The sequence below is a fragment of the Pongo pygmaeus genome, chromosome X (genome assembly GCF_028885625.2).
Source record: "Pongo pygmaeus isolate AG05252 chromosome X, NHGRI_mPonPyg2-v2.0_pri, whole genome shotgun sequence".
Taxonomy (NCBI): Eukaryota; Metazoa; Chordata; class Mammalia; order Primates; family Hominidae; genus Pongo; species Pongo pygmaeus.
Genome location: NC_072396.2, coordinates 77067631 through 77355988, shown reverse-complemented (window position 1 = coordinate 77355988; position 288358 = coordinate 77067631). Strand labels below are relative to the sequence as shown.

The 288358-nt window shown below is 40.5% G+C and overlaps 2 protein-coding genes and 3 pseudogenes across 2 annotated transcripts; all 5 read right to left on the bottom strand.

The window, feature by feature from the left end:
- Positions 1-397: 397 nt before the first annotated feature.
- On the bottom strand, positions 398-11299 carry LOC129024123 (ATP-dependent RNA helicase DDX3Y-like; annotated as a pseudogene).
- Positions 11300-24344: 13045 nt separating this feature from the next.
- On the bottom strand, positions 24345-26737 carry LOC129025273 (E3 ubiquitin-protein ligase UHRF2-like; annotated as a pseudogene).
- Positions 26738-69117: 42380 nt separating this feature from the next.
- LOC129024245 (alanyl-tRNA editing protein Aarsd1-like) lies at positions 69118-198568 on the bottom strand (annotated as a pseudogene).
- LOC129024244 (small ribosomal subunit protein uS2B-like) lies at positions 108167-110416 on the bottom strand. Its single transcript, XM_063659977.1, has 2 exons — positions 109892-110416; positions 108167-108190 (listed from the first exon to the last, which is right to left on the bottom strand). The coding sequence occupies exons 1-2, from the start codon at positions 110399-110401 to the stop codon at positions 108182-108184; spliced, it is 519 nt and encodes a 172-aa protein (XP_063516047.1). The 5' UTR covers positions 110402-110416; the 3' UTR covers positions 108167-108181.
- A 69820-nt stretch (positions 198569-268388) lies between the features above and the next one.
- Positions 268389-268960, bottom strand: LOC129025359 (putative FXYD domain-containing ion transport regulator 8). Its single transcript, XM_054473136.1, has 2 exons — positions 268808-268960; positions 268389-268523 (listed from the first exon to the last, which is right to left on the bottom strand). Exons 1-2 carry the CDS (start codon positions 268958-268960, stop codon positions 268389-268391), a joined length of 288 nt encoding a protein of 95 aa, XP_054329111.1.
- Positions 268961-288358: the final 19398 nt, after the last annotated feature.

Sequence of the window (288358 nt, the reverse complement as noted above, 5' to 3'; positions counted from 1 at the left end):
CTAGACAAGAAACGTTTCTGGAGTTGCTCTAGAAGAAAAAAAAACTTCTCAAGGACCCCTTTTCTTATCTGCCTAAAATAATTTATTAATAACTCTTTTTTTTTTTTTTTTGAGACAGAGTCTCATTCTGCCTCACCCAGGCTGGAGTGCAGTGGCACGATCTTGGCTCACTGCAACTTCCGCCACCTGGGTTCACGTGATTCTCCTGCCTCAGCCTCCCAAGTAGCTGGGATTACAGGTGCACACCACCACGCCTGGCTAATTTTTTGTGTATTTTTAGTAGAGACGGGGTTTCACTATGTTGGCCAGACTGGTCTCGAACTCCTGACCTCGTGATCCGCCTGCCTCAGCCTCCCAAAGTGCTGGGATTACAGGCGTGAGCCACCGCGTCCAGCTCTTAATAACTCTTATAACAAGAATTATAATTTCCTCCACATCCATCACTGTTGTAGAAGCCTCCATAGCTACCTCCACCACATCTGCTGCTGCTGCCATGACCACCTCCACCACTGCAGCTGCTGCTTGTATGACTACTACTGAAGCCAGAACTGCTGGAACCACTACTTTGTCAATAGTCTCTGGCACCAAATCCTCCGCTGAATCTTTTAGATCATGCACGAATAGCACCCTTGTAGTGGTGTTTATAAGCTTTATTTTCCAACTAAGCAGGCACTTCTTGTTTAGCTTCTGTAAGAATATCCAACAAATCCTTTGTAATATTCATATTTCTTTCATTAAAGAATGAGGTGGCAAGGCCCTGGATTCCCACACAGCCTGTACAGCCAATACAAGGCACATATTCTTCAATATCATTTGGCAAATCAAAATTGAAGCATGTTTCACATTTGAAATGTCTAGTCTTCATGCTGCCACAGCTGTAGCCACTAGAATTGGGATTTTTCCCCAAGCAAAACGGATGAAGGGCCTCCTTCTCGATCTCTTTGTGATTGGTCTCCATGAATACTAGTACAAGGATATACTTCATGATATAAGAAATTCTCCAGAGAATCTGCTCCCTTTTTGGTCTCCACAAACACTAAAGTCAGTGAATCCTTCCCTGGTGCATTTAAGAGATCAAGCAGAAATGACCGTTTATCTGGCTCTTCCACCCAAACTACTTCCTGTGTGATATTCTCAGAGGTAGAGCCTACTCTGCCTACAGCCAAAAAAGATATATTCATCCAAAAAGTCACGAGCAAGCATCTATATTTCGTTAGGAAAAGTAGCACTAAACATCATGATGTGATGAATGCCCTTCAGTGGCATAGTATCTTGTTCAAGTATAAGATGTATCTGAGGTCCAAATCCCATATCCAACATTCCATCAGCTTCATCCAACACTAAGTATTTGCAGAAGTCTAATCCAATCGTTCCTCTTTCCATCAAATCCACTAGGGGTCCTGGCGTGGCTACTAACAAGTGGCATCCATGTTCTAAGACCTGAATTTGCTGACCAATATCAGCATCACCATAAACTACACAAGGATGAACTCTAGACTGGTATGAAAATTTTCTGGCTTCCTCATATCTGTACAGCCAATTCTCTTGTTGAGGCTAAAACCCAGGAGATTGAGTATTGTTCATGGCATCCATATGTTCCATTTTCCTTCACAGCCTTCAAAGCTTTTCTTGGACCATCTATATATGTCTGACTCAGTACGAGTAAAAGAAATGCTGCAGTTTTCCCAGACCCTGCTTGGGCACAAGCCATTAAGTCTCTTTTTTTCCCCTAATAATAGGAATGGCATGTTTTGCAGTGGAGTAGGATGAGTATAGTAAGTAAGCTCTGTAAGGTCCTCTGAGCTGGCCGCACCATGGTCAAGCCATCGTGACATTCCCCCGCCCTTGTGATAATGTACTTTGTGATATTCCCCGTCCTTATGAAGGTAGTTTGTAACATTCCTCCCCACCCTTGTGACAATACACCCTCCCCGCCCTTGTTAATGTATTTGTAACATCCGTCCCCTGCCTGCAAAAAATTGCTTCTGACTCCACCGTCTATCCCAAACCTATAAGAATAAATGATAATCCCACCACCCTTTGCTGACTCCTTTCTTGGATTCAGCCCACGTGCTCCCAAGTGAATAAACAGCCTTGTTGCTCACACTAAGCCTGCTCAGGTGGTCTCTTATATGGAAACACATAGTATTTGGTGCTGAAGACCCAGGACAGGGGAACTCCTTCAGGAGACTGGTCCCCTGTCTTCACACTCCCTATGTGAGGAGATCCACCTATGACCTCAGGTCATCAGACCAGCCAGCCCAAGGACCATCTCACCAATTTCAAATTGGTAAGCAGTTATTCGCACTCAGGTAAGCGGTGTTTTCGCTCTCTACCTAACCTCTATCGCCTCCTTTCAATCTCTCTCCTTTCAATTTCAGTTTCTCTCCCTTCCTGGTGGAGACAAAAAGGAGACACACTTTATCTGTGCATTCAAAAACTCCGATGTTGATCACGGACTTGGGAAGACAGTCTTCCCTTGGTGTCTGATCACCGTGGGGACACCTGTCTTGATCATTCACCCACATGCCCTTGGTGGCAGGTCAATTGTGGGGATGCCTGCTTTGGCTGCTCACCCACATTACAGCCCAGGACTCAGTCAGGGACGCCTACTGGAAGGCTGTGGCTGCCACCTCCATTTCTCCATGTCTCTACCTTCCTCTTTAAACTTACCTTCTCCACTGTGGGCAACCTTCTGCCACTATGGGCAACCCCCTTAGACTGTGTTCTTAAAAACCTAAAACCCCTTTGACTAACACCTGACCTAAAACCTAAACATCTGATTTTCTTCTGTAATACTGCTTGGCCCCAGTACAAACTTGACAATAGTTCCAAGTGGCCAGAGAATGGCACTTTTGATTTGTCTATCCTACAAGACCTAGATAATTTTTGTCGAAAAATGGGCAAATGTTCCAGGGTGCCTTATGTCCAGGCATTTTTTTACAATTCATTCCCTCCCTAGTCTCTGCTCCCAATGCCACTTGTCCCAGATTTTCCTTCTTTCTCTCCCATCCACTCCTCTTGTCTCCACCCCAAACTCAGAGTCCTCTGAATCCTCCTTTTCCACTGACCCCTCTTACCTCTCTTCTCCCCCGGCTGCTCCTTGCCAGGCTGAATCAGGTCCTAATTCTTCCATAGCCTCCGCTCCCCCACCCTATAACCCTTCTATTACCTTCCCTCCTCACACCTGGTCTGGCTTACAGTTTCATTCCGTGACTAGCTCTCCCCCACCTGCCCAACAATTTCCTCTTAGAGAGGTGGCTGGAGCTGAAGGCATAGTCAGGGTACATGTGCCTTTTTCTCTATCAGACCTTTCCCAAATGAGCCAGCATTTAGGCTCTTTCTCATCAGACCCCAATAAATATATACAGGAATTCCAATATCTAATTGAGTCCTTCAATTTAACCTGGAGTGACTGAAATGTCATCCTGACCTCTACCCTCTCCCCAGATAAGTGAGAAACAGTTTATTCTCTAGCCCAGTCCTATGCAGACAACTGCTGGCTTCATAAGCCAGGCCTCCAAGAGGGCACCAGGGCAGTTCCTCGAGAGGATCCCCGTTGGCAATACCACACAGGCTCCCCAGGTATAGCTAAGTGAGATTACATGGTCTCCTGCCTAGTCTAGGGGCTCAAAAAGGCAGCATACAAAGCTGTTAATTATGATAAGCTAAAGGAAACTACCCAAGGTAAAGATGAAAACCCGGCCCAGTTCATGGCCCACTTAGCAGCTACCCTTAGATGCTTTACAGCCTTGGACCCAGAGGGGCCAGAAGGCCGCCTTATCCTTAACATGCATTTTATGACCCAATCCACTCCTGACATTAGAAAAAAACTCCAAAAGTTGGATTCTGGCCCTCAAACCCCTCAATAGGATTTAATCCACCTCACCTTCAAGGTGTTCAATAACAGAGAAGAAGCCGCCAAGCGGCAATGTATCTCTGAGTTATAGCTACTTGCCTCCACTGTAAGACAACCCACAACCACGTCTCCAGCATATAAAAGCTTCAGAACATCCAAGCCACAGCTCTCAGGGGCTCCTTCACAACCTCCCTGTGGACCTTGCTTCAAATGCAAAAAGCCTGGCCACTGGGCCTCGGAGTGCCAGCAGCCCAGGATTCCTCCTAAGCCAGGCCCTGTCTGTGTGGGCCCCCACTGGAAGTCAGACTGTCTGACTCACATCGCTGCCACTCCTAAAGCTCCTGGAGCTCAAACCCAACATTCCTTGGCTGACTCCTTCCCAGATCTCCTCGGCTTAGCGGCTGAAGGTTGACACTGCCTGATCGCCTCAGAAGCCCCCTGGACCATCACGGATGCCGAGCTTTGGGTAACTCTTACAGTGGATAGTAAGTCCATATCCTGTTTAATCGATACGGAGGCTACCCCCTCCACATTACCTTCTTTTCAAGGGCCTGTTTCCCTTGCCCCCGTAACTGTTGTGGGTATTGACAGCCAGGCTTCTAGACCCCTTAAAACTCCCCAACTCTGGTGCCAACTTGGATAACATTCTTTTATGCGCTCTTTTTTAGTTATCCACACCTGCCCAGTTCCCTTATTAGGCCGAGACATTTTAACTAAATTTTCTGCTTCCCTTGCTTCCCTGACTATCCCTGGACTACAGCCATACCTGATTACTGCCCTTTTACCTGATTCAAGGCCTCCTTTGACTCCTCCTCTCATGTCTCCCTACCCTAATCCACAAGTATGGGATACCTCTACTCCCTCCTTGGTGACTGATCAGGTACCCCTTACCATCCCATTAAAACCTAATCACTCATACCCTGCTCAGTGCCAGTACCCCATCCCACAACAGGCTTTAAGAGGACTAAAGCCTGTTATCACTCACCTGTTACGGCATGGCTTTTTAAAGCCTACAAATTCTCCTTACAACTCACTTATCCTACCAGTCCAGAAACTGGACAAATCTTACAGGTTGGTTCAGGATCTTCACCTTATTAACCAAATTGTCTTACCTGTCCATACTGTGGTGCCAAACCCATAAACTCTCCTATCCTCAATACTTCCCTCCACAACTCATTATCCTATCCTTGACCTCAAAGATGCTTTCTTCACTATTCCTTTGCACGCCTCATCCTAATCTCTTTTCGCTTTCACATGGACGGACTCTGACACCCACCAATCTCAGCAACTCACCTGGACTGTACTGCCACAAGGTTTCAGAGACAGCCCCCATTACTTTAGTCAAGTTGTTTCTCATGATCTACTTTCTTTCTGTCCATCTGTTTCTCACCTTATTCAATATATGGATGACCTTCTCCTCTGCAGCCCCTCTTATGTATTTATTTTTTTGAGACGGAGTCTTGCTCTGTTGCCCAGGCTGGAGTGCAGTGGCAAGATCTCGGCTCACTGCAAGCTCCGCCTCCCAGGTTCAGGCCATTCTCCTGCCTCAGCCTCCCGAGTAGCTGGGACTACAGGCGCCTGCCGCCACGCCCAGCTACTTTTTTTTTGTATTTTTAGTAGAGACAGGGTTTCACCATGTTAGCCAGGATGGTCTCGATCTCCTGACCTTGTGATCCGCCTGTCTCGGCCTCCCAAAGTGCTGGGATTACAGGCGTGAGCCACCACGCCTGGCCTGCAGCCCCTCTTGTGAATCTTCCCAAAAAGATACCCTCCTGCTTCTTCAACATATATTCTCAAAGGGGTGTCATATATCCCCCTCTAAAGCCCAAATTTCTTCCCCATCCATTACCTATCTTGGCAGAGTCCTTCATCAAAACACATGTGCTCTCGCTGCTAACTGTGTACAGCTAATCTCCAAAAACCCCAACCCCTTCTACAAAGCAACAACTCCTTTCCTTCCTAGGCATGGTTGCATACTTTCGCCTTTGGATACCAGGTTTTGCCATCCTAACTAAACCACTATATAAACTCACAAAGGGAAACCTGACTGACCCCATAGACCTAAGTCCTTTCCCCACTCTTCTTTTTGTTCCTTAAAGACAACCCTAGAAACAGTCCCCACATTAGCACTCCCTAACTCGTCCCAATCCTTCTTCTTACATATAGCTGAAATACAAGGCTGTACGGTCAGAGTTTTTACACAGGATCCAGGCCCATGACCTGTAGCCTTCCTATCCAAACAACTTAACCTCACGGTTCTAGGCTGGCCCTCATGTCTACGTGCAGCAGCAGCTGCCGCTTCAATACTTCTAGAGGACCTCAAGATCACAAACCATGCCCCAGTTACTCTCTACAGTGCTCATAACTTTCAACATCTATTTTCCTACTCATACTTGGTGTATATACTTTCCACCCCCTAACTCCTCCAACTCTACTCACTATTCATTGAAACTCCCACAGTTACCATTGTTCCTGGCACAGACTTCAACCCGTCCTCTCACCTTATACCTAGCAGCAAACCTGAACCTCATTATTGTATCTCTCTAATCCATGTGGCATCCTCCCCATTTCCCCATATTTCCCTCTTTCCTGTTCCTAATCCAGACCACACTTGTTTTATTGATGGTAGTTCTTCAAGGCCCAATCATCAGTCACCAGCAAGGGCAGGCTATGCTGTAGTGTCTTCCACATCTGTCATTGAAGCTGCTGCCTTGCCCCCTTCCACTACCTCTCAACAAGCCAAACTCATTGCTTTAAACTAGGCCCACACCCTTGCAAAAGGACTACGTGTCAATATCTACACTGATTCCAAGTATGCCTTCCACATCCTACATCACCATGCTGTTATATGGGCAGAAAGAGGTTTTCTCATGACACAAGAGTCCTCCATCATCAACTGCCTTAATAAAAATCCTCCTTAAGTCTGCTTTACTGCCCAAAGAAGCTGAAGTCTTTCACTGCAAGGGGCATCAGAGGTCACCAGATCTCATTGCTTGAGGCAATGCTTATGCTGATAATGCAGCAAAAGAAGCAGCTAGTATTCCCACATCTGTCCCTCATGGCCAGTTTTCTTCCTTCTCATCTATCACTCCCACCTATTCTCCCGCTGAAACTATTACCTATTAATCCCTTCCTACTCAAGGCAAATGGTTCTTGGATCAAGGAAAATTCCTCCTTCCTGCCTCACAGGCTCATTCTATCTTATCATCCTTTCAGAACCTCTTTCATGTGGGTTACAAGCCAATGGCACATCTCTTAGGACCTCTCATTTCATTTCCATCATGGAAATCCATCCTCAAGGAAATTACTTCTCAGTGTTCCATCTGCTACTCTACCACCCCTCAGGGATATCTCAGGCCCCCTCCCTTTCCTACACATCAAGCTAGAGGATTTGCCCCCTCCCGGGACTGGCAGACTGACTTTACCCATATGCCCCAAGTCAAAAATTAAGGTACCTTTTGGTTTGGGTAGATACATTCACTGGATGGGTAGAGGCCTTTTCCACAGGGTCTGAGAAGGCCACCACAGTCGTTTCTTCCCTTCTGTCAGACATAATTCCTCAGTTTGGCCTTCTGACCTCTATATAGTCTGATAATGGACCGGCCTTCATTAGTCAGGTCACTCAAGCAGTCTCCCAGGCTCTTGGCATCCAGTGGAACCTTCATACCTCCTACCATCCTTCATCTTTGGGAAAGGGAGAAAGAACTAATGGTCTTTTAAAAACACACCTCACCAAGCTCAGCCTCCAACTTTAAAAAGACTGGACAGCACTTTTACCATTTGCCTTCCTTAGAATTAGAGCCTATCCTCAAGAAGCTACAGGATATAGTCCATTTGAACTTTCATACGGATGTACCTTCTTGCTGGGCCCCAACCTCGTGCCAGACATCAGCCCTCTAGGCGACTATCTTCTGGTCCTCCAGCAGGCTAGACAGGAAATTCGCCAGGCTGCTAATCTTTTCTTGCCTACTCCAGATTCCCAGCAATATGAAGACACCCTAGTTGGACGATCAGTTCTTGTTAAGAATATGACCCCTCAAACCTTGATGGACTGGACCCTGCTTAGTCATCTATAGTACCCCTACTGCTGTCTGCCTGCAGGACCCTCCATATTGGGTTCACCATTCCAGAATAAAGCTGTGTCCGCCAGACAGCCAGCCTGATCTCTCCTCTTCCTCCTGGAAATCGCAAGTACTCTCCCCTGCTTCCCTTAAACTCACTTGCATTTCTGAAGAACAGTAATAACACTTATGAGCCTAATATATCCCTTCATTCTATTAGGTCTATTCATCCTTACCCTACTTTTTGCAACAGGGCTTTACACAGTCACCCCCACTACTTGGACTGTGCCCCAAAAACTTGTCATCCCTACTATCTTCTGTCTAGTCATACTCCTATTCACCGCACTCAACTACTCGTAAATGCCCTGCCCTTGTTAACACTGCCAGTTTACACTTTTCCTCCAAACCATCATAACTGATATATCCTGGTTTTACCTCAAACCGCCACCCTTAACTCTCTCTGGGAGTGGATAGAAGATCTTCAGTGGCAAGGTACACTCCAATTCCTCTATCCTGATGAAGTCTTTTTTTTTTTTTTTTTTTTTTTTTTACTTTTCTACTTTTATCCTTGCCCCCATTCTCCAGTCACTCTCTACCTCTCCCTAGTTACTTCCAGCATACTATCAATCTCACCCACTCTCTCCTCACTGCCTCCAATCCTTCTCTAGCAAAGAATTGTTGGCTGTTTCCCTTTCTTCCTGCTCTTACACAGCTGTCCCCGCTCTACAGGCTGATTGGGCTACCTCTCCTGTCTCTCTGCACCTCCGAACCTCCTTTACCTCATCTTTACTCTCCTGAGGAACTTCTTTACTTTCTAGACAGATTTGGTGAGAACTCCCCAGACATTTTGCACCAACAAGCTGCCACACTTCTCCGCATCTACTTATGGTACCTTTCTCCTTATGTCAATTCCACTCCTCCCCCCAAATTTGGACCCCTAACCACACAAACAACTATCCCTGTTGCCGCTCCTTTTTGCATTTCCTGACAGCCTGCTGGAATCCCTTTAGGCAACCTTCCACCGTCCAAATGTTCCTTTACTCTTTATCTCCACAACCCAGCCACACACATTACCAAACAGATGGGAGCATTCCAACTTCACATTACTGATAAGCCCTCTATCATTATTGACAAACTAAAAAACATTGGCAGTCACTATTGTTTAGGAAGACACCTACCCTGCATCTCACTCCATCCTTGGCTACCCTCCCCCTGCTCGCCTGACTCTCCTCCTGACCCCTCCTCTTGCCTGCTTATACCCAGCCCCATCAATAGCAGTGAAAGGTTACTCATAGACACTATGCTCTTTCTCATATACCATGAGAACCAAACCTCTCATCTACACATTTGCACCATCAATCCCCATTACAACCTGTAGCAGCTGCTGTCCTTGCTGGATCTCTAGGATATGGGGTGCAGGACTCCTCTTTCAGTACACCCTCTCACCTTTTCACTTTACATTTCTAGTTCTGCCTGACACAAGGTCTCTTCTTTTTATGTGGCTCTTCCACCTACGTGTGCCTACCTGCCAGCTAGATGGGCACATGTACTCTAGTCTTCCTTACTACCAAAATCCAGTTTGTAGATGGGAATGAACAACTGCCTGTCCCCCTCATGACACCAACATGACAAAAAAGAGTCATCTCACTAATCCCTTTGCTTGTGGGTCTAGGACTTTCTGCCTCCACTCTTGCACTTGGAACTGGAATAGCAGGCATCTCAACCTCTGTTACAACATTCTGCAGCCTCTCTAATGACTTCTCTGCTAGCATTACAGATATATCACAAGCTTTATCTGTCCTCCAAGCCCAGGTTGACTCTTTAGCTGCAGTTGTCCTGCAGAACCGCCAAGGCCTCAATTTACTCACTGCTGAAAAAGGAGGACTCTGTATATTTCTTAATGAAGAGTGTTGTTTTTACTTAAATCAATCTGTCCTGGCATATGGTAACATCAAAAAACTCAAAGACAGAGCTCAAAAACTCACTAGTCAGGCAACTAATTATGCTGGACCCACCTGGTCACTCTCTAACTGGGTATCCTAGCTTCTTCCAATCATTAGTCCTGTAATACCTATCTTCCTCCATCTCTTATTCGGGCCTTGTGTCTTCCAGTTAATCTCTCAATTCCTACAAAACTGCATCCAGGTTATCACTAATCACTCTATATGAAAAGTGCTGCTTTTAACAACCCCACAATATCACCCCTTACCCCAAAATCTTACTTCAGTCTAATCTCTCCCACTTTAGGTTCCCGCGCCACCCCTAATCCCACTTGAAGCAGCCCTGAGAAACATCGCCCATCACCCCTCCATACCACCCCCAAAATTTTCACCCCAAGTTTTCATTACTCTTTCTTGTTTTATTTCTTCATTATTAACATAAAAAGATGGGAATATAAGGTCCTCTGAGCTGGCTGCACCATGGTCAAGCCATCGTGACATTCCCCTGCCCTTGTGATAATGTACTTTGTGATATTCCCCATCCTTGTGAATGTACTTTGTAACATTCCTCCCCGCCCTTGTGACAATACACCCTCCCCACCCTTGCAAATGTACTTTGTAACATTCCCCCCTGCCCCTGTGACTGTACTTTGTAACATCCATCCCCTGCCCGCAAAAAATTGCTCCTGACTCCACTGCCTATCCCAAACCTATAAGAACCAATGATAATCCCACCACCCTCTGCTGACTCCTTTCTCAGATTCAGCCCTCTTGCACCCAAGTGAATAAACAGCCTTGTTGCTCACACTAAGCCTGCTCAAGTGGTCTCTTATACAGACACGCATAACAAGCTCAACGTTCCCCATGATAATTTCTCCCATGTCAACGTTGCTGAAATTTTCAATATGTGGAGGACAGTTACTGCTGGTTGCCTCTATTGGTATATCATCATATTTCTCAAAGTTAATCCCAGTGTTTCCTCCAGAAAAGAGTACCTGCTCCGAGCATTCACTTGGTGGAAGTGGTTTTGACCTATAATCTTTATCTGACTTGTCACACCAATGACTGTGTCCACTCCATTCAAATTTGCCAAAGCCAGTTCTGTCACCATGACTGCCAATACCATCATAGTCACTCCATCCAGGATCATCAAATCTTCCCCTTGATCCACTTCCACAATCACTGAAATAACCAGGCTTTCCTCTTGAATCTCGAGACCCAAAACTGCTATATGCATCCTTATTTTTGCTACAACTCCAACCTGAACTGTCTTTATCATGGAATCCTTTAGATCCTTCTCTGTTCCTTAAGTGAGGGGATATATAGCACTCTTGGCTTGCTGTACTTCCTCTTCCACTCTGTTTATCAGAGGAGTTCAGGTCCAGATGAGCAAACTGCTCCTCCAGGTCGAGGGCATTTTCTACCACCACATGACTCATCCCTGAAGAGAAGTGGAAAATCAAGGTCGTCCACCATAAGTATGAGACCAAATATCCTAGTTTGTTCATTTTTAAAAATTATTTCTTTATTTCCCCCCACCCCCACCCCACTGGGTTAGCTCAAATGGCCAGTCATAAAGCTCTGAAATTCTTTCTTCTGCTTGGTCTAGTCTAGTCTATTGATAAATCTTTCAATTGTATTTTGATATTCTTTAAGTAAGTTTTTCAGTTCCAGAAGCTCTGATTGATTTCTTTTTAAGGTGCTTATCTCTTCCTCATTTCCTGGATCATGTTAGTAGTTTCTTTTTGTTGATTTTCAATCTCGTCTTGCACATCTTTGAGTTTTCTTGCAATCCATGGTTTGAATTCTTTAGCTGACATTTCTGAGTTTCCATTTTAGTTGGGGGCCATTGTTGGAGAGCTAGTATGATCTTCTGGTGGTGACACAACATTCACATTTTTTATGGTGCCAGAATTCTTGTGTGGGTTCTTTCTCCTTTGGAGATAACTGGCATTTCTAATTTTTGTAATTATTTTCCTGTAGATACAATTCCCCCCCTTTCAATCTGTATATTATTGTTTTTTTTTTCTTTCCCTTTCTCCTCCTTGACAGAGGATGTGACTATAGAGTGTGCTGGAGAGGGTCTTTTGGCTTTACTTCCATATTGCTACATAATTCTGTCAGCAGGTTTCATATTGGGCTGTGTAGTTCAACCTACATGCTGGTATATGGTGTTAAAGCAAACTAAATATGGCCTGAGAAGGACTCTGTACTTCTATATTTGAGTCCTTGTGAATGAACTGTAACCTAGCTTAATAGGCAGATAAAATTGAAAACCTAACTTAGTAGTATGCACTTGTAACAATAGCTAAGTCTTAGCCAATCCCAGCGGCCATACTTTAACCATTCATATACTACTGAGTGTTCAAACTATGTTCAAAGAAGGCATACATCGAGCTGTAACCAATCCAGCTGTTCTGTACCTCACTTCCAATTTCTGTATGTCATGTCCCTTTTTTTGTCTATAAATCTTCCACTATGTGGCTGCACTGGAGTCTTTGTGAATCCGCTGTGATTCTAGGGGCTGCCCAATTCACAAATTGTTCATTGCTAAATTAAACTTTTAAAAATATAATTCAGCTGAAGTTTTTCTTTTTTCAGTGGTTTTATGGTTCAGAGCTAGTGGTTGTACAACTAGCTGGATGGATATGTACTAGATGGATATGTAACTGATCTTTGTTTACTGTGAGGTGCTCTGTGTTGTTTCAGCTAATGCGCTGAAGCATGAAGTTCTCTGTGACATGTGCTTCCCGTTCTGTGGGGGTAGGGGGACACAGCTAGGCAGAGCTGGAACTTCTGGCTTACCCTCAAATACTCCTATGTCACGTGCAGACACCAGCCCTAATGGAGGTGGCTAGGAGTAGGAGGAGCTCCTAATGAAATGTGCTGAAGTTTTTGTGTGGGACTGTGGGGTGCTGCACAAGCCCCTTGTCCTAGAGAGACAAGAATATGAACTGTTGCCTTATCACAACCCGGTTCCAGGGCTCATGACTCTTAGATGAGTCACACACTGTAGTCTATCTCTGGACCACAGTGTGGTTGAGAGCCTCGGGGACTACTTAATTCGTGACTCTCCATGGGAGTGGTTTTGGGGCAGAACTTCATCACTCAGCCTAATTAATACAAATAGCTTCACAGCTTCCCTGTTCTCCAATGTGATATCGTTACTTCTTTGTGTAAAAGGGGGGTGAGTCTGCCTTTGGGCCTGTGTGTTGGTTATGGCGATATCAGCTTGTTGTGTCAGTTGGACCTCAGGCTCTGAGGGAAGTGGTCAGATGTCAGCAGAATTTGAATGGGGTAGGTAGTTCTCTAACTCCCCAGCCCCTAGACTGCTGGCTGAACATCATGTATGAGTCCTGATGGAGCTAGGTTGGGATAGGGGGTGGGGTTCCTCAGGTGCTGGTCATGATGGTAAGGGGCAGGCTTGTCCCTGGGTCACTGGCTGAACTTAGGTAGGGTTAGGCAGAGCACTTAGGCAGTGAGAGCCTAAGGGAAGATCACAGGATTGTGGGGGTAAGGATTTTAGTAGGGCTCTGGGCCACAGATGAAATAGTCATGTAGGGATTGAGTAGGTACACTGGAAGCCAGAAGGCATCAAACCCCATTTGGGAGGGTGCCCTGGTGGTGGTGGGTCATGCAGGAAGCATTCTGGCTGCCTCTGCAGGGCAGCTGCTGGTATGCTGGAGGCTTGCATAAGGGCTCAGGCTTTTTGTTTCCTCCCCTGCCTGGGGGCAGTAAGGGTGGGGACTGTGGTGGCTGGCAACCACACCTGTCAGTTGCCTCAGGGAGCTCCACCCCAGAAAACTGCAGAGCCACAGCTGATCAGAGTGATCATGTCTGGGCTGGGCAGCTACCCTATGGGCCCCAGCAGTGTGGGGCCCAAGCAGTTAAGGGCAAGGGGAGCCTGCTTGCTGAAGAGCAGGGCGAGAGATGGTTCTTGTGTAAATAAGTCTGTCCTCTTTCTACATAGGGTAGATGCACAGGTGCTATGTGCTGGAGGTGTCAGTGAAAGCAATCAGGCTCTTTGTTCCCTCCCTAGCCTGTGGGCAGCAAGGGGGGTACCCTGGCCGCAGCAATGGAAGAAGGCCTGTGAGTTTCTTCTGGGAGCTCACCCCAGAGAAATGCTGAGCCAAGACTGGCCCGAGTGCTCAGGAGATGGTGGAATGGCTGTGTTGCAGGCCCCATTTGGGAGGCCCTGTCAGGTGAGGAGCTGCAGAGATGGGGCCTGCAGTCCATCTGCTCCTCATCATTGTGGATACAATCTCTATCCTAGTGGCATGTGAAAGAGCCCCTCCTTACTTGTTGGCAGGTCTATGCAAGCTGGTGCCTGGGTGCTCAGTGATCCAAGGTCCTTGGGGCTTCACATGACGAGTGATGGCTCTGCCCAGACTCCAGGTGTCTCTTTGTGTCAGTCTGGAGGCCTGGGGGTTTGGGAGGATCTCCCATTCCTAGGATTGCAAAGGTCAATGGAGGAATTGTGGGTCCCTGGGGCTCTTCCTCACTCACCCTTTCCCTGTGGTAGTGAGCTTCCACTGCCTCTGCGCCAGTTCCAGGTGGGTGGCTGCTCTGCTTCACTCCTGTCTGTTCTCCGTGGGTCCCGTTGCTTCTGTTACGAGTCCCAATATGTTCTCATGGATGATCCATTTGAAGAACTAGTGTTTACTAGCCATTCTGTTTCTTCTTCATGAGAGCAGAGCGCACTACCTGCTTCTAGTCAGCCATCTTTATTCTCTACTATTATATCCCACTTTTATTATTTTTGATATGAATACATAGATTTTTTTATTGTGGTAAAAAGCACATAACATAAAATTTATCATTTTATTCATTTTTAAGTGTAGAGTTCAGTACTGTTAAGTATATTCACTTTTTTTGTGAAATAAAGGCATAAATTTTAAATTTAATGTTTTGTTCTACTTATTCACTGCGTTGAATTATTATCTGAATTAGTTTTATCATTGAGTCTTTGAAATTTTCCAGATATACTATTATTATTAACCACATTTATATCTGTATTTCTTCTGTCTTCCCTGATTGCATTTGAATAATACCTCTAATATAATGTTAAATTAGAGCAGAAATAGTGGGCCTTTTTTTCTTGATCTTATTGGAAATGCTTTTAGTATTTCTCCATTCATTTAGACACTGGATTTAGGACTAAGGTATGAGTATTTTATTATGTTAAAAATATCGCTTATTTCTTATTATCTTGGATGTCTTTTTACTTTTAACATGGATGGGCGTTTTTTCCAATGGCTTTTGCCGTATCTGTGGAAATAGTAATGATTTTCCTCTTAGATCTATTAATATTGTTTATGATATCAATGAATTTCCTAATATTAAACCTACCTTGAAATTTTGCTATAAATCCAATTTGCTAATGATGTATTATTTTCTTCACATCTTGTTAGATTCTGTTTACAAGTATCTTATTTAGTTTTTTTGCATTGACTTTTCTGACTGACATTGGTCTACAATTGTTTTAATACTGTCCTTATCTAGCTTAAGTATGTGTTATACTTGGTACATGAAAGGAGTTACAATATTTTTCTGCTTTTTCAAGAAGAAGTTTGATGTTTTGGTAGAAGTCTCCTGTGAAACAACTGCACCTGTTGCTTTTTTTTATGAACTAGTTTCTTAATAACTTTATTTCTTCTATGAAATTGTTCTGTTTAAACATTTTAACTAATGGATTCAATTTCGGCAGTCTGTATTTTATTAAAAGATTATTTATTTTCTCCAGGCTTTCAAATTTATTTGCATAGAGGTCTAAAAAATATTGTAATTTTATTTTTTTTTGTTTCAATAGTTATTTCCTCCTGAATATTTCTTAGTTTGTTAGTGCATTCTCCTACTTCTCCTGAACAAATTATCTAGTGATTTGTCAGTTTTCTTAATCTTTTCAACAAACCAGGAATTTTGTTCATTAGTTTAATTAATTTATTTTAAAGGTCTCCTACCTTACTGATTTCTGCTTTTATTATTATTTCCCTTTGCTTATTTTGATTTACTTTATTGTCCTTTTATTCAGTTTTTGATGCTTGGAATTTAATTAATACATTTTTAATCTTTGCTTTTTTATTGATTAAAGTGTTTAGTTCAATGAATTTTCCTCTGAGTACTGCTTTACATACACCCCATAGATGCTGATATGTAGTGGGTTTTTTGTTATTATAATTTATTAACTTCTGTCATTGTAGTTTGCATTTCCCCTTGCACACACTAGACTTGTTTAATGGGATGTTTTAAATTTCCAGGTGGAAGAATCTTTCTGGGTGTTTTTGTTTTGTTTTTGTTAGTAATATCTTGTTTTATTGCATTATCACCTGTATTGTTTATAATATTTATATTTTATAAAATTGCAGATTATTTTGGTGATCAATTGATCAATATTTGTAAATGGATCATGAGCCCATATACTACTCTAATACTCATGCAAATATTCTCTATTAGGAGCATGTATAGTTTAATATATATCCCTAACATTTACCCTAAGGATTATGTTGTCTATCTCTTTTCTCTCCTTAGTCATTTTTTCCCCTAATTGATCTGTCATGAACTGAGAGTGATGTATTAAAGTCTCCAATTATTAACATATTCTATCTATATTATTGACTCATTAGGTTTTACTTTATCAAGGTGGTTGCTGTTTGTGATGCATAGACATTCATAAGTTATATACCTTGATTGTTAATTGTGGCTTATAGCATTTAAGATTGATATTTGTTATGATTAATGCCTTTGGGCTTGAATTCTACTTTGATATCGGGTAACTATTACTACTTTCATTTTGCTTCAATTTGTCTACTGTTTTCTTGTTCATTACTGTATTTTTAGCCTTCTAAAACACTTCTTTCACATATGTTTCTTGCATATAATATATGATTGGATCTTATTTTATAAGTCAAGTTGTAGAGTTTTGTATTTTAGAAAGTTAAGCCTATTTACATTTATTGATATGACTTGTAGATTTAGATACAAATCTGTTATTTTATACTATGACTAATTTGATGTATTTGCTATGTTTGCCTCTATGAAAGCTGTAGCCTGTGTTTTTTAAAAATATACATTTTCATATTTGGAAGGTTTTTCTTTTTGTCCTAATGATTAATTTTGTATTTATGCCTTTCTTAATGCCTTAGTACTCTGTTTTCTCATTTAAACTTTAGCAATTTTGTCTGTTTCTTTTTTTAAACTTTTAATGCCTATTTATTGCCTCTAACACAAAGAGCTTTTCCTACTTTCTTCTTTTTCCCATCTTAGTGCATTATTTCCACTTTGCCACAATATATAAGATCTGTATATTAGTTTTATCACTGTTCATGCCTGGTTTTATTCTTTTATATATATATATACACATGCACACATATTATATAAAATATATATATATACACACACACAATATTGAAATAGTCTCCATAGTATATGAAATATATTTTTTGAACTTTATTGAGATATAATTGACAAATGAAATTGTGTAAATTTAAGGTTTCAATTTGATGATTAGATATATGTATATGTTGTGAGATGATTTCTGCACCCAAGTTAGTTACCATTCTATCACCTCACTCAGTTAACATATTTTTGTGTGTGTGGTATGAACATTTAAGGACTACTTTCTTAGCACATTTCAAGGGTACAGTACAATATTGTTAAGTATAGTTACCATACTGTACATTTGATCTCCAGAATTTATTCATCTTATAACTAAAAGTATGTGCCCTTTGACCGACATCTCCCAATTTCCCCCACACCCAGCCCCTAGTAATCACCGTTCTACACTGTTTCTCTGAGTTCCATTATTTTAGATTACAAATATAAGTGAGATCATACCGTATTTGTCTTTCCCTGTCTGACATCTCTCACCTAGCATAATGCCCTCGAGACTCATCCATGTTGTCACAAATGGCAGGATTTCATTCTTGTTTATGGCTGATTAATATCCCATTTTGTATATATAGCCAAAACATGGAAACAATCTAAATGTCTGTTGACAGATGAATGGATAAGTAATTGTAACAATTACTGTCAACAGACACAGGTTGTTTCCTTGTCTTGGCTATTGTGAATAATGCTGCAATAAACATGGGAATGCAGATATCCCTTTGAGCTACTGATTTTGTCTAATAAATATATACCCAGAAGTGGGATTGCTGGTTAATATGGTAGTTCTATTTTCATTTTTTTTTAGAAAGCTCCATACTGTTTTCCTTAATGGTTGTGCCAGTTTATGTTCCAATCAACAATGCACAAGAATTCCATTTTATTCAGATTTTGCCAAAAATAGTTATATCTTGTCTTTTTAATAAAAACTATCCTGACAGGTGTGAGGCAATAGCTCATTATGGTTTTGATTTGCATTTTCCTGATGAATAGGGTTGTTGAGTACCTTTTCATATACCTGTTGGCCATTTGTATGTCTTCCTTAGAAAATGTCTATTGAGGTAATTTGACCATTTAAAAATCAGATTATTATTTTTTTTTTGCCATTGAGTTGTAGGAGTTACATATGTTATGAGCATATTAACCCCTTATTAGATATAAGGTTTGAAAATATCCTCTTCTATTCTGTCAGTAGTCTTTTCATTTTTTTGAATGTTTCCCTTGCTGTGCAGAATCTTTTAGAGTTTGATGTATTCTCATTTATTTGTGTTCTTGTTGCTTGTGCTTTTGGTGTCATATCCAAAGAATTATTGCCAAAATTAATGCCATGAAGGTTCCCCCCATGTTTGATTCCAGTAGTTTCATAGTTTTAAGTCTTATGTTTAAGCCTTTAATCCATTCCAAGTTAATTTTTGTGAGGAATGTAAAATAGGGATCCTGTTTTATTTTAGTTTTGCATGTGTATATCCAGCTGTCCTTAAACCATTTATTGAAGAGACTATCCTTTTCTTATTGTGTATTCCTAGAAACTTAAACTTAACTCAGATATTAGTTGATATGGTTAGTCTATTTCTGGGCTTTCAGTTCTGTTGCATTGGTGTAGGTATCTGTTTTTATGCCTGTGCTACATTGTTTGGATTTCTATAGCTTTGTAAAATAGTTTAAAATCAGTAAGTGCAATGCTTCCACCTTTGCTGTTCTTTCTCAATATGCATTAGCTATTTGGGATCTTTATAATTCCATATACATTTTAGGATTGTTTTTTCTATTTCTGTAAAAAATGTCACTCAGATTTTGATAGAGATTACATTTAATCTGCAGGTTGCTTTGGGTAGTATGGACATTTTAACAATATTAATTTTTCTGATCCATGATCATGGAATATGTTTCCATTTATTTGTGAGTTCTTCCATTTCTTTCATTAATGAATGTTTTATGCTTTTCATTATGCAAATTGTTTGCCCTCTTGATTAAATTTATTCCTAGCCTTTTAATATTGATTTTGATGCTATTTTAAGTGGGATGGTTTTATTTATTTTTCTGATAGTTTGTTGTTAGTGTATAGGCAATTCTAATTTTTGAATGTTGATTTTATATCCTGTATCTGTATTAAATTTGTTGTTAATTCTAAAAGTTTTTGGTGGAGTCTTTAGTGTTTTTATATATAAGACCTGACATCTTCAAACAGAGCAATTTTACTTTCCTTTCCTATTTGGCTATATTTTTTCTAATTGATACATAATAGTTGTAGTATTTGGGAGGTACATGTGATATTTTGATACATGCAAAAGTGTGTAATGATTAAATGAGGGTGATTGGTATATCCATGGCCTCAAATATTTATCTTTTTTTTACAGTTGAAAATATTCTAATTCTTCTTTTCTAGCTATTTTGAACTGTACAATAAATTATTGTTAACTAGAGTCACCCTACTGTACTATTGAATGCTATATCTTATTTCTTCTATTTAATTGTATTTTTGTACTTATTAACCAACCTTTCTTCACTGCTCCCTCCCCCTATGCTTGCCTGGCTCTGGAAGCCATTAGTCAACTCTCTACCTCCATGAGATCCTTTTTTTTTTTTTAGCTCCTACATATGAATGAGAACATATGCTATTTGTCTTTCTGTGCCTAACTTATTTCACTCAATATAGTGACCTCTTATTCCAAGTTGCTGAAAATAATAATTTTATTCTTTTAGAGAGATGAATAATATTTCACTGTGTATATGTACCACATTTTCTTTATCCATTCATCCATTGATGAATACATAAGTTGATTCCATACATTGGCTATTGTGAGTGGTGCCACAATAAACATGGAAGTACAAATAGGTATTTGATATACTGATTTCCTTTCCTTTGGATAAATACCCAGTACTTGAATTGCTGTATCATATGGTAGTTTTAGTTTTTTGAGAAATCTGCATATTGTTTTCCATAATGGCTGTACTACTTTACACTCCTACCAACAGTGTATAAGAGTTCCCTTTACTCATCATCCTTGCCAGCATTGCTAATTTTTGTCTTTCTGATAATAGCTATTTTTTTTTTTTTGAGACTGAGTTTCACTCTTGTTGCCCAGACTGGAGTGCAATGGTGCAATCTTGGCTTACCACAACCTCCACCTCCCAGGTTCAAGCAATTCTCCTGCCTCAGCCTTCCGAGTAGCTGGGATTACAGGCATACTTCACCACGCCCGGCTAATTTTTTGTAGTTTTAGTAGAGACGGGGTTTCTCCATGTTGGTCAGGCTGGTCTCGAAGTACCGACCTCAGGTGATCCGCCCACCTCGGCCTCCCAAAGTGCTGAGATTATAGACGTGAGCCACTGCTCCCAGCCTTGATAATAGCTATTCTAATTAAGGTGAGATGATGTCTTATTATGCTTTTAATTTGCATGTCCCTGATGATTATTGATGTTGAGCATTTTTCTCATATACCCGTTGGCCATTTGTATGTCTTCTTTCAAGAAATGTCAAAATCCTTTGCCCACTTCTTAATGGGATTATTTGTTTTTGTTTTGTTTTGTTTTGTTTTGTTTGCTGTTGAGTTATTTAGGTTCCTTGTATATTTTGAATGTTAGCCCCTTGTCAGATCAATAGTTTGCAAATATTTTCTCCCATTCAACAGGTTGTCTGTTCACTCTGTTGATTGTTTCCTTCGCTGTGCTGAAGCTTTTTAGTTTAATATAGTCCCATTTATCTATTTTTATTTTTGTTACCTGTGCTTTTGAGGTCTTAGTAATAAAATATTTGCCTAGACAAATATCTGAAGTGTTTCTTCTAGGTTTTCTTCTAGTATTTCTATAGTTTGGGGTCTTTCATTTAAGTCTTTAATTCATTTTGAGTTGATTTTTGTATATGATGAGAGAGAGTAGTTTAGTTTCATTCTTTTGCTGTGGACATTTAGTTTCTTCAGCATCACTTATTGAAGAGAGTGTTATTTACTCAATGTATGTTCTTGACACCTTTGACAAAAATCAGTTGGCTGTAAATATTTGAGTTTATTTCTGAGTTCTCTTTTTTGTTTCATTGGTAGATGTGTTTGTTTTTATACCAATACCATGCTGTTTTGGTTAATATATTGTAATATATTGTAAGCCTTGTAATATATTTTAAGTCCGGTAGCATGATGCCTCCAGCTTTGTTCTTTTAATTCAGGATCGCTTTGGCCATTTGAGATCTTTTTTGGTTTCATACAAATTTTAGAATTCCTTTTCTCTATTTCTGTGAAAAAATGTCACTCATATTTTGATAGGGATTGCATTGAATCTATAATTACTTTTTGATTCATGAGCATAGGATATCTTTCCATTTGTATCCTGTTTAATTTCTTTTACCAGTGTTTTTTAGTTTGTCTTGTAGAGGTCATTCATCTTCTTGGTTAAATTTATTCCTAGGTATTTTTTTTTCATCTATTGCAAGTCAAGTTGTTTTCTTGATTTTTTTTTCAACTAGATTGTTGTTGGTGTGTCAAAATGCTACTGACTTATGTAGGTTGATTTTGTATCTAGAAATGTTACTATACTTATTATCAGATCTAAGAGTTTTTGGTGGAGTCTTTAAATTTGTATAAATATAAGATCATGTAATCTGCAAAGATGGACAATTTGACTTCCTCTTTTCCAATTTGTATGACTTTTATTTCTTTCTCTTGCCTGATTACTTTGGCTAGGACTTCCAGCACTGTGTTGAATAGGAGTGCTGAAAGTGCGCATCCTTATCTAATTCCAATTTATAGAAAAAAGACTTTCAGCTTTTCCCCATTTGGTATAATGATAGCTGTGGACTTGTCATATATGCCTTTATTATGTTGAGGTATGTTTCTTCCATGCTTAGTTTGCTGCATGTTTTTATCATGAAGGGATGTAGAATATTATCAAATGCTTTTTTTGTTTCTATTTAGAAGATCATGTGCTTTTGTCTGTAATTCTATTGATGCAAATATCATGTTTATTGATTTGCATATCTCAAACCAATCTTTCATCCAATGAATGAATCCTATTTGATCATAATGAATTAGCTTTTTGCCATGCTGTTGGATTTGGTTTGCAAGCATTTTTCTAAGGATTTCTATGTTTATATTCATCCAGGGATATTGGCCTGTAGTTTTCTTTTTTTCATTGTGTCTTTGCCAGATTTTGGTTTCAGGGTAATGCTGCCTTCAGAGAATTAGTTAGGGAAGAGTCCTTCCTATTCTATATTTTGGAATAGTTTCAGTAGAATTGGTACCAGCTCTTCTCTGTATGTCTGGTGGAATTTGGCTGTGAGTCCATCTGGTTCAGGGCTTTTTTTGGTTAGTAGGTTTTTTTAATTACTGATTCAATTTGAGAACTTGATATTGGTCTGTTCAGGATTTCAATTTCTTCCTGATTCAGTCTTGGGAGATTTTGTGTCTTCAGGAATTTATCTATTTCCTCTAGGTTTTCTAGGTTGTGTGCATAGAGGTGTTCATAGTTTCTGAGTATCTTTTATATTTCTGTGGGGTAGGTTATAATGCCAGCCTTGTCATTTCTGATTGTGGTTATTTGAATCTTCTTTCTTTTTCCTTTGTTAGTCTAGCTAATGGTGTTTATCCTTTTAAAGAGGAAACTTTTGGTTTTGTTGATCTTTTGTATGAATTTTTGGATCTCAATTCCCTTCAATTCTGCTCTGATTTTAGTTATTTCTTTTCTTCTGCTAGCTTTGGAGATAGTTTGTTCTTGTTTTTTTAGTTCCTCTAGAAACTAGAGGTTAGTTTATCAAAACTAGAGTTTCAGTTTAGCTAAAGTTTTGATGTTAGATAATTGATTTGAGATTTTTTTTAGTCTCTCTATAGGTTACTGGAGTACAGGTGGTATTTGATTACATGTGTAAATTCTTTGGTGGTGCTTTGTGAGATTTTGGTGCACTCATCTCCCAAGCAGTATACAACACACTCTATTTGTAGTCTTTTATCCCTTGCCCCTCTCCCACCCTTCCCCCCAAGTCCCCAAAGTCCATTGTATCATTCTTATGCCTTTGCATCAGATTGCTTTTTTTATGAGATATTTATCTCTTCCTTCATTTTTCTGGACTGCTTTAGAAGTTTCTTTGTGTTGATTTTCAACTTTGTCTTAGATTTCATTGAGTTTCTTTGCAATCCATACTTTGAATTCTTTATCTGTCATTTCTGAGTGTCCGTTTTGGTAGGGACCATTGCTGAAGAGCTAGTGAAGTTCTTTGGTTTCATCACTGCATTCAGATTTTTCATGGTGCCAGCATTTTTTTTCTGATCATAAAATATTTACTAAGGTATATTTTAGGGAATATAGTAAATATAAAATTTAGGATCACAATATAAAGCAATTTCAAATCCTCTCAAAGGTCAAAACTCTGCAGATGTAAAACCACTGTGGAGACATTAAAAGCAGTTCGACGAGTGCAGAAGTGGATTTTCATGAACATTTACAACTAGAACATATGAATACCTTTCAAGTGCAAAAACATACCACAGTACACTAATGCAGCAACAATACATTCATTATTGTTCTCATTAGCCATTAGTAGTCAACTTGCATAAAACACCAGAAAAAAGCACAGTGGAGTTCACAAAGTGGTCAAAAAAATGAACCTGTCCTTGCAACACACACATTGTAATGGAAGAAGAGAAGTTAAAGTATATACACACTATAGAAGCTGTGTTCATTCCAAGGATCTCAAGTGTCATTTCCTTTTCTGTAAAATCAAATTACATGAACCAGGAACAATTAATATTTGGGAGGCAGTGTGTAGCTAAAATTTCATTTAACTGGTTATTCAATGATTTTTTAAATCTCCATGAATCTTTTCTGTCCTGAGGTAGTTGCAAAATAAATCATAACTTGGATATCATCTAGAGCTGGGGCTTTGACTTTTTACTCATTAAAACTAGTTGTTACAGGAACTACCTTTAGATATTTAAAAGACAGTTGAGAAATGGGCCTCTTACTACACACACAAGATGATGGCTATGTGGGAAAGAGAATTAGCTGCTTCAGAACATGAGAGATACTGTACACCATTCCACCCTCCCCACCCATTTTAGACTCTTTATTGTCCAAACACCCACCATGAACAACACAGTGAAAGCAGACAGATCATCATCCTTTGCTGTAGCCAGGGAAGAAATGTCTAGTAGAGTCTGCAGAATCTCATGGGGAATTATGATGTAATTCTGGCCAAGATCATGCCAGCAAGCAGGGCAGGAGAAAACCTGTGCCTTAAAGGAGCACTGTAGGCAATCTTTACAGACATTGTGGAAGCACTCAGTTGTCACAGGCTGGTAAACTAGCTTCTGGCAGCAAACACACATAAAAGATTGTTCCAATTTTTTCAGAAAATTTGGTCCTTCCACAAGATATGCAAGCACTTCATCCCACAGCTTCTGATTTTGACAGTCTTCTCTGATGAGATGTTGCTGTTGAGGAGTAAGTTGAAAAGCCTCAATTGCTCCTGCTGAATCTGATGCTTTGTATACTTTGGAGGCACTTAGACATCTGAAATCGGCCTTTTTGTGGTTCCACTGGCCTGCTTCTTTGACTGTCCTTTAGTCTTCTTCCTTTCTTTATCTGAAGGGTAACCTGCTGGATGCTGTAAATGTAGACATAATCTCCTTGACCATTCTATTCCTTCAGAGGTCCAAGGAGCAGGTTTAACATCATCTCTTCTTAAAAGATAGCGCCAAATCAAGAATCCATGGCTTGATGAAATCTCTGGCCAGTATTTCACTACCTTATAAATGCCATCATATCTGTAGCCTTCTTCAGGAGCATATTTGCTGATCTTCCTCCCTTTAAAACTGCATATCACTCTGACTGGCTTACCAGCTCTCCAATTCCGAGACTCTTCTCCAATTTTATCACCCAATGTAGCATCACAGTTTAGGGCCAATGCCCTGTTCGTGTTTGTTAATGTTTGATCAGCTGAAGGTGTGCCAATTCTTTTATTACCAGCAAGCTTTTTACTGCCACTTCCAGTGTACAAGAACTCATCACCTCGGTCAACTTTATCCACAAATCCACCAGCCAAGACAAGAGAATAAACTCCATCATTACTTCGACCATGAAGTCCACCAACATGAGGTCTGTGAACACATACTTCACTCACCTGAACTCTAAATCTCCAAGTTGATCCAACAGGAATAGGTCCATAATGATTAGAAGAGACAATAGTGCATTCTGTCATATGACCAACACAAGCCATTCTCCTGCACCAGTCTCTCTGGCTTTCAGTACTAGCGGATGGCATCTTTGCTTTCTTTTCGCTTATCTCGAGTCTTTCACCAGCCTTTACAACCTAACTGGAATCAGTTTTACAGGAAGAACAATACCAGTATTCCTCTTCTGGGACTTTATCCAAAGGTGTATTCAAGCAGTAAATATGATAAGCCACATTACATTCATCACATAGAAGCTGCATGTTGGGTTCATGTTTCCCACCATATACATGAAAGAAGCAAGAATGGCATTTCTTATCTGGGTCTCCACCACACAGGTCACATTCAGGGTTATTTCTCCTTAAAAACTTTACATCTGCAAACGGAAGAGGATAGGCTCCACGTTTCTCAGTCTTGAAGATTTCATCTACAGATATTATCTTGCACTCATTTAATGCCCCTTCAGAACCCCCGCACACCCAGGAAAATTTTCACACGAAGTTCGTTTTTGGTCCTGGAGATTGCCTTCAATGTGGTAATTTCTGCATCAAACAGAATCCTCTTTGTCTAGGACTTTCTACATTATAATTAACCATTACCACATCACCAACATTTAGTTCTTTTCATTTCAAAATGGTTCTAGCTTGTGGTCTGAGGTTCTTGACATTCATTTCTAGAGTACCACTTTCTGGGTATTCATCATACTGGATATGGTAAATAACGTCTTCATCAGCAGCGACAGAGTCTGATTAGATGTAGAGAGTACATTGTCCAATTTATTTATGTTCTCTTTGATTTATGATTTATATTTCCATTAGTCCTTTTACAAGAACTGCCATTCTTCAGTGGAGTTTTGCCACGTGACTGTCCATCAGAAGCTGTAGTAACACTATCTATGTGTGCTTGAAACCAAGCACCAAGGCCAACATCTGTGGCATCCACCAATTCATATACCTTATATAGTCCGAAGCTAGGATCAATAAGATGGGCACGAGCTGATGTAGGTTGCTGACTGGAAGGTCCCACCCTTGGAGCTTTCTTTGCTTTAGGTGGACTATCAGAACAGGGTTTAGCCTCAATCTGTGTAGATGTTCCAGGAAGATGATTAGGATCTGGGCAAACTGGCAGCTGAATTATATCATTCAGTCCAACATCCTAGTCAAATAAGGTATATCCATTTTCAAACTGCTTGCCCCGGTAGAAGAGGTGCTGGCACTCGGACCGCACGTCGAACAGCACCCACACCTGCTCGCGCAGCTCCTCAATCGTGGCTTTGTGAGACACGTCCTCAGTGGTGCACGTCTTGGAGCCGTCGATGATGGGAACCTGGATCCACATCTTGGCGTTGGGAGAGGAGCCGGTCCCATTTGTCTCCCGCTGAGCTCAAGGCGCCGCGCCCCGCCCGGTCTAGGACGCTTCCCCTGCGGCTACGGCCCTCCGCGGCAGGCGGGCGAGCCCACGCACTGTACCGACCCGGACTGACGCCGGGCCTGACAGACGGTGGCGACTCTCAGCCCGCTTGCCAGGCCGACGAGCTGAGAGATAACGGGAACCACTCCGAGTCGCTGCTGCAGCCACCGCCTCAAAAACAGGAAGAGGCCATGCTTCTGCCTTGCGGAGTGTTTACTTATAGAGCTGAATCTCTCTCATAGAGGTCAGGGTGCCAACCAGATCTCTGGTGCCAGCAATTTTACACTGGTTCTTTCTCACCCAGAGACGCTTGAACCTCTAATTTTTATAATTATTTTTTGTTCAGGTAGGATTTTTTTTTTCTTTTTTACCCACTGATATTTTTTATTCTTTTCCTTTCTCTTTTTCCGCCTCCCTAGGGGGTGTGACTGTAGAAAATGCTGGGTAAGGTCTTTTGGCTTTTCTTTTATAGCCTTATGCACTCTGCCATCAGGTTCTATATTGGGCTGTACAGTTCAACCTACAAGCCAGAACATGTTGCTTACGGCAAGAGCCAGCTGTGGTCAACATGGATGAGTATATACTTCATCCTTATTTACTGAAAGAAGTTCTCTGTTCCCTCAGGCAATGGGCTGATTCATGGAGTGCTCAGTGGTCTAAGTTCTCTGCTCAGCCCCAGGGGGATGGGGACCAATATAGGTGGGGCTTGACTGGGAAGGTCTGCCTAAAGGTCTCCTAACAGCAGGCAGAAGCACCAGTACTGAGGGAGAATCTAGTGAGTGGCCACCAAGCACTTAGAGCTGTGCCTGGGTGTGGAGCTGGGAAACCTCAGACCCAAGTTCTCTGGATGAGGATGGGTGCTGACCTAAATTCTTAATCCAGAAGTGTGGATACTTCAGATTCCTGGAGATCTGCCTCAGGGTGGAGCAGAGAGGCCTCTGCTCCACCAAGATCTCTGCACAGCAGGGGTGGAGTGACTCAGGCTGCTGAACCAGGCAAGCACATACTTTTGAATGCCTGGAGATGTGCCTGGGTGTGAGGCAAAGAGGGCCTCCCTGCACGTGGATCTCTGCACAGAAAGGATGGGGCAACTCAGGCTACCAATCTTGACAAGAAGATCCTTGAATGCCTGGAGATATACCTTGGCGTGGAGCAGAGGGGGGCGTCCCTGCACCAGGATCTCTGCACAGAAAGTGTGGGGTGGGTCAGGTTGCTGATCCAGGTGAGCAGGTGCTCTGAATGCCTAGAGATCTACTTATGTGTGGAATGGAGAGAGTCTTACTTCACCATGATTTATGCCCAGGAAGAATAGGGTGGCTCAGGCTGCTGAACCAGGTGAACATGTGTTCCAAATGCCTGGAGATCTGCCTGGGCGTGAATTGGAGAGAGCCCCCCATACTATGATCTCTGCACAGGAAGTGTGGAGCAACTCAGGCTGCTAGTCCAGGTGAGCAGGTACTCCAAATGCCTGGAGATCTGCCTATGTGTGGAGCTTAGAGGATTCCACTGTACCACAATCTATGCACAAGAAGAGTGTGGCAGCTGAAGCTACTGATCCAGACAAGGAGATTCTCCAAATACTTGGAGATCTGCCTGTGTATGGAGCTTAGAGGGCCCTACTGCACCATGATCTATGTCTATGTCCATGAAGGGTGGGAAAGCTCAGACTGCTGATCCAGGCAAGTCGGTGCTACAAATACCTGGATTTCTTCTTGAGGGTGGGGCAGAGAGAGTCCTGTTGTACCATAATCTCAGAGGAGTAGGCTGGGGCACCCAGCAGTAACACATGCAGACCAGTTCCAAGTTGCCAACCTGGGCCTAGCTGCAAGTCTTATTGCCCAGGAGAAACCACAGCTGTAGCAGCTCTCCTCCTCTCCTAAGGCTGCCACAGGGGAGAGCACCATTCCAGTGCCTACTGCTGAGGCACTTTCCTCAGTTCTGGCTTTGGAGGCCTGTACCCCACTCCAGAGCAGATGTTCCAATCTCTGGCCTGAGACTAAAAGGCCTGCATGACCATGCAGCTGCATCACCAAAGAATGGATGACTTTGTATGTACCCAGATTAAAAATGGCATCCTGTTCTTAGTACAGGGTCTAAGAAAATGTCGGCAGCTTTTCCTGGTGTCTTTCCCTCACAGCATCTCCAAACCTGTCTCCAAGTTAGCACCAGGGCTTGGGAGAAACAGTATGCTCAGTAGGCCTGGGTTGCTCAGGTCCCCATTGGAAAGGTGAGTCACGGAGGGCAGCTCTTTTCCTCTTTCACATACTCAGGCTTCACTCACTTTTATCAGCTGGACACCATCATGGAGGCTGTTTGCCCATGTTCTCCTCTGTTGGATCTTGTGTGTCCTTCACAATTCTAGTAGATTCCTATTTTCCTTCTTGAATTAAAGCTCACAGGGTTTATCTTTATGCACTATTTTGCTATTTCCAAGTGGCTAAAGCATGCTAAAAGCCTCTAATATGCCATCTTGGAAAAAAAAAATCTGTGATTTCTTTTAAAGGCCCCTTGATTCCTCTAAACCATGGTTTCCTTGTCAGCATGATGGAGTCAGTATCATTAGCTCTGCCTACCTCTTTTTGGTGACCAAATAATGTAAGGAACATACAAGTCCCAGTTTGAGGTATTCTTAGAACAGTAAAGTTCTGGTTAGCCCTTCTGAATGTTTGTCAATTGTGTTTATTTTTTCAAAAAGCCTACTTGTAGTTTCTTTAATTTTTTGTTTTAGTATCAATTGAATTTATTTCTGCTCTGATCTTTATCGTGTCTTCTACTAATTTTGAGTTTAGTTTATTCTCACTTTTCTAGTTCTTTAGGTGCATTGTTAGGTTTTTTATTTGAAATCTCTTCACTCTTTTGATGTAGGCATTTATTGCTCTAAACTTCCCTTTTAGTACTACTGCTTTTGCTGTATTCCATAGATTTTGCTATGTTGTGTTTCCATTTTCATTTGTTTCAAGAGAATGCTAACTTTGACGTTTGTTTATTTACCGACTGGATGAACTGTCCGTTACTGAGATTGGGCTGTTAATGTCTCCTATTATTATTTTGTTGTATTTCTCCCTTTAAATTTATTGTTTGTTTTATACAATTCGGTGCTCCAGTGTTAGCTGTATATATATTTACAATTGATATATCCTCTTGTGGAATTGATTTATTTATCATTTAACCTTCTTGGTTTCTATTTATAGTTTTTTACTTGAAGTCTCTTTTATCTAAGTACAGCTACTCATGTTCCTTTTTGGTTTCCATATGAATGGAATATCTGTTTCCATCACTTCATTTTCAGTCTTTATGTGTCTTTTTAGGTGAAGTGAGTTTCCTATAAGCAGCATATCATTGAGTTGTTTCTCTAGCTGTTAGGCCACTCTGTCTTTTATTGGAGAATTTAGTCCATTTACATTCAAAGTTATTTTTGATATGTAAAGTCCTACTAATACCAGCTTGTTCCTTGTTTTCTGGTTGTATTGTAACTCTCTCTTTCTTACTGTTTCCCATTCAGGAAAAGTTATTTTACCTGGTGGTATGTTTTAATTTTTTCCTTTTTATTTTTTAGTGTATCTATGGCAAGTTTCTGCTTTGTGGTTACCATAGTACTTAAAAAATGTCTTATGGATGTAGCAAGTTATTTTAAACAGATGAAAACTTAATTTTAATTACAGACAAAATAGAAAGAAGCAAACAAAGGAAAACTAAAATCAACTCTGTACTCTAACTTCATCCTTATCACATTTTGGCTTTTTATTGTCTCAGTCTACATCTAGTATTTACATTTTCCAGTGAATTTTTTATCTTTGAGTGTTTTGTTTTGCATGTTACTGTTCTTTTCTTTATTTTTAAAATTATAAGTTAAGTTCTGGGATACAAGTGCAGAACATGCAGATTTGTTACATAGGTATCATGGTGGTTTGCTGCACCCGTCAACCCATCATCTACATTAGGTATTTCTCTTAATGCTATCCCACTCCCTAACTCCACACCCCTGACAGGCTGCGGTCTGTGATGTTCCCCTCCCTGTGTTCATGTGTTCTCATTGTTCAAGTCCCATTTATGAGTGAGAATGTGCAGTGTTCGGTTTTCTGTTCCTGTGTTGCTTTGCCAAGAATGATGGTTTCCAGCTTCATCCATGTCCGTGCAAAGTACATGAACTCATCCTTTTTTATGGCTGCATAGTATTCCATGGTGTATATGTGCCACATTTTCTGTATCCAGTCTATCATTGATGGGCATTTGAATTACCTACTGTTTTATCTTTGAGTTTGTTTAGTTTCCTTAGATGTGCTGTTTTGAATTGTTCATCTAAAAGCTTACACAGGGGGGTGGAGCCAAGATGGCCAAATAGGAACAGCTCCAGTCTACAGCTCCCAGCGTGAGCGACGTAGAAGACGGGTGTTTTCTGCATTTACAACTGAGGTACCAGGTTCATCTCACTAGGGAGTGCCAGACGGTGGGTGCAGGACAGTGGGTGCAGCACACCATGCATAAGCCAAAGCAGGGCGAGGCATCGCCTCACCCAGAAAATGCAAGGGATCAGGGAATTCCCTTTCCTAGTCAAAGAAAGTGGTGACAGACGGCACCTGGAAAATCGGGTCACTCCCACCCTAATACTGCGCTTTTCCAACAGGCTTAACAAATGACACACCAGGAGATTATATCCCACACCTGGCTTGCAGGGTCCTACACCCATGGAGCCTCGCTCATTGCTAGCACAGCAGTCTGAGATCAAACTGCAAGGTGGCAGCGAGGCTGGGGGAGGGGCGCGCACCATTGCCGAAGCTTGAGTAGGTAAACAAAGTGGCCAGGAAGCTCGAACTGTGTGGAGCCCACCACAGATCAAGGAGGCCTGCCTGCCGCTGTAGGCTCCACCTCTAGGGGCAGGGCACAGACAAACAAAAGGCAGCAGTAACCTCTGCAGTCTTAAATGTCCCTGTCTGACAGCTTTGAAGAGAGTAGTGGTTCTCCCAGCACGCAGCTTGAGATCTGAGAATGGGCAGACTGCCTCCTCAAGTGGGTCTCTGACCCCCGAGTAGCCTATCTGGGAGGTAACCCCCAATAGGGGCAGACTGACACCTCACATGGCTGGATGCTCCTCTAAGACAAAACTTCGAGAGGAATGATCACGCAGCAGCATTTGCAGTTCACCAATATCTGCTGTTCTGCAGCCACCGCTGCTGATACCCAGGCAAACAGGGTCTGGAGTGGAAATCCAGCAAACTCCAACAGACCTGCAACTAAGGGTCCTGACTGTTAGAAGGAAAACTAACAAATAGAAAGGACATCCACACCAAAACCCCATCTGTACGTCACCATCATCAAAGACCAAAAGTAGATAAAACCACAAAGATGAGGAAAAAAACAGAGAAGAAAAACCAGAAACTCTAAAAATTAGAGGGCCCCTCCTCCTTCAAAGGAACGCAGCTCCTCACCAGCAATGGAACAAAGCTGGACGGAGAATGACTTTGACGAGTTGAGAGAAGAAGGCTTTAGAAGATCAAACTACTCTGAGCTAAAGGAGGAAGTTCGAACCAATGGCAAAGAAGTTAAAAACCTTGAAAAAAAATTACATGAATGGCCAACTAGAATAATGAATGCAGAGAAGTCCTTAAAGCACCTGATGGAGCTGAAAACCATGGCACGAGAACTACATGACGAATGCACAAGCCTCTATAGCCAATGCAATCAACTGGAAGAAAGGGTATCAGCAATGGAAGATGAAATGAATGAAATGAAGTGAGAAGTTTAGAGAAAAAAGAATAAAAAGAAAAGAACAAAGCCTCCAAGAAATATGGGACTAAGTGAAAAGACCAAATCTACGTCTGATTGGTGTACCTGAAAGTGATGGGGAGAATGGAACCAAGTTGGAAAACACTCCACGGGATATTATCCAGGAGAACTTCCCCAATCTAGCAAGGCAGACCAACATTCAAATTCAGGAAATACAGAGAGCACCACAAAGATACTCCTCAAGAAGAGCAACTCCAAGACACATAATTGTTAGATTCACCAAAGTTGAAATGAAGGAAAAAATGTTAAGGGCAGCCAGAGAGAAAGGTCGGGTTACCCACAAAGGAAAGCCCATCAGACTAACAGCGGATCTCTCGGCAGGAATTCTACAAGCCAGAAGAGAGTGGGGGCCAATATTCAATATTCTTAAAGAAAAGAATTTTCAACACAGAATTTCATATCCAGCCAAACTAAGCTTCATAAGTGAAGGAGAAATAAAATCCTTTACAGACAAGCAAATGCTGAGAGGTGTTGTCACCACCAGGCCTGCCCTAAAAGAGCTCCTGAAGGAGGCACTAAACACGGAAAAGAACAACCGGTACCAGCCACTGCAAAAACATGCCAATTGTAAAGACCATCGAGGCTAGGAAGAAACTGCATCAACTAACGAGCAAAATAACCAGCTAACATCATAATGACAGGATCAAATTTACACATAACGATATTAACCTTAAATGTAAATGGGCTAAATGCTCCCAATTAAAAGGCACAGACTGGCAAATTGGATAAAGAGTCAAGACCCATCAGTGTGCTGTATTCAGGAAACCCATCTCACATACAGAGACACACATAAACTCAAAATAAAGGGATGGAGGAAGATCTACCAAGCAAATAGAAAACAAAAAAAGGCAGGGGTTGCAATCCTAGTCTCTGATAAAACAGACTTTAAACCAACAAAGATCAAAAGAGATAAAGAAGGCCATTACATAATGGTAAAGGGATCAATTCAACAAGAAGAGCTAACTATCCAAAATATATATGCACCCAATACAGGAGCACCCAGGTTCATAAAGCAAGTCCTGAGTGACATAAAAAGAGACTTAGACTCCCACACAATAATGGGAGACTTTAACACCCCACTGTCAACATTAGACAGATCAATGAGACAGAAAGTTAACAAGGATATCCAGGAATTGAACTCAGCTCTGCACCAATCAGACCTAATAGACATCTACAGAACTCTCCACCCCAAATCAACAGAATATACATTCTTTTCAGCACCACACCACACCTATTCCAAAATTGACCACATACTTGGAAGTAAAGCTCTCCTCAGCAAATGTGAAAGAACAGAAATTATGACAAACTGTCTCTCAGACCACAGTGCAATCAAACTGGAACTCAGGATTAAGAAACACTCAAAACCACTCAACTACATGGAAACTGAACAACCTGCTCCTGAATGACTACTGGGTACATAACGAAATGAAGGCAGAAATAAAGATGTTCTTTGATACCAATGAGAACAAAGACACTACATACCAGAATCTCTAGGACATATTCAAAGCAGTGTGTAGAGGGAAATTTATAGCACTAAATGCCCACAAGAGAAAGGAGGAAAGATCTAAAATTGACACCCTAAAATTACAATTAAAAGAACTAGAGAAGCAAGAGCAAACACATTCAAAAGCTAGCAGAAGGCAAGAAATAACTAAAATCAGAGCAGAACTGAAGGAAATAGAGACAAAAAACCCTTCAAAAAAATCAATGAATCCAGGAGCCAGTTTTTTGAAAAGATCAACAAAATTGATAGACTTTTAGCAAGACTAATAAAGAAGAAAAGAGAGAAGAATCAAATAGATGCAATAAAAAATGATAAAGAGGATATCACCACTGATCCCACAGAAATACAAACTACCATCAGAGAATACTATAAACACCTCTACACAAATAAACTAGAAAATCTAGAAGAAATGGATAAATTCCTCGACACATACACCCTCCCAAGACTAAACCAGGAAGAGGTTGAATCTCTGAATAGACCAATAACAGGCTCTGAAATTGAGGCAATAACTAATAGCTTACCAACCAAAAAAAGTCCAGGACCAGATGGATTCACAGCAGAATTCTACCACAGGTACTAGGAGGAGCTGGTACCATTCCTTATGAAACTATTCCAATCAATAGAAAAAGAGGGAATCCTCCCTAAATCATTTTATGAGGCCAGCATCATCCTGATACCAAAGCCGGGCAGAGACACAACCAAAAAAGAGAATTTTAGACCAATATCCTTGATGAACATCGATGCAAAAATCCTCAATAAAATACTGGCAAACTGAATCCAGCAGCACATCAAAAAGCTTATCCACCATGATCAAGTGGGCTTCATCCCTGGGATGCAAGGCTGGTTCAACATACACAAATCAATAAATGTAATCCAGCATATAAACAGAACCAAAGACAAAAACCACATGATTATCTCAATAGATGCAGAAAAGGCCTTTGACAAAATTCAACGCTTCATGCCAAAAACTCAATAAATTAGGTATTGATGGGATGTATCTCAAAATAATAAGAGCTATCTATGACAAACCCACAGCCAGTATCATACTGAATGGGCAAAAACTGGAAGCAGTTTTTGGAAACTGGCAGAAGACAGGGATGCCCTCTCTCACCACTCCTATTCAACATAGTGTTGGAAGTTCTGGCCAGGGCAATTAGGCAGGAGAAGGAAATAAAGGGCATTCAATTAGGAAAAGAGGAAGTCAAATTGTCCCTGTTTGCAGATGACATTATTGTATATCTAGAAAACCCCATTGTGTCAGCCCAAAATCTCCTTAAGCTGATAAGCAACTTCAGCAAAGTCTCAGGATGCAAAATCAATGTGCAAAAATTACAAGCATTCTTATACACCAATAACAGACAAACAGAGAGCCAAATCATGAGTGAATTCCCATTCACAATTGCTTCAAAGAGAATAAAATACCTAGGAATCCAACTTACAAGGGATGTGAAGGACCTCTTCAAGGAGAACTACAAACCACTGCTCAATGAAATAGAAGAGGATACAAATGAATGGAAGAACATTCCATGCTCATGGGTAGGAAGAATCAATGTTGTGAAAATGGCCATACACCATGGAATACTATGCAGCTATAAAAAATGATGAGTTCATGTCCTTTGTAGGGACATGGATGAAGCTGGAAACCATCATTCTCAGCAAACTATCACAAGGACAAAAAAACCAAACACTGCATGTTCTCACTCATAGGTGGAAATTGAACAATGAGAACACATGGACACAGGAAGGGGAACATCACACACCAGGGACTGTTGTGGGGTGGGGGTAGGGGGTAGGGATAGCATTAGGCGATATACCTAATGCTAAATGAAAAGTTAATGGGTACAGCACACCAACATGGCACGTGTATACATATGTAACAAACCTGCACGTTGTGCACATGTACCCTAAAACTTAAAGTATAATAATAATAAAATTTTAAAAAATAAGTAAATAAATTAATAAAAGCTCACACATTGCCATCTCACTAGGGTCAATCAATGGTTCCTTGCTTTTTCCATTTGGGAAAGCTATGATTTTATGTTTGCTTTTAGTTTTTCTACACTTTTATCTATGAAAGATTAGTGATTTATTCCAGTCTGCTGGCTGGCTTGCTTTGGTATTTCTATGGTGTGTTTGTTCAGAAATTTTTTGAAGTTTGCCTGTTGAGCACCTTTAATCCTAGATAATTGCCTCCTTTTTGGCACTAGATAGAACCTTAATCCCGGAATTACCTCAATTCTTGGTTACGTTTGGAGCACTGCCCATCCAAGATAAAGGGGTTTCCAAAGGAAATACCCTGGTTGTGTGGGAAGGCTGGCTAGAAGTTCTTGCTCAAAGTACACATGATGCATGCCTCCTCCAGCACGGTGCTGTTGAAAGCCACTCTTATTTGGCATCCCTTTTGGTTCAGATAAAGAGCAAAATTTTCCGGGTTGGGGTTGCTAGTCACATCTCCCTTCTTTGTCTCCAGCTTCCCTCAAAATTTTTCATCCCTATAGGCCTTACAATATTTTTGTGGGTTGAGACAGAAACAGTTTTCTTGTGAGAGTAAAAGATGGTGTGGAAGCTGACTGTCTGCCTCAGTCTAACATTTTCTAGTGTAGAAACTGTGAGTCCAGGGGGAATTGTCTATGCACAGTACCCAGCAGATTTGGGGAGAGTCCATTCCTCTTAGTGTCCACTTGAAGTTCTTTTTACTTCTCTGTGTTCCTGGGGAAATCCCAGCATTAGATTTTAGTAATAGATATTTCTGGTTGAAATCTTGATGCTAGATATTGTTTGTTTGTTTTTGTTTGTTTATTTGTTTGTTTTGCTTTCTTTGGAGGTGAGTGAAGACAGATTGCTTCTATTCTATTCTGCCATCTTGGTAATATCACTCCCTTTTTGTCTTCTGTTTCTTTTATTTCTCTAATTGCTCTGGCTAGACTTTTCAGTACTATGATGAACAGAAATGGTGAGAGTGGGTATCTTTGTCTTTCTTCTGGTCTTAGAGAAAAAGCACTCAACTTTTCACCATTGAGTATAATGCTAGCTGTGGGCTTGTCACAGATGACCTTTATTATGTTGAGGTACAGTGCTTTTATACCAAATTTGTTGAATTTTAATCATGAAAGAAGTTGGATTTTGTCAAATGCTTTTTCTGCATCTATGGAGATGATATAATTGTATACTTTATTCTGTTAATTTGGTGTATTGCATTTATTGATTTGTCCATGTTAAACTTTCACTGCATCCCAACAATAAATCCCAGTTGATTGTGGTATATGATCTTTTAAATATGCAGTTGAATTTAGCTTGCTAGTATTAGGTTGAAGATTTTTGCATCTATGTTCATCAGAGATATACGCGTGTAACTTTCTATTTTTTTATTATTTATTTTTATTTTATTATTATTATACTTTAAGTTTTAGGGTACATGTGCACAATGTGCAGGTTAGTTACATATGTATACATGTGCCATGCTGGTGTGCTACACCAATTAACTCGTCATTTAGCATTAGGTATTTCTCCTAATGCTATCCCTCCCCCCTCCCCCACCCCACAACAGTCCCCAGTGTGTGATGTTCCCCTTCCTATGTCCATGTGTTCTCATTGTTCAATTCCCACCTATGAGTGAGAACATGCGGTGTTTGGTTTTTTGTCCTTGCAATAGTTTACTGAGAATGATGATTTCCAATTTCATCCATGTCCCTGCAAAGGACATGAACTCATCATTTTTTATAGCTGCATAGTATTCCATGGTGTATATGTGCCACATTTTCTTAATCCAGTCTATCATTTTTGGACATTTGGGTTGGTTCCAAGTCTTTGCTATTGTGAATAGTGCCGCAAGAAACATACATGTGCATGTGTCTTTATAGCAGCATGATTTATAATCCTTTGGGTGTATACCCAGTAATGGGATGGCTGGGTCCAATGGTATTTCTACTTCTAGATCCCTGAGGAATCGCCACACCAACTTCCACAATGGTTGAACTAGTTTACATTCCCACCAACAGTGTAAAAGTGTTCCTATTTCTCCACATCCTCTCCAGCACCTGTTGTTTCCAGACTTTTTAATGATTGCCATTCTAACTGGTGTGAGATGGTATCTCATTGTGGTTTTGATTTGCATGTATCTGATGGCCAGTGATGATGAGCATTTTTTCATGTGTCTTTTGGCTGCATAAATGTCTTCTTTTGAGAAGTGTCTGTTCATATCCTTCACCCACTTTTTGATGGGGTTGTTTGTTTTTTTCTTGTAAATTTCTCTGAGTTCATTGTAGATTCTGGATATTAGCCCTTTGTCAGATGAGTAGGTTGCAAAAATTTTCTCCTATTTTGTAGGTTGCCTGTTCAGTCTGATGGTAGTTTCTTTTGCTGTGCAGAAGCTCTTTAGTTTAATTAGATCCCATTTGTCAATTTTGGCTTTTGTTGCCATTGCTTTTGGTGTTTTAGACATGAAGTCCTTGCCCATGCCTATGTCCTGAATGGTAATGCCTAGGTTTTCTTCTAGGGTTTTTATGGTTTTAGGTCTAACATGTAAGTCTTTGATCCATCTTGAATTAATTTTTGTATAACATGTAAGGAAGGGATCCAGTTTCAGCTTTCTACATCTGGCTAGCCAGTTTTCCCAGCACCATTTATTAAATAGGGAATCCTTTCCCCATTTCTTGTTTTTGTCAGGTTTGTCAAAGATCAGATACTTGTAGATATGCAGCATTATTTCTGACGGCTCTGTTCTGTTCCATTGATCTATATCTCTGTTTTGGTACCAGTACCATGCTGTTTTGGTTACTGTAGCCTTGTAGTATAGTTTGAAGTCAGGTAACGTGATGCCTCCAACTTTGTTCTTTTGGCTTAGGATTGACTTGGCGATGCGGGCTCTTTTTTGGCTCCATATGAACTTTAAAGTAGTTTTTTCCAATTCTGTGAAGAAAGTCATTGGTAGCTTGATGGGGATGGCATTGAATCTATTAATTACGTTGGGCAGTATGGCCATTTTCATGATATTGATTTTTCCTACTCATGAGCATGGAATGTTCTTCCATTTGTTTGTATCCTCTCTCATTTCATTGAGCAGTGGTTTGTAGTTCTCCTTGAAGAGGTCCTTCACATCCCTTGTAAGTTGGATTCCTAGGTATTTTATTCTCTTTGAAGCAATTGTGAATGGGAGTTCACTCATGATTTGGCTCTCTGTTTGTCTGTTATTGGTGTATAAGAATGCTTGTGATTTTTGTACATTGACTTTGTATCCTGAGACTTTGCTGAAGTTGCTTATCAACTTAAGGAGATTTTGGGCTGACACAATGGGGTTTTCTAGATATACAATCATGTCATTTGCAAACAGGGACAATTTGACTTCCTCTTTTCCTAATTGAATACCCTTTATTTCCTTCTCCTGCCTAATTGCCCTGGCCAGAACTTCCAACACTATGTTGAATAGGAGTGGTGAGAGAGGGCATCCCTGTCTTGTGCCCGTTTTCAAAGGGAATGCTTCCAGTTTTTGCCCATTCAGTATGATATTGGCTGTGGGTTTGTCATAGATAGCTCTTATTATTTTGAGATACATCCCATCAATACATAATTTATTGAGAGTTTTTAGCATGAAGCGTTGTTGAATTTTGTCAAAGGCCTTTACTGCATCTATTGAGATAATCATGTGGTTTTTGTCTTTGGTTCTGTTTATATGCTGGATTACATTTATTGATTTGTGTATGTTGAACCAGCCTTGCATCCCAGGGATGAAGCCCACTTGATCATGGTGGATAAGCTTTTTGATGTGCTGCTGGATTCAGTTTGCCAGTATTTTATTGAGGATTTTTGCATCGATGTTCATCAAGGATATTGGTCTAAAATTCTCTTTTTTGGTTGTGTCTCTGCCCGGCTTTGGTATCAGGATGATGCTGGCCTCATATAATGAGTTAGGGAGGATTCCCTCTTTTTCTATTGATTGGAATAGTTTCATAAGGATTGGTACCAGTTCCTCCTTGTACCTCTGGTAGAATTCTGCTGTGAATCCATCTGGTCCTGGACTCTTTTTGATTGATAAGCTATTGATTATTGCCACAATTTCAGAGCCTGTTATTGGTCTATTCAGAGATTCAACTTCTTCCTGGTTTAGTCTTGGGAGGGTGTATGTGTCGAGGAATTTATCCATTTCTTCTAGATTTTCTAGTTTATTTGTGTAGAGGTGTTTGTAGTATTCTCTGATGGTAGTTTGTATTTCTGTGGGATCGGTGGTGATATCCCCTTTATCATTTTTTATTACATCTATTTGATTCTTCTCCCTTTTTTTCTTTATTGGTGTTGCTAGCGGTCTATCAGTTTTGTTGATCCTTTCAAAAAACCAGCTCCTGGATTCATTAATTTTTTGAACGTTTTTTATGTCTCTATTTCCTTCATTTCTGCTCTGATTTTAGTTATTTTTTGCCTTCTGCTAGCTTTTGAATGTGTTTGCTCTTGCTTGTGTAGTTCTTTTAATTGTGATGTTAGGGTGTCAATTTTGGAGCTTTCCTGCTTTCTCTTGTGGGCATTTAGTGCTATAAATTTCCCTCTACACACTGCTTTGAATGTGTCCCAGAGATTCTGTTATGTTGTGTCTTCTTGTTGGTTTCAAAGAACATCTTTAATTCTGCCTTCATTTCGTTATGTACCCAGTAGTCATTCAGGAGCAGATTGTTTAGTTTCCATGTAGTTGAGCGGTTTTGAGTGAGTTTCTTAATCCTGAGTTCTAGTTTGATTGCACTGTTGTCTGAGAGACAGTTTTTTTTTTTTTTATTAAGTATTTATTGATCATTCTTGGGTGTTTCTCAGAGAGGGGGTTATGGCAGGTTCATAGGATAATAGTGGAGAGAAGATCAGGAGATAAACACATGAACAAAGGTCTCTGGTTTTCCTAGGCAGAGGTCCCTGCGGCCTTCTGCAGTGTTTGTGTCCCTGGGTACTTTAGATTAGGGAGTGGTGATGCCTCTTAAAGAGCATGCTGCCTTCAAACATCTGTTTAACAAAGCACATCTTGCACCACCCTTAATCCATTTAACCCTGAGTTGACACAGCACATGTTTCAGAGAGCAGGGGGCTGGGGTAAAGGCCATAGATCAACAGCATCCCAAGGCAGAATTTCTCCTCCCAGACGGGGCGGCCGGGCAGAGGCGCGCCTCGCTTCCCAGACAGGGCGGTCGGGCAGAGGCGCTCCTCACATCCCAGATGATGGGCAGCTGGGTAGAGGCGCTCCTCACCTCCCAGACGGGGCGGCCGGGCAGAGGCGCTCCTCATCTCCCAGACGGGGCGGCTGGGCAGTGGTGCTCCTTACTTCCCAGACGGGGCGGCCGGGCAGAGGTCCTCCTCACTTCCCAGATGGGGCGGCCGGGCAGAGGCGCTCCTCACTTCCCAGACGGGGCGTCTGGGTAGAGGCGCTCCTCACTTCCCAGATGGGGCGACCGGGCAGAGGTGCTCCTCACTTCCCAGAGGGGGCGGCAGGGCAGAGACGCTCCTCACCTCTCAGACAGGGCGGCCAGGCAGAGGCGCTCCTCACTTCCTCCCAGATGGGGTGGCAGCCAGGCAGAGGCGCTCCTCACCTCCCAGACGGGGCGGCCGGTCAGAGGCGCTCCTCACTTCCCAGAGGGGGCCGCCGGGCCGAGGCGCTCCTCACTTCCCAGATGGGGCGGCCGGGTAGAAGCGCTCCTCACTTCCCAGAGGGGGCAGCTGGGCAGAGGCTCTCCTTACTTCCTCCCAGACGGGGTGGCAGCCGGGCAGAGGCTCTCCTCACCTCCCAGACGGGGCGGCCAGGCAAAGGTGCTCCTCACTTCCCAGACGGGGCAGCCGGGCAGAGGCACTCCTCACTTCCCAGAGGGGGCGGCCGGGCAGAGGCGCTCCTCACTTCCCAGATGATGGGTGGCCGGGCAGAGGCTCTCCTCACCTCCCAGATGGGGTGGCCAGGCAGACGTGCTCCTCACTTCCCAGAGGGGGCGGCCGGGCAGAGGCATTTCTCACCTCCCAGACGGGGCGGCCGGGCAGAGGAGCTCCTCACTTCCTAGATGGGGCAGCTGGGCAGAGGCGCTCCTCACTTCCTCCCAGATGGGGTGGCGGCCAGGCGGAGGCGCTCCTCACCTCTCAGACGGGGCAACCGGGCAGAGGTGCTCCTCATCTCCCAGATGGGGCAGCCGGGCAGAGGCGCTCCTCACTTCCCAGACGGGGCGGCCGGGCAGAGGCGCTCCTCACATCCCAGACGATGGCCGGCTGGGCAGAAATGCTCCTCACTTCCTTTACGGGATGGCGGCCGGGCAGAGGCGCTCCTCACTTCCCAGACGGGGTGGCCAGGCAGAGGGGCTCCTCATATCCCATACAATGGGCGGCCAGGCAGAGATGCTCCTCACTTCCTAGACGGGGTGGCGGTGGAGCAGAGGCTGTAATCTTAGCACTTTAGGGGCCAAGGCAGGCGGCTGGGAGGTGGAGGTTGTAGCGAGCCAAGATGACGCCACTGCACTCCAGCCTGAGCAACATTGAGTGAGCGAGACTCCTTCTGCAATCCCAGCTCCTCGGGAGGCCGAGGCGGGCAGATCACTCGAGGCCAGGAGCTGGAGACCAGCCTGGTTAACACGGTGAAACCCCGTCTCCACCAAAAATACAAAAACCAGTCAGGTGTGGCAGCGCGCGCCTGCAATCCCAGGCACTCGGCAGACCAAGGCAGGAGAATCACAGGAGCGCGAGGCAGGGAGGTTGCAGCGAGCCGAGATCACGGCAGTACAGTCCAGCTTCGGCAACAGAGGGAGACCGAGAAAAGAAGGAGAGGGAGACCGAAGAAAAGGGAGAGGGAAGGGGAGGGGGAGGGGGAGGGAGAGGGAGAAGGAGAGTTTGTTATAATTTCTGTTCTTTTACATTTGCTGAGAGGAGCTTTACTTCCAACTATGTGGTCAATTTTGGAATAGGTGTGGTGTGGTGCTGAAAACAACGTATATTCTGTTGATTTGGGGTGGAGAGTTGTGTAGATGTCTATTAGGTCTGCTTGGTGCAGAGCTGAGTTCAATTCCTGGGTATCCTTGTTAACTTTCTGTCTCGTTGATCTCTCTAATGTTGACAGTGGGGTGTTAAAGTCTCCCATTATTATTGTGTGGGAGTCTAAGTCTCTTTGTAGGTCACTCAGGACTTGCTTTATGAATCTGGGTGCTCCTGTATTGGGTGCATATTTATTTAGGATAGTTAGCTCTTCTTGTTGAATTGATCCCTTTACCATTATGTAATGGCCTTCTTTGTCTCTTTTGATCTTTGTTGGTTTAAAGTCTCTTTTATCCAAGACTAGGATTGCAACTCCTGCCTTTTTTTGTTTTCCATTTGCTTGGTAGATCTTCCTCCATCCTTTTATTTTGAGCCTATGTGTGTGTCTGCATGTGAGATGGGTTTCCTGAATACAGCACACTGATGGGTCTTGACTCTTTATCCAATTTGCCAGTCTGTCTTTTAATTGGTGCATTTAGTCCATTTACATTTAACGTTAATATTGTTATGTGTGAATTTGATCCTGTCATTATGATGTTAGCTGGTTATTTTGCTCTTTAGTTGATGCAGTTTCTTCCTAGCCTTGATGGTCTTTTCAATTGGCATGATTTTGCAGTGGCTGGTACCAGTTGTTCCTTTCCATGTTTAGTGCTTCCTTCAGGAGCTCTTTTAGGGCAGGCCTGGTGGTGAGAAAATCTCTCAGCATTTGCTTGTCTGTGAAGGATTTTATTTCTCCTTCACTTATGAAGCTTAGTTTGGCTGGATATGAAATTCTGTGTTGAAAATTCTTTTCTTTAAGATTGTTGAATATTGGCCCCCACTGTCTTCTGGCTTATAGAGTTTCTGCCAAGAGATCAGCTGTTAGTCTGATGGGCTTCCCTTTGTGAGTAACCCGACCTTTCTCTCTGGCTGCCCTTAACATTTTTTCCTTCATTTCAACTTTGGTGAATCTGACAATTATGTGTCTTGGAGTTGCTCTTCTTGAGGAGTATCTTTGTGGCATTCTCTGTATTTCCTGAATCTGAATGTTGGCCTTCCTTGCTAGATTGGGGAAGTTCTCCTGGATAATATCCTGCAGAGTGTTTTCCAACTTGGTTCCATTCTCCCCGTCCTTTCAGGTACACCAATCAGATGTAGATTTGGTCTTTTCACATAGTCCCATATTTCTTGGAGGCTTTGTTCTTTTCTTTTTATTCTTTTTTCTCTCAACTTCCCTTCTCTCTTCATTTCATTCATTTCATCTTCCATCACTGATACGCTTTCTTCCAGTTGATCACATCGGCTCCTGAGGCTTCTGCATTCTTCCCATAGTTCTCAAGCGTTGGCTTTCAGCTCCATCAGCTCCTTTAAGCACTTCTCTTTATTGGTTATTCTAGTTATACATTCGTCTAAATTTTTTTCAAAGTTTTTAACTTCTTTGCCTTTGGTTTGAATTTCCTCCTGTAGCTCGGAGTAGTTTGATCATCTGAAGCCTTCTTCTCTCAACTCGTCAAAGTCATTCTCCATCCAGCTTTGTTCTGTTGCTGGTGAGGAACTGCATTCCTTTGGAGGAGGAGAGGCGCTCTACTTTTTAGAGTTTCCAGTTTTTCTGCTCTGTTTTTTCTCCATCTTTGTGGTTTTATCTACTTTTGGTCTTTGATGATGTTGATGTACAGATGGGTTTTTGGTGTGGGTGTCCTTTCTGTTTGTTAGTTTTCCTTCTAACAGACAGGACCCTCAGCTGCAGGTCTGTTGGAGTTTTCTAGGGGTCCACTCCAGACCCTGCTTGCCTGGGTACCAGTAGCGGTGGCTGTAGAACGGCAGATTTTCGTGAACCACGAATGCTGCTTTCTGATCGTTCCTCTGGAAGTTTTGTCTCAGAGGAGTACCTGGCCATGTGAGTTGTCAGTCTGCCCCTACTGGGGGGTGCCTCCCAGTTAGGCTGCTCGAGGGTCAGGGGTCAGGGACCCACTTGAGGAGGCAGTCTGCCCGTTCTCAGATCTCTAGCTACGTGCTGGGAGAATCACTGCTCTCTTCAAAGCTGTCAGACAGGGACATTTAAGTCTGCAGAGGTTACTGCTGTCTTTTTGTTTGTCTGTGCTCTGCCCCCAGAGGTGGAGCTTACAGAGGCAGGCAGGCCTCCTTGATCTGTGGTGGGCTCCACCTAGTTTGAGCTTCCCGGCTGCTTTGTTTACCTAAGCAAGCCTGGGCAATGGTGGGCACCCCATCCCCAGCCTTGCTGCTGCCTTGCAGTTTGATCTCAGACTGCTGTGCTAGCAATCAGCGAGACTCCATGGGTGTAGCACCCTCTGAGCCACGTGTGGGATATAATCTCCTGGTGCACCGTTTTTTAAGCCCATCAGAAAAGCGCAGTATTAGTGTGGGAGTGACCCAATTTTCCAGGTGCCGTCTGTCACCCCTTTCTTTCACTAGGAAAGGGAACTCCCTGACCCCTTGCACTTCCCATGTGAGGCAATGCCTCGCCCTGCTTTGGCTCGTGCATGGTGCGCTGCACCCACTGTCCTGCACCCACTGTCTGGCACTCCCTAGTGAGATGAACCCTGTACCTCAGATGGAAATGCAGAAATCACCCGTCTTCTGCATCGCTCATGCTGGGAGTTGTAGACTGGAGCTGTTCCTATTCGGCCATCTTGGCTGCCCGACCAGCTTTCTATTCTTATGGTGTCCATATCTGCCTTTGGTATTAGGGTACTGCCGGCCTCATAAAATGAGTTTGGACCTGTTCTCTCTTCTTCAGTTTTTTTTTTTTTTTTGGAGAGTTTGAGAAGTGTTGGCATTAATTATTCTCCAAATATTTGATAGAGTTCACTATTGAAGCCATCTTATTCTGGTGTTTTCATTGTTGGGTTTTTATTACTGATTTAATTTCCTTGCTCATTATTGATTGGTCCATATTTGCTATATTTGCATGATTCTATCTTGGTAGGTTGTATGTTTCTAGGAATTTATTCATTTCTTCTAGGTTATCCAATTGTTGGAATATAATTTTTCACAGCATTGTCTTATGATCCTTTGTATTTCTGTGGCATTAGTTGTAATGCCTTCTTTTTAATTTGTAATTTTATTTTAGAGACAGTCTTGCTCCATCGCCCAGGCTGGAGTGCAGTGGTGTGATCTCAGCTCACTGCATCCTCTGCCTCCCAGGTTCAAGTGATTCTCCTCCCTCTGCCTCCCAAGCAGCTGGGATTACAGGTGCACACCATCACACCTGGCTGATTTTTTGTATTTTTAGTAGAGACATTGTTTCACCGTGTTGGCCAGGCTGGTCTTAAACACCTGACCTCATCATCTGCCCACCTCAGCTTCCCATAGTGCTGGGATTACAGGCATGAGCCACTGTGCCTGGCCTTCAATTTATAATTTTATTTATTTGTGTCCAGTTTCATTTTTTTCATGGCTAGTCTTGCTAAAGATTTGTGATTTTTTTAACAAAACAACTTTTATTTTGATTAATTGTTTCTATTTTATTCTACTGTTCCATTTATTTCTGCTCTGTTCTTTATTATTCCTTTACTTCTACTTACTTTGGACTTAGGTTGTTCTTTTCTAGTTCCTTGAGGTGTAACATTAGGTTGTTTATTTGTAATCTTTTTTCTTTTTTGATGTAGAAGTTACTGCTATAAACTTCTGTCTTAGAACTGCTTTTGCTGGTCACATAAGTTTTGTATTTTGTATTTCCGTTTTCCTTTGTCTCGAGATGTTTTAAATTTTTCTTAAAATTATCTCTTTGACCTATTGGTTGTTCAAAAGTATGTTGTTGAATTTTCATATGTAAGCATTTGACCATTTATGATGGGAGTATATTCTGAGAAATATGTTATTAGGTGATCTCATCATCGTGCAAACATCATAGAGTGTGTTATACAAACCTAGATGGTATAGCTTACTGTACTTTTAGGCTGTATTGTATAGCCTATTACTCCTAGGCTACAAACCTATACAGCATGTTACTGTATTGAATACTGTAGCTAACTGTAACAATGGTGTTGTGTTTCTAAACATAGAAAAGGTAATGTGTGGTAATGTGTTGATCTATGTCATTATAACAGCTACAACATCAAAAAGTGATAGGAATTTTATGGCTGCATTACAATCTTATGTGACTGCCATTGTATATGCAGCTCATTGTTGACCAAAACATCATTATGTGTTGTATGACTGTATTTGTGAATGATATAGTTTGGATATTTGTCCCCACCAAAGCATGTTGAAATGTAATCCCCAAGTCAATGGATCATGGGAATGGATTTCTCTTAAATGGTTTAGCACCATTGGCTTGGAGCTGTCCTCATGATAGTGAGTCACCCTTCATAAGATATAGTTGTTTAAAAGTATGTGGCACAGGACTCACACCTGTAATCTCAGCACTTTGGGAGGCCAAGGTGGGTGGATCACCTGAGGTTGGGAGTTTGAGACCAGCCTGACTAACATGGAGAAACCCTGTCTCTACTAAGAATCCAAAAGTAGCCAGGTGTGGTGGTGCATGCCTGTAATCCCAGCTACTTGGGAGGCTGAGGCAACAGAATCACTTGAAACCAGGAGGTGGAGGTTGCAGTGAGCCATGATTACACCACTGCACTCCAACCTCGGCAACAAGAGTGAAACTCCATCTCAAAAAAAAAAAAAAAAAAAAAAGGAAAAGTGTGTGGCACCTTCCCCACCCTTTGCTCCTGCTTTTACCATGTGACGTGCCTACCCCTGCTTTGCTTTTTGCCATGATTGTAAGAAGCCCAACTCCTCACAAGAAGCCAAGCAAATGCTGGCACCATGCTTCATGTACAGCCTGCAGAACTGTGAGTCAATTAAATCTCTTTTCTTTACACATTACCCAGTCTCAGATATTTCTTTATAGCAATTCAATAACGGCCTAACACAGAAAATTGGTTTTGAGGAATGGGACATTGCTATAAAAATATGGAATAGGCTTTGGAACTGGGTAACAGGCAGAGATTTGAAGAGTTTGGAGGCCTCAGAAGAAGACAGGAAGATGAGGGAAAGTTTGGAACTTGTTAGAGACTGGTTAAATGGTTGTGACCAAAATGCTTATAGTGATATAGACAGTGAAGTCCAGGCTGATGAGGCCTTATATTGAAATAAGGAATTTATTGGGAACTGGAGCAAAGGTCACCCTTGTTATACCTTAGCAAAGAACTTGGCTATATTGTGTCCATGCCCTGGAGATCTGTGGAAGCTTAAACTTAAGAGTGACAAACTAGGATATCTGATGGAGGAAATTTCTAAGCAGCAAAGTATTCAATAAGTGGCATGGCTACTCCTAACAGCGTATACCGAGATGCAAGAGCAAATAAATGACTTAAGTTGGGAATGTATATTTAAAGATAAAGCAGAGTGTTAAAGATTGGAAAATTTGCAGGGTAGCCATGTGGCAATTAAAGAAAATGATTTTGGGGGAGAGGAATCCAAGCAGGCTGCAGAGCAAGCACTTGCTAGAGAGATTTGCCTGACTAAAAGGAATCCAGGTGCTGATAGCCAAGACAATAGAAAAAAGGCCTCAATGGCATTTTGGAGATCTTTAATGCAGCCCTTCCCATCAAGGGCCCAGAGGCCTAGGAGGACTGAATGGTTTCATTGGCCAGGCCCAGGGCACCACTGCCCTGCACCACCCAGTGGTATGATTTTGTTTTTGTTTTTGTTTTTTGAATATGCTTTGCATTGTTTTATGTTTGATTGTCCTGTCAATTTTAGAGTATGTGCCCTGTGGCAATGAGAAGGATGTATATTCTTTTGTTTTGGGTGGAAACTTCCGTAGATGTCTATTAGGTCCATTTGGTCAAATATTGAGTTCAGGTCCTGAATATCTTTATTAATTTTCTGCTTTGATGATCTGTCTAATACTGTCAGTGGGGTGTTGAAGTCTTCTAGTATTATTGTGTGGTCATCTAAGTCTCTTTGTGGGTCTCTAAGAACTTGCCTTATGAATCTGGGTGCTCCTGTGTTGGGGGCATATATATTTAGGATAGTTAGATTTCTTGTTCAATTGAATCCTTTATCAGTATACAATGCTCTTCTTTTTCTTTTTTGATCTTTATTGGTGTAAAGTCTGTTTTGTCTGAAATTAGGATAGCAACTCCTACTTTTTTTCTATTTGCTGTTTGCTTGGTAGATTTTTCTCCATCCCTTTATTTTGTGCCTATTTGTGTCATTGCATGTGAGATGGGTCTCTTGGTCACAGCATGCCATTGGATTGTGCTTCTTTATTCTTTATTTATTCAGCTTGCCACTCTGTGCCTTTTAATTGGGGCATTTAGCCCATTTTCATTCAATGTTAGTATTAATGTGTGCAGATTTGTTCCTTTCACTATGTTGTTAGCTGGTTATTATGCAGACTTGTTTGTGCAGTGCTTTATAATGTCATTGGTCTCTGTACTTAAGTGTGTTTTTGTTGTGGCATGGCTTCTAATGGTTTTTCCTTTCCATATTTCACACTCCTTTTAGGACCTCTTGAAAGGCAGATCCATTGGTAACAAATTTCCTTAGCATTTACTTGTCTGATAAGCATCTTATTTTTCTTTCACTCGTGAAACTTAGTTTGGTTGCCTCTGGGACTCCTCTCCAGGGAAACTTAGAGCCACTACCAGTGGGTATGGTCAGCTGTGGGTGGGGTGGCTCATCTGTGGTCCTGATCCAGGGACCCTAAAGAGTAGGGGGTAGGGGCTCACAGGGAAGAGGTACTGGCTCCCTCTTTGTGTGGTGGCTGTGGTGTTCTGGAGGTTCCAACATAGTGACTAGGTCCTCTGTTCCTTCCCCACCCTAGGGCTGTTAGGGTGGTACCAGTGCAGCTGCAATGGTGGAGGAGTTGTGGGTTGTTTCTGGGATTTTCTCCTCAGAGAACTGAAGGACTGCCTTTAACCAAAGTATTCATGTGGGAGCAGGGTAGATGTTCTGCAGTCCCAGGTTGGAAGGCCCTGCCTAGTAAGGAGAAGCAGGATTGGGGACCCATGTAGAAAATAGCCTTGCCACTTTTTCTGTGGAGTGGCTGTATCAGCTGGTGATATGCATCAGTCTCTAGTCACTGCTCACTCCCTGGAGCCTGAAGGGAACAATGACGAGGACTGTGAGACAGCAAAAATGGTGGCCTGCTTCTCCCTGTGGGAGCTCTGTCCCAGGGAAGTGCAGAGTTGCTGCTAGCCTGAGAGCCCTGACGGGGTGGCTGGAGTCCCCAGTCAGAAGGTCCTGCCCAGTGAGGAGAAGCAGGATCAAGGATCTGTGCACTAATAGTCTGTCTGTTTTTCTGTGGGGTGGCTGCATTTTGCTCAGGATCTGTGACAGTCCCTAGCCACCACACGGTCTCCAGAGCCTGAAGGCAACAGCAGTGAGGGTTGCAAGACAGCAAAAATGATGGCTTGCCTCTCCCTGTGGGTGCTCCATCCCAGAGTTCAGAGCTGCTACTGGCCTGAGAGCTCTAGCAGTGGGTGGCTGGAGTCCCGGATCAGTGGGCCTTATCCTCTGAGGTGCAGCAGAGGCAAAGCCTGCAGGCTCTCGCTGTTCAGCTCCATGTATTTTGCGCATTTCCTAAGGGCACACGAGGGAGGCTGACTTACTCCATTGCTGGAAATGCAGCCACCAATACCAGGATGCCCGGGGATCCAAGGTGCCTGGGACTTCACGTGTACCTGAACAGTGGTGCTGCCCAGACTCCATGTAGCTCTGCATATCAGTGTAAAGGCCCCAGTGGGGTGGGCTCATGAGGGCTCATGAGGGCTCATGAAGGTTGCAAAGGTCTGTGGAAAAAGTATGGATCTCCAGGGACTTGCACTCACTCACCATTTCCCTGTGCTGAGAAAACCTCCCCTAGCTCGATGCTACTCCCAGGTGGGCAGTCATCTTGTCTCGCTCCTCTCCATTCTCTGTGGGTTGAGTTGTTTCTTTGTCTTCCTGGATGTTTCAGTTGAAGATCTAGTATTTACTCACCACTTTTTCTTCTCTCCATGAAAGTGGTGCACACTAGTTGCCTCTAGTTAGCCATCTTGGCCCTGCCCCCAATAATATTACTTTTACAAAAATATGTTTCAGAGCTGATCCTGCTAAGTTAATTATCCTGGTTATCTTGTAACTCATTTTGTATCAATTATCTGTTGCTGCATAACAAAGTACCACAAATTTAGCAGCTTAAAACAACATACATACATTCATTATCTCCCAGCTGTTGTGACTCAGCAGTGTGGGGCTGGCTTAGGTGGATCCTCTGACTAGTTCTCATAGGCTGCAATTAAGGTGTTGCCCAGGGCTGAGTACTCATCTGGAGACTTGATTAGGTCCCAAATATGTGAGAACATGTGATATTTGTCTTTTTGTGCCTGGCTTATTTACCTTAAGATAAAGTCCTTTAGTTCCATCCATGTTTCAGCAAATGACATGATTTTATTCTTTTTTATGGCCAATTAGTATTTCCTTGTGTGTATGTGTGTGTGTGTGTGTGTGTGTCTATTTTTTCTTTATCCATTCACAATTAATGGACACTGCAGTTGATTACATATCTTCACCATTGTGAATAGTGCTGCAGTAAAAATGTGAGAGCGGGTATCCATTTGATATATTGATTTTTTTTTTTCCTTTGGCTGGATGACCAGTAGTGAGATTGCTGAATTGAATGGTAATTCTATTTTTAGTTTTTAAAGAAATCTCCATATTGTTTTCCATAGTGGCTATAATAGTTTACATTCTCACCATCAGTGTATTCCCTTTTCTCCACGTCCCCACCAATATCTGTTATTTTTTGTCTTTTTAGTAATAGCCATTATTTTCAGCTATAAACAGTGTTAGTAGTATTTGTGATGACCTCAGTGGCTTAGGGTACAGTTATTAATGGAGGCTGTGGTGAAGTTCTAGTATGCCTGCTGGGCCAGTCTTCAGGTGCCAGTAGTGTCAGTGGTGGGTTGAACATGCCTGTATTTGGGCCTCAGGGTGGCATATGCTGGCGTCTATGTATGTAAGTTAAGGTGGGCTGATTCCTGGTCCTCTAAGTGGCTTGCTCATTTGCTGGTAGTAGCAATGATAATCTGGGCATGTTGGTGGCTTCTTGAGTCTCTGGAGGGTGGGTGTGATGTGCACAATGGCAGTAGTGATGGTGGAGCAACCTATTGGAACCCAAGTAGTTTATGATGATGTTGGCAGTGGCTGTGACAGGTTGGGTGGATTAGTCACCGGGCCCATTGGTGGTACATGTGGGTAGGTGTCAGCTGTGATGGTATCGGTAGGTTTTTTTGGCCCAACTTTATACACCAGGATGGGTGTTCAGGTACCAATGTTGGTGGACTTGGCTGGGTGGTTTCCATGTCCCTGATAGCATGCTTGAATACTGGTAAGTAAGGACTGGATGAGTGGACTTGTTCTCAGGCTCCCAAGTAGTCCATTCAAGTGCTGACTTTGACTGGTAGGAACAGGGTGGTCCCCCGGCTGCCAGAAGGATACTCAGGTGTAGGCAGCAGTGGTTGCATTGTGGGCCTTCCACTGGGGAGGGTGAGGCTATTCTTAGTGAGATCAATGTAGGGAGGTAGCTGTGGGATGCATGGTTTCCTTGCATTTTGATCCCACAGCATCCCACAGTAGCATTGGTGGAATTTATCCTCATAGCATGTGAAAGTGCCCAGTCTTCCCTCTCCCAATTTGGCCTGGTAGCTGCAGTGGCATTGTCAGCCCCAGCCCCAGAGCAGAACACAGCCTTTTGGAGTAGAGGCTCTCAGAATGGTGCTTGCTCTGGGCCTGCAATCAGGAAGGGCATAGTCCTTTCCAGCTGGAGCAGTGTAGGCAGGTAGCTGTGGGGAGTGTGGTTTGTTTGTGCTTTGGTCTCACAGCAGCCCACAGCAATGGTGGTGGAATTTGTCCTTGCATCATGTGAAAGTGGCTGGCCTCCCCGCTTTTCCTCCTTGGCCCAGCAGTGGAAGCAGCAGCAGCAGCAGCCCAGGACTCAGGGCAGGATGCAGCCCTTTTGAGTTTAGGCTCTCATAATGGTGCTAGCTGTGGGCCTGTGATCAGGGAGGGTGAGGCCCTTCTCAGCAGGAGCAGCATAGGTGGACAACAGTGGGGAGTGTGGTTTGCTTGTGCTTTGGTCCCATAGCAGCTTGCAGCAGCAGTGGTGGAATTTGTGTTTGCAATGAGTAAAAATGCTTGCCCTCTCCTTTCCCTCCTTGGCCTGGGGCAGCAGCAATGGCATCAACCCCAGGACAGCACACAGTCCCTTGGGGGCTTAACTCTCAGAATGGCACCAAGCTGCAGCTGCTTGGGGCTCAGAAGCCTTTGGGACTTAGTTATCTCTTTGGAGAAATGCCTTTGCACAATCTCTAGGAATCTCCTTATATTAGTCTCGAGGTCTGCATGGGTCAAGTAGTTCTCCTGTAACTAGGATTATGATTAGTCTGTATTGGGAATATGGAGCCCTGGGGGACTCCCACTTACCCCTTCCTCATGTTTGCGTGCCTCTTCCAGGTCCCAGCCCATTCTGGCTGAGCAGGCTGCCTAGATTCCCTCTCCTTTGCTTTCAGTGCTTCCTGTCATTTCTCCCTTGAATCCCAATGTTCTCTCTTAGATTATCTATTTGAAGTGTGAATACCTACTTGCTATTTTGGTTCTTCTCCAAGGAGGCATATTCTAGCTGCATCTATTGGCTGTCTTGAACCAAACTTCAGTGTTTTCATTTGTTATTTTTACTGCCATTACTCACTTGAGTTTATTACCTCTTGGGCATCTTTCAACATAGTCTTTGCTTATGAGATATGCTTTGTAAGTTCAGTAAACTCTTTTTCATGTTTATTTTGTTTATATCTGAGTTTAGTTTTCTAATTTCTGATGCAAGGTAGTGTTTTTTATACTCTCAAGTGCTTGTTTGAGTGTACTTATTTATGAACTGTTAACTTACCGTTTCTTTGTTCCATGTTTGTTTATTACGGAACATTTCATTTGATATGGGTAAAATTTTATTACCTGATATTTTGCAATATTTTTGTATGGACTTGCTGAGCTTCCTTTTGTTCATTTTTGTGGTATTGTCATGTTTGAGAGGATTTGGAGTTGAAGCGTGAAATTATCTGTCAATACAGCACAGTCCAGATACATGTTCAGGGTTTTGTTTCTTTGTTTGCTATAATAGTGTAAGGGGTTGTAAATTCTCCAGTTTTATAGCTCTGTTTTCTCTCACAGAATCCTAAATTTGGGGCAAGGCTGGGTGGGTGGGGGGGGCAATATGTAAATCCTCCAGTTTTATGGTTCTATTTTTTTTTTTCGCAGAAGCCTTATTTTCCCCCTTTTCCTTTTTCTACTTTTCACCACCCAGTTGCTGTAGGATTCTTCCCTTTTCCTTTGGCATCTTTTGTCATTATCCAGAACCTATACATTTTGAAGGGTGCTGGCTTATTGTGCCTTTTAATGTGCTTCTACTTCTTTAAATCATCTTTTAAAGGCACACATCCTTTAAAATATCACCCCTATAGTCAAAGTTCTGATCTTCCCAGATAGTCTTCCAGTATTTTCAGAATTGTGTTGGACAATCCTTTTGGCAGTTAATCCAGGTGACCTATAGCCCCCTTATTGGCCTCCCTCTTCTGTGTTCTCTACAGTTTTTCATGATTTTCCTTTGCTTGCCACAAATCCTTCATGAGGGCAGGAATGGGGTGAAGGTAAGCAAGATCATATACTTTGATTTGATAATTTACTTATCATTATTCACAATTATTTGCAGTTTTGGCATTTTTTGTCTTCAAGTTATGTTGGAGTATATTTTGGCTTAGGATTTAACTTTTCCCTGTGTTATTTCATATACCTTGGAGAAGAAATTTTGGGAGGTAGGTGACTATGCATTTACCCATGTCTTTGTAAACCCAGAAATATCTGCTGAGATTATTATATAGACTACATTAAATTTATACATCAATTTTAGAAAAAAGTTGTTTTCTTGATGTTGAATCTTCCAATCCATGTGCATTTTATATATATAATTTACTTTATTTCATCAATGTTTGTCAGTTTTAGTGTTCAGGTGTTGAACTTTTGCTTTAATTTATTTCTAAAAATTACATTATTCTGATGTTATTGTGAATGGAATTTTTTCTTAATATTTTTTGGCTTGTTCATTGCTATTATATAATGATACAATCTATTTTTGTGTGTTAATCATGGGTTTCTGTGACCTTGTTAAACTTGCTTATTAGTTTTGGTAGTTCTAGTAGTTTTTTGGTAAGTTCCTTGGGATACTTTTTTCAACAACCACTTGTCCAACAGAATCTTGGGATTTTTTTTGTTTTGTTTTAAAAAAACATATGATATTCTGTCACATGAGAATAAATACAATTTTACTTCTTTTTCCAGTCTGTATGCCTTTAGTTTCTCTTTTTTGGCATGACTGTCTTGGCTGAAACTTTCAGTTGACCATAAATGGCAAGAGTAAACATCTTTTCTTTTACTAATCTTATGGAGAAATTTCTTAGACTTTCACCATTAAGTGTGATTTTAATGGTGGTTGTTTAATAGATGATTTTACCAGTGTAAGAATGCTTTCTTCTATTCCTTGTTTTTGAGAATTTTCATCATGACTGAGAATTAGATTTTTGTCAAATGATTTTTCTTCATCTACAAAGAAGTTGATGTGGTTTTTGCATTGTATTCTATTGCAGTATATTACATCAATTTTTTTGTTTGTTAAGTCAACTTCGCATTCCTGCAAAAGACTCCTTTTTTACAATACAGAAATGTTTTATACACTTCTAAATTTTATTTGCTGATATTTTATTAAGATTTCTTAAAATGTATTACAAATATTGTTTTATAATTTTATCTTTTTGTTATGTCTTTGATAGTATTATCAGAGTAATATAGACCTTATAAAATGAGGTGACACAAATAACTTAAACTAGAACCACCATTCAACCCACCAATCCCATTACAGGGTACACACAGAAATAAAAAAAATTATTGTACCAGAAAGACACACGCACTTGTATGTTCATTGCAGCACTATTCACAATAGCAGACATGGAATCAATACAGGTGCCCATCAGTGGTGGATTGGATAAAGAAGATGTGGTACATATACACCATGGAATACTAGGCAGCCATAAAATGAATCAAATCATGTCCTTTGCAGCAACACGAATGCAGCTAGAGGCCATTATCCTAAGCCAATTAATGCAGGACCAGAAAACCAAATACCATGTGTTCTCACTTATAAGTGGAAGCTAAGCATTGGGTACGCATAGACATAAAGATGGAAACAATAGACACTGGGGACTACTTGGTGGAAGAAAATGAGGAGGGCAAGGGCTGAAAAACAACGTAGTGGATACTATGCTCACTACATGGGTGATGGGATCATTTACACCCCAAACCTCAGCATCACATAATATACCCATGTAACAAACCTGCACATGTACCCCTTGAATCTAAAATAAAAGTTGAAATTATAAAATAAAAAAATAAATAAATAAAATGAGGTGACAAATGTTTCTTCTAATTTTATTATTTCAATATGATTATATTTCTTTTTTTGAGTTTTTAAAAATGTTATTTATTAATTATATCAATACCTTTTGGGGTACAAGTGGTTTTTGTTACATGGATGAATTATATAGTGGTGAATCCTGAGATTTTAGCGCACTTGTGTGAGTAGTGTACATTGTAACTAATGTGTAGTTTTTTTTCTCTAGTCCCCCTCCCAACCTTCCCTTTCTGAATCTCTGAGGTCCGTTATATTACTCTGTATGCTTTGCATACTCATAGCTTAGCTCTCATTTATAAGTGAGAACATACACTTTTTGGTTTTCTACTCCTGTGTTACTTCACTTAGAATAATACCCTCCAGTTCCATCCAAGTTGCTGCAAAAGACATTATTTTATTCATTTTCATGGCTGGGTAGTATTTCATGGTGTATGCATACCTTATTTTCTCGATCCACTCATTAGTCATTGAGCACTTAGGTTGCTTCCACATCTTTGCAATTGTGAATGGTGCTGCTATAAACATACATGTGCAAGTGTCTTTTTCATATAAAGACTTCTTTTCATTTGGGTAGATACCGAGTAATGGGATGTCTGGATCAGATGGTAGATCTACTGTTAGCTCTTTAAAAAATCTCCATACTGTTTTCCATAGAGGTTGTACTAATTTACATTCCTACCAGCACTGTATAAGTGTTCTCTTTTCACCACATCCATGTCGACATCTAGTTTTTTTGACTTATTCATAATGGCCATTCTTGCAGGAGCAAGGTGGTATCTTATTGTGGTTTTAATTTTAATTTCTCCAATGATTAGTGATGTTAAGCATTTTTTTAATATGTTTGTTGGCCATCTGTATATCTTCTTTTGACAAATGTCTACTATGTCCTTTGCTCACTTTTAAATGGGATTATTTGTTTTTAAAATGTTATTATGAACTCATAGATTCAAACATAGTTACTATGTTTCCATCCATTGCCTTTATTATTATTTTATTTTTCTAGATTTAGGGGTACAAGTGCAGTTGTGTTACATGGATATATTATGTGGTGATAATGTCGGGGTTTCAAGGGAACTCAAGAGCCAACTTCAAGAGGCTTCCACCAGACAAATATAGTACAATTTGAGCATCAATAATATCTGTTGTTTTTTGACTTTTAAATAATAGCCACTCTAATTGGGATGATTGGATTTAAAATGCCATATATATATATACATATACACACACATACATACACACACTATGGAATACTACTCAACCATACAAAAAAGAATAAAATCATGTGTTTTACAGCAGTACAGCTAGAACTGGAGGCATTATCCTAAGTGAAATGACTCGGAAACAGAAAGTCAAAATCCACATGTTCTCACTTAAAACTGGGAGCTAAACAATGTGTACATGTGGACATACAGAGTGGAATAACAGACGTTGGAGACTACAGAAGGTGGGATGGTTGAGAGTGAGGTGAGGGATTAAATACTACCTAATGGGTACAATGTACACTATCTGGGTGATGAGTACACTGTATTTCTTTTATTTTTATTTTTTTTTCTTTATTATTATTATTATTATTATACTTTAGGTTTTATGGTACATGTGCGCAATGTGCAGGTAAGTTACATATGTATACATGTGCCATGCTGGTGCGCTGCACCCACCAACTCGTCATCTAGCATTAGGTATTTCTTTTAAATAATAGATTCCACCAGAGATGCCACGTAGGCCTGGGCTTTCATTGTGAGAAGCTTTTAAGTTTGAAGTTCAACTTTTTATTTGACCGAGGCCTATTCATATTGTCTATTTTTTAGAAACAATTGGTAATTTATGTCTTTGTCAGAATTTGTACATTTTATCTGAGTTTTATTATTTGTTGGTATAAAGATTTTCATAATATTCTTTTATAAATCTTCTAATATCTATGGGTTCTTTGATATTGTTCCCATTTTCATTCCTGATTTTGATAATTTGTGTCTTGTCTCTTTTTTCCTTATTCATCATGAACTTTTATCAATTTTGTTGATCTTCTCCAAGAATCAAGATTAGTTTTAAGTATTTTTTCTATATATTTGTGTTTTCAATTTTACTCATTTATTTTTTGTTCTTTTTCTTCCTCCTACTTATTTTGTGTTTGGTGTGATGCTATATTTTCTTTACTTTTTTTTTTTTTTTGAGATGAAGTCTCACTCTGTGACCCAGACTAGAGTACAGTGGCTTGATCTCGGCTCACTGAAGCCTCTGCCTCCCGGGTTCCAGCAATTCTCCTGCCTCAGCCTCCTGGGTAGCTGGGATTACAGGCATGCACCACCATGCCTGGCTAATTTTTGTATTTTTAGTAGAGATGGTGTTTCACCATGTTGGCCAGGCTGGTCTCAAACTCCTGACCTCAGGTGATCTACTCACCTCAACCTCCCAAAGTGCTAGGATTACAGGCATAAGCCACTGTGCCCAGCCTGTTTTCATATTCTTAACAGCTTAGAATATTGATTGTAGATTTTCCTTCTTTAAAAATTTTATTTTTGTTTTTTGTAAGGTGGAGCAAGATGGCAGAATAAAGGCTCCACTGATCATTTCACCTACAAGGACACCAATTTAACAACAATCTACACAGAAAAAAACACCTTCATAAGAACCAAAAATCGAGTGAGCACTCATAGTACCTGGTTTTAACTTCATATTGCTGAAAGAGGCACTGAAAAGATAGCAAAAAACAGACCTGACTGGAGTCACCGACTCCACTCCCTCCCCCACCCTGTGGCAGTGCAGCATGGTACAGAGAACATCTCTGGGCACTGGGGGAGGGAGAACACAGTTGTGAGGCATTGAACTCAGTACCAGAGTAGAATAGAAAGGAAATAAAACTGAAAATCAGTAACAAGAGAGATTTTGGAAACTACACAAATGCATGGAAATTAAATAATATGCTCCCAAATTACCAGCAGGTCAATGAAGAAATTAAGAAGGAAATTGAAAAATTTCTTGAAACAAATGATAATGAATACCCAATATACAAAAACCCATGGGATATAGCAAAAGCAGTACTAAGAAGGAGGTTTGTATTTATAAGTGCCTATATCAAAAAAGAGGAAAAACTTCAAACGTCTTATAAATCCTGTCAAAAATTAAAAGCGAAGTTATAAACCAAAATTACAATATTAATTATAAAATTACAAATTACAATATTACAATAATATTTGGTTATGTATCTATATGGACATCTTTACCTGAGACCTTTTACTGTCATATAGCTTTGTGTTACTGTCAAGTATCTTTTTATTTTAACTTGAAGGACTTTCTTTGCATTTCTCATAGAGCAGTTCTAATGATAATGAATTCCCTCAGCTTTTATTTATCTGGGAATGTCTTAGTTTCTACCTCATTTTCATTTTTAAAGTATAGTGTTGATGGTTGTAGAATTCTCATTAGACATATTTTTTCTTTTAATACTTTAAGAATGTCATCCCACTGTCTTCTGGACTGTAAGGTTTCTGCTGAGTAATCTGCTGATATTAGAGAATCCCTTGAATGTGATGAGTCACTTTTCTCTTGGTGCTTTCAGGATTTTCTCATTGTTTTTGCTTTTAACAGCTTGACTATAAAGTGTCTAGGTGTATTTCTGGTTTATCCTACTTGGAGTTCATTGAGCTTCTTGAATTTGTACATTCATATCTTTCCTCAGATTTGGTAAACTTTCAGCCATATTTCTTCAAATAATCTTTCCCTTTTCTGTCTTCTTCTTCTGGAACTCATACAATGTGTATATTAGTCCACTCAATTATGTCTTATAAATCCCTTTAGGCCCTCTTCACTTTCTTCCATTTCTTTTCTTTTTTATTCTGACTCAATGATTTCAAATGACCTATGCTGAAACTCACTAATTCTTTTTTCTCCCTGTTTGAGTCTGCTGATAAATATCTCTAGTGAATTTTTCAATTCTTTTATTGTATTTTTCAGCTCCAGAATTTTTTATATAGTTTGTATCTTTTTGTTTATATTCTCATTTTGTTCATAAAATGTTTTCCAGGCTTCCTTTAGTTGTTTCCATTTTCCTTTGGCTTTTTGAATATATGTAAGACAGTTGTTTTAAAGTTTCTGTCTAATAAGTCTGTTGAATGTCTTCCATCAGAGACTGTGTCTAGAAATTTAATTTATTCATTTGAATGGCCATCTTCCCCTATTTCTTTATATTCTTTGTCATCTTTTGTTGGAAATGGAACATTAAAAATAACATCCATCCCAGTCTTTGAAGACTGCTATGGAGGCCTTTACTAACTAGGGGGTTGTTGAGCTTTGAGATCAGTCAGGAGTCAACGCTTAAGGGCTTCCCTGGTCTTTTGTGGGTATGAGTTCTGTCTGGGCTTCTGTATGTGTGCTGTATTTCCCCCCAGTTTACCTGAGATTATTAATATTAAAAACAGTGTCACCCGAGGTTCTTCTCTGAGCCTTAGATATGCCCTTATATTCCTCTACCCACAATCTATTGCTACCAGTCATGTGTGACTCTGTAATACTTCTTCAGTATCGCATGCTGCTGCACCTGCCACTCCCTTCTTCATCTTTCAGCCTAATATTCAAACTATGCACTGCTATCTCTCTGAGCTCCAAGACAGGTAAGACACATACCAGTCCCTTGGACACAGGCAATAACTTTACAATTAGCACTCTGCTTTTTCCATTTTAATGGAGGGGACCAGGGATTGGGCCTCTTTCTTCTGACCATTTTGCTTTGTGCCAGTGAAGTGGTGGAGCAAGGGTGAGTAAAAACACCATGAAATTGCCTACGATTTTGAATATGGCTTTTTCTTGACTGGGCATTTGTTTGTTTGGTTGGTTGTTTCAGTAGTATCTTGTCATCTAAGAAAAGAGAACAAATGAGGGTGGATAGTTGATTAAATCTTGATTTTTCTGACCATGCCTGTTTTATGAATTTGATATGGTAACTATGAAATAGTGTATATAATTGTAAAACAAAACTATTTTTTTTTAAAAAAATCTCTAAAACTCAAAAGAAAGAAAAATGAAATAATTGAATTTAACCATGTGACAGGTTGATGGCTTAACCACTCAGAAAGCTCTTTGAATGACTTTAAAACATAGTAATTTGTCATTTGACTATACATTTTTAACAAGACATATCCTAAGTACAAAAAGAGCTACCAAAACAAAAATGAAACAAATGTAAAAACACTAAAGTGTTTAATTTTGTGGTGTGTGTATATGTGCATGTGTTTGGATAATGGAAATGTGCAACATTGTTAATATCAATAAAATTTGAATTTTCAATTTAAGAGAAAGGAGATACAAAAGTAACATCAATGAGGCTATGCAATCAGTATAATATCATGATGTATATTGTCATCACATATAAATGTATTCACGGGGGCTGCTGGCAATATGACTGAATAGTTACAGCTCCAGTCTTCAGCTCCCAGTGAGACCAATGCAGAAGGCAGATAATTTCTGCATTTTCAACTGAGGTACCCTGTTCATTTCATTGGGACAGGTTAGGCAGTGGGTGCAGCCCATGGAGGGTTAGCAGAAGCAGGATGGGGCGTCACCTCACCCAGGAAGTGCAAGGAACAGGGTAGCCTCCCTTTCCCAGCCAAGGGAAACCATGAGGGACTGTGCTATCCAGCCTAGATACTATGTTTTTCCCACAGTTTTTGCAATTCACAGACCAGGAGATTCCCTCATGTGCCTACACCACCAGGGCCCTGGGTTTCAAGCACAAAACTGGGTGGCTGTTTGGGCAGACACCAAGCTAGCTGTAGGAGTTTGTTTGTTTGTTTGTTTTTCATACCCTAGTGGTGCCTGGAACCCCAGCAAGACAGACCCATTAACTCCCCTGGAAAGGGGGCTGAAGCCAGGGAGACAAGTGGTCTCGCTCAGCAGGTCTCACTCCCACAGAGCCCAGCAAGCTAAGAACCACTGGCTTGAAATTCTTGCTGCCAGCACAGCAGTCTGAAGTCGACCTGAGATGATTGAGCTTGGTGGGGGAAGGGGCGTCCACCATTACTTAGGCTAGAGTAGGTGATTTACCCCTCACAGTGCTAAGGACTAGGTAGAACTCAACACAGCATGACAAAGTGGCTGTGGCCAGACTGCTCCTCTAGATTCCTCTTCACTGGGCAGGGCATCTCTGAAAGAAAGGCAGCAGCCCCAGTCAGGGCTATAAATAAAACTCCCATCTCCCTGAAACAGAGCACTTGGGAGAAGGGGTGGCTGTGGGCACAGCTTCAGTGAACTTAAATGTTTCTGCCTGCCAGCTCTGAAGACAGCAGCAAATCCTGACAAGGAGGGTTCTCCCAGCACAGCACTTGAGTTCTGCTAAGGGACAGACTGCCTCTTCAAGTGGGTCCCTGACCCCCATGCCTCCTGACTGGGAGACACGTCCCAACAGGGGTTGAGAAACACCTCATAAAAGAGAGCTCTGGCTGGCATCAGGCCAGTGCCGCACTGGGATGAAGCTTTCAGAGGAAGGACTAGGCAGCAATCTTTGCTGTTCTGCAGCCTCTGCTGGTGATACCCAGGCAAATTGAGTATAGAGTGGATCTCCAGCAAACTGTAGCAGACCTGAAGAAAGGGGCTTGACTGTTAGGAGGAAAACTAACAAACAGAAACCAATGACATCAACATCAACAAAAAGAACCCCCACACAGAAATCCCATCCAAAGGTCATCATCCTCAAAGATCAAAGGTAGATAAATCCCTGAAGATGAGGAAAAGCCAGCACAAAAATGCTGAAAATTCCAAAAAGCAGAATGCCCCTTCTCCTTCAAATGATCACAAATCCTCTCCAGCAAGGGCAAAAAACTGGACAGGGAATGAGCTTGACAAATTGACAGAAGTAGGCTACAGAAGGTGGATAATAACAAACTCCTCTGACCTAAAGGAATACGTTTTAACCCAATGCAAGGAAGCTAAGAACCTTGACAAAGGTTACAGGAAATGCTAACTAGAATAACCAGTTTAGAGAAAAACGTAAATGACCTGATGAAGCTGAAAACACAGCACGAGAACTTTGTGAAGCATATACAAGAATCAACAGCCAAATTGATAAGTGACAGAAAGGATATCAGAGATTGAACATCAACTTACTGAAATGAGGCATGAAGACAAGATTAGAGAAGAAAGATTGAAACAGAACAAACAAAGCCTCCAAGAAATATGGGACTATGTGAAAAGGCCAAATCTACGGTTGATTGGGGTCCCTGAAAGTGACAGGAAGAATGGAACCAAGTTGGAAAACAGACTTCAGGATATTATCCAGGAGAACTTCCCCAACCTAGCAAGACAGGCCAAGATTCAAATTCAGGAAATACAGAGAACATCACAAAGATACTCGCTGAGAAGAGCAACTCCAAGACACATAATCTTCAGATTCTCCAAGGTTGAAATGAAGAAAAAAATGTTAAGCACAGCCAGAGAGAAAGGTCAGGTTACCTACAAAGGGAAGCCCATCAGACTAATAGCAGATCTCGCTGCAGAAACCCTACAAGCCAGAAGAGAGTGAGGGCCAATATTCAACATTCTTAAAGAAAAGAATTTTCAATCCAGAATTTCATATCCAGCCAAACTAAGTTTCACGAGTGAAGGAGAAATAAAATCCTTTACAGACAAGCAAATGCTATGGGATTTTGTCAGCAGCAGGCCTGCCTTACAAGAGCTCCTGAAGGAAGCACTAAATATGGAAAGAAAAAACCAGTACCAGCCACTGCAAACACACCACATTATAAAGACCAACGACACTATGAAGAAACTGCATCAACTAATGTGCAAAATAACCAGCTAGCATCATAATGACAGGATCAAATTCACACATAACAATATTAACCTTAAATGTAAACAAACTAAATGCCCCAATTAAAAGACACAGACTGGCAAGGTAAATAAAGAGTCAAGACCCATCAGTGTATCCAGTATCCTGTATCCAGAAGACCCATCTCACATTCAAAGACACACATAGGCTCAAAATAAAGGGATGGAGGAATATTTACCAAGGAAATGGACAGCAAAGAAAAGCAGGTTTTGCAATCCTAGTCTCTGATAAAACAGGCTTTAAGCCAACAAAGATTTAAAAAAGACAAAGAAGAGCATTACATAATGGTAAAGGGATCAATGCAAAGAGAAGAGCTAACTATCCTAAATATATATGCACCCAAACAGGAGCACCCAGATTCATAAAAAAAAACTTCTTAGAGACCTACAAAGAGATGTAGACTCCCACACAATAATAGTGGGAGACTTTAACACCCCACTGTCAATAATAGAGAGATCAACAAGACAGAAAATTAACAAGGATATTCAGGATGTGAACTCAGCTCTGGACCAAGTGGATCTCATAGATATCCACAGAACTCTCCACCCCAAATCAACAATATATATTCTTCTCAACACCACATAGCACTTGTTCTAAAATTGACAACATAATTAGAAGTAAAACACTCCTCAGCAAATGCAAAGGAATGGAAATCATAACACGTACCCTCCCAGACCACAGTGCAATCAATTAGAACTCAGAATTAAGAAACTCACTCAAAACCACACAACTACATGGAAACTGAACAACCTTCTCCAGAATAACTACTGGGTGACTAACAAAATTAAGGCAGAAATAACAAAGCTCTTTGAAACCAATGACAACAAAGGACAATGTACTAGAATCTCTGAAACACAGCTAAAGCAGTATTTAGAAGGAAATTTATAGCACTAAATGCCCACATCAGAAATTGGGAAAGTGGGAAAGATCTAAAAGTGGGAAAGAGGGAAAAATCTAAAATCGACAGCATAACATCACAATTAAAAGAACTAGAGAAGCAAGAGCAAACAAATTCAAAAGCTATCAGAAGACAAGAAATAACTAAGATCAGAGCAGAAATGAAAGACATAGAGATATGAAAAGCCCTTCAAAAAATCAATGAATCCAGGAGCTGGTTTTATGAAAAGATTAACAAAATAGATAGACTGCTTGCCAGAACAATAAAGAAGAAAAGAGAGAATAATCAAAGAGATACAATAAAAAATGATAAAAGGGATATCACCACTGATCATACAGATATATAAACTACCATCAGGGGATACTATAAACACCTCTATGCAAGTAAACTAGAAAATCTAGAAGAAATGGATAAATTTCTGGACACGTAACCCCTTCCAAGACCAAACCAGGAAGATGTCAAATCTCTGAATAGACCATTAACAAGTTCTGAAATTTAGGCAGTAATTATTAGCCTACCAACAAAAAAGAGCCCATGACCAGACTGATTCACAGCCAAATTCTACAAGAAGTACAAACAGGAGATGGTACCATTCCCTCTGAAACTATTCCAAACAATAGAAAAGAAGGACTCCTCCTTAACTCATTTTATGAGGCCAGCATCATCCTGATACCAAAACCTGACAGAGACACAACAAAAAAAGAAAATTTCAGGCCAATATCCCTGAAGAACAGCAATGCAAAAATCCTCAAAATACTGGCAAACCTAATCCAGCAGCACATCAAAAAGCTTATCCACCATGATCAAGTCAGCTTCATCCCTGGGATGCAAGGATGGTTCAACATATGCAAATCAATAAATGTAATCCATCACATAAAAAGAACCAATGACAAAAACCACATGATTATCTCAGTAGATGCAGAAAAGGCCTTCAATAAATTCAACACTCTTTTATGCTAAAAACTCTCAATAAACTAGGTATTCATGGAATGTATCTCAAAATAATAAGAGCTATTTATGACAAACCCATAGCCAATATCATACTAAATGGGCAAAAGCTGGAAGCATTCTCTTTGAAAACCGGCACAAGACAAGGATGCTCTCTCTCACCACTCCTATTCAACATAGTGTTGGAAGTTCTGGCCAGAGCAATCAGGCAACAGAAAGAAATAAAGGGTATTCAAATAGGAAGTGAGGAAGTCACATTGTCTCTGCTTGAAGACAACATGATTGTATATTTAGAAAACCCCATCGTCTCAGCCCAAAAACTCCTTAAGCTGATAAACAATTTCAGCGAAGTCTCAGGATACAAAATCAATGTGCAGAAATCACAAGCATTCCTATACAAAAATAATAGTCAAGCAGAGAGCCAAATCATGAGTGAACTCCCATTCACAATTGCTACAAAGAAAATAAAATACCTAGGAATACAATTTGCAAGGGACATGAAGGACCTCTTAAGGAGGACTACAAACCACTGCTCAGGAAATAAGAGAGGACAGAAAAAAATGGAAAAACTTTCCATGGTCATGGATAGGCATAATCAATATCGTGAAAATGGCCATACTGCCCAAAGTAATTTATTGATTCAATGCTATTCCCATCAAGCTACCATTGACTTTCTTCACATAATTAGAAAAAGCTACTTTAAATTTCATTTGGAACCAAAAGAGATCCCATATAGCCAAGACAATCCTAAGAAAAAAGAACAAAGCTGGAGGCCTCATGCTACCTGACTTCAAACTATACTACAAGGCTACAGTAACCAAAACAGCATGGTACTGGTACCAAAACAGATATATAGACCAATGGAACAGAACAGTGGCCTCAGAAATAACACCACACATCTACAATGATCTGACCTTTGACAAACCTGACAAAAACAAGCAATGGGGAAAAGATTCCCTATTTAATAAGTGGTGCTGGGAAAACTGGCTACCCATATGCAGAAAACTGAAACTGGACCCCTTCCTTACACCTTATACAAAAATTAACTCAAGATAAAGACTTAAATATAAAACCTAAAACTATAAAAACCCTAGAAGAAAACCTAGGCAATACCATTCAGGACATAGGCATGGGCAAAGACTTCATGACTAAAACACCAAAAGCAATGGCAACAAAAGCCAAAATTGACAAATGCAATCTAATTAAACTAAAGAGCTTCTGCACAGCAAAAGAAAATATCATCAGAGTGAACAGGCAACCTACAGAATGGGAGAAACTTTTTGCAATCTATCCAGCTGACAAAGGTCTAATATCTAGAATCTACAAGGAACTTAAACAAATTTACAAGAAAAAAACAACCCCATGAAAAAGTGGGTGAAGGATATGAACAGACACTTCTCAAAAGAAGGCATTTATGTAGCAAACAAACATATGAAAAAAAGCTCATCATCACTGTTCATTAGAGAAATGCAATCAAAATTAGAAAATGAGATACCATTTCATGCCAGCTAGAGTGGTGATCATTAAAAAGTCTGGAAGCAACAGATGCTGGCAAGGATGCGGAGAAAGAGGAACAATTTTACAATCCTGGTGGGAGTGTAAATTAGTTCAAACATTATGGAAGACTGCGTGGCGATTCCTCAAGGATCTAGTACCAGAAATACCATTGGATCCACCAATCCCATTACTGGGTATATACCCAAAGGATTATAAATCATTCTACTATAAAGACACATGCACACGTATGTTTATTGCAGCACTGTTCACAATAGCAAAGACTTGGAACCAACCCAAATGCCCATCAATGATAGACTGGGTAACAAAAATATGGTTCATATACAACACGGAATACTATGCAGCCATAAAAAAAGATGAGTTCATGTCCTTTACAGGAACATAAATAAAGCTAGAAACCACCATCCTCAGCAAAGTAACACAGGAACAGAAGACCAAACACCACATGTTCTCACTCATAAGTGGGAGTTGAACAATGAGAACGCATGGACACAGAGAGGGGAACATCACACACCAGGGTTTGTCAGTGGGTGGAGGGAAAGGGGAGGGACAGCATTAGGACAAATACCTAATGCAGGCAGGGCTTAAAACCTAGGTGATGGGTTGATAGGTGCAGCAAATCACCATGGCACATGTATACCTATGTAACAAACCTGCACATTCAGCACATGTATCCCAGAACTTAAAGTAAAATAAAAAAAGTATTCCCTAAAAAATTTCTTGAAATAATTACCAATCCAGTAGGAATGAGCACCCTTAGAGACCCAGATTGGGATCCCTAACTATCTCTTCTCCCCAAAGGAATGAGGGCCTGTTCATCAAATGGCTGATTTCACGGCTAGAATTTATTTTCATATTGAGTACAAGGAGAACAACTATATGCCAATAAGTTGGAAAATCTAGAAGAAACGGACAAATTCCTAGACACATACAACCTACCAAGATTGAACTGGTAGAAATCCAAAACCTCAGCAGACCAATAACAAATGATGAGATTGAAGTCATAATAAAAAGTCTCCCAGGTTAAAAAAAAAAAAAAAAGAAAGAAAAAAAAAAAAGCCTGGGACCCTATGGCTTAATTGCTGAATTCCACCAAACATTTAAAGAACTAATATCAATCCTACTCAACCTCTCTGGAAGGAAGGAAAATATAGTCCAATATCTCTGATGGATATTAATACAAAAATCCTCAACAAAATACTAGCAAACTGAATTCAACAATACATTAGAAAGGTTGTTCATCATGAACAAGTAAGATTTATTCCTGAGACACAAGGTGGTTCAACATACACAAATCAATGTGATACATCAATATCAACAGAATGAAGGATAAAAACCTTAGGATCATTTCAATGGATGCTGAAAAAGCATTTGATAAAATTCAACATCCCTTCATGATAAAAACTCTCAAAAAGCTGGGAATAGAAAGAACATACCTCAACATCATAAAAGCCATATGCAGCAGACCCACAGCTTGTATCATACTGAATGGTGAAAAACGAATGCCTTTCCTCTAAGATCTGGAACACAACCAGGATGCCCACTATCGCCACTGTTATTCACCATAGTACTGGAAGTCCTAGGAAGAGCAATGAGTCAAGACAAAGATGTAAAGGGCTTCCAAATTTGAAAGGAAGGAGTCAAATTATCCTTGTTTGCAGATGACATGATCTTATAGTTGGAAAAACCTAGACTTCACCAAAAACTATTAGAATTGATAAACAAATTCAGTAAAATTACAGGATAGAAAATTAACATACAAAAAACAGTAGCACTTCTTTTTTTCAAGTCAATCTATTTAATTATCCAAAAGACTCCTTCTGTGGTAAGAGGAGGTGAGCACCCTGAGCCCTCACTTCCTAGCACTCTGTGTGCTGATGTAGTTCTGGAGAAGTGATAGCACCTCTGCCTGCTGGCTCATGTTGGTGACTTTGCCCTGAAAGCAGCCTTTCTTCCCTGCTCCTTTGCCTTCTAGGACCTCATCCACCCTGGGCCCCAGGGTCTCCATGGTCTCAGGTGGCCCTGCCAGTAAAAAGAGCCCAGCACCTTTCTCATCACCCATGGTTAAGAACAGGAAGGAATCCTCTGACCCAATCTCATTGGCAACGATATTCATGAACTATGAATCACCCTCCTTCCTGTGTAATATGACCACATCCCCTGAGTCTGGGTTGGTCCTGAGGCTATGGGCAATGTGCACAGCTGAGTCTCTGAGCAGATTCAGGTTGTTCTTCTGCAGGAGCTTGGTAGAGTTCTGGAACTTTTTCTTTTTTATTTTATTTTATTTTATTTATTTATTTATTTTGAGACAGAGTCTTGCTCTGTCGCCCAGGCTGGAGTGCAGTGGCATGATCTCAGCTCACTGCAAATTCCACCTCCTGGGTTCACGCCATTCTCCTGCCTCAGCCTCCCAAGTAGCTAGGACTACAGGCGCCCGCCACACGCCCGGCTAATTTTTTATATTTTTAGTAGAGACAGGGTTTCACTGTGTTAGCCAGGATGGTCTCGATCTCCTGACCTCGTGGTCTGCCCGCCTTGGCTTCCCAAAGTGCTGGGATCACAGGCACAAGCCACTACGCCCGGCCACATTCTGGAGCTTTTTCACTGCTTCCATGTGATCCTCTGCTCCACACTTAAGCAGAGTGATTCAGTGCTTTTTCAGTTTCATGACTTCTCTTCATCCATTTCAGCATCTGGTTCCCAGACCGAAATATCAGTTTGATTTTATTCCTTTTCCTCTTCTCAGTGCCTAGAATCTTAATGACTGGAAAGTCACGGAGATTGCTCATGGGGATCCCACAGCACATGTTAGAATCAACACCCTTGATGGTAACAATTCCAATGGGCCCAGCATGATCATCTGGCAGGCCCCAGCCTCTCACCTGCTCCGCCTCAGAATCATTCAGGCTCAGTTCTCATACTTTGTTGAGCAGCTGATCTCTGATATTTTTATTGACACTCTTTTCAGTGGCATTTATTTTCTCTGCATTCACAGAGGGGCTTTCCAGCATCACACTCCGAAATCTCCCTAACTCCCATGATGTTGTCTTTAACTCAAATAGATAATCAGCAACTGCTGTGATGAGATGCTGCCCTTAATGCTGCTACATGTGGTCAAACCTCCACTCCCAGTCTACCCAGACCAGGACTTGGCTTCCAGGATCCAGGGGTGTCTGTGTGAAATGATCAGCCTGGGCCCCCGAGTGGGTCACTCCCAGCACAGAGATGTCATTGTACCACCGTCATCAGGCTGTCTTCTGTCCTCAGGGAAAAGCAGCCTGTCTTCCAGCACCATGTGAAAACTGCTCAGCACTTATTTCTTGTCATTGCTCCCTTCTGTCTGCAGCTCTGTGGGATCACAGGAGATTATGGTGGTGGTGGACTCCCAGGCATTGCTATTCTGCTGACACCAGAACACCATCATGGCCATCTCTGAGGCATCAGTAGTGTTTCTATATGCCAAAAGTGAACAATCTGAAAAAGATATTAAAAAGTAATCTCATTTACAATAGCCACACATAAAATTAAATACCTAGGAATTAACCAAAGAAGTTAAATATCTCTATAATGAAAACTATAAAACACTGATGAATGAAATTGATGAGATCACCAAAAATGAAAAAATATTCCATGTTCATGGATTGGAAGAATCAATATTGTTAAAATGTCCATACTACCCAAAGCAATCTACAGATTCAGTGCAATCCCTATAAAAATACCAATGACATTCTTCACAGAAATAGGATCCTAAAATTTATACAGAACCACAAAGACCCAGAATAGCCAAAGCTATCCTAAGCAAAAAGAACAAAACTGGAGGAATCACATTACCTGACTTTAAATAATACTACAGAGCTTTGTAACCAAAACAGCATGGTACTGGCGTAAAAGCAGACACACAGACCAATGGAACAGTATAGACAACACAGAAACAAATCCACACACAAACAGTGAACCCATTTGTGACAAAAGTGCCAAGAATATGCACTGGGGAAAACACAGTCTTTACTCCACAAGCACAAGCAACCAAAGCAAAAATGGACAAATGGGATTACGTCAAGTTTAAAAGCTTCTGCACAGCAAAAGATACTATCAACCAAGTGAATAGACACCCCAAAGAATGGGAGAAAATATTTGCAAACTACCCATCTGACAACGGATTCATAACCAGGATTTATGAGGAGCTCAAAGAACTCTACTGGAGAAAATCTAGTAATTCCAGTCAAAAATGGGCAAAATATTTGAATAGGCATTTCTCAAGAGAAGACATACATATTGCAAAGAGGCATATGAAAATGTGCTCAACATCATTGATCATTAGAGAAATGCAAATCAAAACTACAATGAGATCATCTCACCCAGTTAAAATGGCTTATATGCATAAGCCAGGTAATAACAAATGCTGGCTAGGATGTGTATATTGTGGCCATCTGCTGGCTATGTGCTGGCTAGGATGTGTACATTGTGTACATGTGCTGGCTAGGATGTGTACATTGGTGGGAATGTGAATTAGTACAACCTCTATGGAGAACAGTTTTCAGGTTCCTAAGAAGACAAAAAATATTGAACTACCATATGATCGAGAAATCCCTGTGCTTGGTATATACCCAAAAGAAAGAAAATCAGTATATCAAAGAGATATCTGCGTGCCTATGTTTGTTGCAGCAGTGTTTACAAGAGCTAAGATTTGGAAGCAACGTAAGTGTTCAACAGATGAATGGGTAAAGAACATGTGGTACATATACACAATGGAGTACTATTCATCCATAAAAAAGAATGAGATCCAGTCATTTGCAACAACATGGATGGAACTGTAGATCATTACATTAAGTGAAATAAGCCAGGCACAGAAAAACAAACATTTCATGTTCTCATTTACTTGTGGGATCTAAAAATCAAAACAATTGAACTCGTGGAGATAAAGAGTAGAAGAATGGTTACCAGAGGCTGGGAAGGGTATTGGGGGCATGTGGGGGAGGTGGGGATGTTTTAGGGGTACAAGTAATAATTAGAAAGAATGAATAAGAACTACTATTTGATAGCACAACAGGGTGACTATAGTCAATAATAACTTAATTGTACATTTTAAAACAACTTAAAGAGTGTGATTGGATTGTTTGTAACTCAAAGGATAAATGCTTGAGGGGATGGATATTTCATTCTCCATGATGTGCTTATTTCACATTGCATGCCTGTATCACATCTCATGTACCCAATAAATACATACCTCTACTATGTGCCCACAATTTTTTTCCAAACTATTGCATTTATTATAAACAAGGGTGCAGACCCTAGACTCTCAGAAACACAACAGATACGAAGCTGAGACAGCTCTGGTGAAACAATAACTGAGAGACAGGGAACACCGAGGTATTCATGTCTGCCATCCAGGACCCCACACCCCACCTTTGGTCCAGATGGCCCCTTGGCCCAGGTGTTCCTGCTGCCAGAACACACTGGACTGGGGTACAGGAGTTGCATATTCCATGAGGCTGGTGTCAGGGGAAGCAGGGACTCACAGTTGCCAGGTTTTCCCTCTTCTCCTGGCCAATTTCCCTCCACAACCCAGGGGTTTCAGTCTCACATCAACTATCACATTTTAAAACAGAAAACAGGCAAAATGTTTGGTTAAAATAAAATGAAAACACTGCAGGGAGGAGACCTGAGTGTGCTGGTGGACAGAGCACCCTGTTCACCTGTGGGAAGGGCAGGGCCAGCAAGGGCAGGAGAGCGCCCTGTGGGTAGCTAGGCTGTGTGTGTGGCCCTCCAGGTGGTCCTAGGGAGGATGCAGGGACAGGAACAGTCCAGGTAGACAGCTATCAGGTAAGCAGGGCTCTGCCTGAGGTGTTCTGGCATCAGGAGGCTGCCTGACCCCCAATGGGCATGACACAGGCTCCAGGGAGCAATGGGACATCTGCCCAAAGGATCAAAGCCCAACTTGGTCAGATCCCAAGCTTCACTTGCATCATGTCCCTGGCTCTGCAAAGGGTACCCCCAACTCTGGGGACAAACCATGCCCTTAAGCAGCAGCTGGCTACGTTGCCAAAACCAGGACACATCTGTATCATACTCACAGAAAGCTGCACCATCCTGGTGTGACAGGCCACACTTGGTCACCCTAGGGTAAGCTGGAAAAGAACTCCAGATGTGCCATGGAGACCCCCCACCTCTCAGGGGCTACCTCACAGGGTGCTCCGCACCCCTTTCTTTGAGTTTGGCTTGAGATTTTAGGAAGCATAATTTCAGGTGAGGAAGAGAAGAAAGTCTGGTCCCAGCCCACTCTGGCAAGGATCGTTCCCCACCTCATCAGCATCAAAGGAAGCCACATATACAGGCAGGACACACACAGCACGCACGGGGCGTAAGGAACCGTGCCTGCACACCACTCACACACACAACGTAACCTAGTGGCAGCCGGAGAGGCCGGGGCACGCTCCGCTCCGGGAGCCGCCTTCGGGGCACATATGTAGGCCAGGTTGTAAGGAGGCTGGCTCCTGGGGTATGGCGCGGTTGCTCCTCCAGCCAGGGTCTCGTGGTAGGCCGGTGGGCCCATGGGCTGGGCCGAGTAAGGTGGTGGGTACTGTGTTGGGTAGGGTGCTGCTGGCATCCCTGGCTGGGGGAGCATGGGGTAGTAGCCCTGGTAGCTCGATCCAGGGTAGCTGGGCGGCACACTTGGAGGCTGAGTGTAAGGGGCGTGCACCACAGTGGTGAACGTGATGCTGGTGACAACCGGACGTGGTTGGCGGCACATCTTGTACAGGCAGCAGCAGGAGCAGGTGAAGCAAATGATGATAGTGATGACAGACAGCACAAAGATGGTCAGGCTGATGGCCACCCATAGCTCCAAACCCCATGTTAGCCTCTGCCTTCACCCAGGGGCCTCCTGCACCCCTGGACTTCCCCTCTTTCCATCATGAGCCACTCAGTTTCGATTTCCTCCCCTTTCAGAGAAAAGGAAAGCAAATCTCCCCCCACAAAATTTTTTAAAAAATAATACAAGGAAAGTATCAGGCGGGGCGTGGTGGCTCATGCCTGTAATCCCAGCGCTTTGGGAGGCCAAGGCAGGCAGATCACTTGAGGTTAGGAGTTCGAGACCAGCCTGGCCAACATGGAGAAACCCCATCTCTACTAAAAGTACAAAAATTAGCCGGGCATGGTGGCAGGTACCTGTAATCCTAGCTACTTGGGAGGCTGGGGCAGGAGAATCGCTTGAACTCGGGAGGCGGAGGTTGTAGTGAGCCGAGATTGCACCACTGCACTCCAGCCTAGCAACAGAGTTAAGACTCCATCTCAAAAAAAAAAAAAAAAAAAAGGCATCAAAGACCACTGGGTCATGTCAAAGAGACTCAGAAGTCAATTTGATGAAAATCTCACAGGCCAAATGTGGGACAATCTGAGCATCAATAAAAATCATAACTGCAATGAACTGTAAACATAAAATATGTCTCACACAAAGATTTCATATTGATATTTGCAAAAAAAGTAATGTTCCTGTTGGTTGAATTGTGTCTCCCAAAAACATTCACATGTTGAAGTTTGGCTCAGTGGTACATGCCTATAGTCCCAGCTACTCAAAAGGCTGAAGCAGGAGGATAAAGTCCAGAGGTTCAAGGCTGTAGTGAGTTATAATCATGCCAGTGAATAGCCACTACACACTAGCCTGAGCAACATACTGAAACTCTGTCTCTAAAAAAGAGTCCAAATGTTGAAGTCCTAACCCTCAAAACCTGAATGTGACAATAATTAAAGTTAGGATTTTTGAAATGGTAATTAAAATAAAATGAGAAGCATGTTAGTAGAAGCCTTGATTCCTTTGAAGTGACTATTGGTAGAAATATGGACATTAAAATGATTTTGGTGAAGGCTCAGAAAGAAAAGAGAAGAGCTGTAAAGACAGAAAGCTTCTGTCGTCTTATGGAGTATATATATCATCATGAACGTCATATGGTAAAAATATGAATGTTTAAGGTTCTGGTGCGGTCCCAAACAGAAATGAGGAACATGTTATTGGAAACGGGAGGAAAGGTTATTCTTGTTATAAAGTAGCAAAGAACTTGGACAAATTGTGTTCTAGTGTTTGGTGGAAAGTAGAATTTGTAAGTAATGAAGGGATATTTAGCTGAGGAGATTTCTAAGCCAAGTGTCAAAGACCTGACCTGGCTTCTTTTTGCTGCTTTATAGTAAAATGTGAGAGAAGAGAATTAATTTGAGGAATGAATTGTTAAGTAAAAAGGAACCAGACTTGAAGATTTGGGAAATTCCCATCCTATTCATATTGCAAAACTTAGAAAGTGTGTTCTGGAGAGAACATCAAGGACATGGCTGGAAAACAATTTACTAAAGATATTACATGTGCAATTCATAGATCCAATGAACAGCTCGGCAGAATCCAGGAATAGACAGGCAGTTGTCTAGGAAATATATGTCGATGACTCTCATCTGATTTTGTACCCCCTTTGAATTGCACAGGAGGCCCAAAAGGGTTTTGAGAATTTTGTACCAGCAGAAATGCTGCTAGCTTGGACTGAAGGGGACAGAGATGGGATAAAATGAAGGAAGGCTGTTGGACTTCTGGAATTCTACAGAATGGGCCAATAGAGCTATCCAGCTGTAAACATGTCTTATCCTTCAAGAAAAGAGAAGAATAACCCAAAGGTAGATCAGAGGTCAGCAGGACTGTCACTTCTCCCTTGGGCCCAGAGGCACAGGCCTAGGGAATGTGGCTGTATCCTCCAGATTTCATCTAGCCAGGCATCTGCTTGTGAGTGCCAGAGGGTGTGGGTCTGTTTTCTAGGGCTGAGGTGAGTAGGGCTGCTTTCCAGAGCTGAGAAGGCTTGGCCACCACCTGGGTGGGCTCAGAGGACAGAACACTGAGCCAAAGAAATTTATTCTTGAGCCTTAAAATCTAATGGAATTTTCCCTGTTCGGGTTTGAATTTGCTTGCAATCCATGATCCTTTTTTTTCTCATTTTTTCTCCTTGAAATAGTAATTTCTATCCTATGTCTGTTCTACTATTGTATTTTTAAAGCAGATAACCTGTCTGGTTTTACTGGTGTTCAGATGGAGAGGAATTTTGCCTCAGGATGAATCATACCTCAAGTCACTCATATTTGATTTAGATGACATTTATATAAGATTTTGGTGCTGAAATGTGGGGTGCTGCTTTAAAAATATAGAAGTGCCTTTTGAATTGGGTAATATGTAGGTGCTGGTAGAGTTTTGAGGAACAGAGTGCAGACAGTGTGAAGGCACAGGGAGAAGATGGCCATTTCTAAACCTGAAAATTCTTCCCTGATGGCCCCTCAGGAGGAACTAACTCTGCTGACAACTTGATTTCAGGCTTCTAGCCTCCATAACTGTGAGAAAATAAATTTCTGTTGTTTAAAGCTACCCAGTCTGTGGTACTTTGTTATGACAGCCCTTGCAAATTAATAAATGTCCTTTGGAAGATGATAGAGATCAATACATTGTTTGGAAAGCTGATTTTCAAAAAGGTAAAGAGAGAAGCATTTATTTTGACTTCCTATACAAACTGTACCTCAAGTTAAACAAAGCATCTGTACTTTTAAATTTTTTTTATGGAGCACAGTGACTGTTCACAGGTGTGATCATAGCATACTGCAGCCTTGAACTCCTGGTCTAAAGAAATTTTTTTGCTTTTGCATCCTGAGTAGCTTGGACTACAGGTGTGTGTCACCATGCCTAGCTTATATTTTGTAAGAAACATAGAGCCAGGGGAACATGTTAAATGACATCATTGAAACTCAATCAGCAAAATCCAGACTCTGGAAAAGTCTAAACAATAATTGACTATATTTCTTCAACGAATAATTTGCAAAGAATAAGAAAAATAAGAGAACGAGGGGGAACTTAGAGAGTTAAAGAGGCTTAAGAGATATATTAACAAAATGCAAAACAAGTACACGTAAGGTGCTTTGGGTACAGCTTGTGTGCATGTCAAATCATGTCTTCTTTTAATCGAGTCACTGCTGTGGTGACCAGTTCTATGCAAGCGTAATCTGACAAGGCCTTGCATTGGCCCAATGCAGTGTATATCTTGCTTCTTGCACAGGAGCTTCTCTGATGCCAAATCACTGGGCAAATTACAGACCAGTGGGCAGTCAGACATGTGCAAATAGGATGTGTGGCAGAATTAAGTCACGTGGGATTATCTTGACTAATAAGGGAATGGGAGATGTTGGCTAAATCCTTCCCTCTTATTGTCCTTCAACTAGACAGTTCTGAGATATATTTCATAATGCAACTCAGAAGGTCCCCAAGATTATATACCTGTTATCAGTTGTATGGTAACTAAAATTTGGAATTATTCCTTGTACTGGCTTTCCTTCCTTTTTAAAATACTCCTATATACTTCATTTCTACTCTTGGGATCAGTTCCCAAATAAATTACCCCACAGAGCTTTTGTCTGTTTGGGGTGGTGTTTTAAAATATGGCTTTTATTATTATTTAAGTAGGTAAGACCAACAAATCAGGAAATCCCTGCCATTGAAAAGATTGTTATACTCACAGATCACAAGAAGAGGCATGCCACACCGTCGGGGGTCACCCAGGAAAGCACCAGTGTCAGTCAGGAGGCAGAGGGTGAGGCAAGAATGTGGGCAAGAGCCTTTATTGTGGTTTCTGAGGGAAGGAATAGGCAAATAAAGTAAGCAGGTTTAGAATTAGCTAGTTTGAATAATTTTAGCAGGCTCTACAGCTTAAGGAGCTTTTCCTAGTTGTCTGATACCTGACCTGGGGGTGATTTGGGCAGGTAAATAGTGGCCCTGTGCCTGAGAAGCCAATAAAGGAGGTGATTGAGGATATGGACTCTGGAGTGGTTGGTTTGCATATGAAAGACACTTTCATAATCCAGTTGTTTACTGTCTCTAGAAATTGGCTAATCCTGGGAGGAGCAATCCCTCCAAGGTCAGCACTGCCTCAAGATGTCAAAGCATCAGAATATAGAAAATTAAAGACATGGTTAATACAATTGAATACAATTGGCCCTGTGATACTTTGATATCATATTAAAAACATATTGGGATGATGATAGAGACTATATGGTAGGACATATGTTATCCCAAACGGCATAGAAAACATTTTATAATGGGAATCAAAAGAAAGGAATGCAAGTAGAAGTATTAAATATAAGAGTCTTTATAGGCTGGACCATGATTAAGTTTCTCATTTATATGGCATTAACCAAAAAAAGTAGATCTGAAATTTCTGAGATCTCTAACAATATCTTGTTGGAGTTGTAAAGTGTATTAAAGTTTATATATATGTATGATTATATATTTATTTATATATACATATGTATGTGTATATATATCACATATACACATATAAATGTGTGTATGACAGATATAGATACACACATATATACATATATATAAACAGTAATATCTTGGTGTATTTCTTGGGTCAAAGTGAAGAGTCAAACAGTTATGTTGCTGCAGGCAGGTTATGAACTGATAAGTTAGTAAAGTATATGTAGATATTAGTAGTATTTTTGTGTGACCAAGGGGAAAGGGTGATTGCTATGGTAGTGATTGGAGAAGAAGGGCAGGATGTAAAGCTGGAGGTGGAGAAGGAGAGGGCACAGTAGAGTGAGTGGTCCCCTCTCTAGGGAGTCAAGGAGTTGACTGATACATGACAGGTCCTTCTGGGGAAAATAATGATCTCCATTAATTTTTAGAGAGGTACAGATAGTAGTAACCTCTCCTAGATTTCATATATATGTAACCTCCATGTACTTAAAAACACATTATATATGAGACTGCTATAGTTCGGATGTTTGTCCCATCCTAATCACATGGTGAAATTTGATCCTCAATGTTAGAGGTGAGGCTTAGTGGGTGGCGTGTGGATTACCTCCCTTGGGTGTGAGTAAATTCTTGTTCAATTATTTCCCACCACAGCTCGTTGTTAAAAAGAGTCTGGTACCTTCCTTCTTGAAACAGGCAGGCTGGTTGGTTTCCTGTTTTAATATGGTCTGGAGAAAAAGGATAAAAACCTCTCACTCAAGATCTAGCTTATGTGACCCTCAACCAGTCAGTAACAAAAAACCCAAGAAATAATTATCGCAAGTTTCTGTTTCAGGGGTCTAGAGACTTCCCTGGAGTACCTGCATGTGCAGATAGACTTAAACTCCAACCTATAGTTAACTCTTCCTCATTTTTAATGCTAAAAATCATGCCCAAGGGTGATTTAAAATGCTAATGCTATATACAATGTATGAAGAAGCATGTTGAGCCACTGCACAAACACTAGAAAAACCTCTCCTATATATGCCCTGATGTAACCCTTCCCTCTAGAAAGATCCGATAAAACTAACTCAGACACTTCCATTGTGGAGCAGCCTATTTCTATTTGTAAATGAGGAATGTGTTGCCATCAGAACACAAAAAGGACTAAAAGATGTTGGACTTGTAGATTCTAAATGAATATATCAAATGAATCTCCTTGGAGGATGATGTTATACCTGTGATCCTGGTAAAAGGTGAAAGTAGTTAGGCTCTCATCTGCAAAGATTGTGTGCAATGGCAAAGCTGTTTAGGTACCCCATGGGTAGCCTGAAGAAGAGTGTTGTGTTCCTTTGGAGATGAAGGCAAACTGTGGTGAGATGCTGTTGAAATAGGCACTGAACAGAACATATTAGCCAAATACGTAATAGCAAAATATTTATCAGTTGTTGATTGGATAGAATCAGTAATTTTTGTAATATTGGGTATTTGGGGGCCTTAATGGATGAGACCACAGATTGTAATAATCCATCCTGAGATGCCATCAGGTGTATTTGTGTATCTATGTATCTATGCCAAATAAATGTATTTTTAATTTTCTTGTTAAGAACAAGAAAATTCAGCTGTCAAATCAAGAAGCAGTGGAGATAATCACCTCTTTATTAATTAGGTTTTTTACATTGTGGTAAAATATACATAATATAAAACTTACTATCTTAAAACCATTTTTAAGTTTCCAGTTCAGTAGTTGTAAGTTCATTTCCATTGTGGTACAACCAATCTTTTGCAAAATTGAAACCCTATACCCAATAAACAAGACTCCCATTTCCCCCTCCTTTCAGCCTCTAGAAACCACCCCTCTACTTTTTGTTTGTATGAATTTACTCTAGGTACCTCATATAACTGTATACAGTATTTATCTTTTTATTATTGGTATATTTCACTTAGCCTAATGTCCTCAAGGTTCATCCATGTGTCAAAATTTTCTCCCTCTTTAAGGCTGAATAATATTCCATTGTATTTATATACAACATCTTGTTTATTTATTAATCAATTAATGTACACTGGGTTGCCACCATCTTTTGTGTATTGTGAATAATGTTGCTATGAACATGGGTGTGCAAATATCTGCTTGAGTCCCTGCCTTCACTTCCTTGGAATATACACTGAGAAGTGGAATTACTGGACCATATAGTAATTCTGTTTTTAATTTTTTTTTTTTTTTTTTTTTGAGACAGAGTCTCCAGCCCAGGCTGGAGTACAATGGCATGATCATAGCTCACTGTAACCTCGAACTCCTGGGCTCAAGTGATCTCTGCCTCAGCCTCCTGAGTAGCTAGGACTACCGGTATGCGGCACCATGACTGGCTAATTTTTTTTATTTTTATTATTTTTGTAGAGACAGGGTCTCACTATGTTGCCCAGACTTCTCTCGAATTCTTGGCCTCAAGTGATCCTTTCACCTCTGTCCCCTAAAGCACTTGGATTACAGGTGTGAGCTATTCCTGGCCAGGACCATTTGTTGATCAGGGCATCCAATGCTAAGATGACTGCCTGAGGTTTGGCTAAGTGTGTTGTTTCTTGGGCCCTATCCTAAGATGGGCTCCACCCAAGTTTGGCTCCACCCTGTTTTAACGAGGTCTTCCTTCATAGCCAGGCTGAGCTTGTGGGGTGCTGCTTCCATGACCCAAAGCATAATGAGCAGCTGGGTATGGAGGGTCACAGGCTCAAGGTCTATGAGATCTTCTATTTCCAAATGTGCCCAGTATGTAGGCAGGTATTTGTTGTTTTAATGGTGTATAGCACAAGGCCAAGAGGGGCCATATGTTGCATTAGAAGCCCTGGAGCAACTAATGGCCATCAGGAGTGGTCCACAGACTCCAGAAGGCGTGAAAAAGTTGCTGTGAATGAGGTTTTTTGAAAGCACTAATAGGAGTGATGTCAATTTTAATTTATGAGTCAAAAAGATACTGGACTTATATGTACTTAGTGAGTGTGTCAGATGAATCTCCTTGAAAGAGGATGTCATTCATGTAATATCAGACCTTTATTCCTGGAGAAAGATACATGCCATTAGGGTCTTATCTCCAAAGATTGCATGTGATAAAAAAGCTATCGTGGGCTGGGCACGGTGGCTCACACCTGTAATCCCAGCATTTTGGGAGGCCAAGGCGGGTGGATCATCTGAGGTCAGGGGTTCGAGACCAGCCTGGTCAACATGGTGAAACCCCATATCTACTAAAAATACAAAAATTAGCTGGGTGTGGTGGCACACACCTGTAATCCTGGCTACTCGGAGGCTGAGACATGAGAATCGCTTGAACCCAGGAAGCGGAGGTTGCAGTGAGCTGAAATCGCACCATCACACTCCAGCCTGGGCGACAGAGTGAGACCCTGTCTCAAAAAAAAAAAAAAAAAAAAAAAAAAGCTATTATGGTACCCCATCAGTAACCTAGAAAAAGTGTATTGTGTCCCTTTCGGAGGTGGAAGCAAACTGCAACTGAGAGACTGTTGAAACAGGCATTAAACAGAACATATTAGCCAATCTATAAGAACAAAATATTTACTGATTGTTGACAGAATAGAATCAATAATATTAATAATTTCACATATTGCATAGGGAGCCTTGATGGATGGGACCACATCATTAAGGTGGTAGTAAGCCATCTTGAGAACCCCTTTTTAAATTTATTTATTTCAGATATAAGAGCAATCAAATGTCAAAATGGTCTGCTAAATGGAGAAGCATTGAGAGTAATCACTTCTTTATTAATTGGGTTTCATGTAATAAGTTTTAAGCTTTGCAGCCCTCATTTTAGCTTACATTGGGCCATATGAAGTCTTTTAACTGGGTGTTCATGGAATCCCATTCCATCAAGCCAGTTTTTAACAGCCAAAGATTTGCTTTGACTTTAATTCATTATTTGTTGTGTCAGAGCATTTAATTCCAATATGGTATATGTTACAGCATTGGGTACTATGACTATGAGAAATTTAGGCAAGGCAACAAATTAAGGCATATCTATTTTTCTCTATTATATTTAGTTACCATTTTAAGAATATAGGGGGCACAATGTTTAAATTTATTGAGGTGCCCAGGTATAATTTGAGCCCCAGTATTGATTAAATCCATAGATTTTTTTCAATTTTGGTGCGTTCTATCAGTTGTTAAGTTATAATCTATGTTGTAGAGGCACAAAAACCAATCAGCACCCTTTTTAAACATTTTTTTTTTTAGACAGGGTCTCACTCTGTTGCCCAGGCTGGAGTGCAGTGGCATGATCCTAGCTCACTGCAGCCTCAGACTCCTGGACTCAAGCAATCCTCCCGTGTCAGCCTTCCAAATAGCTGGGACTACAGGCACGGGCCACCACACCCAGCTAATTTTTAAATTTTTTGTAGAGATGGGATCTTGCTTATGTTGCTCAGGCTGGCTTCAATCCTCCCACCTCGGCCTCCTAATGTGCTGGGATTATAGGTGTAAACCACCATGCCTTGTCTAAACCTTTTTGTTATATAAATTTTGAATTTCTAATTGAATCAAAGCGTGGAATTTTGCTTTTAGTTACATATCATATATACACATATACACAATTTATCATACATTGATATCAAAATATGTATATATAATTTATTATGTATCTTTTATTTTATCCCCTTTTATTAGGGGTTTATTTATACATCGATAAGTAATCTAGGGCTAGTATTTTGCTTGCTAGAGCTGATTTTCCTCAATTCTTAAAGTTGAAGTTCCTCTTTGTTTTTTTCCTTGAACTTGAAGCCACTGAAAGCAGCGGTATTTTTTCCTTATTGTGTTTTGTTTTGTTTTAGGTTTTTAGCCTCCTGACACTGTGGTTCATAGTTTCTGTATCTGGTTTATTAGAGGAATACAGGGAGGGGGAAGGGACCTGGTGTCTCCAGGCAGTAACCTTTCCCTGGGACAACCTCCAACAACAGGACAATGAGCCTCCACCATTCTTTTCTTTTAAGTAAAATCTTTAGAATGGCTTGTATTTCTAGGTGGCTAAAAACATTCTCTTTTCTCTCTCTTTTTGGATGTTTACCTAACAAGCTCCTGGTGGTTCCAAGTGGCTCCAGTTGTGACCAGTGGCCTCCATTTGTGGTTTTCATTGGTCCTGTTGTAGGTAGCTGCCTTGCTCTCCAAGGCATCCCAATCAACATCATCTGGATTTGGATCAGCCTCCACTAGTGCAACAGTGGCAGGATCACTTGGCAAGGCCCCAAGCCCTGTTTCTTTAATAGTTTGCTAACCTCGTCAGAGATCATGGGAGAGTTGGCAAAGAAATGTTCTGGCCTTTTAATTTGAATCATTAAGTTCTTTGTCATCACACACAATGGAGTTAAACCAAAACACAGAGGGTAAGGGGATCAAGAGTGACAGAAGGAAGAGAAGACAGAAACATATCGATTGTAGATCACAGTGCCACTGCTGCCGGTGAGATGCTGTCATCTCCCCAGTGAAGTAGGCACCCCTCTTGTCATAATGGGAAATCTAGCCCCAGATACTGCCTCACCAATTCAGTGGGTAGTCAGAGTACATCTTCCTCTTGCCATCTGCTAAGGCTTACACTGGCCCAGTATCTTCCTGACAGCCCCTTAGCACAGGTTACTCCCTTTAACCTCTCAGTAATAAGCCATTCGAATCTAGGCAAGGCCTTCAGAATACAGTCAACTTAACTGTGACTAGTAGTTCCCATTCAGGAGAGTGATAGCGATCATAGTTGCCTCTCTTGCTGTACTAAGGCAGGTGATTGTTGGTTCTTGGGGAGAACTCTGACTTTCTAGGATGCACTCAATTTAGGGAGGGGAGTTTCGGCGGTAGTTAATAAAGACAATAAGCAGTAGTATGCAGCAACACAGACACACATCAGCAAGCCATGGAGACTTCTCAAATGGTGTTAGCCAGGTGAAAGGGCCAGCTAACAAGCCAAAAGCAGTCTAAAGGCATTTTGTTGTGTCCCTCGTGGTCATGACCACTCTGCTTGATGCACCAATTGCTATATATATACAAGTATATATATATATATACATACACACACACATGCACACACACACACACACACATATATATATAAAATTTGATTTTGGGGTCTCTCTCTGGAGAGTGGCCACAAATCCTAGCCCTGCCCTGACAAGACTCCAGGGGAGGTTGTCCTGGATGTTTACAATGTACCTTTTATGGGATACCTCTTTATCCTGGAGGACAGCCTAATGCCTAAGTGTCCAACCCACTTGACCATGATCAGGTGTCCTTCTGATAAGAAACATGTTTATACTGGAAGATGCCCTAGTGGCTCTTCTCTGATCTGTGTCCAGTTTATTCCTACCAAGATAGCCACTCTCTAGGAAAGCTCTAACTAGGAGGAGAATTAGATTCAGGTGTGATGGTCAGGTGAGACACAGAAGAGGCAGCACAAAAAAAAGGATATATGAAATAACAAGCAGTTTTTATTACTTACAGATATTTGAGAGAAGAGGGCAGCATGCCTCAGAGGGCCATTGGGAAATGGGGAGTTCTTCAAGATATGTATGTTCCAACAGTGGGTGAGGAGCAAGAGCCACTCAAGAGTAGATTTGATTTGTCAGAAGAAAGAATCAGTGAACTTGGAAATAGATTAATAGAGATTATGCAATCTGCAGAGCAGAGTGAAAAACATAAACAAAAACGAAAAGAAACTCAAAGAAAGATGGGCCACCATTAAGTGCACTAACATACACATAATGGAACTACCAGAAAGAAGAAAATGAGCAGAAAAAGTATTTAATTTAAATAATGGCTGAAATCCTCCCAAATTTGATGAAAACATTCATCTACATACATCTAATAGGATCAATAAACTGCAAGGAAGATAAACACAGAGATCGACACCCATACAAATCAGAGTAGAATTGGTTTTGCTAGTTGAGCTCATTTTTAGTTCCAAATGAATTTTACAATGTATTTTTATAATTCTTTGATAAATATCATTGGTAGTTTGATATGAATAGTATTGAATCTGTAAATTGCTTTATGCAGTATGAACATTTTAACAACATTGATTTTTTCCTATCTGTGAGCATGGAATGTTTTTCCATGTTTTTGTTTCTTTGATTTCCTTCAGTACTGTTTGGTAATTCTTGTAGAGATTTTTTATCTCCCTTTTTAGCTGTCTTCTTAGGTATTTTATTTTTGTGGAGATTGTAAGCAGGATTGCATTCTAGATTTGGCTCTCAGCTTAGACATTACCGGTGTCTAAAGCACTACTGATTTTTGTACATTGATTTTGTATCCTGAAACTTTGCTGAAATTGCTTATCAGATCTGGGAGGCTTTGGGCAGAGACTATGGGGTTTTGCAGGTATGGTATCATATCATCTGTGAAGGGAGATAGTTTTACTTTCTCACTTCCCGTTTGGATGCCTTTTATTTCTTTCTTTTGCCTGATTGCTCTGGCTAGGACTTCCAGTACTATGTTAAATAGGAGTGGTGAGAGTGGGCATCCTTATCTTGTTCTGGTTCTCAATGGGAATGCTTCCAGCTTTTGCCCATTTAGTATGATGTTGGCTGTGGGTTTGTCATAGATGGCTCTTATTATTTTGAGGTATGTACTTTTGATGCATAGTTTGTTGAAGGTTTTTAACATGAAGGGATGTTGAATTTTATCAAAACACTTTTCTGCATCTTTTGAGATGATCATGTGGTTTTTGTTGTTAGTTGTTTATGTGACAAATCACAATTATTGACTTGCATATGTTGAACCAACCTTGCATTGCAGGAATAGATTTGACTTGAGCATAGTGGATTAGCTTTTTGATGTGCTGCTGGATTTGGTTTGTTTGCATTTTGTTAATAGATTTTATATCTGTGTTCATCAGGGGTATTGGTATGAATTTTTTTTTCACTGTGTCTCTGCCAACTTTTGGTATCAGAATGATACTAGTCTCGTGGAATATGTTAAGGAGGAGTCTGTTCTCCTCAATTTTTTGAAATAGTTTCAGGAAGATCAGTACCAGCTCTTATTTATACATCTGGAAGAATTCAGCTGTGAATCAGTCTGGTCCAGTGCATCTTCTGGTTGGTAGACTTTTTATTTCTGATTCAATTTCAGAACTCATTATTTGTCTGGTCATGATTTCAATTTCTTACTCGTTCAATGTTGGGATGTTGTATGTGTCTGAGAATTTATCCATTTCTTCTAGGTTTTCTAGTTCATATCTGGAGAGGTGTTGTAATAATCTCTGAGGGATTTTTGTATTTCTGTGGAGTCAGTGGTAATGTCCCGTTTTTCATTTATTTATCTTTATCATCTTTTTTTCTTTATTAGTTTAGCTAGTAGTCTACCAATCTTATTTAGTCTTTTAAAGAACCAAGGTTTAGTTCATTGATTTTTTTTTTTTTTTGTATGGTTTTTCTCATCTCTATTTCATTCAGCTCAGCTCTGATTTTGGTTATTCCATGTCTTCTTCTAGCTTTGGGATTGGTTTGTTTTTATTTTTCTAGTTCCTCTAGGTGTGATGTTAGGTTGTTAATTTGAGATCTTTCTAACCTTTTGATGTGGGTGTTTAGTACTATAAGCTTTCCTCTTAACACTGCTTTAGCTGGGTCCCAGAGATTATGGTATGTTGTATCTTTGTTGTCATTAGCTTCAAAAATGTCTTGATTCCTGCCTTAATTTCATTGTTTACCCAAAAGTCATTCACGAGCATACTGCTTAATTTCCATGTAATTGTATGATTTGAAAGAACTTCTTGGTTTTGATTTCTATTTTTATTGCACTGTGGTCTAACAGTATGGTTGCTATGATTTCGGCTTTTTAAAAAAATTTCTTAGCAATTGCCTTATGGCTGAGCAAGTGGTCAATTTTAGAATATGTGCCATGTACAGATGAAAAGAATGTATATCTAATTTTGTTGGGTGCAGTGTTCTGTAGATGTCTGTTAGGTCCATTTGATCAAGCATCAAATTTAGGTCTGGAATATCCTAGTTAGTATTGTCCCTTGATGATCTGTCCACTATTGTCAATGGGGTGTTGAAGTATCCCACTATTATTAAGTGGTTATCTAAGTCTCTTTGTAAGTCTCTAAGAACTTGTTTAATCAATCTAGATGCTGCAGTGTTGGGTGCATATATATTTAGTTACATCTTGTTGTTGAATTGAACTTTTTATCATTATGTAATGCCCTTCTTTGTCCTTTTTGATCATTGTTCATTTAATGTCACTTTTGCCTGATATAAGAACGGCAAGCTCTGCCCTTTTTTGTTTTCCATTTGCTTGATAGACCTTTCTCCATCCCCTTACTTTCAGCCTATAAATATCCTTTTGTGTAAGATGGGTATCTTGAAGACAGCATACAGTTGGGTCTTACTTCTTTATCTAACTTTCCACTCTGTGCCTTTTAAGTGCGGATGTTTAACCCATTTATGTTCAAGGTCGATATTGATATGTGTAGATTCGATCCTGTCATTATGTTGTTAGCTGGCTGTTAGGTAGACTTGATTGTGTACTTGGTTTATAGTGTTGACGGTCTATGCACTTGAGTGTGTTTTGGTGGTGGTTAGTAATGGTCTTTTCTTTCTATGTTTAGCACTACATTAAGGACCTTTTGTAAGGCAGGCCTGTTGATCACAAATTCCCTTAGCGTTTGCTTGGATGGAAAGGATTTTATTTCTCCTTTGCTTAAAAAGCTTAGTTTGGCTGGATATGAAATTCTTAGTTGGATTTCTTTTCTTTTTTTTTTTTTTTTTTTTGAGACAGAGTCTTGCTCTGTTGCCCTGACTGGAGTGCAGTGGCCCGATCTTGGCTCACTGCAACCTCCGCCTCCCAGGTTCACGCCATTCTCCTGCCTCAGCCTCCCGAGTAGCTGGGACTACAGGCAACTGCCACCACACCCAGCTAATTTTTTTGTATTTTTTTAGTACAGACAGGGTTTCACCATGTTAGCCAGGATGGTCTCGATCTCCTGACCTCGTGATCTGCCCACCTTGGCCTCCCAAAGTGCTGGGATTACAGGCTTGAGCTACCACGCCTGGCCCGGATTTCTTTTCTTGAAGGATGCTCAATATAGGTCCCCAATCTCTTCTGGAATGTAGGATTTCTGCTGAAATGTTCACTGTTAGCCTGATGAGGGTCCCTTTTTAGGTGACCCCCCTTCTCTCTAGTTGCCTTTAATATTTATTCTTTGGCATTGACCTTGGTGAGTTTGATCATTATGTGTCTTGGGGATGGTTGTCTTGTATAGTATATTGCAGAGGCCACCTGAATTTCTGGAATTTGAATGTTGACCTCTCTAGCAAGGTTGGGAAACTTTTCATGGATGATATCCTCAAATATGTTTTCCCATTTGCTTGCTCTCTCTCCCTTTCTTTTAGGGATGTCAAAGAGTCATAGGTTTGGTCTCTATACATAATTCCATATTTCTTGGAGGTTTTGTTCATTTTTTAAGTTATTGTTTTCTTATTTTTGCCTGACTCAGTTAATTTGAAGAACCAGTCTTTGAGCTCTGAGATTCCTCAGCTTGATCTATTCTGCAGTTAATTCTTCCCATTGTGTCATGAAATTTTTGTAGTAAGTTTTTCAGCTCTATCAGGTCAGTACGGCTCATTTCATAAAATGCCTATTTTGTCTTTCATGTATTGAATTATTTTACTGTATTCCTTAGATTCCTTAGAATGTGTTTCAACTTTCTCCAAATTTTGATGGTCTTTATTGCCATCCAGATTCTGAATTTTATGTCTGTCATTTCAGCCATTTAAGCCTAGTTATGTACTATTGCTGGGAAACTAGTGCAGTCATTTTGTGGTAAGGAGACACTCTGGCTTTTAGAGTTGCAAAGGTTCTTGGGCTGGTTCTTCCTCATCTGTGAGGGCTTACACTTCTATAAATATGGGATAACTTGGGTATAGTCAGTTGATGACATTTTTGTATGTTTTCAGAGAGTCAAGGCTTTGTTCAGGGTCTTTATTTGTGACTGAATTTTTCACCTTGATTTTGCAGGGCGGATATATTAGGAAAGAATTTTTGGTGTTGAAGTTTGGGCTGCGAACTTGTAGATGGTGCTTAAGTGTAATGGATAGTAGGTAGGCTCTTGCTCAGCCACACAGCTCCCCTGTATTCCCTCACAGTTGCAGCCATGCTTCTTCTAAGTGCTCTGAGAGTGTGGGCTCCTATCCCACTTCATTGCTGGCTTCAGATCTCACCTTGGCACCATCAGGCTGCACACCACAGCCATGGGGCATGCTCAGGCTTTCTGTTCCCTTTCCATTTGGGGGCAGCAGTGGTGGGGCCTTGACAATGACAATGGCAGAGAACCGTTCACTTGTTTCTTGAGGCTCCAACCCAGAGAAATGCAAAGTCACTGCTGACTGGATCAATCAGCCAGGTGTGGGGCAGCTGTGTTGCAGGTCCAAGCCAGGGGGCCATGCCTGGTGATGAACACAGTGGGTGTGTGGCTTGAGTGGAAGAGAGACTGGCTTCTTCTTCATAGGGCAGCTATACTGTGGTGTAGGTGTGAGTAGAACCCTCAGTCTTGACACCTTCCCCAATCCAAGGGCAGCAAAGGCAGTACCACTGCTGTGGCAGTAGCAGAGGGGCTTTCAGTTGCCTCTGGGAGCTGCACCCCAGAGAAATGCAGAGCCACTGCCAATGGAAATGTTCAGCCAGGGGTGGAGTGGTTGCACTGCAGTCCCTCGCTGGGGGGGCCTCCTGGTGAAAAGTAGGTGGTGGGGGCTCACAGGGAAGAGAAATTTGACCCCTCACCATATGGCAGCTGCAGCATACTGGAGGTGCCAGTGAAGTGAACAGGCCCTTTGTTTCTTTCCCAGCTTGAGGACAGGAAGGGCGGTACTGCTGTAGCTGCAATGGCAGAGGGGCTGTGGGTTGACTCTGGGATTTTCTCCTCAAAAAAACAGACAGCCACCACCAACAAGTGTTCAGGCAGGGGCAGGGCAGCTTTACTGGGGGCCCAGGTCAAGAGACCCTGACCAGTGAGGAATGGCAGGGGCAGGGACTCATATGGAAAGCAGCCTGGTTACCTTTCCATAAGGCAGTTGTGCTGTGCTGGAGGCCCATGATCATTCTTAAGCTCTTTACTTCCTACTGTGCCTGAGGGCAGTAGGGGTAAGAGCTGCAAAGCAGCAAAAATGGCAGGCCTGTCCTTTACCTCTAGGAGCTCAATCCCAGGGAAATGCTGGGATAGAGTTCAGGTGGGGCTAGGGTGGCTGTGCTGGGGTCCCAGATTGGGAGATCCTGACCAGTGACAAGTAGCAGAGGCAGGGGCCCATGTGGAAAACAATATGGCTTCTTTTCTGTAAGAAAGCTATGCTGTGCTGGAGGCCTGCAATAGTCTTTAAGCATTTCGCTCTCTGCCAAGCCTAAGGGCAGTAGGGGTGGGAGCTGCAATGTGGCAAAAATAGGGGCCTGTCTTTTACCTCTGGGAGCTCTGTCCCAGGGAAATGCAGAGCTGTTACTAGCCCAAAAGCTCAGGCAGGGGTGGGGTGGCTGGGCTGGCTTCCCATGCCAGCAAGCGTTGTTCTGATGAGATGTAGTGGAGGTAAACCTGTGGTCTGTTTGCTCTTCAGAACCTTGGATGTGGCACGTATCATTAGATTTTGTGAGAGAGCCTGGCCTCCTTTACAACTAATTTTTGTACATTGACCTTTAATCCTGCAATCTTGCTAAATTCATTAATTTTAATAGAAATTTTTGTATATTCTTTGGGAATATTTTACATAAATAGTCACATCATCTGTGAATAGAGACAGTATTTTTCCTTCCTTTCCAATCTGTATGGTTTTTTTCACTGTAAGTCTTGCTTGTTTTATTTATTTATTTATTTATTTTATTTATTTTTGAGACAGAGTCTTTTCTTTTTCTTTTTTTTTTTTTTTTTTTTTTTTTTTGAGACAGAGTCTTGCTCTTTCTCTGTCATCCAGGCTGGAGTGCAGTGGCACCATCTCGACTCACTGCAAGCTCCACCTCCCGGGTTCATGCCATTCTCCTGCCTCAGCCTCCCGAGTATGAAAGCTACAGCCACAGCTTTCTTTACTTGGTAGAGCCCTGGAGGCCATAATTACCCCACAGAGCTTCAGACTGCTGTTTTACTATAGACAGATTTTCTCCATTTATGAGGTTTTTAGGTGACTGAAATTTTCTCTGAATGGCACAAAAGTATACTTTTTTAGTCAGAAAGGGCTGTCTAGGAAAGACATAGGATATATATATATATATTTTTTTCCTCTGTATGTGTTTCTACCTACTGTGTGTGAATATGTATCTAATGTGCTTATGTGTGTGTATTTAGAATATAGTGTGTATGGCTATGACAGAAAAATTTTTAACTAAGTTGCATTTAGTGTTGCTCTCCTGGGACTCTAGGAGTGATGTCAACAATTTTTTCTAGGAAGTGATTAAATAGGCCCCAAGAATTATTTTTCTCAAATTTTCTTTTTATTTTTGGTTTGAGACAGAGTCTTACTCTGTCACCCAGGTTGGAGTGCAGTGGCGCAATCATGGCTCGCCGTTGCCTTGACATCTAGGCTCAGGTGATCCTCTCATCTCAGCCTCCCAAGTAGCTGGGACTACAGGTGTGTGCCAGCACACTTGGCTAATTTTTGTATTTTTTTTTTTGAGATGGGGTCTAGCTCTGTTGCCCAGGCTGGAGTGCAGTGGTGCAATCTCGGCTCACTGCAACCTCTGCCTCCCAGGTTCAAGTGATTCTCCTGCCTCAGCCTCCTGAGTAGCTAGGATTACAGGTGCCCACCACCATGCCTGGCTAAGTTTTGTATTTTTAGTAGAGACGGGGTTTCACCATGTTAGCCAGGATGGTCTTGATCTCCTGACCTCGTGATCCTCTCACCTTGGCCTCCCAAAGTGTTGGGATTACAGGTGTGAGCCACTGCGCCTGGCCCAAGACAGAGTCTTGCTCTGTGGCCAGGCTGTGGTGCAGTGGCGTGATCTCAGCTCACTGCAGCCCCCGGCTCCCTGGTTCAAGCAATTCTCCTGCCTCAGCCTCTCAAGTAGCTGGGATTACAGGCATGTGCCACCACGCCCAGCTAATGTTTGTATTTTTAGTAGAGATGGGGTTTCACTATGTTGGTGAGGGTGGTCTTGATCTCCTGACTTTGTGATCTGCCCACCTCAGCCTCCCAAAGTGCTGGGATTACAGGCATGAGCCACCACGCTTGGCCATTAATTTATCATTTTATGAAAGCATATTTTGTTTTCAATAATTTTTTTATTTTGAATTTAAATTACTTCTGCTATCATCTTTGTTATTTTCTTTCTTCTTTTTGCCTTGGATTTAATTTGCTTTTATTTCTGTAGTTCCATATGGTGGAGACATATCATTGATTTCAATTTTTTTCTTTTATAATATAAACATATAAAGCTATAAGTTTTATAAGCATCAGTTTAGTAAACATCTCATAAATGTTCACATATTGTGGATTCATTTTAATTCAGTTAAAATATCTATTTTTGAGGCAGTTCACACCAAATGGTAAAGAAATTAGCAAAAACTTTTTCCCAAACAGGTGACCAATATTGATGATATAAAACACGATTTCAGATGTGTTGAAACTAATCAAAAACATACAACAAATTAAAAAGCATTTATTCAACAAAAAACAAACCTTGGTGAAAATGGTGGGGCCCTTGGCTTTTTTTTTTTTTTTTTTTTTTGAGATTGAGTCTCGCTCTGTCGCCCAGGCTGGAGTGCAGTGGCTGGATCTCGGCTCGCTGCAAGCTCTGCCTCCCAGGTTTACTCCAGTCTCCTGCCTCAGCCTCCCGAGTAGCTGGGACTACAGGCACCCACCACCACGCCCGGCTAATTTTTTGTATTTTTAGTAGAGATGGGGTTTCACCATGTTAGCCAGGATGGTCTCAATCTCCTGACCTCATGATCCACCCACCTTGGCCTCCCAAAGTGCTGGGATTACAGGCATGAGCCACTGCGCCCAGCCTGGCCCTTGGCATTTTAACTTACAACTGTTCCCATTCACCACCCCATCCCCCAACACTCAGTATCACAGCATGGTAAACTGGCAGTTTTGCTGTCCTCAGAGTCACCTGACTTGATTTGGATCTCTACAAAAATGCTTCTCACCTAACTCACTGTCAAAAACAATTAGTTGGTGGCAAACAATTAGGTAAATTCAACATTGTGGCTCTTTATTGCTGCAAGAAACAAGATAAAAAATTCAGTGGACAACCTGAGAAATGGGAAAATAATAAAAAGCTTTAGGGGGTGGCAGGCAAGGTGGCTGAATAATAACAGCTGTGGTCTGAAGATCCCAGTGAGCTCATCACAGAAGGAGGATGATTTCTGCATTTCCAACTGAGGTACCCAGCTCATCTCATTGGGATTGGTTAGACAGTGGGTGCAGCCCACGAAGGGCCAGCTGAGCAGGGTGGGGTGTTGCCTCACCCAGGAAACACAAGGGGTCAAGGGACTCCCTTCCCTAGCCAAGGGAAGCTGTGAGGGACTGTGCCGTGAAAAATGGTGCAGTCCAGCCCAGATACTATGCTTTTCCCATGGTCTTTGCAACCCACAGATCAGGAGATTCCCTCAGGTGCCTATGCTACCAGGGCCCTGGGCTTCAAGCACAAAATTGGGTGGCTGTTTGGGCAGACACTGAGATAGCTGCAGTTTCTTTTCATACCCCAGTGGCACCTGGAACACCAGCAAGACAGAACTGTTGACTCCCCCTAGAAAGGGGGCTGAAGCCAGGGAGCCAAGTGGTCTAGCTCAGTGGATCCCACCCCAACAAGGCGCATCAAGCTAAGTTCCATGGGCTTGAAATTCTCGCTACCAGCACAGCAGTCTGAAGTTGACCTGGGACACACAAGCTTGGTGGGGGTAGAGGCATCTGCTGATACTGAGGCTTGGTTAGGCAGTTTTCTGCTGTCAGTGTAAACAAAGCTGCCAGGAAGTTCAAACTGGGCAGAGCCCACCACAGTTCAGCAAAAACTGTAGCCAGACTGCCTCTCTAGATTCCTCCTCTCTGGGCAGGGCATCTCTGAAAGAAAGGCAGCAGCCCCAGTCAGGTGTTTATAGAAAAAACTCCCAGCTCCCTGGGACAGAGCACCTGGGGAAAGGGGCAGCTGTGGGTGCAGCTTCAGCAGACTTAAACATTCCCACCTACCGGCTCTGAAAATAGCAGAAAATCTCCCAGCACAGTGCTCGAGCTCTGCTAAGGGAAAGATGGCCTCCTCAAGTGGGTCCCTGACCCCTGTGCCTCCTGACTAGGAGACACCTCCCAGAAGGGGTTAACAGACACCTCATACAAGAGGGCTCCAGCTGGCATCTGGCAGGTGCCCCTCTGGGATGAAGCTTCCAAAGGAAGAAACAGGCAGCAATCTTTGCAGTTCTGCAGCCTCCACTGGTGATACCCAGGCAAATAGGGTCTGGAGTGGCCCTCCAGCAAACTGCAGCAGACCTGCAGCTGAGTGGCATGACTGTTAGAAGGAAAACTAACAAACAGAAAGGAATAGCATCAACATCAACAAAAAGGACTTCCACACAAAAACCCCATCCAAAGGTCACCAACGTCAAAGACCAAAGGTAGATAAATCCATGATGATGAGGAAAAACCAGTGCAAAAGGCTGAAAATTCCAAAAACCAGAACACCTCTTCTCCTCCAAAGGATCACAACTCCTCGCCAGCAAGGGAACAAAACTGGACGGAGAATGAGTTTAACAAATTGACAGAAGTAGGCTTCAGAACGTGGGTAATAACAAACTCCTCTAAGCTAAAGGAGCATGTTCTAACACAATGCAGTGAAACTAAGAACCTTGAGAAAAGGTTAGAGGAATTGCTAACTAGAATAACGAGTTTAGAGAAGAACATAAATGACCTGATGGAGCCAAAAAACACAGCACGAAAACTTCATGAAGCATACACAAATGTCAATAGATGAATTGATTGTAGAGTTTCTGCAGAGAGATTCTCCTTCAAGCAGTAGAAGGGATACCAGAGATTGAAGGTCAACTTAATGAAATAAAGTGAGAAGACAAGATTAGAGAAAAAAAGAATGAAAAGGCATGAACAAAGCCTCCAAGAAATATGGGACTATGTGAAAAGCCCAAATCTATGATTGATTGGGGTCCCTAAAAGTGACGTGGAGAATGGAACCAATTTGGAAAACACTCTTCAGGATATTATCCAGGAGAATTCCCCCAACCTAGCAAGACAGACCAACATTCAAATTGGGGAAATATACAGGACACCACAAAGATACTCTTCAAGAAGGGCAACTCCAAGACACATAATTGTCAGATTCACCAAGGTTGAAATGAAGGAAAAAATGTTAAGGGCAACCAGAGAGAAAGTTCGACTTACCCACAAAGGGAAGCCCATCAGACTAACAGCAAATCTCTCTGCAGAAACCCTACAAGCTAGAAGAGAGTGGGGGGCCAATATTCAACATTCTGTAAAAAAAGAATTTTCAACTCAGAATTTCATATCCAGCCAAACTAAGCTTCATAAGTGAAGAAATAAAATCATTTACAGAAGCAAATTCTGACATTTTGTCTCCACCAGGCCTGCCTTACAAGAACTCCTGAAAAAAGCACTACACATAAAAAGGAACAACGGATACCAGCCACTGCAAAAACATACCAAATTGTAAAGGCCATCGATACTATGAAGAAACTGCATCAACTAATGTGGAAAATAACCAGCTAGCATCATAAAGAGAGGATCAAATTCACACACAATACTAACCTTAAATATAAACAGGCTAAATACCCCAATTAAAAGACACAGACTGGCAAATTGGATAAACAGTCAAGACCCGTCGGTGTGCTGTATTCAGGAGACCCATCTCATGTGCAAAGATGCACATAGGCTCAAAATAAAGGGATGGAGGAATATTTACCAAGCAAATGGAAAGCAAAAAAAAAAAAAAAGGCAGGGGTTGCAATCCCAGTCCCTGATAAAAAAGACTTTAAGCCAACAAAGATCAAAAGAGACAAAAAAGGGCATTACATAATGGTAAAGGGATCAATGCAGCAAGAAGAGGTAACTCCTAAATATATATGCATTCAATACAGGAGCACCCAGATTAATAAAGCAAATTCCTAGAGACCTACAAAGAGACTTAGATTCCCACACAATAGTGGGAGACTTTCACACCCCACTGTCAATATTAGACAGATCAATGAGAGAGAAAATTAACAAGAATATTCAGGACTTGAACTCAGCTCTGGACCAAGCAGAACTAATAGACATCTACAGAACCCTCAACCAAAAATCAACAGAATATACATTTTTCTCAGCATCACATGGCACTTATTCTAAAATTGACCACATAACTGGAAGTAAAACACTCCTCAGCAAATGCAAAAGAATGGAAATCATAACAGTCTCTCAGACCACAGTGCAATCAAATTAGAACTCAGGATTAAGAAATTCACTCAAAACCACAAAACTACATGGAAATTGAACAACCTGCTCCTGAATGACTACTGGGTGAGTAATGAAATTAAGGCAGAAAAATAAAGATATTCTTTGAAACCAATGAGAACAAAGACACAACGTACCAGAATCTCTGGGACACAGCTAAAGCAGTGTTAAGAGGGAAATTTATAGCACCAAATGCCAACAAGAGAAAGCAGGAAAGATCTAAAATTGACACCCTAAAATTACAATTTAAAAAACTAGAGAAGCAAGAGTGAACAAATTCAACAGCTAGCAGAAGACAAGAAATAACTAAGATCAGAGCAGAACTGAAGGAGATAGAGACAGTAAAAAACTTAAAAAAAAAAAAATCAGTGAATCCAGGAGCTGGTTTTTTGAAAAGATCAACAAAATAAATAGACTGCTAGCCAAACTAATAAACAAGAAGAGAGAGAAGAATCAAATAGATGCAATAAAAAATGATAAAATGATATCACCACTGATCCCACAAGAATACAAATTACAATCAGATAATACTATAAACACCTCTATACAAATAAACTAGAAAATCCAGTAGAAATGGATAAATTCCTGGACACATGCATTCCTTCTGAAACTATTCCAAACAACGGAAAAAGAGAGACTCCTCCCTAACTCATTTTATGAGGCCAGCATCATCCCGATACCAAAACCTGGCAGAGACACAACAAAAAAAGAAAATTTCAGGCCAATATCCCTGATGAACATTGATGCGAAAATCCTCGATAAAATAGTGGCCAACCAAATACAGCAGCACATCAAAAAGCTTATCTACCATGATCAAGTCGGCTTCATCCCTGGGATGCAAGTCTGGTTCAACATAGGCAAATCAATAAGCATAATGCATCACATAAAGAGAAGCAATGACAAAGACCACATGATTATCTCAATAGATGCAGAAAAGGCCTTCAACAAAATTCAACACCCCTTCATGCTAAAAACTCTCAATAAACTAGGTATTGGTGGACCCTATCTCAAAATAATAAGAGCTATTTATGAAAAACCCACAGCCAATATCATACTGAATGAGCAAAAACTGGAAGCATACCCTTTGAAAACCAGCACAAGAAAAGGATGCCCTCTCTCACCACTCCTATTCAACATAGTATTGGAAATTCTGGCCAGGGAAATAAGGCAAGAGAAAGAAATAAATGATATTCAAATAGGAAGAGAGGACATCACATTGTCTCTGTTTGCAGATGACATGACTGTATATTTAGAAAACCCCATTGTATCAGCGCGAAATCTCCTTAAGCTGATAAGCAACTTCAGCAAAGTCTCAGGATACAAAATCAATGTACAAAAATCACAATCATTCCTACAAACCAATAACAGGCAAGCAGAGAGCCAAATCGTGAGTGAACCCACATTCACAATTGCTACAAAAAGAATAACATACCTAGGAATACAACTTACCAGGGAGGTGAAGGACCTCTTCAAAGAGACTACAAACCACTGCTCAAGGAAATAAGAGAGGACACAAATAAACGGAAAAACATTCCATGCTCCTGGATAAGAAGAATCAATATTATGAAAATGGCCATACTGACCAAAGTAATTTATAGATTCAATGCTGTCCCCATCAAGCTACCATGTACTTTCTTAACAGAATTAGAAAAAATTACTTTAAATTTCATATGGAACCAGAAAAGAGCCCATATAGCCAAGACAATCCTAAAAAAAAAAAAGAATAAAGCTGGAGGCATCACACTTCCTGACTTTAAACTATACTACAAGTCTACAGTAACCAAAACAGCATGGTACTGGTACCAAAACAGAGATATAGACCAATGGAACATAACAGAGGCCTCAGAAATAACCACACATCTACAACCATCTGATCTTTGACAAACTTGACAAAAACAAGCAATGGGGAAAGGATTCCATATTTAATAAATGGTATTGGGAAAGCTGGCTAGCCATATGCAGAAAACTGAAACTGGACCCTTTCCTTACACCTTATACAAAAATTAATATGGATTAAAGACTGAAACAGAAGACCTAAAATGCTAAAATCCCTAGAAGAAAACCTAGGCAATACCATTCAGGACATAGGCATGGGCAAAGACTTCAGGACTAAAGCAACAAAAGCCAAAATTGACAAATAGGATCTAATTAAACTAAAGAGCTTCTGCACAGGAAAAGAAACTATCATCAGAGTGAACAGGCAACCCACAGAATGGGAGAAAATTTTTGCAATCTATCCATCTGACAAAGGGCTACTATCCAGAATCTACAAAGAACTGAAAGAAATTTACAAGAAAAAAAGGAACAACCCCATCAAAAAGTTGGCAAAGGATATGAACAGGCACTTCTCAAAAGAAGACATTTACACAGCCAACAAACATGAAAAAAAGCTCATCATCACTTGTCATTAGGGAAATGCAAATTGAAACCACAATGAGATACCATCTCACACCAGTTAGAATGGCAATCATTAAAAAGTCAGGAAACAACAGATGCTGGAGAGGCTGTGGAGAAATAGGAACACTTTTACACTGTTGGTGGGAGTGTAAATTAGTTCAACCATTATGGAAGATAGTGTGGTGATTCCTCAAGGATCTAGAATTAGAAATACCATTTGACCCAGCAATCCCATTACTGAGTATATACCCAAAGGATTATAAGTCATTCTACTATAAAGACACATGCACACGTATGTTCATTGTGGCTCTGTTCACAATAGCAAAGACTTGGAGCCAACCCAAATGCCCATCAATGATAGACTGGATAAAGAAATTGTTGCACATATCCACCATGGAATACTATGCAGCCATAAAAAAGGATGAATTCATGTCCTTTGCAGGGACATGGATGAAGCTAGAAACCATCATTCTTAGCAAACTAACAAGAACAGAAAACCAAACACTGCATGTTCTCACTCATAAATGGGAGTTGAACAATGAGAACACATGGACACAGGGAGTGGAACATCACACACCAGGGCCTGTTAGAGAGGTGGGGCACTAGAGGTGGGATAGCATTAAGAGAAATACCTAATGTAGATGACAGGTTGATAGGTGCAGCAAACCACCATGGCACATGTATACCTATGTAACAAACCTGCACATTCTGCACATGCACCCCAGAACTTAAAGTATTAAAAAAAAGAAGAACAGAAACCAAAACAGATCCATCCTTGTATGATTAATTAATGTACAGACAAAGGTGCCAAAGCAATCCAATGGGAAAAGAAAGTCTTTTTAACAAATGGTGCTGAACAACTAGACATCAGTATGGAAAATAACAATGTTGTCTCCTACCTTATACCATAGACAGAAGTTAATTTGAGATGGTGATGTGGTTTGGATTTGTGTCTCCACCCAAATATCATGTCAAATTGTAATCCCCAATGTTGCGGGAGGGGCCTGCTGGGAGGTAATTGGATCATGGAAGCACATTTCCCCCTAGCTGTTCTCATGATAGCAAGTTCTCACGAGATCTGATTGTTTAAAAGTGTGTAGCACCTCCCACTTCACTCTCTTCGTCCTGCTCCAGCCATGTAAGATGTGCTTGCTTCCCCTTCTACCATGATTGAAAGTTTCCTGAGGCATCCCCAGGGATGCTTCCTGTATAACCTGTGGAACCATGAACCAATTAAATCTCTTAAAAAAAAAAAAAAAAGAAGAAGAAGAAGATGGCCAAATAGGAACAGCTCCAGTCTACAGCTCCCAGCATGAGCGATGCAGAAGATGGTCGTGGTTTCTGCATTTACAACTGAGGTACCGGGTTCATCTCACTGTGGCTTGTTGGAGAGTGGGTGCAGGAAAGTGGGTGCAGTGCACTGAGCAAGAGCCAAAGCAGGGCAAGGCATTGCCTCACCCAGGAAGTGCAAGGGATCAGGGAATTCCCTTTCCTAGCCAAGCAAAGGTGTGACTGACAGCACCTGGAAAATCAGGTCACTCCCACCGTAATACTGCACTTTTCCAATGGTCTTAGGAAACAGCACACCAGGAGATTATATCCCACGCCTGGATCAGAGGGTCCCACGCCCACGGATCCTCACTCATTCCTAGCACAGCAGTCTGAGATCGAACTGCAAGGTGGCAGCGAGGCTGGGGGAGGGGCGCCCACCATTGCCAAGGCTTGAGTAGGTAAACAAAGTAGCTGGGAAGCTCGAACTGGATGGAGCCCACCGCAGCTCAAGGAGGCCTCCCTGCCTCTGTAGACTCCACCTCTGGGAGCAGGGCATAGCCGAACAAAAGGCAGCAGAAACCTCTGAAGACTTAAATGTCCCTGTCTGACAGCTTTGAAGAGAGTGGTCATTCTCCCAGCACAGAGTTTGAAATCTGAAAATGGACAGACTACCTCCTCAAGTGGGTCCCTGACCCCCGAATAGCCTAACTGGGAGGAACCCCCCCAGCAGGAGCAGACTGACACCTCACACAGCCAGGTACCCCTCTGAGATGAAACTTCCAGAGGAATGATCAGGCAGCAACATTTTCTGTTCAGCAATATTTGCTGTTCTGCAGCCACTGCTGCTGATACCCAGGCAAACAGGGTCTGGGGTGGACCTCCAGCAAACTCCAACAGACCTGCAGCTAAGTGTCCTGACTGTTAGAAGGAAAACTAACAAACAGAAAGGACATGCACACAAAAACCCCATCTGTACGTCACCATCATCAAAGACCAAAGGTAGATAAAACCACAAAGATGGGGAAAAAGCAGAGCAGAAAAACTGAAAATTCTAAAAATCAGAGCACCTCTCCCCCTCCAAAGGAATGCACCTCCTCTCCATCAATGGAACAAAGCTGGAGGGAGAATGACCTTGATGAATTGAGAGAAGAAGGCTTCAGACAATCAAACTTCTCTGAGCTAAAGGAGGAAGTTCGAACCCATTGCAAAGAAGTTAAAAACCTTGAAAAAAGATTAGATGAATGGCTAACTAGAATAACCAGTGGAGAGAAGTCCTTAAAGGACCTGATGGAGCTGAAAACCATGGCACGAGAACTACATGACAAATGCACAAGCTTCAGTAGCTGATTCGATCAACTGGAAGAAAGGGTATCAGGGATTGAAGATCACATGAATGAAATGAAATGAGAAATTTAGAGAAAAAAGAATAAAAAGAAATGAACAAAGCCTCCAAGAAATATGGGACTATGTGAAAAGACCAAATCTACGTCTGATTGGTGTACCTGAAAGTGATGGGGAGAATGGAACCAAGTTGGAAAACACTCTGCAGGGTATTATCCAGGAGAACTTCCCAAACCTAGGAAGGGAGGCCAACATTCAAATTCAGGAAATACAGAGAACTCCACAAAGATACTTCTCGAGAAGAGCAACTCCAAGACACATAATTGTCAGACTCACCAAAGTTGAAATGAAGGAAAAAGTCTTCAGGGCAGCCAGAGAGAAAGGTCGGGATACCCACAAAGGGAAGCCCATCAGACTAACAGTTGATCTCTCGGCAGAAACTCTACAAGCCAGAAGAGAGTGGAGGCCAATATTCAACATTCTTAAAGAAAAGAATTTTCAACCCAGAATTTCATATCCAGCCAAACTAAGCTTCATAAGTGAAGGAGAAATAAAATACTTTACAGACAAGGAAATGCTGAGAGATTTTGTCACCACCAGGTCTGCCCTAAAAGAGCTCCTGAAGGAAGCACTAAACATGGAAAGGAACAACCGGTACCAGCCACTGCAAAATCATGCCAATTGAAAAGACCATCGAGGCTAGGAAGAAACTGCATCAACTAACGAGCAAAATAACCAGCTAACATCATAATGACAGGATCAAATTCACACATAACAATATTAACCTTAAATGTAAATGGGCTAAATGCTCCCAATTAAAAGGCACAGACTGGCAAATTGGATAAAGAGTCAAGACCCATCAGTGTGCTGTATTCAGGAAACCCATCTCACATGCAGAGATACACATAGGCTCAAAATAAAAGGATGGAGGGAGATCTACCAAGCAAAAGGAAAACAAAAAAAGGCAGGGGTTGCAATCCTAGTCTCTGATAAAACAGACTTTAAACCAACAAAGATCAAAAGAGACAAAGAAGGCCATTACATAATGGTAAAGGGATCAATTCAACAAGAAGAGGTAACTATCCTAAATATATATGCACCCAATACAGGAGCACCCAGATTCATGAAGCAAGTCCTTAGATACCTACAAAGAGACTTAGACGCCCACACAATAATAATGGGAGACTTTAACACCCCACAGTCAACATTAGAAAGATCAATGAGACAGAAAGTTAACAAGGATATCCAGGAATTGAACTCAGCTCTGCACCAAGCAGACCTAATAGACATCTACAGAACTCTCCACCCCAAATCAACAGAATATACATTCTTCTCAGCACCACATCACACTTATTCCTAAATCGACCACATAGTTGGAAGTAAAGCACTCCTCAGCAAAGGTAAAAGAACAGAAATTATAACAAACTGTCTCTCAGACTACAGTGTAATCAAATTAGAACTCAGGATTAAGAAACTTACTCAAACCCATTCAACTACATGGAAACTGAAAAACCTGCTCCTGAAAGACTACTGGGTACATAACGAAATGAAGGCAGAAATAAAGATGTTCTTCGAAACCAATGAGAAGAAAGACACAACATACCAGAATATCTGGGACACATTCAAAGCAGTGTGTACAGGGAAATTTATAGCACTAAATGCCCACAAGAGAAAGCAGGAAAGATCTAAAATTGACACCCTAACATCACAATTAAAAGAACTAGAGAAGCAAGAGCAAACACATTCAAAAGCCAGTAGAAGGCAAGAAATAACTAAGATCAGAGCAGAACTGAAGGAGATAAAGACACAAAAAACCCTTCAAAGAAATCAATGAATCCAGGAGCTGGTTTTTTGAAAAAGATCAACAAAATGGATAGACTAGCAAGAGTAATAAAGAAGAAAAGAAAAGAGAGAAGAATCAAATAGATGCAATAAAAAATGATAAAGGGGATATCACCACCGATCCCACAGAAACACAAACTACCATCAGAGAATACTATAAACACCTCTACACAAATAAACTAGAAAATCTAGAAGAAATGGATAAATTACTCAACACATATACCCTCCCAAGACTAAACCAGGAAGAAGTTGAATCTCTGAATACACCAATAACAGGCTCTGAAATTGAGGCAATAATTAATAGCTTATCAACCAAAAAAAGTCCAGGACCAGACGGATTTACAGCCAAATTCTACCAGAGGTACAAGGCAGAGTTTGTACCATTCCCTCTGAAATTATTCCAATCAATAGAAAAAGAGGGAATCCTCCCTAACTCATTTTATGAGGACAGTATCACCCTGATACCAAAGCCTGGCAGAGACACAACAGAAAAAAGAGAATTTTAGACCAATGTCTCTGATGAACATCAATGCAAAAATCCCCAATAAAATACTGGCAAACTGAATCCAGCAGCATATAAGAAAGCTTATCCAACATAATCAAGTGGGCTTCATCCCTGGGATACAAGGCTGGTTCAACATACGCAAATCAGTAAACATAATCCAGCATATAAACAGAACCAAGAACAAAAACCACATGATTATCTCAATAGATGCAGAAAAGGCCTTTGAGAAAATTCAACAACTCTTCATGCTAAAAACTCTCAATAAATTAGGTATTGATGGGACATATCTCAAAATAATAAGAGCTATTTATGACAAACCCACAGTCAATATCATACTGAATGGGCAAAAGCTGGAAGCATTCCCTTTGAAAATGGGCACAAGACAGGGATGCCCTCTCTCACCACTCCTATTCAACATAGTGTTGGAAGTTCTGGCCAGGGCAATCAGCCAGGAGAAAGAAATGAAGGGTATTCAATTAGGAAAAGAGGAAGTCAAATTGTCCCTGTTTGCAGATGACATGATTGTATATCTAGAAAACCCCATTGTCTCAGCCCAAAATCTCCTAAAGCTGATAAGCAACTTCAGCAAAGTCTCAGGATACAAAATCAATGTGCAAAAATCACAAGCATTCTTACACACCAATAACAGACAAACAGCCAAATCATGAGTGAACTCCCATTCACAATTGCTTCAAAGAGAATAAAATACCTAGGAATCCAACTTACAAGGGATGTGAAGGACCTCTTCAACAAGAACTACAAACCACTGCTCAATGAAAGAAAAGAGGATACAAACAAATGGAAGAACATGCAAATTGATCCTATCTGTGCAAATGGATAGGAAGAATCAATATTGTGAAAATGGCCATACTGCCCAAGATAATTTATAGATTCAATGCCATCCCCATCAAGCTACCAATGACTTTCTTCACAGAATTGGAAAAAACTACTTTAACGTTCATATGGAACCAAAAAAGGACTCACATTGCCAAGTCAATCCTAAGCCAAAAGAACAAAGCTGGAGGCATCATGCTACTGGATTTCAAACTATACTACAAGGCTACAGTAACCAAAACAGCATGGTACTGGTACCAAAGCAGAGATCCAGACCAATGGAACAGAACGGAGCCCTCAGAAATAATACCACACATCTACAGCCATCTGATCTTTGACAAACCTGATAAAAAACAAGAAATGTGGAAAGGATTCCCTATTTAATAAATGGTGCTGGGAAAACTGGCTAGCCAGATGTAGAAAGCTGAAACTGGATCCCTTCCTTACACCTTCTACAAAAATTAATCCAAGATGGATTAAAGACTTAAATGTTAGACCTAAAACCATAAAAACCCTAGAAGAAATCCTATGCAATACCATTCAGGACATAGGCATGGGCAATGACTTCATGTCTAAAACACCAAAAGCAATGGCAACAAAAGCCAAAATTGACAAATGGGATCTAATTAAACTAAAGAGCTTCTGCACAGCAAAAGAAACTACCATCAGAGTGAACAGGCAACCTACAGAATGGGAGAAAATTTTTGCAATCTGCTCCTCTGACAAAGGGCTAATATCCAGAATCTACAAAGAACTCAAACCAATTTACAAGAAAAAAACAAACAACCCCATCAAAAAGTGGGCAAAAGATATGAACAGACACTTCTTAAAAGAAGACTTTTATGCAGCCAACAGACATATGAAAAAATGCTCATCATCACTGGCCATCAGAGAAATGCAAATCAAAACCACAATGAGATACCATCTCACACCAGTTAGAATGGCAATCATTAAAAAGTCAGGAAACAACAGGTGCTGGAGAGGATATGGAGAAATAGGAACACTTTTACACTGTTGGTGGGACTGTAAACTAGTTCAACCATTGTGGAAGTCAGTGTGGTGATTCCTCAGGGATCTAGAAGTAGAAATACCATTTAACCCAGCCATCCCCTTACTGGGTATGTACCCAAAGGATTATAAATCATGCTGCTATAAAGACACATGCACACGTATGTTTTTTTATGGCACTATTCACAATAGCAAAGACTTGGAACCAACCCAAATGTCCATCAGTGATGAACTAGATTAAGAAAATGTGGCACATATACACCATGGAATACTATGCAGCCATAAAAAATGATGAGTTCATGTCCTTTGTAGGGACATGGATGAAGCTGGAAACCATCATTCTCAGCAAACTATCACAAGGACAAAAAAACAAACACTGCATGTTCTCACTCATAGGTGGGAATTGAACAATGAGAACACTTGGACACAGGAAGGGGAACATCACACACTGGGGCCTGTTGTGGGGTGGGGGGAGGGGGAGGGTTGGCATTAGGAGATATACCTAATGTAAATGACGAGTTAATCGGTGCAGCACACCAACATGGCACATGTATACGTATGTAACAAACCTGCACGTTGTGTACATGTACCCTAGAACTTAAAGTATAACAATTAAAAAAAAAAACCCACTGGCACTCCATTTCCAGAGAATTGAAAAGACATAGGGCCTTGCTCTGGATTAGGCGTTGGCTTGATGGTATGTTATAACTTGTTTGATCTTCCATATGAATCACTAAAATATTCTCCATATCAGCAATAAGGCTGTTTGGCTTTCTCAATATTTATGTATTTAGTGAAGTAACACTTTTAATTTTTTTCAAGAACTTTTCCTTTGCTTTCACAACTTTGCTATTTGGTGCAAGAGGCCTAGACTTCAGCCGCTCAGCCTGCCACGTGCCTTCCTCACTAAGTTTAATCATTTTGAGATTTTGATATAAGGTGAAGAAAGTGCAAGTCTTCCTACCACTTAAACAATTAGAGGCCATTTCAGGATTACTGTGTCTCCTATATTCAATATGTTTCTGTCTCAGGCAATAGGGAGGCCCTAGGTGGAGAAACAAGATGAGGTAACAACTCATCAGAAAAGCAGTCAGAAGAAACACAACATTTGCTGATTAAGTTCATGATTTTACATAAGCGAGATTCATAGTTCAATATCACAATAAAAATGGTAATAAGAATTCTGAAGAAAGTTCACTTACTATACCTAACAATAATAAAGAAAAGTGGAAAATTAACAAAATGTGGTATAGAGACACAAAGTCAACACAGTGCTGCTGGAAAAAATGGCACCAACTGACTTGCTGGATGGAGGGTTGCCACATGGGTGGGTTTAAAAAAAAAACCCACCATGATATCTGAGAAACATAATAAAGCCACATGCAATAAAAGTAAAAATTTTTAATATGTAGTGTGTAGGCATTACAATTCCTTGGGTAATTTAATTCTAAATATTTTATTTTTTGTTAGATATTGTAAATGGGATTGTTTTCTTGATTTGTGTCAGATAGCTTGCTGTTTGATTATAGAAACATTACTAATTTGTTTTTGTTGCATTTGTCTCCTCCAGTGATATTTAATTCCTTTTGTAGACCTGTTTTTGGTGAAATTCTTAAGCGTTTTCTGTACATACCATCATGTCATCTGTAAAAAAATAAATAAATAAATAAAAAATAACTCATTCCAAGTTAAATGCTTTTTATTTTCTTGACTTGTTGCTGTGGTGAAAACTTCCAGTACTATGTTGAATGCAAGTGATGAGATTGGGCATTTGTGATGTGTTTTTTATTCGAGGAAAAGCTTTTTATGTTTTCCCCTCTGAATAACATGTTAGCTCTAGGTTTTAAAATCATGGGATTTATTGCACTAGTGGCCTAGATTTCAGCCACTCAGTCTTCAACATTCCTTCCTCACTAAGTTTAATCATTGTTAGAGGCCATTTCAGGGTTACTGTTTGTCCTATTTTCAATGTGGTTCTGTCTCAGGGAATAGGGAGACCCAATTCTGTGCCTAAATGTTTGAATTGTTACCATGAAAAAATTATAAATATTCTCAAATGCTTTTATGATATTGACTGAGATGATCATATAGTTTTAATCCTTTGTTCTGTTAGTGTAATGCATAACATTAATTTCCATATATACAATCATTTTTGCATCACTGGGATGAATACCACTTGATTATGAAAAATAAAATGTTTAAAATGCACTGTTGAATTCAGGTTGCTAGTTTGTTGTAGAGGATTTGCGTGTCTATGCTCATCATAGATATTGGCCTCTGCTTGTCATAATTTTTAAAATTTTCTTTTTCATTAATTATCTCAAAATTATAATTGCATGTATTTATTGAATTCAGTGTGATGTTTTCGTATATATTTAGGTTGCATATTAATCCAGTCACATGCAGTTATCATTTCTTTGTGGTGAAAACGTTGAAAAGTGTCTATTCTCTTTTGAAATATACAGTATTTTACATTTAACCATAGTCATGATAGTGTGTGAAAGAACAGAATAATTTACTCGTCTTCTCTAATTGTCACTTTGTACCTAATGGGCCAAATCAAAGGCCCCTCCCCTGTAGGGTAGAACCACAGTTCTACTCTCTGACTTTAGGATATCAAATTTTTATTTTCTTAGTATCCATATGAGTAAGATAATACAGCATTAGTCATTCAGTATCTAGCTTATTATGGTTAAAATGCTGCCTTCAAAATTTATTCATGTTATTGCAAATTACAGGATTTCATTATTTTTTATGGCTGGAAAGTATTGTACTTTGTATATAAATATATAACATTTTCTTTGACTGTTACCCACTGTGGGACACTTAGGTTAATCCCATATCCTAGCCACTGTAAATACTACTAAAATAAATATGGCAGTACAGATATCTTATTATCTTTGGGTGTATGCTTGATAGGAGGATTCTGGGATCATGCATTAGTTCTGTTTATAATTTTTAAGAAACCTCCCAACTATTTTCCACATTGGCTACACTAATTAACAATCACAGCAACAGTGTGTAAATATCCTGATTTGTCCACTCCCTCACCAATAGTGTAACTTTTGTCTTTTTGATTAGCAATTCTAACTGGAAGTGGTATTTTCTTGTGGATTTGGATTTGTGTTTTCCAGAATGTTAGTGATACTGGGCATTTTTTCATGTACATGTTGGTCATTTGTATTTATTCCCTTCAAAAATGTCTATTCAGGTCTTTTGCCAATTTTTTTGTTTTTTTTTTTCACAACTTTTAGAAACTGACGTTTATTTTCCATCAACCATTTTTCCATGTTGCTTAAGAGCCCATGCAAGAACAGCTTAAGACCATTCAGTGGTTGCTCCTACCCATTCAGTGGCCTGAGTAGTTGGAGCTGCAGACCAGGCTTCCGTGGCAGGCTCAGGCTGAGTAGCAGTGAACTCAGGAGCTGGAGCAGTCCATTCACCCTGAAATTCCTCCTTGGTCACTGCCTTTTCAGCAGCAGCCTGCTCTTCTTTTTCAATCTCTTCAGGATCTCTGTAGAAGTAGAGATCAGGCATGACCTCCCAAGGGTGTTCACGGGAAATGGCGCCACGCATGCACAGAACTTCCTGAGCCAGCATCCACCACATCAAACCCACTGAGTGAGCTCCCTTGTTGTTGCATGGGATGGCAATGTCCACATAGCGCAGAGGAGAATCTGTGTTACACAGAGCAATGGTAAGTAGGTTAACATAAGATGCCTCCGTGAGAGGCTGGTGGTCAGCCCTGGGGTCAGTAACCACAAGCCGTGGCTCCCAGAAGGCTGCCTGGATCTGGTTAGTGAAGGTTCCAGGAGTGAAGCAGTCAGCAATTTTTGCCAATTTTTTAAAATTCATATTACTTTTTTCTTGCTATTGAATTATGTTAGTTGTATCTTCTTAACTCTTTGTCACATGTACTGTTTGCAAATATTTTCTCCAATACTGTAAATTGATATTTTCTCCGATACTGTAAATTGACTCCTCACTCTTAATACTCTTTTGCTGTGCAAAAGCTTTAAACTTTGATGTACTCTCATTTGGTTATTTTTCCTTTTATTCCCTGAAAAGTTCAGGTCTCATTTCTAAATCCTTGCCCAGCAAAATATCATGAATCATTTCTCCCATTTTCTTCAAGAAGTTTCATAGTTTCCAATTTTACATTTAATTATTTATTTAATTTGGAGTTAATTTTTGTGTATTTTTAGATGTAGACTTCTAATTCTTTTGCATGTAATTATCAAATTGTCCCAGTACCATTTACACGGTAAATGTTTTATTTTCACTGAAGTGTGCTCCTGGCAAGTTTGTAAAAAATCAGTTATGTTTAAGAGCTTTAGTTTATTTCCTTTCTACTCTGCTCCAGTTGTGTCTGTGTCTGTCTTATGCCAGACAATGCTTTTCTGGTTACTATAATTTTGTAGTCTGTATTAAAGCCAGATACTTCAATTACCCTGGATCTCTTCATTTTCTTTAATATTTTTTCATTTAAGATTTTTGTTGCTCCATACAAATTTTAGAATTATTTTCTTCTGTTTATAGGCAAAACTAACATAATATCAGAAATTTAATAGGGATGCAGAGATCAATAAATTGCTTTGAGTAGTATATATATTTTAAGATATAAATTATTCTAACCCATAAATATAAAATATATTTCTACTCATTTGTGTCATCAATTTCTTCCTTCACTGCTTTTATTACAAAATGAATTATTTTTTAAAGAGTTTTCATTACAGAAATCTTTGGCTTGTTCAGATCTCTTCCTTGGTACTTTTGTAAGCTATTGTCAATGACACTCATTTCTTGTTTTCTTTTTGAAATTACCCACCGGTGGGATATAGAAATTCTATAGGTTTTTGTATGTCTGTTGTGTATTATGCAATTTTACTGAATTTCTTTATCACTTCCAAAAGGTTTTAAGGGAAGAGTGTATTTTCTTTCTTTCTTTCTTTTTTTTTTTTTTTTTTGAGACAGAGTCTTGCTCTGTCGCCCAGGCTGGAGTGCAGTGGCACGATCTCAGCTCACTGCAAGCTCTGCCTCCCAGGTTCACGCCATTCTTCTGCCTCAGCCTCCTGAGTAGCTGGGACTACAGGTGCCTGCAACCATGCCCGGCTAATTTATTTTTTTGTTTTTTTTTTTAGTAGAGACGGGGTTTCACCGTGTTAGCCAGGATGGTCTCGATCTCCTGACCTCATGATCCACCCGCCTTGACCTCCCAAAGTGCTGGGATTACAGGCATGAGCCACCGCGTCCGGCTGGGAGAGTGTATTTTCTACACATAAGTTCAGGTCATCTCCACACAAGCCCAATTTGCCTCCCTCTTTTCCAATCTGAATGCCTTTAATTTCCTTCTCTTGCCTAACTGTACTGGCTAGAACATCCTGAACTAGGTTGAATGAGGTGCTGAGAGTGGGCATAATTTTCTTCTTTACCTCCGAAGAAAATATTTCATGTTTCCTTCATTGATTATGATGTTAGTTGTGGGTATTTCATTTACTGCCTATATGGTATAAAGATACATTCCTTCTATGCCTAATTGGTTGACAGCTTTTATTATATCAAATTCTATAAAACTTTTATTTTTAAATCTGTTGAGATGATAGAATGGTGGTGTCCCTCCTCCTTTATAAGACTATTTAGAACATCCTTGCCTCAGAGGGACAAATCCCATTTGAACATGGCGAATAATCCTCTTAATATAAAGTGGAATTAGGTTTGACAGAAATTAGCAGTGAAGCACTATGGGCATATATTTGATAGGAGATTTTTATTATGGATACAATTTACTTGTTATTGGTCTCTTCAGATATTCTTTCTCATGACTGGATTTGCATACGTTGTATGAGTACAAGTTTTTTCATTTATTCTACGCTGCTCTTTATTACATGCTTCCTTCTGTAAAATTTGGACTGTTTGTTCTTCCCATTATATTAATAGTTGCTTCAGGTGTAACACAAGGTTATTTTTTAATTACTTTTCTGGTATCACAAATATTGGTGTCTTGTGTTTCATCTTTCATTTGTCAAAATATTTTTTAACTTCCATTTGGATTTAATGATTCACCCATTCATTATTCAAAAGCATATTGTTTAATTTCTATGTGTTCGTGAACATTCTAATGTTCATTCTACTAATAGTTCCTAGGTTCATGCAATGTGCTTAAAAATGTGGTATAATTTCTATATTATTAAAACTAGTCTTGATTCCTAACATAAGGCCTACACAAAGATCCATCTTCTGTAGAGAAGAATGTAGATTGTGCCGCTGTTAGACGAAGTATTCTGTATATGTCAGTTTGCTTTATTTGGCATGAAGTGTAGTGTAAGCCAGATGTAGTGTAAGTCAGATCCAGATGATCTGCCCATTGCTGAAACTTCAGTACTTAAGTCCCCTATTATTATTGTATGGCAATCTATCTGTCCACTCAGAACTTATTGCATTTGTTTTATGTGATTGGGCACTTCTGTTTTGGGTGTATATGTATTTACAATTACTATAACCTCTTGCTGAATTAACCCCTTTTACCATTATGTAATAAACTTATTTCCCAAATTTTATGGTTTCTGGCTTCATGTATAGTTTGATGGAATAAGTTTAGCTACTGATACTCGTTTGCTTTCAATTTCTATACAATAGTTTTTCATCCCATTACTTTCAGTCCATGTGTCCTTACAAGTGAAGTGAGTGTCTTATAGGCAGTATTTTATAATATCCATTCTGCTACTCTATTTTGAATGAAGAATTTATTCCATTTACATTCAAAATATTGTTAATATTTAAAGAAATAAGTTTGTAAATTTCTTTCTTGTTTATTACTAGATCCTTCCTTCATTTTTTTATTCTCCCACTATCTTGTAATTATTTTTATCTTGTGGTGTTTTAAAATGTCTTACTTTTTATTTTTTGTGTATCTACTATAGATATTTGGTGGTTCCAGGAGACAACAAAAACATCTGATAAGCCATTTTAATAACAATTTTGATGGAAAAATAAGCTGTAACATTTTTACACTAATCTCTGAATTTTGAATATTCACCTGGATACATAAAAGTTTTACATTTTAGAGGGTACATGTGGTATTTTGATACATGCATACAGTCAGTAGTAATTGAACTAGGGTAGTTGAAACATGCACCACCCCAAACATTAGTCTCTTTTTATGTTAGGAACATTATAATTCCTCTATTTCAGCAACCTTAAACAATAACATGAAATACTGTTTACTGTTGTCACCTTACTGTACTATCAAATATTAGGACTTATTTATTCTACTTGTTTTTGTACTCATTAGTCAAAATTGTCTTCCTCCCTTGAATAGAAGATCATTCAGTAACCAGCAATCAACTCTGCACACCAATCAGATCAACTGTTTTGTATTTTAACATATACGTGAGAACACGCGGTGTTTATTTTTTTGTGCTTGGCTTCTTTCACTTACCATAATGACCTCCAATTCCAGTCATGTTACTGAAAGTGATATGATTTTGTTCCTTTTAATGAACAATTTTCAATAGTGCATATATATAATATTGCCATTTTTCATGCACCCCTTGATGAACTTTCGGGTTAATTCAAAAGCTATTGTGAATAGAGCTGCAATAAGAAGATGGATGAAAATATCCCCCTAATATACTGATACCTTTCATTGTGATAAACACTGAACAGTGGAATTGACACAGTATAGTGGTTACATCATTTGTTTTATGAGACAACACAATACTGTTTTCAAGAATGGCTATACAAATTTACATTCTCAGAAACAGTAAATGAGCATAACCAATTGTATGCATGCTCACCACCATCTGTTATTTGTCTTTTATGTATTTGTTTTAATTGCACAACTTTCCATTGTGGCTTAAAATTGCACTTCTGTGATGATTAGTGACGATGAAAATTTTTACATATACCTCTTGGCAACTTATGCCTTCTTTTAATCTATCCTTTAAAATCAGATTATTTGCTTGCCTTCTGATGATGTGAATATATATTCTCATCCCTGTAAAAAACATAGTTATCAGTTTTTTTCCCATTATAATTTTGGTTTCACTATTTTGTTACCTCCATTGTGCAAAAGCATTTTAGCTAGATGTATGAACTTATGTCTATTTTTGCTTTCGTTGCCTCTGCTTTTCAGAGCTTACCAAAAAAATCTTTGCCTAGACAAATATCCAGAAGCATTTATACAAAGATTTTATCTACCATTTTTTATAGTTTCAGACATAAGCACTTAACCCATATTAATTTTTACATATGGTAAGATTCATTCTTCTGCATATGATTACCAAGTTTTCCCAGCAACTTTCATTGAAAGCACTGTCCTTTCCACAATGTATATTTATGGTGATTTTTAAACATGAATTTTTTGTAAATGTCTGGATTTATCACTGGGTTCTTGATTTCTTCCCACTGATCTACGTGTATATCATGCCAATATCATCACATTGTGTTACAATGACATTGTAGTATCTTTTGAAGTAGTATGAAGTCTTCATCTTTGCTTTTTCCTCAGGATTACTTTTGATACTCAGTATCTCCTGTGGTCTCATGAATTTTATGAATTCTTTTTCTATTTCTATGAGGAATATCGTTGATTTTTGATACAAAAAGAATGAATCTGCATACTGCTTTAGGGAGTAATGATATTTTAGTTATGAATAATTTCCCATTTCATTGTGTCCTATTCAGTTTCCATTATCAATGTTTTCCTTTTTGTTGCGGGAAGTCAGGGACCCCAAATGGAGGGACCTGCTGAAGCCATGGGAGAAGAACATAAATTGTAAAGATTTCATGGGCATTTGTTAGTTCCCCAAATTAATACTTTTATAATTTCTTACACCTGTCTTTACTGCAATCTCTAAATATAAATTGTGAAGATTTCATGGACATTTATCACTTCCCCAATCAATACTCTTATAATTTCCTATGCCTGTCTTTAATCTCTTAATCCCGTCGTCTTCATAAGCTGAGGATGTATGTCGCCTCAGGACCCTGTGATGATTGCGTTAACTGCACACGTTGTTTGTAAAGCATGTGTGTTTGAACAATATGAAATCTGGGCACCTTGAAAAAAAGAACAGGATAACAGCGATGTTCGGGGAACAAGGGAGATAACCATTAGGTTTGACTGCCTGGGAGCCGGGCGGGACAGAGTCATATTTCTCTCATTGCCGAAAATGGGTAAGAGAAATATCACTGAATTCTTTCCCCAGTAAGGAATATTAATTAACAGCCCTGGGAAAAGAATGCATTCCCAGGGGGAGGCCTCTAAAATGGCCGCTCTGGGAGTGTCTGCCTTATGCAGTTGTAGATGGGGATGAAACATGCCCTGGTCTCCTGCAGCACCCCCAGGCTTGCTAGGATTAGGAAATTCCAGCCTGGCGAATTCTAGTCAGATGGGTTCTCTGCTCTTGAACTCTGTTTCCTGTTAAGATGTTTATCAATGACAATGCATGCACAGTGGGACATGAAACTTCATCAGCAATTCTAGTTTCGCCCTGGCCTTGTGACCTTGCCCTGCCCATTTGCCTTGTGATATTTTATTGCCTTTGAAGCATGTGATCTCTGTGATCCACACCCTATTTGTACACTCTCTCCCCTTTGAAAATCGCTAATAAAAACTTGCTGGTTTTGTGGCTCAGGGGGCATCGCAGAACCTGCCGACATGTGATGTCTTCCCCGGACACCCAGCTTTAAAATTTCTCTCTTTTGTACTCTTTCCCTTTCTCAGACTGGCCGACACTTAGGAAAAATAGAAAAGAACCTACATTGAAATACTGGGGGCTGGTTCCTCCAATACCTTGTAGGGATGTTTCATGACTTGAAAAGTTTGACTGTTTGATTTTTTTGTAGAGATTCCAAATGAGATTGCTTTCTTGAGTTCTTTTTCAGATTTTTCACTGTTGGCAAATGTAAATGCTACAGATTTCTGTACTCCTCCTTAGAATCCTGCAGCAATATTATTTAACTTCTCTTCATTTGGATGCCCATTATTTCTTTCAGTTGCCTAATAGCTCTGGATAGAATGTTATATGGAATAAAAGTGGTGAAAGTGGGCATCCTATCCTGTTCCAGATATTAGAGGAAGGAATTTCAATTGTTCATTATATTAGCTGTAGACTTGTTATATATGGATTTATGCTTGTTTTTATTTTGGATTTATCTACCCTAACTAGTTCACTTGTTTATAAAAATCACATATGCTTAAATATTATTGGTACATGATAGTTGTATATATGTGTATATATATATATAGGACACATGATATTGCAATACAAGTGTGTCATGTGCAACAATCAAAACAAGGTAATGGAGATACACATTACCTCGAGCATTTATCATTTCTCTGTGTTAGGAACAATCAACTTCTACTCCTGTAATTATTTTCAAATATACAATAATTATTTACTATAGCTGTCCTATTGTTCTCCCACAAAACAGATCTTATTCCTACTTTCAAAAGGCATTTTGTACTCCTTAACCATACCCTCCTTATTTCCTTTTCCTAACACATCAACCCATTACTGATAACCATCATTCCACCCTCTAAATCCATAGGTTCTTTGTACCTACCACAAATGAGTGAGAATACACACTCTTTCCATGCCTGGCTTATTTTACTTATTATGTCCTACTGTTCCATACATGTAGTTGCAAGTGACAGGATGTCATTCTTAAGTATGACTAAATATTCATTCTATTGTGTATACATACCACACTTTCTTTATCCATTCATCAACTGATGGACACACAGGGTGATTCTATATACTAGTGATTGTAAATACTGCCATAAACATATCAGTGCAGCTATCTCTTCAATATATTTACATCCCTTCTTTTGGATGTAGCCCATGGAAGAAATGCTGAATAGTATGGTAGTTTTATCAACTAATTGTTTTAGAAAACCGTGAATACTGGCTGGGCATGGTGGCTCACACCTGTAATCCCGGCACTTTGGGAGGCTGAGGCGGGTGGATCACCTGAGGTCAGGAGTTGGAGACCAGCCTGGCCAACATGGTGAAACTCTGCCTCTACTAAAAATACAAAAATTAGCTAGGTGTGGTGGCATATGCCTGTAATCCCAGCTACTTGGGAGGCTGGGGCAGGAAAATTGCTTGGATCTGGAAGGCAAAAGCTGTAGTGAACCGAGATCATGCCACTGCACTCCAGCCTGGAATACAGAGCAAGACTCCCCCAACAGTGTTATCAGAGATCCCTTTTGCCTTCTTGCTTGACAGCATTATTTGTCCTTTTGATAATAGCTATTTTAACTGCAGTGAGAGAATCTCACATTGTGGTTTTGACTTGGGTTTTTTTTTTTTTTTCAGTTACTTCTTGGTCATGTTTGTATATTCTTTGGAGAAATGGCTACTCTATTTGCCCATTTACAAAATCATATCATTCCTTTCCTTCTGATGATTTGACATTGCTGCCACATATTTTCAAAATAGTTCAACAACCATGTTGGTGCAAAGGACATAATTTCATTCTTTTTTGTGACGTTGTAGTGTACCGTGGTGTATATGTATGTTTTCTTCATATGGTCAGCCATCAGTGGGTGTTAAGCTTCACTTCATATCTTCACTATTATGAAGAGTGCTCCAATTGACATGCACATTCATGTGTCTTTATGGTCCTAAAATCTATACTCCTTTTGGTATAAAACCAATAATGGGATTCCTGCATCAAATGGTATTTCTGTTTGATGTTCTTGTTCTTGTTATTGGCAAAATCACCAAGCTGCTATCCACAACGGATGAAATAATTTACAATTCAACGAGCAATCCATAAGCATTCCCTTTTATCTGTAGATTTGACAACATACTATTTTTGGCTTTTTAGTAATAGCCATTCTGGTTGGTGTAAGACAGAATTGCATTGTGGTTTTAATTAGCATTTCTCTATGGATTAGTGATGTTGAGCATTTTGTCATATGACTCCTAGCTGTATGCATGTCTTCCTTTGAAAAAATGTCTATGGACTTTTTAATATTTTCAATGTGGTTTTCTCCCCATGAATTTAAGTAGCTTATAAATTCTTGATATTAGAACTTTGTCAGATGCATAATTTGCAGATATTTCTCCCATTCTGTACATTGTGTTCACCATGAATAGATTCTCTTGCTGTGCAGAATTTCTATAGTTTAACTAGGTTCTATTTGTCAATTTTTGTTTTTGCTGTAATTGCATTTAGAGTCTTCATCATTCAGAACCTATGTTCAGCATGGTATTTCCTAAGTTATATTTTAGCATTTTTATGGCATTATATTTTACATTTAAGCCCTTAATCTATATTGAGTCATTATATGTAATGTAAGGAAGGGGTCCAGTGTCAACCTTGAATATATAACTAGTTATGCCAGCACCATTTATTGAACATGAAGTCCTGTCTTCACTGTTTGTTTTGTCAACTTTGTTGAGAAGCAGATGGCTGTTGGTGTACAGCTTTGTGTTCTATATTCTGCTCCATTGGCCTCAATGTCTATTTTTATACCAGTACCATGCTGTTATGGTTACTGTAATCTTGTAGAATACTTTCAAATTCAGGTAATGTTATGCTTCCAAGTTTGTTTTTTGTCTAGAATTGCCTTGGCTATTAGGACTTTTTCACTCCGTATGAATTTTTAAAGGTTTTATTAATTCTGAAAAGAATGTCATTGGTAGTTTGAATAGCAATTAATGTATAAATTGCTTTGGGGATTATGGCCATTTTAACAATGTCATTTCTTCCTATTTGTGTCATATGATGTCCTTCAGTAGTGTTTTGTAATTCTCCTTATAGTGATCTTTCACCTTCCTGGTTAAATGTATTCCTGGGTGGTTTATGCTTTTTGTGGCTATTGTGAATGGGTTTGCATTCCTGATTCAATTCTGAGCTTTGATGTTGGTGTTGTAGAGAAATGCTAAGTTACAGACTGACTTTTTATACTGAAACTTTGTTGAAGTTTTGTATCTAATCTAGGAGCTTTGGGGCTTTGAGGTTTTCTATGTATAAAATCATGTTGTCTGCAGAGATAGTTTTACTTCTTTTCCTATTTGGATGCCTTTTCTATTAACTGATTGCTCTAGGTAGAACTTCCACTAGTATGTTGAATAGGTGTGGTGACACTGAGCATCCTTGACTTGCTCTGGTCATAAAAGGAATGCTTCCAACTTTTGCCAATTGATTATGAAGTTGGCTGTGAGTTTGTAACAGATGGGTCATTATTTTGAGATATGTTTCTTCAATGCCTAATTTGATGAGGGTTCATAACATGAAGTAATGTTAAATAAATAGTTTCTGCATCTATAGAGATGATCATGGTTTTAGCTCTGCTTATGTGATAAATCACATTTTTTTCCTAAGTTCTGTATGTTGTACCAACCTTGCATCACACAAATATAGCCTCCTTAATCATGGGGAATTTGCTTTCTGATATGCAACTGGATTAGGTTTGCTGGTATTTTCTTGAGAATTTTTCCTTTTAAGTTCATCAAGGATATTCGTCTCAAGTTTGTGTTGTGTCTCTGCCAAGTTTTGGTATCAGGATCATGCTGGCTTCATAAAATGATTAAGGCAGGAGTCCTTCCTCCTTGATATTTTGGAATACCTTAAGTAGGAATTTCACCAGCTCTTTCTTACATATCTGGTTGTATTCAGCCATAAATCCATCAGGTCCAGGTACGGTTGGTAGGGTTTTTATTACTGATTCAATTTCAAAACTGGTTAGTTATTTCTTGTCTGCTGCTAGCTTTGGAATTAGTTTACTCGTTTTCTAATTCCTCTGTTTGTTATATTAGCTTGTTAAATTGAGATATTGAACTTGTCCATTTCTGCTTTAACTTCATTATTTATACCAACATAATTAAGGATCAAGTTGCTTAATTTCCATGTAATTGTATAGTGTTGAGTAATCTTCTTTGTGTTGATTTCTATTCTTATTGTGCTCTGGCCCAAAGATCTGCTTAGTATGATTTTGCTGTTATTTGAATTTGGTGAGGATTGCTTTATGACCCACTGTGTAGTCAACTACAGAGTATGTGCCGTGTGCAGATAAGAATGTGTACTTGGTGGTTTTGGGTGGACATTAATATGGATGTCTGATAGGTCCATTTGGTCAAGTGTCAAGTACAGGACTAAAATATCTGTTAGCGTTCAGCCTCAGTGATCTAATAGTGTCAATGGGGTGGTGAAGTTTCCCACTCTTATTGTCTGCTTATCTAAGTCTCTTCATAGGTCTGTAGGAACTTCTTTTATGAATGTGCATGATCCTGTGCTCAGTGCATATATAGTTAGCTCTTGTTGAGTTGAACCCTTTACGATATCTTTCTCTGTCCTTATTGATAATTGCTGTTTTAAAGTCTATTTTCTGTGAAGTTAGAATAGCAATCTGTCCCTCCTCCTTTTTTCTGTTTGCTTGGTAGAATTTTCTCCATCCCTTTACCTTGAGTCAATGGGTGCCATTACTTCTGAAATGGGTTTCAGGAAGACAGCATACAGTTTGGTCTTTTTTATCCAACTTGCCTCTTTTTATCATTTATTAGGACAGTAGTCTATTTAATTTCAAACTTAACACTGATATGTGTATATTTGATTCTGTATTACTATGAGCTGGTTGCTGGTTAATTGTGCATTTGGTTTATAGTGTCAGTGGTCTGTGTACTTAAATGTGTTTTTTTGGTGGCCAATAATGGTCATTCCTTTCCATATTGAGTACTCAGTTAAGGACCTCTGGTAAGGCAGGTCTGGTGGTAACGAAATGCCTTGGCACTCCTTTGCCTGTAAAGGATCTTATTTCTCCTTCACCTATAAAGCTTAATTTGGCTGAATATGAAATTACTGGCTGGAATCACTTCATATTAAAAACGCCGAATATAGGTATTCATATCTTCCAGCTTCTAGGGATTCTGCTGAAAGGTATGCTGTTAGCCTGATGGGCTTCCCTTTGTAATTTACCTGGCCCTTCTCTACAGTTGTTTTGGACATTTTCTTTCATTTCAATCTGATAACTGTCTGGGGGACAGTATTTTGCAGTATTCTCAGAATTTTCTGAATTTGAATTTTGGCCTCTCTAGCAAGGTTGCGGAAAAACTGATGGACAATAAACTAAAAAGTTGCTTGCTTTCTTTGCCTCTTTCAGGAATGTCAGTGACTCATAGGTTTGAATGCCATATTTCATAGAGATTTTGTTTAGTTTTTAAATTTTTTAAAATATTTGTCTGACAGCTAATTCAAGTAAATAGTCTTAGAGCTCTGAGATTCTCCTTAGCTTCATCTATTCTGTTACTACTCCCAATTACATTATATAATTATGTAGTGTGCTTTTCAGCTCTATCAGATTTTAAAATGGCCATTTCAGTTTTCAACATCTGTATTGTTTTATTGTGTTCCTTAAATTCCTTAGATTAGGTTTCAACTTTCTCCTGAATCTCAATGATCTTCACTCATACCCATATGCTTTACCCTATGTCATTTAACCCATCTCAGCCTGGTTAAGAACGTCTCCCAGAAAGCTAGCGTGGCCCTTTGGAAGTTAGAAGACACTATGGCTTTTCCAACTGCCAGAGTTCTTGCAGTACTTCTTTATCATGTATGTGGACTAATATTCTTTCAATCTTTGAAGATGCTGTGCTTTGTATGGCGTTTTTCTTTAATCTTCTTCAATGCCCTTGGGTTTTGATTGAGGTGTAAAGTGGGTTCAGTTGACTGGCTTTATTTCTGGAAGATTTTAGGGGGCCAAGGCTCACCTCAGGATTCCTGGGCTGCATGCTCTAACTCTGGGGAAGCAGGGTCAAGAAAGGAGGCTGTGTTCTCTGGTCCCTCAAGGTTAGAAACATGCCGAACTGGAGGGGCTGATGTTTTCCTGTTACACTGCCCACAGTATTCAAATAGGGGGTGGCAGCCATAGTATTTCATTGGGTTGGTGGCAGTGGGATCCAGGCTCACTTGCTCGTGCCAATGGCCTCAACAGCATGGAAGTGTGTACATGTGTCAGATGGGGAGGGACACTGGAAGAGGAGCGTTTAACATCGTCCATGCTAGAACTCATGCCACTGGCTGCAAATATGAGGCCCTGGAGGAGGCTAGTTGCTGCCACCCATGTGCACATTTGCACTTGGGGCAGAATGGTAGGTGTGGAGTTGCTGGTGCCCATTCGCACTAGTAACAACAAACAAGGGGCGAGGTTACCGTTGTTCATGCACACGATTGCACGAGTGATGGCCCAGCAGGAGCGGGATTACAAACACCTATAAATACATTTGTGCTGGCAGCACTCAACCTGTGGAGCCTGGTCTATTGGAGCTCTCTGATAGGCCAAGTTTAGTTTCAATACATGGATTTCTGGTTTGTAGATGTTACATTGGTTTATGTATATGTATGCAAGTCACATTCACTTTTGGTTAGTGTTACATTGTCATATAATTTTAAGTCAGGTAATGTGATGACTCCAGCTTTGTTCTTTTGGCTCAGGATTACTGTGTCTATTCTGTCTTTTCCTATTTCTGTGAAAAAATAACACTGGCATTTTGAAACTATAGATTGCTATATGTAGTATGGGTTTTTAACAATATAACTTCTCCGACTAAATGAACATGCAGTATCTTTTCATTTACTAGTGTCCTCTTCAATTTCTATCAATGACTCATAGTTTTCCTTGTAGATACATTTTACTTGATTGGTTAAGTTTCTTCCTATATATTTTATTTGTATCTATTGGGATATTTATAATTCTCTCTGTCTAATATGAATGCCCTTATTTGTTTCTCTTTTATACTTGCTCTAACTAGAACTCCCAGTAACATGGTGAACTAAAGTGCTGAACATGGGCATTTTTAACGTCTTCCAAATCTAGCAGTATGCTTGTCAGTTTTCCTTGCTCACAAGGACAGTGTAAGTTCAACTGCCAGTCTGTTGAGATATCTTAACTCTATACCCAATTTTGAGATAATTTTTAATAAAATATTAAATTTATAAAATACTTTTTGGACATCCATTACAACATTATGGTTGACTTTGTTATACGACATAAAACTAATTGATTTGCATAGCTTGAACAATCCATGCATTCCTAAGATTAATCCACCTTGATAAGTATGAATTATATTTTTAGTGTGTTCTTGAATACAGTTTACTAGCATTTTCTTCTGGATTGTTCCATCTCTGTGAATCAGACATATTTGCCTTCTGGGGTTTATTGTTGTTTGGGGGTTTTTAGACCTTTTCCTTTAGTTATCGGGGAAACACTGGCCTTGTAGAATGAAACTGAAAGTGTTTGCTCCTTCTCCATTCTTTCAAATTTTGCTTAGTTGGTCCTCTCTTCCATTCTTCTTTCCTCCCTGTATTCCATTAAGTAATTTTTTTCTGATAGTATATTTTAATTCCTTGCTTTTATTTTCTGAGGTTTTTGCATGGTTGTTGTCATGCGGGTTGCAAAAAACATCATACAACCAATAATTTTAAGTTAATGACAAGGTATCTGTAGTCACAAGAAATGACAAGCAAAGAGAAAACCAAAGAACTCCACACTTAATCTCCACCCTACATGCTATGATCTCATCTTTGTTATGTTTATCTATCTCTAATATTTTTGTAGTTAGAATTTTAATAGAATTACCTTTTGGTCTTCCTACTAAAAATATGTGTTTACACACCACAATCACAGTATTATTCTATATTCGTGTACCTCCTTTTTCTATGAGTTTTAAGCATTCAGATGTTTTCTTTTTGCTCATTAATGTCCTTTCAGACTGAATTACTCTTTCCAGCATTTCATGTAAGACAGGTCTGATGTTGACAAAAATTCCTCAGCTGTTGTGTGTCTGGTGAAGTATTTATTTTTCAGGTTTGAAGAATATTTTGCTGAATTTGATATTCTGATTTGGCAGGTTATTTCCTTCAGCACTAAATATGTCATCATACTCCCTCCTAGCCTGTAAACTCTTCACTACCGGATGTATCAGAGCTCATTTATACATTATTTGCTTCTGTTTTCTTGCAGCTTTTAGGACCATTTAAATTTTTCTCTACCTCTGAACATTTGATTGTTACATTCCTTGACAAAGCCTTATTTTGGTTGAATCTGCTTGTTTTTGTTTTTTACTGTCTTCTACCTGGGTAATCACATCTGGATATACACATACATAGCTCACTGCAACCTCTGCCTCCCTGGTTCAAGCAATTTTCGTGCCTCAGCCTCCCAAGTAGCTGGGACTACAGGCGTGAGCCACCACGCCCAGCTAACTTTTGTATTTTTAGTAGAGATGGGGTTTCACCATGTTGGGCAGGCTCGTCTGGAACTCCCAACCTCAGGTGATCCACCCACCTCGGCCACCCAAAGTGCTGGGATTACAGGCGTGAGCCACCATGCCTGGCCTACTTCTCTAAACTTTCAACTCCAAACTCTCCCTCTTTAAGAATGGTAACTGAGGTTTGTGCTTTCAAGATTATTTTCTTCACCTTGTAGGCATGCTTTATACTTTTTTGTTCTTTTTGCTTCTTTCTGCACTCACTGTGCATTTTCATATAGCCTGTCTTTAATAATACTGATTCTTGTTCTGCTGGATCAGTGCTGCTGTTGAGACCTTCTGGTGCATTTGTCCATTCAGTCATTATTTCTCAGTTCCAGTATTTCAGTTTGGTTATCTATTGTTTCAGTATTTGTTACATTTCTTTAATAAATTACTTAATTGCTTTCCTGCATTGTCATGGTGTTTGCTATTTTCCCAAAACGTTTCTCCTGAATTCTTACCCTGACATCACACACATCACCATCTCATTAGGGTCGGTCAGTGGCTATTTCCTTTGTATATTTGAGATCATAGTTGCAAGCTATTTTGAGTTTCCTGTATGAAAGGCAGCGTAACTACATCGCTCCAAAACTAGATCCCATAGTCCTTTTGGAGATGTCATGTCTCCTGGATGGTCTTATGCTTGTGGAAGTTCTCCAGTGTCCAGGCATTTAAGAGTTAGGTATTTATTCCAATCTTTGTAGTCTGCTACTTCGTAGCTGCCCTTCTTCACAGGGCGTCCCAAAAATTAAATTTGATTGTGTTGTTTTATCTAAGAATGTGGACACTGCAACCATTTCATCACTAGAGGGCGCCCTAGGACCAGGAACACAGTCAGGCTTAAAGCCTGCCACATACAGCACTGGTGGACTTGGGGAATACAAGGGTAGAACTGCCTGGGTTACTAGGCAAATTATCCCACTGTCTTCTATTTCTTTCCCCTTGGAATAAGCCTCTGTGTACTCAGTTGACAAGAGTTGAGGAAGGGTTACTAAAGTCCCCTACTATTACTGTATTGCAGTTTCTCTCGCTTTAGGTCGCTTACAGTTTGCTTTATATATTTTGGTGTTCTGCTGCAGCATGCATACATATTTATGATTTTTATACCCTCTTCCTGAATTGACCCTTCATAAGTATTTACTACATAATACTTTTTTGTCTCTATTCACACCTTTTCACTTAATAAATATTAGTGAAAATTTTCTGTTATCTGATACAAATACAGCTGCTATTTATTGGTTTCCATTTGAAACCTTTTTGCATCCCTTCACTTTTAGTCAATGTGTATATGTTATGTAAGTTAATTTTTTACATGCAGCATATAGTTGGGACTGATTATTATTATTTTGAGACAGAATTTCGCTCGTTGCCCAGGCTGAAGTGCAACGGCGTGATCTTGGCTCACTGCAACCTCTGCCTCCGGGGTTCAAGCGGTTCTCCTATCTCAGCCTCCCGAGTAGCTGAGATTACATGCACATGCCACCAAGCCCAGCTAATTTTTTTGTATTTTTAGTAGAGACGTGGTTTCATCATATTGGTCAGGCTAGTCTCCTGACCTCAGGTTATCCGCCTGCCTCGGCCTCCCAAAGTGCTGGGATTACAGGCGTAAGACACCGCGCCCAGCCGATTTTTTAAAATATCCATTGAGCCACTCTCTGTTCTTTTTAGGGGGATCCTAGATAATACCTATCAATATTATTATTGATAGGTAAGAAATCACTATTGACATTTTGATTGGTACTTTTTTGTCGTTTTCCAAATTCTTTCTTTCTTCCTTCTCCCATTGTGGTTAAGTGTCTTTGGTAGTATCTCATAGATAAAGGTATTTTTAAACCGATAATAATTTTCATCATAAGGAATATAAACAGCCAATCAATTTTATGCTTTAATTCAATTCCCCCACATTTTGACTTTCTCATGTCTATTTTTATATTGGCTATATTTTATGATGCTGCTATAGTTACTTTTCATAGACTTGCATCTTACTCCTCGTATTACGGATATAAGAGGCTTACACGAAACAAGCCTATTAATTTATTCTGAATTTGCCTATGTATTTGCATTGGCCACTGAGTTTTGTAACGTCAAACTTTTTCTCTTTGGACGTTAGCATAATTTTCTTCAGGATAAAGAACTTAGCATTTCTTGAATGACGAGTCTAGTGATGAATTCTCACCATGTTTTCTTTTCTTTCTGTAAACGATGTTATCTCTCAATCTTTCAAGGAAATCTTTTGTGGGTACAGTGTTGTTGGTTAACTTTTTTCCTTTAGCACTTTATGTCACTTGACTCCCTCCTGATATGTACAATTTCTGATCAGAAGTCTGTTAAGAAACAAATTGGAAGTATATGTTATTTGCTTTTCTCTTGCTGTTTTCAGTGTCCTTTCTCTTTGTAGTATGTTTTTGAGATTGTATACATATATACACTTTGGGGTATTCTTATTTAAACTGAATCTATTTGGTCTTTAACATTGTTGTACCTGAATAGTTGTACTTTCCTCTACATTTGGAATGTATTCTGTTATTTCATTGAATAAGCTTTACTGCCCTTGCTATTCCAAAACTACTATTTGTAATGATTATTTAATTTGCTGTTTGGATGTTATTCTCTATATCCTGTAGGTAGTCTCTAGGCCTTTTCTATTTCTCTAATCTCTACAGATTCTCCAATACCCTATCATCTTTAAGATCACTATTTTTCTTATGCTTGATCCATTCTGCTAATGACATCCTCTAATAATTATTTCAGTTGAAACAATTATTTCTCATTTGCAATATTTGTTTGGTGTATTATTTCAATCTCTTCAAGTTTCTAATACATTCTTGGATTTCTTTTCTGCATTATCTTGGGTTCTGCTACATTTCCTTAAAATTGCATTTATGAATTCTCGATTCTAGAGTTCAAACATTACCATCTCATTAGGGTTGGCAACTGGCTCCATGCTTTCTTTGTTCAGGGTAGTCATGGTTACTGGCTTGCTGCTGTTTCTTGTAGACGTATGCCTATAGCTTCACATTGAACAATTACATATTTATTCCAGTCTCAGCTGTCTAGCTTCTTTTAGTCTTCCTAGAGTATATTTTCTTAGATATTATTTGTAGTTACTTGTCAAGACTACTTAATCTGTGAGTGCTGCCTGTTTTAGATTTGACTCAGCTCTCACAAACATTTGGAGCATTGCCCATCCCATATAGGGGTCCCAAAGTCAACCCTCTGGTTCTGCAGGAAGGTGGGATAGGCATTTGTGCAAAGAACTATGAACCTGCCTACTATATTATAGTGCTGCTGAACAGCCACTCTGACTTGGCATCTATGTTGTCTGACGTAAAAAAAATTATTTTTCAGGCTGGAGTTGTGAATCTCAACTGGCCCAATTGTCTTTCACTGCCATCATGGGATTTTCTTTCTACAAGCACACACAATATTTCCCATGTGTTAAGCTATTAATAGCTTTTCAATAAGAGAAGCCAAGATGGTGAAGAAGCTGTCTGTGTGCCAAAATCTCACATTTATCCCATGTTGAACTGGTGAATGTCAATAAAATTTTCCACACATGATGGCAGGCACATAGGAGTCTCATAAATACAGAAGAAGCCTTTTATCATCTGCTCCAAGTTTTTCACTTCTCTGTAGTCTCAGGAAATGTCTCAGCCTCAGATTTCAGTTCTGGGATATAACTTGTGATAATATTGGTGCTGGATATATTACTGAGGTTCTATGGGGGTGAGTAAAACCAGAGTGTTTTTACTCTGAGATTTTGGTGACCCATTATGTTCTTGATGTCACACCTTACATACATTTATATCACATATGGCTAAACAAATTGTTGTAATTATTAATAGTTTTGTAGATGGACATCATGGCAGGTGCCCATAATACCATCTAATCAGAAGGCTGAGGAGGGAAAATTGCTTGAGCCCAGAAGTTTCAGACCAGCCTGAGCAACATAGCAACAGCCATCTCATTAAAAAAGTTTTGTGTATTAACCTTAACAATAAAGATATACATTATTTGTACACCACCATTACAGTATATCATTACTGTGAATTTGAGTTACTTACCTTTTACCAGTCAGTTTTATACATTCATGTTTTTGTTATGCATGAGCTGCTTCTATCAATTTGAAGAATTCCCTATAACATTTCACTCGTTTTAATGAATAATGAGAAAAAAGGTTAAGTCTTCAGTATCTGTGGATCCGTTAATATTTTCAGTTTATTTTCCAGATATATTAAAATTCTGTATAGTTCCATCCAAATATTGGAATTTAGGAATCATCCCAGATAATTTTCCCTGTCCTTTATTTCTCTGTTCCACCCTTCCTTTGGTAAGTGTTCACGTTATTTATCATTTTTCTTTCTCTTGCTTATAAGCTGTTACTCTCCTGTATTAAAACCATTCTTCTAGGTGCTTTACATATTTACATATTATGTTAACATAAAGACTCACGCTCTCCCTCTCCCTCTCCCCCCCTTCTTTCTTCGGTCTCCCTCTCCTTCTTTCTTCAGTCTCCCTCTATTTCTTTCTTCGGTCTCCCTCTGTGGCCGAGGCTGGAGTGTACTGCCGTGATCTCAGCTTGCTGCAACCTCCCTGCCTCAGGCTCCTGTGATTCTCCTGCCTCGGCCTGCCAAGTGCCTGGGATTGCAGGCGCGCACCGCCGCGCCAGACTGGTTTTTGTATTTTTGGTGGAAACGGGGTTTCGCCATGTTGACCGGGCTGGTCTCCAGCTCCTGGCCTCGAGTGATCTGCCCGCCTCGGCCTCCCGAGGTGCTGGGATTGCAGACGGAGGCTCGCTCACTCAATGCTCAATGCTGCCCAGGCTGGAGTGCAGTGGCGTGGTCTCGGCTCGTTACAACCTCCACCTCCCAGCCGCCTGCCTTGGCCTCCCAAAGTGCTAAGATTACAGCCTCTGCCCGGCCGCCACCCCGTCTAGGAAGTGAGGAGCGTCTCCGCCTGGCCGCCCATCGTCTGGGATGTGAGGAGCGCCTCTGCCCGGCCGCCCCGTCTGGGATGTGAGGAGCGCCTAGGCCCAGCCACCCCGTCTGGGAAGTGAGGAGCGCCTCTGCCTGGCCACCCCATCTGGGAGGTGAGGAGCGCCTCTGACCGGCCACCACCCCGTCTGGGAGGAAGTGAGGAGCGCCTCTGCCCGGCTGCCGCGTCTGGAAAGTGAGGAGTGCCTCTACCTGGCCGCCCCGTCTGGGAAGTGGGGAGCGCCTCTGCCCGGCCGCCCATCGTCTGGGATGTGAGGAAGCACCCATCGTCTGGGATGTGAGGAGCGCCTCTGCCCGGCCGCCCCATCTGGGAGGTGTACCCAACAGCTCCGAAGAGACAGCGACCATCGAGAACAGGCCACGATGACGATGGCTGTTTTGTTGAGAAGAAAAGGGGGAAATTTGGGGAAAAGAAAGAGAGATCAGATTGTTACTGTGTCTGTGTAGAAAGAAGAAGGCATAGGAGACTCCATTTTGTTCTGTACTAGAAGAAATTCTTCTGCCTTGGGATGCTGTTGATCTATGGCCTTGCCCCCAGTCCCGTGCTCTCTGAAACATGTGCTGTGTCAACTCAGGGTTAAATGGATTAAGGGCGGTGGAAGATGTGCTTTGTTAAACAGATGCTTGAAGGCAGCGTGCTCGTTAAGAGGCATCACCACTCCCTAATCTCAAGTACCCAGGGACACAAACACTGCAGAAGGCCGCAGGGACCTCTGCCTAGGAAAACCAGAGACCTTTGTTCATATGTGTTTATCTGCTGACCTTCTCGCCACTATTATCCTATGACCCTGCCACATCCCCCTCCCTCCAAGAAACACCCAAGAATGATCAATAAATACTTAAAAAAAAATAAAAAATAAATAAATAAAAATAAAAACACAAACATAAAAATTTTGAACTTCCTAAAAAAAATAAATAAAAAAAAATAAAGACTCACAAAATGCTGCAAATACAGTACCGTTTACACATACCACTCACTCAATTTTCCCCAGTGGTGATATTTTCCATTAACATTGTACAATATCACAACCAGCACATTGTCATTGGTGAAATGTGCACATTTACATGACATTTTATCACATGTATACATTTTTGTAACCACTGCATGAATCAGAATGCAGAACTCATCCATCATTAAAAACGTATCCCTTCCACTAGTCTTATAATCACATATGACCCTAACTTCTACCATCCCTAACAGATGAATACAAACAATGTTCTCCAAACTATTTAACTTCATCACATTAAGATACATAAAGATAAGCATTATGTTACAACTTGAAATGGGTTTTTCCTTCAGAATTGAGAATCATCAAAGGCTTATTTGTATAGCAGTAGTTTATTCCTTTTAATTTTTGAGTTGTATTACACAATACGGAAATAACAGACTTATTTAACTGTTTTTACCTGGTGAATAACATGTGAGTTGTTTCCATGTTCTGACTATTACAAATAAAATTTCTGTGAACAGTCAAGTGCAGGTTTGGTCTACACATAAATTTGCATTTCTATGAAATAGCCCATGACAGCAATTGCTAAGCCTAACTGTATGTGTGTGTTTAGCTTTAAAAGAAATCGCCAAATTATTTTCCAATGTGGTACAGTTTTATATTCCCATCAGCAATAAAGATTCAATTTTTTCTGCATGCTTCTCAGCCTTTGGAATAATTATGTTTTAACTATTTCAGCTACTGAAATAAATCTGCTGTAGGCCGGGTGTGGTGGCTCATACCTCTAATTCCAGCACTTTGGGAGGCTGAGGCAGGTAGATCACCTGCGGTCAGGAGTTCGAGACCAGCTTGGCCAACATGGAGAAACCCTGTCTCTACTAAAAATACAAAAAGAAAAAAAAAATTAGCCGGGCGTGGTTGCGGGCGCCTGTAATCCCAGCTACTTGGGAAGCTGAGGCAGGAGAATCGCTGAAACCCTGGAGGTGGAGGTTGCAGTGAGCTGAGATCGTGCCACTGCACTCCAGACTCGGCGACAGAGGCAGACTCCGCCTCAAAGAAAAACAAATCTTCTGTAATATCTCATCATAGTATTAATTTCCATCATGTCCTTATTGACATTTCCCTGTCTTCAGGAGAATGTTCTTTCATGACTTTTGCCCATTTTCTAATTTAAAGCTTTGGATTTTTAATACTATCTTTTGAGAATTATGTAAATATTCTAGCCATAAGTCCAATGTTGGATATGAGATTTGAAAACAAAGGGCCAGGCACGGTGGCTTACACCTATAATCCCAGTACTTTGGGAGGCCGAGGCGAGCAGATTACCTGAGGTCGGGAATTCGAGACCAGCCTGACCAACATGGAGAAACCTCATCTCTATTACAAATAACAAAAAACTTAGGCGGGTGTAGTGGCGCAAGCCTGTAATCCCATCTACTTGGGAGGTTGAGGCAGCAGAATCGCTTGAACCCGGGAGGCAGAGGTTGCGGTGAGCCAAGATCGTGCCATTGCACTCCAGCCTGGGAAACAAGAGCGAAACTCTGTCTCAAAAAAAATAAAAAGAAAACATTTTCCATGAATATAGTTTGTATTTTCATACTATTTATGGTTATTATGCAAAGTAGAAGCATTAAACTTTGATGTCCTTCCCTTTTTCAATTTATTTCCATTAATGAACTACCCTTTTGATGCTTTTTTTTTTTTTTTTTTTGAGAGGGAGCCTAGCTCTGTTGCCCAGGCTGGAGTGCAGTGGCCCGATCTTGGCTCACTGCACCCTCCGCCTCCTGGGATCAAGTGATTCTCCTGCCTCAGCCTACAGGGATCGGGATTACAGGCGTGCGCCACCACGCCCGCCTAATTTTTTTGTATTTTTAGTAGAGACGGGGTTTCACCATATTGGCCAGGCTGGTCTCGAACTCCCGACATTGTGATCCGCCCACCTCAGCCTCGCAAAGTGCTGGGATTACAGGTGTGAGCCGCCGCACCTGGCGATGCTTAAATCTTCTAATCCACAAATATGAGATGTCTTTCCACATATTTAGATATTACTCAACTCCTCTGACAACTTGTGTTATTCACAGTTCATGCTGAATTTCACTTTATCCCACAGTATTTTGCCTTAATATTGTAAATAAAAATGTTTCAATGATTTCACTTTTGACTTCTTTAATAATATATAGAAATACAACTGATTTTTGGATTGTAATCTTAAATCACAAAAACTTGCTGAGATGATCTTGTTATTGGAATCCAAATTTATTGGCTCCACTGGGGTTGTGTATGTACAAAACCATGTCATCTGCAAAAGGTTTTGCTGCTTCCTATTTAAAAATTTTTATTTCCTTCCATATGCAATGCAATTAATGTCACAGATACTTCCAGTACACTGTTGAACAGAACTGGCAAGAGTGTTTTATCCTGTCCTTGCTCCTCATCTTACAGAGAAAGCATTCTTTAAATAGTAAGTGTAACGTTAGTTTTGAGGGTTTTGGGGTTTTGTTTTGTTTTGCTTTGCTTTTTAGAGATAGGGTCTCACTCTGTTGTTCAGTCAGGAGTACAGTGGCATGATCATAGCTCATTGTAAACATGAACCTCAGCTTCCCAAGTAGCTAGGCCTACAGGCATGTGTCATCACATCTGGATTTTTTTTTTTTTTTTTTTTTTTTTTTTTTAAAGATACAGAGTATCCTTATATTGCCTAGGCTGATCTCAGACTTCTGGCCTCAAGTAATCCTGCTTTGGCTTCCCCAAGTGCTGGGATTACAGCCACGGTACCAGGTTCTAGTTGTGAATTCTTAAAATATGCCCTTTACTAGGTTGTGGTTTACTTCTTAGTTTACCAAATACTTTTTCCATCTTCTATTTTTTTTTCTCTCTTGTTTTTTTAAACATAGTCTTGCTGTGTCAGCCAGGCTAGAGTGCAGTGGCACAATCTCCGCTCACGGCAACCTCCACCTCCTGGGTTCAAGTGATTCTACTGCCTCAGCCTCCCGAGTAGCTGGGATTACAGGCAGCTGCCACCATGCACAGGTAATTTTTATATTTTTAGTAGAGATGGGGTTTCACCATGTTGGCCAGGCTGGGCTCAAACTCCTGACCTCAAGTGATCCGCCCACCTCAGCCTCCCAAAGTGCTAGGATTACAGGCATGAGTCACTGTGCCCAGCCCATGGCTATTACAAAGTCAAAAACAAACAAACAAAAAACAGATTCTGGTGAGGTTACAGAGAAAAAGGAATGCATATACACTGTTGGTAGAAGTATTAGGATTACAGGCATGAGCCTCCACTCCCAGCTGTCCACAATCTATTGAGATGACCATGTTGTTTTCTTCCTTCAGTCTGTTGCACTAATCATTTCCAGCTGATGAAATAACATTGCATTCCAGGGATAGACTGTACTGGGTACTGGTGTACATTCCTATTTATATGTTACTGTATTTGGTTTGCCAAAATTTACTAGGAAATTTCGCAGATGCACTCATAAGCGATATTATCACAGTTTTCCCTGTGTATGATGTTTCACTTTGGTATCTAGATAACAACAGCATCATAGAACCAGTAAAAAATATTACATGCTCTTCCAAGTTTTTAAAATATTTTCATCGAATTGGTAATTTTCATGTGTTTGGTATAATATACAAAAGAATCCATTTGAACTGGGGATTTACATGTGTGTCAGGGGCAGGGGTGAGAGTTTTTAAATTACCAATTTATTGTCTTCATTTGTTCTTGAATGAGTTGTGGTAGTCAGTGTCTTTCTAGGAATTTGCCTACTTCCACAAAGATATTGTTAAAATATTAATCCTTTGTATGGAATAAGGTCATTAGGAACATCACTTTTTACATTTCTCATTTTAGTAAAGCTGTATTTCATAAATAAGTCAACGAAGTGCTGTTTCTCAATTATTTTTAATTCTCTATTTCCACACTAAACTTTATGTCCTTTCTGCTTTGATTGTAATTTGTTCTTTTTTTACTGTATTTTCTAAAGTTGGAAAGTTAGGTTAGTAATTTGAAGTACTTCTCATTTCATTACAATGTTCATAGCTATTAATTTCACTGTTAAGCATTGCTTTCACACATCTCACAGAATTTGATATGTTGTTTCTGTATTTTCATTCACCTCAAAGTATTTTCTGATTTCCTTATAAATTCTCCTTTGACTTGTTGGTTATGTAACTTTTTTTTTTTTTTTTTTTTGACAGTCTTTGTCACCCAGGCTGCAGTGCAGTGGTGTGATTTTGGCTTACTGTCACCTCTGCCTCCTAGGCTCAAGTGATTCTAGTGCCTCAGCCACCCGAGTAGCTGGGACTACAGGTGCACACCAGCTCGCCTGGCTAATTTTCTGTATTTTTAGTAAAGACAGGGTTTCACCATGTTGGCCAGGCTGGTCTCAAACTCCTGACTTCAAGTGATCCACCCTCCTTGGCCTCCCAAAGTGCTGGGATTACAGGTGTGAGCCACCACACTCAGCATAACTTTTTAAATTTGCACAAATATGTATAGTTCCTATCTCTGTGTTATTTCTAATTTCATTAAACTTTAGTCATACAACATATTTTGTATAATTTCAATATTTTTAACCTTCATTTGGTTTGTTTTGTATGATGTTAGTGAAGACATTCCAGTTTTTTTGTGGTTGCTACCTGGATATTTCTATTTCCATCCTATTTCTTTCAACACTTTTGTATTTTATAAGCTGCGTACAACAGACACCTTATAGTTTGATTGTTTTTTAAATATCCACTTGGTCAATCAGACTGGTTTGGATAGCTTGATCCATCAGTATAGCTGGATTTAAATTTTCCATTATACATTTTAAAATTCTACGTCTATCTTCTTTTACAGAATTCCTCCTATACTACTTTTTATAAGTTAATATTTTCTTAAGTAATGTATTATCTTTAATGATTTTTCCCTCTATTATATGAAAATCCTTTTTAGTGGTTGCAGTAGGGCTTTTTTTTTTTTATAATTGACAAGTAATAATTGTATATAATTCTAGGGAACAATGTGATTTTTTGTATGTATACATAGTGTAATAACTAAATCAAGCACATTAACATATCCATAACTTCACCTACTTTTGTTGTGACTTTAATATCTACTTATAACAATTTTAAAATATACATTCAGTGACAATGGTCACCATGCTGTGAAATAGATGTCTAAAACTTACTTATTCCTCCTAACAGAAAATAGGTACTCTTTGACCAACATCTTGCCTTTGCCCATCTCTCCAACACCCACATCCTGGAAACCATAACATCCAACTTTCTACTTGTATGAGTTAGCCTTTCTTAGATTCCACATACAAATATAATGTAGTATTTGCCTCTCTGTGCCTGTCTTATAACACTTAGCATAGTATACTACAGATTCATCCGTGTTGTCACAAATGACAATTTTCCTTATTTTCCAAGGATAAAAAATATTCCAATATGTATATACAACACATCTTCTATGTCCATTCATCTGTTATGAAAACTTAAGTCCTTTCCATATATTAGCTTTGTAAATAATTTCAAAATAAGGGAGTGCAAGAGCTCTTCAACATACTGCTTCAATTCCTTTGGATATATACCTAAGTAGAGATTGCTAGATCATATAGTAACTGTACTTTTAGTTTCTTAAGGAACCACCATATAGTTTCCTAAAATGGTTATACTAATTTACATTCCCACTAACAGAATGTTGGGGCTTCCTTTTATCCACATCCTTGCCAGCACCTGTCTTTCATCCTTTTAATAATAGCCATTCTAAAAGGTGTAAGGTAATATCTTGCAGTTTTGATTTGCAACTCACTAATGATTAGAGATGTTGAGCATTTTTTTCATGTATCAATTGGCCACTCATGTCTTCCTCTGAAAAATGTAAGTTGAGGTCCTTTTCCCCCTTTTAAAGACAGTTGTTTTCTTGCTATTGAGCTTGGGTTTCTTAATACATTTTGGATATTAGCCCCTTATCAGATATATGATTTGAAAATGGTTTCTCAAAACCCGTGTCTTCACTCTGTTAACTGTACCCTTTGCAGTGCAGATGCTTTTTAGTTTGATGCAACTCAAGTTGTCTGTTGCGGGAAGTCAGGGACCCCAAACGGAGGGACTGGCTGAAGCCATGGTGGAAGAACGTGGATTGTGAAGATTTCATGGACATTTATTAGTTCCCCAAATTAATACTTTTATAATTTTTTATGCCTGTCTTTACTGCAATCTCTAAACATAAATTGTGAAGATTTCATGGACACTTATCACTTCCCCAATCAATACCCTCGTGATTTCCTATGTCTGTCTTTAATCTCTTAATCCTGTCATCTCGTAAACCGAGGAGGATGTATGTCGCCTCAGGACCCTGTGATAATTGTGTTAACTGCACAAATTGTAGAGCATGTGTGTTTAAACAATATGAAATATGAGTACCTTGAAAAAAGAACAGGATAACAGCAATGTTCAGGGAACAAGAGAGATAACCTTAAACTCTGACCGCCAGTGAGCTGGGCGGAACAGAGCCATATTTCTCTTCTTTCAAAAGCAAATGGGAGAAATATCGCTGAATTCTTTTTTCTCAGCAAGGAACATCCCTGAGAAAGAGACTGTGCCCCTGAGGGTGGGCCTCTAAAATGGCCCCCTTGGGTGTGGCCGTCTTCTACGGTCAAGACTGTAGGGATGAAATAAGCCCCAGTCTCCCATAGCGCTCCCAGGCTTATTAGGACGAGGAAATTCCCACCTAATAAATTTTGGTCAGACCGGTTGCTCTCAAACCCTGTCTCCTGATAAGATGTTATCAATGACAATGGTGCCCAAAACCTCATTAGCAATTTTAATTTCACCCCAGTCCTGTGATCTCACCCTGCCTCCATTTGCCTTGTGGTATTCTATTACCTTCTGAAGCACATGATCTCTGTGACCCACACCCTATTCGTATACTCCATCCCCTTTGAAAATCCCTAAGAAAAACTTACTGGTTTTACGGCTCAGGGGGCATCACGGAACCTACCGACATGTGATGTCTCCCCCGGATACCCAGCTTTAAAATTTCTCTCTTATGTACTCTGTCCCTTTATTTCTCAACCCGGCCGACACTTACGGAAAATAGAAAAGAACCTACGTGACTATCGGTGCAGGTTCCCTGATAGTTGTCTGGCTGCTTTTGCTGCCCATACTTTTAAGGATGTATCCAAGAAATCACTGCCCAGAACAACATCATAGAGCTTTTCCCCTATATTTTCTACTAGTAGTTTTACAGTTTCAAAGGCAACACTTCAGGCTTTAATCCATTTTGAGTTGATTTTTCTATATGCTATGAGAAAATGGTCCAATTTCACATATAGATATACAGATATCTCAAAACTATTTATTTATTTATCTATCCTCTCCCCATTCTGTGTGCCACTTTTGTCAAAAATCAATTGGATGAAAATGCATGAGTTATGTCTGGGCTATCCTGTTCCACTGGTCAGTGAATCTGTTTTTATGCTGGTACCACAGTTTTTTGATAATGGATTACAAAATCAGGTAGAGTGATGCCTCCAGCTGTGTCCTTGTTGCTCAAGATTACTTTAATTATTTAATGTCTTTTGTAGTTCCATACAAGTTTTAGAATTTTTTTGTATTTCTGTAAAAAAAATAAAAAATAAACATTGAAATATTGATTACACAGAATCTGTATGTTTCTTTTGGCAGTATGAAAATATAACAATATAAATTTCCCAATCCATGTACAAAGAAAAATTTCTATTTTTGTAATCTTCAATTCGTTTCATCAATGTTTTCACTACAGATCTTTAACCTACTTGGTTAAATTGATTCATAAGTTTGTTTACTTAGTAAATAGTGTAAATGTGATTAGTTTCTTGATTACTTTTTTGGATAGATTGTTGTTAGTGTATAGAAATGCTACAGACTTAATTGTCAATTTTGTACGTAGCACTTTATGGAATTCATTTTATTAGTTCTATAGTTTTTTGTTTTTTTTTTTTAACGGAGTCTTTAAGGTTTTCTAGCTATAAGATAATCAGGAGAGACAAGTTTTTTCTTCTTTTCCTACTTAGATGTCTTTTATTTCTCTTGCCTAAATGCTCTTGCTATGACTTCCAGTACAACACTGAATAGAAGGAAAAAAACTGGCATCCATATCTTGTTCCCGATCTTAGAGAAAAAGCCTTCAACTCTTCAGTGTTAAGATTTCAGCTCTGGGCCGGTCATATAAGGCTTTTAATGTGTTGAGACATCTTCCTTTTATACCTAACTTGTTCAGGTTTTTATCATGCAAAGATGTTAAGTATTGGGCCGGGCACTGTGGCTCACGCCTGTAATCCCAGCACTTTGGGAGGTCGAGGAGGGTGGATCACCTGAGGTTAGGGGTTCAAGACCAGCCTAGCCAACATGGTGAAACCCTGTCTCAACTAAAAATACAAGCTACCTAGGCATGGTGGCAGGTGCCTGTAATCCCAGCTGCTCGGGAGGCTGAGGCAGAAGAACCCGGGAGGCAGAGGTTGCAGTGAGCCAAGATAGTGCCACCGCACTCCAACCTGGGTGACAGAGCAAGACTCTGTCTCCAAAAAAAAAAGGTTAAATATTGTCAATTCTTTTTCTGGAAGTATTGAGACATGTAGTTTTTGATGTTCATTTTAATGTGATCTATCAAATTTATTGATTTATGTATGTTTAACCATCCTTAAATGCAAAAGATTATCTCCCCAAGTGAATATGGGAAAATGATCTTTAAAATTTGTTGTTGAATTCAGTTTGCTGGTATTTTGTTGGGGGTTTCTGCATCTATGTTCATCAAGGATATTGGCCTGTAATTTTGTATTCTTTTAGTACGTTCATCTGACTTTGGTATCAGGTCAACGTTGGCCTCATAAAGTGTGATTGGAACTTATTCCCTCCTCTTCAACTTTTTTTATAAAGAGTATGAAAAGGATTGATATTAAAAAAAAAAAAAGAAAAGGATTGATATTAACTTTTCTTTAACTCTTTTCCCATTTAGGAAAAAAAAAGGGCGGCTCACTGCCAGGACTTAAATATTTTACATAAACATGCGCTTTGAGGCTGACGCAAATCTGACTGATTTTCAATGTGAAAATAAAATGCAAAAACTGTTCTTGGAGTTATTTCTAAACAGAACATCACAGTCATCTGAATTGTCTATTTCTGAAGAAAATCAATGCATCTTTGGACAATAACTGTTCAAGAATATTAACATCATACACAGGAATACGTTTTCTAGAATTTGACATTTTCAGTGATTGAAAGTTACTATACTTTGTAAATGGAAATACCACTACTAAAGACAGAATGCTATAAATAGAAAGATGTGTTTTGCTTCCAAAGTCAATATACTAGAGCAATACGAAAATAATGAAAGCAAGATATTTCGTAGCAAAGTTATCTCAGGGAAATGCTGCAGCCACAAGGGCCACCAGCGAGTTTGGGGCAAACAGGAAAAGGGTTAAATGTCTGGTAGAATTCAGAAGGGAATCTATAAGTTCCTGGTTTTCTTTTATGAGAAACTTTTAATTATTGATTCAGCCTTCTTACTCACTATTGGACTGTCTTTTTATTTATTTTATTGTTCATTGCTTATTTTTTTTAGTTTATCAAAATATCCCCTCAGTTTTGTTGGTATTTTCTATTATTTTTCTAGTCTCACTTATTTATACTATAATCTTTGTTATGTTCTTTTAGTTCTCTTAGGTATACCATTAAATTGTTTGAGCTATTTCTTCTTTGTACTTCTAGACATTTATTGCTAAAACTTCCCTTTAGTAACTGCTTTTCTTGCATATTATAAGTTTTGGTATTTTGTGTTTCCATTTTTGTTTTTCTGAAAATAACTTAATTTCTTCCTTGAACCACTGATTGATAATATGTTATTTAATTTCCATGTGCTTGTGAATATTCTAAAATTCCTCCTATAACTGATTTCTAGTTTCATACCATTATGGTCAGAAAAGATATTCAATATTACTTCAATCTTTTAAAATTTCTTAAGACTTCTTTTGTGACCTAACATATGATTTACTCTGGAGAATATTCTGTGTGCACTTTTGAAAAATATGTATTCCACTGCTGTTGAACGGAAGACTGCATAAATGTCTTTTAGGTCCATATGGGCAACTTTGGTTTTCAATTGTGGTTTAAGTCTGATGTCTCCTTATTGATGTTCTGTCTGAATGATCTCACCATTGCTTAAAGAGGTGTGCTGAAGTCCCCTCAATTATTGTATTACATTTTATATTTTCCTTCAAAGCTTTTAATATTGGCTTTATATATTTAGGCGCTGTAATGTTGAGTGCATATATTTATGACTTTTAGACCCCATGGATGAACAGACCACTTTATCATTACATAATGACCCTGTCTCTGCTTAAAAATTTTTACTTTAATTCTATTTCATTTGATGTAAATATTAAGAGATCTGCCTCTGCTCTCTGTTAGTTTCCATTTACATGGCATATCTGTCCATCCTTTCACTTTCAATTTATATGTATCCTTAAAAATGAACTGTCTTGTAGGCAACATATAGATGGGACTTTTCAAAATCCATTCATCCACTTTATGTACTTTGATTAGAGAATTTAATCTATTTACATTCAAAGCACTTATTGACAGGTAAAGAATTTCTGCTGTCATTTTGCAATTTGTTTTCTGGTTCATTACAAATTCTTTGCTTTTCTCTCCCTCTCTTGCTGTTTTTTTATGTGATTCAATGTTTTCCTTTTTATATTTTGCATATCTACTAAGGGTTTTTTGCAAACGTTGTGGTTACCATGAACCTTACACAAAGTCTCTTACACTTATGAGACTATTTTAAATTAATACAACTAAAATTAGATCAGTTACTCAAATGCTATGCTTTTACTTTCAACCCCACATTGTGTTCCTGATGACACAATTTATATTTTATAATTTGTATAATTTATTGTTGCTACAAGTTAATTTTTTGTCTTAACTTTTATGATAAATACCTAATTTGTTTTCACACCACCATTATAGTATTAGCATATTCTCAGTTTGACTGTGTACTTTTTTTGTTTTGTTTTGAGATGGAGTCTCGCTCTGTCACCCAGGCTGGAGTGCAGTGGTGCCATCTTGGCTCACTGCAGCCTCCGCCTCCCAGGTTCAAGCGATTCTCCTGCCTCAGCCTCCAGAGTAGCTGGGATTACAGGCGCATACCACCACGCCCGGCTAATTTTTCTATTTTTAGTAAAGATGATGTTGTGCCATGTTGGCCAGGCTGGTCTCGAACTCCTGACCACAGGTGATGTGACTGCCTCGGCCTCCCAAACTGCTAGGATTATAGGCGTGAGCCACCGCACCCAGCCAACTATGTACTTACTTTTGTCAGTGAGTTTTATACTCACGTGTTTTCATGTTTCTAATTAGCACACTTTTACTACAGCTTGAAGGACTCCCTTTAGCAATTCTTCCTGTGCAGGTCTAGTGGTGGTAAACTCCCACATCTTTTGTTTGATAACTTTATATTTCTCCTTAATTTTTGAAACACAGGATAGCTGGAGATAGTATTCCTAGATGGCAGTGTTTTCCTTTCAGCTTTTTCTACATATCACGACTGCCTTCTGGCATGAAAGTTTTCTGGTGAAGTCTGCTGACAGTCTTCCATGGATCATTTTGTATGTAAGAAGAGACTATTCCCCTGCTGCTTTGAAGATTGTCTTTTACCTTTATTTAATTACAATATGTTTTGGTGTGAGTCTCCTTGGATTCATCATACCTGATGTTCGAGATTCTTAGATCTAAATTTCTATTTCCTTGCCAGAATTATGAGGTTTTCTGACATCATTTCTTCAAATATGTTTTCTGTCCTTTTCCCTCTATCTTCTCCATCTGGTAACGTATAAATTATTCCCCTTTGAGGATGTCCCAAAAGTCTCAAACTATCTTCAATCTTTTTTCTTTTTTCTCCTCACATTACATGATTTCCAATGGCCTATCTACAAGTTTGATAGTCCTTTCTTCTGCTTCATCAATTCTGCTGTTGGACACATTAAATTTTTGAGTCCAGTTATTGTGTTCTTCAACTTTATACTTTTTGTTATCTTTTATTTCTTTATGAAAATTCTCAGTTTGTTCATGCATTGCTCCCATGACCTCAGTGAGCCTCTTTATGGTTGCTGTTTTTAATTTCCTGTCAGGTTAATCACATATCTTCATTTCATTAGGATTGGTTTCTGAAGACTTATCTTCTTTTATTTAGAATCTGTTTCCGTGTTTCATTTTTCTTGACTCAATGTGTTGATTTCTGTGAATTAGATAAGATAATCTCCTCTACTAGTCTTGTTAAACTGGCCTTGGGTAAGAGAGATTTCTCTCCAAATAACCCAGTGAAAGATCTAGATGCCTCTTTGTTCTTCTATAACCCACTTTTACTGGCCTCCAGAGGTGAGGATGAACTAAGTCATAATTTTGCCTTGAGACAGGTACTGGTCCCTCATAATGCAGCTGGAAGGGTTAGTGTTATATGTGTGTTCCAGTTCCTTCTTTCCTTTGAAGAAACTGAGAGACAAAGTTTACATCATACTGATTTTGCACCACACCAAGTAGAGAATTTGTGGTAGATGCCTGTAATCTCTTTGAGACTACTCAATCTGAAACTGAGGAGATAACTTCTGAATGTTTCCAAGTTTGAAAATCACCTATTCTCGCTGGACGTGGTGGCTTATGCCTGTAATCCCAGCACTTTGGGAGGCTGAGGCGGGTGGATCACCTGAGGTCTGGAGTTCGAGACCAGCCTGACCAACATGGAGAAACTCCGTCTCTAGTGAAAATACAAAATTAGACGGGCGTGGTGGTGCATGCTTGTAATCTCAGCTATTCAGGAGGCTGAGGCAGGAGAATCGCTTGAACCCGGGAGGTGGAGGTTGCAGTGAGCCAAGATTGCGCCACTGCACTCCAGCCTGGGCAACAGGAGTGAAACTCCGTCAAAAAAAGAAAAGAAAAGAGAAAAGAAAAGAGGGGGAGGGGAGGGGAGAGGAGAAGAAAGAGGGGAGGGGAGGGGGGAGGGAAGGTGAGAGGAGAGGAGAGGAGAGGAAAGTAGAGGAGAGGAGAGTAGAGGAGAGGAGGAAAACTACCTATTCTCAGTGGTACAGGAGACTCAGGAATGAAGAGCTCTTTCAACTCCAGAGCTGGGTGATACAGGAGCCAGTACCTTGAATGAGGGATGTAAAATATGGGGCAGTCAGTATGTGTACTAATTACTCCCAGGGAAAGTCTGCAGAAACGAATTCATCACCAGAGCAAGCCAAGTAGGAAAACATGGGAAGTACCCAATCTCACAATAAGGCACAGTGAAGTCACACAACCTCCTGCCAGTAAGGATTTGGAAGCCTGGACTTATTGCTGGAGCAATCTGAAGAAGAAATTGCAAAGAACATTCATCTCCCTTTAAGGCTTCTTGAAGTCTCACAAACTCACTCCACACAGAATCTCCAGGCCAATATGTTGCTGGAACAAGACTGGTACATAAGAAGGCAGGTGAAGTACATACAGTCCTTCGCATATAGGATAAGAGAGGTCTGTCTCCCAGTCTCCTTCCAGGGAGAGATTACAAGGTTATACATATCTGGAGAAAGCTGGGAAGAAGGCATGGTGGGTTTTGACCCTTCCATTTTTGCTCACTGAGGCCTCAAATCTCTTTCAAGGGAAACTATAGACCTGGATTAATCACTAGAGCAATCTAGGGAAGACATAGGGAGTGCCATCCCTCCCATTAACGCTTGAGGAGGTTTATGCTTCATTTGCTACATGGGCTCCTAGGTGCAGGCATGATAGAAGACAAAAACACAAGAAGCTGCTAGAAATGTGCAGCCAAACTGTTTCCAGTGAGAAGCTAGAGGGTATACTGATCCCAGGAGATACAGCTGTTGGCAGTGCTCCTGCAGTTCAAGCCCCCACCCATTCTACTGTTCTTCAAGGAACTACTCTAGTGCCAAGTCCTTGTGCTCCTCATATAATGGGATTTAAGGGCCAAGCCTTCTGGTAGAGAATGTAAGAACTGGGACACTATATGTGTGCTATCAATCAACCCGTCACCCCTCAGGAAGAGGGTGGGAGTTAAGGATTCTTTCCAAATTGTACCAGCCTGTGCTCAAGGTGAGGTTTAACCATCAGTATACCTCAGTTTATCCTTCCCATTTTGTTGCAGATATTTTCTCAATCATCCAGTGTGTGAGCATCCTTCAACTACATTTTGGCTTTCTCTTGGATAGAATTGATCCACATGCATGTACTTACTTGGTGTATCCATGAAAGGAGGGACAAAACAGGCACCTCCAATTCTTTTTTTTTTTTTTTTTAATTATACTTTAAGTTCTAGGATACATGTGCACAACGTGCAGGTTTGTTACATATGTATACATGTGCCATGTTGGTGTGGTGCACCCATTAACTCATCATTTACATTAGGTATATCTCCTAATGCTATCCCTCACCTAGCCCCCCACCCCACGACAGGCCCTGGTGTGTGATGTTCTCCACCCTGTGTCCAAGTGTTCTCATTGTTCAATTCCCACCTATGAGTGAGAACATGCGGTGTTTGGTTTCTTGTCCTTGCGATAGTTTGCTGAGAATGATGGTTTCCAGCTTCATCCATGTCCCTACAAAGGACATGAACTCACCCTTTTTTATGGCTGCATAGTATTCCATGGTGTATATGAGGCACCTCCAATTCTATTATGTCACTGGCATCTCTCTAGGACTTTTCTTACACGTCCTAAAGGACTCTACTTCATATTTATACTAATATGAGTATAATATAGAAATATTACCTCTGTATGGGCTGGGCGCAGTGGCTCATGCCTGTAATCCCAGCACTTTGGGAGGCCAAGGCGGGTGGATCACTTGAGGTCAGGAGTTCAAGACCAGCCTGGCCAAAAGGTGAAACCCCATTTCTACTAAAAATACAAAAATTAGCTGGGCCTGGTGGTACGTGCCTGTAATTTCAGCTACTCAGGAGGCTGAGACAGGAGAATCGCTTGAACCCGGGAGGTGGAGATTGCAGTGAGCTGAGATCACACCACTGCACCCCAGCCTGGGCAACAGAGCAAGACTCCACCTCAAAAAAAAAAAAAAGGAAAAATCATTATACCTCTATATATCTCTGTAACTTCTCCTCCCTTTTGAGCCATTATTATAATACAATAAAATCCTCAAAATTATATACTTAGTTATATAATTTTATATAATCAGGTCAGAGAAGAATGGTAAGATAATTTTTTGTTAGCATTTTATTATCCTTATTATTTCTGGTTCTTTTATATTACCCCTGTGGATATGAGTTACCATCAAGAATTATTTCCTGGCCAGGTGTGGTGGCTCACGCCTGTAATCCCAACATTTTGGGAGGCCCAGGCGGGCAGATCACCTGAGGTCGGGAGTTTGAGACCAGCCTGACCAACATGGAGAAACCCTGTCTCTACTAAAAATACAAAAAATTAGCCAGGTGTGGTGGCTCATGCCTGTAATCCCAGCTACTTGGGAGGCTGAGGCAGGAGAATCACTTGAACCTGAGAGGCGGAAGTTGCGGTGAGCCCAGATCGTGCCATTGCACTCCAGCCCGGGCAATAAGAACGAAACTGTCTCAAAAAAAAAAAAAAAAGAATAATTTCCTTATTACAACAGTTTTGTTCTCAACCACATCCTTTGTGATATTAAATAGATCTCATTTCTATATGTTATAAGCTCACAAATACAAATATGGAAATGCTGCACACAATACACATATATGAATATTTATAAGTATACAGTGTATAGGCATATATGCCAGCTAATACATAAAAAATATGCATTTATACTAGCCTCTATAATTATTACATAATTATGACTGGTACTCTGATTTTTCATAGGAATTTCAATTACAGTTTGGGGTCAGTATTCTTCATTCTCAAAAATTAGCTTTTCTTACAAGATGGGTCCGCCAAGAACACATTCCCAGTTTTTGTTTATCTAGCAATGTCTTTACCTTGATTTAAGAATGTCAGTCGTACTTCAGGTAAAATTTTAAATTTACTTCTTCTACACTATTAATATGTCATACACCTCCACTGTGGCCTTAATTATTACTGTATTATTAGAGTTTCCTTGTACATCAGCCATTATTCTCTTCATGCTTCCAAGATTTTTTTTTTACTTTCACAATTTTACTTTGATGTGTCTAAGGGGGAATATATTTGCAATTATTATACTTCAAATTCTTTACACTTCTTGGATGTTTAATTTTTTTCATAATATAGAAAATTTTCAGGTATTATTTCTTTAAATATTTTTTCTCTCAGCTTGTTATCCTCATGCTCTGGCACTACTACTGCACATATGTTGGTATTCTCAATGGCTTCTGGCATTTCTCTGAAACTGCATTTTACTTACTTCTTTATTCCGTATTTTTTAAACTGGGTGATTTCTATCAATCTATCTTCAAATTCAATGATTGTTTATTCTACCAGTTAAAATCTAGTATTAAACCTCTCTAATGAATTGTAATTTTTGTTATTATACTTTACAACTCCAGATTTCCATATGGTTCTTTTCTATAATTCTTACCTATTTATTTATATTCTCTAGTTGCAAAATTATTGTAATTATATCATTGCCTCCTGAGGTATGGTGTCCTCTAGTTCTTTTAAGATATTTATAATGTCCAATTTGAAATATTTGTCTGCTTAGTAATACATCTTAGGCCTTCAAAGTTGAGATGTTTTGCTAGTCTTCTTCCCCATAAGGTCATGTTTTCTTACTTCTCTTTACCTCTCAATTATTTTTGTTGCTGAAAATTAAACATTGTCAGTAATATATGGTAGCAATACTGGCTACCATCACTCCAGGACAAGGTGTTACTATTTACTGTCTTATTTTTACTAATTGGCTGTAATATTTTAGTGAAGTCTATTTCTCCTACAAGACCAGCCTGACCAACATGGAGAAACCCCGTCTCTACTAAAAATAAAAATTAGCCGGGTGTGGTGGCGCATGCCTCTAATCCCAGCTACTCGGGAGGCTGAGGCAGGAGAACCACTTGAACTGGGGAGGCAGAGGTTGCAGTGAGCCAAGGTCATGCCATTGCATTCCAGCCTGGGCAACAAGAGTGAACTCCATCTCAAAAAAAAAAGGGTAGGAATATGAGTCCCTCATGGTACTAAACAAATAAGGGAGAAGGGAGGTCTTGTGCTTACAGTATTTTGCTAAGGCCTGACTAGTAAATCTAGCAGGGGTACTAGAGTTGCAAAGTAACCATGGTAAAGAATGAGCAAGGAAAGGGGTAATCAATGAATGCCAAATCCAGGGGGAATAGATCTTAAAATGTCTCACTACCTTATCATGAAAGCATTCTGTATCTAGACTGTAACAGTGTGAATAGTCTGGTTGGGAGAGTGTACTACAGTTTTACAAGGCTGTGGAAACACTATAGATGACAGAAAGCTAAAAACACATGACAACCAAATGTAATACCTGCTTCTAGACTGGATCCAGTATTAAAGAGGTTAAAAATGCTATTAAGAAAACATTTTTATAAAACATGGAAGGTAGTTTTTAGACAAAAGTATTATATCAGTGTAAATTTATGAGGTTGACAAATGTACTGTGGTTATAAGTAAGGGTGCTTAGGAAGCACCCACAGAAAGTATATTTCAAAATAGCTAAAAGATGTAGAATGTTACCAATACAAAGAAATGATAAATGTTTGAGGTGACAGATAAACCAATTACACATGGTATGTATGTATCAAAATATCACGTGTCCCATAAATATGGATAAATATTATGTATCAATTTAAAAAACTGTCTCTAAACATCTTGCCAAAAGCCCTCTAGGGGGCAAAAACCACCCCTGGTTGAGGACAACTGGACTAAATGCATCATACATTCGATCCTACCTGAGTTCTGTGAGGGTAAAGAAAAGGGATGACATGAAGAAAACCTTGAATTTTGCTGAATTTGCCAGAAAACAAATAAAAGCATCTGAATGAATGAAACAGGGAAAAAAAACACAAATCTCATAAAATCACTATACCTTTCTACCTATTCCCTAGAGATGAAAGGAAGAATACTGACAAGACTATCTGTTTCTTATAATATAAATAACTAGTATACAGATGCTAAGCAGAATATTCTCTACAATACAGGAATAAAAGTAATAGATCTGGAGTTAGGAGGCATGAGTTCTCACTAAACAGCTTCATTTCATTGGGCTTTAGCTTAATGATCTGTAAAATGGAGGTGTCGTGGGAAGGCAGTAGAGAGGGCTATAAATAGATTTCTGAATTTTTTTAATTCAACAAATGTCAATGACTTATATTCTAGGTACAATAGTCATTATTATATAAATGATGAAAAGACAGATCTCCTCCTGCAAGGAGATTACAGTCTATTAGAATGACAGACAAAATTAAAAAACAACTACAATAACTTATATAAGCATTATAATAGAAGCATGTACAAAGAGCAGCGGAACCCTAGAAACGTAACCCAAATCTGCTTAAGGAATCAGGAAAACCTTTACAAGGAAGTGGCATTTGAGCTAGAACTTGAAAGATGAATAAGAATTTTGTGAGAACACAAGAAGGGGGAAGATATTCCAGTTAGAAAGGCAACTGCACAGAGATTTGCTGCTTTTTCAAAAAGAATAGCATATTTAAGGAACTACAAGCACTGCAGTGGTGCTAGAAGATAAATGGAAAAGAGGTGAAAAGAGATCAAGCTGAATATCTAGACTAAATTATGAAGCTTGTATGCCATGAAAACTGTTTTACTACTGTAGATGATAATTCAAAATTTATGTGGTAAACAGATCACCCTTGTAGTAGTGTAGACAATAAGATTGGAGGGGAACAAGCCAAGAGACCAATCAAGTGACTATTGCAATAGTCCACATTAAGGTAGTGAAGGCCTACAAAAGGACAATGGTTGTATAGACAGGAATAAAGAATACTGAGGAAAGAGAATGGGCAGAACTTAAGTCTGAATGTTGGAGGGATTATAACCAATGTTTATTGAGAATTTTGCTAAGTACTTTTTTTTTGGTAATACTTCATTTAATCCTTATAATACTCCTAATAGGGATGGAAAGCAGTCCAACGTGCTAAAAGCTAATTTGCCAAAGAATAAGTTTGCCATATTTACCAAATATTTGTTTTAGGAAATATTTATCCTGGATATATTTAATAAAGGTATCCTGGTTAACTTTAAAAAGAAAGAAGAAAGGACACTGGCTGTAAATAACTACTGTGGTTACACCAGTCCAAACTTCTGGAATATCCCATAAGTCAAAAATAATAAGTGAGAAAAACAAGTTGCAGAATAAGTAAAATATAGATAGCATTTTTAAAAAACTTTAATAACATAGAGAATGCCACTTTTTATTAGTATATAGCTATACAGTAAAAGTATTTTTAAAATGCATGGTAAGGATATATGACTTCAGAATAGGACTTCATGGTGGTATGAGATGGAAAGGTACAAAACTTCAATTGTATCTATGATGTATTAATTTCTTAAAATCTGAAACAAATATAGTAAGGTATAAGATTTGTTAAAGCAGGGTAGTGGTAATAAGTGTTCAGTATGTCATTCTATGTATTTGCTGTTTGAAATATTTCATTTAAAAAACTCCTTTAAAAACTTTAGACGCTAAGCTTGCTATTTTACACAGAATAAAGTCCAAGTTATCAAGGAAGGTACTCTAGGTTCTGTACACTCTAGACTCAAACTGCTTTTCCTATTGCATCACGTACTGCTCTCCACCTAACATAACCCATATGTCACAGATAAAGTCAATATACCATTCTAGGCCGGGTGCTGTGGGTCGCGCCAGTAATCCTAGCACTTTGGGGGGCCAAGGCGTGTGGATCACTTGAGACTTGGAGTTCGAGACCAGCCTGGCCAACATGAAGATATCCATCTCTACTAAAAATTAAAAAATTAGCTGGGGCTGGTGGTGGCACATGCCTGTAATCTCAGCTACTTGGGAGGCTCAGGCACCAGAACTGCTTGAACCAGTAGGCAGAGGTTACAGTGAGCCGAGATTGCACCAATGGACTCCAGCAAGACTCTGTCTCAAAAAAATAAAACTACGGTTCTAAATATGCCATAAGCCTGAAAAATAAAATTATTTTGCTCTTATTTTCTCTCAAAATATTCTTTTTCCCAATCTGTATCAGGAAAAATTTACACTAATTCTTGAAAGCCAAACACAAATTTGACCACCTCTCTGAAATCACCTTTGAAAACCAAATTCAAAATGAGCCTTTCTCTCTGTTCCACACTATGTACTTTATTCCTTTACTATTGCAACATGTCGCATTGTCAATTCCTTGTTCACTGAAGATAAGGGTTTATTACTGTTGTTGATCTTACCAAAGAACCAGATTTTGGCTTTTTAAAGTTTCTCTATTATCTGTTTGTTTTCCACATCATTGATTCCTACTCTATTGTTTCCTTACTTGTACCTACTCTAGGTTTACTTTGCTGTTCTTTTTCTAGCTTGCTAAGGTAGAAACTTTGGTTACTGACATTTAGACTTTTCTTCCTTTATAATAAAAGCATTTAAACTATAATTTGCCCTCCAAGCACTGCTTTAGCTACATTCCATGAATTTTGACATGTTATATTATTATTACCATTCGGTTAAAAATGTCTTCTAATTGTGATTTCCCTTTGACTCATGATCATTTAAATTTGTGTTGTCTAATTTCCAAATATTTGGATCATTCCTAGATATTTTAATAATTTCTATTTTAATTTTACTTCCGTTGTGGTGACAGAACATATATAAATTTCAATCATTTTAAATTTATCAGCTGGGCATGGTGGCTCACATCTGTAATCCCAGCACTTTGGGAGGCTGAAGTGGGAGGATCACCTGAGGTCTGGAGTTTGAGACCAGCCTGGCCAACATGGTGAAACCCTGTCTCTACTAAAAATACAAAAATTAGCCAGGCATGGTAGCATGCACCTGTAATACCAGCTACTCGGGAGGCTGAGGCATGGAGAATAGCTTGAACCCAGGAGACGGAGGTTGCAGTAAGCCAAGATGGCGCCATTGCACTCCAGCCTGGGTGACAGAGCAAGAGAGACTGTCTGAAGAAATAAATAAATTTATCAAGACACACACAAAAAATTTATCAAGGCATATTTCATGGTCCACCATTTGGTCTATGTTGAATATATGATGTACAATTGATAAGAATATCTTCTTCACAATTTGGGGAAGTAGTGTTCAATACTTATCAATTATATTGAGGTGGTTTGTAGTATTCCTCAGATCATCTATGTCTTTACTAATTTTGTTTTTTTGCTAGAAATTCTATCAATTGGTCACAGTAGGGTGGTAAAAATCTTCAGCACTAATTGTAAAAGTATCTTTTACCTCTTAATTTTGTCAATTATTGCTATATATACATTTTTTTCTCTTTTTTTTTTTTTTTTTTTTTTTTTTTTGAGATAGAGTTTCACCATTTCGCCCAGGCTGAAGTGAAGTGGGGCAATCTCAGCTCACTGCAACCTCCGTCCCCCAGGTTCAGGCGATTCTCCTGCCTCGGCCTCCCAAGTAGCTAGGATTATAGGCGCCCACCACCACACTCTGCTAACTTTTGTATTTTTAGTAGAGACCGGGTTTCACCATGTTGGCCAGGCTGGTCTCGAACTCCTGACCTCAGGTGATCCACCCACCTCAGCCTCCCAAAGTGCTGGGATTTCAGGCGTGAGACACTGTGCCCAGCCGCTTTATATATTTTTAATAAAAATATAAATTTTTTATAACCATATATAAATTTATGATTGCTACCACTTTCTGATGAATTGATACTTTTAACATTATGAAAAATCCCTCTTTATTTCTGATAATACTCTGTCTTTATGGTCTATTTTGTATGTATTAATAGCACTACCTCACCCCCAGCTTATCTGTACCTTCAAGGGTTTCTTTTTTTTTTTTGAGATGGATTTTCACTCTTTCGCCAAGGCTGGAGTAAAGTGGCGTGATCTTGGCTCACTGCAGCCTCTGTCCCTCGGGTTCAAGCAATTCTCCTGCTTCAGCCTCCCAAGTAGCTAGGATTACAGGCACCCGCCACCATGCCCGGCGATTTTTTGTATTTTTAGTAGAGATGGGGTTTTGCCATGTTGGCCAGGCTGGTCTCCAACTCCTGACCTCAGGTGATCCACCCACCTCAGCCTCCCAAAGTGCTAGGATTACAGGCGTGAGCCACCGTGCCCAGCCTGTACCTTTACATTTTAAGTAAATTTCATGTTGATAGCATATAAACGGGTCTTGCTTTTTAATCCATTCTGATAATCTCTGACTTTTAATTGAAGTGTTTAGCCCATTAACAATATAGTTGCTTAAGATTCCCATTTACTTATTTTCTATTTGCTTTCTCTGTTTTTTTTGAACCTCTATTCCCCTTCTTCATATCGCACTGCAAACAGGGATGTGTTATTCAAATAACAATTTCAGTGCCTACCTTCATATCGCACTGCAAACAGGGATGTGTTATTCAAATAACAATTTCAGTGCCTACCCACATTAGGGTTTTTACTGAGGCTACACCCAGTAAAAATGTAGAATAAATTAATTAGTAAAACCAGATAAATATAAGATGTAAATGAAAACTTAAGGGGCAATTTCATTCAACATATACTGACAACACTATATATTAACTTGAAAAATAGAATAATTTATATTCAGCTCTGGAATACACTTAAATGTTATGATTGGTGGTGCCAGAAATTTACAATATTTCATATATAATAACAAACAGAAAGGTACCAACTCCATATAACTACAAAGCTCTTTTTTTATTTTTTTCAATTTTCCTTACTCTATTTCAGGGATTGGTATCATCAGCTCTCAAAAGTATGACAAGCACTAATCTAAGAAAAACTTCATACCCTTTTTCTCTTTGAAACTGCTCTTTTCTGGTTCATACCTATCCTAGGATGGAAGACAGTTTTGCTTTGAAGCATTTGCCTTTTTAAAAAATATTCTTTTCTTATTTAATTAATAATCAGGTTTTGATTTTTTTAACCTAAGACTTACTACCTAAAATAAAAAATCAAATAATACAGAAAAGGCCAGGCATGATGGCTCACACCTGTAATCCCAGCACTTTGGCAGGCTAAAGCTGGCAGATTGCTTGAGCCCAGGAGTCCCTGAGACAAGCCTGGGAAACATGGCAAAACCCTGTCTCTACAAAAAAACACAAAATCAGCCAGATGTGGTAGCAAGTGCCGGTAGTCTCAGCTACTTGGGGGGCTGAGGTGGTAAGATTTCTTGAGCCTGGGAGGTTGAGGCTGCAGTGGGCTATGATTATGCCACTGCACTCCAACCTGCGTGACAGAGCAAGACCTTGTCTCAAAAAAAAAAAAAAACAAAAAAAAACCACACAATATAGAAAAGTATAAATAAGAAAGCAATGAACTACCCAAACTGCCATCATCCTAAAAAGCTTAACATTTATTGGACATTTTTTGGCATATAATTTAGCAAGAAAAATGTGAATGTATTAAAAACATAGTTGGAAATAATTTCATTAACCTGGGAACCTGGGATTATACCACAAAGTGGCTACTGGGAAGAGGGGAACTGACTGGAAAAGAACACAAGGAAACTTTCAGGAGTAAAGAAAATGTGACCTATTTTGTCAAATGGAACACCTATGATGCATTTTAATGTATGTAAATTATACCTCAATATTTTAAAATGGGGTTATTTTAAGGCCATTTATTATATAATTTATTTCAAATTACTCCATTTAATTTTACTTGCTATAAAGACAGGAAAATGAGAGCAAAATCACAGTGAAGGAGTTACTAATGTTCAGATGAATGTTATTTCACAAGAAATATAACTACCTAAAAAAGGACCATTGAAAAAACTTTTTAATAAAAAATAGGGTAAAACATTTTGTATTTATGTATATAAATGAATATATATTTACATATAAAATAAAAATAATTGAATAAAATATAAATATATTTATATGCATAAATTATATATATTATACACATATAATATATATATAAAATGTTTTACCACATAGTAACTTTAGAGTAAGTATTGGCACCATACCATGAAGAATAAGATTAGCGCTCAATAATTATTCCTACACCTTTCAGAAAAACATTTTATTGTGCAATCTTAACTCCCTCAGTTGCTCTTCTAGTTCAATACTTACATGGATTCAATGAATAGCACCAGCCCACTGTCACATTTCTTCTATTTCAGTGTTATTTTCGTTTACTTCTTAGTTAACTATAATTGACTGTTAAATACCTTGATCAAGAAGGGCTTATAGATGTTAATTCCAATAGTTATTTTATATGTGATAACATCTGCCAGTCTCCTTAATATCTGCAGGACAATTTGTCTGGTTATAAAAAAAAATTGTGATGTGCTCCAGTCATTATGGTGAACTTAAGTGCTATAGAAAACCTCACCCAAAGCAACAGAAAGTAGAAATGCTGAATAAAACAAAACAAAACAATAAAAATACATAAGAAATACCAGAAGGATGAGAAGAAATTCCTCAGGTACCAGAAACAGGGCAGAACTCAAAGCCACTGTTGTAAAGTCAGAGTAACAAATGTGGCCTCAAAGCATGAAGAGGTGCTTAAAGCAGGAGCTCCCTGAATGAGGCGAAAGCACTACCTCTCCAAAAAAGAAAGTGAGAATTCACAGTTCCACAAGCAATATATAAAAGTAACCTTTCCCCATCACTGCCAACAGTAGTTGTATCCAGTTAATTTTATCCCAATAAAGTAGATGAGAAAGGATCTTGTACTAATACTACAAATTTGCCTTTACTTCAGTATCATTTTTATGTCTTTTATTGATTGGATAAGCACTGCCATTGAATTAACTATTCATTTATTTTACCCATTAATCTACGATTTTTCTTACTAATTCCTTGAAATGGCATAAATAGAAAGCCTTTACACCTTTTTTTGGAACAGGGTTTTACTCTGTCACCCAGGCTGGAAATGGTGCGATCTCAGCTCACAGCAACCTCCACCTCCTGGACTCAAGGGATCCTCCTGCCTCAGCCTCCTGAGGAGCTGGGCCTACAGACGCACACTACCATGCCCAGCTAATTTTTGTATTTTTGGTCGAGATTGGGTTTCTCCATGTTACCCAGGCTAGTCTCAAACTCCTGAGCTCAAGTGATTGTCTCAGCCTCCTGTGAGCCACCATGCCCAGCCAAGCCTTTATTTACCTTTTATACACAAAGCAAGTTAGGTATCTTTCGAATTCTGTTTGTGGCATATTTTATCATAAAACTTTTTATCTTTAAACTTTATATATTTAAGTCTAATTTTGTTTTTAAAAATTCAGCATTTTATTTGGAAGCTGTAATTTTCAAAACTGAAAAAAGTTAATTTTCAGAAATATTAAAATGTTCTAAGTCTTCACAGTTTTAGCACTCACCTACATCATCTATTACTAAAAAATTGATGCAATGGCCGGGCACGGTGGCTCCTACCTGTAATCCCGCACTTTGGGAGGCCGAGGTGGGTGGATCACCTGAGGTCGGAAGTTTGAGACCAGCCTGACCAACATGGAGAAACCCCATCTCTACTAAAAACACAAAATTAGCCAGGTGTGGTGGCACATGCCTGTAATCCCTGCTACTCAGGAGGCTGAGGCAGGAGAATCACTTGAGGCCAGGAGGCGGAGGCTGCAGTGAGCCGAGATGCGCCACTGCACTCCAGCCTGGGCAATAAGAGCGAAACTCTGTCTCAAAAAAAAAAAAAAAAAAAGATGCAAGTATTAACACAGCCTGAACAAATTTATTATCAACAATCACTTGGAATCAATAATTTAAAAATGATTTATGTTTAAAAAACAATCATTTTTAAATTATTTTTCCAAGTTTTCTTTCCTTCATGAGTTAATTTCCTGCAGACCAAAGACCCCTTGGGCAGACAAAGCAGATTTCTGACCAAAGAATACTACCACCGATGAAGACCATTTCATAATGACAAAGAAGTTAAGATAGACTTAACAGTGTTAAAAGTCTATGCAGAGCTTCAAAATAAATTAAGCAAGAATTAATAGAATTTCAAGGAAAAACAGACTAATTCACAATTAGAAAGACTTCAATATATCTTTCTCCATAAATGATAGAAGTGGATAGAAAAATCACTAAGGATATAAAAGACTTGAAAACTCAAATGACTTACTTGACCTAGCTGATATTTTATAACTCTTCAGTCAACAATGGCAGAACACACATTTTTTAAAGAACACACTGAACATTTACCAAGACATACCACATTCTGGGTCATAAAACAATCTTGAACCAATTTTTAAAAAATGCAATTCATACAAAGTATATTCTTTGACCATATGAGAATTAAAATAGGTAACAATCACAGAAATATCTCTGAAATATCCCTAAATATATGTAAACTAAATAGCACATTCCAGGACCAAAAAGAAATCAAGAGGAAAATCAGAAAGTATATTGAACAGAATCAAAATGAAAATGTCAGAATATGTAGGGTGACACCAAAAAATGTATGCAGAAAAAAATAGCACAAAATGCCAATTTGAAAAAGAAAAACCTCAATTCAGTGACTTGGAGTTAAGAAACTAGAAAAAGAACAAATTAAACAAAAAGCAAGCAGAAAATAAGAAAATAATAAACACCAAACCAAAAATCGATGAAATAACTTCCTTAGTATCTTTTCTTATCTTCCTTTTATCTTTTAATTCCTTAAAAGATACAAACTACCAAAGAATATAGAGGCTGGGTGTGGTGGCTCACACCTGTAATCCCGGCACTTTGGGAGGCCGAGGCGGGTGGATCACTTGAGGTCAGGAGTTCAAGACCAGCCTGGTCAACCTAGCAAAACTCTGTCTCTACTAAAAATACAAAAATTAGCTGGGTGGTAATGGCGTGCACCTGTAATCCCAGGTACTCCAGAGGCTGAGGTAGGAGAATCATTTGAGCCTGGGAAGTGGAGGGTGCCGGTAAGCCGAGATCGCTCCAGGTAGAGGGTGCGGGTGAGCTGAGATCATGCCACTGCACTCCAGTCTGAGCCAGAGAGTGAGACCCTGTCTCAAAAAAAAAAAAGATACAAACTACCAAAGCTCATTCAAAAAATATATAACCTGGCCGGGTGCAGTGGCTCAGGCGTATAATCCCAACACTTTGGAAAGCTGAGGTGGGCTGATCACCTGAAGTTAGGAGTTTGAGACCAGCCTGGCTAACATGGTGAAACACTGTGGCTACTAAAAATACAAAAATTAGCCGGGTGTGGTGGTGTGCACCTATAGTCCCAGGTACTTGGGAGGCTGAGACTCAAGAATCACTTGAACCCCGGAGGCGGAGGTTGCAGTGAGCCGCGATCACACCATTGCACAGCACACTCCAGTCTGGGCAACAGAGTGAGACTGTCTCAAAAAAAAAAAAAAAAAAAAGAAATCAGTCGGGCGTGGTGGCAGGCACCTGTAATCCCAGCTACTTGGGAGGCTGAGGCAGGAGAATCGCTTGAACCCAGGAGGCGGAGGTTGCAGTGAGCCGAGATGGCGCCACTGCACTCCAGCCTGGGGGACAAGAACGAGACTTCATCTCAAAAAACAAAACAAAACAACACAACACAACAACAAATATATATATAACCTGAATATTCATATATCCATTAATGACACAGAATTAGTAATTTAAAAACTTCCATAAGGGAAACAATAGGCCAAGTTGTTTCACTGATAAATTCACAAGTGAATTCTACCAAAACATTCAAGGATTAAAAAATATGGATTCCAGGCCGGATGCAGTGGCTCATGCCTGTAATCCCAGCACTTTGGGAGGTCGAGGCAGGCAGATGATCTGAGGTCAGGAGTTTGAGACCAGCCTGGCCAACATGGTGAAACCCCGTCTCTACTAAAAATACAAAAAAAATTAGCCGGATGTGGTGGCGTGCACCAGCAATCCCAGCTACTTGGGAGACTGAGGCAGGGAGAATCACTTGAAACGAGGAGGCAGAGGTTGCAGTGAGCCGAGATCACGCTACTGCACACCAGCTTGGGCAACAAAGCAAGACTCCGTCTCAAAAAAATAAAATAAAATAAAATATGGATTCTAAAAAAATCATTACAGAAAACTAAAGAGGTATTACTTACTGTCCTACTCATTTTAATGTGGCCACAAACACTCTGATACTAAAACCTCACAAAGACATTATAAGAAAAGGAAATCACATTCCAATCTTCCTCATGAAGATAAATGCAACAATCCATGGATGGTTTTTTTTTTTTTTAAACTTTTATTTTGGTTTCAAGGTATTCATGTGCAGTTTTGTTACATGGGTAAATTCTGTGTCACTGGGATTTGGTGTACAAATTATTTAATCACCCAGGTAGTGAGCATAGTACCCAATAGGTAGTTTTTTGATCCTCACCCTCCTTCCACCACCCCCTCTCTTGAGTAGGCCCTGGTGTCTATTGTTCACATTAGACATTTATGTGAACATGTGTACTCATGTTTAGTTCTCATGAATAAGGGATAACATGGGGTATTTGCTTTTCTGTTCCTGCATTAATATGCTTAGGATAAAGGTCTCCAGCTATATCCATGTTGCTGCAAAGGACATGGTTTCATTTTTTATGGCTGTATAGTATTCCATGATATAAATATACCACATTTTATCTAGCCAACCATTTGGGTACCTATCTAAGTTGACTCAAATGAAACAATTCTTAACAAAATATTAGGAAATCTAATCCAACAATATGCAAATTGGGTAAATCATATCATGAGAAAGTAGGGTTTATCATAAAACGTAGGCCTGTTTTATAACTCAAAATTCAATCAATGCAGTTCAATATATTACATTTAAAATATATATATTATCACCTCGATGGACATAAAAATAGCATTTGACTAAACTGAAAACCCATTCAAGGCTTTAAAACTCTCCTAAAAGTAAGAATGAAAAAGAACTTACTTAATCTAACAAAAGAAACCTATAAGACAACAATAACAAAAACCTATAACTAACGTCATACTTAATGGAGAAAGACTTAATGCTTTACTTTCTCCAGAAGATGGGAATAAGACAAAGATTCCCATTCTCACCACTCCTTTTGTGTGTGTGGGGGCGGGGGGAGTTGTTTGTTTTTCTTTGAGACGGGGTCTTTGTTGCCCAGGCTGGAGTGCAGTGGCACAATCATGGCTCACTGCAGCCTTGACTTCCCAGGCTCAAGTAATCCTCCCACCTCAGCCTCCCTGGCAGCTGGGACTACAGGCGCATGCCACCATGCCTGGCTACTATATAATTTTTTTTTTGTAGAGACAGGGTTTCACCATGTTGCCCAGGGTAGTCTTGAACTCCTGGACTCAAGCGATCCACCCGCTATGGCCTCCCAAAGCGCTGGGATTACTTGCATGAGCCACTGTGCCAGCTTTCTCACCACTTCTAGTCAACGCTGTACTAGGAGTTCTAGGCAGTAAATAAGGAAAAAAAATTAAAGACAATGAGACTGGAGAAGAAATAAAATTGTCCTTATTTGCATATGAAACGATCCTATTTGTAGTTCTATTATGGAATCCTTATTCTTAACCTAAGAATTCCACAGTAAAACTACTATAACAAAGTTTAAGGAAGTAATCGGATACAAGATTAAAATCAACTATATATCTATATACTAGCAATAAACTGAAATTAAGAGAACTCTATTCTGAATAGCATCAAAAAGAGTAAAATACTTAAGAATAAATTTAACAAAAGAAGAGAAAGATTTATACATTAAAAACTGCAAAATATTGCATGGAGAAATTGAAGTAGATATATAAATGGATGAAAACATATGAAAATCCTTGTTCATGGATTTGACAATGCAATATATAATTATGAAGGCACGACTCATCAGGTTGATCTATAAATTCAATGCAATCCCTATCAAAATCCCAGAAGGCTTTTTTTTGGTAGAAAATTGCAAGCTCATTTTAAATGCAAAGAATGTGGATCACCTGAAATAATTTTGAAAAACAACAAAGTAGGAGATCTTTCACACCTAAAAGAGTTGGGAAACTCTTTTAAAGTTTCCCAACTTTAAAACTTACTTTAAAACTAATAAACAGAGTATAAAACTTATGAAAGATGAGACACAGAAAATAACTGATGTAATGGACTTCACGAAAATTAAAAATTTTAGCACTTCAAATGACACCATTAAGAAAATAAAAAGACAAGCTACAGACTGAGAAAAAATATGTAAATCATATATCTGATAAAACACTTGAGTACAAAATATATATAAAGAACTCTTACAATGCAATAAGAAAATAACTTTAAATGGAGAAAAGATTTAAATAGATATTTCATCAAAGACATACAAATGACCAATAAGCAAATGAAAAGATGCTCAATCTCATTACAGTTTAAGAAAATGCAAAACAAAATCATAATGAGATACTACTTCACACCAGTTAGAATGGCTATAATCAGGTAATAACAAGTGATGATGTGGAGAAATGTTAACTCATACATTGCTGGTGAAAATGTAAAATAGTATATCCACATTGGAAATCAGTTTGGTAGTTTCTTTAAAAGCTGAATAAATACTTGCTGTACAACCCAGCTATTCTATTCCAAAGAATCTACAGAATAGAAATGAAAAATACTAGGACATTTACATTAATGTTCACAGCAATGTTTATTCATCATAATAGCCCCCCCCCCAAAAAAAAAAAAAAAAAAGGAAACAATCCAACTTTCAGTCAAGTGCTGCATGGAGAAACGAAATGTGACATTAATAAAACTGAACAACATTCAGCTCTAAAAACGAATGAAATACTTATTAATGCTACCACATGAATAAATCTCAGAAACATTTTAATAAATGGAGGTCAGACTCAACGGAATAAATATCGTACGATTTCATTTACATGAAATGTCTAGAAAGGGTAAACTTACAGACAGAGGATATCACGGTAGCCTGGGATGGGAGTAGAAGTGACTTGAGGAAACTTTTGGAAATAATGAAATGTTCTAAAACTGGATTATGATGACAACTTCAAGCTATAAGTTTACTAAAACTAGGTGAATTGTACACTTACAATAGATAATTTTATGGTATGATATTATACCTTAATAACACTTAAAGCAAGAACCAAATTGAGTTTTTTTAATGAAAACATACAACATTCACAATAAAAAATACCCACTGGAGATCTCAATAACAGAATGCAGGCAGGAACATGAAACAGAATTTGAAGACAGATCAACAGAAATTACCTAATCTGAAAAATAGAATTAAAAAATAGATTGTGCCGGGCACGGTGGCTCAAGCCTATAATCCCAGCACTTTGGGAGGCCGAGGAGGGCGGATCACGAGGTCAGGAGATTGAGACCATCCTGGCTAACATGGTGAAACCTCGTCTCTACTAAAAATACAAAAAAAAAAATAGCCGGGCGTGGTGGTGGGCGCCTGTAGTCCCAGCTACTTGGGAGGCTGAGGCAGGAGAATGGCGTGAACCCGAGAGGCAGAGCTTGCAGTAAGCCGAGATCACGCCACTGCACTCCAGCCTGGGTGACAGAGCAAGACTCCGTCTCAAAAAAAATAATAAAATAAGTAAAATAAAATAAATAAATAAAAAATAGATTGAAACAGAACAAACAGCACCTCAGGACCTTTGGAACAATATCACAATGTCTAATATACATGTAATCATAGTCTCAGAATGAGAAAAAAAAATCATGCAGAAAAGTTTGTAGAAATAACAGCCAAAAACTTCCCAATTTGATAAAAGATAAATCTACATATTTAACTTCAGCAAAACCAAACAATATAAACTGAAAAGACACACGCAGAAATACTGTAAACCGCTGAAAATCAAAGACAAAGGAAAAAATTTGAAAGCAGCTATTAAAAAAACAGCACATTACATATGAGGAAGCATGATTCAAACGACGGCAAATTTTTTATCAGAAACCATGAAGGACAGTAGTAGAAAAATAACTTTAAAGAGCAACAAGAAAAAAATCCCATCAATTAACAATTCTATATCCAGTGATTGAAAATGTCCTTCAGGAATGAAGGTGAGATGAACACATTCCTAGATGAAGGGAAATTAAGACAATTCACCTCAAGCAGAGTGCTGATTAAATGATAAACGGAGTTCTTTAGTCTGAAGGGAAATGATACCCAGGGAAAGCTTAGATCTTTAAAAATGAGAGAAGAACAAAGAACTGGTTTAAAAAAAAAAAAAAAAAAGAAGTGGTAAATTACTGAGTAAACATAAAAGACTATTTTTCTCCTCTTAAGTTCTTTAAAATATGTATGACTCCTGAAAGCAGAAACACAATGCAAATGTAAAACACATGGCAACTATTTAAAGAATCAGTGAGGGAGTATAAAGAGCTTTATATGGATGTAAGGCTTCTATGTTTTTTACCTGAAGTGGTAAAACTCTGAATCTACATAAACTGTTAGATGATTGTTAGATATGTATTTATGAGACAATTCGAATGTATAAAAGATAATTAAGGCCAGGCACGGTGGCTCATGCCTATAATCCCAGCACTTTGGGAGGCCGAGGCAGGCAGATTACCTGAGGTCAGGAGTTCAAGACTACCCTGGCCAACACAGCAAAACCCTGCCTCTACTGAACAAAAATTAGCTGGGCGTGGTGGCATGCACCTGTAGTCAGTCTCAGCTACTCATGAGCCTGAGGCAGAAGAACTGCTTGAACCCAGGAGGTGGGGGTTGCAGTGAGCTGAGATCGTGCCATTTGCACTCCAGCCTGAGCGACAGAGCGAGACTCTGTCTCAAAATAAATAAATAAATAAAGATAATTAAAATGGAATACTAAAGACTGGGCACAGTGGCTCACGCCTGTAATCCCAGCACTTTGGGAGGCCAAGGCAGGCGGATCATCTGAGGTCAGGAGTTCAAGACAAGCTGACCAACATGGTGAAACCCCGTCTCTACTGAAAATAAAAATAATGAGCCAGGCATAGTGACGGGCACCTGTAACCCCAGCTACTTGGGAGTCTGAGGCAGGAGAATCACTTGAACCCAGGAGGCGGAGGTTGCAGTGAGCTGGGATCACACCACTGCATTCCAGCCTGGGCGACAAGAGCGAAACTCCATCTCAAAAAAATAATAATAAATAAAATAAAATACTAAAAAACATTAAAATGATACAGAAGAAAAAATAAGAAACAGAAATAAACAAAAATAACAAAGACAACAAATCTCAAATATATAGGGCACTAGAAACAACATCACTACCTCACTTAGAAAAGGCTTGACAAAAGCAAAGTTATGATTTTCTTGACCTTATCAAAGAACTGAAGTTACAGGAAAAAAAAAATACAGAAATCTAAAAAAATGGTAGGTGCCTGCAGGGGAAAACAGAATCTGAGCATTCGATTACTGGGACAAATGCCATGAAAATCAATATAAAAGCAGGTAGAAAGATTTAACTAGAAATTACAATAAATTGCTAAAGGCCAAGTGTGGGCTAGCCTGAGAATAGGAATCCCCTCAGGTTTCAAATATGGGGGTGGGGTTGCAGCCACCTGCAGCTGTTATCAATAGGTAGCCACAGGAAAGATCAGAGATCACAGAGAAAGACCCCTTTGGTACTATCTGGGGGAAAGGAGTAGCAGCTATGGCTGAAAATCTGCCCCAATCTACCTTTCTTTAAAAAAAAAAAAAAAAAAAAAAGTTTCGCTCTTGTTGCCCAGGCTGGAGTGCAATGGCGCGATCTTGGCTCACCGCAACCTCCACCTCCCGGGTTCAAGTGATTCTCCTGCCTCAGCCTTCCGAGTAGCTGGGATTACAGGCATGCACCACCACACCCAGCTAATTTTGTATTTTAAGTAGAGACAGGGTTTCTCCATGTTGGTCAGGCTGGTCTCGAACTCCTGACCTCAGGTGATCCGCCCGCCTTGATGGGATTGCAGGTGTGAACCACCACGCCCCACCAAAAAAAGTTCTTCATTTACAGAAAAGATCATGAAGCATTGAGTAAGGGAATATAAAGCAGACCAAAATTTCCCAGAGGCCCGTCTCCTATCTCGCCTAAGAAGCAAAAACCTTAGAGCAATTTGCAGGGACACCCTGGAGTGGAAGCAACAGGGACTGGGTAAGGAAGTAAGGAACACATAAAGCTTTAGCCATAGGGGAGGAATGGGAATAAATACTAGGCATTGACTCTGGAAAAGAAAGACTTATGACAGCCACACCCACAAGACCCAGATTCACAGTGCCTACTTAAGACTGAGTTTAAATTAGAACATTAGAGAACATGCCTCTTTTTCGCCCCAACCACAGACTAAAACATCAAGTAAAATTAGGGTAATGCACAGGGGAAAGCTGAAAACCACAGGCCTTCTCCAGAGAAGAGTGAAAAGGTGAAAACCCAAGCCAAACAAGGACACAAAAACAAGGTATCATTATAGGGTTTGAAGTTTCTGATACACAGAGTAACCATGGTAACAACAAATTTCAATCCCAGACCAACTCCTGACTAATTTCACAAAAACCTCCACGCTAATAGCCTAGATGAAGGAAAGGCGTGCTTATCGCAAAGAAAATACATATATAGACCTCAGTATCTACTACTTTATATAATGTTTGACTCTCAACATTATTAATGTATACAAAAACAAAGAAAAAAATACCATCTGAAAAGAATGCAATCTTGAAAACCAGACTCAAATATGAGATGCCAAAACTAACAGAAAATGAAAAATAACTGTAATACCTTGTGTCCTTACTCCCATTTATTAGTTCTAGGTTTCTGGAGATGCTCTAAAAACGTCTACGTAGACAATCTTATAATCTACAAATAAAGATTTATTTTTTCCCTTCCAGTCTATATTTCCTTTTCTTGTATTAGGAGTGGTGAGAGAGGACATCTTTGCATTGTTCCTGATCTGAGCAGTATGTCCGGTCTCTCACCATTAACAAGTGGTGTCTGTAAGACTAAATGCAAAAGAAGCTATACATAAGCATTATATTTCAGTTGATAGAGTTGTTTTCAGTATGGGTAAAAATCAACAATTCTGAAACAGTTATACCTGTATAATAGGATAGTACAATTATGTAAATGAATGGTAAATGTTAGGAGCCAGGCTCTTTCCTATTGGGGTGAGAGAGTGAGGATAGACAAACAAGGAGATATGACTAGAATTAACCATGTGGTAATGGATTAGTTAGAAATACCAGTATGAACTCACATTTAACTTAAAAAAAATCGATAGTTACATATAAAAACGTGTATAAATATGTAGCTATACATGGGTTAGTATACATATCTATCTATACTTCCTCTGAGAAGAGTTGGCTGTAGAATACAAACCTATAGGCTGGGCGCGGTGGCTCACACCTGTAATCCCAGCACTTTGGAAGGCTGAGGCGGGTGGATCACCTGAGGTCAGCAGTTCAAGACCAGCCTGGCCAAAATGATGAAACCCCATCTCTACTAAAAATACAAAAAAATTAGCCAGGTGTGGTGGTGGGCGCCTGTAATACTAGCTACTCAGAAGGCAGGAGAATTGCTTGAACCCAGAAGACAGAGGTTGCAGTGAGCCGAGATCCACCACTGCACTCCAGCCTGGGCAACAAGAGCAAAAACTCCATCTAAAAATAAAAAAAAAAACCTATATAAAATAACAAATTGTTCTGTTTTCATACTAGCAATGAACGATCCAAAAATGAAATTAAGAAATCAATTCCATACAAAATAGCACCAAAAAGACTAAATCTTTAGGAATAACTCAACAAAACACCTGCAAGATCTGTATAAAGAAAGCTACACAATGTTGTTGAAGAAAATTTTAAAAGACCAAAATAAATGGAGAGATATTTCATGCTTAAGATGCGTTATTGGCTGGGCACAGTGGCTCACGCCTGTAATCCCAGCACTTTGGGAGGCCGAGGCGGGTGGATCATGAGGATAGGAGTTCAAGACCAGCCTGGCCAACATGGTAAAACTCTGTCTCCACTAAAAATACAAAAAAATGAGCTGGGCGCAGTGATGGGCACCTGTAATCCCAGCTACTCGGGAGGCTGAAGCAGGAGAAATTGCTTGAACCCGGGAGGTGGGATTTGCAGTGAGCCAAGATCGTGCCACTGTACTCCAGCCTGGGTAACAGAGCAAGAATCCATCTCAGAAGAAGAAAAAAAAAAAAAAAGATGCATTATTATAGCTAAGATGGTAATTCTCCCAAAACTAATCTATATAGATTCATTACATTCCCTATCAAAACAACAGCAGGCTTTTTTCAGAAATTAACAAGTTTATTCTAAAATTCACATAAAAATGCAAAAGACCCTGAACAGCCAAAAGTACAAATTTGGACAACTTCTATTGCCAGATTTAAAAATTATGCAAAAGATTTAAATACACATTTCACCAAAGAAGAATGGCTAATAAGAACATGAAATATTTCCTACTCCATTAGTCATTAAGGAAATGCAATAAAACCACAATGAGATCATTTTACTTTCACAAAAATGGTTTTAATAAAAGAAAGACAGTAATAAATGTAGACAAATATGTAGAAAATCACTAACCCTCATATATTGCTGATAGGAATGTAATGTAGTACATTCCAAACTCTTTGGAAAAGAGTTTGCCAGATTCTTAAAAAGTCAAATTACCATATTATCCAAAAAATTCTACATAAGAGAAATGAAAGCATGTCCGCTTAAATATTTCCACATGAATGTCAATAGAAGCATAATTGATAATTGCCAAAACACAGAAACTACTTAAATTCCCATCAAGTGTTTAATGGAGAAAGAAAATGAGACATATTGATACAATTGAATATTATTTACAAATAAACTAAATGAAAGGCTGATACATATAATAACATAGACAAACCTCAAAATAATTAACCCACGTAAAAGAACTGAGACATAAAATACTATATGTTATATGATTCTAATTGTATGGAAGGTCCAGAAAGGGCAAATCAACATAGATGAAAGTAGATTAGTGTTTGCCTGGGGGTGAGGATGTGAACAAAGATTAACTGTAAAGTGGTATGAAAAATGTTACTGGGGTGGTAAAAACATTACAAAACTGGAATAATGATGTTAGTTGCAGAACTCACTAAATTTACTAAAAATAATTTAATTGTACCCTGAAAATGAGTAAATTATATAAGTTTTGCCCAAATAAAGTTTTTTTTTTTCATTGTAATGGTCTAAACACCACCAGTAAAAGGATGAACACTGTCACATGGAATAAAACACAAGCCAACTCACCTATCTATTTAGCCTACTTACCTACCTAAAAACCCAACCACCCACCTACTTACTGTGAAATACATACATACACAAACTATAAAGGCATATAATGATTAAAAGTACAAGGGTGGAGAAAGATACAGCATAAAACACTAACCAAAGAAATAGGTTGAAAATATTTATTAATATGAAACAAAATAGACATCAGAACAGGAAAGATTATCAAAGGATAAAGAGAAACCTCATGAAAAGACAGTTATTTCCCCAAGAACACATAATAATCTTATAGGTATATGCACTTAATCAAAGGTTTTCAAAATGAATAAGACAATAAATGAGATATGAAAAAATAAGTAGGCATATCCAAAATTAGTTTGAGATTTGAACACTGCTCTCTAAGAAATTAATAAAACAAGTAAAAAATCAGAAATGATATGGAAGGCCTTAATATTACTATGAAACAACTTCATATAATGATAGAACACTTTAAGCAACAACAGAATACATATTCTTCTCAATTATACGTAGCATTCACAAAGACAGATCATGTTTTGGCCTATTAAACAAAACTCAATTAATTATTTAAACATAGAAAAAAATACAAGGTGTATCCTGAGACCAAACACATTAGAAATGAAAAACAAAACAAAAAAAAGCTCTGGAAAATTCCCTCAAACAATTGAATATGAGACAAGAAACTTTCAAATAACACATAGGTAACAAACAAAGTCTCATGAGAAATTAAAACATGGATTGAACTAAAGAATAATATAAATACAATATATCAAAACATATAGGATGCAGACAAAGCAGTGTTAACAAGGAAGTTTATAGCATTTAATATATACATTAAAAAATAATAAATATCTAAAGTCAGTAACCAAAGTTTGTGTCAAAGGAACCAGAGAAAGAAGAGCAAAGTAAATATAAAGCAAGATGAAGAAAGGGAATAATAAACATTGAGAGCAGGAATCCAAAACAAAAAACGAAAAAAACAGAAATGTACAAAAGAAAGAAATCAATAAAACCAAAAGCTGAGGCTGGGCACGGTGGCTCATGACTGTAATCCCAGCACTTTGGGAGGCCAAGGCAGGTGGATCACCTGAGGTCAGGAGTTCGAGACCAGCCTGGCCAACATGGCGAAAACCCATCTCTACTAAAAATACAAAAATTAGCCGGGCGTGGTGGCGGGTGCCTGTAATCCCAGCTACTCCGGAGGCTGAGGCAGAAGAATCGCTTGAACCCAGGAAGTGGAGGTTGCCGTGAGCCGAGATCGTGCCATTGCACTCCAGCCTGGGCGACAAGAGCAAGACTCTGTCTCAAAAAAAACAAAAAGCTGATTATTTGACAACACTGACAAAACTGAACAACCTCTAGCCAGGCTCACAGAAATAGAGAAGATAAAAATCATCAGTACCATAAAATGATGCCAAAGACATTAAGAGGATAATGAAGGAATACAATTCTATGCCTATGAATTTGCTAAGTTACATGAAATGGAATGATTATGTGAAAGACACAGACTACCAAAATTTGCCAAGAAAACCTGAATAGCTCTATTTCTAGTAAATAAGTTAAATTGAAAGTTACAAACCTCCTAAAGATGAAAACTGTAGGCCTACGTGGTTTCAATGGTGGATTCTACCAAACAATCAAGGAAGAAACAATATCAATTCTATACAATTAGTTCATTAAATAGAAGGGGAGAAAACATATTCCAATTACGAGGCTAGCATTACCCTGATCACAAAAGCAGAGAAAAACATTACAACAAATGAGAATTACAAATAAACCCAGACATTTACGTTAAAGTGGCTTTTGACAAAGGTACCAAGAACGTACAAAGGAGAAACGACAGCCTCTTCAGTAAATGGTGTTGGGAAAGTTGTATATCCATATATAGAAGAATCAAATCAGACCTTTGTCTCATACCATATACAGAAAAGAACTCAAAATGAATTAAAGACATTAGACCAGAAACTGTAAAACTACTAGAAAAAAACATAGGGAAAATGCTCCACAACATTGGTCTGTGCAAAGATTTCATAAATATGACCTCCAAAAGCACAGACAACTAAAGCAAAAATTTTAATTTAAAATGGGATTGCATCAAACTAAAAAGTTAACTACACAGTAAAGGAAACAATTAATTGAGTAAAGCAACAACCCACAAACTGGGATAAAATATTTGCAAATCACATATGAAATAATGAGCTAATATTCAAAATATATGGAACTCCAACAATTCAATAGCAAGAAAACCAAGAATCCAATTTAAAAATGGGCAAGGGACCTAAACAAACATTTCTCAAAAGAAAACATACAAATGGTCAATGGACATATGAAAAACTGTTCATTATCACTTGCAAATTAAAACCACAATGAAGTATCACCTCATACCTGCTAGCATGGCTATTACCAAAAACACAAAAGATGTTAAGTGTTGGTGAGGGTGCGTACACAAAAGGGAATCCTTGTGCAGTTGGTGAAGAATGTCAATTAATATAGCCATTATGGAAAACAGTACAGGTTCCTCAGAAAACTAAAAATAAATTTACATATAATTCAGCAATCTCCCTTTTGGGTACATATCCAAAGGAACTGAAATCAGTATGTCAAAGAGATATCTGCACTCTTGTGTTCATTACATCATTATTTACAATAGCTAAGATATAGAATCAACTTACGTGTCCATCATCAGATAAATGAATAAAGAAAATATGATATACGTATGTAACAGAATACTATTCAGCCTTAAAAAAGAAGGAAATCCTGTTATTTGTGACAACATGGATAAACCTGGAGGACATCATGTGAGTGAAAAAAGCCAGGCACCAAAAGACAAATACCACAAGATCTCACTCATATGTAGAATCTAAAAAAGTCAAACTCGTAGACATAGAGTAGAATAGTGGTTACCAGTGACCAGAAAAGTGAGGTGGACAGGGAAAGGGGAGATGTTGATCTATTGCACACAATGGTGAGTATAATAAATAATAATGTACTGCATTTTTCATAATTGCTAATAGATTAGATTTTAATTGTTTTCACCATTAAAAAACTGGTAAGTATGTGAGGTAATGGATTTAATTAGGCTGATTCAATCATTCCATAATATAAACATATATCAAAATATCACACTGTGCCCCAAATATATAATATACACAGTGTTTAAAAAAAATTTAAATAGGAAACTACAAGTCAATCTAATGGGCATAAATAAAAACTTGTCAACAAAATATTTACAAATCAAATCCAGCAATATACAAAAATGATAGGCCAGGCGCCGTGGCTCATGCCTGTAATCCCAGCACTTTGGGAGGCCAAGGCGGGCGGATCACGAGGTCAGGAGATCGAGACCATCCTGGCTAACATGGTGAAACCCCATCTCACTAAAAATACAAAAAATAATTAGCCGGGCATGGTGGCGGGCGCCTGTAGTCCCAGCTACTCGGGAGGCTGAGGCAGGAGAATGGCGTGAATCCAGGAGGCGGAGCTTGCAGTGAGCAAGATCGTGCCACTGCACTCCAGCCTGGGCGACAGAGCAAGACTCCGTCTCAAAAAAAAAAAAAAAAGATAATACATCACAATCAGCTGGGTTTCATACAAGGAGTGCAAAGTTGGTTCAACATTTAAAAAAAAAATCAATAAATAAATTTCAGTATCAATAATTTAATGAAGACCGCACAATCATGTCAATACAGGAAAATGCATTTGGCAAATTCAACATATTTTCACAATAAAAACTCTCAGAAAACTAAAAATAGAATAGAGGTGCTTAACCTAATAAAGGGCATCTATGAAAGACCTACAGGTAACATGCAGAGTGGAAAACTACTAGTAAAGTATGCCCTCCCACTCTGCCCTATTCAACATTGTATTAGAAGGCCTATAAAGCCAGAAAAACAATCATAGGGCACATATATTGCAAAGGAAGAAATAAAAAAAGACTCTTACTTGCAGAAAACAACAGTGTGTCTGGAAAATATCAAATAATCTATATTTAAAAAAACCTTTTAGGCTGGGCATGGTGGTTCACGCCTGTAATCCAGCACACTTTGGGAGACCGAGGGGGGCGGATCACAAGGTCAGGAGTTCAAGACCAGCCTGGCCAACATAGTGAGACCCTGTCTCTACTAAAAATACAAAAAAATAGCTGAGCGTGGTGGCGGGCGCCTGTACTCTCAGCTACCTGGGAGGCTGAGGCCAGAGAATCGCTTGAACTCGGGAGGCGGAGGATGCAGCGAGCAGAGATGGTGCCACTGCACTCCAGCCTGGGCGACAGCACGAGACTCCATCTCAAAAAACAAAAACAAAAAAACAAAAAACCTCTTAGAACAAAAAAGGTGAGTCGAACAAGACTGCAAAACACAAGGCCAATAAACAAAAATCAATCATGTTCACATACAGCAGCTATAAATAACTGGAATTTGAAATGAAAAAAATACAAACAATACAATTTTAATCACAGCACCCCCAAAATGAAGTTCTTACATCATTTGTTAAATCTAACAAAATATGTCAGGATTTATATGCTGAAAACTACAAAACATTGATGAAATAAATGAAAAAAGATCTGGATAAATAGGAAATACTAGGTTCATGAATCAGGAGACTCAGTGAGGTACAAATGCTCTCCAATTTCATCTAATAGATTCAATAACATACCAACCAAAATTTTAGCAACATCTTCTTGTAGCTATTGCCAAATTTATTCAAAAATTTAAATTAAAAGGCAAAGAAATTAGAATAGCGAAAACAATCATGAAAAATAAAAAAGGTTGAAAGCTCATACTACCTCATTTATAGACTTAAAATAAATACTTAGTAATACCATGTGGTATTGGAGAAACAATAAATACAAATATCAATGGAAAAGAATAAGCAGTCCAGAAAAATACCATGCAAATCTAGTTATTTTCAACACAAATGCAAAAACCATACAATATAGAAAAGATAATCTCTTTTTGAGACCAAGTCTCGCTCTGTCACCCAGGCTGGAGTGCAGTGGCACCATCTCGACTAACTTCAACCTCCGCCTCCTGAGTTCAAGTGATTCTCCTGCCTCAAACTCCCAAGTAACTGGGACTACAGGCGCCTGCCACCACACTCGGCTGATTTTTGTATTTCTAGTAGAGACGGGATTTCACCATATTGGCCAAGCTGGTCTCGAACTCCTGACCTTGTGATCCGCCCACCTCGGCCTCCCAAAGTGCTGGGACTGCAGGCGTGAGCTACCGTGCATGGCCTGCGATCTCTTTAACAAAAGGTGCTGAAACAACTAGAGGACCACATACCAAAAAAAGTGACAACATATTACCTCACTCATTCAAATATTAATTAAAATGGATCATGGACCTAAAGGTAAAAAGATAAACTATATGACACCCACAAGGAATTAGGTAAGAAAACACTTGAGCATTTTTAGAAACTGTAATAAAGGTACAATATTAATGCTAGTTGATAAATTTTTTACAGGAACTTAGGCAGTTATAAAACCACTTTAAATGTATAGTAAAGTAGAACAAACAAGTAAATATAGATAACAGGACTCAGTTTTCTTACTATTAGAGAAAGAAGTTTTTTTGTTTTTTTTTTTTTGAGACTAAGTCTTGTTCTGTCACCCAGGCTGGAGTGCAATGGTGCGATCTCTGCTCACTGCAACCTCCGCCTCCTGGATACCAAGCGATTCTCCTGCCTCAGCCTCTCAAGTAGCTGGGATTACAGGCGCGCACCACTATGCCTGGCTAATTTTTTGTATTTTTAGTAGAGACGAGGTTTCACCACGTTGGCCAGGCTGGTCTTGATCTCCTGACCTCATGATCTGCCCGCCTCGGCCTCCCAAAGTGCTGGGATTACAGGCGTGAGCCACAGCACCCAGACTGTTTTTTTTTTTTTTTTTTTTTTGGAGACAGAGTCTTGCTCAGTCACCCAGGCTGGAGTGCAGTGGTGCAATCTTGGCTCACTGCAACTTCCACCTCCTGTGTTCAAGTGATTTTCTTGCGTCGTGGCGCATGCCTGTAATCCCAGCTACTCGGGACACTGAAGCAGGAGAATCGCTTGAACCCAGGAGGCGGAGGTTGCAGTGAGCTGAGATTGCACCACTGCACTTCCCGCCTGGGCGACGGAGCAAGATTCTGTCTCAAAAAAAAAAAAAAAAAAAAAAAAAAAATTAGCTGGGTGTGGTGGTGGGCACCTGTAATCCCAGCTACTCGGGAGGCTGAAGCAGAAGAGTCACTTGAACCCGGGAGGCAGAGGTTGCAGTGAGCCGAGATCATGCCACTGCACTCCAGCCTGGGCAACAGAGCGAGACTCGGTCTCAAAAAATAAATATATAAATAAAATAAGCAAGTATGAGAGCTAATCTCAGATAAGGTCAGATATCACTGTACATTCATGTTTACTTTAATGGACACAGCTACATACATGTGTATGTAAAAATAATTAAATAGATACAAACATTACTATGTATACATACATTTTCTAGCTTTCTGTTTAGGAGGTACAGAATCAGTGCTACCTCAGTAACTAAAAGGGCACTCAGTGCTCAGACCATGGTTTCTAAATGTATTTTTCTATAAAAAGTACCCGGGCTCCTTATTAAAATGGCTAAAAGTAAGGCTGGTGCAGGGAGAATACAAGATAAGCCTATACTACCTTGTACCAGAAAGTAAGCAATAGCTCCAAAAAAAAGATATGGGATTATGTATAATTAACAAATTAGTAATTATTCACGAATCTAGAATGATAGAAACAGATGACCGAATAAATAAGGGAGAGAAAAAAAAATCTTCCTTAGAGAAAATTTCCCAAAAATAAATACATATATACAGGTAGATACCCCTCCAGATATGGAGGTTAATTCTGCTTCCCTTAAATGTGGACTAAATTTAGTAACTCACTTCCAAAGCATAGAGGATGGAAACAGAAGAACAGTAACTTTACGGTGGAGAAACCAGGCAACCTGAACTAAATGATTAAGAGTAACATCCTCAGTAATAAGTAATGCTAAAATCGTGTGTGTGTGTGTGTGTGTGTATATATATGTATGTATACATATGTGTGTATATATGTATATATGTATATATTATGTATACATATATGTATATGTATACACATATATGTATACATGTATGTGTATACATATATGTGTATGTGTATACATGTATGTGTATACATATATGTGTATATATGTATACGTATATGTATATATGTGTATATATGTATACATATATGTGTATACATATACGTATATGTATATATGTGTATATATGTATACATATATGTGTATACATATATACGTATATATCTATACATATATGTGTATACATATATACGTATATATCCTGATATGAAGCTATGAGAACGGTATATCTGTGTGGTATTCTTCCCCAAAATCCATAATATCATTTAATCATGAGACTATATCAGACAAATCCAAATTGAGAAATATTCTACCAAATATCTAACCAGTACACTTTTTAAATCTGTCAAGGTCATGAGAAACAGGGAAAGACTAAGAAACCATGGGGACTATGATACTTTGGATTGCATTATGAAAAAACCATTCCAAACCAAATCATTTTTTTAAATTAGAGATATAAATCCAACAATATGAAGAAAATCACAGTAAATATAATGGGGCTTCACAGTAAGTGAAAGACAGTGCCAGACTAGACTAGAAAACATCATCTGGTTCTGGTAGGTAGAGAGCTAGAGAGAGCATCACTTTCACCCTTACAAATAAAGAGGGTAGGAGAATAGGAAAGAAGTTCACAACTTTCCTTGAATGCCCCAGAGACAGGAGTCTTACCTGGGCCAACCAGCCAAAATCTAAGTTGAGGTGCCCCAAAGGAATGATGAGACACACCCCCTGGCTTACCTGTGAAAGTAGATGCAACCAGACATCAGTAAGAGATCAACTAAAATGGTTGGTCAATTGGCGAAGGGGAAGTGTTAACTGGCAAGTGAGTATGAAGCCCAGGGCAGGGCAGCACAGAATTGCGAGGTCTGCAGACTATTCAGATATTTTCTCCACGAACCCATTCAAGAGATCACACAAAAGATTGACGACAGTCTTGAGAAATTACCCTTAAGGTACACACCTGGGAGAGGGGAACAAAATCTGTTTTGGGAGGGTTAAAGAAATCTGTTCAGATCCTACTCCATCTACAAAACAAAGTCCTTACTCAGTAGGAGGAAGGGCAACACACACTGTGGCCATTAGGATAGTTGTAAAAACTCTGACCCTGGGAGAATGAAACAGAGAGAAAAAAAAAAATTTGCTATGAAGAAAGAGCAGAAATACACAATGGGTCCAAAATTACAGCAGGAGGAAGAGGCAGGAGTACTGAGTATAACACAACCACGAGACCCAAGGACACTGGTGCCTAAAACTAAGCCTTAATTAATAAAACAACAGATAGGGCACACTCCTGCCAACCAGTGACCAGGCTAAAAATGTCGTATAGCAACACCAAGACGACCACTAGTGAGAAAGAATAACGTGGAAACATTCTCTGAGACATAGCACAAAGGGAAGACTTAACCTTAGGGTGACATTTAGGAAAACCAGAGGCCATCTTCCCCTGCCAAACACCTTGCTTGCGTCACAGGGAAAACTGAGACAGTTTCCTTGCCCTCAGCTCCAGAGCAGCAATGCAGAGGTTTTGCCCGAGGGGAAAGGCAGGCTGTAATAACAGAGTTCTGAAGGTATCCCCAAAATAAATGACTTAATTTGGAACACAATGGGGAGAAAAAAAGCCTAAGGATGTTCCCAATAACAATAGAGATTTGGGTGGTAAGCTATTAAGAGAAGATTAGTAACTACTTGAGAGCAACAAGCTATAGAAACACCAGCTAGAAGGCAGCCAGAGAGAACCAGAGAAAAAGACAAATAGAGCCTACCTGGGCTCTGAGCCAACCTCAAAGGTTGGGCTCAAATACTATCTCTACAAAAGGGCCCAAATTTGGATCACATAGTTAGGCAATTTGTGCCCCTGGACATGGTCAAAACCAATAGAGTAATCAGTCTGAAATTAGTGCAAACTAATGATTAGGTGAGATAACAGAGGCTGACAGATTAACAGAGAAATTAGAAAAAGACACTGTGAAAGACAGCCCTGCTAAAACCAGTCATTCCACAGTGACTATGCTTATGCCCAAAGCTGTCCCACTAAAGAGGGACACCAAAGGATGTACACTGTAGGTTAAAAAACACAACACAGCCGGGCGCGGTGGCTCACACCTGTAATCCTAGCACTTTGGGAGACTGAGGCGGGTGGATCACCTGAGGTCAAGAGTTCGAATCCAACCTGGCCAACACGGTGAAACCTCCTCTCTACTAAAAATACAAAAATTAGCCAGGCATGGTGGCGGGCGCCTCTAATCCCAGCTGCTCGGGAGGCTGAGGCAGGAGAATCGCTTGAACCCAGGAGGCAGAGGTTGCAGTGAGCCGAGATCGTGCCATTGCACTCCAGCCTGGGCAACAAAGCAAAAATTCCATCTCAAAAAAAAAAACAACAACAACAACAAAAAAACACTATAAATTCTGGCAAATAACTAAACAAAGAAGTAAACAATACCAACGAGCCCCAGAGTAGAGGAGGGGGTGGCAGTATCCAGAAATCACTGCAATATATTATCTAAAATTTGTAGGTTTCAGCAAAAAGTATGAGATATTAAAAAACAAAGTGAGATTCATATAAGAAACCAAAAAGCAAGTAACAGAAAAATGCCTTGAGAAGGCGGTGTAGAGTTTACAGCTGAGGCCCAAGACTGGTATACTTAAAAAGGCCTGCCTTCAAGGATGGCCCTTGGCTGGCATCTGAGAACCTGGATTTCAAGAGAGTTGCCACTATTCCCTGATAAGAATGGCTCACTGTGGCTAAACTGTATAAACAATGGGGTTTGTGCTGAACACCTGCTTTCCTTCCGCAAGTCTGGAATTTTGCTATGTGCTAGGCAAAGGGTGCCTGCATGACCAGCCCCCAATAAAAGCTATGGTCACTGAGCCTCTAATGAGCTTCCCTAGTAGACAACACTTCATATGTGTTCTCAGAATGTATTCCTGGAGAAATGAGGTATGTCCTGTGTGACCACACTTGGAAGAGAACACTTGGAGGCTTGCACCTGGCTCTAACAAACTTTAGCCCCAGGCATCTTTTCCCGTCGCTGATTTTGCTTTGTATCCTTTCACAGGAATAACTCATAGCCATGAGTACAATTATACGCCAGTCCTGTGGGTCCTTGCAAATCACTGAAACTACCCTTGCGCTGGGGCTCGCCAACGCAAAAGCACAGATCTCAAACACAGCAGACACCGACATCAAAGAAGCTAATACAAACATGTTCAGAGAACTAAAGAAAACCACACTTAAAGAAGTAATGTGCCAGGCGCAATGGCTCACGCCTGTAATCCCAGTACTTTGGGAGGCCGAGGCGGGTGAACACCTGAGGTCAGGAGTTCAAGACCAGCCTGGCCAACATGGTGAAACCCTGACTCTACTAAAAATACAAAAAAAAAAAAAAATTAGCCAGGCCTAGTGGCAGGTGCCTGTAATTCCAGCTACTCAAGAGGCTGAGGCAGGAGAATCACTTGAACCCGGGAGGTGGAGGTTGTGGTAAGCCGAGATCGCACCACTGCACTCCAGCCTGGATGACAGAGCAAGGCTCCATCTCAAACAAACAAACAAACAAAAAAACCCCAAGACCCTAGCAGGCAGAGACACAAGCAGCTGGACGTTGAAAGGAACACAGCAGCAGAAGAAGACACAAGCGGCTGGACGTCAAGAGGACGTCGAGGGGAGGATGCCAGTGGAAGAACACACCAACAGACGCTGGCAGGCCATCAAATGACCGGCTGAATGACGTGGAGTTTGGCCTAGGCAGTCGGAGGAGAGCCTGGGCAACCAAGCAGCCTGACGCCAGGGGAAAACCATATCTCTTCTGGCAACCCCATCTGCTGGAGCTACTTCCACTCAATAAAACCTTGCACTCAAGCCCACGTGTAATCCGATTCTTCCGGTACAACAAGGCAAGAACCCCAGGATACAGAAAGTTCTCTGTCCTTGCCATAAGGCAGGGGGTTTAACTGAGCTGACTAACACAAGCCACCTATGGACGGCTAAACTAAAAGAGCACTCTGTAACAAATGCCCACTGGGGCTTCAGCTGTAAACATTCACTCCTAGAGGGCCGGGTGCAGTGGCTCATGCCTGTAATCCCAGCACTTTGGGAGGCTGGGGCAGGCGGATCACGAGGTCAGGAGTTCCAGGCCAGCCTGACCAACATGGTGATAGCCTGTCTCTACTAAAAATACAAAAATTAGCCAGACGTGGTGGCACACGCCTGTAATCCCAGCTACTTGGGAGGCTGAGCAGGAGAATTGCCTGAACCCGGGAGGCGGGGGTTGCAATGAGCCGAGATTGCACCACTACACTCCAGCCTGGGCAACAGAAGGAGTCTCCATCTCAAAAAACAAAAATAAAATTCAACCCTAGACACTGCCGTGGGGTCAGAGCCCCGCAGCCTGCCTGGCTGCATGCTCCACCTAGAGGTTTGAGCCAGCAGGCACTGAAGAAGCAATCCTCACCCTCATCGTGTGCCCTGCGAGGGGAACAAGGGAACTTTTCCTGTCTCACTTCCAGCAGGGGAAGAACATACAACCATTTTGAAATACATGACAGCATTCTGTTCATATCAAGGCCTCCACTCAAGATAAACTACTTAATTAGAGCCTAACTGACCTGGAGAAAGGGAAATACCCATTACCTGCCCCTCTAGCCTTTCTCTTGGGGTAAAGGAACTACCCAACTCAGCCCCCTCTAGCCATCATATCCCGTATAAGTGGGGGATAGAAAAGACTGAGAAGCAGTTGCAAAGTTCGCAGCCCAGGAGCACAGGCTCACTAAAAGACTAAGAATTAATCATAGGTATACAGAACATTTCCACTTACCATACATCTTACCACCACATCACTAAAGGCCTGTGTACCAGAGTTCCTTTCACTCAATACATCATGTCTGGCTTTCAAAAAAAAAAAAAAAATTACAAGGCATTTTAAAAAGTAAAAAACATTGCTTGAAGAGAAATAGCAAGCAACAGTACCAGACAGATATGTCATGGGTGTTGAAATTATCATACTGGAAATTTAAAATAACTCCGATTTGATAAACATACTAAGGGCTCTAAGGAAAAAAGTAGACAATATGCAAAAATACATGTGTAATATAAGCAGAGATGCAGAAAAAATAAAAAACAAATGCTAAAGATCTAAAACACTACAACAGCAATGAAGAATGACTTTGATAGACTCTGTACATTGGACACGGCTGAGGAAAAGAATCTCTGAACTTGAGGATATGTCAATAAAAACTCTCAAAACTAAAAATCAAAGAGAAATAAGACTAAAAAAAAAAAGAACAACAACAACAACAGGCCAGGCGCGGTGGCTCACGCCTGTAATCCCACCACTTTGGGAGGTCGTGGCAGGTAGATCACGAGGTCAGGAGTTCAAGACCAGCCTGGCCAAGATGGTAAAACCACGTCTCTACTAAAAATACACAAATTAGCTGGCAGTGGTGGCAGGCGCCTGTAATCCCAGCTACTCAGGAGGCTGAGGCAGAGAACTGCTTGAACCTGGTAGGCAGAGGTTGCAGTGAGCTGAGATCGTGCCACTGCACTCCAGCCTGGGCAACAGAGTGAGACCCCGTCCCAAAAAAAAAAAAAAAAAAAAAGAACAGAATATTGAAGAACTGTGCAACAACCATAAAAGTTGTAACATGCATGTAACTGGAATAACAGAAAAAGGAGAAAAAATGGAAAAGAAGTAGTATTTGAAGCAATAATGATGGAGAATTTTCCCCAAATTAATGTCAGACACCAAACTACAAATTCAGGAAGCTAAGAGAACACCAAACAATATAAATGCCAAAACAAACAAACAAAACTACACCTAGGCATATCCTACTCAGCCTGCAGAAAATCAAAGATATAGAAAAAAATCTTCAAAGAAACCACCTAGTGGAGAAAAAAACACCTTACCATAGAGGAGTAAAGATAATTATATCTGACTTCTCAGAAAACATGCAAGCAAGAAGACTGAACTACTTAAGAGTTTTTAGAGAGAGAGGAAGAAAAAAAACCCTAGAATTCTGTACCTGCAAAATCATCCTTCAAAACTAAAGGAGAAATACTCTTTCTCAGACAAAAAAAAATGAAGGACTTTGTTGTAAGTAGATCTAGCTTATCAGAAATGTTTTTCAAAAAAAGTTCTTCAAGGAAAAGGAAAACTATATAGCTCAGAAACTGGGATCTACATAAAGAAAGGAAGAAGAATTTCTTCTTGATCAGAAAAGGAATAAGTGAAGATATTATAAAAACTTTTATTATTTTATTCTTAATTAATCAGTTGTTTGTTCAAAATAAGAATACTAACAATATATTCAATGATTATAGTTTATGTATATATGAAATGAATGATAGCAAAGACATAAGGGAGAAAAAAGAGGAATTAGAACTATTTTGTTATTAAAAAGTACTTGCACTATCAATGAAGTAATGCAGTGTTACTTCAAAATGGACTTGTAAATACATATTTCAAGCTCTAGGGCAACCACTAAAAAAGGTAAAATAGACCAAATAGACCAATACCTTGAAAGAAACAAGGTGCCAAAACTCACAGAGAAGGAGAAAATAATATACACTATGAACGAGTGGGGTTTATATCAGGTATACAAGACTGGTTCAACATTTGAAAATCTACTAATGTAATCCATAATATCAGCAGGCTAAAGAAGAAAAATCACATGATCATTTAAATGGATGGAGAAAAAGCATTTCAAAAAACCCAACTCCCATTCATAGTAAAAACAACTCAGAAAACTTGGAATAGAGGGGAACTTCCTCAACTTTATAAAGAACTTAACAACTAACATCATACTTAAAGGTAAGAAACTGGCTGGGCGCGGTGGCTCACGCCTGTAATCCCAGCACTTTGAGAGGCAGAGGCGGGCAGATCACCTGAGGTCAGGAGTTCGAGACAAGTCTGGCCAACATAGTGAAACTCCGTCTCTATTAAAAATTTAAAAATGAGCTAGGTGTGGTGGCAGGCACCTGTAATCCCAGCTACTAGGGAGGCTAAGGCAAGAGAATCGCTTGAACCCGGGAGGCAGAGGTTGCAGTGAGCCAAGACCGTGCCATTGCACTCCAGCCTGGATAACAAGAGTGAGACTCCATCTCAAAAAAAAAAGTAAGAAACTGAACACCTTTCCATTAAGATCAAGAACAAGGCAAGCATGTCTCCTCTCACCACTCCTTTCCAATATTGTACTGGAAGTCCTACCTAATGAAATCGGACAAAAAAAAAGGAAATAAAAGGTACACACATTGGGAAGGAAGAACTCACACTGTCTTTATTCACAGATAACATGATCATCTATGTAGACATTCCAAAACAACCAAAAAAAACCAAGGTTCATATACTGTAGCAAGGCCAGGCAGGGTGGCTCATGCCTGTAATCCCAGCACTTTGGGAGGCCGAGGCGGGCGGATCACCTGAGGTCGGGAGATCGGGACCAGCCTGACCAACATGGAAAAACCCTGTCTCTACTAAAAATACAAAATTAGCCAGGCATGGTGGCACATGCCTGTAACCCCAGCTACTAGGGAGGCTGAGGCAGAAGAATCGCTTGACCTGGGAGGCGGAGGTTGTGGGGAGCCGAGATCGCGCCATTGCACTCCAGCCTGGGCAACAAGAGTGAAACTCCGTCTCAAAAAATATATATATAAAAATACACACACACACACACACACACACACACACACAGTAGCGAATTGCTTCCCAATATACCAGCGATGAACAGGTGGAATTTGGAATTACACACACACACACACACACACACACACACACACAGAGTAGCGAATTGCTTCCCAATATACAGGTGGAATTTGGAATTAAAAACAAAATAGCATATACACTAGCGGCCCCAAAAATGAAATATTTAGGTATAAATCTACCAAAATATATACAAGATCTATATGAAAAAAAAAACTACAAAAGTCTAATGAAAGAAAAAAAAATTACACAAATGGAGAGATATTCTATGTTTGTGGATACAAAGACAATACTGTCAAGATGTCACTTCTTCCCAACTTCATCTATAGATTTCATGCAATTCCAAACTCCCAGCATATTTGTGGATATCAGCAAACTGATTATGAATTTTATATAGAGAGCCAAAAGACTCAAATACCCATCACAATATTGAAGGGGAAATAATAAAGTCACTGCACCAGGCACAGTGGCTCACGCCTGTAATCCCAGCACTTTGGGAGGCCAAGACGGGCAGATCACTTGAGGTCAGGAGTTCGAGGCTAGCCTGGCCAACATGGTAAAAGCCCGTCTCTACTAAAAATACAAAAATTAGTTGGGCGTGGTGGTATGTGCCTGTAATCCCAGCTGCTTGGGAGGCTGAGGCAGGAGAATCGCCTGAACCAGGGAGGCGGAAGTTGCGGTGAGCCAGGATTGTGCCACTGCACTTCAGCCTGGGCAACAGAGCGAGACTCAGTCTCAAAAAAAAAAAAAAAAGAATAGTCACTGCTTGACTTCAAGACTTAATAAAAAGCTATGGTAATCCAGACAGTGTGAAATTGGTGAAGGAATGGATCAATGGATCAATGGAACAGAATAAAGAGCCCAGATAGGGACATAAATATACTCAACTAATCGTTAAGAAGTAAAGGCAATACAATGGAGCAACAAATAGTGTTGGAATAGCTGAATATCCAAATGCCAAAAAATGAATCTAATACAAACTTTACACCCTTCACAAATATTAATTCAAAATGGATGCCAGACCTAAATGTAAAACGCAAAACTGTAAATAGAACTCCAACATTTGAGAAAATCTAGACATCACTGGGTATGGCAATTACTTTCTAGATACAATACCAAAAGCATAATCCATAAAAGAAATCATTGACAAGCTAAATGTTATTAAAATTAAAAAAAAATTACTCCACAAAAGACACCGTTAAAATATGAAACGATAAGTCAAAAAAAAATCTGCAAAACACATAACTGATAAAGGACTGTTACCTAAAACATATGGACAGCACTTAAAACTCAATAAATAACCCAATTTTTAAAATGGACAAAAGATCTCAACAGAAATCTCGCCAGAGAACATATACAGATGGTAAATAAGAACATGAAAACATGCTCAACTTTGTATGTCATTAGGGAGTTGCAAATTAAACAGTGCCATTGCACACCTATTAGAATGGTGAAAATCCAAAACACTGGTAACACCAAACGCTGTTGAGAGTGTGGAGCAACAGGAACTCTCATTCATGGCTGGTGGGAATGCATCAACAGTACAGCAATTTTGGAAGACAGTTTTGTGGTTTCTCACAAAACTAAATATACTCTTACCATATGAACCAGCAGTCATACTCCTTGGTTTTTTGTTTTGTTTTGTTTTGTGTTTTTTTTTCTTTTTGAGATGGAGTCTCGCTCTGTCACCCAGGCTGGAGTGCAGTGGCGTGATCTCGGCTCACTGCAACCTCCACCTCCCGGGTTCAAGCAATTCTCCTGCCTCAGCCTCCCGAGTAGCTGGGATTATAGGTGCCTGCCACCATGCCTGGCTAATTGTTCGTATTTTTAGTAGAGCCAGGGTTTCACCATGTTGGCCAGGCTGGTCTCAAACTCCTGACCTCAGGTGATTCACCTGCCTCGGCCTCCCAAAGTGCTGGGATTACAGGCGTGAGCCACCACGCCCAGCCCTGCATGATTTTTAACATCCTACATGGATCATTTACAAAATATTGTTTCACTGAGCAATGCAGATGTTTCAAATGTTGACATATTTCATTAAGCAATATTTAAAAACCACTTTCTTTAAAATCTCATGTTAACAGAAAAGTCTTTAAGTACTGGGAAGCTATCGAGTTCACAGAGGTAGATACAAGTATACAAAAATTCTAAATTTTGTTTGAAAGCTAATTTAAAATAGGCAACAAGTACTATCAGTTGTTTTCCTTGAAAGGATAAGCCCATTTATTTAGAAAAACATATCTGGTCAATACCCAAGTGTAAAAAACTGTAGCTTGTCTATTAGTTATTCTTCTAAGTGTAATGTTGTAAATTTTAAAAAGTGAGCAGTACAGCTTGCTGACAAGGTTACAGGTGATTTTCCTCAAGATAATTTAAAATTCAGTTTGCAGAACTGCTTCACGCATACTTCCCTTTTCATCACACCACATTAAGAAGACACGTACTCAAGGGTCCATATTTAATAAAACTAGTAACTTTACTGCTCATCAAAGACATTTTTTGAGACAGTCTTACTCTGTCACCTAGGCTGGAGTGCAGTGGCACGACCACAGGTCACTCTTAGCCTCGAACTCCTGGACTCAAGGAATCCTCCCGCCTCAGACTCCCACCTCAGCCTACGAAGTAGGGAGGACTACAGGCATAAGCCACAGTGCCCCACCCTCATCAACGACATTCTTAAAAGAAACTGACTTTTTTTTTAGAAAAACTACAGGTGTGGGGTGAAGAATACAATGACTACTGATACAATTTGGTGCCACTACCTTCATTTGTATTCAGGTAAAATGTTTATTTTCCACTGCTTCAACACCATCAGTAAAGATGTCAATACAGTAAAAACAACTTAGTATTAAGAAGAACAGCTTTCACTTTGCAGATCCCTTGAAAGGTCCACATATTGAAAACTGTTGGCTGGGGGCGGTGGCTCACGCTTGTCCCAGCACTTTGGGAGGCCAAGGCGGGTGGATCACAAGGTCAGGAGTTCAAGACCAGCCTCGCCAACATAGTGAAACCTCATCTCTACTAACAATACACAAATTAGCCGGGCATGGTGGCGGGCACCTGTAATCCCAGCTACTCGGGAACCTCAGGCAGGAGAGTCGCTTGAACCCGGGAGGTGGAGGTTGCAGTGAGCCGAGATCATGCCACTGCACTCCAGCTTGGGCAACAGAGTGAGACTTCTTCTCAAAAAAAAAGAAAACTATTGGCCACCACCTCAGCTAGATGTTCCCCTAGATCTGCCCCCACCTTATGGCTTATTGCCCTATCCCAAAAACATTATCTGATGTCTACTCAATGACAACTTCCCTATCAGTTAACCTAACATTCTTGTAGAAAACAAGGTATCAGGCCGGGCACGGTGGCTCACGCCTGTAATCCCAGCACTTTGGGAGGCCAAGGTGGGCAGATCAGGAGGTCAGGAGTTCAAGACCAGCCTGGCCAACATAGTAAAACCCCGTCTCTACTAAAAATACAAAAATTAAACGGGCATGGTGGCGCACACCTGTAGTCCCAGCTACTCGGGAGGCTGAGGCAGGAGAATCGCTAAAACAAAAATTAGCCGGGCATGGTGGCTGGCGCCTGTAAACCCAGCTACTCGGGAGGCTGAGGCAGAGAATCGCTTGTACCCAGGAGGTGGAGGATGCAGTGAGCCGAGATCGTGCCACTGCACTCCAGCCTTGGCGACAGAGTGAGACTCCACCTCAAAAAAAAAAAGAAACAAAAAGAATATTATGTAAATAGTATAATACAGTATGTAACTATATGTCAGAGATTGGCTTTTTTCAATCAGCATAATTCTCTGGGAATTCATCCAGGTTGTTTTGTACATCAGCTTTTTCATTCCTATGTGGTATTATGTTATGAAAGCACCACCACTTGTTTAGCCATTCACCCATTAAAGGACATCTGGGCACTTCTGTGTTGTTACTATCATGAACAAAGATGCCATGAACATTCATATACAAATTTTTGCATAAACATAAGTTTTCACTTCTCTGGGATAAACACTCAAGAATGAAAATGCTGGGTCATATGGTAGTTGCAGGTTTGTGGTTGTTTTGGTTTTTGTTTTTTTGAGACAGAGTTTCGCTCGTTGCCCTGGCTGGAGTGCAATGGCACAATCTCGGCTCACCGCAACATCCGCTTCCCAGGTTCAAGCAATTCTCCTGCCTCAGCCTCCCGAGTAGCTGAGATTACAGGCATGCGCCACCACGCCCAGCTAATTTTTGTTTTGTTTTTTTTGAGACGGAGTCTTGCTCTGTCGCCCAGGCTGGAGTGCAGTGGCGCGATCTCTGCTCACCGCAAATTCCGCCTCCCGGGTTCACGCCATTCTCCTGCCTCAGCCTCCTGAGTAGCTGGGACTACAGGCACCCACCACCATGCCCGGCTTATTTTTTGTATTTTTAGTAGAGACGGGGTTTCATCATCCTAGCCAGGTTGGTCTTGATCTCCTGACCTCGTGATCCGCCCACCTCGGCCTCCCAAAGTGCTGGGATTACAGGCGTGAGCCACTGCGCCCGGCCAATTTTTGTATTCTCAGTAGAGATGGGGTTTCTTCATGTTGGTCAGGCTGGTCTCAAACTCCTGACCTCCAGGTGATCAGCCTGCCTCTGCCTCCCAAAGTGCTGGGATTACAGGAGTGAGCCACCTCACCTGGCCTGCAGGTTTATTTTAATAAGAAACTACCAAACAGTTTCCCAGAGTGGCTATGCCATTTTACATTCCAATCAGCAGTGGATAAGTAATCCAGATTCTCTTCATCCTAACCAATACTTGGTGTTATGACTATTTGATAAGTGTACAGTGATTTCTGTTGTGATTTTAATGTGCATTTCCAAAATGGCTAATAATGTTAAACATCCTTTTATTTGCCATCTGTGTAACTTCTTCCATGAAACAATCTCTTCTTTTGCTCATGTTCTAATTGGAATGGTTGCTTTTTTACTGAGTTTCCAGAGTTTATGTATTCTAAATACAATTAATTTGCAAGATATGTGGTTTACAAATAAATTATCCTACTCTGTAGCTTCTCTTCATTCTCTTAACAGAGTCTTTAGCAGAACAAGAGTTTCTAACTTCAATAAAATTTAATTCATCAATTTTTCCTTTTACAGATCATCCTTTTAAGCACATTAAGTGTAAGAACTCCTTGCCTAGCACAAACTGAAGATTTCCTATGTTTTCTTCTAAAAGTTTTATAGTTTTAAGTTTTACATTTAAGTCTCTAATTCATTTTGAGTACATTTTTGTATTAGATATGAGACTCAGGTTCATCTTTTTGCCTATAGATGGACAATTGGTCAAGAACCATTGTTAAAAAGGCTTTCTTTCACTACTGAACTGCTATTCCACGTTTGTCAAAATTCAGTTGGGCCTAATTGTATATGTCCATTTCTCAGTTCTCAATTATGTTACACTGATTTATGTGTCCATCCCTCCACCAATACAACACTGTCTTAATATAGGAATATACTAGGCATTAATGTCAAGTTAATGATTCTACCAATGTACTCTTTTTCAAGATGGTTTTAGTTATTTTAAGGCCTGTGCCTTTCCACATACATTTTAAAATAAGCTTTTCTATATCTACAAAAACATACTAGGATTTAAATAGAAATTCCATTAAACCTATCAATTTGTGGAGAACTGACATCATTACTATGTTGAGTTTCCCAAGTCATGAACATGATAAGTCTTTTCAATTATATAAGACTTCCTGAGTTTCTTTCACCAGCATTTTGTAATTTACAAAATACAAGTCCTGTACATGTTTACTTATGTCTAAATGTTGTGTTTCTTTGCAGTGCTTGTAAATGGTACTTTGTATATAATTTCCGTTTCCACATATTAAATTGCTAGTATATAGAAATGTGATTCATGCCGGGCACAGTGGCTCATACCTGTAATCCCAGCACTTTGGGAGGCCAAGGCAGGCAGATCATGAGGTCAGGAGATCAAGACCTGCCTGGCCAACATGGTGAAACCCCGTCTTTACTAAAACACAAAAAATTAGCCGGGCATGGTGGTGCATGCCTGTATTCCCAGCTACTCAGGAAGCTGAGGCAGGGGAATCACTTGAACCCAGGAGGCAGAGATTGCAGTGAGCCGAGATCATGCCACTGCACTCCAGCCTGGCCACAGAACGAGACTCCATCTCAAAAAAAAAAAAAGAAACATGATTCATTCATTTTTGTGTGTAGATCTTTTAGCCTGTGGTGTTACTAACTCGTTAGTTCTAGAAATTTGGGGGTTGTTTTTTAGATTCCTTGAGATTTTCTACATAGACAATCATGCCATCTGCATATACGGACAAATGTGTTTCTTTCCAATTGGGATGTCTTTTATTTCTTGTTCTTACCTCACTACAGTGGCTTTAATTTCTATTACTATGTTGAATAAGCAAGGTAAGAATGGACATCCTTTGCTTTTTCCTGATCTTAGGGGTAAGAGTCAGTTTTTCACCATTATGTATAATATCAGCTACAGGTTTTTTATAGATACCTATTCCTCATTTTCTGAAAATCATTATCAAGAATAGGTATTTGACTCTGTCATATGTTTTTTTCTGCATCAATATAATCAATTATGATTGTTTTTCAGACTGTTGATATAGTACATTATATTGACTGATTTTCAAATGCTGAACCCATCTTACATATCCGTAAGATTGATTTTCAATTGCTGAACCAATCTTATATAACTCTAAAAATTCCAACTTGGTCATGGTCTATCAATTTTTTTCATATATTGCTGGAATCAATGTGTTAATACTTTGTAAAAGTATTTGGGGTCAGCCAGGCACGGTGGCTCACATCTGTAATCCCAGCACTTTGGGAGGCTGAGGCGGGCGGATTCCCCAAGGTCAGGAGTTCGAGACCAGCCTGGCCAACATGGTGAAACCCCGTCTCTACTGAAAATACAAAAATTAGCCGGGCGTGGTAGCGGGCGCCTGTAATCCCAGTTCCTTGGGAGGCTGAGGCAGGAGAATCGCTTGAACCCAGGAGGCGGAGGTTGCAGTGAGCCGAGATCACGCCACTGCACTCTAGCCTGGGTGACAAGAGCAAGACTGTCTCAAAGTGTATATATATATATATATATACACACACACACACACACACAATATATATATTCAAAATGTAATAATTCTACAGTTGTTGAGCATTCTATAAATGGCAATTAGATCTTGTTGGTTTATTACATTGCTGAACTGTGTACTTGCTGATTTTCTAATTGTTCTGCCAGTTGTTGTGAGAAAGCTGCTGAACTCTCCAACTATAATTATGGACCTGTTTATTTCTACTTTCAGTTCTAGCAGTTTTTGCTTCACATATTTTGTAGCTCTATTGTTTGATACAGGTGCTTTAGAACTGCCATGTCTTCTTGGTGAATTTCATTATAAAACATCCCTCTTTCGTCTATAGTAATTTGTCTGAAGCCTACTTTATCTAACATAGCCAGTACTGCTTTCATTTGATTAAAGTTTGCATGGTATATCTTTGCCCATCCTTTTACTTTCAATCTGCCTATACAGTCATATTTGGGGGGTTTTTTTGTTTGCTTTTTGAGATGGAGTCTCACTCTCTCTCCCAGGCTGGAGTGCAGTGGCACGATCTCGGCTCACTGCAACCTCCGCCTCCCAGGTTCAAGTGATTCTCCTGCCTCAGCCTCTTGAGTAGCTGGGACTACAGGTGTGTGCCACCACGCCGCTAATTTTTTGTATTTTTAGTAGAAATGGGGTTTTGCCATGTTGGCCATGCTGGTCTTGAACTCCTGACCTCAGGTGATCCACCCACCTCGGCCTCCCAAAGTGCCAGGATTACAGGTGTGAGCCACCACACCCAGCCTATATAGTCATATTTGAAGTAAGTCTCATATTAACACAGTTACGTCATTGCCACTCTGACAATCTCTTATCTTTTAAATGGTACATTTAAATGATTTAAATCTAATGTAATTGTTCATATGTTAGGGTTTAAGTCTGCGTTTATTTTTCCTTTGTTCTTAGTTTTCCATTTGTCTGTTTTTATCTGCCTTTCTGTGAGTTAGCTGAACATTTTAGAAAATTGATTCCTCTCTAGAGTTTTTGCATATATGCATGGCATTTTTAGTGGTTGCTTCACATTATATATATACATTACTTATTACATTTTACGGCTGTCAACATTTTATTAATTCAAGTCCAGTGTAGAAACTAACTTTTCTTTATGTCCCTTCACCATCCCCAATTTATACCACATTGTCTTACTTTTTTCTTTTTTTGAGATAGACCCTCACCCGGTTGCCCAGGCTGGAGTGCAGTGGCATGATTTCAGTTCACTGCAACCTCTACCTCTCAGGCTCAAGCGATCCTCCCACTTCAGCCTCCCAAGTAGCTGGGACTACAGGTGCACGCCATTATACCCAGTTAATTTTTGTATTTTTTGGAGAGATGGGGTTTCATCATGCTGCCTAGGTTGGTCTCAAACTCCTGGGCTTAACCATTCTGCCGGCCTCGGCCTCCTACACTGCTGGAAGTATAGGTGTTAGCCACCATGCCCAGCCCCATATTTTCTTTAAATACATTTTCTTGGCTGGGTGCGGTGGCTAACAACTATAATCCCAGCACTTTGCGAGGCCGAGGAGGGCGGATCACGAGGTCAGGAGTTCCAGACCAGCCTGACCAACATGGTGAAACCCTGTCTCTACTAAAAATACAAAAAAAATTAGCCGGGCATGGTGGTGTGTGCCTGTAATCCCAGCTACTCGGGAGGCTGAGGCAGAAGAATCGCTTGAACTCAGGAGGCGGAGGTCGCAGTGAGCCGAGATCGCGCCACTGCACTCCAGCCTGGGCGAGAATCCGTCTCAAAAAAAAAAAAAAAAAACCAAAAAAAAAATGTTATTTAAATGCATGTAAATACATTCATCAACTGATGAACAAAAGGTGGTACATTCATATATAGATTATTCAATTATAAAAAGGAATTAAGTACAAATTATATGCTACAGTATGGATGAATGTTGAAGATGTTATGCTAAATGAAAGACGCCAGACACAAGAGATCACGTATTACAGCTGACCCCTGAACATGGGTTTGAACTGCGTGGGTCCACTTTTATGTATTTTTTTTCAGTAGAAGTTACACCAGGTGTGCCTGCCTCTCCTGCCTCCTCCATCTTTTCCACCTCTACCACTCCCTAGACAGCAAGACCAACCCCTCCTCTTCCTCAGCCTACTCAACATGAAGACAACAAGGATGAAGACCTTCATGATGATCCACTTCCACTTAATGAATCGTAAATATACTCTCCCTTCCTTCTGATTTTTAATAACATTTTCTTCTCTAACTAATTGCAAGAATATAGTAGATAATAAATTACCATAGAAAGTATGTGTTAATTGACTATGTTATTGGTAAGGCTTCCAGTCAACAGTAGGCTATTAGTTAAGTTTTGGTGGAATTAAAAATTTTATGCAGATTTGACTGTATAAGGGGTTGGTGCCCCTAACCGCCCCCCCCATTCCTCAAGGGTCTACTGTATATGATCCCACTTGTATACAATATTCAGAACAGGCAAATCCATAAACAGAAAGCAAATTAGTAGCCATGGGATAGCGGGCAAAGGGAATGAGTACAGGGTTTCTTTTAGAAGTGATTAAAATCTGTTGGAACTAGATAGCAGTGATGGATGCACAACACTGTGAATGTATGAAATGCCACTAAATTGTATACTTTAAAATGGCTAAAACACTAATGTGTATTGTGCCGCAATTAAGTAAAAAAATACTATTAAGTGAAAAGAAAAGTAGCTAACTGAAAAAAATATCTGCAGGCCGGGTGCAGTGGCTCACGCCTGTAATCTCACCACTTTCGGAGGCCAAGGCGGGCGGATCAAAAGGTCAAGAGATCGAGACCATCCTGGCCAACATGGTAAAACCCCGTCTCTACTAAAAATACAAAAATTAGCTGGGCATGGTACCACACGCCTGTAGTCCCAGCTACACGGGAGGCTGAGGCAGGAGAATCGCTTGAACCTGGGAGGCGGAGGTTTGCAGTGAGCCGAGATCGTGCCACTGCACTCCAGCCTGGTGACAGAGCAAGACTCCATCTCAAAAAAAAAAACTCTGCAACATTATAACAAAAAAAGGTGAATTTCCTTAATTTATAAAGAGTATCTACAATAAGAAAAAGTCCAAACACCATTTTTTTTTTTTTACAGGACCAAGAATATTAACAAATAGTTCACCCAAAAAAAAATACCTTTCAAATGGATAAAAAAAAAAAAGTTCAATACACTGACATTCTCCGTTTCCCCTTCAATTTTCTCACAACTGGCATTCTTATCTCTTTCACTGGATAGGGGAGAGTTCTTAATGCTCAGTTCTAGATCCCCTGGTTTGCTTTCCTGGTACTGGAAATGCTGCCATGGTAGAGCTGGCAGAGTGAATGGACCAACATTCACAAATTATTTTCCCTATATGTAAACTAATCACTAACAGTACAGTTGGCATGACCCCAACTCGTGTTTTGTGAAGTTCAACAAGCCAATTTCATAAAACAAACAAAAGAAGGGGTTATAGGGAACTGCTCTAAATTTTAAAAGGCTCAAAAGACATAAAAATCAAATGCAATGTGTGGTCTCTGAACAGATCCTGGTTTGAAGAAAGCAGCTATAAAAGACATCCTGCGGACAACTGGGAAAATCTGAATATGCACTGGGTGTTAAACATTAAGGAACGGCCGGGCGTGGTGGCTCACGCCTGTAATCCCAGCACTTTGGGAGGCCGAGGCAGATGGATCACCTGAGATTAGGAGTTCGAGACCAGCCTGGCTAACATGGTGAAACCCCGTCTCTACCAAAAACACAAAAATTAGCCAGGCATGGTGGCAGGCCCCTGTAATCCCAGCTACTCGGGAGGCTGAAGCAGGAGAATCACTTGAACCCGGGAGGTCAAGGTTGCAGTGAGCCGAGATCGCACCATTGCACTCCAGCCTGGGTGACAAGAGCAAGACTTCGTCTCAAAAAAAAAAAAATTATGGAATTACTGTTAATCCTACTATGTATAGTGATGGCATTGTGACTATATAGAAAAAGGTCCTTGTTTATTATATGTTTATACTGACTTATTTAGAAGAAAATGTCATGATGACTGTAATTTACTTTACAGTATTTTCGGGGAAAAGGCAAGTAAGGCAAAATCATAACGGTTGCTAAATCTAAGTGATCCATATACGGAAATTCATTTATGTTATTCTCTCTACTTTCATGTGAATGTCTAAAATTTTTCATAACAGATAATACAAATAAATCACTAACCTATTAATTCATTTCTCACCAACTAAACATCCACTCTATTAAGCAAATAATTATTCTAGAAAGAACACTTGTGAATATACAAAATAGAAATTAATATTATTCATTATTTTGAAACATCCTTTAAGGAGCTTTTATACTTTTTTTTTTTTGAGACGAAGTCTTGCTCTTGTCACCAGGATTATAGGCACAAGGCAGCATTTATACTTTCTTAGGTTATGTTTCAGAAAATACACTTCCCTGCCGGGCGCGGTGGCTCAAGCCTGTAATCCCAGCACTTTGGGAGACCGAGGCGGGCGGATCACGAGGTCAGGAGATTGAGACCATCCTGGCTAACACGCTGAAACCCCGTCTCTACTAAAAATACAAAAAAATTAGCTGGGCGTGGTGGCGGGCGCCTGTAGTCCCAGCTACTCGGGAGGCTGAGGCAGGAGAATGGCGTGAACCCGGGAGGCGGAGCTTGCAGTGAGCCAAGATCGCGCCACTGCACTCCAGCCTGGGCCACAGAGCGAGACTTCGTCTCAAAAAAAAAAAAAAGAAAAGATAATACGCTTCCCGATTATCTTTGAGTTATGCATTTCGGCTAGTATGCTACTTCACATAATTATTTACTTATTAGTACCCTTTAAATGTCCACTCTGTTCTGGTTCTGCTGCTTCACTTTCCCTAGCCCCCAATCAGCCCGTATCAATCTCTTCATTGCTAAAACAGTACAACATCAACAGCACTGGAAGACAGTATCTAGCTACATAAGAAAAGTTACATTTACCCTGCTGCAAAATAAGGAGAGGAATCCAGAAGAGCTAAGTTTCTTTTCTGTCCAGTGTGTATGGCATTAACTAATCACCATTTTCCTTTTTTCTTTTAAGTTAATGTGTCAAACATAGAAATAACCTGAGGTACTATGAATTATTTTTAAAAAGTTATGTTGATAATTATTTTACCTGGAAAGTATCAGTTTGCTTTTAAATGTTATTCAAAGATATACTCCACAAGTATAATTTTATCATACCTCAAGAATATTTTATAAGAACTCTTCCTCTTAATTTTATATTAACCTCTTAAATCTGTGTAAGACATTCTATTTAATGTAACTCCTTATAAAAATCACATCCCACAAATTATCTTTAATGACAAAAATCTAAGTCTAGCTTGTCAAGTTTTTCTCTGTAACATATTCTCTTAACAATTTGTATCCTTGAATACTAAGTCAGTTCCTGCAAATGAACCAATCACTAATCAATTTAAAAAAACCTAACAAAAATTAAATGATGTCCAACATTGTTCTCATAAAAATATATACAAAATTAACATACCAGTCGTCAATGCAATTTCAAACAAACAACGCAAAATTGGTAAAATGTTTTAGTCTTTATGTAGATTTCATCAAGTGTTTTGCCTTCTCCCAAGGGTTAGGAAGTTTAAAACTAATGTTCTGGCTGGGCGCGGTGGCTCATGCCTGCAATCCCAGCACTCTGGGAGGCCGAGGTGGGCGGATCACCTGAGGTCAGGAGTTCAAGACCAGCCTGACCAACATGGAGAAACCCCATCTCTACTAAAAAATACAAAATTAGCTGGGTGCGGTGGCACATGCCTGTAATCCCAGCTACTCAGCAGGCTGAGGCAGGGGAACAGCTTGAATCCAGGAGGCGGAGGTTGCAGTGAGCCAAGATCACACCATTGCACTCCAACCTGGGCAACAAGAGTGAAACTCCGTCTCAAAAAATAAATAAAACATAAATAAAATAAAATTATTAATGTTCTAACCGCTGTTTACAGGGTTGTTCCACTAATAAATTCCACGTCCTGGACCTAAATGATTGCTAAAATGTTTTGCACACAGCAGCTAAATGTATTCACACTAACATGATGTCAGAAACAACCGATTCATCTACATGCAACCTCATTTCCCTCAGATGCCTCCAAGGCAACTGAAGTTCATAGATTTTGTCTAATTACAAGTGCAGGTTCAAATCACCTTGGATTTGAGTTAGGATCCACGGATTGTTTTTTGTTTGGTTAGTTGGTTTTGTTCTGTTTTTCAATTCAGGCATCTTGTTCATGGAACATTCATTATTTGCTTGAGATTGCTTTCACTGCCAGCTGCTTACTTTCTTTACCACTACGGTATAATCTACACCCTTTGACTCAACTGCTTGCTAGATTCTCCCCTCAATTAAGAAATTTCTAGGCTCAAGGGAAAAAAAAAAAAAGAAAAGAAGGAATTTTTATTGGCCACTGTTACAGTAATAGTCAGATAAGGCCGGGCACAGTGGCTCATGCCTGTAATCCCAACACTTTGGAGGCCAAGGCAGGCAGATTACCTGAGGTCAGGGGTTTGAGACCAGCCTGGCCAATATAAATTTTTAGGCTCTACTAAAAATACAAAAATTAGCCGGGCGTGGCAAGGAGTGCCTGTAATCTCGGCTACTCTGGATGCTGAGGCATGAGAATCACTTGAACCCAGGAGGCGGAAGTTACAGTGAACCGAGATCGAGCCACTACACTCCTGCCTGGGTGACAGAGCGAGACTCCATGTCTGTCTGTCTCTCTCCCGCTCTCTCTCTCTATATATATAAAATAAATTAAAATTAAGTTAAAATTAGCCAGGCACAGTGGCAGGCGCCTGCAATCCCAGCTACTCCGGAGGCTGAGGCAGGAGAATCGCTTGAACTCGGGTGGTGGAGGTTGCAGTGAGCCAAGATTGCGCCACTACACTCTAGCCTGGGCAACAGAGCAAGACTTCATCTCAAAAAAAAAAAAAAAAAAAAAAAGTCAGACACTTGCTTTCTTTCACTGACTTTTTAAAAAAATTCATCTTCAATATTTACAAAAAATAATCCATGCTAGAAGTTGCTATGTCACAGAAGTTTAAGAAATGCATGGTAAAAATCACTAAGTTTAATAACGGTTACCTCTGGGGATGAGAGAAGAGAGAGATGCAATCAGGGATGGGTACACAGAGAACTTCAACTGTCACGTTAATGTTTGATTTTTTTTATGTTGGGTGGTGAGAAGAGAGGTTCACTGTATTATTCCTTATATATTCGTATATGTCTTAAGTATTTCATAATATATTTAAAGTCCCCTCCAAAAGATAAAGAAGTTAATCTTGCATTCCTTCATCACCCCCTCCATCAAAAAAAAAAAAAAATGGACTCATACTAGACTATTCCGCAACTTACTTTTCTCACATAACCATCCATCATAAGATCCTCTAGGTCAAAAGTCAAAATAGTCCATAATATTTATGTACCAAAATTTACTCATTCTCCTATTGATGGATACACAGCTTGTTTCCAGTTGTCACAAGAACAAAATAGTACAAAAGTATCCTTGTTCATGCGTCATTATATACTGGTACTTTTATTTCTGTAGGATAGATTCTTAAAAGACAGACTTTTGAATTCCAGTTTTTGTTCAAGTGATATCTGTATTTTTTATTTCCCTAAATATTGCCAGATTCTTTTCTAAAAGGTTGCAGCAATTCATACTCCGCGGTAATGCATGAAATTTACTTTAACCACATAAGCATTTAACAACATATTAGATGTCACTCTTAACTGTCTTCCCCATATATATAGTAAACATGCTATGCTTAACATAAATTTAATTTCGCCAACAGATTTGAAAACAGGAAATCTAGCTCTTTTCTTAGTGAGTAATCAACCTGGCAATGTAAGTCCCCCAAAGATTACCTGTACACACACACACACACACACCCACCTACCTCTGAGATGTAAGCCCCCCAAAGATTATCTGTATATATATACACACACACACACACACACACACACACACACACACACACACACACACACACACACACACACCCCTCTGAGATGCTTCAAGAACAAATGTTAAGTTTTTGCCCAAAACTCCACATTTGGGGTATAGTGGGCACAGAAAAAAATTGTTTAATCTAGTGCATAATGAATACGTTACAAACAAATTAATTAAAACTAAAAAGTTTGGACATGAAAGGCAGAACAAAAAAAAATAAAGTTAGGCCCAAGAGGTTAGGCTGTTCCTAGGAAAGCTCTGAGGAGATGGAATCCATTTTGGCGCGACATGGTGTCAATAAAAACCCATTTAAATAAGGAAAAAGGAAAGAACGACCCATATATCTCTCCTAGGAGCTAGCTTCTGCAACTTCCTAGCCTCGTCAGTAGAAGTTAGGCGATCAGCGAGAAAGAAATTATTTTCCGATATTTTGAAGAGACTGGAGAGAGAAAAATGGAATACAGGCCGGTTACTCCCCCGACTCAGGCCACGCGATCCCAAAGTGTGTAGCCTCGCTAACGGCCACTTCTCTAGCCAACGTGAGGCTCATCACTCACCACAATACTATTAACTGGCGAGTTTCTGGACTTTTGTTAGTGGACTCATACTTCGGACGCCTTGCAACCCCCGTAAGGACGCAGTGGTTACACCCCGCGCAAACGCCGCCATCTTAGGTCTTCCACTAGCTCTAGGGCATAGGCGGATAAAAGCCGGGGGTGGGCGTCACAGCCAAACAGGTCCGGCGCCCAGCCGCCGTGCACTACCTAAATGCCTCCGCCGGCAACGTGCCCCAGCCGTTGCCGTGGACCCTCCCCCAGTTTCCTGACCTGTTGCACTTCCTCTCACAGCCTTCATCTCTTTTGAAATTCCCTTTTCCTTTTTCTTTCTCTTCATTTCTTTTTTCCTTTCCCAACCCAAATTTCTTTCAGCTTTGCCTCGACTCCTTTCTTTCTTCCCTATTTCCAGATCTCTCACTCTCATTAACTTTACCTCACAAGTATGATAGACAAAGCTGTCATTCACTTCTGTTATCTCACTAAGTCATTGCAACATCAGGTAAGCCGAGGACTGATTTTTTCCAGTTTTATAGATGACGAAATTAAGGCCCAAAGAGGTGACCCAATTTTCCAAAAGTGCTAGAATGAGCTAGAACCTACTTCTTTTCACTTTACTAAGCCCCGTGTTCCGATAGATGAGGGTATATGTACTTCAACCAACTAATGGGAAAACTGAAGCCAGAGGGTTTTGGCCTAGTCATACAGTGAGTCCGTCAATGGCAAAACTGGATTCAGAACAAGGTGCTTCCTTTAATTCTGTAAACAAAAGAGTCTTCATAAAAGAGTTGGTAGCCAGGTGTGGTGGCGCTTGCCTGTAATCTCAGTGTAATCCCAGCTACTTGGGAGGCTGAGGTGGGAGAATCGCTTGAACCCAGGAGGCGGAGGTTGCAGTGAGCCGAGATCGTGCCACTGCATTCCAGCCTGGGCGACCGTGCCAGACTGTCTCAAAAAAAAAAGAATTGGGATGCTGCTCTTGAGCCTTAAAGTCCTTCCATCTTCCCTCTTGTTTTATTTATTTTTATTTTATTTTTTGAGACGGAGTCTTGCTCTGTCGCCCAGGCTGGAGTGCAGTGGCGTGATCTCGGCTCACTGCAACCTCTGCCTCCTGGATTCGAGCGATTCTCCAGCCTCAGCCTCCTAAGTAGCTGGGATTACAGGCATCTGCCACCATGTCCAGCTAATTTTTACTAGAGACGGGGGTCTCACCATCATGGCCAGGCTGGTCTTGCACTCCTGACCTCAAGTGATCCACCCGCCTCAGCCTCCCAAAGTGCTGGTATTACAGGCGTGAGCCACCGCACCCAGCCTCCCTCTTCTTTTAGATTCAGCTCTTTTAGATTCAGTCCTGACACTTCTAAGAGGCCTCTATATTTATCAAAACCTTTATCTCTGTTGTTCCCACTCCATGAGGGAAAATACACTAGCTGGATACCAGCCCCAAAAGTATGAAAAAACCAAGGCCAAAACTTGTTTGTGAAGCATTATGTGTGAGTGATGTAGGTTTCTGGGGGAAGGCTTGTGCTTCACCGGTAAGGAAAAGACACTTTAGAGGTCCTAATCCCTTTGCAAAGCTATAGTTTCTCTCTATGAACTAATGTTGTCTCTGGTTTTCTACGAGACCCCCACATAGAACACCTCTTATTCTATTCATTTGCATCATTACTTTTTCTGTCTTTATTTTGATATCGTCACCCTCAAAAGGAAGGTAATGATACACAGTTGTATAAAACATCTGGGCATTGACATATGGACATTTTGGAGTAAAACACCACATAAAACCAGTTACGTGTTCAATGGTCAGTAATAGACGTGGAGAGGTCTCTAAGCTTAAACTGTGTCATCCCCTAGGGTTTACGCATATTTGAGCACATCTTGGAAATTTGTAGGACAGGCACCAAAAACCAATTGCAAAAGGAACTGTTGAGCTCCTAAGAAAGAACTAGTAACCTGAAATTTTGAATCAAGGGCTTGATTAGACTCAAGTTGAACATTTTTGCAAGAATAAAGGTCATGTTGTATGTTGTAAAAAAAAAAAAAAAGAAAGAACTAGTACTAAAAGAGTAGGGAATCAGATAGACAATGTAGGGTAAAAGAAGGATCAAGTCTGAATGTTGCAGAGGAGGCAAATATGACTGTAAATTCTGTCATATTTTCTTTTGGCAGTAGCACACCATGCATTTATTTTGGGGCAGGTACAAAACATCCCTCTGCAGTAATTTAATGGTAAGTAGAAAGGGGGATAAAAATGAGTGAAACCTGCCGGGCGCGGTGGCTCATGCCTGTAATCCCAGCACTTTGGGAGGCCGAGGTGGGCAGATCACCTGAGATCAGGAGTTTGAGACCAGACTGGCCAACATGGTGAAACCCCGTCTCTACTGAAAATACAAAAATTAGCTGGATGTGGCGGTGGGCACCTGCAATCCCAGCTACTCGAGAGGCTGAGGCGAGATAATCGCTTGAATCCAGGAGGCGGAGGTTGCAGTGAGCCAAGATAGCGCCGCTGCACTCCGGCCTGGGCGACAGAGCAAGACTCTGTCTCAAAAAAAAAAAAAAAAAAGTGAAATCTATTGCAGTTTTGTTCTGATGACTCTTGGGACTTTGTCTGTTTGGGAGGAAAATGACTCTTTATTTATTTATTTATTTATTTATTTTGAGACGGAGTCTGACTCTGTCACCCAGCCTGGAGCGCAGTGGCGCAATCTCGGCTCACTGCAACCTCTGCCTCTCCTTTCTCGGGTTCAAGCGATTCTCCTGTCTCAGCCTCCCGTGTAGCTGGGACTACAGGCGCAGGCCCCCACACCCGGCTAATTTTTGTATTTTTAGTAGAGACGAGGTTTCACCGTATTGGTCAGGATGGTCTCGAACTCCTGACCTCAGGTGATCCACCCGACCCAGCCTCCCAAAGTGCTGGGATTACAGGCATGAGCCACCGTGCCTGGCTGAATTTTTTAAATACACATATAAAGAAATAATCAGCAGGAAGCATTATTAGAGAAATAGGCTTGTAAAGCTGCCAGTCAATTTTTTTTTTAACAAATTGATGCACTGGTTTTATTTGGTAAAGTTTCTAACTGAAAAGTGCTAGACCCAGAGACCCAGGGACAGAAAAGCTATATTAATTCATAGCCACGGTGCAAGCTTCATGCCCCTGCCTCCACTCACTCACATTTCCCCTAGTCTACCTGCCTCAATTCCAACTTAAGAAAAATGCCTCCAGAAAACACCAGAGACAGAGTTTGGTTGCCAGGTGACAATATTTCCTCTTGAAGACTGATCTTTGTAGCTTCCTGGACTACTGAACTAGCCAGTACCTATTTCATTCTCTGTGGAAACCCACTTTTCCTCTTACATAAGTAATTGTTCCAAAGGTAAGAAAGCTGTCTCCTGAAAGAATATAAAATCCAAATAGGTGAAAGAAGAGTTGGGATTTTACCATCATCCAGCCATATTTGGCAGGCACTTGCTTAGAAAGGGCTCTTATTTGGAAATTTTACAAAGAAATTTAAAAAGGCAATGACCCCTGGGACAATAGTTCATGTTATCTTTGCATTCACAATTTAAGACAAATAAATGAGTAACAGTCTTAACAGCTAAAATGATAGATGCTGAGTTACACTAGAACAAACTCATTTGAAACATGAGTTGGAACAAGAGCGAAACCGTCTCAAAAATAAAATAAAAGAAAATAAAAAAGTACAATTTGTGGTGGCATGTGGGAGAACAGATATAACAGAATTTATTCATTCATTAAGAACTTACATGTAAAGAATAAGACTACACAAGTGGGTGATGAATGCAATCCGGTGTTAATCTTCAAGATTACATTCAAATCGGAGAGGGAAAAAAGAAAAAGAATCGTAAGACGTGTCTTTATCCAAGGCACTGTGCTAGGTACAAGGTAGAAATAGAAGTGAGAGTTGGGGCCGGGCACGCTGGCTCGCGCCCATAATCCCAGCACTTTGGGAGGCTGAGGGGGGCAGATCACTTGAGGTTAAGAGTTCGAGACCAGCCTGGCCAACATGGTGAAAACCCGTCTCTACTAAAAATACAAAAATTAGCCGGGCGTGGTGGTGTGCGCCTGTAATTCCAGCTACTCGGAAGGCTGAGGCAAGAGAATTGCTTGAACCCAGGAGACAGAGGTTGCAGTGAGCCAAGATTGTGCCATTGCACTCCAGTCTGGGTGACAAAGCGAGACTCTGTGCCAAAATAAGTAAATAAATAATAAATAAATAAATAAATAAGGTAGAGTTGGGTGTGGAGATGAATCTACCATGAATCTTAGCATTAGGGAATTTATTTTCTAGTAGGGAGAAATAAAATGTGAAGGTTGGGTAATTTTTTTTTATTAGGGTCTCAAGGGGATGAAAAAGTATTTAATATATACATTTCAACACCCAAAATAATTTATAAAGTTATACATTTTGCAAAGCACTGTACCAAGTGATGTAGGGGATGGGAAAAACAACAAGAAGGGAATTTATAAATGTAATGTGAGCCAATGAAGGCAGTATATTAGAATGAAGGATGTATCATGAGATGTAAAATCACACCACTTAAACTATATATAAAGTTGACCAATCCTAAAGCTCCTTTTTAAGCTGAGCTATAATTCACATACCATAAAATTCATCCTTTCTAAGAGTACAAGTCAGTGGTTGTTGATATATTCACAGACTTGTGTAACTGTCACTACTATCTAATTTCAGAACATTTCCATTACAATAAGAAACCCCATACCCGGCCGAGTGTGTTGGTTCACGCCTGTAATCCCAGCACTTTGGGAGGCTGAGGCGGGTGGATCACCTGAGGTCAGGGGTTCGAGACCAGCCTGACCAATATGGTGAAATCCCGTCTCTAGTAAAAATACAAAAATTAGCTGGGCGTGGTGGTGGGTGCCTGTCCCAGCTACTTGGGAGGTTGAGGCAGGAGAATCGCTTGAACCCGGAAGGCAGAGGTTGTAGTGAGCCGAGATCTTGCCTCTGCACTCCAACCTGAGCAACAGAGCAAGACTCCATTTCAAAAAAAAAAAGAAAAAGAAACCCCATACCCATTAGCAGTCACTACTCATTACTTCTTCACCCAATCAGCCCATAGCAAACACCATTTTTTTTGTCTCTGTGGATTTGCTTCTTCTGAACATTTCATTTAAATGAAATCAACAGGTGACCTTTTGTGCCTGACTTCTTAGCACAATATTTTCAAGGTTCATGCATGTCGTAGCATATACCAGTGCTTCATTTCTTTTTATGACTAAATAATATTCCATTGTATAAATATACAACATATTGCTTATCCATTCATCAAATGATATATGTTTGGATTGTTTCCATCTTTTGGCTATAATGAACAATGCTACTATGAACATTTATGCACAAGTTTTTGTGTCAACCCACGTTTGCAGATATCTTGGGTATATACCTAGGCAGGCAACTGCTGGGCAACATGGTAACTCTATGATGAACTCCTTGAGGAATTGTCAAAGGGTCTTCCAAGGCACTGCATCATTTTACATTTCTACCAGCAATATATGAGTGTTACGATTTCTCCACATTGTTGCCATACTTGTCATTTTAACTATGGCCAGCCTAATGGGTGTGAAGTAGTATCTCAAATGCTTTTGATGAGCATTTTCCCAATAGCTAATGATGTAGAGCATCTTTTTATGTGCATATTGGCCTTTTACATATCCTCTTTGGATAAATGTCTATTCAAATACTTGGCCTATTTTTCAATCAGGTTATTGGTCATTTATTGAGTTGTAGGAGTTTTACATTATCAGATATATGATTTGCAAATATTTTCTCCTATTTTGTAAGTTTTTTTCAGTTTCTTGATGCGTTCTTAAAGCACAAAAGTTTTTTATTTTCACTAAGTACAACTTACTTTTTCTTTTGTACCTTGTGTTTTTAATGTCACAACTAAAAAAAAAAAAGCCACATTGTCTAACCTAAGGGCATGAAGATTTTCTTACATGAGATTTATAGTTTAAGCATTTACATTTAGGTCTTTGATACATTTTGAGGTTGTTTTTTTTTTTTGGTTGTTTTTGTTTGGTTTTTGTTATTTATTTATTTGTTTTATTTGTATTTTTATTTATTTATTTATTTTTAGACAGGGTCTCGCTGTGTCACCCAGGCTGAAGTGCAGTGGCAAGATCTTGGCTCACTGCAGCCCCCGCCTCCCGGGTTCAAGTGATTCTCCTGCCTCAGCCTCCCGAGTACCTGGGACTACAGGTGCGTGCCACCACGCCCTTCTAATTTTTGTATTTTTAGTAGAGGCGGGGTTTCACCACGTTGGCCAGGCTGATCTCAAACTCCTGACCTCAGGTGATCTGCCCGCCTCGGCCTCCCAAAATGCTGGGATTACAGGCATGAGCCACTGCGCCTGGCCTTTTTTCTTTCTTTCTTTCTTTTTTCTTTTTTTTTTAGAGACAGGGTTTCACCCTCATCACCTCTAGGGTGCAATGGCGCAATATTGACTCACTGCAATCTCTGCCTCCCAGAGTTACGCAATTCTCCGACCTTCGCCTCCCAAGTATCTGGAATTACAGGCGCAGCGCCACTACGTCTGGCTAATTTTTTTTTGTTTTTTTTTTGTATTTTTTTTGTAGAGATGGGGTTTCACCATGTTACCCAGGCTGGTCTCAACTCCTGGACTCAAGCGATCTGCCCACCTCAGCCTCCCAAAGTGCTGGGATTATAGGCATGGGCCACCGCACCTGGGAGTTAATTTTTGTTTCTGATGAGCAATAGTAATCTAACTTCTTTCTTTTGCATATAGATACCCAGTTTTCCCAGCACCATGTGTTTAAAAGACTGTTGCTTCTTTGTTTATAATTGACCATAAATGTAAGGGTTTATTTCTAAACTCTCAATTCTATTCCTTTGATTTATATATATTTATAAATGTAACTTTATACCAATCCCACAGTCTTGATTACTGTAGCTTTGAAGTAAATTTTAAGATAAAAAACCATGAGTATCTGACCCCACTGGAAACGAAAAAAAAAAAAGAAGAAGAAGAAACATGAATGCTTCAACCTCCAACTTTATTCTGGATGATTTTCACTACTCTGGACCCTTGCAGTCTCATATGAGTTTTAGCATCAGCTTCTCGATGTCTGTAGTAATCAAGTTGGGATTTTGGTAGGGATTGTGTTGAGTCTATAGATAAATTTGGAGACCTTTGACATTATAACAATATTAAGTCCTTAAATTCATGAACATGCGATGGAGGTCTTCCAATATACGTAGATATTCTTAAACTTTTTTCAATAACGTTTTGTGTACAAATTTCAATAATGTTCTGTGTACAAGTTTTGAACTTCTTTTGTTAATTTATTCCTAAGTACAAGTATTTTTTATGCTATTTTAAATGGAATTTTTTGCTTAATTTTATTCAGATTTGTTTATTGCAAGTCTATAAAATACAACCGCTTGTTGTATATTGGTTTTGTATTGTACAATGTTGGTTAAGTGTCTTGTTAGTTCTAGTTCTAGTTCTAGTATAGTTGTCCCTCAATATCCAAGGGGAATTGATTCCAGGACCCCACACAGATATCAAAATTCTCAGATGCTTAATTTTCTTACATAAAATGGGGTTATATAATCTACATACATCCTTCTGAATGCTTCAAACCATCTCTAAATTACTTACAATACTTGATACAATGTAAATGCTATGTAAATAGTTGTTATACGGTATTTGTTTTATTTATATTATTTTTATTGTTGGTTTTTTAAATATTGCTTTATTTTTGATCTGCAATTGGTTGAATTTGTGGATGTGAAACCCATAGATATGGGGGGGTCTACTGTAGTTTTTTGTGGATTCCTTAGGATTTTCTATATGCAAGGTTATATCTTGTAAAAGTAGATATAGTTTTACTTCTTCCTTAACAAAAGTAGATATAGTTTTACTTCTTCCCTAAAATTCTGAATGTCTTTTATTTCTTTTTCTTGCCTAATTGCCCTGGACAGAGCCCCTAGCACAAACGTGAATAGAAATGATCAGAGCAAAACATTCTTGCCTTTTTTTTTTTTTTTTTTTTGAGACGGAGTTTCACTCTTGTTGCCCAGGCTGGAGTGCAATGGCACGATCTTCACTCACTGCAACTTCTGCCTCCCAAGTTCAAGTGATTCTCCTTCTTCAGCCTCCCGCGTAGCTGGGGTTACAGGCACCCACCACCACGCCCGGCTGATTGTTTGTGTTTTTAGTAGAGACAGGGTTTCACCATGTTGGTCAGGCTGGTCTTGAACTCCTGACCTCAGGTGATCCGCCCACCTCGGCCTCCCAAAGTGCTGGTATTACAAGCGTGAGTCACTGCAGCTGGCCAGCTTTTTTTTTTTTTTTTTTTTGAGCACTATGAATGGTGTCATCCTCCACTTTTCTAGCCTCCATGACCTCCTTGTGACCTTCATGATGAGAAATCACTTTTGTCTTGCAGAAGATACCTTAGACATAAATAACCTCCCTCTTGCTGCTTTCCTGATTTTTAATGGAAGCAAATTCATCGATAATAATTTCAAAAGTTATGTCTTTCCTTATCTTGTTTTCAAGTAAGAGAAATCGATGTTTGGCAATTTCTCTTGACCAACTGAACAATCTTAAATTAATTTTTAATTACTTTTAGCATATGGAAACTGCTTTCACAGGATATTGTTTTAAAAATATATTAAGACTACTTCCAAATTTGAATAAGATTACACTAAAGCAACTTTATGCAACAGCTTTAGAATACTCAAACTCAATGCTGATTTTATATTACACATTACTGATTTTGCAGGATACTTAAAATTATTTTGGATGAAATTCTGGGGCCAGGTGCAGTGGCTCATGCCTGTAATCTCAACACTTTCAAAGGCTGAGGTGGGCGGATGACGAGCTCAGGAGTTTGAGACCAGCCTGGCCAACATGGTGAAAGCCCATCTCTACTATAAATACAAAAATTAGCCAGGCATGTTGGCAGGTGCCTATAATCCCAGCTGCTTGGGAGGCTGAGGCAGGAGAATCACTTGAACCTAGGAGGCGGAGGTTGCAGTGAGCTGAGATTATTGAGCCACTGCACTCCAGCCTGGGTGAGACAGAACAAGACTCCATCTCAAAAAAACCTATTTTGGGCCAGGTGCAGTGGCTCACACCTGTAATCCCAGCACTTTGGGAGGCCGAGGCAGGCAGATCACCTGAGGTCGGGAGGTCAAGACCAGCCTGACCAACATGGAGAAACCCCGTCTCTACTAAAAATACAAAATTAGCCCGGCGTGGTGGTGCATGCATGTAATCCCAGCTACTCGGGAGGCTGAGGCAGGAGAATTGCTTGAATTTGGGAGGTGGAGGTTGCGGTGAGCCGAGATCGCGCCATTGCACTCCAGCCTGGGCAACAAGAGCGAAACTCCATCTCAAAAAAAAAAAAAAAAAAAGAAAAAGAAAAAACTATTTTGGATGAAATTTTTACAGGATTTTAGTCATCAGAATCTTTTTGAGCCAAGTCGTTGACTGCTTTTTGTTATTTTGTTGTTGTTGTTGTTTGTTGCTGTTTTTAAGTATTAACAGATTTATCACAAGGAATTGGCTTACATGATTTATTGCAAGGAAATGGCTAGGCAAGTCCAAAATCCACAGGGCAGGCTGGAACTGTTGGGCATGAGCTAAAGTTCTATCCTCAGCGAAAATGTATTCTTCTTCAAGTAAGCCTCAGCTCTGCTCTTAAGGCCTCCAGTTTATTGAATCAGCCTACCTAGATTATCTAGAATAATCTACCTTAAAGTCAACTGATTGATTATAACCTTTAATCACATCAACAAACCACCTTCACAACCAGACCTAGATTAGAGTTTCATTGAATAACTGTAGAATGTAGCCTAGCCAAGTTGACATAAAACTGACCATGACACACGTGTTACATTCATCATGCTATGTCCTTAACACTCAAGACAGCCTCTACTGCATTTCTATATCTCCTTCCCAAGGTCCCAGGTACAGATAAACACACCTAAGTTAAATGAGCAAGTCTACAGGCAAATATGCTTATCCTTTCATCATTCTACTTTTCATCACTCTCTTCTGCTGTGCCATACAACCCCATTGGTTCCTTTTTTAATTTTAATTTTAGATTCAGAGGGTACATGTGTGAGTTTGTTACAAGTGTGTATATTGCATGATGCTGAGATGTGGGCTTCTATTGACCCCATCACCAGATAGTGAACATAGTACCTAATAGAAAGTTTTTCAGCTCTTGCCTCTTCTCTCTTCCCTACCGTTTGGAGTCCTCAGTGTATATTGTTCCCATCTTTATGTCTGTATGTATCTAGGGTTTAGCTCCCACCTATAAGTGAGAACATGCAGTATTTGATTTTCTCTTTCGGCATTAATTTGCTTAGGATAATGGCCTCCAGCTGCATCTATGTTGCTGCAAAGAACAGGATTTCATTCATTTTTATGGTTGCATAGTATTCCATGGTATATATTTACCACATTCCCTTTTTTTTTTTTTTTTCACCGAGACGGAGTCTTGCTCCATAGCCCAGGATGGAGTGCAGTGGCACAATCTTGGCTCACTGCAACCTCCACCTCCTGGGTTCAAACAATTCTTCTGCCTCAGCCTCCTGAGTAGCTGGGACTACAGGCGCACGCCACCATGCCTGGCTAATTTTTGTATTTTTAGTAGAGATGGGGTTTCACCATGTTGGCCAGGATGGTCTCCATCTCCTGACCTCGTGATCCACCTGCCTCAGCCTCCCAAAGTGCTGGGATTACAGGCGTGAGCCACCGAGCCCGGCCTATATGTACCACATTTTCTTTATTTAATCCACTATTGATGGGCACCTAGGTTGTTTCCATGTATTTGCTATTGATTGGCTACTCTTTGGAAATCAGAAGTATTTAGAGAAAATAACTTTTTACTGGCTAAAAATGAAATTTCTAATGGTATTTTATTTGTCATAGTTCCACTTCAAACATGAAATTGGGACTTGTATAATCTTCTAACTTTCTGTTGTTTTTATTTTTGCTTTTTTGAGACAGTGTCTCACTCTGTCTCCCAGGGTGAAGTACAATAGCATGATCTGGCTCACTGCAGCCTCGACCTTCCAGGCCCAGGTGATCCTCCCACCTCAACCTCCCGAGTAACTGGGACTACAGGTGCATGACACCATGCTCGGCTAATTTATTGTATTTTTTGTGGAGATAGTGTTTTGCCATGTTGTCCAGGCTGGTTTCGAATTCCTGGGCCCAAGTGACCCACCCACTTTGGCCTTCCAAAGTGCTGAGATTACAGGTGTAAGCCACCATGCCCGGCCTACTATTCTTACTTTCTATTTGATATCTGCTTTTTCCTTAATAATTAATGCTCTCATCTGGTGATTTGTACATTTCTAATTTTTAATTTCCTTTTTTATTTCTGTTCATATTCAGGAGGAATAGTAACATGTCTTGATCAAGTTTTATATTAAAAACATACTTTCAAAGTTAGTCTCCTTCATTACCATTCAGAATAAATAGAAATGTACATACGGACACACATTTTTCTTTTTGCTTCAGGCCCCAATGTGGCTAAGCACAGCACTGCTAGATCCTGTATTTATTTAAAATTTTGATATTTTGTTCATGGACTTTTTGAATTGATTTTAAATTTTTAAAAATATTGCATTTATCACTTCATGTCCATTAGAAGGTCTATAATAAAAAAGGCAGACAAATAAGTGTTGGCAAAATGTGGGGAATTTAAGACCCTCATACACTGCTGGTGGGAACATAAATAAGGAACAGTTTGGCAGTTTCTCGAAAAGTTAGACATAGAGTTATCATATGACTCAGCAGTTTTAGTTATAGGAATATGCCCAAGAGAAATTAAAACATAGGTCCACACAGAAACTTGTTCATAACAGCATTATTTATAATAGCCAAAAAGTAGAAACAACTCTAATGTCCATCAGCTGATGAATGGATAAACAAAATGTAGTATATCCACACAATGGAATATTATTTTATATTATTTATTTATTTAATTTTTTTGGAGACAGACTCTCACTCTATTGCCCAGGCTGGAGTGCAGTAGTGTGATCTCAGCTCACCGCAGCCTCTGTTTCCCAGGTTCAAGTGATTCTTGTGCCTAAGCCTCCCAATTAGCTGGAATTACAGGTGTGTGCCACCATACCCAGCTAATTTTTGTATTTTTAATAGAGACGGGGTTTCACCATATTGGCCAGGCTGGTCTCGAACTCCTGACCTCACGTGATCTGCTCACCTTGGCCTCCAAAGTGCTGGGATTACAGGCGTGAACCACTGCGCCCAGCCTCAATGCTGCCTTTTAAATATGATTTTACTTTTCTTTTTCTTTTTTTTTTTTTTTTTGTGACAAGGTCTGGCTATACTATTGCCCAGGCATGATCTTGGCTCACTGCAACCTCTACCTCCCACACTCAAACTATCCTCCCACCTCAGCCTCCTGAGTAGCTGGGACTACAGGTACACACCACCACACTCAGCTAATTTTTGTAATTTTTTGTAGAGATAGGGTTTTGCCATGTTGCCCAGGCTGGTCTCAAACTCGTGAGCTCAAGCGATCTGCCCGCCTCAGCCTCCCAAAGTGCTGGGATTATAGGCGTGTACCATCGTGCTCAGCCTAAATATGAATTTCTTATGATCGATATATCTAACATTTACTGAATGCTTACTCTGTGTCTGGCTCTAGGGTATATAGAGGGGTGTAGCAATAAAAAGAACAGGCCCCTGGTGCAGTGGCTCACACCTGTAATCCCAGCACTTTGGGAGGCCAAGGCGGGTGGATCACCTGAGGTCAGGAGTTCAAGACCAGCCTGGCCAACATGGCGAAACTCTATCTCTACTGAAAATACAAAAATTAGCCAGGTGTGGTGGTATGTGCCTGTCATCCCAGCTACTTGGGAGGCTGAGGCAGGAGAATCACTTGAACCTGGGAGGTGGAGGTTGCAGTGGGCCGAGATTACACCACTGCACTCCAGCCTGGGCAACAGAGTGAGACTCCATCTCAAAAACATAAAAATACAAATAAAAAGGACAGGCATATTTCCTGGTTCTAATGAATTCACAGTCTGTCAGGCGAGATAAACTAGTAACGACCTGATTTTGTATAGTGTAAGTATTGTGATAAAGGACATGAGATAAAGGCATTTTTTAAAAGTACAGTCACTTTTTTTTTTTTTTTTTTGAGGCAGAGTCTCACTCTGTCACCCAGGCTGGAGTGCAGTGGCATGATCTCGGCTCACTGCAACCTCCGCCTCCTGGGTTCAAGCAATTCTCCCTGCCTCAGCCTCCCGAGTAGCTGGGATTACGGGTGTCCACTACCATACCTGGCTAATTTTTCTATTTTTTAGTAGAGATGGGGTTTTGCCATGTTGGCCAGGCTGGTCTTGAACTCCTGACCTCAGGTGATCCGCCTGCCTTGGCCTCCCAAATTGCTGGGATTATAGGAGTGAGCCACTGCACCTGGCCCACAGTCACTATTTTGGGAAGGTATTTTACTGTTTAGAAATTTCCATCAAAACTATCATTAAGTATCTCTGTCAGAAGATGACTGTGACAATTTTTTTTCTTTTTTTGAGATGGAGTCTCTCTCTGTCTCCCAGGCTGGAGTGCAGTGGTGCAATCTCAGCTCACTGCAACCTCCGCCTCCTGGGTTCAAGCGGTTCTCCTGCCTCAGCCTCCCGAGTAGCTGGGATTACAGGCACACGCTACCACACCTGGCTAATTTTTGTATTTTTAGTAGAGAGAGGGTTTCACCATTTTGGCCAGGCTGGTCTCGAGCTCCTGACCTCAGGTGATCTGCCAGCCTCGGCCTCCCGAATTGCTGGGATTACAGGTGTGAGCGAGCTATGACAATGTAGATTGAAAAACAGCCCCAGGCAGGACTAAACCTGCTTTTCCCACAAACCCTACAAATAATAACAAAAAACAACCAACCCAGTCTTGAAGTGCAGGGTAATGGAATACCCAAGGTACCACCCAGCATGAGCTTTCCTGGGATTACTCACATTTTGATCCAGATGGATGACAGAAAACTTCACAAGTGTAAATGCAAAGTGCACAATGTGAGATGACATCACCACGATGACAGAGCAGGAGATAGTAGCTTTCATCCCCTTATACACACAAAGAAAACAAAGACAGCCAGCTATCCCCATGAAAAAGAATGAAAAAAAGCTTACAGGATTTATGAGACAATCAAAAGAGCAAATATTCAAATTATAGGAATTAAGAAGGAGAAGGAAAGACAAAGAGGCCAAAATATTATTTAAAGAAACAATAGCAGGCCAGTCTCGGTGGCTCACACCTGTAATCCCAGCACTTTGGGAGGCCAAGGCAGATGGATCACCTGAGGTCAGGAGATCCAGACCAGCCTGGCCAACATGGTGAAACCCCGTCTCTACTAAAAATACAAAAATTAACCAGGCGTGGTGGTGGGCACCTGTAATCCCAGCTACTCGGGAGGTTGAGGCAAGAGAATCGCTTGAACCCGGGAGGCAGAGGTTGCAGCGAGCCGAGATCATGCCACTGCACTCCAGCCTGGGCGACAGAGCGAGATTCCATCTAAAAAACAAAAAGAAACAATAACAGAAAACTTGGGAAAGATATAAATATCCAAGTACAAGCAGGTCAAAAGTCCCCAGTTAGATTCAATCCAAACAAGACTATACCAAGACACATTGTAATTAAATTGTCAAGAATGTAGGACAAAAGAGGATCCTGAAAGCAACAAGAGAAAAGAAGCATATAAAACATAAGGGATATGGCCTGGCCCGATGGCTCACGCCTATAATCCAAGCACTTTGGGAGGCTAAGGTGGGCGGATCACCTGAAGTCGGGAGTTTGAGACCAGCCTGATCACATGGAGAAACCCCGTCTCTACTAAAAATACAAAACTAGCCAGGAGTGGTGGCACATGCCTGTAATCCCAGCTACTTGGGAGGCTGAGGCAGGAGAATCACTTGAACCTGGGAGGCAGAGATTGCGGTGAGCTGAGATTGTGCCATTGAACTCCAGCCTGGGCAACAAGAGCAAAACTCCATCTCAAAACAAACCAACCAACAAAACAAAACATAAGCTAGCAACAGACTTTTCTTTTTTTTTTTTTTTGAGGAGTTTCGTTCTTGTTTCCCAGGATGAGTGTGATGGCACTATCTCGGCTCACTGCAACCTCGACCTCCCAGGTTCAAGCGATTCTCCTGCCTGAGCCTCCCAAGTAGCTGGGATTACAGGCATGCACCACCACACCGGACTAATTTTGTATTTTTAGTAGAGACAGGGTTTCTCCATGTTGGTCAGGCTGGTCTTGAACTCCCAACCTCAGGTGATCCGCCCGCCTTGGCCTCCCAAAGTGCCGTGATTACAGGCAGGAGCCACCGTGCCCAGTGCTGCAACAGACTTTTCAGCAGAAACCTTAGAGGCCAGGAGAGAGGAGGATGATATATTCAAAGTACTGAAAAAGAAATATTGCCAATCAAGAATACTTTACTCAGTAAAGCTGTCCTTTAAAAAAAACTAGGAGAGGTAAAGAGTTTACCATACAAAAGCTGAGGAAGTTCATCAGCACCAGACCTGTCTTAGAAGAAATGCTAAAAGAAGTTCTTTGGCTGGGCACGGTGGCTCACACCTGTAATCCCAGCACTTTGGGAGGCTGAGGCGGGTGGATCACTTGAGTTCATGAGTTTGAGACCAGCCTGGCCAGCATGGTGAAACCCCATCTGCACTAAAAATATAAAAATTAGCCAGGCATGGTGGTGTGTGCCTGTAATCCCAGCTACTCGAGAGGCTGTGGCAGGAGAATCACTTGAACCTGGGAGGCGGAGGTTTCAGTGAGCCTGGATCATGCCAGTGCACCCTAGCATGAATGACAGAGCTAGACTCTGTCTAAAAAAAAAAAACACCATTCTTGAAGCCGAAAGAAAAGGATGCTAATTAGTAACGTAAAAACACCTGGGCCAGGCAAGGTGGCTCACGCCTGTAATCCCAGCATTTTGGGAGGCCAAGGTGGACAGATCGCCTGAGGTCGGGAGTTCGAGACCAGCCTAGTCAACATGGTGAAACCCTGTCTTTACTAAAAGTACAAAAATTAGCCAGGCATGGTGGGGCGCACCTGTAATCAGAGGTATTCAGAAGGCTGAGACAGGAGAATCCCTGGAACCAGGGAGGCATATGTTGTAGTGAGCCAAGATCATGCCACTTCACTCCAGCTCTGGCAACAGAGCAAGACTCCATCTCAAAAAAACAAAAAACAAACCAAAAAAACCAAAAAAAAACCCATGAAGACATAAAACTAAATTTTGAAAGCAATTGCATAGTTAAATTCAGAATACTTCGATACTTTAATGTTGTGTTTAAATCACTTATATCTTTAGTATGAAGGTTATAAGACAAATCTATTAAAAACAATAATAGCTACAAAAATTTATTAATGTATACACAATAGAAAAATGTGTAAATGATAACATCAAAGCATAAAATGTTAGGAGAGCACTAGAAGTGTTGAGTTTTTTTAATGTAATCAAACTTAAGTTTTTATCAATTTTATTTATTTATTTATTTATTTTTGAGACGGAGTTTTGCTCTTGTCGCCCAGGCTGAAGTGCAATGGCGTGATCTTGGGTCACTGCAACCTCCGCCTCCCGGGTTCAAGCGATTCTCCCGCCTCAGCCTCCCGAGTAGCTGGGATTACAGTCACCTGCCACCACGCCTGGGTAATTTTTTGTATTTTTAGTAGAGACGGGGTTTCTCCATGTTTGTCAGGCTGGTCTTGAACTCCCAACCTCAGATGATCCACCCGCCTTGGCCTCCCAAAGTGATGAGATTACAGGCATGAGCCACTGCGCCCAGCCATTTTTACCAATTTTAAATAGCTTGTTGTAACTATAAGATGTGACACACTAAGCTACCAGAATAAAAGACAAAACCCAGGTAATCATCTCAACAGATATTAATATAGAAAAAGCATTTGCCAAAATTCAACTTCCTTTTATCAAAAAAACTCTCAAAAAATTAGGTATAGGAAAAATGCACCTCAACACAATAAAGGCCATATTCAGCAAGCCCACAGCTAACATAATAATCAATGGTGAAAAATCGAAAGCTTTTCCTCTAAGATCAGAAACAGGCAAGGATTACCACTCTTGTTGCTTATATTTAACATAGTAGTAAAACTCTGCTAGAGCAATTAGGCAAGAGAAAGCAATAAAAGGCATCCAAATTGGAAAGTTAATTTGTCTCTGTTAGCAGAGGACATGATCCTACATATGAAAAACCTTAAAGATCTACCAAAGACCTGTTAGAGCTAATAAACAAATTCAGTAAAGTTACAGGATACAAAATTAAAATAACAAACATTGGTAGCATTTCTGTACACTAACAATGAACTACCCATAAAAGAAATCAAGAAAACAATGCTATTTAAATAGTTACAAAAAATAAATAATAGTAAGTTTAACCAAGGAAGTAAAACTTTTTATACTAAAAAGTATAAAACATTGATGAGGCCAGGCGCGGTGGCTCACGCCTGTAATCCCAGCACTTTGGGAGGCTGAGGCGGGTGGATCACCTGAGGTCAGGAGTTCAAGACCAACCTGGCCAACATGGTGAAACCTTATCTTTACTAAAAATAGAAAATTTGCTGGGCGTGGTGGTGCACACTTGTAACCCTAGCTACTCGGGAGGCCAAGGCAAGAGAATCGCTTGAACCATAGAGGCGGAGGTTGCAGTGAGTCGAGATCGTGCCACTGCACTCCAGCCTGGGTGACAGAGCAAGACTGTCTCAAAAAAAAAAAAAAAAAAATTGATGAGATAAATTGAAGGCACAATTAAATGGAAATAAATCTTGTGTTTCTGAATTGGATGGGTTAATATTCTTAATGTGTCCATACTACCTAAAACAATCTCAAGATTCAATGCAACTGCTATCAAAATTCCAATGACATTTTTCACAAAAATAGAAAAAAAAATCCTCAAATGTGTATAGAACCATAAAAGATCATAGATAGACAAAGTAATCTTGAACTAAAAGAACAAAGCTGGGCCAGGCACAGTGGCTCACACCTGTAATCCCAACACTTTGGGAGGCCAAGGTGGACGGATCACCTGAGGTCGAGAGTTCAAGTCCAGCCTGACCAACATGGAGAAACGCCGTCTCTACTAAAAATACAAAATTAGCCAGTCGTGGTGGCACATGCCTTTAATCCCAGCTACTCGGGAGGCTGAGGCAGGGAGAATCGCTTGAACCCAGGAGGTGGAGGTTGCAGTGAGCCGAGATCACACCATTGTACTCCAGCCTGGGCAACAAGAGCAAAACTCCATCTTAAAAAAAAAAAAAAAAAAAAAAAAAAAGAGAACAAAGCTGAAGACATCACACTACCTTTCCTCAAAATTGACTGCAAAGCTATGGTAACCAAAAGAACATAGTACTGACATAAAAACAGACACATTAACCAATGGAATAGAAGAAAGAGTCCAGGAATAAATTCACGCATTTACAGTTTTTAATTTTTTTTTTTTTTTTTTTTTTTTTTTTCTGAGACAGAGTTTCGCTCTTGTTGCTCAGGCTGGAGTGCAATGGCGCAATCTTGGCTCACAGCAACCTCCGCCTCCGGGGTTCAAGCGATTCTCCTGCCTCAGCCTCCCGAGTAGCTGGGATTACAGGCATGCCCCACCACGCCCAGCTAATTTTGTATTTTTAGTAGAGACAAGGTTTCTCCATGTTGGTCAGGCTGGACTCTAACTCCCGACCTTAGGTGATCCGCCCACCTAGGCCTCCCAAAGTGCTGGGATTACAGGCATGAGCCACCATGCCTGGCCTACAGTTTTTAATTTTCAGCAAATATAACAAGAACACACAATGGGAAAGGACAGCGTCTTCAACAAATGATCCTTTGAAAACTGGTTATCCACATGCAGAAGAGTGCAATTAGACTTTCATCTCACATTATATACAGAAACAAACTCAAAATGGGATTGACTTAAACATAAGACTTGAAACTGTAAAACTACCAGAAGAAAAAATAGCAGAAAATTTCCATGAAATTGATCTGAGCAATTCTTTTTTGAGTATGAACCCAAAAGCACAGGCAACAAAAGCAAAACTACACAAGTGCTTTTGCACAGCAAAGGAACAAACCAACAGAATGAAGAGGCATCCTATGGAATGAGAGAAAATATTTGCTGACCATACATCTGATAAGGGATTTATTTTCAAAATATATAAGGAACTCAATTCAGTAATAAGAAAACAAATAACCTGATTAAAAAATTGGCAAGGGACATGAATAGGCCTTTCCCAAAAGAAGACATACAAATAGTCAGCAGATATATAAAAAAAAGCTCAAGGCCAGGTGCAATGGCTAATGCCTGTAATACTAGCACATTGGGAGGCTGAGGCAGGCAGATCACTTGAGGTCAGGAGTTCGAGACCAGCCTGGTCAATATGGTGAAATGCCATTTCTACTAAAAAAAAAAAAAAAAATTAGCCTGGCATGGTGGTGCATGCCTGTAATCTCAGCTACTCGGGAGGCAGGAGAATTGCTTGAACCTGGGAGGCAGAGGTTGCTGTAAGCCAAGATCACACCACTGCACTCCAGCCTAGGTGAAAGAGTGAGACTCCGTCTCAAAAAAAAAAGCTCAAAAACACTAATGATCATGGAACTGCAAATTAAAACCACAATGAGATATTACCTCATAGCTGTTAGAATGGCTATTATCAAACAGATGAAAGAGAACAAGTGTTGTCAAGGATGCAGAGAAAAGGGGACCCTTGTACACTATTGGCGGAAATGTAAACTGGTGCAGCCATTATGGAAAACAGTATGGAGGTTCCTCAAAAATTAAATTAACAGCCGGGCACGGTGGCTCATGCCTGTAATCCCAGCACTTCGGGAGGCCGAGGCGGGCGGATCACGAGGTCAGGAAATTGAGACCATCCTGGCTAACACGGTGAAACCCTATCTCTACTAAAAAAAATACAAAAAAATTAGCTGGGCATGGTGGCCGGCGCCTGTAGTCCCAGCTACTCGGGAGGCTGAGGCAGGAGAATGGCGTGAACCCAGGAGGTGGAGCTTGCAGTGAGCGGAGATCGAGCCACTGCACTCCAGCCTGGGCGACTGAGCAAGACTCTGTCTCCAAAAAAAAAAAAAAAAATTAAATTAACTACCATATGATCCAGCAATCCCACTACTGAGTATATATCCAAAGGATATAAAATCAGTATATTGAAGAGACATCTGCACTCCCATATTTATTGCAGCATTATTTACAATAGCCAAGATATGAAATCAACCTAAGTGTCCATCAGTGGATGAATGGATAAAGAAAATGTGGCATATATACACAATGGTATACTATTCAGCCTTAAAAAGAAGGAAATGCTGTCATTTGTCATAACATGGATGACCCTGGAAGACAAGTGAAATAAGCCAAGCACAGAAAGACAAATAGTGCATGATATTGTTTATGTGAAATCTAAAAAGTCAAACTCATAGAAACAGATATAGTATAGCAAGGTGGTGATAACTACCCAGAGGGTAGGTGGTGTGTATTAGGGAGATGTTAGTCATCTAACAGAAGGAATAAGTTTAAGAGATCTATTGTACATCATGGTAACTGTGGGTAATAACAATATATTGTTTACTTGAAAATTGCCAAGAAAGTCGATTTCAAGTGTTTGCATCTCAAATAATGATATATGTGAGGTAATGTGTATGTTAAATAGCTTGATTTAGTCATTCCATAATGTGTGTGTGTGTATGTACACACACACATACACACACACACACATCAAAACATCATGTTGTATACCATAAATTTATATAATTTTTACTTGTCAATTAAAAAATACATTAAAAATCAGAGTGCACAAAGAAGGGAGGGTATTGGGATTGGCACAGCACTATACAATTTACAAAGCATCTTTTCACCCATGATTTCATTGGATTGTCACAACTCTAAGTTTGGCAGCACAGAAATTGGTATTGTCATTTTACACATGAGAAAACTGAGGCTCAAATAAATGGTAGTTATGACTAGAATCTAGATTTTATGATCTTTTTACTACATCCGGCAGCTCCTCACACAGAGGAGCCAGTCAGTCTACGCTCATTTGGCTTGTAGTGCTTGAGCTATAAGAGATGTGACTGGATGAATTTCATTTTATATTCTCCCTCACACCCCTCAAAATCTGCTTTCCTAGATATTTCCAAAATGCAGCCAACATTGAAAAAGATGAAGGAGACATGAGTAAAGAGATCCTTTGCCAAATGATTCACACACATTATATTGGGATGTGCTAATGTTCTTCTTTACAAGTTATTTTCCTTTTTGCCAGCTTCTGGATTTTTGCCAGTAAAATAGAATAATAAATGGTATTGTTGTTCACTCCTAAACAAAAACCTCAGACTATTCAAATGTGAACTGAAGAGCTCTATGCCTTCAGGATCATTATACTACAATTATTCAATGATTTTATTTTACAGAATTTACCCCAACAAACTACCATACACACATACACACAGAAAGACATTCATACCCTACAAAACACATACACCAAGCATAAACATGTATGGGTTTGAAAAAAGGTTTGTCTCAAACTATTTCCCAAACATTTGGTGCTTGTTAAATTATTCTGCCTCAAGCAGTTTTGTGTAAATTTTTTCTTTTTTTGAGACGGACTCTCGCTGTGTCGCCCAGGCTGGAGTGCAGTGGCACGATCTCAGCTCACTGCAACCACTGCCTCCCAGGTTCAAGCAATTCTCCTGTCTCAGCCTCCAGAGTAGCTGGGATTACAGGCACCTGCCACCACGCCCGGCTAATTTTTGTATTTTTAGTAGAGATGGGGTTTCACCATGTTGGCCAGGCTGGTCTTGAACTCCTGACCTCAGATGATCCACCCGCCTCAGCCTCCCGAAGTGCTGGGATTACAGGCATGAGCCACTACGCCTGGCCTTTGTGTAAATTTTTATAACTCTGTGTCATTTCAGGAAAATCCCAGACATGTATTTCTGATTTTTTGCATTTAACTCATCAAAACATCTAGAAAGAGCTATGTGTTGCTCCAACATCTCTTGTGCCTTCTGATATAGTTTGGATGTTCAAATCTCATGTTGAAATGTGATCTCCAATGTTGGAGGCAGGCCTAGTGGGAAGTGGCTTGGTCATGGGGGTTGATCCCTTACAAATGGGTTGGTGCTCTCCCCATGTAATGAGTGATTTCTTCCTGTATGACTTCAGGTAAGATTTGGTTGTTTAAAAGAGTCTGGAACTTCCTCCCCTCTGTCTTGCTCCCTCTCACCATGTGATACACTGATTCCCCATTTGCCTTCTGCCATAATCATAAGCTTCCTGAGACCTCACCAGAAGCCAAGCAGATGCTGGCATGATTCTTATACATCCCCCAGAACCATGACCCAAATAAACCTCTTTTCTTTATAAATTACCCAGTCTCTGATACTCCTTTATAGCAATGCAAAACAAACTGACATATTTTCTTCAGTAGCCTTTTAAGTCATCATTTTCTGTTCTTTTTTTTTTCTTTTTGAGCCGGAGTCTCGCTCTTTTGCCTAAGCCAGAGTGCAGTGGCGCTATCTTGGCTCGCTGCAAGCTCCTCCTCCCAGGTTCACACCATTCTTCTGCCTCAGCCTCCCGAGTAGCTGGGTCTACAGGTGCCCACCACCATGCCCAGCTAATTTTTGTATTTTTAGTAGAGATGGGGTTTCACCATGTTGGCCAAGCTGGTCTCGAACTCCTGACCTCAAGTGATCCACCTGCCTTGGCCTCCCAAAGTGGTGGGATTACAGGCGTGAGCCACTGCACCCAGCCCATTTTCTATTCTTAAAACTAGGCCAATCTGTGTCAAGGATGTCCACTTTTTTTTTTCTCTTAAGAGATGGGGTCTTGATATGTTGCCCATGCTGGATTCAAACTCCTGGGCTCAAGTGATCCTCCAACCACAATCTCCTGAGTAGCTGGGACTACAGGCATGCACCACCATGCCTGACTTTCCATTCATTTTTGATATGCCAGAGTACTGCACAAACAGGCCATGCTATTTGGATTTGGTTTGGATTTAAATTTGACCAAAGAGTGAAAACCAAATTCTAAATTTAGTCACATAACTTCACTTGGGTATTTAGCTTCCCAATCAGATCATCTTCACGCTCTGAACTTAGGTTATAAGCATATCCCTGAGACTGAAATTTTAAAACTTATCTTCAGGTTCACTCTCCTAACATTTACACACTCTTCCACTTTAAAGAAACAAACAGAATTGCTCTTCTTTGGTGACCACAAATAAAGATATCAGGCTTCTATTGAATCAGATAGGATTTATATTAGATAAAAACATCCTAACTTGGCCTTAGATGAGAGAATCTTTGTGTACAGTAGGTTAAGGATGGCTCTAATATTCCAAGATTATAAATACCTGGATGCTAAAATAACTCAAGCTTTAGAGATGAACAGATTTAGATTTGCTAGTAGGGTTAAGGAAGCTGTGTATATAGTGTGCTAGGTATTATCTTAAGATACTTGTACTATTAATCCATTTTACAAATGGGAAAGCAGTAGGCACTGAGAGGTTAAGCAATTTACCCAAAATCACATAACTGGAAAGTAACAGAACTAGAATTTAAACACAGGCAACCAGGATCTAGATCCATGATATTAACTACTGTGCTATATGATCTTGCTAAAAGACTGGTTCCTTCTCTCCCCTTCATTCGCCCAAATATCAGCTCTCAGGTGACTGGAACTCTGCAATTATATATATTCACACACACTTTTTTTTTTCTTTTTTTTTTTTTTGAGATGGAGTTTCGCTCTTGTTGCCCAGGCCAGAGGGCAATGGCGTGATCTTGGCTCACCGCAACCTCCGCCTCCTGGGTTCAAGTGATTCTCCTGCCTCAGCCTCCCGAGTAGCTGGGATTACAGGTATGCACCACCATGCCCAGCTAATTTTGTATTTTTAGTAGAGACAGGATTTCTCCATGTTGGTCAGGCTGGTCTCAAACTCCCAACCTCAGGTGATCCTCCCACCTCGGCCTCCCAAAGTGCTGTGCTGGGATTACAGGTGTGAGTCACCATGCCCGGCCTTATATACACACATTTTAATAGAGTATAAAGCTTTAAAGGGTGTGTGTATATATCTACATATATCTCTCTCTATATATATACATATATCTACATATATACACATATATCTATATATACGTATATATATATACACATATATATACGTATATATATATACACACATATATACGTGTGTGTATATATATATATATACACACACATATATCTCCATTGGTTTAAAGCTTTATATTCTATTAAAAGGTATATAGTCTCTTCAGAACAAATAGGTTTTGTTCTCCAAACTTGCTTTTAAGTTTTTGGGAACTCAGAATGCATTTTCCCATGGAAGAAAATGATATACATGTTTAGTAGTCAGGGTTCTCCAGAGAAATGGAACCAAGACAACTGGTTTTCCTGGGTCTCCAGCTTGCACTTGGCTGACCATGGGACTTGGAGAGAGAGAAAGAGAGATTGACAGAGAGAAATTGGTTCATGTGATTATGGAGGCTGAGAAGTCCTATGATCTGCCATCTGCAAGCTGGAGACCCAGGAAAACCAGTGGTATAGTCAATCCTAGTCCAAAGGCCTGAGAAGGCAAGGGTGGTTGATGGTGTAATTCTGAGTGCAGAAGACTGATGTCCCTCCTCAAGCAGTCAGTCATAGATTGCAAATTCATCCTTATTCCACCTTCTTGTTCTGTTCATGTCCTCAACAATTGGATGATGCTTATTCACATGGGGAAGGGCAATCAGCTTCACTCTGTCTACTGATTGAAATGCTAATCTAATCTGGAAACACCCTCATGGACACTTCCAGTAATGTGTCTAACCAAATATCTGGAGACCTATTGATCCAGTTAAGCTGACACATGAAATTAATCATTACAACATGATAGTTAAATTCTCAAGCCAAATTGTGAAAATCTATTTAACTCATGTAAAACTGAGCCATAGAAACACAGTCCTGATTTAAGTGCTGGGTGCTAGAAGGTCCTGTTGTTTATGGGCTGAGACACAGGAAGAAAAAAGGAAGAGAGTTACCTTCCACCTTCTTGGGTAGAGCCAGTTCATCAGCAAAATATTCAAATAGGTAAGTTTGCTTTTTGTAGCCCATTGCTTTATAGAGCCCTTCTCCCCAGACCCTTGAATGCCAATACCCTCAGGCTCATCCCAGGAGATCACATTTGTATTAGTTCCTATTGTTGCATAAACAAAAGAATACAAACTGAATGGCTTAAAATAACAGCCATTTATTAGCTCACAGCTGCTATGGATCAGGAATCTGGCATAGCTTAGCTGGATCCTCTGTGGAGGTCTCACAAGGCTGAAATGAAGATGTCAGCCAGGGTTGCAGTTCTGATCTGGGTCTCAGGGTCTTCTTCCAAGCTCATTCGGGTTGTTGGCAGAATTCAATGCCTTTCATATGTAGGTCTGAGGTTTCCATTTTCTTGCAAGCTGTCAACTAGTGGCCATTTTCATCTCCAAGAGGCTACCCATATTCCTTTCCACCTATCCCTCTCCATTTTCAAACCAGCAATAGAGAATTTCTCAAGCATCAAATCCCACTAGTACTTCAAGTGTCTGACTTCTTCATCTGTGACTAGTTGGAGAAAACTTTCTACTTTTAAAGAGTTTGTGTGATTAGATCAGACCCCACCCCCCCCCCCAATGGATACTCTTCCAATTACACAGTCAAGTGATTTAGCATCTTAATTTCATCTGGAAAAATCCATTCACAGCAGTACGTATACTACCATTTGATTGAATAACTGGAACTAAGGGAGGAGACCACCCCTCATATTGTCTTATGCCCAATTTCTGCCTCCAAAAAAGAAAAAGTAAAAACTAAAAGGCAGAAATGAAATCCACAAGTAGACAGCCCGGTGCCACACCCTGGGCCTGGTAGTTAAAGATGGACCCCTGACCTAATCAGTTGTGTTATCTATAGATTACAGTCATTGTATAGAAAAGCACTGTGAAAATCCCTATCCTGTTTTGTTCCGATCTAATTACCAGTGCATGCAGCCCCCAGTCACGTACCCGCTGCTTGCTCAATCGATTACGACCCTCTCACGCGCACCCCCTTAGAGTTGTGAGCCCTTAAAAGGGACAGGAATTGCTCACTCAGGGAGCTCGGCTCTTGAGACAGGAGTCTTGCCGATGCCTCCGGCCGAATAAACCCCTTCCTTCTTTAACTCGGTGTCTGAGGAGTTTTGTCTGCGGCTCGTCCTGCTACAGAACAAGGTGTGTATGCGAAAGGGACTCAATAATCTTATGGGGCCATCTTAGAATTCTGTCTACTTACACCATTGAAGTCTGCTAAGCCCCCCAGAGTGGAGTACCCTTTCTATCACAACTGAAACTCTTAGTTTCTCAGATATCCTAATATTCACTGTGTCATCAGGAAAAGTAAGCTGATTAATTGCCTTTAAGCAATGAGCACTCATTTGGCAAAGCAACACCAATAAGCAAGGGTCTGGTAACTGCCCTAGTCCTCCTAGATGTTGTTTGTATACATCAAAATAAAGTGCTTATTTATCTCAATGTGTTTCCATATAGTATATCTTCAGGCAGAATTAAAAAGTTATGAAAATAATTCAAGCTATGTGAGAAAATATATTTTGGGGCAGAAAGCCATCATATAGTCAGGCAAGAACTATTTGGGAACATACACCTACCCTCTTCCTGTCTCCTAAACTGTTCTGGTCATCATAGCTTTGTCCCTTTCTCCCACAGATTTTCTACAAAATTGTTTTTTTGTTTTTTGGTTTTTTTTCCTGAATAGCTCAACTGCCAGTGTTACTGGGGGGCCTTTGAGAAGGGAGAGGAAAGTAAGAGAGAGGAAAGCAAGACATGGCAGTTAATTTTATGGAAGTATCATTTTTGAATCAAGCATTTGTAAGTTAGAGATTGTCCAAAATATTATTTCAGAGGCTGTAGGAAGTCTCCTTGCCCTATAAGTGACTTCACATAACAGTTCACAAATGTCTCAGGGAAACAAGACATAAAACCTCTCTTATCTTTTGTTAGGGCCTTGAAAGCAGAGCTTAAATTCCTCAAGGGCACTTGTCATTTCCTGGAGAGGCTTTCTTCATCTTATGTAAAGGAAAGGAATGTTCATCTGTCTCTGTTGGTCAAAGTTCAGCTCAAGCTTTCAGTTGTTTTTTTCTTCTCCTGGATTTTCAAGTAGATGTTGGGGCCTATTTTTGTTTCACTGAATTTTACATAAGACCACAAGCAAAATCAGGAATTTAATTCATAATCTAACTGCCAAACTCCTTCATATTTCTTGTACTTTCATTTACACTGCTAGATACTCTGGAGTTATAAAGATATAGTATACCATTTTTGCGCTCAAAAAGTTTATAACCCAGTAGACAGCTGGAACATATAGAAGTAAAAGTTCAGCTGAGGCTATAAATGCCAAATAGCAGCCTATTGCTTCTTGGATAAGGTCCAAGCTCTTTACCCTAGAAGTCAAGCCATTTCTGTGTGCCTGTAGCTGCTCCAGCTTCATTTCTCACTACTTTGTCTCTATTTCACCCAAAACCCCACAGTGTCCTACTAAACTCATTCTGTATATCTTTACCTTTGCCTAGGCTGCCTTTGTCTCTCTGCCCCACCACCACCCCATTCTTCTTCACCCCTTTAAATTTTACCCATCCTAGTCTTGAAACCTCTCTTGACCATACAAATCATCCCCTTCTCTGAACTGTAACATTTACTACAAGTACCATTCATTTTGCCCTTGGAATACAACTGATTTGTGTGGGAGCTGTTTTTATTCACTTTAGTCTTTTCTCTCCACTTACATCTGAAGAGGTTTAAGAGACTAAATTTTTCAATATCTGTATTTCCCATAACAAAGCCTTGTTCAGTGTTCAGTTAAGGCTTGGTTAATTACCCTGATCAGAGTAAGAAAGAGAGTGAAGACTGCTGAGAAATGGCTTTGTAAAGGACATTGAGGACCTCTTAGAGAAGAATGTATCCATTGCTCACAAAATATTCACTCTAGGTAGCTCTTTTGGATAGAAAAGCCACAACAGGGTTGAATTTTTCCCTCAGAAGAATAAACCTATTTCCATGGTAAATTTGACCAAGTTGTCCTAATAAAACTAGACTGCAGAGTTTGGACCACATCTTCTCTTGATCTTACCCTTACTCCATCCATTAGGAAGGACAAAGCCTAGCTTTAAAGCAGTTCATTCCTAAAAATAAAATGATTTTAACAGAAATTTAAAACTTGTCCTGTTATCATAGTAACTTGCAGAAATGAATCCAACCTGATGCTTGAAGTAAGAGAGAGAGGACAGGGTCCTAGGGCCTTCCCCTTAACCACTATTTCTCTTGCTTTTAGAAATCTCTAACAAAACCTTAAGCTCCGTGAGTACAGAGACCCTATCTTACTTATAACTTTAATTTACATATCAGGGCCTAGCACTGTGTGCTGAAAACATATCTTCATACTCAGCAAAGGCTTATTGAAATAAACACAGACACTTCAATGTTACAGATCAACGGTGTCCAGTATTAGGAGCAGAAAGAGAATATATGTTTTGGGAAATCAATTAACCACCCATAATTATTGCCTCATTCAAGACAATGTGGTTGCTGCTTTAGGGGATAGAGAGATCAGTAATACAAGATCCCTGCCCTGCATGAGTTCATAATCTCATTGGGAAGATAAGTCATACTCAATTCCAAAAAAAATCAGCTTAGCATAAAAAAAGAATTGGACTAGAAGTTAGGAGTAGTGCAGGGGTTCCATCGGCTATTGGTTTACTTGTGATCTTCGACAACCTCTCTGGACATGTTTTGTCCTCCCTGCTTCACCTGAATCATAGGGTTATTTAATAGTTCAGATAAATTAGACAATTTACTCATATGTAAAAGTGTAAAATACTTGGCCTGGCTCGGTGGCTCATGCCTGTAATCACAGCAATTTGGGAGGCCGAGGCAAGCGGATCACCCGAGGTCAGGTGTTCGACACCAGCCTGACCAACATGGAGAAAACCCGTCTCTACTAAAAATACAACATTAGCCAGGTGTAGTGGTGCATGCCTGTAATCTCAGCTACTCGGGAGGCTGAGACAGGAGAATTGCTTGAACCCGGGAGGTGGAGGTTGCAGTGAGCCAAGATCACGCCATTGCACTCCAGCCTGGGCAACAAGAGTGACACTCTGTCTCAAAAAAAAAAAAAAAAAAAAAAAGTGTAAAATACCAAATTAAAGTACCACATGGTTAGAATATCATATTGTTATTGTGCCAGACAGTGTGGTTCAGTTTGTAGGTGTGTCCTTTGGCTATCACCATCACTACAACAAGAAACCCAGGCAGGAATTCCTGGAGGAGAAAGGACAGATTTTTTTTTTTTTTTTTTTTGAGATGGAGTCTCACTCTGTCGCCCAGGCTGGAGTGCAGAGGCATGAACTTGGCTCACTGCAACCTCCGCCTCCCGGGTTCAAGCGATTCTCCTGCCTCAGCCTCCTGAGCAGCTGGGACAGGTGTGTGCCCCCACGCCTGGCTAATTTTTTATATTTTTAGTAGAGACCGGGTTTCACCATGTTAGCCAGGATGATCTCGATCTCATGACCTCGTGATCCGCCCACCTTGGCCTCCCAAAGTGCTGGGATTACAGGCGTGAGCCACCACGCCCGGCAGGACAGTTCTTAATAACCAAATCACTCTCTGTCTTTCCCATTCTCTTTCCTAGCAGCCTCTCTCCATACATATGCATTTAAATCCAGGTGAAATAAACTTTTACTGAAGGTCAAGGATAGTCTTCAAAAGTTGGGAAAGGCAATCACTAAAAGATAGCCTGAGGTGTGTGAATGGGAATTACCAACGTCTTCTCCCCACCCTTTCCCTTTTGGAAACAAAGAAGTATTGAATCTGGCCTAGTTCCTCCCCTCAAATAGCACTACTGGCAAATCAAATATCTTCCAGGGGCCAGGGAAATAATATAAATGAGTTGTCACCAGACAGAAGACAACAGGGAGTTGTAGAGACTATCTTATGGAGAATGCATGCTCCATAAGATGACATTTTTATTTAAAAAAAATAAAGCAACAGTGAGCCTGGACACTGAACTTCAAAAGACTTGTCCGCTTACCAAAAGGTCACCCTAAAAAGGGACTTGATTGCTCTTTTTTCTCTTTCTTGGCAATCTGGCCCCCTTCCAGCATAATCCTTCCCCAATTCTTTGCAAAGTTTCACTTACGGTGGAGCCTAGCAGGGAAACGAGGACCATACTGGATAAGAAAACAAGAAAACTGGATTTTACCACCTGATCTGTCCCTGATTTCCCACATGTCTAGTGCCCTATCCTGAATACCCTGCCCTGTAGGTGACAGCATGTCTTTGAGCCTCAATTTCCTTAAACTGTAAAAATAGAAGACTTGGATTCTGATCCCTAAATGCCTTCAACTGAATCATTCTCTATTTAAACTTTAGGTAGAAAGTTGGAGTATAAATAGTACATTTTTTTTTAATCCATGCCAGAACTCTCTCCTATTCCTGGGCCTGGGAACAACCTGACTTAACTTTGGATTGGTTCAAATTCAGAGTAGTCAGCTTTTACTGGATAAAATTTTTTTTTTCTCACAGGGCGCGGTGGCTCATGCCTGTAATCCTAGCACTTTAGGAGGCCAAGGCAGGCAGATCACTTGAGGCCAGCAGTTCAAGACCATCCTGGCCAACATGGTGAAACCCTGTCTCTACTAAAAATACAATAATGGTGGTGGTGCATGCCTGTAATCCCAGCTATTCAGGAGATTGAGGCAGGAGAATTGCTTGAACCTGGGAGGTGGAGGTTGCAGTGAGCCAAGATCGCGCCATTGCATTCCACCCTGGGGGACAAGAGTGAAATTCCATCTCAAACAAACAAACAAACAAACAAAAAACAAAAAACATTTCTCACAACTTAGTCATCAGTCAGAGAAGATGGCTGCCTTTGCAGGAGGAGATGATCAATACTGCATTGGATCCCTGATAGCTATAAGCAGGGGAGAGGGATTGTGATTTCACAGGAGGTGAAAGTGGAAAAATGACACTTGAACAAAGAAGCAGTGGTGGTAACAGCAACTTTGGGAGATCTTTGACCCTTATCCTTCTTTTTTTCTGCAGCCATATGGCCCATATCCACCTCAGACATGTCCTAGTTTTCCATCAGCTTTCTTCTGGTGCCTACTAGAGAGTATCCCTTCCTGGATAGCCCACTCAGTAGAAGCATCAAAGTTGTGGTGCTTGGGTGAAGCCATGTAGGAATGACAGGGAGGCATTGCCTTGGAGTATGTGTTTGGGGGAGATGGACAGAGGGCAGTGGACTCTTGGGCCACCTGCCACCACCACAAGGGCAAGTCTCTCAGTGGATGGGTACTAAATTAGCCATGGTGAATGACTGAAGGTCTGACTGGGCAGAGGCTGTGAGAGAGAAAGTGAAATAATTTCATTGAGAAGAATGCTGCCAGTTGGGTTGAAGGGGTTGGTGGGGTCCCAGAACCCATGAGTAGACTATTGGTGCAGGAAATACAGAGAGGTAGGGGCTTGTGGTTGAAAGGAGGACTTAGGTGGTTGAACCTCGTCCAAGGGGCAGTAGTTCTGGGAGATGGAATAACAGTTCTCTCCCCTGCCCCAAATTCATTGAACAGGTGGCTCAGGTGCCTGGGGAAAACAAAACTGCAACTCAGCATGCTCTCTACCCACCTGGAATCCCCTCCCCATGGAGGGGAGATGTGTGGCTTTCCCTACTGCTTCCATCACCTGCCTCCCTCTCCTTCTGCTTTCTCCTGGGCCTTAGCTAAGAAATTTTTATGAAAACCATCATTTTCCAAGACTTGCATGTCCTGCGAAGGAAAAAAAGTTAACCTAGGATCAAACAAGACAATCCTTCAACCCAAGAAACTGTCCTCTTTCCAAGAGGTCCACAGAAGGAAGTCAAAGAGAGGGAAGGATAGCATAAGTTGTTGTCTGTGCCTTGTTGTAGGAGTCTGGTGGTCAGACCCACCACTCCATTGGAGAATATGAGACCAATAATGCTGAGTGCAGCTGCTGAGTCTCTTCACACCATTACTCTCCTCGAAAAGCAGGAGACAGGTCCAGAAATGGTGGCTCATGCCTGTAATCCCAGCACTTTGGGAGGCCGAGGCAGGCGGATCATGAAGTCAAGAGATCGAGACCATCCTGGCCAACATGGTGAAACCCCGGCTCTACTAAAAAATACAACAATTAACTGGGCATGGTGGCATGCGCCTGTAATCCCAGCTACTCAGGAGGCTGAGGCAGGGGAATTGCTTGAACCTGGGAGGTGGAGGTTGCAGTGAGCTGAGATCGCACCACTGCACTCCAGCCCGGCGACAGAGCAAGACGTCGTCTAAAAAAAAAGGAGGAAACAGATCCCACATGGAGAAATAAAAACTCCTTTAAGCTTTTCCTCTACCCTTTCCCCACTTCCCATCCTGGAATACCTCCAATTTATTCCAGTTCTTTTCTTCCAGTCTTTGCATCTGTCCTTCCGATTGGGTCACAGCATTAAAAGAGGTGAGCCATCCAACCCTGAACCTTCTAAGGAAGGAGCGATGTCTCCAAATCTCCATGAGCCTCTCTCCACCAGCAAATCCACCCAATGATGTGAGGTTAGAGGAAAAAACCTTCTGATAGAGTGAGGATGGGGTTAGGCAAACCATCACACAGGCAACTGGTGCAACAGCAAGACTTCCTAACAACTAAGAGCTAGGCCTACATGGGAAATGACACAACTGGCAGTGACATATGTGATTCAGTGAATGTTGATCCCTGCTAGTATGAAAGCTACAGCCACAGCTTTCTTTACTTGGTAGAGCCCTGAAGGCCATAATTACCCCACAGAGCTTCAGACTGCTGTTTTACTATGGACAGATTTTCTCCATTTATGAGGTTTTTAGGTGACTGAAATTTTCTCTGAATGGAACAAAAGTATACTTTTTCGGTCAGAAAGGGCTGTTTAGGAAAGACATAGGAGATATATATATATATATATATTTTTTTTTTCCTCTGTATGTGTTTCTACCTACTGTGTGTGAATATGTATCTAATGTGCTTATGTATGTGTATTTAGAATATAGTGTGTATGGCTATGACAGAAAAACTTTTAACTAAGTTGCATTTAGTGTTGCTCTCCTGGGACTCTAGGAGTGATGTCAATAATTTTTTCTAGGAAGTGATTAAATAGGCCCCAAGAATTATTTTTCTTAAATTTTCTTTTTATTTTTGGTTTGAGACAGAGTCTTACTCTGTCACCCAGGTTGGAGTGCAGTGGCGCAATCATGGCTCGCCGTTGCCTTGACATCTAGGCTCAGGTGATCCTCTCATCTCAGCCTCCCAAGTAGCTGGGACTACAGGTGTGTGCCAGCACACTTGGCTAATTTTTGTATTTTTTTTTTTTTTTTGAGATGGGGTCTAGCTCTGTTGCCCAGGCTGGAGTGCAGTGGCGCAATCTCAGTTCACTGCAACCTCTGCCTCCCAGGTTCAAGCGATTCTCCTGCCTCAGCCTCCTGAGTAGCTAGGATTACAGGTGCCCGCCACCACGCCTGGCTAAGTTTTGTATTTTTAGTAGAGACAGGGTTTCACTGTCTTGGCCAGGCTGGTCTCGAACACCTGACCTCGTGATCCACCTGCCTTGGTCTCCCAAAGTGCTGGGGTTATAAGCCTGAGCTACCACGCCCGGCCTAATTTTTGTATATTTTGTAGAGATGGGGTTTTGCCATGTCGCCCAGGCTGGTCTCGAACTCCTGGGCTTAAGCAATCTGCCTTCCTCAGCCTCTCAAAGTGCTAGAATTATAGATGTGAGCCACCACACCTGGCCTTTCCTCAAATTTTCTAGTTTGGTACTTTAGCAAGCCGGCAGAAGATTTGTTAGCACTTCCAAAAGACAAGAGAGGTACTATGCTAGAAGCCTCAGGGGCAAAAGTCTATTGGTAGACTCCCAGCAACCAGGCTCAGCTAATCCTCTCCCTTATGAAGTTTTCCTTTCTTGGACCTTGGCAGTGGTCCAATCACAACACCAATAGCCACTGAATTTCCTATGACAGATACATGGGAAAGCTAACTATTTAAAGGCTATTTGGGCAAGTATCAAGCTAGCCCTTATATCCCAAAAGTATAGCCAGGTATCCAACCCTGTGACTAGACCAAAGGCACGGTATTGGTGGCACCAGTAGAAAGAGAGAAGTAAGCCTTCAAAAAAATCAGGTTAAGCTGAATTCTTGTATCCCTCCTTTCCTGAGAGATATATCTCTCTCAGGTGCCCTGTCTAACTCTACCCCCACAGCAATTTCTTCACTGGACATTAAAACCTTATCCATTTCCTGGCTGTTAATGGATTGTGGATCCTTTTCCCACTCAGACAGCTATTTCAGTTCTGAAGACTCTTAGAAATTGCGTGTCAAGCTCCCTCAACTTTCATCCAGAAAATGGAATTTCATAACATGGAAGGGGTTTGCTAAAGTTATGCAGCAAGTTGTAGAACTGGACGTGTCTCCTGATTCCTTGATGCATGGTTTCTACTACAAGGTGTCCAACTTGTGGCCTGCAGGCCACATGCAGCCCAGGACAGCTTTGAATGTAGCCCAACACAAACTTGTAAACTTTCTTACAACATCATGAGATTTTTTTCTGATTTTTTTTTTTTTTGGTACATCAGCTATCATTAGTAGTGTTACTGTATTTTATGTGTGGCCCGAGACAATTCTTCTTCCAATGTGGCCCAGGGAAGCCAAAAGATTGCACACCCCTATACCACAACATAGTGAGTCTTAAACTTTGTTCTCTCTATCATGTGTATTATATTCCCTCTGGTTTTCCATGGATGAGGAACAGATCTATCTCCAAGTTTAGGATACCTCCTCTGTGGCTTTATATGTAAGAGGTGTTTCTATCAGTCTCCTCTTTGGATTAGCTGTATATATGTCACACTGGCTTCAGCAAAAACTCGTTTTCTTGTCAAGGTCTCAAGTGCCTAATACAAGGAAAGAGAGGGCTTTCTCAGTCGCAACCTTGGAAGGGGGCCCTTCCCTATGTAACTCTTCTCACGGATTCCCTAGGAATTCAATAAACCAGCCCCTGGAAGAACAACTGGTTCTAAAACTACAAGAAGTGTGATGGTAGTTCAAAGCCACATATAGATGTCCAGATACCTCAATATTAAAACTAAGAACTGAGAATGAAAGCCAGAGGTTCTAAATGGGGAGCAAAAGATATTTATTTTTCTTTTTTCTTTTTCTTGAGACAGAGTCTCACTCTGTCGCCCAGACTGGAGTATAATGGCGTGATCTTGGCTCACTGTAACCTCCTCCTCCTGGGTTCAAGTGATCCTTCCTGCCTCAGCCTCCCGAGTAGCTGGGATTACAGGCATCTGTCACCACGCCTGGCTAATTTTTATATTTTCAGTAGAGATGGGGTTTCTCCATGTTGACCAGGCTGGTCTCAAACTCCTGACCTTAGGTTATCTGCCTACCTTGGCCTCCCAAAGTGTTGGGATTACAGGTGTGAGCCACCACACCTGGCCAAAGATGTTTCTTGCTTGAAACCTCCTCTTCCAGCCGGGTGTGGTGGCTCACACCTGTAATCCTAGCACTTTGGGAGGCTGAGGTGGGCGGATCACCTGAGGTCAGGAGTTCGAGATCAGCCTGGCCAACATGATGAAACCCCATCTCTACTAAAAAATACAAAAGAAAAAAATTAGCTGGGTGTGGTGGTGCGTGCCTGTAATCCCAGCTGCCTGGGAGGCTGAAGCAGAAGAATCGCTGGAACCTGGGATGTGGAGGCTGCAGTGAGCTGAGATTGTGCCACTGCACTCCAGCTTGGGCCACAAAGCAAGACTCCATCTCAAAAAAAAAAAAAAAAAAGAAACCTCCTCTTCCTGTGTCACTAAATTTCTTGATTATTTCTAAATTTGTAGTTTTGTGGTCTTTCTTGTTACTTCTTATGGAAGCAAAAACCCTCTGAAAGAATCCATCCCTTCATACCACCTGATGCCTCCCCATCTGACCACATTGGCCTTTAGCTTAGAGAAGGTGGGATTGGGTCCCCCTACTGCTCAGTATGTCAGGAAATACCCCACTTGTGGCTTAGTCTTTAGGTGTTTTCTTTCCTCCTCTCCATCTTATACATTTATTTGTGAAGATCAAGATATGACATTGCTTCTGAGATTTGGTTTGATTTTCCCTTTTTTTCCTCAAGATGTTCCCAGTGGCCTCCTCTCCAAAACTGGTACACAACTCGATGTCATGGTCTAATGGTTCAGAATTCACATTGTCTCTGTTTCCCCAACTCCTGTTATGTTTTCTTGCTTCTGTTTCTTAGCTATTTTTCTCTGCCTGACCTCTTTCCTCCATCACCCAGTTTGACTCTATGGGCTATTCATGATAAAATGAAGAAGAAAGCTAGGCGCAAGACAGCATGTTAAGGCCAAGCACGGTGGCTCACGCCTGTAATCCCAGCATTTTGGGAGGCTGAGGAGGGCGGATCACCTGAGGTCAGGAGTTCAAGAACAGCCTGACCAATGTGGAGAAACCCCGCCTCTACTAAAAATACAAAATTAGCTGGGCGTGGTGGCACATGCCTGTAATCCCAGCTACTCAGGAGGCTAAGGCAAGAGAATTGCTTGAACCTGGGAGGCAGAGGTTGCGGTGAGCCGAGATCACACCATTGCACTCCAGCACGGGCAACAACAGTGAAACTCTGTCTCAAAAAAGAAAAAGAGAGAGAGAAAAAAAGATACCATGTTAATATTTCTAGCCAGGCACAGTGGCTCATGCCTACAATCCCAGCACTTTGGGAAGCTAAGGTGGGTGGATTGCTTGAGCCCAGGAGTTTGAGACCAGCCTGAGCAACATGGTGAAGTCCCATCTCTACAAAAATTACAAAAATTAGCCAGGCAGGGTGGCGTGCACTTTTAGTCCCAGCTACTTGAGAGGCTGAGGTGGGAAGATGGCTTGAGCCCAGGAGGTTGAGGCTGCAGTGAGCCGTGATTGTGCCACTGCACTCCAGTCTGAGTGAAAGAGTAAGACCCTGTCTCAAAAACAAAGAAAAGTACCGAAAAAAAAAAACCCACCCAATATCATTCTCTAGCATGATAACAGCTAAATTCCCGTAAATGTGTGTATATGCATGCATCTGTGTAGGGTAGTGTTTGGGTACTAAATTTTAACATTTTCTGTCACAAGTAGATGTCAGAGGAAGAGTCATTAAATAAAAAAATATATCCTGCTTTTCAATGAAAGACATTATTGTCTTTTAGTGAGCCTGTCACTTTGACCGAAATGCCATTTTTCTGAAACTCATACAATTTGTATTTCTGGTAAGAAATAAGATGGGAAAAAAGCTGAATAAAATTCATTTCTTTATTAAAGAGTGTCTGCTCTGTGCCAAGCACTGGGACTGGAGCCAATGATATATTCATGTAAGAATAAGCTATAGCCTCTGCTCTCAAAGATACAGCACTGTAAGAATCCTAGTAGTCAAAATGCTAGAAGAGTTGAGAGAAAGGAACAATCACCTATGATGGGGTTATCAGAGACTGCTAAAAGGAGGAAGTAAGACTTGAATTGGTCTTTTGATTGAAATGGAAGGGAGCACACTGCATGTAAAAGCATAGACGTGAATCTGACAAAGACATAACAAAAGAAGAAAACTACAGGCCAATATCCCCAATAAACACAGATGCAAAAATCCTCAAAAAATACTACCAAACCAAATCAAAAAGTTAATTTACCATGATCAAGTGGGCTTTATTCCTTGGATGCAAGAATGGTTCAGCATATGCAAATTAATAAATGTGCTTCACCACATAAACAAAATTTAAAACGAAAACCATATGATCCTTTCAACAGACACAGAAAAAGCATTTGATAAAATCCAACATTCCTTAATAATAAAAACCCTCAACAAACCAGTCATTAAAAGACCATATCTCAAAATAATAGGAGCCATCTATGACAAACCCACAGCCAACATCATGCTGAATAGGCAAAAGTTGGAAGCATTACCTCTAAGAACTGGAACAAGACAAGGATGCACACTCTCACCACACCCATTCAACATAGTACTAGAAGTCCTAGCCAGAGGAATCAGGCAAGAGAAAGAAATAAAAGGTGTCAGCCGGGCGTGGTGGCTCACTCCTGTATTCCCAGCATTTTGGGAGGCCGAGGGGGGTGGATCACGAGGTCAGGAGATGGAGACCATCCTGGCTAACACAGTGAAACCCCGCCTCTACTAAAAATACAAAAAATTAGCTGGGCGTGGTGGCAGGCGCCTGTTGTCCCAGCTACTTGAGAGGCTGAGACAGGAGAATGGCATAAACCCAGGAGGTGGAGCTTGCAGTGAGCAGAGATCGTGCCACTGCACTCTAGCCTGGGAGACAGTGAGACTCCATCTCAAAAAAAAAAAAAAAGAAATATAAGTTGTCCAAATAAAAAAAAGAGGAAGTCAAATTCAAATTATCTCTTTGCTGATGATATAATTCTATACCTAGAAAACCGTAAAGATTCCCCCCAAAGACTCCTAGGCCTGATAAATGACTTCTGCAAAATCTCAGGATACAAAATCAATGTACAAAAATCTATAGCATTTCTATATACCAATAATGTTTAAGCTCAGAAACAAATCAAGAATGCAATCCCATTTACAATAGGCACACACACATATACAACAATACATAGGAATACACCTAACGAAGGCGGTGAAAGATCTCCATGAGAAGAACTACAAAACACTGCTGAAAATAATCACAGACAGCACAGACAATTGGAAAAGTATTCCATGCTCATGGGTTGGAGGAATCAGTATCATTGAAATGTCCATACTGCCCAAGGCAATATAGAGATTCAACACTATTCCTATCAAATAACCAATGTCGTTTTTACAGAATCAGGAAAAACCTATTCTAAAATTCATATGGAACCGAAAAAGAGCTGGAATAGCCAAGCCAATTCTATGTAAAAAGAATAAAGCCGGAGGGAGGCAGAGCTTGCAGTGAGCCGCGATCATGCCACTGCACTTCAGCCTGGGCGACAGAGCGAGGCTCCGTCTCACAAAAAAAAAAAAAAAAAAAAAAAAGAATAAAGCCGGAGGGATCACACTACCCAACTTCAAACAATACTACAAGTAACCAAAAACGAATGGTACTGGTACAAAAATAGACACATGGACCAATAGAACATAATAGAGAACCCAGAAATAAAGTCACATAGCTACAACCAACTGATCTTTGACAAACTCAACATGTATAAACAATGGGGAAAGGACACCCTATTCAATAAATGGTGTTGGAAAAACTGGCTAGCCATATGCAGAAGATTGAAACTGGACCCCTATCTATTAGCATATATGAAAATTAGCTCAAGATAGATTAAATACTTCAGTACAAGATCTAAAATTATAAAAATCCTGGAAGAAAACCTAGGAAATACTCTCTTTGATATTGGTCTAGGCAAAAAAAAAAAGAAAAAAAATTATCGCTAGGTTCTTAAAAACAAATGCAATAAAACCAAAAATTGACAAGTGGGATCTAATTAAACTAAAGAGCTTCTGCACAGCAAAATAAATTACCAACAGAGTAAACAGAAAAAATGGGATAAAATATTTACAAACTATGATTCTGGCAAAGGACTAATATCCAGGATCTATAAGAAACTTAAATCAACAAGTAAAAGACAACTCCATTAAAATGGGGGCAAAAAACATGAACAGACCTTTCTCAAAAGAATACATTCAAGTGGCCAGCAAACATACTAAAAAAAGTTCAGGCCAGGCGCGGTGGCTCATGCCTGTAATGCCAGAACTTTGAGAGGCCAAGGTGGGCGAATCACGAGGTCAAGAGATCCAGTCCATCCTGGCCAACATGGTGAAACCCCATCACTACTAAAAATATAAAAATTAACAGGGTGTAGTGGCTCACGCCTGTAGTCTCTGCTACTCGGGAGACTGAGGCAGGAGAATCACTTGAACCCAGGAGGCAAAGGTTGCAGTGAGCCAAGATCGCACCACTGCACTCCAGCCTGGTGACAGGGCAAGACTCCGTCTAAAAAAGAAAAAATAACAAAGTTCAACATCATTAATCATCAGAGAGATACAAATCAAAACCACAATGAAATACCAGCTCACACAAATCAGAATGGCTATTAATTATTAAAAAGTAAAAAGGGTGTATAGAAAGTGAGTGCTTATACAGTTGGTGGGGATGTAAATTAGTTTAGCCACTGTGGAAAGTATTTTGGAGATTTCTCCAAGTAGAAAAAAATAGGACTACCATTTGAGCCAGCAATCCATTAATGAGTATATACCCAAAGGAAATAAATCATCTACCTAAAAGACACCTGCACTCATATGTTTATCTCAGCACTATTCACAATAGTAAAGACATGGAATCAACCTAGGTGCCCATCAATGGTAGATTGGATAAAGAAAATGCACATATACAACATGGAATACTATGCAGCCATATAAAAGAATAAAACCATGTCATTTGCAGCAATATGGGTGAAGCTGGAAGTTAGGATTAGAGGGGTGAGTCACTGCTGCCAGCCAACATGCTTTTCTATGCAGAAAATTCCAAAGAATCTCCAAAAAATTTCATAGAATTAATGAGTTCAGCAATGTCACAGACTACAAAATCAACATACAAATATCAACTGAATTTCTACATATTGACAATGAATATGTAAATACCGAAATTAAAAACACAATATTTACAACCATTCCAAAGAAAATGAAATCACACTCACGTATAAACTTAACATGTACTGCACCTATATGCTGAAAATTAAACAATGCTGATGAAAGAAATTTTAAAAGATCTAAATAATTAGAAACATTTACAATATTCATGAATTAGAAAATTCAACATAGTAAAGATGTCAATTATCCCCAAATTGATTTATAGGTTTAGTGGAATTCCTATCTTAACTCATTTCAGCATTAACTCAAAAGTCCAAAGTCCAAAGTCTCATCTGAGACAAGGCAAGTCCCTTCCACCTGTGAGCCTGTAAAATCAAAAGCAAATTAGTTACTTCCTAGATACAATGGGGGGTACAGGCATTGGATAAATACACCCATTCCGAATGGGAGAAATTGGCCAGAATGAAGGCGCTGCAGGCCTCATGCAAGTCTGAAATCTAGTGGGGCAGTCAAATCTTAAAACTCCCAAATGATCTATTGTGACTCCATGTCTCATGTCTAGGTCATGCTGATGTAAGAGGTGGGTTACCATGGTCTTGGGCAGCTCAGTTTCTGTGGCTTTGCAGGGTACAACCCCACTCCTGACTGCTTTCACAGGTTGGTGTTGAGTGTCTGTGGCTTTTCTGGATGCATGGTGCAAGCTGTTGGTGGATCTACCATTTTGAGGTCTGGAGGACGATGGCCCTCTTCTCACAGCTCCACTAGGCAGTTCCCCAGTGGAGACTCTGTATAGGGGCTCCAACCACACATTTTCCTTCTGCTCTGCCCTAGCAGAGGTTCTCCATGAGGTCCCCACCCTTGCAGCAAACTTCTGCCTGGACATCCAGGCATTTCCACACATCCTCTGAAATCTAGGCAGAGGTTTCCAAACCTCAATTCTTGACTTCTGTGCACCCACAGGCTCAACACCACATGGAAGCTGCCAAGGCCTGGGGCTTGCAGCCTCCAAAGCCACAGCCCAAGCTGTACCTTGGCCCCCTTTAGCCATGGCTGGAGCAGCTGGGATGGGGCAACAAGTCTCTAGAATGCACACAGCAGGGGGCCCCTGAGTCCAGCCCATGAAACCATTTTTTTTCTCCTAGGCCTCTGAGCCTGTGATAGGAGGGGCTACTGCAAAGGTATCTGGCATACTCTGGAGACATTTTCCCCATTGTCTTCATAATTAGCATTCGGCTCCTTGTTATTTATGCAAATTTCTGCAGCAGGCTTGAATTTCTCCCCAGAAAATGGGTTTTTCTTTTCTATTGCATTGTCAGGTTGCAAGTTTTCCAAACTTTTATGTGCTGCTTCTTCTTGAATGCTTTGCTGCTTATACATTTCTCCTGCCAGATAATCTAAATCATCTCTCTCAAGTTAAAAGTTCCACAGATCTGTAGGGCGAGGGCAAAATACTGCCAGTCTCTTTGCACAGCAAGAGTGGCCTTTACTCCAGTTCCAAATGAATTCTTCATCTCCATCTGAGACCACCTCAGCCTGGACTTTATTGTCTATATCACTGTCCCTATTTTGGTTAAAGCCATCCAACAAGTCTCTAGGAAGTTCCAAACTTTCCCACTTCTTTCTGTTTATTGAGCCCTCCAAGTCTCTAGGAAGTTGCAAACTTTCCCGCATTTTCCTGTCTTCTTCTGAGCCCTCCAAACTGTTCCAACCTCTGCTTGTTTTCCAGTTCCAAAGTCTCTTCCACATTTTCAGGAATCTTTATAGCAGCACCCCACTCTACTGGTATCAATTTACTGTATTAGTCCATTTTCATGCTGCTAATAAAGACATACCTGAGATTGAGTAATTTATAAAGGAAAGAGGTATAATTGACTCATAGTTCCACATGGCTGGGGAGGCCTCACAATCATGGCAGAAGGCAAATGAGGAGCAAAGTCACATCTTACATGGTGGCAGACAAGAGAGCATGTGCAGGGGAACTCCCCTTTATAAAACCATCAGATCTTGTGAGACTTATTCACTATCATAAGAACAACATGGGAAAAACCTGCCCCCATGATTCAATTACCTCCCATTGTGTCTCTCCCAGGACACGTGGGGATTATTACAACTCAAGGTGAGATTTGCGTGGGGACACAGCCAAACCATATCACCTCCAATGTTGGAGGTGGGCCTAGTGGAAGATGTTTGGGGTCATGGGGGTGGAGTCCTCATTTATGGCTTGGTGTTTTCCTCATGGTAATGAATGAGTTCTCACTCTGAATTCATGTGAAAGCTGGTTGTTTAAAGGAGCCTGACACCATCCCCTCCCTCTCTCACCATGTGATACTGGCTCCCTTTCACTATTTGCTATGATTGTAAGCTTCTTGAGGCCCTCAGCAGGAGCAAATGATGACACTATGCTTTATGTACAGCCTGCAGAACTGACAGCTAAACAAACCTCTTTTCTTTATAAATTACCCAGCTTCAGGTATTTCTTTTTTTTTTTTTTTTGAGACGGAATCTCTCTCTGTCGCCCAGGCTGGAGTGCAGTGGCACCATCTCGGCTCACTGCAGGCTGCAGGCTCCGCCTCCCAGGTTCACACCATTCTCCGGCCTCAGCCTCCCGAGTAACTGGGACTACGGGCACCCGCCACCACACCCGGCTAATTTTTTGTATTTTTAGTAGAGACGGGGTTTCACCATGTTAGCCAGGATGGTCTCAACCTCCTGACCTCGTGATCCGCCTGCCTCTGTCTTCCAAAGTGCTGGGATTACAGGCGTGAGCCACCGCGTCCGGCCAGCTTCAGGTATTTCTTTATAGCAACACATAAATGAACTGATACGGTTTCCAAGACCAAAACCAGAAGTCTCTGTCAAATGCTTTTTTCAAATTACTGGTTGGGGGAGGAGCTTTGGCCACAGTTTATCTTGGCACCAAAAAAGGAACTGGATTGGCTTGATTATAGAAAGGGAGGTCCTGTGATACTTTTACATTTTTCGAGAACAGAGTGCATGACTGCTCCCACACAAAACCATAACTGCCTGGTTCTTTTTGAACTTTGAGCATCTCAATTAGCCATGGGAAATCATTTTGCCTATCAGCTGGAGGCATACTTTAACATCTATTAGGTCTAGACCTGACCTAGCTTTCAGGGTCCTGGAATATCCTATGATCAGGAGTCCAATCCTAGAGATGTGTATATTTAAATTCACTATATGTAACTGGAATGAAATATAAACTCTGGCTGGGCACGGTGGCTCACGCCTGTAATCCTAGCACTTTGAGAGGCTGAAGCAGGTGGATCACAAGGTCAGGAGTTCTAGACCAGCCTGGCCAACATACTGAAACCCTGTCTCTACTAAAAATACAAAAATTATTCAGGCATGGTGGCACACGCCTGTAGTTCCAGCTGCTTGGGAGGCTGAGGCAGGAGAATCGCTTGAACCCAGGAGGTGGATGTTGTGGTGAGCCAAGATTGCACCATTGCACTCCAGCCTGGGCAACAGAGCAAGACTCCATCTCAAAAAGAAAAAAATAAAGAAATACAAACTCTGGAGTTATAGGAGGTGGGAGACAGGAACACCAGTAATAAGGACAAAAACTTATAAAAAGGGTCAAATTCCATACTGACTACCTTTGTGATGTATGCTATTCTGATGCAGAATACATATTATATATGTTATATATATATTTATATATATATATAAATTTCTTTCAAACCCTGAGTGTGGATGTTTATTTATTTATTTATTGGTGTGTGTATGTGTGTGTGTCCTCTTCAATTTCTTTCATTCAAGCTTTTGTAGTTTTCACTGTAAAGTTCTTTCACCTATGTATAGTGGGGTTTAAAAATTGTCTTTAGGCTGGGTGTAGTGGCTCACACCTGTAATCTCAGCACTTTGGGAGGCTGAGGCAGGCAGATTACCTGAGGTCAGGAGCTCGATACCAGCCTGGCCAACATGGTGAAACCCTCTCTCTACTAAAAATACAAAAATTAGTCAGGTGTGGTAGAGCGTGCCTGTAATCCCAGGTACTTGGGAGGCTGAGGCAGGAGAACCACTTGAACTCAGGAGACGGAGGTTGCAGTGAGCTGAGATCCCACCACTGCACTCCAGCCTAGGAGACAGAGTAAGACTGTCTCAAAAAAAAAAAAGTTTTTATTATGATAAATACACATAACAAAATTTATAATCTTGTGTGGTACAACATAAGCAAATCAATAAATATGGTACATCACATCAACAGAATAAAGGACAGAAACTATATGATTTTCTCAATAGATGCAGAAAAAGCATTTAATAAAATTCAACATTCCTTCATGATAAGAACTCTTCATAAACTAGGTATACAAAGAACATTCCTCAGCTGGGCGAGGTGGCTCACGCCGGTAATCCCAGCACTTTGGGAGGCCGAGGCAGGCGGATCACCTGAGGTCGGGAGTTTGAGCCCAGCCTGATCAGCATGGAGAAAACTGTTTCTACTAAAAATACAAAATTAGCCGGGTGTGGTGGCACATGCCTGTAATCCCAGCTACTCGGGAGGCTGAGGCAGGACAATCGCTTGAACCCAGGAGGCAGAGTTTGCGGTGAGCCGAGATCACGCCATTGCACTCCAGCCTGGACAACAAGAGTGAAACTCCATCTCAAAAAAAAAAAAGAAAGAAAGAAAGAACATGCCTCAAAATAATGACTGTATATGACAAACCCACAGCTAACACCACACTGAAAGGGGAAAAGATGAAAGTCATTCCTCTGAGAACTGGAAGAAGAAAAGGTTGTCCACTTTCACCACTTTTATTCAATATACTGCTTGAAATCCTAGCCAGAGCCACTAGGTAAGAGAAAGAAATAAAGGGCATCCAAATTGGCAATGAGAATTGTTTCTCTTTGAAGATTACACGATCTTATATCTAGAATAACTGAAAGATTCCACCAAAAATGTCTTAGAAGTGATTTTAAAAATTTAGTAAAGGAACAGGATACAAAATTAACATACAAAAATCACTAGTGTTGGCAGGGTGCAGTGGCTCTCGCCTCTGATCCCAGCACTTTGGGAGGCCGAGACGGGTGGATCACCTGAGGTCAGGAGTTTGAGACCAGCCTGACAAACATGGTGAAACTCGTCTCTACTAAAAAATACAAAAAAATAGCTGGGTGTGGGGGTGGGCACCTGTAATCCCAGTTACTTGGAGGCTAAGGCAGGAGAATCGCTTGAACCCAGGAGGCGGAGGTTGCAGTGAGCCGAGATTGCACCATTGCACTCTAGCCTGGCCAATGAGAGTGAAACTCCGTCTCAAAAAAAAAAAAATCACTAGTGTTTCCATATATCAATAGCAAACTAGCTGAAAAGCAAATCAAGAAAGCAATACCATTACAGTAGCTCTAAAAAATTAAATAGCTAGGAATAAATTCAACCAAGGAGGTGAAAGAACTTTACAATGAAAACTACAAAACCCTGATGAAAGAAATTGAAGAGTACACACACACACACACACACACACACACACACACAAATAAAAAGACATTCCATGCTCCTGGTTTGAAAGAAATAATATTGTGATAATGTGCTGCAATAAACATGTGAGTGCAGGTATCTCTTTGATAAACTGATTTCTTTCCCTTTGGTTAAATACCCAGTAGTGGGATTGCTGAATCAAATGAAAATTTTATTTTTTGAGAAATCCCCATGCTGTTTTTCACAGTGGCTGTACTAGTTTACATTCCCAATAACACTGTATAAGTGTTTCTTTTCTCCGCATATTCATCAACATTTTTAAATTTTTTGTCCTTTTCATAATAGCCATTCTGAATAAGATAAGATAATATCACATTGTGGTTTTGATTTGTATTTCTCAGATAATTAGTGATGTTAAACTTTTTTTTCTTGAGATGGAGTCTCAGAGTCTCCCTCTGTAGCCCAGGCTGGAGTGCAGTGGCACAATCTAGGCTCACTGCAACCTCTGCTTCCCGGGTTCAAGCGATTCTCCTGCCTCAGCCTCCTGAGTAGCTGGGATTACAGGTGCACGCCACCATACCCAGTTAATTTTTGTATTTTTAGTAGAATTGGGGTTTCGCTATGTTGGTCAGGCTGGTCTCGAACTCCTGACCTGGTGATCCGCGCCCCCTTGGCCTCCCAAAGTGGTGGGATTACAGGCGTCAGCCACCACACCTGGCCAAACATTTTTTCATATACCCATTGATTGTGTGTCTTCTTTTGAGAAATATCTATTCATGTCTTTTTCTTTTTCTTTTCTTTTTTTTTTGGTTGAGACTGAGTCTCACTCTGTCACCCAGGCTGGAGTGCAGTGGCTCTATCTCGGCTCACTGTAACCTCCGCCTCTGGAGTTCAAGCAGTTCTTGTGCCTCAGCCTCCCGAGTAGCTGGGATTACAGGCGCCCGCCACCACACCCAGTTAATTTTTTTATTTTTAGTAGAGATGGGATTTCACCATCTTGGCCAGGCTGGTCTTGAACTCCTGACCTCGTGATCCACCCGCCTCGGCCTCCCAAAGTGCTGGGATTACAAGCGTGAGCCACCATGCCTGGCCTGTGTTTCCATTTTCATTCATTTGAATAAACTTTTTGATTTTCATCTTTTTAAAAATTTTAGATTCAGCAAGTACCTGTCAATATTTGTTACATGGGTATATTGCATAATTGTGGGGATTGGGCTTCTAGTGTACACATTACCCAAATATTGAACATTGTATCCAACAGGTAACCTTTCAATCTTTATCCCTCCCACTCTTCCCCTTTTTTTGAGCCCCCAGTGTCTATTATTTCCATCTTTATGTCCATGTGTATTCATCATTTAGTTCCTGCTTATAACTGAGTACATGTGATATTTGATTTTCTGCTTCAGAGTTAGTTCACTTAGGATAATGACCTCCAGGTATAACCAGGTTGCTGCAAAAGACATGAATTTATTGTTTTTATGGCTGCATAATATTCCATGGCATATATGTACCACATTTTGTTTATCTAGTCAACCATTGATGGACACTTAGGTTGCTTCTATGACTTTGCTATTGTGAATAGTTCTGTGATACACATGTGAGTGTAGGTGTTTTGGGTTTTTTAAATTAAAAAAATTTTTTTTGATGGAGTTTTCACTCTTGTTGCCTAGGCTGGAGTGCAATGTCGTGATCTCAACTTACTGCAACCTCCGCCTCCCAGGTTCAAGCGATTCTCTTGCCTCAGCCTCTCGAGTAGTTGGGATTACAATAATGTGCCACCACGCCTTGCTAATTTTTTTTTTTTTTTTTTTTTTTTTTTTTGTATTTTTAGTAGAGATGGGGTTTCTCCATGTTGGTCAGGCTGGTCGAACTCCTGATCTCAGGTGATTCGCCCACCTTGGGCTCCCAAAGTGCTGGGATTACAGGCGTGAGCCACCATGCCCAGCAGGGGTGTGTGTGTGTGTGTGTGTGTGTGTGTGTGTGTGTGTGTGTTTTCTATTTTCCTCCAACATTTATTATGAAAATGGTCAAACATATAGAAAAGTCAATAAAAACTCTATAGCGAATATCCATAAACTCAGCTCCTAGATTTTACACTAACATTTTGCTGTATTTGTGATAATATCTCTATCTGAGTCTCACTCTGTCACCCAGGTTGGAGTGCAATGGTGTGGTCTTGGCTCACTGCAACCTCTGCCTCCCAGGTTCAAGCAATCCTCCCTCCTCAGCCTCCTGAGTAGCTGGGACTGCAGGCACGTGCTACCACACCTGACTAATTTTTGTATTTTGTTAGCAGAGACCGGGTTTCACTATGTTGGCCAAGCTGGTCTCGAATTCCTGACCTCGTGCTCTGCCTGCCTCGGCATCCGAAAGTGCTGGAATTACAGGCATGAGCCACCATGCCCGGCATCATTCTATTTGCTTATTACTATGTTTTTTTTTACTTACAAAAGAATACTTTAATATAAGTGTATAATACAAGGAGTATGTTTTAATCAAGATGGAGTCTCACTCTCTTGCCCAGGCTGGAGTGCAATGTCAAGATCTCGGCTCAATGCAACCTCCGCCTCCAGGTTCAAGCAATCCTCTCACCTCAGCCTACAGAATAGCCAGGATTACAGGTGCGCCACCATGTCCAACTAATTTTAGTATTTTTAGTAGAGACAGGGTTTCACCATGTTGGCCAGGCTGGTCTCGAACTCCTTGCCTCAGGTGATCCGCCTGCTTCGGCCTCCCAAAGTGCTGGGATTACAGGTGTGAGCCACTGTGCCCAGTCTGATTCTGTTTTGTTTTATTATTACTGTAGTTTATTAAACTTTAAGTTCTGAGATACATGTGCAGAACATGCAGGTTTGTTACATAGGTATACACGTACCATGTTGGTTTGCTACACCCATCAACATGTCATCTATATTAGGTATTTTTCCTAATGCTATCTCTCCCCTAGCTGCCCACCCCCTGACAGGGCCTGGTGTGTGATGTTCCTCTCCCTGTGTCCATGTGTTCTCATTGTTCAACTCCCACTTATGAGTGAGAACATGCAGTGTTTGGTTTTCTGTTCCTGTGTTAGTTTTCCGAGAATGATGGTTTCCAGCTTCATCCACGTCCCTGCAAAGGACATGAACTCATCTTTTTGAAGGCTGCATAGTATTCCATGGCATATATGTGCCACATTTTCTATATCCAGTCTATCACTGATGGGCATTTGGGTTGATTCCAAGTCTTTGCTATTGTGAACAGTGCTGGAATAAATATACGTGTGCATGTGTCTTTATAGTAGAATGATTTATAATCCTTTGGGTATATACCCAGTAATGGGATTGCTGGGTCAAATGGTATTTCTGGTTCTAGATCCTTGAGGAATTACCACACTGTCTTCCACAATGGTTGAACTAATTTACACTCCCACCAACAGTGTAAAAGTGTTCCTATTTCTCCATATCCTCTCCAGCATCTGTTGTTTCCTGAGTTTTTAATGATCACTATTCTAACTGGTGTGAGATGGTATCTCATTGTGGTTTTGATTTGCATTTCTCTAATGACCAGTGATGATGAGCTTTTTTTCGTATGTTTGTTGGTTGCATAAATGTCTTCTCTTGAAAAGTGTTTGTTAATATACTTTGCTCACTTTTTGATGGGGATGTTTGTTTTTTTCTTGTAAATTTGTTTAAGTTCCTTGTAGATTCTAGATATTAGCCCTTTTTCAGATGGATAGATTGCAAAAACTTTCTCCCATTCTATAGGTTGCCTGTTCATTCTGATAATAGTTTCTTTTGCTGTGCAGAAACTCTTAGGTTTAATTACATCCCATTTGTCAATTTTGCCTTTTGTTGCCATTGCTTTTGGTGTTTCAGTCTTGAATACTTTGCCCGTGCCTATGTCCTGAATGGTATTGCCTAGGTTTTCTTCTAGGGTTTTTATGGATTTAGGACTTAAGTTTAAGTTTTTAATCCATCTTGAGTTAATTTTTTATAAGGTGTAAAGAAAGGGTCCAGTTTCAGTTTTCTGCATATTGCTAGCCAGTTTTCCCAACACCAATTATTAAATAGGGAATCCTTTCCCCATTGCTTGTTTTTGTCAGGTTTGTCAAAGACCAGATGGTTGTAGATGTGTGGCGTTATTTCTGAGGCCTCTGTTCTGTTCCATTGGTCTATACATTTGTTTTGGTACCAGTACCATGCTGTTTTGGTTACTGTAGACTTGTAGTATAGTTTGAAGTTAGGCAGTGTGATGCCTCCAGCTTTGTTCTTTTTGTTTAGGATCGTCTTGGCTATATGGGCTCTTTTTTGGTTTCATATGAAATTTAAAGAAGTTTTTTCTAATTCTGTGAAGAATGTCAATGGTAGCTTGATGGAGACAGTATTGTAAAGTTCTCCTTGAAGAGGTCTTTCACATCCTTTGTAAGTTGCATTCCTAGGTATTTTATTCTCTTTGTAGTAATTCTGAATGGAAGTTTAGTCATGATTGGGTCTCTGTTTGTCTATTATTGGTGTATAGGAATGCTTGTGATTTTTGTACATTGATTTGTATCCTGAGACTTTGCCGAAGTTGCTTATCAGCTTTAGGAGATTTGGGGCTGAGATGATGGGGTTTGCTAAATAGACAATCATGTCATCTGCAAACAGAGACAATTTTATTTTCTCTCTTCCTATTTGAATACCCTTTATTGCTTTCTTTTGCCTGATTGCCCTGGCCAGAACTTCCAATACTATGTTGAATAGGAGTGGTAAGAGAGGGCATCATTATCTTGTGTCAGTTTTCAAAGGGAATGCTTCCAGCCTTTTCCCATTCAGTATGATATTGGCTATGGTTTTGTCATAAATAGCTCTTATTATTTTGAGATACGTTCCATCAATACCTAGTTTATTGAGAGTTTTTAGCATGAAGGGGTGTTGAATTTTATCGAAGGCCTTTTCTGCATCTATTGAGATAATCATGTGGTTTTTGTCATTGGTTCTGTTTATGTGATGGATTACATTTATTGATTTGCATATGTTGAACCATCCTTGCATCCCAGGGATGAAGCTGACTTGATCATGGTGGATAAGTTTTTGATGTGCTGCTGGATTTGATTTGCCAGTATTTTATTGAGGATTTTCGCATCGGTGTTCATCAGGGTTATTGGCCTGAAATTTTCTTTTTTTGTTGTGTCTCTGCCAGGCTTTGGTAGCAGGATGATGCTGTCCTCATAAAATGATTAGGGAGAAGCCCCTCTTTTTCTATTGTTTGGAATAGTTTTAGAAGGAATGGTACCAGCTCCTTTTTGTACCTCTGGTAGAATTCAGCTGGGAATCCATCTGGTCCTAGGCTTTTTATGAGTGGTAGGCTACTAATTACTGCCTCAATTTCAGAACTTGTTATTGGTCTATTGAGGAATTCAACTTTTTCCTGGTTTAGTTTTGGGAGAGTATGTGTCCAGGAATTTATTTCTTCTAGAGTTTCTAGTTTATTTGCATAGAGGTATTTATAGTATTCGCTAATGTTAGTTGGTATTTCTGTGGGATCAGTGATGATATCCCCTTTATCATTTTTTATTGTGTCTATTTGAGTCTTCTTTCTTTTCTTCTTTATTAGTCTGCCTAGCAGTCTATCTATTTTGTTAATCTTTTCAAATAACCAGCTCCTGGAATCATTGATTTTTTTTTTTTTTTTTTTTTTTGAGACAACGTCTCACTCTGTCACCCAGGCTGGAGTGAAGTGGCACAATCTCAGCTCGCTGCAACCTCTGCTTCCTGGGTTCAAGCAGTTCTTCTGCCTCAGCCTCCCGAGTAGCTGGTACTACAGGCACGTGCCACCATGCCCAGTTAATTTTTGTAATTTTAGTAGAGACAAGGTTTCACCATGTTGGTCAGGCTGGTCTCGAACTCCAGACCTTGTGAACTGCCCGCCTTGGACTCCCAAAGTGCTGGGATTACAGGCATGAGCCACCATGCCTGGCGATTCATTAATATCTTGAAGGGTTTTTTTGTGTCTCAATCTCCTTCAGTTCTGCTCTGATCTTAGTTATTTCTTGTCTTCTTCCAGCTTTCGAATTTGGTTGCTCTTGCTTCTCTAGTTCTTTACATTGTGATGTTAGGGTGTTTTGATCTTTCTTGCTTTCTCCTGTGGGCATTTAGTGCTACAGATTTCCCTCTAAACACTGATTTAGCTGTGTCCCAGAGATCCTTTGTTCTCATAGTGTCTTTGTTCTCATTGGTTTCAAAGAACTTATTTATTTCTGCCTTAATTTCGTTATTTATCCTGTAGTCGCTCAGGAGCAGGTTGTCCAGTTTCCATGTAGTTGTGTGGTTTTGAGTGAGTTTCTTAATCCTAAGTTCTAATTTGATTGCACTGTGCTCTGAGAGACTGTTATGATTTCCCTTCTTTTGCATTTGCTAAGGAGTATTTTACTTCCAATTATGTGGTCAATTTTAGAATAAGTGCAATGTGGTGCTGAGAAGAGTGTATGCTCTGTTGATTTGGGGTGGAGAGTTCTGTAGATGTCTGTTAGGTCCACTTGGTCCAGAGCTGAGTTCAAGTCCTAAATATCCTTGTTAATTTTCTGTCTCGTTGATCTGTCTAATATTGACAATGGGGTGTTAGTTTCCCACTATTATTGTGTGGGAGTCTAAGTCTCCTTTTAGGTCTCTAAGAACTTGCTTTATGAATCTGGGTGCTCCTGTATTGGGCGCATATATATTTACAATTGTTAGCTCTTCTTATTCCATTGTTCCCTTTACCATTATGTAATGCCCTTCTTTGTCATTTTTGATCTTTGTTGGTTTAATATCTGTTTTATCAGAGACTAGGATTGCAACCCCTGCTTTTTTTTTTTTTTACTTTCCATTTGCTTGATAAATACTCCTCTACCCCTTTATTTTGAGCCTATGTGTGTCTTTGCTCATGAGATAGATCTCCTGAATACAGCACACTGATGGTTCTTGACTCTATCCAATTTGCCAGTCTGTTTTTTATAATTGGGGCATTTAGCCCATTTACATTTAAGGTTAATATTGTTATATGCAAATTTTGGCAGTCATTAAGATGCTAGCTGGTTATTTTGGCTGTCTGTTGATGCAGTTTCTTCATAGTGTCAATGGTCTTTACAGTTTGGTATGTTTTTGCAGTGGCTGGTACCAGTTGTTCCTTTCCATGTTTAGTGCTTCTTTCAGGAGCTCTTGTAAGGCAGGTCTGGTGGTGACAAAATCCCTCAGCATTTGCTTGTCTGTCAAGAATTTTATTTCTCCTTTGCTTATGAAGCTTAGTTTGGTTGGATATGAAATTCTGGGTTGAAAATTCTTTTCTTTAAGAATGTCGAATATTGGCTTCCACTCTCTTCTGGCTTGTAGGGTTTCTGCAGAGAGATCTACTGTTAGTCTGATGGGCTTCCCTTTGTGGATAACCTGAACTTTCTCTCTGGCTGCCCTTAACATTTTTTCCTTCATTTCAACCTTGGTGAATCTGACAACTATGTGTCTTGGGGTTGCTCTTCTCGAGGAGTATCTTTGTGGTGTTCTCTGTATTTCCTGAATTTGAATGTTGGCCTGTCTTGCTAGGTTGGGGAAGTTCTCCTAAAGAGTGTTTTCCAACTTGGTTCCATTCTCCCCGTCACTTTCAGGTACACCAATCAAACATAGGTTTGGTCTTTTCACATAGTCACATATTTCTTGGAGGCTTTCTTGATTCCTTTTCATTCTTTTTTCTCTAATCTTGTCTTCTCACTTTATTTCATTAAGTTGATCTTCAATCTCCGGTATCCTTTCTTCCACTTGATCAACTCGGCAATTGATATTCGTGTATGCTTCACGAAATTCTCTTGCTGTGTTTTTCAGCTCCATCAGGTCATTTATGTTCTTCTCTAAACTGATTATTCTAGTTAGCAATTCCTCTAACCTTTTTTCAAGGTTCTTAGCTTCCTTGCATTGGGTTAGAACATGCTCCTTTAGCTCGGAGGAGTTTGTTATTATCCACCTTCTGAAGCCTACTTCCGTCAATTTGTCAAATTCATTCTCCGTCCAGTTTTGTTCCCTTGCTGGCGAGGAGCTGTGATCCTTTGGAGAAGAGGCATTCTAGTTTTTGGAATTTTCAGCCTTTTTGCACTGGTTTTTCCTCATCTTTGTGGATTTATCCACCTTTGACCTTTGATGTTGGTGACCTTCAGATGGGGTTTCTGTGTGGACATCCTTTTTGTTGATGTTGATGCTATTCCTTTCTGTTTGTTAGTTTTCCTTCTAACACTCAGGCCCCTCTGCTACAGGTCTGCTGGAGGTTGCCTTAGGTCCACTCCAGAGCCTGTTTGCCTGGATATCACCAGCAGAGGCTGCAGTACAGCAAAGATTGCTTCCTGTTTCTTCCTCTAGAAGCTTCGTCCCAGAGGGGCACCTGCTAGATGCCAGCTGGAGCTCTCCTGTATGAGGCATTTGTCAACCCTTGCTGGGAGGTGTGTCCCAGTCAGGAGGTATGGGTGCAGGCCGTTTGTCTTTTAGCAGAGCTTGAGCACTGTGCTGGGAGGTTTTCTGCTCTCCTCAGAGCTGGCAGGCAGGAACATTTAAGTCTGCTGAAGCTGCTGCCAGAGCTGCTCCTTCCCCCAGGTGCTCTGTCCCAGGGAGATGGGAGTTTTATCTATAAGCCCCTGACTGAGGCTGCTGTCTTTCTTTCAGAGATGCCCTGCCCAGAGAGGAGGCATCTAGAGAGGCAGTCTGGCTATAGTGGCTTTGCTGAGCTGTGGTGGGCTCCGCCCAGTTTGAACTTCCTGGTGGCTTTGTTTACACCATGAGGGGAAAACCACCTACTCAATCAAGCCTCAGTAATGGCGGACGCCCCTCCCCCCACCAAGCTTGAGCATTTCATGGCGACTTCAGACTGCTGTGCTGATAGCGATAATTTCAAGCCAATGGATCTTAGTTTGCTGGGGTCTGTGGGGGTGGGATCCGCTGAGCTAGACCACTTGGCTCCCTGGCTTCAGCCCCCTTTCCAGGGGTGTGAATGGTTCTGTCTCGCTGGCATTCCAGATGCCACTGGGGTATGAAAAAAACCTCCTGAAGCTAGCTCAGTGTCTTCTGAAATGGCCACCCAGTTTTGTGCTTGAAACCCAGGGCCCTGGTGGCATAGGCACCGGAGGGAATCTCCTGGTCTCTGGGTTGCAACGACCGTGGGAAAAGCATAGTATCTGGGCCAGAATGCAATGTTCCTCACAGCACAGTCCCTGAAGGCTTTTCTTGGCTAGGAGAGGGAGTTCCTCGACCCCTTGCACTTCCCAGGTGAGGAAAAGCCCCACCATGCTTCGGCTCATACTCCATGGGCTGAACCCACTGTCTAACCAGTTCCAGTGAGATGAGCCAGGTACCTCAGTTGGAAATGCAGAAATCACCTGTCTTCTGCGTTGATCTTGCTTGGAGCTGTTTCTATCCGGCCATCTTGCCAGCCACCCCTCAGTGTGTTTGTTATATAATGATTTATTTTGGGTAGATATACAGTAATAAGGATGCTGGGTTTAATGGTAGCTCTATTTTTAGTTCCTTGAGATATATTTATACTGTTTTTCATAGCAGTTGAATAAATCTACGTTCCCACTAGCAGTGTATAAGCATTCCCTTTTCTTTGAATATTCACCAACATCTGTTTTTTTTTTTTTTTTTTTGTCTTTTTTTTTTGTTTTTGAGATGGAGTCTTGCTCTGTTGCACAGGCTGGAGTGCAGTGGTGCTATCTCGGCTCACTGCAAGCTCCACCTCCTGGGTTCAAGTGATTCTCCTGCCTCAGCCTCCTGAGTAGCTGGGATTACAGGCACCCACCACCATACTGGGCTAATTTTTTACATTTTTAGTAGAGGCAGAGTTTCACCACTTTGGCCAGGCTGGTCTCAAACTCCTGACCTTAGGTGATCTTCCTGCCTCAGCCTCCCAAAGTGCTGGGATTAGAGACATGAGCCACCATGCCTGGCCTTTGTCTTTTTACTATAGCTATTCTGCCTGGTGTAAAATGGTATCTCAGTGTGGTTTTAATTTGCATTTCTCTGATGATTAGTGATGTTGAGCATTTTTTTCATGTTTTTTTGGACACTCATAGTTCCACTTTTGAGAAATATGTTTGTGTGAATTGTCCAGTTTTTATTGGGGTTCTTTGTTTCTTTGTTCTTCAGTTGTTTGAGTTTCTTATAGATTCTGGACATGTTTCCATTGTCAGAGGCCTAATTTGCAAATACTTTTTCCTATTTTGTAGGTTGTCTGTTTACTCTGTTTATTATTTTGTTGTGCAGAAGGTTTTTAGTTAAGTCCCAGTTGTTTATTTTTGATTTTATTACATTTACTTTTGGGGCCTTCATCATAAATTTTTTGCTTAGGCCAATGTCCCAAAGAGTTTTTCCTATGTTTTCTTCTAGAATTTTTGCAGTTTCAGGTCTTACATTTAGGTCTTTACTCCATTTTAAGTTAATTTTTGTATATGGTGATAGGTAGGAATCCACTTTTTCTGCATATGGCTAGCTAATTTCCCCAGCACTATTTATTGAATGGGGTGTTTATTTTTTGGGGATGGAGTCTTGCTCTGTTGCCCAGGCTGGAGTGCAGTGGTGCAATCTCCGCTCACTGCAAGCTCTGCCTCCCGGGTTCACGCCATTCTCCTGCCTCAGTCTTCAGAGTAGCTGGGACTACAGGCACCCACCACCACGCCTGGAGAATTTTTTGTATTTTTAGTGGAGACGGGGTTTCACTGTGTTAGCCAGGATGGTCTCGATCTCCTGACCTTGTGATCCACCTGCCTCGGCCTCCCAAAGTGCTGGGATTACAGGCGTGAGCCACCGCATCTGGCCTAAATGGGGTGTTATTTCCACATTGCTTATGTTTGACAGTTTTGTCAAATATTAGTTGGTTGAAGGTATGTGGCTTTATTTCCGTTTACTCTACTCTGTTCCTTTGATCAATGTATCTATTTTGGTACCATTACCATGCTGTTTTAGTTTCTGTAGTTTTGTAGTATAATTTGAAATCAGGCCATGTAATGCTTCTGGATTTGTTCATTTTGCTTATAACTGCTTTGGCTATTTGGCCTCTTTTTTGGTTCCATATGAACTTTAGGATTGTTTTTTATAATTCAGTGAAGAAAATGACATTAGTAATTTGATGGTGATAGCATTGAATCTGTAGATTGCTTTGGGAGATATGGTCATTTTAATCATATTAATTCTTCCAATACATGGAATATTTATCCATTTGTTTCTCATCTACAGTTTCCTTCTTTTTTTTTTTTTTTAAGACAGAGTCTCACTCTGTCGACCAGGCTGGAGTGCAGTGGCATGATCTTTGCTCACTGCAACCTCTGCCTCCTGGGTTCAAGCGATTCTCCTTCCTCAGCCTTTCGAGTAGCTGGGATTACAGGTGCCCACCACCATGCCTGGCTAATTTTTGTGTTTTTAGTAGAGACAGGGTTTCACCACATTGGCCAGGCTGGTCTCAAACTCCTGACCTCAGGTGATCCACCAGCTCAACCTCCCAAAGTGTTGAGATTACAGGCGTGAGCCACTGCACCCAGCCTACAATTTCTTTTCTTTTTTTTTTTTTTGAGATGGAGTCTCACACTGTTGCCCAGGCTGGCATGCGGTGGCTCGATCTCTGCTCACTGCAAGCTCTGCCTCCCAGGTTCACGCCATTCTCCTACCTCAGCCTCTGGAGTAGCTGGGACTACAGGCACCTGCCACCACAACTGGCTAATTTTTTTTTTTTTTTTGTATTTTTAGTAGAGATGGGGTTTCACCGTGTTAGGTGAAACCAGGTTGGTTTTGATCCCCTGACCTTGTGATCTGCCACCTCGGCCTCCCAAAGTGCTGGGATTACAGGTGTGAGCCACCGTGCCTGGCCTACAATTTCTTAATTAGGATTTTTTAGTTATCTTTTTAGAGAGCCTTCACCTTTTTAGTTAAATGTATTCCTCAGTATTTTATTTTTTGTGGCTATTTTAAATGGGATTGATTTCTTGATTTCATTCTTAGCTTGAAGATTATTGGTGTATAGAAATGCTACAAACTTTTGTACATAACTTTTTTTTTTTTTTTTTTTTTTTTTAGATGGAGTCCTGCTCTGTCACCCAGGCTGGAGTGCAGTGGTATGATCTCAGCTCACTACAACCTCCACCTTCAGGATTCAAGTGATTCTCCTGTCTCAGCTTCCCAAGTAGCTGGGACTACAGGTGTCTGCCACTACCCTCGGCTAATTTTTGTATTTTTAGTAGAGGCGGAGTTTCATCATGTTGGCCAGGCTGGTCTCGAACTCCTGACCTCAAGTGATCCACCCGTCTCGGCCTCTCGAAGTGCGGCGATTACAGGCATGAGCCACCACACCTGGCCTAAGGTGGTTTCTTTTTGTTATTTATTTATTTATTTATTTTCAGATGGAGTCTTGCTCTGTCACCAAGGCTGGAGTACAGTGGCCTGATCTCGGCTCACTGCAACCTCTGCCTCCCAGGTTCCATCAATTCTCCTGCTTCAGCCTCCTGAGTAGCTGGGATTACAGGCATGCTCCACCATGCCCAGTTACTTTTTGTCTTCTTAGCAGAGACGGGGTTTCACTATGTTGGTCTCGAACTCTTGACCTCATGATCTGCCTGCCTTGGCCTCCCAAGGTGTTGGGATTACAGGCGTGAGCCACTGCACCCGGCCCATTACTTTTGTATTCTGCAAATTTATTGAAGTAGTTCATCAAGTCTAGAAGTCTTTTAGAGGAGTCAATTTATAGGTATAAAATAATGTCATCAACAAAGAGATACTTTGACTTCCTCTTTTCCAATTTGAATGCCATTTATTTCTTCCTCTTTCCTGATTTCTCTGGCTAGGACCTACAGAACCATGTTGAAAAAGAGTGGTGATAGTGTAGATCTTCATCTTGTTTCAGATCTTGGGGGAATTGCTTTCAAATTTTCCCCATTGAACATAATATTGTCTGTGGGTTTATCATATACGGCTCTTATTATTTTGAAGTATGTTCCTTCAATGCTTAGTTTGTTGTGGACTTTTATCATGAAGGGATATTGAATCAAATCCTCTTTTACATCTATTGAGATGATCATATATGGTGTTTGTTCTCAGTTCTGATTATGTGGTGAATCATATTTAGTGATTTGCATATGTTGAACAGTGCTGGCATCCCTGAAACAAATCCACGGGATCATGATGAATTATCTTATTGATGTGCTGTTGGATTTGGTTTGCTTGAATTTTCTGAGGATTTTTGCATCTGTCTTTATCATGCGTATTGGCCTGTAGGTTTCTTTCTTTTTTTTTTTTTTGAAACGGAGTCTCGCTCTGTCGCCCAGGCTGGAGGGCAGTGGCGCGATCTCGGCTCACTGCAAGCTCCACCTCCCGGGTTCACGCCATTCTCCTGCCTCAGCCTCCCGAGTAGCTGTGACTACAGGCGCCTGCTACCGCGCCCGGCTAATTTTTTGTATTTTTGTTAGAGACGAGGTTTCACCGTGGTCTCGATCTCCTGACCTCGTGATCCGCCCGCCTCGGCCTCCCAAAGTGCTGGGATTACAGGCTTGAGCCACCGCGCCTGGCCTGTAGGTTTCTTTTTTTACTGTGGCCTTGCCTGGCTTTAGTGTCAGGGTGACCCTGGATTCATAGAATGAATTAGGAAGGAATCTCTTCTCAAGTTGTTGATATAATTTCATTAAGATTGGTACCAGGTGTTCTTTGTATGTCTGGTAAAATTCAGCTGTGAATCCATCTGGCCTTGGGCTTTTGATGTTGTTTTTGGAAGTTTTTTTTTAAATTACTGTTTCAATTTCATTACTTGTTATTGGTCTGTTCAGGATTTCTATTTCTTCCAGGTTCAATCTTGGGAGTCTGTATGTTTCCAGGAATTTATCCATTTCCTCTAGGTTATCTAGTTTGTATGCATAGGGGTGTTCATAGTAGTTTCTGATGATCTTTTGTATTTTTGTGCTACCAGTTATAATGTCACCTTTATCATTTCTAAATTTGCTAATTTGAATCTTCTCTCCTTTTTCCATGGTTAGCCTAGCTAATGGTCTCTCAATTTTTAAAATTCTTTCAAGGAATCAAACTTTCATTTCATTGATTCTGTGATTCATTCTTTTTTGGCTTCAATCTCGTTTAGTTTTGCTCTGATCTTTTTCATTTATTTTCTGCCAGCTTTGATTTTGATTGGTTCTTGTTTTTCTGGTTCCTTGAGGTGTAATATCACATTGTTAGTATAAGATCTTTCTAATTGTTTTATGTTTTTGTTTTTGTTTTACTTTTAAGTTCAGGGGTACATGTGCAGATTTGTTATATAGTTGAACTTGTGTTATGGGGGTTTGTTGTACAGATTATTTCATCACCCAGGTATTAAACTTAGTACCCATTAGTTATTTTTCCTGAACTTTTCCCTCCTCCCACCCTTCGCCCTCTGATAGGCCCCAGTGTGTGTTGCTCCCCTCTATGTGTTTATGTGTTCTGAACATTTAGCTCCCACTTATAAGTGAGAACATGCAGAATTTTGTTTTCTGTTCCTGTGTTAGTTTGCTAAGGATAATGGCCTCTAGCTCCATTCATCTCCCTGCAAAGAACATGAGATGTACGTGCTTAATACTATAAACTTTCCTCCTATTACTGCTTTTGCTACATTGCAGAGGTTTTGGTATGTTGTATCTCTATTTTTTCATTCATTTCAAAGAACTTCTTTTTATTTCTTGTTTGTTTTTATTGTTTATCCAGGAGTCACTCTAAAAAAAGTTGTTTAGTTTCCATGTACTTGCATAATTTTGAACATTCCTCTTGGTATTGGTTTTTAATTTTATTCCACTGTGGTCTGAGAAGATGCTTGATATAAATCTGATTTATTTGAATTTGTTGAGACTTGCTTTATAATGAGGCATGTGGTCAATCTTAGACAATGTTACATGCACAAATGAGAAGAATGTATATTCTGAAGTCATTGGCTGAAATGTTCTGTAAATGTCTATTAGGTCCATTTGGTCTATAGTTTATGTCCAGAGTGTCTTTGTTGATTTTCTTCTTTTTTTTTTTTTTTCTTATTTTTTGAGACAGAGTTTTGCTCTTGTTGCCCAGGCTGGAGTGCAATGGCACGATCTCGGCTCACTGCAACCTCTGCCTCCTGGGTTCAAGCGATTCTCCTGCCTCAGCTTCCCGTGTAGCTGGGATTACAGGCACATGCCACTATGCCCGGCTAATTTTTGTATTTTTAGTAGTGACGGGGTTTCATCATATTGGTCAGGCTGGTCTCGAACTCCGGACCTCAGGTGATGCACACACCTCGGCCTGCCAAAGTGCTGAAATTACAGGCATGAGCCACCACACCTGGCCTTCTTTGTTGATTTTCTACCTTGATGATTTGTGTAGTGATGTTAGTGAGGTGTTGATGTCCCCCACTATTATTTTATTCCTATAAATCTGTTTTCTTAGGACTATTAGTATTTGCTTTGGGAATCTGGGTGCTCCAGTATTGGATGAATATATATTTAAAATTGTCCAATCTCTTTGCCATGCTGAAACCTTTAGTATTACATAATGCCTCTCTTTGTCTTTTATTTTTTACTGTTCTTGTTTTAAAGTCTCTTTTACCTGGTATGAGAATGGTTTTTCCTGCTTTCTTTTTTTTTTCCATTTGTGTGATATCTTTTTCCATCTGTTTATTTGTTTTGTTTTGTTTTTTTGTTTCTTTATTTTAATTTTTTTTTTTTTTTTGAGACAGAGTCTTGCACTGTCGCCCAGACTGGAGTGCAGTGGCGCGATCTTGGCTCACTGCAACCTCCGCCTCCCAGGTTCAAGCAATTTCTCTTGCCTCAGCCTCCCAAGTAGCTAGGATTGCAGGCGTGTGCTACCACACCTGGCTAATTTTTGTATTTTTAGTAGAGACAGGGTTTCACCATGTTGACCAGGCTGGTCTTGAACTCCTGACCTCAGATGATCTGCCAGCCTCGGCCTCCCAAAGTGCTAGGATTACAGGGGTGAGCCACCACGCTCAGCCTAAATTTTTTTTTTATTATACTTTAAGTTCTGGGGTACATGGGCAGAATGTGCAGGTTTGTTACATAGGTATACACGTGCCATGGTGGTTTGGTGCACCCATCAACCCATCATCTACATTAGGTATTTCTCCTAATGCTAGCCCTCCCCTAGCCCCTCACCCCACAACAGGCCCTGGTGTGTGATGTTCCCCTCCCTGTGTCCATGTGTTCTCATTGTTCAACTCCCACTTATGAGTGAGAACATGCGGTGTTTGGTTTTCTGTTCTTGTGATAGTTTGCTGAAAATGATGGTTTCCAGCTTCATCCATGTCCCTGCAAAGGACATGAACTCATCCTTTTTTATGGTTGCATAATATTCCATGGTGTATATGTGCCACATTTTCTTTATCCAGTTTATCATTGATGAGCATTTGGGTTGGTTCCAAATCTTTGCTATTGTGAACAGTGCTGCAATAAACATATGTGTGCATACTATCATCTGAGTGAACAGGCAACCTACAGAATGGGAGAAAATTTTTGCAATCTATCCATCTGACAAAGGGCTAATATCCAGAATCTACAAAGAACTTAAACAAATTTACAAGAAAAAAACAATCCCATAAAAAAGTGGGCGAAGGAAATGAACAGACACTTCTCAAAAGAAGACATTATGCAGCCAACAAACATATGAAAAAAAGCTCATCATCACTGTTTATTAGAGAAATGCAAATCAAACACAATGAGATACCATCTCACACCAGTTAGAATGGCGCTCATTAAAAAGTCAGGAAACAACAGATTCTGGAGAGGATGTGGAGAAATAGGAATGTTTTTACACTGCTGGTGGGACTGTAAATTAGTTCAACCATTGTGGAAGACAGCGTGGCGATTCCTCAAGGATCCAGAACTAGAAATACCATTTCACCCAGCAATCCCATTACTGGGTATATACCCAAAGGATTATAAATCATTCTACTTTTTCCATCTTTTTACTTAGAGACTGAAGGTATCTTTGGCCAGTAAGTGGGTCTCTTGTAGGCAGAAGATAGTTAGGTCTTGTTTTATTATCCAATTTGCCACTTTGTATATATATATGCCACTGTGCCTGGCCCACTCTGTGTATTTTAAGTGGAGCATTCAACCCTTTAAGGTTGAATTTACATTTAAGGTTAGTATCGATATGTGACATTTTGTTTTTGTCATAGTGTTGTTAGCTAGTTGTTTTGGAGTTTTAATTTTTCAATTGTTTTATGAGATCTGTGAGCTTTGTGGTTATGTGTCCTTTTATGATGGTATCATCCTTTCATTTCCATGTTTAGAACTCCTTTGAATACTTCTTGTAGGACCAATCTAGAGGTGACAAATTCCTTCAGTGTTTGCTTTTCTGGGAAAGACTTGATTTCTCCTTCATTTGTGATGTTTAGTTTGGAAGGATATAAAATTCTTGGTTGTTTCTTATTCCTTAAGGAGGGTAAAAATAGGCCCACAGTGTTTTCTGGCTTGTAGGAGTTCAACTGAAAAGTTGGCTGTTGGTATGATGGGTTTTCCTTTAAGGTGATTTGACTCTTCTCTAGCTGCCTTTAAGATTTTTTCTTGGGCTGGGCATGGTGGCTCATGCCTGTAATCCCAGAAATTTAGGAGGCTGAGATGGGCAGATCACGAGGTCAAGAGATCGAGACCAGCCTGGCCAACATGGCAAAACCCCATCTCTACTAAAAATACAAAAATTAACTGGGCATGGTGGTGCGCACCTGTAATCCCAGCTACTCAGGAGGCTGAGGCAGGAGAATTGCTTGAACCCAGGAAGGAGAGGTTGCAATGAGCCAAGATTGTGCCACTGCACTCTAGCCTGGGTGACAAAGCAAGACTCTGTCTCAAAAAACAAAAACAAAACAAAACAAAAAAGATTTTTTTCTTTAGTGTTGGCCTTGGATAGTCAGATAACTATATGCCTTGCCAATGTTTCCCCTTGTATAGTATTTCATAGGTGTCCTCTGAATTTCCTGTATCTGGCTATCTACCTCCATAGAAAGGTGAAGGAAGTTTTCTTGAATTATACATAATTCCATATTTCTCAAAGGCTTTGTTTGTTTTATAAAATTACTTTTTCTTTATTTTTCTCTGACTGGGTTAATTTGAAAGACCTATCTTTGGCAGGTGAGGTGGATCATGCCTGTACTGCCACCACTTTGGGAGGCTGAGGCAGGAGGATCTCTTGGGTCCAGGAGTTTATGCCTAGCCTGGGCAACATTGTGAAATCCCATCCCTATAAAATTAAAAAAAAAAAAAAAAAAAGACCTATCTTCATCTTCTGCTTGGTCTAGTCTATTGTTAAAGTTTTCAATTGCATTTTGAAATTCCTTAAATGAATTTTTCATTTTTAGAAGTTCTGTTTTTTTTAAAGATATTAATATCCTCCTTCATTTTCTGGATTGCTTTCATGATTTCTTTGTGTTGATTTCCAACCTTCTCTTGGATCTCATTGAACTTCCTTGCAAAACCATGCTTTGATCTCTTTATCTGTCATTTTTGAGTTTCCACTTTCCTTAGTGACTGTTTCTAGAGAGCTAGTGTGATCCTTTGGTGACATTACAACATTCAGATTTTCCATGGTGACAGAATTCTTATGCTGGTTCCTTCTCATCTAGAGAGGCTGCCACTTCTTTTTGAATTTATTTTCATTCAGGTGGGATTTTTTTTCATATATATATGTGTATACACATATATATCTATACACATCTATATGTGTATACACATATATATCTATACACATCTATATGTGTATACACATATATATCTATACACATCTATATGTGTATACACATATATATCTATACACATCTATATGTGTATACACATATATATCTATACACATCTATATGTGTATACACATATATATCTATACACATCTATATGTGTATACACATATATATCTATACACATCTATATGTGTATACACATATATATCTATACACATCTATATGTGTATACACATATATATCTATACACATCTATATGTGTATACACATATATCTATACACATCTATATGTGTATACACACATATATCTATACACATCTATATGTGTATACACATATATCTATACACATCTATATGTGTATACACACATATATCTATACACATCTGTATGTGTATACACACATATATCTATACACATCTGTATGTGTATACACACATATATCTATACACATCTGTATGTGTATACACACATATATCTATACACATCTGTATGTGTATACACACATATATCTATACACATCTGTATGTGTATACACACATATATCTATACACATCTGTATGTGTATACACATATATATCTATACACATCTGTATGTGTATACACATATATATCTATACACATCTGTATGTGTATACACATATATATCTATACACATCTGTATGTGTATACACATATATATCTATACACATCTGTATGTGTATACACATATATATCTATACACATCTATATGTGTATACACATATATATATCTATACACATCTGTATGTGTATACACAGCTGACAGTCTTTACTGCCTCAGAAGAGGGGGCCTGCCCTCCCCAGTGAAAGTCTGACAGCACAGCCACCCTGCTCTTGCCAGACCATTTCAACTGCAGCCCAGCCCCCATAAGCCTGTCGTCTCCCTGCCCCTGCCTGAGAGTTCTGCCAGTGACCCAGGGACCAGACTACCATTCTCTATCACATCAAGCACCTGAAATGTGGGCTGACTGACACAGTCCTGTATGTGTATACACATACAGATGTGTATACACATCTACATATCTATACACATACAGATGTGTATACACATCTACATATCTATACACATACAGATGTGTATACACATCTACATATCTATACACATACAGATGTGTATACACATCTACATATCTATACACATACAGATGTGTATACACATCTATATATCTATACACATACAGATGTGTATACACATCTATATATCTATACACACATATATCTATACACATATAGATGTGTATACACACACATATATCTATACACATATAGATGTGTATACACACATATATATCTATACACATATAGATGTGTATACACACATATATATCTATACACATATAGATGTGTATACATGTATAAATATATCTATACACATCTATATGTGTATACACGTATATATATATCTATACACATATAGATGTGTATACATGTATATATATATCTATACACATGTAGATGTGTATACACATATATATCTATACACATGTAGATGTGTATACACATATATATCTATACACATGTAGATGTGTATACACATATATATCTATACACATGTAGATGTGTATACACATATATATCTATACACGTAGATGTGTATACACATATATATCTATACACGTAGATGTGTATACACATATATATCTATACACGTAGATGTGTATACACATATATATCTATACACATGTAGATGTGTATACACATATATATCTATACACATGTAGATGTGTATACACATATATATCTATACACATGTAGATGTGTATACACATATATATCTATACACATGTAGATGTGTATACACATATATATCTATACACATGTAGATGTGTATACACATATATATCTATACACATGTAGATGTGTATACACATATATATCTATACACATGTAGATGTGTATACACATATATATCTATACACATGTAGATGTGTATACACATATATATCTATACACATGTAGATGTGTATACACATATATATCTATACACATGTAGATGTGTATACACATATATATCTATACACATGTAGATGTGTATACACATATATATCTATACACATGTAGATGTGTATACACATATATATCTATACACATGTAGATGTGTATACACATATATATCTATACACATGTAGATGTGTATACACTTATAAATATATCTATACACATCTATATGTGTATACATGTATATATATATCTATACACATATAGATGTGTATGCATTTATATATATATCTATACACATCTATATGTGTATACGCATATATATATCTATACACATATACACACATATGTGTATACACATATATGTGAGTATATATATACACACATATGTGTATACACATATATGTGAGTATATATATATACACACACATATATATATATATTTCCTCTAGAGAGTGTAACTGTAGTGTATGTTGGGTAAATTCTTTGCCTTTGGTTGTGCACTTTTGTTATTAGGTTTTACATTGGGCTGTGTAGTCAGACCTGCAGGCCAGTAAGTGGCACTAACAAAGACCCAGCTGGGGCACACAAGCTGCTGTGTATGTAATCACTCTTGGCTTGCCCATAAATACCCCAATGACAAGCAAAGGCACCAGCCCTGTCTTGCCCATAAATATCCCAATGACCAGTGAAGGCATCAGCCCTGACTGGGGTGGCTGGGGGAGCTCCTAGTGAGATGCACGCAGATCTCTGCAGGGGGTAAGGGAGCTGCACTGACTTCACACCCTAGATATGCAGGAATGTGATCTGTTTCTCCTTTACACCCCTGTCCTGGTGCTAATGACTCTCCTTTCAGATGCACTGTTTTCTATCTCCAGGCCACAGTGTAGCTGAGAGCTATGGAAATTACCTGATTCACAGTTCTCCACTGGAGTGGTTTGGGGATGGAACCTCTTCACTCAGCTCAATACAGACAGGTTTATGGCTTGCCTGTTCTCTGATGGAGCAACCCTGCTGCTTCATGTAGAAAGGAGTAGGGGCTCTGCCATTTGGCCTGTGTATATGGGTGTCAGTTGTGGTGATGTTGGCTGGTTGGGCTGGTCCAACCTCCGACCCTGGGGGTGGGGGTGGTCAGGTGCCAGCAGTGGTGGACTAGACTAGATGACTCCTCTATTCTCAGGTCCCTACATGGCCCATTGAATGGCATGTATGAGTCTGAAAGGGGCTGGACCAGGACTGTGTCAGTCAGCCCACATTTCAGGTGCTTGATGTGATAGAGAATGGTAGTCTGGTCCCTGGGTCACTGGCAGAACTCTCAGGCAGGGGCAGGGAGACGACAGGCTTATGGGGGCTGGGCTGCAGTTGAAATGGTCTGGCAAGAGCAGGGTGGCTGTGCTGTCAGACGTTCACTGGGGAGGGCAGGCCCCCTCTTCTGAGGCAGTAAAGACTGGCAGCTGTGGAGCATGTGGCCTGCTTGCACTTTCCTCTACAGAAGCAGTTCTGGATTTCACTGTTGGGGCCTATGAAGGTGCCTGCTGCCCTGGTCTGTGGGCAGCAGGGGCAGAAGCAGCAGTGGCAGAGGGTGTGGAGGGCCTATCGGCAGCCTCTGGGAGTTGGCAGCCTCTGGGAGTTCACCCAAAGCCACAGCATTCAGGCAAGGGTGGGGCAGGTGCATGTGGGGCCTGTTACTGAAACGGGCAAGCCTTACCTTGCGTGGAGCCATGGAAGCATGGGTTCACCTGTGTGTATTCTGCCTGCTCCTTTGCATTGTGGCTGCAGGTTGTGTCGTTCTTTTGGAAGCAATATTTTATGTCTTTTTTCTGTTGAGAGGATAGATCACAATAGAGAGAACAGCAGTATGGTCATAGCAGAAGTTTGTTTGGTTTCCACAGGAACATGGAGGACAGTAGGGGCAGAAACTGGTTTGAGTTACTGTTCTTATTGTAACCTCTGACCTCTTGCTGTTCCCTCTGCAGTGGGGCTATACAGAGTCTTCCAGATCTCTAACCTTCCTCACTCATAACTCTGAATACTGACAGGCAGAGCAAAGGATGCAGGATTTGTCTTTGTTGTCTGACCAAGGGAACATGGGCAGAGAATCAAAGGACCCCTACTCTCACTCTGCCCATCCCAGTGTGTTGGCCCCAACAGAATGGGGGTCCCTCAGCCATCACCTGCCAGATACCCAACTTTAGGGATAGGAGTCTGCATCCTGATGAGCTGGCTTGTAGATTGAAATCTCAGAAGCAGGGAAGGTTGAAGAGTGGTACAGTCCCAGAGCACATGGGGTTATTGCTGAGAAGATACGCAAGGGGCACATTCCCCAGGGATAGAGTAGAAGCCCTTAGCCTAAAATCACTGGGAACTCTGCAGAAGGGCAGGGTTGATGCGGACTTCTCAGTGGAAGCCTCCTGGAAAAAAAATGATCATGAAAGGGAGTAGCTTGCCTGAAGGCAATGGCTGGGCTCACCAGCTCCTTGCTTTGAATCTCCAATTATTAATACTAAGAGACCTTCAGGATAGACTCATGTGAGGGTGAAATAAGGAAGCGAGTTTCTTGTAGAGAGTGAACAGGGTCCATGAGGAATTATAATGATGGTGATGCAAACCTCCCCAGGTCCTAGGATAATTGGAGATTCCTGCCCATGCTCCTACCCAAACCCATCCCTAAATCAACAAAAGGGGTTGGTCTCTCAGGGAGTAAGTGGACTCCTAGAAGCAGGAGATGATGGAGGCTCATGGTGGCAGAGAGGGATCAATGCTGACATGGCTCCGCTCCTGCCTGGAAAAGTGAGTCTCCACAGTTCACTAACACAATATCATCCATGAACAAGTAGCCACGAAGACCACAGTCGACAAACACGCACATACACAGACACGTAACAGGAGTTGGGCAAGACCACAGGCTGCATGAGGGAGGCAACTGTTAGTTGCATCATTAGGTTGAAGAATGTTGTTAGAAGGGATAGGGATGGGCACAAGGAGATGCACAAGTTCTTGCCTTCTCCTGGGAAAATATCTGTTGCTAAAGTGGCCAGTTTTCTTAAGCATCAACATTTGCATATAAACGTTCAAGCAGCTACCTTCCAGTTCCAGAGGCTGCCTACCTGTGGGCTGCACTTCAGTTTTTTGTTTTCTGGGGCTCTTTTGCATTTGCAATGATGAAGTTTTCCACCTGAGCTTCCTCATCTCCTGGATCCTGGGGCTTCTGATTGAAACTGCACTTGCACCTGTGACTTAGAAGATGGCGGCTCAGCTGGGCACGATGGCTCACACCTGTAATCCCAGCACTTTGGGAGGCCGAGGCGGGCAGATCACTTGAGGTCAGGAGTTCAAGACCAGCCTGGCCAACATGGTGAAACCCTGTCTTTTCTAAAAATACAAAAATTAGCGGGGCATGGTGGTGCATACCTGTAATCCCAGCTACTCGGGAGGCTGAGGCACGAGAATCACTTGAACCCAGAAGGCAGTGGTTGCAGTGTGAGATCCTGCCACTGCACTCCAGCCTGGGCAACAGAACAAGACTCTATAGAGGCTCACAACCAGGAAGAGGACCACATCAAACACCAATCCTCCAATCCTCAGGGTCTGGTAGTTATAATGAAAAGGATCTATTTCCTTCTCCTTCTTAGCTGCACTGGCCAGGACCACAGGGACGAGCAGGCTGCATACAAAGATCAGTACCACCTCCATGGTATCTGCACAGCTGGTCCCCTCCAAGACAATCCTAGGAGGACATGCTGTCCTGAGGAGCCTTGGTTCTGTCTTAGGGGTGTTCAATATTGTCCCACCTCCCCATTCCCTCCCTGGCCTGCAGGCAGCAGGAGCAGAGGCAGCAGTGGCAGCAACTTGGAAGGGCCTAACAGTGACCTCTGGGATTTGGGCCCTCAGAGGAATGCCAAGATATAGCCACAGTGTTCAGGCAAGAGCAGGGCAGTTGTGCTGTGCTGGGGGACTTTCACTGAAGCAGGCATGTCATGTCTGGTGGGGAGCCATGGAGGTGAGGGATCATGCAATGTGCAGCCTGACCACTCCTCTGCATCATGACTGGGGTGCACAAAGTTTCCTCCCTCCTCATTTCTTCCCTGGCCTGTGGGTGGCAGGGGTTAAGGAAGCAGTAGCAGAGGCTACAGAGGGCCTTTCGATGGCTTCTGGGAGCTGGGGGCCTTTGGGAGTTGAACTGTGCCTGCAAGGTTAAGGTGGGGGCAGGGTTGGTTTGTTGGTGTTCTGCCCCAAAAGCAGGCAAGCCCTGTTTGGCAGGGCGCAGCAGAGGTGGGAGCCATATGGTTTGTCATGTACCCATTCCTTCTTACCATGGCCATGGTATCTGTCCTAGGAGCATGTGAAAATGCCTGACCTCCCTCCTTGGCAGGGCAGCAGCACCTGGCTCAAGGCTGCCTGGGGATCAAAAGTCTATTGAGTTCCACATGGGCTTGAGTGGTACCTCTGCTCAGTCTCCAGGTGGCTCCCTGTGTTAGTCTGGAGACCTGAGGGGAGTCAAGGGGGCTCTTCCATGACTTGGATTGTAATGGTCCATGTTGGAGATGTGGAACCCCTTGAATCTCCCACTCACTCACCTGTCTCCCATGTTAGGAAGCCTCTCCTGGTTCCACACCCATCCTGGCTAAGCACAGTGCGTAGCTTCATTCTCCTGTGTTCTCCATGGTTCCTATTGTTTCTCTGGTGAATTTCAGCATGCTCTCTTACATGATCCACTTGTAAGAGAGATCCACTTGTAAGAGAGATCTTACAAGATCCACTTGTAAGAGAGAGGTGCCCACTAGCTGCTTCTAGTCAGCCATCTTGAACCAGAACCTGATTTTCATCTTAATTTCTTTGTTGATGCAATGGTTATTCAGGAGCATTTTGTTTGATTTACATGTATTTGTATAGTTTCCAAAGTTCCTCCTGGTATTGATTTCTAGTTTTATTCCATTGTGGTCTAAGAAGATACCCAATATGATTTTGATTTTTAAAAAATTTGTTGAGTCTTGCTTTGTGGCCTACCATATGGTCTGTCCTAGAGGATGTTTTATGTGCTGATGAAAATAATATATATTCTGCAGTTGCTAGATAGAATGTTTTGTAAACATCTGTTAGGTCAATTTGGTATAGAGTGCAGTTGAAATCCAATGCTTCTTTGTTGATATTCTGTTTAGATAATCTGTCTAATGTTGAGAATGGATTGTTTAATTTCCCCACTATTATTGTATTACAGTCTCTTTATATCTAGTAATATTTTATTTATTTATTTATTTTGAGACGGAGTTTCACTCTTGTCACCCAGGCTGGAGTGCAGTGGCGCGATCTCAGCTCACCACAACCTCTGCCTTCCAGGTTCAAGCGATTCTCCTGCCTCAGCCTCCCGAGTAGCTGGGATTACAGGCATGCGTCACCACCCTGGCTAATTTTGTATTTTTTAGTAGAGACGGGGTTTCTCCATGTCAGGCTGGTCGTGAACTCCCGACCTCAGGTGATCCACCCACCTCGGCCTCCCAAAGTGCTGGGATTACAGGCGTGAGCCACCATGCCCAGCCAATATTTGATTTATGAATCTTGGTGCTCTAGTGTTAGGTGCATATATATTTAGAATTATTATATCCTCTTGCTGGATGGATCCCTTTGTTATTATATAATAACAATAAGACAGGGTGCCCAGGCTGGAATGCAGTGATGTGATCATGGCTCACTGCAGCTTTGAACTGGGCATAAATGATCAGTACCTTAGCCTCCTGAGTAGCACATGCCACCACATCTGGCTAATTTTTTAATATTTATTTTGTCGACACAAGGTCTCACTATTTTGCTCAGGTTTGTCTCAAACTCCTGGCCTCAAGTGATCCTCCCACCTTTGGCCTCCCAAACTGCTGCGATTACATGTATGAGCCTCTATGCCTGGCCTGTTCTTGACTTAAAGTCTGTCTTATCTGATATAAATATAGCTACTTCTGCTTGCTTTGGGTTTCAATATGTGTGAAATATTTTTTTCCATCTCTTTTAGTCCATATGTATCTTTACTGGTCAAGTAGAGAATTTAATCCGTTTACATTCAAGGTTATTTATTTATTTATTTTTTTGAGACGGAGTTTTGCTCTTGTTGCCCAGGCTGGAGTGCAATGGCGTGATCTTGGCTCACCGCAACCTCTGCCTACCAGATTCAAGCAATTCTCCTGCCTCAGCCTCCTGAGTAGCTGGGATTACAGGCATGTGCCACCATGCCTGGCTAATTTTTTGTATTTTTAGTAGAGATGGGGTTTCTCCATGTTGGTCAGGCTAGTCTTGAACTCCCGACTTCAGGTGATCTGCCCACCTCAGCCTCCTAAAGTGCTGGCACTACAGGCGTGAGCCACTGCACCCAGCCTCAAGGTTATTTTTGATGCTTGAGGTTTTGTTCCTGTCATACAGTCAATTGTTTTCTGGTTGTTTATATATTCTTTGTTCCTTAGGTTTTCTCCTATTGCTTATTGTTGGGTTTTGGTGGATTTCTGCAATGGTAAAATTTGAGGCTTTCTTCTTCCTTCTTTGTGTGATGATTGCTTTACCAGTGAGTTTTATCCTTTCATGTTTTTATGATGGCAAATGTCTTTTTTTTTTCTTCTAGGTTTAGAACTTCCCGACAATTACTTTTAAGGTTGATCTAGTGGTTAACAAGTTTCCTCAGAGATTGCTTATTTGGGACAGGCTTTGCAGATAACATTTTGATGACATCTACCTTTCTCCAGGAACACAGGTATGCCATTACAGTAATAACATCCTTTTTCAAGGAGATTCATCTGACACACTCAATAAGTTCATATAAGTCCAATGTCTTTTTTTACTTATAAATTAAAATTAACCATCACTCCTGTTAGTGCTTTCAAAAAACTTGTTCACAGCAACCTTTTTCATGCCTCCTGGAGTCTCTGAACCACTCATGATAGTTACTTCAGGGCTTCCAATGCAAGAAATTCTCATGCTATGCACCATTAAAATAACACATGGCTGGCTAACTGGGATGTCCTAGAAATAAAGGCTTTCACTGGGTGCGGTGGCTCATGCCTGTAATTCCAGCACTTTGGGAGGCTGAAGCAGGCAGATTACTTGAGGTCAGGAGTTCGAGACCACCCTGGCCATCATGGTGAAACCCCATCTCTACTAAAAATACAAAAATCAGCCGGGCATGGAGGTGCACGCCTGTAGTCCCAGCAACTTGGGTGGCTGAGGAACAAGAATCACTTGAACCCAGGAGGCAGAGGTTGCAATGAGCCAAGATTGAGCCACCGAACTCCAGCCTGGGTGGCAGAGCAAGAGTGTCTCAAAAAAATAAAATAAATAATAGCTGGGCACAGTGGCTCACGCCTGTAATCCCAGCACTTTGGGAGGCTGAGGCGGGCAGATCACATGAGGTCGGGAGTTTGAGACCAGCCTGACCAACATGAAGAAACCCCGTCTCTTCTAAAAGAATACAGAATTAGCTGGATGTGGTGGCGCATGCCTGTAATCCCAGCTACTCGGGAGGCTGAGGCAGGAGAATCGCTTGAACCCAGGAGGCGGAGGTTGTGGTGAGCTGAGATCATGCCATTGCACTCCAGCCTGGGCAACAAGAGTGAAACTCAGTATCAAATAAATAAATAAATAAAATAAAATAAAAAATAAATAAAACAAATAGAGGCTGTCATAGACCCTGAGCCTGTGACCCTGTGATCTTCCATACCCAGCTGTCCATTATCCTTTGGGTCACGGAGTGAGCACCTCACAAGTTCCGCCTGGCTACTGAGGCCTCCTTGAGACAGAATTGAGCCAAACCTGGGCCTTCTGGTATATTCCACCTGCAGAAAGTGGTGGCTTCTCCTGTCCTTTGTCCCTTGACAAATTCCAGGGTGCTAAAGGACGTTATTCCTCTCCCAGACTTCTGGAGTACCTAGGAACTCAGGATAAACTGAGTGAACAGCAATGGGAGTTCAGACACTGCAAACGGCACTTCTAACTATCATACATGACACAGCTTAATGGAATGTTATTTTTTCTATCCCTTAGCCTGGATGTCCCTAATGAAGGACCAGGCCTAAGGGACAACACACTTAGCCAAACTTCAAGCAGTCATCTTAGCACTAGATGCCCTAATCAACAAATGATCTCATCTTCATATTTATTATGAATTATTAGGCCATTACCTAATAATTGTTCCCTTCAAGGTTCAACTCTGGAAACCTCTTGCTGCACAAACACTCAAAATACAAATCAAAATCACCTATCTCCACCTATACTAAGGCCACAATGCAAGACCTTGCCAGGACACTCCTTATTCCCTTCAGAGTTACAGACGTTACTAATATTAACCAAAACACAAATGTTACTCATTATACTATACCATGCTGGGCTCTTGGAAAAGGCATTAAACACTCAATAAAACTTTTATGCCCCTGATAGATTCCAAATAACTGATTTAATTGGGAGACACAATGATGTCCTCAAACAATTTCTTTTTTCTTCTTCTTCTTTTTTTTTTTTTGAGACAGAGTTTCATTCTTGTTACCCAGGCTGGAGTGCAATGGCATGATCTTGGCTCACTGCAACCTCCGCCTCCTGGGTTCAAGTGATTTTCCTGCCTCAGCCTCCTGAGTAGCTGGGATTACAGGCACCCACCAGCATGCCTGGCTAATTTTTTATATTTTTAGTAGAGGCAGACTTTCACCAAGTTGGCCAGGCTGGTCTCGAACTCCTGACCTTAGGTGATCCACCCGCCTCAGCCTCCCAAAGTGCTGGGATTACAGACGTGAGCCACCGCACCTGGCAACAATTTCTTTTCAAATTCCAGTCCAACAAATACACTCCTAAAGCTCTCTAATTTGCCCCAGGCCTTAATCTATTTTTTGAAATAATTTTTTGATCTTACTCCCATCCCATAAAGGCTGGAGACCAGATCAAAGACACTTACTCTCCTCAGACTCATTAACCATAGCTTTTCCCATAGACCAGACAGCTTCTCATATGATAAGGTACCATTTGAACCTAAATTTCCACCTAAAACAAAACTCTATCAGGTGCAACTGCACTCTATTCTGTTGATTGTTGGTCTTCTTACCAGTGGTTTGGGTACTTTAATTGGTTTAGAACCAGAGGCCCAAACCCTCCAGTAGATGATTGTTTCAAGTAAACATGAAAAATGCTGAGGCCCACATCTACTTGAGTGGGTACCCACTTGTAAACGATACCCAGTCCCATATCCTAGATGATATTGTCTTGGCCCAAAATCTCGCCTATGGAGATGACATAGCTTCAGAGGATATTGCCCCAACTCAAAACTTTACTGCTGGGTATGACATTGCCTCAGACAATATCGCCCAACCCAAGACCTTGGTGTTGGGAATGACTCTGCCTCTGTGCTGCAGAGGACATCCCCACTTGTACTAAACCTGCACTCTAGTGATGTCCATGGACTGCTTCTCCTAAGACACAAACGGACACAGGACTTTTTTTGCTTAGCCCATGATTCTGGTATGTTTCTTGCTCTCTGTTACCCTCACACTCCCATACCTAAAAGGGACTGTGATACATGTTACTAAAATTAATGGAGATTAGTACTTTCCCCAGGAAACACCAGCCCTCATATTCATCAACCCCTTGACACCCTAGGGGAGGATTACCCACTCCTTGATGTCTTTTTCTACTACCACCCCCAGCTTTCCACCACAGTTTCTCACCTTGCGAATATAACCACCACAACCTCTCTTTCTCTTTAAAGTTAATATATCCTCACCATTCAACTACAGTTGCTTTAGACTTAAAATATAATGCTGAGGCACCAATGGGTGGATTGCAGAAAATTCTTAAAATTTTATGTTGCCTCAATATCCATTTTGAATACAATTTTATTTTAATATTATTATTATTTTTTGAGACGGAGTCTCACTCTGTCATCCAGTCTGGACTGCAGTGGTGCAATCTCAGCTCACTGCAGCTTCTGCCTCCTGGGTTCAAGCAATTCTCCTGCCTCAGCCTCTTGATTAGCTGGGACTACAGGCGTGCGCCACCACACCTGACTAATTTTTGTATTTTTAGTAGAGATGGGGTTTCACCATGTTGACCAGGCTGGTCTTGAAATACTGACCTCAGGTGATCCGCCTGTCTCGGTCTTCCAAAGTGCTGGGATTACAGGTGTGAGCCACCATGCCTGGCCACCTGATCAGAATCTAAGTAAAAATCTTTAAATTTGTTTCCTATTGTGGTAAATATTGATTTTTTACCTTCCACCTGAAGAACTCGGGGCTGCTCCAGGCTGAGTTTTGCCCAGGATGCTGGTGAGAAAATCATGTCTGGCTCCCAGTGGCAGAGTGATGGCAAGCATGGCATAAATTGGACACAAGTCAGACAAAAGTCACAGTGATCTGGTCTCTGCCAGTATAAACAAGTTTCCTGTGTGAGGGCACTCTCCTGGTTACAGGTCAGACAGCTAGGCATTAGGCTGTCAACCAGGTAAAAGAGGTATCCCATGAAAGGCACACTGTAAACATCCATGTCTAACTCCCTTTCATGTTCCCCTAGGTCAAGGTTGCTAGCCACTCTAGTACTGGAACCTTAATTTAACTGGGGGGGGTCTCAAAACAATGTCCTGTTTCCTTATTGATTTACTTTCTGTAGAATGTGTTCATTGTTGAAAGTGAGTTATTGAAGTTCCCTAGTTTTATTATATTATAGTTTGTCTCTCTCTTCAGATCTATTAACATTTGCTTTATATATTTAAGTGCTCCAATGTTAGGTGCATGTGTGTGTGTGTGTGTGTATATACATATATACATATATACATATACACATATACATATATACATATACACATATATACATATACACATATATACATATACACACACATATATACACACATATACACACACATATATACACACACATACACACACATATATACACACACATATATACACACACACATACACACACATATATACACACATATATACACATATATGTACACACACACACATATATATATACTTTTTATTTTTTGAGACTGAGTCTTGCTCTGTCACCCAGGCTGGAGTGCGGTGGTGAGATCTCGCCTCACTGCAAATTTTTTCTCCCAGGTTCAAGCAATTCTCCTGTCTTACCCTCCCAAGTAGCTCAGATTACAGGCGTGAACCACCACACCTGGCTAATTTTTGTATTTTTGGTAGATATGGGGTTTCACCATGTTGGCCAGGCTAGTCTCAAACTCTTGACCTCAAGTGATCTGCCTGCCCTGGCCTCCCAAAGTGCTGGGATTAGAGGCATGAGCCACCATGCCCGACTGGTACATGTACATTTATATTTGTTATATCTTTTTAATGAACTGACCCCTTTATCATTATAGTGTGATCTCCCTTGTCTCTTTTTATGGTTTTTGACTTAAAGTCTATTTTGCCTAATATAAATACGATGTGCTCTGCTCTGTTTCGATTCCATCTGCATAGAATATCTTTTTCCATCCCTTTACTTTGTGTGTTTTCCTACAGGTGAAGTGCATTTGTTGTAGGTAGCTTATAGCTGAGGCTTTTTTTTTTTTTTTTTTTTGGCTATAAAAAAACTCGTTCAGCCACTCTTTCTTTTGACTGGAGAATTTAATCCAATTACACTAAGGTAATTATTCATAGGTAAGGACTTACTACTACCATTTTGTTAGTTATTTTCTGGTTATTTTGTAGATCTTTTGTTTCTTTCTTCCTGTCTTTTCTTCCTTTGCAATTATATGATTTTATCTATTAGCATGCTTTCATTCCTATTTATTTTTTGAGACAGGGTCTTACTCTGTTTTCCAGGCTGGAGTGCAGTGGCATGCTCATGCCACACTGCAGCCTCCACCTCTTGGGCTCAAGTGATCCTCCCGCCTCAGCCTCCTGAGTAGCCAGGACTACAGGAATGCACTACCAAACCTGGCTAATTTTTAAAAAAATTTCTGTAGAGATGGGGTCTTACTGTGTTGCCCAGGCTGGTTTCAAACTCCTGGCATCAAGGAATACTCCCAAAGTGCTAGGATTAGAGATGTGAGCCACCATGTCTGACTCATTTCTTACTTTTTATATTTTGTGTATCTACTATAGGTTTTTGCTTTGTCGTTACCATGAGGCTTACATAAGGCTTCTTATAGTTATAACAGTCTATTTTATGCTGATAACAAATACGCTACATTTGCTGGGTGCGGTGACTCACATCTGTAATCCTAGCACTTTGGGAAGCCGAGACAGGCGGATCACTTGAGGTCAGGTTCAAGAACAGCCTGGCCAACACTGTGAAACTCCATCTCTACCAAAAAATACAAAAACAATTAGCTGGTCGTGGTGGCATATGCCTGTAATCCTAGCTACTCGGGAGGCTGAGGCATGACAGTCGCTTGAAACCAGGAGGTGGAGGTTGCAGTGAGCTGAGATTTTACCACTGCACTCCAGCCTGGGTGACAGAGTGAGACCTTGTCTCAAAAAAAACCAAAAAAACAAAAAAACAAAACCTCTACGCTTTATTCTGTTCCCTCCCTCATTAAAAATTTTTGATGTCACAATTTACATATATTTATATTGCGTATCCCTTAACAAATTATTGTAGCTATTATTATTTTTATTATTTTTCAGAAAGGGTCTCACTGTCACCCAGGCTGCAGTGCAGTGGTGCCATCATGTCTCACTGCAGCCTCTACCTGTTGAATTCAAGCAATCCTCCCACCTCAGCCTCCCAAGTAGGTAGGACCACAGGCATGTGCCACCATTCCACCTAATTTTTAAAACATTTTCTTGTAGAGACAAGGTCTCTTTATGTTGCCCAGGCTGGTCTTGAACTCCTGAGCTCAAGCAAGCCTCCCACCTCAGCCTCCCAAGGTGCTACTATTATTTTAATAGCTTTGTCTTATAACCTTCATACTAAAAATAAAAATGATTTACAAACCACCACCATTACACTATTAGAGCATTTGACCTTTCACTTACTTTTGTTTTGTTTTGTTTTTGAGATGAAGTCTCACTCTGTTGCCCAGGCTGGAGTGCAGCAGCACAATCTTGCCTCACTGCAGCCTCCGCCTCCCGGGTTCAAGCAATTCTCGTGCCTCAGCATCCCGTTTAGCTGGGATTACAGGTGTGTGCCACCATGCCTGGCTGATTTTTTGTACTTTTAGTAGAGTCAGGGTTTCACCATGTCGGCCAGGCTGGTCTGGAACTCCTGACCTCTAGTGATCTGCCCGCCTTGGCCTCCTAAAGTGCTGAGATTACAGGCGTGAGCCACCATGCCCAACCTCATCTTTATTTCTAAAGGACAGCTTTTCCAAGTACAGTACTGCTGGTTGGCAGTTTTCTTCCTGCACTTTGAATATCTCCTCCAAGTTTCTTCTGGCCTGTAAGGTCTCTGCTGAGAAATCTCCTGCTAGCCTTATTGGAAAAACCATTATATATTATTTGGTTCTTTTTTCCTGCTGCTTTTATAATTTTTTCTTTGTTTTTGATTTTTGACAGTTTCATTATAATATGTTTTGATGTAGTCTTATTACATTTGGATTGAATCTGATTGGAAACTTTTGACCTTCCTGTATTTGGATATTTACATCTTTCTCCAAATTTGAATTTTTTTCTGCTATTATTTCTTTAAATAAACTTTCTTCTCCTTTGTTCTTCTCTTTCTCTCTCTCTCTTTTTTTTTTTTTTCATTTGAGACACAGTTTTGCTTTTGTCGCCCAGGCTGGAGTGCAATGGCGTGATCTTGGCTCACTGTAACCTCTACCTCCTGGGTTCAAGCGATTCTCCTGCCTCAGCCTCCCAAGTAGCTGGGATTACAGGTGCCTGCCACCACACCCAGCTCATTTTTGTATTTTTAGTAGAGATGGGGTTTCACCATGTTGGTCCAGCTGGTCTTGAACTCCTGGCCTCGGGTGATCCACCCGCCTTGGCTTCCCAAAGTGCTGGGATTACAGGTGTGAGCCACTGCTCCCAGCCTGTTCTTCTCTTTAATGAACTTCCGTAACTTGAATATTTGTTCTTTTGATGTTATCTCATAAATGTAGTGAGCTTTCTTCATTCCTTTTCTTCTTTAGCCTCTGATGATATATTTTCAAATTGCTAGTCTTATGAGTTCACAGATTTCCTCTTCATTTCATTCCTTTTACTTTTCAGCTTCAGAATTTCTGTTTGATTTTTTAAAAAATTAATTTCAATCTCAGTTAAATTTCTTATTTTAGTCATTATTATTACTTTTAATTGTTTATTTAAGCTGTTAAACTTTTTTTTTTTTTTTTGAAACTGGGTAGGTCTCACTCTGTCACCCAGGCTGGAGTGCAGTGGTGAGATCTCAGCTCACTGCAACCTCCACCCCCAGGGCTCAAGTGATCCACCTCAACCTCCCAAGTAGCTGGGACTACAGGTGTGCACCAATAAACCCGACTAATTTTTTTGTATGTTTAGTACAGACGGGTTCTCACCATGTTGTCCAGGCTGGTCTTGAATTCCTGAGCTAAAGCAATTGACCCCCCTCAGCCTCCCAAAGTGGTGGGATTACAAGCATGAGCCACTGTGCCAGCCTGAACTTTCTTAAATAATTATTTTGAATTATTTGCCAGGCAGTCTGTATATCTCCACTTCTTTGGGGTCAGCTACTGAGAGATTATTATTATTATTATTATTATTATTATCATCATTATTGAGATGGATTCTTCCTCTGTCGCCCAGGCTGGAGTGCAGTGGCACGATCTTGGCTCACTGCAACCTCCAACTCCCAGGTTCAAGCAATTCTCTGCCTCAGCCTCCCGAGTAGCTGGGATTACAGGCACCAGCCACCATGCCCGGTTAATTTTTTTTTTTTTAGTAGAGATGGGGTTTCACCATCTTGGCCAGGCTGGTCTTGAACTCCTGACCTCATGATCCACCAGCCTCGGCCTCCCAAAGTGCTGAGATTATAGGCGTGAGCCACCGTGCCCGGCCTACTGAGAGGTTATTGTGTTTTTTTTGGTGATGTCATGTCTCCTTGGTGTTTCATGTTTCTTGTTGCCTTAAGTTGATGTCTGTGGATTTGAACAATTTGGGACTTGTTTCAGTTTTTATAGAATGCTTTGCCTGGGAAAGCCCTTCACCAATCAGCTCATCCAAATATTCTCAGCAGGCTCTCAGGCGTGATTTGAAGAAAACCTTGTTGCTGGAGTCCTTGAACAAGCTGGCCTACGCCTGGGTCAGTAGGTAGACAGGCCTGACTCCTAAACTGCAGGGTTGAGTCTGGGCCTGCATCCACTTGGGTGAACCTGTTAATTGGGACTGCACTGATGAGCCCAGAGCCTGGGTCCATGAGTCTGAGGCTGAGACCTGTGTCTCCAGAGTCAAGCCTGAAGCCTGGTCCACAGAGGCTGACCTAGCACTTGATGGGGTGGGCCTTAGGCCTACATCTACAGGGGCTGGGCAGGTGCTGGGATGATCCTGGAGCCTGAGTCCACAAGCACTGGCTTGGCACTGAGGCTGGCCTGGACCCTGTCCATAGTGCAGGTCTGGGTCCTGGGTCCACAGGGCCTGGCCTGGATCCTATGTCTGCAGATATAGTCTTGAAGCCTCAGTCCACGGGATCTAGCCCGGCATTGGCGTCTACTGCAGTGGGCCTTGACTCTGGGTCTGCTGGAACAAGCCTGGATCTTGTGTTTTCTGGAGCCTGTTTCCACTGGGATCAACCTAGGCTAATCTGGTGCTAGGGCTGGTGTAAAGCCTGGGCGACAGAGGAAGAATCCATCTCAATAATGATAATAATAATAATAATAATAGCTTCAGCAGACCCAGGGTCCAGGCCTGTCCCAGTAGACCCCTGTGCTGGATTTGCCACTACAGACACAAGCTTAAAGATTGCCCCAGTGTACTCAGGTCACAGGAACCCTCAAGTCCTCCAAACCCAGGCCAGCCCTCACAGTCTTAGCCTCTGTAAGACAAAGCAGAGCAAGGTATAGAACCAGTTTTGCCAGTATTTTAGGACACTGCCTATATGACTAGCTTCAGTTTCACCCCACCCAGATCTCTGGGGGTAACCTGCATAGCTGAGATATCTGGAGACAGCTGAGAACAAAGACAAGGGATGAGGGTTTTTTTTTGTTTTTTTGTTTTTTGTTTTTTCGAGACGGAGTTTTGGTCTGTCGCCTAGGCTGGAGTGCAATGGCGTCATCTCGGCTCACTGCAACCTCCACCTCCTAGGTTCAAGCGATTCTCCTGCCTCAGCCTCCCGAGTAGCTGGGATTACAGGTGCCTGCCACCATGCCTAGCTAATTTGTGTATTTTTGGTAGAGACAGGGTTTCACCATGTTGGCCAGGCTGGTCTTGAACGCCTGACCTCAGTTGATCCACCCACCTCGGCCTCCCAAAGTGCTGGGATTACAGGGGTGAGCCACCGCGCCTGGCCTGGATGAGCTCTTTTAGAATCAGCCAAAAGGTGGAAGTTACTGTGACCCCCGGTGGCCTACCTGACATGGGAAAGCAGCAGACTTCTCCACTGAGGACCCAAACAGCCCCTGGAGCTGCTGTGTAGACCCCACAGCCTTAACTGCTGAGGATTCCTCAGTGTTTGAAATTGTGGAGCCCAGCAGCTTGTCCTGCAGAGGAACATAGCAGCTTTTACTACTGAGAAAAACAAATGCCAGCACACCAGCAATAAACCCCCTGCCACTTGTGCTACTGAAGGCCTTGCAGTTTTCTTCACCTTCATAGTCTTAGGTGCTGGCGTCACCTCCCCTCCCCATTCCCAGGAGCCATCTAGGGCAGGATTGCTATTGTTGCAGTTTCCTCAGCCTGGTGACACAACCGAGGAGTCTTGAAGTCTTTAGGTGCCTAACCAACCACCCTCCTCCCCAAAGCCACCTGAACTGCTTCTGTTGTGGTTGTCCCAGCCCAGGGTACCACTGCAGTGGCCTTCATATACTCCAGGTGCCTAAGACAACCATCCTTTCCAAAGCCAACCCTGATGTTGCTTACATGGGTGCTCTGGCCCAGAGGCCCAGTGCAGCTGTTGCACCTGTGCCTGCAAAAAGCCCCAAAGCCCTTCACCTCAGAAATTGACCCCACATACACTCAAGGCTGATCTCTGCAGGACTACTGCATGTTGCCAGCCCTGGCTCCTGTAGTGGTGCACGCATAAGCCATGGCCCTGCCCCATGGGTCCTGAATTTATCACCATGCTGCACATGCCTACCCACCTCCAGTTGAGCCCTGCAGTTGCCACACTCATACACACATGCAGACAGCCTGACCCCTGTTGCCACCATGCATCTGGCCCTTGTGATCAGGCATGGGCAACCTGCAGCACCTACCACCATATCTATGCTCACATTCAGGCCCAGCTTTGGCATATGACCCAAGCTCTTGCTACCATGTGTGAGACTACAACAGGCTGCTGCTGCAACCAGACTCCACAGTGGAGCATGTGTACACTTTCAGCTCTGGCCTCCACTGCTGCCAGCCCCAGACCCTAGCTGTTTGTCACATATACATAGCTGAGGACCCCAGCAGCCCTCATAATCTTTGCGAACCTCCCACAGCTCTTGACACAAAGGACCATGCAGTTGCCAATGTTGTAGGCATGCCTGAGCTGACTAGACTCAGCCCCTACCTGCCGCCACACCACCAGACCCAGAGCCACACTGTGCCCCCGTATTTGGTTTCCTATGGTCTAGACCCAGTGCCACAGTGTACCTAGTACGTCTCCCTTTTTCCTCCTTAGGTAAAGGGCTTTCCTTGCCAAAGCCAGGCCATAATGTCTGAAAGAGGTGACTGCTGCTTCAAAAGTACAGACACCTTTGCAGGACTACAAGGATGAGGAAGAATCAGGGAAACATTATATTGCCAAAAAAACACAAGAAACTTTCCAGTGTGTGACCACGAAGAATTGGAGGTACATGAATTGCCTGACAAAGTATTCAAAATAATTGTTCTAAAGAAGCTCAGCAAATTACAAAAAAACAAATATTTTTGAAAGATCAGGAAGACAGAATATGAACAAAACAAGAAGGTAAGCAGAGATTCAAAACTTGAAAAAAGAACCAGATAAATTTTCAAGCTGAAAAATATGATGACTGAAGTAAAAAATACCAAAGATGCTTCAACAGCAGACTACATCAAGCAGAATAACAAATAAGTGAATGCAAATATAGATGATTGGAAATCATCCAGTCAGAGAAGAAAAAGAAAAAAAATGAAAAGTTATTAAGAAAGCCTACAGGTCTATGGGACACCACCAAGAAAACTAATATTTGCATACTAAAACTACAGATGGTGAAGAGCGCAAGAAAGAGGCAGACAGCTTATTTAAAGAAATAATGGCCAAAAAGTTCCCATCTGGGAAAAGAGAATATTGAATTACAAGAAGCTCAGGAATATGCAATTAAATTCAACCCAAAGAAGAGTTCATCAAGACACATTATAATCAAACTATCAAAATTCAAAAACTAAGAAAGAATTCTCAAAGCAGCAAAAGAAGCATATCACATACAAGGAAGCTTTAATATGGCTACCATTAGACTTCTCAGCAGAAACCTTACAGGCCAGGGAAGAGCGTGAGGATATATTCTAAGTGCTAAAGTAAAAATCTGTCAACTAAGACTACTATAATCATTCAGAATTGAATGAGAAACAAAGACTTTCCCAGACATAAGCTGAGGGAATTCATCAGACAAGGCCTGCCTTAGAGGAAATGCTAAACAAAGTTTTCCAATCTGAAAGAACAAGATATTAATTAATGAAATGAAAAGATATGAAAGTTTAAAACTTACCAGTAAAAGTAAACACATGGTCAAATTCAGAATACTCTTACACTGTAATCATGGTTCCAAAGTTTTATCATATTGGTGTGGGCAATAATGTTTTAGATATGAACACAAAAGCAGAGGGAATAAAAGTGAAACTAGACAAATGGGATTACATGTAACTAAAAAGCTTCTGCATAGGCAAGGAAACAATGAACAGAGTGAGAGACAACCTTTGGAATATGAGAATATATTTGTAAACCATACATCCAGTAAGGGGTTAATATCCAGTAGACAGAAGGAACTCAAAGAACTCAATATCAAGAAAACAAATAGCTCAATTAAAAAATGGGCACAGTACCTGGATAGACATTTTTCAAAATAAGACTTAGAAATGGCCAACAGGCTGGGTATGGTGGCTCACACCTGTAATCCCAGCACTTTGAGAGGCCAAGGTGGGCGGATCCCTTGAGGTTAGGAGTTCGATATCAGCCTGGCAAGCATGGTGAAACCCCGTCTCTGCTAAAAGTACAAAAATTAGCCTGGCATGGTGGCACATGCCTGTAATCCCAGCTACTTGGGAGGCTGAGGCAGGAGAATCACTTGAACCCGGGAGGCGGTGGTTGTAGTGAGCTGAGATTGTGCCACTGCACTCTGGCCTGGGCTACAGAGCGAGATTCTGCCTCAAACAAAAAACAATCAAACAAAAACCAAATAGCAAACAGATATATGAAAAAGTGCTCAACATCAATAATCATCACAAAAATGCACATCAGGCCGGGTGTGGTGGCTCACAGCTGTAATCCCAGCACTTTGGGAGGCCAAGGCGGGTGGATCACTTGAGGTCAGGAGTTCGAGACCAGCCTGCCCAATATAGTGAAACATCTTCTCTACTAAAAACACAAAAATTAGCTGGGCATGGTGGTGGGTGCCTGTAATCCCACCTGCTCAGGAGGCTGAGACAGGAGAATCACTTGAACCTGGGAGGCAGAGGTTGCAATGAGCCGAGATGGCACCACTGCACTTTCTGTAGCCTGGGCAACAGAATGAGACTGTGTCTAAAAAAATAAATAAATAAGGCCAGGCGCAGTGGTTCACATCTGTAATCCCAGCACTTTGGGAGGCCGAGGCGGGTAGATCACCTGAGCTCAGGAGTTTGAGACCAGCCTGGTCAACATGGTGAACCCCGTCTCTATTAAAAATATACAAATTAGCTGGGCATGGTGGCAGATGCCTATAATCCAAGCTACTTGGGAGGCTGAGGCATGAGAATCGCTTGAACCCAGGAAGTGGAGATTGCAGTGAGCCAAGATCACACCACTGCACTCCAGCCTTGGTGACAGAGAGAGATTCTGTCTCAAAAAAACAAAAATTTAAAAAAAAAAAAAGAAAGAAAAGAAAAAAAAAAAAAGAAAAATGGAAATCAAAACCACAATGCAATATTGCCTCACACCTGTTAGAATGGCTATTTTCAAAAAGACAAAAGTTAAGGATTGGTGAGGGTGTGGAGAAAAGGGAACATTTATATAGTGTTGGTGGAAATATAAATTAGTACAACCATTATGGAGGCTTCTGAAAACACTAAAAATACAACTACCTTATGATCCAATAATCCCACTTGTGGGTATTGTTCAAAGAAATTGAAATCAGTGTGTTGAAGAGACATTTCCCCTCCTATGTTTATTATAGCATTATTCACAATAGTCAAGATATGAAATCAAGGTAAGTCCCCATCAACAGATGAATGTATAAAGAAAATGTGATATACGTACACAATGGAACACTAGTCAGCCTTAAAAAGAAGGAAAATCTGTCATTTGCAACAACATATATGAACCTGGAGGACATTATGCTAAGTTAAGCCAGGCACAGAAAGATGAATACTATATTATCTCACTTATATGTGTAATTTTCAAAACTTGAACTTGTAGGGAGTAGACTGGTGGTTAATAATCTGAAGGGAGGGTGAAAATGTGTTGATCAAAGGATAAAAATTTTAGTTAGAGAGAAGGAATGAGTTTTTGAGATATATTGCACAGCATGATGACAATAGTGATAAGGTATTGTACTTTCAAAAACTGCTGAGTAAATTTTAAGTATTCTCATCACAAAATAAGTATGTGAGCTGAGATATATAGTAATTAGCTTGATTTAATTATTCTACAATGCATGCATATATCAAAATACCACATTTTACCCCATGAATATATACAATTATTTGTGAACTAAAAATACATTTGAAAAAGAACTACTAGAAAAACTAAAAATGAGAAAATAAATAAGCAAATTAATTAATTAATTAAAATCTTTGTCTAGTAAGTTTAATGTTGGTACTTTCTCAGGGACCATTTTTTGTTAATTACCTTTTTTTCTATATATTAGCTATAATTTCCTGTTTTTTGTATGCCTTGTAATTTTTTAATTAAAACTGCACATTTTTAATATTATAATGTGATACCTTGGGAAATAAAATTCCTCCCTCTCCCTAGTGTTTGCCAGTGATTTTTTTTTTTTTTTTTTTTGAGATGGAGTCTTGCTCTGTCGCCAGGCTGGGCACAATCTCAGCTCACTGCAACCTCCGCCTTCCGGGTTCAAGCGATTCTCCTGCCTCAGCCTCCCGAGTAGCTGGGATTACAGGCGTGTGCCACCATGCGCAGCTAATTTTTGTATTTATAGTAGAGATGGGGTTTCACCATATTGACCAGGGTGGTCTTGATTTCCTGACCTCGTGATCTGCCTGCCTCGGCCTCCCAAAGTGCTGGGATTACAGGCATGAGCCACCGCACCCGGCCACTGGTGATGTTTTTAATAGATTGTAATTTTTTTTGAGGTAGTGTTTGCTTTCTCACCCAGTCTGGAGTTCAGTGGGGCGATCACAGCCCACTGTATCCTTGAACTACTGGGCTCAATCAATCCTCCTGCTTCATCCTCCTGAGAAGCTAGAACTACGGGTATGCACCACCACGCCTGGCTAATTTTTATATTTTTTATTTTTGTAGAGACAGAGGTCTCTCTATTTTGCCCAGGCTGATCTCGAACTCCTGGCCTCAAAAGATCCTCCTGCCTTGGCCTCCTAAAGTGCTGGGATTCAAGGTATGAGCCAACGTACCCAGCCCATTTACAGTATTTTTAATGTTGACATGAAGTATGTATACAATTGTTAAGCGTACACTCACTGAGCTTTAATATGTATAACACCGTGTTCTCTTTTGATAAACTAGAAAACTTTTCCCAACATCCTAATACACTTTTGAAGGATATCATAAATAGTGTGTTTGAGGGCTAGAGGAATGGCCCAAGTACTGTGATGAGGTTCATAAGATTTGGGGCTATTTGGAAGACCCTTATAAGGCATATAGCACAACTTTTCTGTCTGTTGATTGTCTCTGTAGCATCCTCACAAAATCCACTATTGGCTTGCAGGTCTTCAGAGATTGGCATTCACCAGTTCTGGAGGTGTTAACTGTTCCATCTTTGGACAGCTCAGAGTATTCAGACGTCTTTATTTATTAGAACTACACACAAGACTATTCATCAACTTCCCCCATTGCAGACAGCCCTTTGAGTTGTAAAGAGGCCTTCCCCAGGTCTTTTATTTTCTTTTCCATAATATGTCCTGGTCCCTTTAACTGCTTTTCACTGGTGATGATTTGGAGGGCCCCCACCAGCCTGCTAATTAGATCCTGAAGGCTTTATCAAAGTCCTCTTTAAATGGCATAGCCCTGAAGCCAAGGACAGACTCCTGTTTAGTGGGGGTGTGGTGGGGGGGGTAGGGGCTCTTCAAATTAGAGGGGGTTGAGCACTTTTCTTTGACCCTTTCTTCTGATACTGACCTTGTATGAATCAGACTTTCCCCCCTTTATATCAGATTCTGGTCCTGCCCGGTATACAACTTTGGCTCCTTTCCTGCAGACAGGCTCAGTGCTTCTTTGGTGATTTTATGCTGCCATCTGGTGGCTAAGTCGACAGTGCCGGCTTTTTTTGGGTCCTAATTTAGCAGAGGAGAGGATGTACAGATTAACATAGTGACAATCCTAGAACTGGAATAATCTGAATCTTTAAAAAGAGGACCTGATTTCTTCCTATTGTGTGCCATGTGATTGGGAGCCCAAAGAAGAGGATGCTAACACAGCTATGGCATGGCCACAGAAAATATGCCTGAAATATCCCCATCAGAGCCCAACTCTTACTAGCTAATTGACTTTGAGCAAGTCACTTTTCCTTCTAGTGTCTCAGTTTCCATACTTCTGATCCTAACAGGTTTATAAAATGGAGCCAAGCAGTAGTGAAGGTGAGGCCAGGTCGGGAAGAGGAGGAAGTAAAGTGAATTGAAAGCTAGTGGGGGCAGGGGAGTAAGTAAAACCTGAAGGTGATAAATGGCA

What these genes read in the sequence shown, in the direction of transcription:
- LOC129024244 (XM_063659977.1), bottom strand. Translation starts at nt 110,401, where the DNA reads ATGAATTTTAAAAAATTGGCAAAAATTGCTGACTGCTTCACTCCTGGA.
- LOC129025359 (XM_054473136.1), bottom strand. Translation starts at nt 268,960, where the DNA reads ATGGAGGTGGTACTGATCTTTGTATGCAGCCTGCTCGTCCCTGTGGTC. An exon ending in ATGTGGTCCTCTTCCTGGTT is followed by an intron (nt 268,524 to 268,807) that starts GTGAGCCTCTAT and finishes CATCGTGCCCAG; the next exon opens with CTGAGCCGCCATCTTCTAAG.